Source organism: Crassostrea angulata, chromosome 3 (assembly GCF_025612915.1).
Source record: "Crassostrea angulata isolate pt1a10 chromosome 3, ASM2561291v2, whole genome shotgun sequence".
Taxonomy (NCBI): domain Eukaryota; kingdom Metazoa; phylum Mollusca; class Bivalvia; order Ostreida; family Ostreidae; genus Magallana; species Magallana angulata.
Genome location: NC_069113.1, coordinates 11,727,209 through 12,015,566, shown reverse-complemented (window position 1 = coordinate 12,015,566; position 288,358 = coordinate 11,727,209). Strand labels below are relative to the sequence as shown.

Sequence of the window (288,358 nt, the reverse complement as noted above, 5' to 3'; positions counted from 1 at the left end):
ACCTGAACGAAGAAAAGGCAAAAATTATTTAACATTAGTTGACCGATATCTGTTTTATTATGTCTAATGTAGAGATTCGGGCAATCGTAAAAATGTATTAAGATGGCTCTATACACCCACAGTTTATTCCAATTTTCAATAAAAGCCCACAAAAACATATACTTATTAAATATTAGAATGATGATAGGGATACTATAGGTATTTTTAAAGAATTTTTAATGTTTTTTCGTGTTTTTTAAAATAATTTTTTAACAATGAACTATAAACAAATTGAGAGAAATCTTTTTGTCATATGATGGATATATCCTTCGGACACCTAAAAATAAATATTACACTTCTTAACATTCAAAAATGTTATTATTGCAATTTTTTTCCCCAAAACATAATTTTTCATATTTTCTTATCTGTTGACAAATCATCTGAAAAAGCTGCTTGATGTTGTAAGAAAATGTATTTTAATAAATGTGACATAAAAAATTGAATGAAAATCATTGCAAATAAACACAAAAAGTATTTCAAATTTTATTTGGTATGAAAGTTCCTCAGTTAAGAGTTATCGTTCCCAAGTCCCAAGGCCCAAACACCTTGGGGACTTTTCATTCTGAGTTGAACAAAATTTCCTAAATATTATGTTTTAGAAAATGTTGGAAAGTTAAAAATTTTATAGTTCTCAACGGGATGAGAACTCTTGACCTACAGGTTTGTAGTGATGCCACTTACCCACTGCGCTACGTTGTAAGATGTCGGAGATGGAAAAGAATCTACTGTAAATTCCTTATATTACGCGAGTACTTAATTCCGCGATCCCACTGGTTTGTATCAAATCGCGAGAATATGAAATCGCGATCGTGGAACTTTCTCCTTATTAGTCCCCTACCGGTTTCACTGGAGGGGACTATAGCTTTCCTCTGCGTCCGTCAGTCCGTCTGTCTGTCCGTCCGTCTGTCTGTATGTCTGTCTGTCCAACGTCAGTTTTCCACACCTTTTTTTCTTTATGCGTTTGAGGAATAATATGAAATTTGCTGAACAGCTTCAAAATGTCAAACTTCAGATCAAGTTTACACTTTTGTAGTCTGGTTGACAAATTTTCGAGATAATTTTTTTTTATTCCAATTTTTTTATGTTCGGGTTCGTTATCGAGTTCGGTGTGTATTGAATAAACGGGGAAAGTATATAGTCAGTAATGATATCGTGCGTTACTTGTACCATTCCTTTTATTGTTTCTAACAAACAAATAAGTTCTGTAAAATAGTGTCAAACATTGTGTTGTAAATTTAATCGACAGTGTTTTTGTATTATTACAATCGGGTTCGTTTTTGGGTTGGTCTTTATTCGGGGTACAGAAGACGGTAAGAAATGATATTCTGCATAACAGTGCATTGTTTTCACAAATTTCTACCAGCAAATACTTAATGGACTTGGCGAAATTACATGAGATAAAATAAAGATTATTTTACCCATTTTTAATTTCATTTCCATATCAATGATGTAGTTTGAATTTCCTCTGTTCTTTTATTTCTGATTAAAGCATAACATCTCGTTTATAACCGTTTTGAAATATTAGATGTATGCTTCAAAGCTTTCATAGAATAATACCGACCGGTAGGGGACGTGTATTGCTTATGCAATACTCTCAGAATGCTTGTTTCTTATAGTTGTAAACTCTCAGATAATAATGGCGAGATTTTAAAATTCGCGATTGGTGCTCCTCGCGATTTTACTCGAATATTAATTCCTTGCGTTTAATTAGGAAACTCCATTATAAAAAAAAATATACTTGATTTTATTGTTTATTTTGATAAATGATACGACACAATGTGAAGGTGTCACATACCACATAACTTGTAAATAATGAATTTTCAAATTATCAAATTAAATCTATTCATTTTACATTTTTTTTTTTTCAAAAGAGCGGTCCCCATACGCCTCAGTTTAAAACAGCCAGTGCCGGAATTGCATGCTTCCATATTTACTTTTTTTGCGTACTGCGTCATCAAAAAGTGGTGTATAGAGCCATCCTAAGTCTTCTTTGATAGAAATTCGGTTGTAGAAAATATTTACAATCTCATTTGGATGTAGATATTTTGATGCAGAATAATTTTTTTCCACAAAAGTCATTCGAATTCGTTGCATACTTTTGTTATCTCATTTTGATTGAGTATTTATTTTTTTTCTTTATTAGAACTACACGTTTCTGCATTTTCCACAACGTTTTACATTGTCTTTTTATTAAAGTGCTAAGCATAGCTTAGCGCTTTATTGTCGTTATACTTCTACTTCCGGTACAACGAATAACCGCCCCCTATTAGCAGAAGTTTACATCATTTAAACTGGTTAGGGAACCAGTTTCAGGAGCTGTACGGGCTAGTACGGGCTACTGTGAATTTGATGTACAGGGCTTACATACATCATTGCAGGGGCTACCACACAGTGATGAGGAAATATATTGCGTATACAGAAACTAAAATGTTATATACATATATCTTTTACAAACAGAAGCTGGGTTAGCGCTTTTCAGTACTATCAGTACTTTGATTTATTATGCCACTAGGCAGTCGAGTAGGAACGTACTATAAACTGAATGTAGGAAGGCAACAGGAACATGCAGTAGAGAGGTCTGAATCATAGTACTGAGAGTATTAATCGCCTGGTTCTTATAGCGTATGATTTGTTTATAAATTTATGAGTTTACATGTACTACATTTTTGAGCTGGCAAGAAGAGGGGCAGGGTTTTAGGCTCGTTCGACGGATGATAAATGTCAAGAAGGTTTTGTTCTTCCATTTTTTTTCCTGGACAATTTCTATTTTAACATTACAATTCAACTTGCCAAATATAAATACACTGAATGATGCAGGGGATTTTAATTTTGCTTTTTCAAAATCACACAAAGAGGTGAGGCGTAGTAGATTACGATGAAGATGTGGCATTTATGATTATAGATTGACCAACGCTTCTTCAAAAGCCGCTGCTCGAGTCTACTAGGTAAGTACAACATCATAAAGTGTCTTGTGTTATCTTACATAGAGACAATGACAGGCAGTAATCTCTTCCTCGCTATGGTTTAATCATGTTGAATTTCATACACCAGTTAATGTGATCAAATTGGAAACATTTTGGCTATTAAGTGAAATATAAATAAAAAAAATAGTTCATCTTTCCTGATTCTCAAGCAAAAAAACCCTCAAAAGCCTAAGGTAAGTAATAGTTTATTATAGTAACATTATATAAATAGTGCCTGTTTGGGAGGGTAACAGTTGAAATTGACACCCCGAGAAAACCATAGTCAACCGACGCGAAGCGGAGGTTGACAATGGTTTTCGAGGGTTGTCGATTTCAACTGTTTTCCTCCCAAACAGGCACTATTTATTTTATTATACTGAATGTCAAATTTAAAAAAAAAATTAACTCCTTTTCTATAGGAATGAGTTGAATTCTACGGCGAACCGTACGCGCATCATTTACGCGCATGTAACAATTTGTTATGTAACCCGTTGCCAAGTGTGTTGCTAACGCTGAGGGTAATAGAACGGATTATCAACTGAGTCTAAACCAATCAGATTTCAGTATTTAACATGAAAGTATAATAATGTGCATTATATACATTGTAACGTATATTGTAAACAAAATTAACATTAAATTAAGCTGTAACCGACCCATTGGACATAATTCACTTTATTCATTAAATCTTATAAATTTACACATGCAGAGGAATTGTTCTAGGGTTAAAGGTTGAACCTACAAATTTGGCCGATTTCATCTGGTATTCTTGGTGTAATACTTTGGACAAATAACCCATACTAGTATTATCATTATTTTGGTGATCATTTATTTAAATAATCTATTGAAATATTTTTCCTTAGATTATCATACAGTTGACAGTCAAATAAGAAGGGTTTTTCTTTTTCGACAAAGAGAGTTTGAACAGAAAACACACGTCCCTTCTTATAAAGGATCATTTTTATACCGACCAGCTTCCAGGAAGTATGCAAAATCTTAGCCGTTCCAGGGCTGAACGTTCATGTTTTAAGATATCTGACGTAACATACGGTTCTTTTTCACAGTATCATTTGATGGAGATATTAAACTAGATAGACTATTAAAGGGACCTAGACACGATTTTTGATCAAAATTAATTTTTGTTATTTTTATTTATAAAATGGTTTGTTTTTTGCATTTTGAGTGATTTGAAAGTTCGGAATTAAACAACATTCAAGATATAGAGGAAAGAAGCCATTCTTATGTAAACAAAGCTCGAGTATTGTATTTGTTTACCAATAATGTACAGTAAAGAAATAATCATTTTTTGAGAAAATAACTTCTGATAAACAAAATAAGCTGATTCAATGTATTTCTAAATAATTGTCTACAACAACAAAAAACAATGTAAGATTAGAACTGATACAAATAAAACATATATGTAAACAATAACAGGACTCGAACCTTGTTTACAAAACAAAGAATTCTAACCTATATATCTTTATTGTTACTCGATATTTAACTTTTAAATTTTGAGACAGCATTAAAAACTACATTACTGGCCATTCTAGACATTAAGAATGGAAAAGTAGAATTTGAAAAATTTGAGCTCAAATCGTGTCCAAGTCCCTTTAAAGGTACATGTACATTTTAAATGGTGAATGTTTTGTTCCCTTTGACGGCAAATATGTCTTTTCATATCTATGTTATAATGTTAAAATTTATTAAGTAAGATTTTTTCTATTATCTCTATGTGATATTTCGCATGAGAAATGAAAAATGATTACCAAAATATAGGATTAACTTTTGCCATAATCATATTTTTGGTACATTGACAAAGTATTAAGTTCATCGACATATTTTATCCAAAATCAAATATTTAAAAAGAGTGGAAAATTAAACCTGAAAGGCAACTGAACAAAAGTATGACTCAACAGACAAAATAATTGAGCTAAAATAATGAATATGCGGATGGATTTTTTTACATTATCCGAGAGATTTTCAGCACCTTGATGTACATTTTGATCACATCGGGTGTGAGCTTCTCCTTTGGGAACAAGTTCCGTTTTTAATAATCTTTCATTAGCTGACCATTTATATTCCTAATAGTCCTGATATTATTGCCATCATCGGTTAATGTACCAGATGCGATCGGTTTAATATGTTGAATCTTTTTGATGTAACGGTTAAAACTAACCAGGCCAAGGACTAGCATGGTATAATAATTCTCTCTGCAACATTGGACTAACTTTTGTCGCTATTTTATTCATTATATTCTCCAAGGAAACCTATAGATAACAAACGACCAATCGTAGAAAAACATGCAGCGGTAGGAAAATTGCAGATTTTTTTATATCAAGGATTCATGTTCTCAAATGCCGTGGGTTTAGGTGTCTGACATTTATATCTTTAGGCCACTTGCATTTTTCAATCAACTGTTAGTTGGCTTGGCCTCCGCAAAGAACATTTCCTTTTTAAATTACACCAGGAATGAATTAATTACTTTTCAAAAAATATTTAAATGATAAACAGATAGGTAAATGATTTATAACGTAACCCGGAACAAACACCGGACAAGTCCCCATCTTCGGGTGACTTAGTTTACTTTCTATATGCGTAGTCTACTTATAGAATAGATAAACAATGGCAAACTTTAGCTGCTAATGTACAGCTCATTTTTCTTTATTTGTTATATTTAATTTAAATTTCCTACTTACAAACTTCTTTGACGTAAGATGAACATAACAGACATAATAACATTTTCCATATCTAACGCAAAGAAAAAATTTTTTAGTTGAAAATATTTTTGGTTAATGAAAAAAATTAATGAAATGCGGAGAAACACAAAACTATTGATTTCACCGTTAAATTTTTAGCTCACCTGAGCTGAAAGCCCAAGTGAGCTTTTTTGATCAAAATTTGTCCGTTGTTTGTCGTTGGTGTTGTCGTTGTAAACTTTTCACATTTTCTTCATCTTCATCTACTGGGCATATTTCAACCAAACTTGGCACAAAGCATCACTGGGTGAAGGGGATTCAAGGTTTTATTTTATTTATCTTATTTTTTTTTTATTGTCTTGCACTTAAAATACAAGAAAAACTTAGATCATATAATGCAAAGATTGCATAAATTAGCTGGTCAAACCTGGCTCTCCTAACAGTTATACTTCAGTCCTTCCTAGATCATTCCGACAAGCCCATTAAAAAAAGGACATGTTTTCAGGGCATGTCGGAAAGATAAGAAGCGATTGATACAATTAATGCAGTACCACACTGATATAATTCTTTAGTTTTCTTATTTTCCTTTTTCTTTTGACGAAAACCCACGATTGGTAAAAACTAAGAAATGATATTCAAGCGGGAAAATTTTAGGTCAAAGCATTTGATCGTTCAATCAGACGCTAGGCTGTCTCCGTAGATCTCCAAAATAATTTAGCTGATCTCGAACTTTCCACCATGTGTATAAAAATAGCTACAGCGCTAGCTCACCTATATAAGTTTTTACTTTCATATAATACATGTATAACCGAATGTCTTTTGGCGGCCGGGAATGAAACTTCAAATTCAATGCGCTTGCGTAGATTGAAATTCTGGAAAGGACAGCCGGTGCTAGAGAAATTCGAATAACTTATGATACTGGCCTGGTAAGTTTTAAGGTCAAATTGCGAATCGCCAGGAACACTTCTGTGTATATTTGGAAGGTGTCCACTGTCCCATTTGGGCGATTAGTCCCAACATGTTGAATGCAGTTGTTCAAAATTTGAATGTTAGAAGCGAAGTTAATAAGTGAAATACAGAGGTTAAAATCTCTTGTTGTCATGTTTAAAAAAAGCTCGACTTTTTTAAAATACTGTAATATAAAGAATTTACAATTTCTCTGACATAATAACTCATTGCAAACAAGATAAGTAAAAATGGAAAAATAAAATTAGAAAAATGTGAGCCCAAACATCAAGGTATCTTTAATAATTCAGTGAAGGTACAAGATTGGTTGTATTTTCTCACTTTTGTTTCTTTGTGAGGATTGGAGTACATACACGTTTTTACAAGCATAGAATATAACTACCAACACACTCTCCACCCAAATGCTTTTTATTGTCAATCATTAAGTTATTTCCTTTCAGGTAACTTACCTGTACATGAACCCATAGATTTTATTCAAGCATAATGATCAATCTGTTAATGTGCATGCCTTACAGTACATTTCCCTGAGTTCTCGTTATAGTATAACACCCCCTTCTCCATTAAATATAGTATTCATTATCAGGAATACTGTTCAAATCAGCAAATTCACCACCAGTTTTTTAATAAATAAGGTATTATACACGAAAGTATTGTAATAATTAAAATACATGTCTATGAAACCTTATAACGGCGTATTAAATTCAGACCAAGGGCATATTGTTTATCTCGTTTATCTAATTCAATGCAATTAGTAGTTCCATACTGCCAGGAACACTTCATTTTAAAAAAGCATCACATCTATGATATTGATTGGATATTCCCGAACATTGAAAAATGTTCTTTGAATAATAGTAAATCTGAAACTAGCAGGAAGATATGAAAGCCGCTTCTGATATACAAGCCCGGAAACGAGGCCTCCCGCCAAGGGAAAGAACGGAAACGTCCATTTTAATCCGGTACTTCGATTATTTTATTTTAAATCCATGAACATTTTAAAATCTATTTCATTCCCAAATGAACAAATTTTTCCGCAGTTATCGTGAATTGTTGTCATGAAATCTTGAGATATTTATTAAATGCGGTGTGCATTAAAATTGCATTGATATTTAATGCATGCGCACGTATTTAACGGTTAAATTCATTTGATAGCATAAAGTTATTTCAATCACTGATGTTAATTGATATAATATATTGCAATGCATCTTTTTGTAGCCAGTGACGTTAAGTTCGATATGCCGCCCCCCCCCCCCCCCCCCCGAAAAAAAAAATCAAACAAAAAAGACTGCAAAACCAAATAAATAAACGTTAACAAAACGTAAACGTAAACAAGTGTGAAATTTAGTCTACCGGCTTTAAACTGAAGTCTGATAAAAGGTTTAATATTATGTAGCTGAATATTATCAATCAGAATTGTTCAGTACATAGATTTCGGATTTGTGGCTGTGTGAGAAACTTCCTTAACAAATTGTTTTCGGTGAATTTTATTGCTACTCAACCCTAGAATCTTACAAATGAGAAGTCAGCGTTAGACTGAAGTGCGTCTAGCCTTTAAGTTGTTATCAGTTCGCATTAGAATTGTGGGAAAAGAATCCATAAGACTTGGAGACATTGTTGTCATCTCTTAATTGTTCTTTTTCTCTGCTATACAGTCTTTTGTATTTATTATTCTCGGCGAACTGATCTCTGGCCATAATCTGTCATCCAGAAGTTGGGTTAGTTAATTCTTTAATTGTCAGTCTTCGATTAATCGTACTTTAAAGGACTAAAAGTGCATCCCCTCTTTACCTCGACAGAGGGAATAAGGCTGATCCTTGCAACAAGAATAGCATCTGCAGCCAGACTTTACAAGATTTTGATTGATGTCAGTATTAACTAGTTCAATGACAATATGGAAAAGATTCTCCAGTTTTAAGCTCGTCTTAGTTCGAAATGTTTACGCGTTTGTTGTTATCATTCTTAATCCTTGATTGATTTTGGGAATGGTTTGAATCTGTAAACACTTTAAGTCCTGACATTCCAGTGCATGTATCAATCAAATAAATGGAGAATCGGGGGCTCTTTTACTTCAAGACGTTGGGATACAAAGGCATATGTATATTTGGAAGGTATATATATATATATATATATATATATATATATATATATATATATATATATATATATATATATATATATATATATATATATATATATATATCACATCATACTGCCGTCCTACAAGGTTTAATTTTGAGATACATATATAAATTTTGATCAAAGTTTGCTTTTTACTGTAAATAAACACAAGTCCTCCCCCTTCTAAAAAATTATATCAATTATAGGTAATGTACAATATATTGCCTTGTTTTCTGTATTTCACGAATATGCGTTCAAAAAAATACTCGATTGAGGAAGGTTTTTTAACATAATCCCACCGTCCTAAAAACAACAAAATAAATGATCAAATATAGAAGAATTCGGATGTTCTGCATACTGACACGACGTTTACAGCTCGTATGCGTACAAATAACTACAAGTCACCAAAACAATAGTTTACTGACAAAGTGTGACGTCATTGCCTGCGGGCAGGTGCACGTCAATCATTAACGCTTAAGACAAGGTACACTTCCAAAATCCTCAATAACGATCCAACCCCCGTGTTTGAAGAGCCATGCAAGCAAGTTTCAAAGAAATTGTTTTAGCCGTCATATTTTGTTCCTTGTGTGTAAGCGTGGAATGCGTATTTGTTGAAACCACACACGGGTGGATCCAAGGGAATGTGACTCGGGATGCTATTGTATTCCTTGGAGTTCCGTTTGCACAGCCTCCTAAACGGTATGTAAAATTGTTATTAAAAATTACGAACAGTTGCTCAACGGTAGGACTGGCTGGGGTGTTTTATGATTTAATACATTAAATCATTAAGTCTGATGCTTTTCCTTTAGTGGTTATCTAACTAGTGTACAAAATTCACTTGAATTTATTCTATTGCTAGAAAAAAATGTTAATACCTATAATTCTGTAATATCCTATGATTACCTTATTATTGGTAACAGACTTAACATCGGATCTGACGTAAGATTAATTGATTCAATTTCATGACGATCATGTCGGGAAGTCTCCAGTCCGAGATGTAGACAAGATATGGAGAGAGAAAAACACACAACAGGCATTTCCTAGAGATGTCCTTGGATAAAGGGAAAAACACAATAAAGGGCAACATCTGCATCTCATCTCAACTGATTCAATAAATAAGCTTATATGATATGCAAAGTGCGGATTTAAAATGTTTTTGGGGTTATTTTTTATATTAAATGTGGATGTGATTTGTATAATAAACTGAACCTTGCAGTAAGTAGGTATTGCAGAAGCAGTCTGCTTGTATCAGGACAAGGCGATATTCCTTTAAGATACCTAAGATAAATGTGACTTCCTCCTTAAACTTATCGTTGTACTGGTATCCGTATAAACATACATATAATTTTTAAACAACTTGCCAACACAAACAATATTCATGTTTTAAACGCTCACGTGAATAAATTCAATTGCAAACAGGATCAAGTAAGCTTTGTGACTATAAATATATATCTTTGTTTTCACTGTCTTCTTTTCTTTTTTACTCTCTAAGTTTTTCAGTTGTTCTTGTCTTCGTTTTGCTTTTTTCTCCCCCCCCCCCCCTTATTTTTTTCTTAGTTAAAAATCTTATCAACTTTTTATACATTTTTTCTTACATTATTTATTCCATTGATTTCTAATAAAGAAATTGTATTGTATTGCAATATGCATGTATGTATCTTCTGTCAAAAGCAATAATTACTTACTTTGACTAAAGGAGAGAACAGAAATAAGCATAATGTCTGCTGCTAAGGTGGTATGGAACATTTCCATTTTGTGACGATCTATTATCGATATAAACAATAAAGTCAGGTGCAGTTTTATAAATAATTTCTTTCCCAGTTTCGCCATATACATGTAGCAGCGTAGCGCCGTTATTTAGAGGTTCACTACATCAATAAAAAATTTTTATACAAGAAGAGGATTCACTAAATAGAAAAGATTTTAAAAAGAGAGAGTCTACTGCGAATCTGTAAGTCTTGAGTTCGAATCCCGCGTTGGATATTAAAATTATCATCTGTTGATTTTTTTTTAAACGTATTTTTTTTTTTGTGTTAAATAATTGTAACAACCGGTGAAATATGTTTTTTATTATGATGTAGTACAATCCACATAAATATTGACAGATGTCCCATACCACCTTAAATCATATTCAGATGTATCTTTATATAGTTGAGAAAACGCTTCTTAAAAATATAAATCAATGGTTCCTCTTTTTAATCTCTGAAGTCATGGATCCCGGGCTAAGTTTTTGATTATCATATTGCAACTATTAATTAATTTATTTATTTGTCTGTTTGTTTATTTTTGAATTACTTTTTTTATTCTTCAATTTAAATTTTAAAATGTTTGTTTGTTTGTTTGTTTTAAAATAAATTCTTGTTTTTACTCTTCAATTTAATTGTTTTCATACCATGGCGACTTTTTAACTTAGATGGGAGGATCCCAAGGTTCCCGCTCGCTGGAACTTTATATGGGACGCACGACGCGTGCGCCCAATGTGTCTACAGCCGCAGACGCCATGCGGCACCAAGCAGTCGATCGGCTTATGTTTACCACAGGTATTTGAATAAATAACACACGTACATACACACACATTCATATATTTATAATTTTCATTGTAGGTGTCGTTAATCATTTCTAGTGATTTACATACAATCATATAGAAAAATAAAAGTTTTCTATATCTAAAACATATATATGCTATCCTTGGCATTTTCATCCACTTCATTCTAAAATCATACTAAAAGGTTCTGTTGTAAATAGATGGAAAAAGATGTTATTTTGAATGATCAGGAAAATTCTATACTCATGTTTTACTCTCTGAAGAAAAAATGTACGGAAAAATGTCCCGGAGTCAAAACCAATTACCGCAAGGTAATCTCTGATTAATTCAAGGCGATTTCTTTTACATGTAAATACAGATGTCTGAAGATTGTCTGTACCTGAATGTGTATATGCCCCTAAACACGTCCCCTCGGAGTGGTAAAGCGGTCATGGTATTCCTACACGGCGGCGGGTTCGAGTCTTATACAGCTGGCGCAGACATCTACAACTCGGAGATTTTTGCGAGAAAGGGTGATGTCATAGTTGTAACGGTGAATTATAGACTAGGTAAGTGACGAGCTTTATCAGAAAATTCACTTGGTAATTTCTTTTATCTCAAAGAATTATCCATGCCGTCATTTTGCTGTCATGTTGTAAATTTTGAATTTACCGGGTGGCAGTAAATACAAAATTTACATCATTACAATGCTGTCATTTATACTTATTTAAACCCCGTCGAAAACTGATCAGAATCAATACGCTAACCACATACATGTAACATACTAGTAACCATTGCTTTTCCATCTATGTAGCATAGTGTAGTACATCTTAATACTTTGCCTTACTTTATTTAAACAATAAAATGCTTTCTTTGATGATTCATGCAGGGTATGAAGGTGGCGACATTGCAGAAAAATACATAACCTGCGTTAGCGGGTTATGTTTTTTTTCTGCAAAGATCACTACCTTCATAACCTGCATGAATCATCAAAGAAGGTTTGTCTAGCTATAAACTTTTATTTAGTGAAAAAAAAAATCAAATATTTTATCTTTTAAATTTGGATATTTTTCTTAATCTTTATATAGAGCTCTTCTTATAAAGGAGATCTGTACAGTCTAAAAATGGTCAAGACTATCGATCCCTCTTAAACGTTGTATGTACATAGCCAAACATTAAAACAATAAAATGCTTTCTTTTGTGATTCATTCTGGATATGAAGGTAGCGACATAGGAAAAATACATAACCCGCTGTAAATTTTTCCTGCGATGATCGCTACCTTCATAACCCGCATGAATCATAAAATAAAGCATTTTATTGTTTATATTTACATATTTCTTAAACTAATTAATAAATTGATTATGAAAAGTTAGTAAAATTCACTAAATTACTGTTAATGTACATAAGTGCGTTAGCTAAAAGAAACAGCCAATTATCTTCTCTGAGACTTTGAGTCTGGCATCATCATGATTATATTTCGTGCAGTCCGTGATTTTACTTAGGTCGCTGTAGCTTCAGACCAATCGATAAACAGGGCGTGTCAATTTCAGTCCTGTCACTTTCAGCCGCTGTAGATTTCGACCAATCGATAAATGGGGCGTGTAGATTTCAGTCTGGCTGTTTCTATACAGCTATGAATTAACTATAACTTTCCATAAGAAATAGAGGAAATTATACTTGGTAGATGTAAATTTAAAGAGATGAACTTCTTTTAAAATTTATAAACATAAAAATGACACGTTAGTTTGAGAGTTAATGATTTTGAATTTCTCTTATAAATTGATTGATTTATTGCCCATATACAGAATCATATACTTTAGAACATATCTTTTGAATAATGCTTATAAACTAAAAATAGTTCTGATGGTATTATTTTTACTATATTCGCAAAGGGAGTACTGTCCATAACATAAATCATGGAGACTATTGTTTTGAAATGGTGGGTATATACAAATGACGATCAAAGTGTTTAATGTTAAAATCGGCGTATGTACATATTTCTGAGCACATTAAAAATAACATTAAAATATGAACTGAATAAAAGCAGTGCTACATGTACGTTTGGACGTTAACGTTACAATTATTAGTCAGACATCTTTGTGATCCGCGGCAGACTGTTGTTGACAAGTTTCTGTAAAAAAGAATAATGAACTTCTTCAAACTTTAATAAACATGTATTAGTATGTTCTTAAACTGTCTGCTTGGCAATTTCCAATTTCCACCTCTGTACAAATGATGAACCTTGTTTGAACCAACATATTTCACTCACCTGTTGTTGTTGCCTACATGTATCACTGCGAGACTTCTGTACGAGAATGCGCTAGACTTTAAACGAGACAGCGGGGGCGACTTATAATTACCTTTTCATTTTCTGGAATGATATTTTCGATGAAAGCACTGTGACAATTAAATATACAGTTTCTTACTTCTGACAGAGTTCAAGGAAAGTGGGATATCAATTTGTGAGTCATGCAGTTGTCTTCGATGTGCTGCCAAATTTTGCCATTGTGATGAACATTACATCTGCCAATTATTCTATATTACATGCACAATCAAGAGAAACCAGATCAACAAGATAGTACAACGGCATTTAATCAGAAAATGAAATTAAGATAAATTAGAGCTATATTCAGAGATTTTTCAAGATGCAATACACACAAAAATCTAACGCTTACAGGGTTATGCTTACTTCTGCTAAATAGGGATACCCCGGTCCATCCCCCATCTTATAAGCTAACAAATGGGGTAGGGGCCCTGAATACCGAGGTGTCATATTGTAATTATTAGCTGTATTTGATGGTTAGGAATACAACAGCATGACAATATGTACTTGTACAATCTACCTGTAAATTTAAAAATATCCCCGTTTGACAGACTTGACATGTAGAACTTTGACATATTGGTAAGTCGGGATTGTCGGGTGACGAAGAAGAGAGAGGCTTATTGTAACAATGTGTCTGTCGATGATATTAAAATAATCGTGTTATTAAACTGTTGTTATGTTTATTACATTTAAAAGTTATAAATGATTGAGATCTGCGTAGGAAGTGACAAAACTGACTCATCTATTTCTCTGACGTGTTAATGAGAATCGATTCTATTGAAAAGCATCAATAACGAAACAGAGAGTTAAGGGGTATTATAGATAACATTTTACCAATATTAATATATTGACAGAACAAAGCGTGAGTTCTGATAAAAATTACCGTGCAGGGTAAGCTATTATTATGATTTGTTAAGAATACTAGTGAAAAATGTCATTTGTGCGAAATTTGGATTTTGGTTGTAAATAGGTTAATTTAAATAAGATATATATCGAAGGGATGAGTCTCTCTCTCTCTCTCTCTCCCTCTCTCTCTCTCTCTCTCTCTCTCTCTCTCTCACACACAAACTGTCTGTCGGTAAAATTATTTTGCCGTTATTGTCAATTAGTACACTAAATAGAAGGAACAGCAAATTCTTCCATATACAAAGATTAATGCAGTCCATGCAGTGACAGTGCTCCGAATAAAGGTTTCGATCCACGCACTGTCAACCTCATAAGTATAAAAAGGGTAAAAGGGTACAATTTCACAATGTAACCATTATCTGTTATAAGTAAAGGTTTTAACGTTGTCACTTGATGAACCGAACACAGCTAGGTAAAAATGTGTTTGAATGCAGTTTTAACAGATTCACGGAGTATACGTACATGTATTTTCAAAGTCTGATATTTTTCCTTTTTTTAAAGCAGGTTAGATCATAATTATGTTTGTCAGTTTCTGTTTGAACATAATCGGATTTCTTATACTCCGTACAAATAGATTTAAATAAATGTGATTTCTACAAATGGCAGTTGATGTACTCCGTATGTTTATCTCGTAATTCCCTTATTCCCTTCAAAATCACTTATTATACCACACTGCATGATAATTCAGTATAAACTTCATTAATAAAAGACGATTAATGGTTTTGTATCATATCGGAACAAATCCGTTATTCTATTTCCATTTCTGGCGATGAAGGTCATTCATATTAAATCCTTCTGATCGTTAGTTAAGATAGAAAATCCCCGAACTTCTCTCTTTAAATCATGTCTAACACAAAAGCCTTTGATTTTATAAAATGACTTTTATGATTTTGATGATAAAATCAAGGCCATCCATAACACACACGATGACTGTCGTTCATAATGAATTAACTCTCAACTTTTTGAATTGATCATTCTTCGTGACCTAATTGTACTGTTATTTCGTTTGAACGTTTTAGAAATTGAACGTTTTAAAACTTGTAATGCCTATTTAAAGGTAATTGTCCCCATTTATAATATAAATACTGTAATTATTTCAAATAAATGCTTTTAAAATTGCTAATTTAAAGAATTTTTTACAACGCACCGTAATTTACATGTACATGTATTTCTTTTATGAAAAAACCCTAACGATTTTTTTTTATCGAAAAAGGTACTTCCTATCAGCATCCGGTGCTCACATCTGTGACTAAACATGTGGAAAATTTTTAAAAAATTAACTAAGCAGTGTCGCTAAAACACAGATTTATAATAACATCTACAATGTATTGCATACTCTATTTCTTTAAAAAATCGATTATAGTTAATTTTATGCAAGTTATGCTATTTTTCTCGAATGCTAGCTATACCGTACCTTCATACCCACATGGAACACAAAAGAAAGCCCTTTTTTGGTGTTGTTTCCAAGAATCGGAAATTATGTTACAAAATACCGTGTAAGGGGTTTATATATAAACCATTATGAAAATGCACAACTTTTCAAAACTTTCCTGAATAAGATCGCATCTGTACTAGTGATGTGGCGCATCCATCATACAGAGGCCACATCAAGTTCCCTGGGACGACTATTGCTTGTACAATTGTATTTCACATGTTCCGTCTATTCAGCAGAAAAACTATCCCCATTTTTGTCATATCCTATCATTTAGACCTTTATTTAAGAAGGCAAGCGATAGAAATCAAAGTCAATAAATAGTTCAGAATTTAAACATCAAAGACATAATTTTTTTTTACTAAAAATTCATTTTTATAATAGCTTGTCGTAATAAGTCTGAATTATTTTTGGTTTCTTAGTGTTTCTTTCTATTAAGCATAGACGCACGTTCTCATTGCTGGAGACTTGGATTTTTGTAAGACTGGAAATTATGCAAATCTTCCTTACCTAAACCAAAACGCTCAATAATGCAATGCACTCTGATATTAAAATAGATTTGAAATAGATATTGATGAGATGAATGTTCATTAAATTTACGCACGGAAAACGTTCAAAAGGCCTTGTTTATTGACAAATAATGTATTTTGCACGTATTGATTTTCATCAATTGGAACCCCCCCCCCCCTTTTCAAAATTGCTGGATCCGCCTCTGACAAGTTATTTAAGGAATGTAAATGATTCACTGCAAGAAATCATAACTGCTTGAGCTGCCTTTGCGTTTTCGTTACCACTAGAATTTAATCATTTATACAATTATTTTAGTTAGAAAACACGTATTTTGATTGTTTTTCACCCTTTTACTGAAGAACTATTCGTCATTTCAGGGGCTCTGGGGTTTTTAGTCACTGGAACTGGCTCAAATTCAGCTACCGGAAATTACGGAATCAAAGACCAGCGTTTGGCCTTGGAGTGGGTGAATAAGAATATTGAAAAATTCGGAGGAAATCCTAAAAACGTACGTTGATCCAAAGTTTATAATTATCTCATGTATATTGCAGATTTATTAAAGAATATACACGATTGCGGTAGAGAAAATCGGGGTTTTTTTCTTGTATGTTTTTAAATATATAACATTTTGCATGTACAATGCAAAATGGAAATACGTTTTGATTTAATTTTTACAGCTCTACTCTCTCTCTATTATCCGGTAAACTCATCTTTTTTAAGATTTCAATTGGGACACATAGATACTGTTAATACGCCAGCTTTTTCTGAATGTGTGTAACTCTTTCAAATTACATAGTATACTGTTTTAATTACAACATTTGTTAGTTCGTGGAAACGTGTAAAAAAAGTTTATTATTCAAAATCCAGAATTAAATTGACAGCGTTTAGTGATGAGACTACATAGATCGTATATCAAATAAAGGAGGATTTTCCCGCAGTTTTATTTAGGGCTTGTCATAGAACTTGAACAAGAAAAGCCTGCTCGTTGATCTCTATTTAGACGTCATTTGCTCGCTAAGCAGATTAACACTAATTTACTGTTATTTATGTAATGAATGTTCTTCCAGATAGTAGGAACCAAATTAGATTCCTTCTGGACATGGAATCGATCTTGTTAATGAACTGCATGCACTCAATCAAATATCCCTCGATTGTTACTTTATCAAACCTTCTGTACTCAACCGTGTATACTTAACGATTTTCGACATAGTGAACGTGTCAGTGATGTAATTTATTGCAGTAATTGATCAATTACACCCACTGTTCGGATGATCTCAATTTTACGCCTCGTGATGCAAAATACCACATCCCGTGCCCTCAGTTATATTGTATATGGTTTTTATTAAATATTCGTATTATTAGGTATATTGTCATTTCAAGTTCCTCTGTTGCAGGTTACGTTGTTTGGACAAAGTGCTGGCGCCTTATCAGCACTTATTCATTTGTCATCCCGAAAGGCAGACAGCCTGTACCAAAGGGCCATCATCCAGAGTGGTCCATTCAGCATTCCATTCAAATCTTTCCGACAAGCATACTCTCAAGGAGTTGAGTTCAGTCGCAATCTCAACTGCCCTCCCGGAGACATTGTTTGCATGCGCTCCAGATCACCGAGGGAGATTCTCGATGCTCAGGCCTCAACAAGATCCTTCGGCAATGTGCTTCAGCAGTTTATGCCATGGTCGCCATATCATGACGGTGATGAAGTACCAGTAAGTCCCCTGAAAGCGATCGAAAAAGGGCTAATAGCAAATAAATCGCTAATTATTGGAACAACCGCTGATGAAGGACTAACGTACGTGTACAATATGTTCCCGACACCCCTTAATATGATGACCTACTCGGGTCTCCTTTTGATGATCAATCAGAACGAGGCTTTCACTTGGCTCTCGAGATATTCTCCAAAGAATCCGCGAGATTCTCGTGCAGCTTTGTCTTCTCTCGCCACGGACTACCTCTTCACTTGCCCTACGAGACAGATCGCGTCTGACTTGGCCCTTTCAAATCACAATCTCTGGTTGTATGTGTTCGATCAAGGAATGTCTTTTTTGAATGGTACTGGCATTCTGAACAACTGTCAAAACAATGCATGCCATGGAGCAGATATCCCGTATTTGTTTCAAAACGTGCGCAAAGTGTTTCCTCTGAAACCAGAAGAAATGAGTTTGGAAAACGACCTCCTTGTGTATTGGACAAACTTTGCCAAACATGGAAATCCAAATGGTGTCGGCACCAACAGTTCAGTTGCTGTGTGGCCCCAGTACCATATTACGTCATCAAGTCCAAACAGGCCTAGGGCAGTGATGCGCCTCCAAGCGCCAACGCCAAATGCAATAACAGATTACATGGGACGTTCTTGTGATAAATTCAAAAGAAGCGATTTTAAAATATAGTTCCCTTTTGCCTTACACTTTTGATTGATTCTTAATTTAAAATCGTATTTGGAACATGAGCGAAATATTTTTTACAGAAACAATTCGTTTTTGCCATTTAAGGTTTGTTCTGTTCAATAGAGATCGACTTGTGCCATAAGACAAATTTGAAATTACACGGGTCTGTTATAGTGTTTATATATTGAATTTCTAATGAATTTTTGATGAGGAAATATTCTCTGGTATGTACTAGTATTTTTGTAGTACTATACGAGCATATGTAAATGATTACGAATGTTCAAGACTCCATTTCAAGTCTCAACATCACCCAACTTGTTTTCTCTACTCAAGACCTGTTGAGTGTGTATCTTTAACTTACACAATTTCGGACATAGAGCTCCAAATTGTACTCATGTCATGACATGTACTGAAATCGTTGTATACATTGTTAAATATTTTCCTGTCATTCACATATTAAATTCGATAAACAATTAAGTTTCTTGAGTGTTAAATTGTATAAGGTTGAAAAAAAATATACTTAATGAAACTTCAGAGGATGAGCGGTATTTCGCATCACGTAACATAGTTATAGATGACACTGCGTGCAGTTGAACATTTGGTGGTATGGCCTTCAATGTCAATTAGAAGCAATTCAAGGATGCGTTCGATACAATTGAAGTAGACCAGCTGCTCTGCTCTGATGTAACGATATCAAATGACAGGCCTAGGATGGACCTGATTAGGGTTTTTTCCCATGAATAACACAATAAAACAGCAGATTCATAGATGAAATCTGCTCGTTATCCTGACGATAGCAAAAGAGAGCCGTTTTTGGTTTAAAGTCAATGACCAAAGATATGAATGTGAACGTATAAGCACACTTTAACAGACATAGCGTTCGAGGGACACAATATTCAAATCAGTGGCGGATTTAAGGAAGCTCGGCCCGCGTACCTCGTCTGAAAGTTTTAAGAGGGCTGGATGGTCTTGGCCATTTTTTTTTACTTTTTAATCTCCTTTGAAAAAAGAGTGCTATATAAAAATATAGAAAAATACCTAACTATAACATGAAAAATTTATGGATTTCCTCTTTAAAAAATAATAATTTATATTTTGGTAGATTGATGGTAAACTTGTTGACCATCAAGCCTCCTTGTGAAACATAGCTCTCACTCACAGATATGATAGACTGTTCGGATTATTTAATCTATCACCTGAAAGTTAAAAACTTTGACACCTTATGATATTTTGATCTGTGAGATGTCGTCAGTTTGTATGACGTTACTCACTTTTTTTTTCAATTTCAACTTGATCTAACATGTTTTTTTAGGCTTCATTTATGAGCCTTGTAACTTTTATCACGAATTCTGTAGTTTTCGATTAGTCAATGTATTCTAATTTCACAAGTATACTTTTGAAAAAAAAAGTCCGTCACTGCTACACTGCATGAAACCGGATAAGATATTTATGGTTGCCGTGATACATAAATTTTGCTAAGTAAGCATCAATTTTTGAATTATATGAATGAATGGTTTTTCAGCCAATGACATTTCCTGCCTACCTTTGTAGCAGCAATGAACAGGCACATAGCAACAGTTTTGGAAGTGGTAAAGGGCAGACCTACCCGAAATCTTGACAAGCAAAAAAAAACAACTTCTTCAATCTTCAACATCCTAACCCGTTTAGAGAGGGGGAGTAGTACCTTGAAATGTTGATATAATCTTAAGTTTCCATATAATTTTAAAATATATTAACAAGGTCTAAAATTTCGGTGGGAAGGAGACAGTTCCTTCACAATTTGTTTTTCTATATCTGAATCTACGACGACCCCCCCCCCCCCCCCCATCCCCCCTCTTTATGCTATTTGGCTGGTGAGTAAATATGTTAAGATTCTTTGCATTGCAAATCTGTCGCCTTTTGTAGAACATTTTCACTTAGACTAATATAGAGGGATCAAAATATAGAACACCCTGCTTCACTTCTTCAAGTTTATTCCACAGACCTTATACGTTTCAAATTGTATTATCTCTAACTATTGATTATGAAAAAAAATAATTTTGAAAAAAGGCTACTTAAAAGACTATTTATGGCAAACAAAATATCTAGAATCCAAAACCTCCGGGCTGCATCCATTGTTTTTCATCAGGGTTGTTCTCCCCCCCCCCCCCCCCACCGGAGGGGGTGGGCTTAGGGCGACCCTCATGGGCCCCAACATCATGGTATGTAGCGCAAAAGAACTGTAACAAGAGCATCAGCATAATTATCTAAGAAAAGACACCCTGAAATCAATTATATTGTGGGGAGGGGTGCATTTGACATGAGTTAAAATAAGTACAAATTCTAAACATAAGCAACATTATTTTGTTACGAATAGATGCGAGTCCAGCAGATGATCACGACTCTTTGGAATAATTGATCATTTGACGAAATCCACACGGGCAAGTATTTTGGGCGATCTCTCAAAACTTATCATCCAAGGTAAATGCCCGAAGATTCCACGATTGATATAACTTTATATAGATCATTTAAAAGGTTGTACATGTACATGCTTGTAAACTACATATTAAGTAGCCATTTTAACAAAATAAATTGGAATAATTTGGCTTTTATTATATTAATGAATGTTCAAATTACAATTGCTACAGAGATTTTCCCATTATACTAGTACATGTATTTAAAAAATTATTAAAAGAAATTCTCAATCGGTTTACCGGTATTTTAGATTTCCAACTTCAGCAAATAAAGGTGGTAAAATACAAGGTTTAAAGGGGGTATACTTCATAGGAATGAAAAAATCAAAGTACTATATATAGTAAGACTTTTGTAATTCCATATTTCTTTGAACATCGTCAGAGCAATCTCTACCAATAAAGTCAGTATACAACCAATATATCACAGTCGGTGAGTGAAATTTAGCAGCCATGTGTATCATAATACTCTAAATTTCATTTGTTGGGAATACTTATTAATCGATCCAAGTATGGTTTTCATATTAATTCGGATCCTGGCAGCATCTCAAATGAATTCAATGAAGCCACAAGCGGCGAGGACGATAATAACATAAGATGATCAATACGAAATTGATATGAGCAGATTGATAAATGTCCTCCTCTTTATACTCCGGTGATTATAGCAGGGAAAACAGTTTGATGGATGCTTGTACTATGACATCAAAGTTAAACCCACTGGCTTCTACAAGCGTCTGAGAGAGACTATCATTGCTCATTTCCGGTGCAATTTTAAACTCATATTTCATAATACAGCATGAATATCACTACTATTTCATCTTCTTTTGTCATATTTCTTTTAGAATGACACCTTATTGTGTTTTTATGTTATCATTATGAATAGATTAACTACAATAAAATATAACTTGATGATTATTGTGCTTTGCAAAGTACCTCGTATAACATAGACTAAATTATGGTTCGATACAGATTAAATTCTCTTAAGTTATAGACTAATTCTCTTATTTTATAGACTAAATTCTCTTAATTATACACTAAATTCTCTTATTTTGTAAACTAAATTCTCTTATTTTGTAGACTAAATTCTCTAAGATTTAATTTTGACTCAGTCGTTCGTGGTTCTAGTTCCAACAAGCCAGTTGCACTTTTCCCATTAATTAATCGGTTAGGGTTGTTTATTACGTGGCTTTTTAACAAGTTTACGAGTGGAATTAAAAATGGGTCTCTGTAGCAATCGATAAAAATTCACTTACAACTTTCTTTGTACAAGCATCGATTTCTTAGACAAATGCCAACAGTTCTTGCATACTTTTAAATGAACGTAATCTATTATAGACTTTTTTGTCTGCTTCATGCGCCCGTCTTGGATCCTTGACAGTTAATGCCATGAAGAGACACTTTCTATTGTACAGTGCTGTCCTTGCAACTGCTTTATCCCTTGGGTATGCGGCGCGACAGAAACCCAGAGGGCACCTGCAGTATTTTGGATCGCACCAACCAGCCGAGGGGGAGGTTGAAACACTCGACAAGTTTCCGACTTCTGAGGACTTCTACGTAATATATGTGGCTCCAAGAATTCCAGTCAAATTCCGCCAAGTTCTCACTCCCCAAAATATGCCAGCGTATGGTCTTTGGACAGACGCATATTTAAAGTAGGTTAATTATTAATTGTCATATAGGTGTATACAATCGTTTTTAAAAAAGTTTATAAATGTTAACAGTTTTTGTCAGATTTTGTCTCTTCAAAGGTATAAAAAGATGGATCCCTTTTTTTTGGGACAGTCGTGTTTTGTTGTCATACATTTATTCGAAAATATTCAGCATACATATATGTCATCAAATTTCTTCGAGAACGACCCTTAACAAATCATCATTCAGGAAATTACCGGATATAAGATTACCGCAACTTAAGAATATATATGGGCAAAGAAAGATAACTTTTGAATAGATACATCTAATGTACTAAATCGATGTGTCATTTTGTCATTTCAACATTGTAAGGTGGCTTTTGGAAATTTAAAATTTAGACCCTTTCTAGCTTTAGTTACAAAACTTAAGTGGTAATGCGGATGCAATAAAATTTCTTCTAAAGAATTTCTACACGTTACGACGTATTTTCTACATTTCTGAATGGGTCAAAGGTGAATGGTGTATGGCAACAGCGGGTTCTTTTCTTTAACGAGACTCAAATCAATAAATTTAAAAGTCGACTCACTCAGTCACTAAGAATATTAGACTCATAGTCATTAACAAGAACTCTAAATAAGTATTTACATTTGCCAGTGTCTTTATCTGTACTAAAATTACGAGTCAAATGTTCGTCTTTTTTATTTTTCAATAATTACATGATTGGCACATTGCCTAAAGTGGGCAGGTTGAACAGCGCTTTGCCCCGCGTGGTAATGTACTTGAAAAATAGGCACAAACGTGTTTGAATGAAAAAAATTAATGGATGAATGTCAATAATTTTACTGTACATACACTATTTGGAAATGATGTAAATATCAGTGATAATTAATCATTCTTTGACTTTCATGTTATTGATCATTACAGTAGATACATGTACATGTATCGTAAAGCCTTTCCGGCTTTATTTGATCACGGTTCCGACTGTAATGATTGGCCGATAAAAGTCGAAAAATGATTCCTTATTCCTAAAATAAGTCAAATGTTCCATCATTCGGAAAATACTTGTTCAATTGCTTCGAAAACAGACGCTTGAGAAGGAACAATTTTTAACATTTTGATTTTTCTTGGGTTTTCCTAATGGAAGATTAGAGACGGTTTACATATCCTGACTTAATACGAAACTGCAAGACGAGGTATTCGACCCTGCAACGTCTTGTGATCGAACACTACCACAAGCCTGATTACGACGAAGCATTTTTCGTTTGTCTGACTGTTTAAACATGATAAACAATCCTTTATTCAAGTAAACAAAACTTTTACGAAAAACTATACAAAATATTACCAATGCAATATTTTACATGTTGATTATCAGAATTATTGGAGGGGACAAACACTCAATATTTACATGTATGTTAATAATGATTATTACTTATCTATGTAATACAGCACTACTTTTGCCCGAGAAATTATGTACGCCGAATATGGGAAGAAAGAGGATATGGACAACTCGTACCGTTATTACAGAATGGAGGACTTTATATACGACTACAATTTCAAAGATATCTACATGTTTCAAGATGTTCCAAAAAGCATGCAAGGTAAGCTTGTGTTTAACCTTTACAACAATAACAAAGGCAAAAAACAATGCAATACAAAAAAAAACACAATTTGGTTTGTATGACTTTACAAACTAGTGCATTTGTTGTCAATTTTTTTGTATAATAGCAGATGCTACATGCGTCAACCGACACAAGTAACATAATGTGCCTTTTTGATTCAGCTATATTGGCCATTGTTTGTAGTAACATTTCTGACAACTTTCACAAAAAGCATCAACGCTTGTCACTGATAACGCCTAAGCAACAAAGTTAAGAATAAGTCCCTAACGAATTCAACACGGAATAGATTGGAATTGAACAATGTTCGAATGTTAAGGTCAAAATTAAAGTATTCTTCATTGTACATGGTTGTAAAAGGAAGCTTTGCACATGCTGCTTGCTCTGTTTTATTTGTACGTTTCGTTTTCACGTCTTTTTCTAGGAAACGTTAGCATTCCGTTTTGTTTGCGGTGTACGTTTGAGCGCGTGCTCCAGCGCGTGATTCTGTGGATGAGCAGCGGTGGCATTCAGACTGTTCTCCACAAGGACGTCTTTGACAGCTTCTATTGTTTACTGGATGGGACCAAGGACTTTTATCTAGTTGACAGTGTAAGATGTCGACAGCTTAACTTTAATCAATATTTTTTTCATTAAAAACCTTCTGTATTTGATATTTTATTATTTCAGTGAAAATATTCAATTTCATTTTTTTTAAATTGCTAGAAACATGTTCAAAGAATATATGCCAAGGATGTTGTTTCAACAAGACTGAAATAGGAAAGTTTGGGGGTTTTTTTTTTGCTGAATTAACGATATTGATTCGGTTATTCGAACAGAGCCAGTCTGGATTGGTGGAGAAGCGACATTGGAACAAGGCCGGGGCGTACAGTGAAGTGGATGTGGAGCAGGTGGACATGTTCCGGTTCCCAGAGTTCCAAAGTCTACCGTGGTGGAGGTCCAGTCTAAAACCCGGTGACTGCATCTACGTGCCCAAAGAGTAAATAATATACTTAGAAGATTCATCTTAAATGTGTACATGTATACATACATGTTTGTCAATATGCTGTGATGTTTGGTACTAATAGAATACTGGTAGTACCTTTGTCCATGATTCCGTAAATATTTTGGAGGGAATGGTTTTGAGGAAGATTAAATTTTGAACTTTTTATCTTATGGTCAAACAACATTTATTTTACAATAAATTAACAACCATAAAACAATGTTATAAACAACTGATAAAAAGAATAACGTCCGGTATTTTTAAAATATTTAATGTCATGGCGAGTACGATGCCGTAGCGGCCTGTTTCTCTGCATTTCAATTGTGAATTGTTTTTCTCTTTGGGGAAAAATGTTTTTCACGATTGGAATTGGCTTTTACATGGACATGCAATAAAGGAAAACCCTAACTTAAAATGCGAAATATTAAGTTGATGGTATATTATAAGGTGTGAGAATAGTCGATCAATGCTCGTGTCATTAAGTCATATTATAAACGTACCGACAGGAGAGTTTGGTTTGGTCATTGTTCTATCGTTATCATACAATAGGTGGTACCACCACACAAGGAGCGGGAACCACAGAACGCTGGCCATCAGTTACCGCTTCCTCCACCCACCCTACTTCAATGTGTCGGGCTGTCCTCGGGTTCAGAGTATAGACAGAGTTCGAAACTTGTCATCAGTTACACTTCTAACCAAGCTGGAGACGGCCAGGTAACCATGGCAAATGACACGGCATTTGTTGGTCCACTTTGCGTATTGCTGCATTAGCTTGAATATCTTATTGTATAATACAAAAGTTTTTAAAACTCTACCATTTCGTACATTACTACGATATTTTGAAGGCTTCTTTGAAAGAATTTAATTGCTGTTCCCTGATTTGTGTGAAATTACTTCATTTTGTAATTTTTCATTTTTGCTTACACTCTTTTCAGTACTATTCGGATTTTGGTTTAAGCCTATCGGTATATCGCATCAGTCCATGTCAATCAATCTTTGTATTTGAGCTACATGTATATATATAAGTGTATGCATATGCGTACATGTACTACTGAGTATATGTCTTCAAAATAATATTCCTGAATACTTTTTTTTTCTTGACCGATAGGATGAACATGCTTCAGAAGTTTGCTGGTCAGGACGAAGTGCTGGCGTCAGATATTGAAACACTGATCAAAGCTAATCCACGTCAGGACGGGGACTATGTCAGGGTGGGTAAGCTGAGAGAACCACTGAAATGATATATACCATATCAAGAAATTGCGTTTCTCAATCTGAAAAATAGATGAGAACCCCTCTCCCAAAGTAATTAATATTGCTCGATGCCAAATCTATAATGAAAGTTTTTTGTCTGTATACAGTTTTTTAGGCTAGTGGACCGGAACCGAGACCGAGTCCTGAGCTGGGAAGAACTGTACAGCTTTGACATGAAAACCGCTATGAAAGTCGCAAATTCGCTGTTTGGCGCGGAGAGACGCGTGAAGGAGAAACCCAGTTATAAAGTCCAACTCAGTTTCGCCAGTCCCAAGATAGAGAAGATGTACCAGCAAATGCACGGACACTTTCACGACGAGCTGTAGCAGACACTTACATGTAACGTGTAATATTACACAACAGATGTTGACATGACACGTTTGCCATTCTTCTTTATTCATTTTCTTGTAATTTTTTTGGGATATGATAACGGAATAAATCACGACTTTGCTAAATGATAATTAATAAAGAACAGTGTGAATACTTTAGTGCATATCGCTGATATTGTAGAAAACGTTGGTTTTATTTTACTACTTAATTGTATGAAAAATATTTTATGGGGAATCAACCAATAACGTAATACTTGTATAACTATGTCTAACTATGTAAGGTGTCAGAAAAATGTAAATGTAAATACATGTGTATGTAGACTCTTTAGAAATATCCACGATGCCATAGGCTAGCTTTCTAATGACTCGTGTCTTGTATATATGCATTATACATTTTCTGTTGTGCGACATCAATACAAGTTATGTCTCTTTGAAAAATCAAATTCTCTTGAACATGCATATATTAACATAGCAGGCACTGTAGACAAATGTACGTTGTCTAAGAAATATCTCAACAAATGATTAATTTTGTCTGTCTTTAATATATCTTAGTAATAAAACATATTGACATAAATGCATTTTAGAATGCATACAAAATGATACATAAAGTTGTGCAGCGGTACAAAAAACGACAGGGTCAAATCTTCTTACATCGTTTGTTATTTTAAAAGCAACAATCACTTGCATACCAAAAAAAAAATGAACTTCAAAAAGAGAAGTACGCCAGATAAATACACTTGTAAAATAGTTATGCAGTCAAAACAGGGTTATTCCTCCACACTTTTCCGACGAGCTAGCATTTCTGATAGTTTATAACCTTGGTAAACAGCACCTGCAAAACAACCTAAAAAACAAAAAGGAAATTTATAATCTTACCACAAAATGAATCCAGAAGCATTTGTACTGGCAATGTACACATGAGCAGACCTAGCGAGAGGATTCGGCCTTATCAAATTCACAATTACAATTACCAAACATAACGTTAGGCCTAGAAACCCCCTTCCTTCCAAACAAAATTATCCATATCAGGACATTCCCTCCCCCGGTACGCAAAATTGAATCCCCTGAAAAAAAATTCTGGAACCGCACATGCACATTGGCAAATATGCATTGAATTACCACTTACCACTTCCAACGAAAGAATGAACTGCAAATATCAACAGTACATAGTTTTTGTTTGCAAGGTATTTTTTCATGCTTTGTTTGTATTTCTCAGTGGTGGGAATAAGTATGATGGCAGTCCCATACATCATCAAGGTAGAGATGGCGATTACTTTACAGGTGAGGCATTCTTCCTCCTCCTTTCGAGACAGCTCCTCTGAGGTTGCCTCGTCTCGCTGAGTCAATACTGCAGGGGTCGCTCTGTTTCCCTGATTGACCGCCAGCGCATCTGTTGGTGGTCTGCCCTCTCTTAATGCCACCTCCCTCTGTGAACGTCTTTTTTCGACAATGTTTACGAAAGGTTCTATTAGCAAATCATATATCTTCCCCATTTTAGACCCTACAAAAAGCACAAAACAGCAACATCAATTCACAACTGAAAAAGGTCAACATGATCAGATACGCAACAGCAACATCAATTCACAACTGAAAAAGGTCAACATGATCAGATATATATTTTAACCATTTGAAAGTCTTTACATTGGGATTGTTTAGGAACAAAATGTTGGAGGAACGATCTTAATTTTACCAAAAACATTAATAAAAATCTGAATTTATCGATAAGATACTTCAAAACAAATCAAGTTGTGAGTTTTTAACAACTCTTTGAAAAATGTTGGTTTTCATGAAATATATAATCAAAAGGGGAAAAACAATGATATTGTATACATATACAGTGCGCCGGAAACTATGGTGATCTAGCACCTGTCGTCAAATAGTATGTGTTAAATGACAGTGCGTTATATTGTGACAATATACCCAAGGTATATTGTAATTATGATATTACTCGAAAATCATATTCGAGGAAAAACTTTCAGAAATGCGAGGAAATTCGAAATGACAAACGTAATAGTAGTAAAACTCGTACTTCAAGTCTTAAGACTGATTATCTGTATTATTGTTATTTTTCAGTTTGAGAAGATTTTCAGTCGGAAACAATTTACCTGTATGATAAATATTATACACAATTTTAATTAATATTCAAAGAAAAATAAAATTTACCTATAAAGGCAATAGTCGGGCTCGGAGTACAAATTTAGAGGAAATTCGAGTAGATGTGACATTTCCATGCTACTACAGTAACTATTGACTATAACTACTTCCAACTTCTCACCGGTACTGATTTGCGATGGATTTTAATAAGCCAAGCCAAACGTAACATATCGGTAAGCAATAGAAATCCTTTTTATTTGTTTCCAAAATGATTTTCAAATGATCGTGGTAAAATTATGGTTGGTTTTAATTTTAAAATTAAACATATAACGTTATATTCTAAATGACTTAAACTAGAAAGTCCAAAACTGGCGCACATGGTTTGAGTTTGATTGAATTTAGAAATTATGAATCTGCACAATAGAGCCCATAGGTCCCTAGCCCCAAAAGAATTACACCATGCTAAGAGTAAGAAGGTGATAAAAAATAAATGGTGATTATTGCATCTTTCATAACCATGATAACAGTGGTATATTTAAGAGCAGATGTTTTAGTTAACCTATCAGTCTAAAAGATTTTTAGATTTCATGTTGGCAGATACATTAAAAAAATTAATCTTCATTTCAGATAGATGGTGTAGTATCAAATAATTGAAAAATGAATGCCATCTACAGACTGTTTAATATTAAGTGTGCTGCATGTGAATCACAAAAAAAGACTTCAACCATTCCCAAACCAGATGTCATTGACAGCAAAATAAAAGATCAAACTGAAGAAACACAAACCCAGGATGAACTTGAAAAGAACAAACAGCACAAGAGACAGTTACACAGTATGACAATGCTTGTGACAGCCATAGGATGCTTCATATTTCCTCTCACAAACACGTTTAAATCTCGCATTGTTGAGCATCGGGTCCGCTCTTCAATATCATTAGGCATAGTAGGATTAGGTAAGTACAGATTTGACTAATGAATATCTCCTCTAGAGAGAAGAATGACATTCTATATTAAAAGTTGTTTTATTTAAATGCTTGTTTCACTATTTCATATGCCAATTAAGTAGTTGGAAAGTACTACTGTACATACTATTTTAATAACTTAATTCCATCAGTTATTCCAAAGGATGAAATGTACTGGAGAAGTACAAAAGCAGTGAAAAGTCAAATTGATGTACCGGTATATATGATGCAAAAAGAAATAATTTTTTTGCATATGTTGACAATGTTTTGACATGACATATGCAAATTAAGGTTTACATATTTTATGTTAATATGATTTTAACCAAACAATATTTTTTGTATAATATTTATTTTATGGTAGGGATTAATTTCTTTCTTCTATATGTACATGTATTATCTTATTTGCTGTATTATTTAAATTGCCATTGCTTAGATTTGTGTGTAGATTGAAGCAGTTTTATTTTTGTTTTCTTTCAGTGTTTTACACCCAGTCTCTGTATAGTTTTTATGGAATCAATCACCCACCTCTAAAACTTCTGTACGAAAATCCAAAAGAATACAACAGACTGGACAACGAGAATCTGAAAGTTTTAATGAAGGAATTGAAAAATACTTACGTAAACTTATATCAAGAAATGAAAAAGAAAATAAGTAAACCAACAGATGAAGCTGATGAAAAGAAATGATGTGTGTTACAGTTGTTGATGTAGCTTTGTATTTTTTATTAAAATTATCTTAAATTGACATCAAATAAAAATGAAATCCATCTTTTTATTGTCAGATATGTGATGTTTTTAACCAATATTTTTGAGAACTGAATTGTAGGAAATGTTACTGAGTAATCATGTTGAGTAGTGTAAGTGGGGTCCTAGAAATTTTCAACTCATTAATTCATATGGTAACCTAAATGCATCCCCACCCCCAACAAACAAGTTTCTAGGTCTTCTGCAAAAATTTCCTGAATACCCAAACTGAGACTGTGAATGTTATGCATGCTTATACCGGTATGTTGTATTGCGTTTTAATGGATAGGTTATCATGACATTACATGGCTTATAAGTCTGGTACTGAATCTCAGTTATTACAAAAATAATGAAGTAAAATGTGTGTTGCCATGAATGATTTGATTGCATGTAATGTAAAACAAAACAGTGGAAAAAGCTTGGATGCATTCGTTGTCTTGAAATAGGGAGTAATCTCCTGATTTTCATCCCCAGTGATTTATGGTGCGTCAGACAGCTCAGTTGTCGAGCCCCTGACTAGAGATCCAGGGGAACCAGGTTCAAATCCTGGTCTGGTCCATCATAAATTCTCCCATCCTGTTACATTTGGTGCCTTGACCAACCCCTGGAACTGGCAGGTTAACTCCTGCCAGGGAAAGAGCCTGGGGTGATCTTCAAGGGTGAAGATCATAATTTTAAACATTGGTGGAACATTAATGTCTAGACTTATAAAAATATTAAAGACCAATTCTATGTAAGAATCAAAATTCGGTGGCCACGCATAGTCACGGATTTTCTTCATACTTCACAATTTGATAGACTTTGGTGAGTAAAAAAGCCTAACACCATTTGTTTGTTGCTATGTGGTCCCGTTGTCATGGTAACCGAGGGTAAAGATGTAAAAATGGCATTTTAATGCTTATTTGAGAACATATTGTGAGCAATGTGCAGAACTTAGGGTTTCCAGGGTAGAATATATTATTAAATATAGTTGTCATTTTTCAAAAGAAAGACAAAAATTCATGAAACGCATATTTTTAGAGCGTTTCCATGGTTACTAAACATAAATTTTAAAATGTGTTTTCTTCATCTAATTTGAATAAAAAGTGCAAATCTTGGATTTTTTTGGTAAACACTATTATCTTTGTGCAATTAAAAATGTATATATATAATTGAGAACCGTTGCTATGGTAACAAGCTTAAAAATAAGGAAATTTATAATATTATTAGGCATCTTTAAATGGATTTTATTCACTTATAATGAATAAAAATATAAAATCAAATGGTGAGAAAAAATAAAGTATGTCCTCAACTTTTATGACACTTGAAAAAAATCTGAAATTTTCTAAAAATAACTGCCTTTGCTATGGACTTTTCAAAAAGTAAGAATTTCTGTGTGATTTTTTACGCAACTTAATTTTCCATAGCAACTACACTTCTCTGTTGCATAACAAAGGTTTTTGTGGTGTAAAATGAAAATTTAGATATATTTTACAAGTTCCAACTAAAACAATTGCAAATAAATTCTAAAATCAGGAATGAAAGCATATCAAAATAATCTACAGTTTCTCAGTTTTTCTCAATTTTTGACCTTGTTGCCATAGCAACGGATGTCAAATTTTATGATAAAATATATATATTGCATGGACATTGATATGGATGTAAAAATTTAACAGTCTCCCATTTGGATTTATTAAAAAAACGCAGAAAACTGATTTTAAAAATTTGTAACGGTTTCCATGGTAACATTTTAAAAGTATTGGTTTCTCCATTAATTTTCTTATATAACTAAATAATTGAAAATAGGACAAAGGCTGTTTTATGTCTTTGATAGTTTACATTAGTGGGCAAAACCTTCTAATATGGCTTCAAAGTAGGTAAGTTTTGCTATTTTCCCCTCTTTAGCCTCGATTACCATGGCAACGGTTACCCCCAGCAACCAACTTCTAGTGGTTTTTTGCGTTTTACACCTAGGTGTGTCTATGTATGAAATATAAGGAAAATTGGTGACTATGCGTGGCCAGACCCTTTTATAAATCATTGATTCTTACATAGAATTGATCTTAATGTCTATCAAAATTTCAACCAATGCTAATTTCATCCCTGTCTTCTTTAATTGTGTGAGAAAAAATTCAAAAGCTTAGGTATAAATATTTCTTTATTAAATATAATTTATCTTGCATTTACACAAAAAACAGACAAGTGTGAGGTTTTACACACTGCATGGTAAGCTCTAGATGATCGAGATCTGATACTGATTGAGCCATTTTAAAATGAGCAAACATCTATCTGTCCTCTCGCACATTATGATGGAAAATACATCACTCTGTGACCATGCTGACATCTTAAAAAAACATATTTTTTGTACCACATATGAACTAAAGAACTAATCAAAGCAACGATTGATGAAAACATACATATACATGTAGCAAACACAGTTATTCACCGATATACTAAATCACATTTGGACACCACCAGCAGTTATTCATGTATATACTATATAACATTTACGTATCAACCACAGTTATTCACTAAATTTTAAATATACTAAATTACATATAGATACCGACCAGTTATTCACTAATATACTAAATTACATTTAGGTACCACCAGCAGTAAATTACCGGTACTGATAAACTAATTTCAATTTGTTTAACAACAGCAGTAATTCATTCATTCATTTACTAAAGAACATTCAAAGTATAGGATATTTTATATCATTTTGTGTTTTAATTGAGTCAAATTTTTCACTTGCTCATTTGTTCATTTTTTATAATTGACATTACATGCAAATAGAGTATATATATATATGTACTGTTTGGCACACTTTCTCTAATTCAGTCTTACTGATAAAATATTAAAAGTAACAGCATAATCTTCTATCAAAATCAATAGATTTTATGGTGAATATAAAACTGTATGAATTGAAAATATAAAGCAAGTTATGTGTAGCAAGTCCTGAATTACAATTTTGTGTGTACTTTGTACTATGAAAGGAATGCAATTAAATACAAATACAGTTCAGTTCATTAACCATTAATTTGTAATTGGTATCTTAAATACATGTATATACAAATACAAGTATACGTATATATATATATCATTAATTTATTGGTAACTCCCCCTCCCCCCCCCAAAAAAAAAAAAACACAAACAAACAAATAATACAATATAAATTGATCTTAAAATTTTAAGAGAGGCCTACACCTGTTTTAATGGTATTCCTGATTGTATATCCAGCAAGTATACTTCACTAATGGGCATGGCTTTGATAACAAAGAACACTTAAAAAGTGAACTGGACAAGATGGATGTAGATGATCACCAGCTGAGCTCAGTCACTGCTGCCTCTTGATAACAAACACTCGTAACACTGTTAGCACTTGACAAATTACAAAAACTAATTATGCCAACTGTATGGTAAAACATGCTCCCAAAAATAGTCTTATCAAATTCACATGTAAATTTTGAATCTCCACTTGCATTAATGTACATATACCAGGAAAAGTGAGATAACATGTAGACAAAGCCAGTTAAACTAAAATACTTTACAGGCTGATAAGTTTAATTGATAAAACTGATATAAAATGAATAAGTGCGGGTCCAGAAAACTTTTCCAGGGGTTTTCGAACGGTTATTTGACTTTGTCAGGGGTGGTCCGAAGCCCAATTAAAATTATTATTAATTTTATAATGTAATTTTTATATTTCAAATTTAAAATTTGCAAGGAGGGAGAGTGTGGACCCCCTGACACCCCCCCCCCCTCCTATATCCACGCATGACGAACACTAAGTAGTGTTGAGATCACAGAAACAATATATACCAGTAGGTAAAAGAACGTGATTGAGGTCAAAGTTATCCGTGAAATGAGAACTAGTTGTGATTTCATGCATACAGGGAAACAATATACATATATAATTATATGGAAATTGGTACATTTTGAGTTTGTTATTAATTTCTTTGGCTTTAACCAATAGTTGATCCTTTGTCAGTTGAGTGGGTTTTTAAAGAACTATATATGATAAGAGTTAAATTTTGCCCCCATAATTCGCCATTTTTTAAGTGTTTCGGGTACAATAAAATGTTCACTAATTTTTTAGAAGAGTTGATATAAAATATATTTTTCATATATTTATTTGATTTATTTGCACTCACTGGTAGTATATGACGTCAAAAGTGACGCCATTTCTACAATTCAATCAAAATCAGCCAAAAATAGGCATTTTTCTTATCTATTTACGAATGGGAAATATAGAGCGCATGCTTGAACAAGGAAAATTTTTTTGTCACTTATTAGTCTTAGCTAGATACATCTCTGATTAAAATATTTTATTTGTTCAAGAATGCACTCTATGTTTTCAGACTGAAAAACTGCTTGAAAACAAGCTGTTTTACGCTAAAAATGCAAAAATGGCGGGAAAAGGTTGTCTTTACAATGTCATATTTCTAAATTGTGGGCACTTGAACCAAAATGAATATTATGTAAACACATCACATACATATCTGTACTAATAAAACAAAGAATGATAGTAAAATGATGATGTTCATTTTAGGGGGCCATTTTAGGCCCTTATCATATATAGTCCTTTACAATAAATGTTTAAAAGTAAGAATTAAACAAAAACTTTATAAAAAAAAAAATTCCTGTGCAACAAGCAATAAACAATTCCTCATTATTGTTGTCCACATTATTAAAAATTACTATCTTTACAATGTATATATTGTAAAGCAAAACAAGTTAAAAATACTCTATTTAAGATAATGTAAAAGAAGCAATGAACTTCATGAATCTTGACTTTATAACTAAAAACAATGTTACATCCAATAAAATTTGATTTATAAATCTAACAAATATAATTTATGTTTGATACAGTACATGCATGTACACCTAACATAAACTCAACTCCACTGAAGAAGAACGTTTTGTCAAATTATTAGAAAGTCAACTTTTCTAAACAATTTCAAAACATGTATTATGTGAAACAAAATACACGTACAGCCATGTCTTCTTATCCCGAACTCAATGTGACCATGAAAAAAAAACTTAGATTTCTGAAGGTTCGAAATACAGAGTTTATGACTTTTTAATGAATGGCTGGGACTTCCAACTCACTTCACCATATCTATGGTATCAGAGATATCGATGTCCAAGATACCAAACATAAACTCACTTGTTACCTAAAAGACAACCTCAAAGTTAAAACAACCTTACAGTTTATAAGATTGAATCTTGGACTAGTGTTGGAATAAATCATGGGCTAGTTCATTTAAAGAATGGTAGATGAGCAGGGAGCGAACTTTTTCCATGGAGATTCCCAACTCGACCAACAGATATGCGCGATCGTTTGTCTCTTTGTCGTGGTTATGCCGGTAGTTGTAGTACAACTTGGGATGTCCCCTGAGTAACATGCCTATCACCTGAGGTTTGTCTTTGATGATTACTATGAGAGGGGACCCAGAGGCACCGTGGGCAGTGCTCTTTGAACAATGGAAGAGGATATGGTCTGGAGAAAGTATACAGGGGGCGTAATCCTCTTTGACTTTGCTCTCTGCATAACCTTGATTGGTGAAGAATGATATGCCTTGATCTACAAGTTTATCTAATTCTTCCTCATCCTTAATGATTACACACCCTGGATCATGCTGTAGCTCCACACCATTTGGATGTCCAAGCACATGAAGCTTTGCACTTGGTACATTTGTGGATTTGAGGTGAATTGGATCGGGTAATTTGTTATCCTGTATCAGTTCAAGAATGACAACATCATGAGACGGAGAGGCAAATGCTACTTCATAGGAAAAATTGGAGTTAATACTGTCTGGGTTGTCCCTCACAAATCCAAATTTAATTTGAAATTCATCAGTTATTGATTCTGTGCCTATATGTTCCAATATTTCTGGAAAAAGAAATAATTGTAGAGGCTTTACCAAATGTATAAGTTGCAGATACATGTATTAATAAAATACATGTGCAATGTTAAATTTGTCACATATATACTCTATTCTCCAATATTAGTCCATGGGTCACAATGTAGATTTATATAAGCATGCACTGTACATGCATGCTTACCATAAATCAACTCATTGTAGCATTGCAGTACTTGAGAATAAAAAAAAATGAAGATTTTCCCAATTTATTTTTCTATTTTTGAATCCCCAAGTGATAAAAAAGTTAGATATTTTTAAACTACTCTTTCGCTGAAGATAAATGGAGTGATGTGGATTCTGGTTTTCAGTACATATACATGTATTATAAGTTTTATAATTACTCATTTTGTCCGGCTCCAATGATGATAATAGTGTAGACAATTTCCAGACCCCGTCCTCTGGCAAACAATCTCTTGTCCACCTCACCCGCTCTCTTTCTTCATCTGTTAGTCTCTTATAAACCTCTTTCCAAAATTGGCCTGCAAGACATAACAAATGTTTACCATGATCTCGATTCAACATCATCTGTAAAATGAGGAGCCAAGATCTGTCTGAGATAGCCTGGCATATTTGAGAGATCTCACTTTACCATATTGACTGATTTTGTGAAGCCTTTAATTGGCCTGACAATTATTAACAATAAACTAGACTCTTGTTGCTTTAGCAACAAAAAGGTCTTCCGTTCCTCATGTATCAATCTGCACATAAAAATCCATTTCTCTTGTGAAAAAGAAAAGGGATATAATATATACTGTAAAGGAATTCCCAAGAAATTATTTCGAAGTTAAACAAATCAAAAAGACAAAATGTCAATTTTTGAGTCCTTTCTGTGACGACCGGAAGTTACGCTGTATCATACAGAACATGGTAAACATAACTTCATACATTGTTTTGTCTTTCCTCAAAGTTCGGATGTTAAAGTTTTTGTTAGTTATAAATATCTCTTTGAGAAAAGGTTTCTGTTTTGGGACCGGAAACGAACAAACGGAAGTGATTTAAGAAATTGAAAGTGGATATTTTAGTACATTTACCTACGGTACATTACTGTTTATCACGTTGAGTAAATTTTTTTTTAAAATCTAAAGTTAAAAAAACACTTCTATTGCTTGAACGCTTCAAGTGAGAACCGGAAGTGACGTACGACCAAATGAAACCCGTTAAACACATGTTCAATCAAATGTCTATTATCCATATAAGTTTTGTGTCTTGATCTCTCACAGTTTCTGAGATGTTGTGGGTACTTTGTTTTTAAAAAAGAAGGCTACTTGAGTTATTTGAGATGTCTTACCGGAAGTAGAACTTTTTTTGTTTTTTTACCATGTGTAGATGATCTTTTGTAATTCTAAGGCTAAAAGGCTTCTTCCATGCTAAATAACCAAATTGTTTTTAAAAAATGAAAATCGGGTGTACTTCCTGTGACGACTGGAAGTTACGCCGGATAAACAAAATAGTGTCTATCATCCCACAAAGTTTGGTTGTTCAAGTCATTACCGTTTTAGAGATCTCGTCGAAATAAGGTTTTTTGTCTTGGGACAGGAAACGGACAAACGGGAGAGCTCAAGGTTATTTGTATTTTGTACATGTATACCAGGTACTTGCTTTTTGTACATTATTCTTCATCGAGATAACTACAAATATCAAAGGAAAAAATTTAAACTGATAAACAGTTCGATTTGTTTGAACTCTTCCTATGTGGACTGGAAGTGACAAAATGAAACTGGTTTGAAAACACATCTTCAATGAAAAGTCTATCATCCATGAAAGTTTTGTGCTTTCATAACTTATAGTTTTTGAGATCTCGTTGGTACAAAATGTGTTTTAAAAAAGCTACCTGAGATAATTGAGATATTTCACCGGAAGTAGAATTTTTTTGTTGATATATAACATTGCATAGGTAACTTATGTATAGATTTATACTTATGTATTTATTCTATGGAAAAGAAAATTAATGCTTAAAAATAATTATTTTTGAAGTGCTTCTGGTGACGACCGGAAGTTACGACGAACAAAAAAAAATAGTTATCTACAAATATAGGTCTATCATCCCACAAAGTGTGGATGTTCAAGTCTTAATCGTTTCTGAGATCTTGATGCCACAAGCTTTTCGTCGCGGGAAAGGAAACGGACGACCGGAAATGAATTTTGAGAAAATGAAAAAAAGGCCTCGAGATATTATCATTTTCTATCATCCCTGAAAATTTCAATGAAATATATTTAGCCATCTCTGAGAAATTCTGCCGACAAAAAACGGGGGAAAAAAATAAGAAGAAAGAAAGAAAAAACACTACAATCACTATAAGATCTTCCATTGGAAACGGAAGACCTTAATAATGATATGCCCCATCAAGTCCATCTAAAATAGTGTTTTCCATTCATTTCTCTACCATCACCTAATTTTTGCTTTTCAATAATACACAAGATTAATGGCCAATTGTATTCACTATCAAAAGATACATTTATTTTACTAGTTTATGGTTAAGGCAACATCATCTCTGCAAAACAAGGGTTTCTTTAAATCACAGAGTACAGTTGGACACCCCTTGGATTGCAGAGATGTTGCAATATGAATATATAATCTTTATCTAAAATGTTAATTAGAGAAAACCAAATACTTTTCAGTCCCAACACTTACTTAGAGCGTCCTCCATTACATGGAAGGCTGTCATGACGTATTTGGTTCCCACCCTGAATCCTGTTCCGTAATTTTTTCTACCACTAAGGGTCTCTATACAACCTATCCGGTTTAAGAGTTTCTGAAGGTACATTATCTCCCCTTCCTTGTAAGGATAGGTACTATCAAATATCTTCTTGTGGGGTTCACCCTGCTGAAAACTTGCTAATGAAAGAAATAAAAAAAAACATTACCAGGTAATTAAATTTCATTGATAATAATTCTGTTTATTACAAATGTAATATTACATGTAGTACTAACCAGGCTGTTCAAAACTTTTTTCTTCGAGAGGTTTTAATGCCACAAAATGGGTTCCCTTTCCATTGACACTCAGATGCCCAATAAAAATGACAGGATTCATGGTTGTTTTTGGAGTATGATTGAAATGGATTTCATTCAGTCTGGATTCATCCGGATCTATTGTTAAGACTGTAACTGGGACATTATACAGCTGGGAGAGGGCCTGGATCTCCAAGCTCCCTCCCCACTTACCGCCCTGGATCTTTTTCAAAAATATCTGCCACCTACACTCCTTTTGGTCATCCGCATTTTCCACAGTTGTCTCAATTGCCTTATCCTCTGGCTGCAAAACGCCATGGTCTGGATCTAGCGGAAGGCACAGAAAGTCCTTGTATGACATTCCGTCTGAAATGTCTGGATTCGATTCCAGATATTTGACAAGTTGCCTTCTGAGTTCTTTGGGACTATCTGGAAGCCCATGGATATGACGATTCCGAATGAAAGTGTGATACAGACAGTCTCCGTCACCTGGTACATCCTCCACTCGAAGGTCATTATGGCTTGATCTCCTTAATAATGTGTCCAGCTTTCTCAACTCATCATCAAGGCTATTTTTTTTCTGTAGAATATGATGAAAAAATCTCTTAATCAGTTTTAACACCAGAGTATATAATTATTTACAAGAAAACATAACTTGAACATGAAATTGATCAATCTGTTGTTTTCAATGTTGCTAAACCTAAGTTGATCAATCTCTTAATATTTTGTAAAGAATAAACTTTAAAGGTATTAAATATGACATTATTCAACAATATTAACATTATTTCTTAAACACCTTTGAAAAAATAACAATTACTGTAACAAATTTATTTTTAAAATTACACTGAAAATTGTCATCTTTTCAATGTTGCTGAACCTAAGTTGATCAATCTCTTAATATTCTGTAAAGAATAAACTTTAAAGGTATTAAATATGACATTATTCAACAATATTAACATTATTTCTTAAAGGTCATATGAAACGATTTTTAACACTATGATTTTCTTTCATGAATATAAAGCTTGGTATAAACAAATGTTAAAATACATGATGTAAGATTTTTTTGCCTTTGCATTACTGAGAAATAACCGTGAAAACTGAGCACCTGAAAAAATTCTTGCCCGCTTATCGTTCTTGATTTTGTGGATTTATGACGTCACAAAGACCCACCAGGTAAACAATGCATTAAAACTAGTGTAAATTTACTAACAGTAGTTTATCGATTAAATTTTAGTAATTTTTGCATATATGAACGTGTCTTTCCTTTCAAATGAGATCATTTGATTTCGTAGTAGCCTACAGATGACTTAGTTTTAATTGGTCGTTAATGAATAAATCTAATATCAGCTTCTCACAAAAGTAAAATCATGATAAAGATCCCGTACTGGAGTGGAAATTTAACGAAAGAAATGCTCCAACATTAACAGCTGATTAATGAATTATCCTTTCCTTTTGAAATAGAAACATCATTTTCTTCCTCGGTACGCATAATGATTGAGCTACATTTATAGGGAATTAAAGCATTTAAATTGATTTGATTTATTTTGTCACATAAAAAAGTATATAAGGCAGGCCAATGAAAATGTTTGAGGCATTGTGTACATAGTTTGTATTTAAGAGCTGCTATAAAATGCCGCAAAATTATTCTTAAATTTTATTTCGAAATAATATAAATTTCTGACTTATTGATATATACATGTAGCAATATCTTTAGAAAATACTTTGTGTACACGTGTATTAACGTTTTATTAAATTAGATCATGGAAATATATAACATTTAAGGATTTAGAAATGTATCGGTAAAATAAATCGGTTGTTTGATAAAAATAGTTGTGAACGAATGTGAAGATAATCAACAGATTTTATTAAGAACAAGCATCAATAATGAAAAAAAAAACCCGAAAGAAAACATTGCGGAAGAAAGTGAGATAAAAGGGATCTGTGAGTAAACACCGCACATACACGTTTTAAAATCAAAACACGGCACATTCAAGTACACGTTTCAAAAACAAAACATTTGAAGAAATTTATCTTAGACTAAAAATAATTAAATGGTAGCATATTTGTGAATTTGAAAGTGAAACAAACAATATAATCGTGAAGCGAATGAGGCACAATGAGGCCTACAAGTTGTTTAGAAAAAAAATCTTAATGAATTGCATGAACGTGCAAATGGGAAAACACGATCAGACTTATTTTTGAATTTGTCAATTTCATTAAAAAGATCAAAATAAAACATATAAATATGCTTATATTAAAATTATATTATACTTGCATGTGGATCTATGAAGAAAATCATTTATTCTCCCTGCAGTCTCGAAACTGAATATCATTATGTACACGCTATTACATGTAAATAAAAACGCAAACGATTTCATTTCTTGAGAGAAAAAATACTGACGTGGTTGATTATTGTATAATTATACAAGTTTTTATATAAAATAGTATTTTTTTTTCTTTTAAAATGGTGCAAAATGACATGGATATTTGTATTCACAACATAGCTTTATAAGGCGATTGGGTCTTACTGACGTCATAAGCAAGGGAGGTAAGCCGCGTAAGTCAATGTTCCTTTTCCCGATTAAGTAATTTTGATCGACTGTGGCGCTCACATTTTGCATAAAATATCCAAAAAACAATGTCAGTCTTATTAAATAGGCACTTATGAACTCATTCCCATATATAACTCAATATGGTCAGGATATCGTTTCATATGACCTTTAAACACCTTTGAAAAAATAACAATTACTGTAACAAATTTATTTTTAAAATTACACTGAAAATTGTCATCAATCATATCGGTTTCTTGGGAAAAAGAGATTTTAAAGCAGATTTCTCTCATATGGAGAAAATATTCAAAGGATGTTGATTTATTAGTTTCTTGTCCAATGACTACAGGAATATACATGTAGTAACATGTGACATCGGCATCCACTTAATAAATTCTGCATAAAATAGGTTTCAAATATACCAATTCCCTATTTTAGGTGATAAAATGATGCTATCATTACATATTTATTTCAAACATGCCGAGGAACTACCTCAACAGATGCAACATAGTCATATCACACCCTCATGACAAAAGATTATGCAATATCATTATGTAACTTTCACCTGTTCTTTCCAAAAATTGTTTCAGAAAATATTTATTAATAACTTACCGGTACTTGTTTTGGTGTACTCTTGAGTAAGAGAGGTTCTTCTTCACTGCTATCCTGTGGAAATGCAGTAAAATACTCAGAAAAAAACCAAATCATCAGCTCAGCCACAGGAAACAGTTGCTTTCCAGGGACAATTTTGCCTATTTTCCTCTTAGCCAGTAAATAGGTATAAAATTTACCCTTTTACATAACACAATGTATGGCTACTATTAGTCCTTGGGCCCTCTGATCTATATATGACTGATATTGGTTGGGTTGATTCAGAGTGAGATATGTAAAAGGGTATGAATTATATGCATTCTCTTGATATTATAGATTTTTTATATACCTTTCTACGAGCATCTGGGTACTTGTGGACAATAGTTGTATTTCCATATGTAACATGATTTGCCTTCTTTACGTAAATTACGGTTTGCGCTGAAGATACAGGTGTATCTGTATAAAAAAGAAAAGAACAAATATAGAACAAAAATAAAGGACATTGGGAATATGAAAAATAAAAATCCCAAAATGACATTCGAACATCAGGTATAATTATATACTGATTTCTAATATATATTACTTATAAAGAAAGTTTAAACCTGTGTGATTGCAAAATGTTGAAAACTATCAAATAGTTTCCAGAGGGAAAATGAAAAGAGAGGTCATGTGACGAAGTTGTTATGGGGATGAAACTTATATTTCATGAACCTTACAACATGCAGATTAATGAACCTAAAAACAAGTGGCCCATGGGCCACATCGCTCACCTGAGCAACAATAGGCATGATAAAATCAGCTTAATGGAGTCATAATATATGTGGACAATGTGGTATATTACATGTAGATCCTGTATAAATAAAAGTCTGTTAGTCCCCCCCCCCCCCATGTTCTTGTGTTTATGATCCAGTCCCAGATGATTTTATAGTCATATCATGTTGAGCATTGCTGTTCTCAAAATGATCCTAAACAATAATTATTGTTTATAAACGGGATATAAACCTACAACACACTCTGAACCCCTTGTAAGGCCCAAGAATCGTCCAGGGGCTAAAGTCTAAACAATTTTAAAGAATCAGCAATATGTCAAAATGCTTGCATATACCGTAATGTCGCTTGTATAACACGCACTTTTTTCATCCAAAATTTGATCAAAAGTGGGGGGTGCGTGTTGTACATAGGACAAAAATTTCACCCCATTTTTTCAAGCCGTGATTCTTGATACCACGGGAGCAGTGACTGCCGATATAGCGTGTTATGCAAAGTGTATGAATGTATACTAAATTTACTGCATGAGAAATACCTTATTCTTAGTTTTTTTTTTCCATGTTTTAAAAATTATATTATCTTCTCTAAACACTATTTCTTGCATCAAACAAGTTTAAATATCGCCAGTGTATTTGCCATTTCGTAAGCAGCCACCTGTTGATTTGGCGCGTGGTCAATGTTTGTTTAACAATTTCCGGTGTCAGAGGCATGCACCTGTCTCGTGTCGGACTTCACAGGGTGTTTTCAAGAGCATGTAGATAAGCAATTATTCTGATTTTATTAAACTTAATTACTTTGTGTCCAGTTATGCAGTTAAAAGTTATTGCTTTACATAGACACTGCTAAAATTACATCAATCATTTGTACGACTTGATAATGACGATATATACGACATACATACGTTTCTTCACAATGTTTAAACAATAATCAAAGGGTTTGACTATAATTAATCAATTAAATCATTTCTTTTGATGTTGTTTTGGTTTATATCTGCAAACATTATTACTTTTAAGCACTAAGCTCGGTTGCCATTCTTCTCTACGTATGATGATCTTCAACTTTATGAAATTCTTTACGAAGTGGCAAATGATATTTAATACCGCCCATGTAAATCATGCCGTCCTTTTTAAGTAGAATTGTAAGAACTTTGACTCTAACATCACTTGGGCCATGTTCCGATCACGAAATTAAAGAAATTGCGCATGTGTTATGAAATTATCAAGAAACATCGATAGTTTTGGGGGAAATGGTGGCCGTTGATTTCGCCATTTTTTGGGTGCGTGTTATACATAGGACCTGCTGTTTTTTCGCCATTTTTTGGTCAACTTTGGGGGTGCGTATTATACACGAGTGCATATTATACACGAGACATTACGGTAAGTAAAACCATACATGATAACATTTCAGTTTTTGTGAGAAATTAAACAATTTTCCTTTGTACAACTTGATCCCCAATATGGCCCCACCCTACTCCTCAAAATTTTGATTTTAACGAATTTGAATCCACACTATCTGATGTTGCTTTCACTTAAGTTATAGCTTTGGTTTTGGCAGATGGTTTTCTTTAGAAGTTTTATATATTTTTTTATATAAGTTTTTCTTTATATATTCCTACGTAAAAAATTTGCCCTTCCCCCTCCTCCCCCAGCCAACCCCCCCCCCCCCCCCACCTGTGACCTCATCCTACCCCCGGGGATCATGATTTGAACAATATTGAATCTACACAACCTGACGATGCTTCAACACAAGAATCAGCTTTCCTTGTTGATTAGTTTCTGAGAAGAAGATTTTAAAAGACTGTTCACTTTATACTCCTATGTAAAAATTTGACCCCCCCCCCCCCATTGTGGCCCCATCCTACCCCCAGGGGTCATGATTTTCACAACTTTGAATCTACACTACCTGAAGATTCTTCCAGACAAGTTTCAGCTTTCCTGGCTGATTGGTTTCTGAGAAGAAGATTTTTAAAGATTTACTCTATATATTTCTATGTAAAATTGGACCCCCAATTGTGGCCCCATCCTAAGCACGGGAGTCATGATTTTCACAACTTTGAATCTACACTACCTGAGAATGCTTCCACACAAGTTTCAGCTTTCCTGGCCAAATGGCTTCTGAGAAGAAGTTTGTAAGGATTTACTCTATACATTCCTATGTAAAAATTTGACACCCCCTATTGTGGCCCTACCCTACTCTCCGGGGGTCATGATTTTCACAACTTTGAATCTACACTACCTGAGGATGCTTCCACACAAGTTTCAGTTTTCCTGGCCAAATGGTTCTTGAGAAGAAGAATTTTAAAGATTTAGTCTATATATTCCTATGTAAAATTTGACCCCCCCCCCATTGTGGCCCCACCCTACCCCCGGGGGTCATGATTTTCACAACTATGAATCTACACTACCTGAGGATGCTTCCACACAAGTTTCAGCTATCCTGGCCAAATGGTTCTTGAGAAGAAGATTTTTAAAGATTTAGTCTATATATTCCTACATGTATGTAAAATTCGCCCCCCCCCCCCATTGTGGCCCCACCCTACCCCCGGGGGTCATGATTTTCACACCTTTGAATCTACACTACTGTGGTTTCATTAATATTCAAGGGTATCAATTTTTGTGGATAGGGTGAAAATCATAGTTTCAAGGATACGAAAATTCGTGGCCAATGACCCTACCAATAAAAACTGGTAGTAGAAAAAGCACTTCAATGAACATTTAAATTCAAGTTTAAATTTAAATTCATTTAAACTTAAAAACGAAATCCACGAAAATTGGTATTCAACGAATATTGATGAAACCACAGTACCTGAGGATGCTTCCACAAAAGTTTCAGCTTTCCTGGCCAAATGGTTCTTGAGAAGAAGAATTTTAAAGATTTATCAAAAATTTTCAATAATTCCTAATTATCTCCCCTTGTAAAAAGGTGTTATCCCTTGAAATGTTCACAACTTTGAATCTCCTTTGCCTAATGGGTGCATTGTGCCAAGTTTGGTTGAAATTGGCCCAGTAGTTCTGGAGAAGATGTTGAAAATGTGAAAAGTTTATGGACGGAGGGACAGATGGATGACAGACAAAATGTGATCAGAATAGCTCACTTGAGCTTTCAGCTCAGGTGAGCTAAAAACCCTGGTAAATAAAATATTGCTCACTATGAAAAATTGCGATTGCTAAAAGAAGAAAGACCATATGGCAGGCCCTGTGCCATTTTCTTTCACTCTTATACATGTATAACGACAGGGGTTTCTCAGACTCCCATTAAAAAAAGCAGACATTTTACAATTCTTTCTCTAAAGAGAACAGAGGGAACAAAAAATCAAGACTGTAAATAAATCATAGGAGAATAGTAAATAATATCTTCATGAAACGAAAAAATTGCCTGACTCAATAAATACAACTACTATAGCCTAATCCTATAACACTATGCAGTAGCCCTGACCCAAAGGCAAGAAATTTTATAATTATCATAGAAGCATTTCACCTACCAATTGTTTGCTATTTGTACTCAGTTGGTCTGCTAGTTTTTCAGGAGTAAAGATATTATTGTTTAGAAATTATTGCATGTTCAGTATATATATATACGGTAACCTATAAAGCTCAGCTATGACACCAGAACCCCTGACCATGGGGCCATGGATTTTTTATATTTTGATCAATGCACATCTCACTCTCAATGTTCTCGGGTAGAATCTTTAAAATAACACTTTTGAAGAAAATTATTTTTTCAAATAAATCTATGCCAATTTGGCACATGTAGAATTTCATGATTTATATCCCTCTCCTTTACAAGTGCTACTTATCAAATTTGGTCAAGATTGGTTTAGTAGTTTCTAGGTGTATATTTTCAATTGTTTTACATGATGGACAAAAAATGATATTAAAAGGTAGCCTTATTAAACATATGACCATTGTCTGGAAATATTTTGTTTTTAAATGGGTGAAGGTATTGTATTGTTTATTAGTCAACAGCTGTACAGCTCATAGACATATACAATTAATATACACATGTTATAATACATATACTGGTCACTTGAAAAAAGGCAAGTTTATACATGAAGTTTTCTGATTACAAAAGCATTTTTAATATATTTACCTAAATTGCACAAATCCTTTACATTTTGTGTTGACAATAATAGAATTAATTTAAAGACAGAGGGTTTAATATAATAAAACTTCTTAAGGAATTTTTCTCTTAAGTTACAGTAATAGGGACATTTCAATATAAAATGATATTCATCTTCTATATCTAAAGTACATAGAGGACATAAACGTCTTTGTAATGGAACATTGTTATATCTGCCAGTTTCGATGGTAAGACAATGGGATGATAATCTTAATTTACATATAAGTTTCTTATATTGTAAAGGAATTCTTTTTGTTAGATATGACTGCAAGGTACAATGATCAACTAAATATCTATAGATTATACATTTGGAAGAGGCATTTATGTCAGCTAGTAGAGACTGTTTAAAATTATCAAAAATACCGTACGTTGCTTGGCGATTGTTAAAATAATTTCTGGCTTTTCAAAAAATTGGTTTTCCCATAAGTTCATTAACCCAATACTTGTTAACATGTTCTTGATCTCTGCAGCCCAGTTTTTACATTTGTTTTTACCTAAAGTTTCATTATACATATTAACATAACATGAATTCAAAATGCAATTTTTTGATGATAAAAGTTTCATCCAGTATCTTAAAATACGTATTTTTCTGATACATTGCAGAGGCATTCTGCCCAATTCACAATAAATAACTGCATTAGATGTGCCCCTTTTAACATTAAGTATGTTTTTACAATAATTAAGATGAATTTTTTCTATATCTGGGGCAGAATGAAAGCCCCAGACTTCACAACCGTAGTAAGCAATGCTTCCTACATAAGTGTCAAAAAGGGACAAAAGCGTAGTAAAATTAAGCCTCATATTACAACATTTCCTTTTCAGTGCAAAAAGCGCCTTCATACATTGTAATGACAATTGTTTTTGCGTAACATGAAATTTGCCATTGTAATTCAACAAAAGTCCTAGATAACAAAAACTGTTCACTACTTCAATTTGTTCACACTTATAAAACCACACATCTTCTGTTCGCAAAATTCCCCCATTTCTGAAAACCATTATTTTTGTTTTGTTTACATTAACCGTTAACGACCATTTCTCTGTATAATTTTCTAAAGTATTCAACATTGACTGTAAGTCAGCAGCAGACTGAGCAAAAATAACCATGTCGTCTGCGTACATCAGTAAAAATGAGGATAGCTCTTGTAATTCAATTGGAGTATTTCCATTGCTTAAAAATTCCATTTCGCAATGGGTAAGAAAACTTTAAATAAATTCCTCATTATAATTAAGACTAATTAAGACAAGTATCGCTCTTATTTCAAGTAAGCAGTAAAGAACCGGTATTTTGTTTATCCTGCAACATAATTTTACATTATTTTCAACTCCTGAACTAACCATTTGAAAAAAGCAAAATTTTGATTACGGTAGGTAAGCAGATTATAATGACAACAGTGTATACCTGCACTTGAATAATGTGACATCACAATGCTGCTGAAAGTTAATTACAAAAGGCTATGCAAGGACATCAAATAGATATAGCTTTGGTTCATTGGGTTATATTAGTTTGGTAAATGCTAAGGAAAGTTGCAGGCAACTTGTAGACATACCGGTATATCCTAAATCCAACATAATACATACCTTTTTTATCTGGAGGAGCACTATTATTTATATTCTTGCTTTCTTCTTCTTTCTGTGGTTGAATAGGGGCATTAAAGTTACCTGGAAAATTATCATTATTTGAATTGAATTGAACTAATTAAATCATCTATAATTACTAGCATTCCATCCTTCATCAAGATTTATAATTGCACCTGTCATCCTCTCAAATTATAGTTCATGACTACAACAAGGTCAAATGTTAGTATGATACAGACTAATTTCAAAGGATGAGAGGTGTAAAAGCTCCTTCATTATGTAACCTTTAAAATAATCATTTTTGGTTCATTAACTCACTTTATATGAACATGAAATAAACATTTTAACGTAAGCAACTGATAGGGGTTAAGTATGCAATGATCTCAACTGTTATACTCCATATTTACAGCATGTTTAGTTACCTCCGATAACTATCAGTGTTGTTTCTGATTTGTCAGCTATTCTTCTCCAGCATTTTAAGTTTGCTAAGCAGATATAGTGCCCTTCATCCTGACTTTCCACATGTTCTATTGTAAGGGAAGACGAACTTCCATCACTCTCTATCCGATAACGCCTATCATTAGTTAGATCCATTTCTTCCTCATCACCATCCACTTTCTTATTCCATTGGAATTGAATATCAGAGCAGCAGAATCCTGATATACTTGCTTTCAAGTACATTCTCTGACTACAAGAAACTTTGAGGACGGATGGATGATTCATGTGGATTTTGAATTCTAAAAAAAACCATGAGCTATCATCAATGAAGGAATACATGTACTAGAAATGTCTAACAGAACATATCAATGTTTGACTCCAAAATGGTCACAAAAATTCCTCATAAAAACCTTAACCTGTTTCAGACCTGAAAAGCTAAAAGAAAATTGTTAATGTTAAGGATGAGGGACATCAAATATGAATCATACATCTTGGTAGAAAGCATTTGATATTAATGAGATACAACATTATCCAGTGGTAGATTGACTGTTGATAAGACTATATGTTGTGACGTAAAATTTTATGATTATACGGTAGATGTATATTACCATTCCATTTATAATTTGTATTAAAAGTGTGTGGAAAGCTGCACATTCAAAACACAACATAAAATACAGGGTAATCAAAGATTAATTTATGAGTTTAATAATAATGACATAAACTTTTAGTGCTGTTCAACTGCAAAATCGTAAGCGAAAAATAAAATTCATGGTTATGGCTGTTGCCACATCTTTTCTATCAATTCAAATTTACTCCTTATGGTAACTAAGAGATTTAAAACACAGGAAACTGAAGAAAAAAATATAAGCACTGAATCATTATATTTTGAAAGATACAGCAACAGCATGTGCAAACAAACCAATGCACATTACTCAATTTGTTAATACACACTATTGCAGTTATGACACTACATTTAAAAAAGAAAATGTTTCAATGCTTAAATAGCATGTAAATATAACTTCATTTGTCATAAAAAAAAGAATTTTACTTACGTTTTTCCATAATGAAATAAACACCTGCAATTAAAATATCTAGTGCAAATATATTGGTGGATAATATATAAATAGTGCCTGTTTGGGAGGGTAACAGTTGAAATTGACACCCCGAGAAAACCATTGTCAACCGACGCGAAGCGGAGGTTGACAATGGTTTTCGAGGGGTGTCAATTTCAACTGTTATCCTCCCAAACAGGCACTATTTATTTTGTTATACTGAATGTCTTTTTTAAAAATTTTAAGAAAATTTTACTGCTTTTATATAGGAATAACGTGAATTCTACAGCGAACCGTACGCGCATAATTTTCGCGCATGTAACATTTTTAATGTTACCCGTTGCCAAGTGCGTTGCTAACGCTGAGGGTTATAGTAAATATTATTAACTGCGTCTTAACCAATCAGATTTCAGTATTTAACATGAAAGTATAACAATGTATATTATCATGCTTTGGGCATTTACCAAAAAAGAAATGCAAAATCATGTAACATTAATTTTTTAGTTTTAACATTCAATTTCCAATATATACAGGTATTAATAAATGCATCAGATACCGGTATATCAATAGAATACAAAAATAAAATAACTATCTTCTTGTCCATACAAGCTAAAATGTTGGAAAACAGAATACAGTTACTCTGATATTTACCTAAAAAAAGTAAAATGACTACCATAGAGGTAATGATAAACCCTGCAACAGCATAAACATCAACTCCTGACATTTTATCTGAAGGCGTCACACGAGGCTTGGTGGGAGCTAAGCAGAAAATCACAAAAGTTTGTAAAAAATACATGTATCAGCATATTTCAAATATTTTTTATTGAGTTGACATTTGTTTAATTCTATTTCAATTATTGATATTGAACATATCTAAATATCCCCGACTGGAGAAAGATCTCTTACAGTTCCTTGATGTGTAAGATTTTACACAATTACATCTTCATAAATATACCTACATTTACTAGCATGTCTAGCAACTTGTAATTGCAATTAAAATCCTGATCATAAATCGGAACAGATTTACTTGAATTTACCCAATGTTACAATTAAGAATGTCTAAAATGTAAAACAGAAGAGGCCCATGCATGGATAACAATCCTCAACAGAGCACCAATGTGTTATTTCAAATAGGTGCCCTGTCTGATCCCAATGGGTTATGGTACACATTAACTTAGTTCTTTAAAGCAGCTTGTTACTGGGTACTTTTTTCATTTATCTGAATTTTCCTAAATGTTAAAATTCTTAATTGAATCTCTTTTCTATCCCAATTAAAATATGACCATTAATATTATTCATCAAATAATTTTAGAGTTGTTTTTTTTTTTTATATACACTATTTTTTCACTACTATTGTTCAATTTCAGACCTAACTGGAACAAAGGGAAAAAAATTATTATTCTTGTGACATGGTTTTTAAACAGAGTTTATTTGACCTTGACATTTGACCTATAAAATTAATTCAACTCACTGTACACCCTTCACCAATTGACACTGTACAGTGAAGATTTTGATTAACTGTACCACAAGCTTTCTACAGGTGTCAATTAAGTGTTGTTTGAGCCCAACTTGGTCAAAGGGAAACAATATATGCTTCAAACACATAAAAATGGACAGACAAATAGACAAAGGAACAAACTGACTAAAAAGCATCCACAAAATGGAAATCTAACAAGATATCTGTGAGCCAATGCTCACTAGTGATACCCCCACTCTGATGTGAATATGCAAAATAAGCAAAGTCGACATTTAACAGAAAGCTGGCATCCGATTGGTACAGAAATATATCCCACAATATGGCATGCCTAAACAAATAGTGTGGTAAAATTTCAAGCATCTGCGATAAAAAGCTGCTGAGAAATCTTTGAGGAAATCTTTGAGGAAAATTTAGGCTAAAATAAACAAAGTACTCATTTAACAGGAAGTTGACGTCAGATTGGTACAAAAATATATCCCACGATATGGCATGCCTTAACAAACACTGTGTTAAAATTTCAAGCATCTGCGATAAATAGCTCCTGAGAAATCTTTGACGAAAATTTGTTTGAAAATTTTGGCTAAAAATAAACAAAGTAATTATTTAACAGGAAGTTGACGTCCGCTTGATACAAAAATATATCTCACAATATGGCATGCCAAAAAATATAGTGTGTTAAAATTTCAAGCATCTGCCATAAATAGTTGCTGGGAAATCTTTGACGGAAATTTGTTTGAAAATTTTGGCTAAAAATAAACAAAGTACTCAATAAACAGGAAGTTAACGTCCGATTGGTACAAAAATACATCCCACGATATAGCATGCCTATACAAATACTGTGTACAAATTTCAAGCATCTGCGATAAAAAGCTGCTGAGAAATCTTTGAGGAAATCTTTGAGGAAAATTTTGGCTAAAAATAAACAAAGTACTCAATAAACAGGAAGTTAACGTCCGATTGGTACAAAAATACATCCCACGATATAGCATGCCTATACAAATACTGTGTACAAATTTCAAGCATCTGCGATAAACAGTTGCTGAGAAATCTTTGAGGAAAATTTGTTTGAAAATTTTGGCTAAAAATAAACAGTCGTCATTTAACAGGAAGTTGACATCCGATTGGTACAAAAATACATCCCACCATATGGCATGCCTATACAAACACTGTGTAAAAATTTCAAGCATCTGCGATAAATAGTTGCTGAGATAAACATGACAGAAATTTTTGTTACGGACGGACAGAGAGACAGACACACAAGGGTAAAACAGTATACCCCCTCTCCTTTGGAGCGGGGGTATAATTACACATATAAATGAAAGATAATCAATGAAAAACACATCTATTTTACCTCAGACTAAAATGTCACAATGCCATTGGATAAACTCTGTCATGTGATTGCCATCCAACATTTCTGTAGTTGGCAAGTATTAACAAATAATAGATGATAACATGGCTGGTGTAATGTCTTTGTTTTACTGTGTCCTTTTTAATTTATTCAATACACAAAAAGTTTGTGTCCTCAACCAAACAAAACACTTACTTGGTTTGTTACTGACAGCACACAAAAATATTTCAGATTACTCAGGTTGTTAAAGAGTATAGAAGACTGAATTTCATCTTGCCTTCTATAAACTTCAACAACCTGACATATTTCCCTAGACAGTCAGTAAGAAACCTAATACTGGTAAGTCACAGTGTTCAACACCCTGAATGTGTACCCTCGCTACCTACCTCCAGGACGGGGTGCCTGGGATGTACCGGGTAATGCTGTAGGAGGGGTGATGGGATCTGTGATGATTGGCCTACAATAAATAAACAGTCATAATTTTAATTCTCTCTAAGGTTTTAAAAAGAGTACAAATATCCTGATACTTAAGAGGGTTGTTCAGAAATTATTGAGACAACCCATATATTTTCCATCCAATGTGTTATATCTTTGTGAAACTTATTATTGATATTGAACAAACCCTAACAAAAAATTAAGCAAAATAATATGTAAAAATATTGAGTATTTTCTTTTTGACGGTACATAAACTTGGGGTACCCGGCACAGACAAATAACTCAGAGATTGGAAAAATTCAACTTCTACTCACAAAGTGTCTATAGACCTAAAGTTGCATTCAAGTTGGTGTAAAGAGATGGTATAAATATATTTACCAAGCCATATAAATCTGACTACTATGGCTTATCAAATTATTTTTTAAAAAACTGCTTAAACAAACATAGGTAATCACAGATTGAAAAGCTCACCGAGACGAGGCATTACCTTTATGAGGCATCACCTTGATGAGACCACCTTTATCATATTATATGAAAATCGCATTTAATGATCAAAGCTATTCATGGATGTTGTTTTGATACAATATCGTATATCAAATGTTAAAAAATTGTATGATAATCATATATTCATTTCATACGGTATTATAAGATAGCATCTTTGATCAATACAATAATACAAAATACAATATTGCACCCTATCAAACTTACAATATATATCATATAATACAATAATATACTGTTAACAGTAATAGATAATGGTGAGATATGATATTGTAACACATGATATGACATTGTATTGTGTTTAACATTTTTGTATTTGATCACATAATAAAATATCATTATACATAATATATGATACAATATAGTCTTAAATGATAAAATATTACATCACATTGTTTTCCCTCGGACTGAAATGTCACACTTTCATTGGATTAAACATGGCACGTGATTGCCTCATATATCTTTATGTAGGTTCTTTGAGGATTTATATTAGGCAATATGGCCGTCATTGGCATCCGCCTCACCTACTCATCTCGATATATCATATCATTTAACACAGAAATCGTGTTCAGTAAGTCCTTAAAATATTTAGAGTAGTTGCCCTTTGGAATTATTTTTAAATTAGAGTAGTTGCCCTTTGAATATTGACGTCACATTGTTATGTCTGGAGCAGAGCAAAATGGCAGCGTGGAAATTGGCTCAAATCTCTGCAGAGGTTTAAAATTGAATAGCAACAAAACATTGTAAGTAATATGGGTGAAGCGAAGATTTTTTAAGTGTATTTGAAAGGTGGTATTGATCATTTTTAAGAGTTTAAATGAGTTTAACTGGACGAGATGTAAGGCATCTTGTACATTGCTTTGCGTAGATCACCGCTATTTGTGAATGAATATGTCGCTTGATAGTCCTTGGGAAAACAAAACACTTATTAGGTTAGTTACTGACTCACTACGAAAATATATTGGGTTGATCAATCTCATAGACGGCTCGGCTTCGCCTCGCCATCTATGAGATTGATCAACCCAATATATTTCCGTAGTGAGTCAGTAACTAACCTAATAAGTAATAATATTGTACATCATGATATCATATCGTAAAATATAGTATGACATTGTATTGTATAATACAGTATCATGTGATAGAATATTAAATTAATGATACAATTTCATATTATACAACATTGTATCATAATATAAATAGTATACATAACAAAATAAAAGTTGATACAATTTCATATGGTATCATATAACTTTTCACAATATAACATATGATATAATATTGTATCATATTAAACAATATTGTATTACATCATACAATACTATATCATAGGAATTATGTTCCTTAATATATCATTTAACAATAAGCATATCTATCAAGCAGGTTTGAATGAGGTAGAAGATTTTTTTTAGCATTTTGATAATGGAGATCAGGCTCTGCATCTGAAGTTACTTCTACGAATCATTATTTTATAGTTAAATCAACTAAACCTCCTCCAGCATCCGAAACCTATGGCTTATATTCAGCATTCAATCCTGTCTGGTGCATCAGTATCATAAGACACACCATCCATGCAAGTTTGGTGAAGTTAGGACCAATTATAACTAAGACATATTTTTAAGCATCCTTGATCAGGCTTTGCATCTGGAGCTACCTCTGCGATTCATTTGTATTATAGTTTCATCAACTATGCAAGTTTAAAATAGTACTATTATCTATTAAACATCTGACCTGTCCAAAAAAACTTAACCTTATTCAGCATCCGAAACCTATGGCTAAGATTCAGCATTCAAGCCTGTCTGGTGCATCAGTATATTAACAAGACATACCATTCATGCAAGTTTCGTGAAGTTAGGACCAGCAATAACCAAGATATCATCATCATCAGAGGGCACCTGTTTCAAAAACTTTAACCAGCTCTTAAAACCTTGACCTCCTCCAGCATCAAAAACCTTTGGCTCAGAATCAGCATTCAATCCTGTCTGGTGCATCAGTATCACAAGACGCACCATTCATGCAAGTTTGGTGAGCCTAGGACCAGTAGTAACTAAGATTTAATCATCAGAGGGCACCTGCTCCAAAAACTTTAACCAGCTCTAAAAACCTTATCCTCTTCCAGCATCAGAAACCTTTGGCTTAGATTCAGCATTCAATCCTGTCTGGTGCATTAGTATCATAAGATGCACTATTCATGCAAGTTTAGCGAAGTTAGGACCAGTAGTAACTTAGATATTGCTATCATAGGGCACCTGCTCCAAAAACCTTAACCTCCTCCAGCATCTGAAATTCAGGTTTCAGATTCAGCATTCAAGTCTTTCAAGTCCATAAGTAGGTCCAGAACTCACCTGAACAGCAGTTCCTTGTAACATTACATTTCGTAGCATATGCTTTTTCTATTTTTAACATTGAACCCCTTTCTGGGGACCCAGTTATGGTCCGAGGTTTATGGTTGGCTTGAACAACATAAATAGTAACATAGGAATGAAAATGTGAAGCACTGCGGTGGGACCGCACGTACACAACCTGAAAAACTGAACATAGCAGAGTTCCACTTCAAGAGGAATAACTCTCAGACTGTACAGAACACAAGAAAGATAACTCTTGGTTCCACTACATTAGAGTTTACACAATTTGAGGATCCTTGCATAGTAATCTCACAAACTGTAGCATTATAGTTCTCGAGAAAATCTTTTTAAAAACATTTTCAATATATCTTTCTATGTTAAACTTTGAACCCCTCTTGGGGCCACAGTATTAGTCCAGTGCTAAAGTTTTAATTATTTGGAATCTACATTATTTAAGGATGCTTGCCTAGTTATCTCACAAGCTGAAGCATTATAGTTCCCTAGAAAAAGATTTTTCAACATTTTCCCTCTATATTTCTATGCTAAACTTTGAACACCTCTTGGGGCCCCAGTATTAGATTGAGATCACGGCTTTTATAATTTCGAATCTACACTATTTGAGGGTGCTGACGTAGTTATCTGACAAATTGATGCATTGTAGTTCTCGAAAAGAAGATTTTTAAACATTTTCCATATATACCGGTACTTCTACATTTAACTTTAAACCCATCTTGGGTCTCTAGTATTAGTCCAGGGGTCACTATTTTAAAACTGTCAAACCTTCATTATCCAAGGTTGTATGCATGATAGTAATCTCACAAATTGAAGCATTGTAGTTCTCGAGAAGAAGATTTTTTAACATGTTACCTTTATATTTCTTTAACAAATTTTGACCCCATCTTGGGGCCCCAGTATTGGTCCGGGGGTCACGATTTTACCAATTAGGAATCTACATAATCGAAGGATGCATGCATAGAAATTCCACAAACTAAAACATTGTAGTTCTTGAGAAAAATTTTTTTAAACTTTTCCTTTATGTTTTTTAAAATGTTTAAATTTTGAACCCCTCTTGGTGCCCATCAATTGTCCGGGAGTTACAATTTTTTGAATCTACATTATTTAAGGATGTACATGTATGCATAGTAATATCCCAAACAGTTGCACTATAGTTCTTGAGAAGAAGATTTTAAAACATTTTCCTACATATGTTAAAATCTAAACCCCTACTGGGGCCCCACTTTTTGTTCGGGGGGTCACGATTTTTACAATCTTCACTATGTATACAACCTTTTGTGTATGTATTGGCATTTTTGGTGAAGTGGTTCTTGAGAAGAAAATTTTTAAACATTTTTCATATGTAGTTCTATGTTAAACTTTGAACCCCGCCTGGGGCCCCAGTCTTGGTCCGAGGGTCACGATTTCTACAATTTAGAATCTTCATTATACATACAAGCTTTTGTGTAAATATTGGCATTTCTGGTGCAGTGGTTCTTGAGAAGAACATTTTTTAAACATTTTCCTAAGGTATTCCTATGTTAAACTTTGAACCCCACCTGGGGCCCCAGTCTTGGTCCGAGGGGCACGATTTTTACAATTTAGAATCTTCACTATGTATACAAGCTTTTGTGTAAATATTGGCATTTCTGGTGCAGTGGTTCTTGAGAAGAAGATTTAAAAAAAAAATTCCTATGTATTTCTATGTTAAACTTTGAACCCCGCCTGGGGCCCCAGTTTTGGTCCGAGGGTCACCATTTTTACAATTTAGAATCTTCACTATATATACAAGTTTTTGTGTAAATATTGGCATTTCTGGTGCAGTGGTTCTTGAGAAGAACATTTTTTAAACATTTTCCATATGTTGTTCTATTTTAAACTTTGAACCCCGCCTGGGGCCCCAGTTTTGGTCCGAGGGTCACGATTTTTACAATTTAGAATCTTCACTATATATACAAGCTTTTGTGTAAATATTGGCATTTCTGGTGCAGTGGTTCTTGAGAAGAAGATTTTTTAAACATTTTCCTATGTATTTCTATGTAAAACTTTGAACCCCGCCTGGGGCCCCAGTTTTGGTCCGAGGGTCACGATTTTTACAATTTAGAATCTTCACTATATATACAAGCTTTTGTGTAAATATTGGCATTTCTGGTGCCGTGGTTCTTGAGAAGAAGATTTTTAAAGACATGCACCCTAAACTTACTGTTTCGCAATTATCTCCCTTTTGAAAAGGGCTGTGCCCTTTATTTTAACAATTTATAACCCCCTTTCCATAAGGATGCTTTGTACCAAATTTGGTTAAATTTGGCCCAGTGGTTTTTGAGAAGAAGTTGAAAATGTGAAAAGTTTACAGACGGACGGACAGACGGACGTACTGCCAAATCATCATTCTGGGACCACAAAACAATGGGACTTTTCTTTTAATCAATGTGGGACTTTCAAATGTTTTCTAACAATTTGACATTTTATGACTTTTTTGTCCGATCTCTCAGAGACTTAATTTTTAAAAGTTCCACAAGGTAATAATTTTTATATTAAAAAAAAAACTTTTAAAAACCAAAACCAATTAATTGTTGTAATTTTATTGAAAATGTACATTTTATAAATATATGAAAAACTGATAGTAAAGTGACTTTTATTTTCAATTTTGTTTTGAAGTGAAATGCTCGTAGATGTTTTCTGTTTCAGTGAAAAACTTCTATGCAAGATCAAATTTCTTAAGTTTTGAAATAAATTCCAAATCAAAACGAAAAGTCTAGATAGGACTACTAGTCTTACAAGTACCAGTAAATCTATATTAGTTCCATACAGCTAAATACATCATAATCTTATAATTTCATAAACCCTGCTTATAGTCCCACAAGTTAATATCTTCACAGTCCCCAAAGATTTGGACATAGTTCCACTAGGTATACCAATGCATCCTTCAACACTACAGTCAGGTTTTTGTGGGACTATGTGGTTTGATAGAATCTAGACTTGTGGGACCATAGTTAGGTTTTGTGGGACTTTGTTTTCAAATAGAATCTAGACTTGTGGGACTATAGTTAGATTTTGTGGGACTATGTGATTTAATTAATAGAATCTAGATTTGTGGGACTTTGGTATGGTTTTGTGGTACTTTGTGATTAAATAAAATCTAGACTTGTGGGACTGTAGTTAGGTTTAGTGGGACTATGTGCTTTAATTTATATAATCTAGACTTGTGGGACTATAGACAGGTTTTGTTGGACTATGATAAAAGTCCCATAAAACAAGATCATAGTTCCACAAGTGATAATCACAAAGTCCCACAAAACCAGACTCTAGCACCACAAGTTAAGATTATATTAAAGCAAAGTAAATTAAGGTATACCTATGAATCTTACAACACTGCGGTCAGGTTTTGTGTGACTATGTGGTTTAATAGAATCTGAACTTGTAGGTTTGTGGGACTATGTGATCAAAATTAGAATCTAGACTTGTGGGACTATAGTCAGGTTTTCTGGGACTGTGTGATTTAATAGAATCTAGACTTGTGGGACTTCAGTCTGGTTTTGTGGGACTATGTGCTTTAATTAATAGAATCTAGACTAGTGGGACTATGGCCAGTTTTTGTGGGACTATGATAAAAGTCCCATAAAACAAGATCATAGTTCCACGAGTGATAATCAGAAAGTCCCACAAAACCAGACTCTAGCACCAGAAGTTTAAGTTTTATTAAAACACAGTCAAATAAAACCAGACTATAGTGCTACAAGTTGTAGTTCCAAAAGACTTGGATTTAGTCCATGAAGTGTAGATGCAACAAATATGTAATTGAAGTCCAACAAAACCTGCCCATAGCCTCACTGTTTAGATGTATCTTTAATATTGTGACATAAAACTTGGCTTAAGTTCCTCAGGTATAAAGAAGTATATTTTATACCTGTAGTCTCTAAAAACTTGGCCATAGTAATGCAAGTCTAGATTTGATTCAAATATCTTGGTAGTTTCACAAAATTTGTCCACAGTTGGAAAAGTCTAGAGAGGACTTTTTTGAGTCTGCATTCTGACAAAATCTGAACTTTTTCACAGGACTAAATGCAAAATTTAACAGTTCCATAAATTGAAGTCCATTAATTTGTTGAGTTTCACAAAACTGGGACATATTCCTACAATTTAAAATTGGAATATATATGACTTCATCATACACTTTAAAACTTTACGATGCACAAGACTATACAGTGGAATCATTAAATTTCGTGGGGGCCAGTTTTCGTGGATGGCTTAAATATTACTGGTTCGTGGGGACGTAATTTCATGTATTCTCATATATTTACAAAAGGAATTCTGACTTTATTACCCTTATCTATCAATTTGTGGAGGATGTTATTATGGATAAGAAAGACAAATTCCACGAAAATTGAGCCACCATAAAATCTAATGATTATACAGTATTTTGGGATATACAAAATCAATCTTTGGTTTATTCAGTAACCTATATATGGTTATGCAATCAGTAGTTGCTGAATTTAAAAAGTTCTCTGTGATCTTACAAAACTTACAGTTCCCCCAAGTCTATCATAACTACGATATCTAATTACATCCATAAAACCAGGTCCCCTAAATTTGAGAAATTCTGTCAATTATTTTTTTAAAGTAATGCTTAAATATTATTATTATGCAACTGCACTCAAGGTGGAGTGTGGAGAATGTAGCTCAGTGGTAGTACATGTAGTTCTTGGCTGGTATCTAAAAGGTCTCCGGTTCGATACCAACTGTGGGCACTTGAGGTTGCATGTTCTGTCATTAGACAAGACACTTTATCTGCATTGTCTCAGTTTACCCAGCTGCAAATGGGTTCTGAAACTGTAAATCGCAAAGAAAATAGTAAGGATGAAAACACAATGTTTTATTTAAAGCAATTCTTTTGCTAATCTTGTAATAAGAGACAGAACATATTAAATGATCTCTTATATCAAAATATAATATATTGTAGAACTGTAATACAAAACTTCATGATTTATTATCATGACATATGATACAAAATCATGATACATTATCATAAGACATATATGATACAAAATCATATTGCATTATATAATATTAATGATATTGTATAATATAAAATGATAATGTATCATATAATGCAAGACTGTATCATATAACATTATCATAAGATACAATATTATATAATACAATTTTACATCAAACAAGATTTTATGATTACAATATTATTTAATATGTTTTAATATCATATGATAAAACAATTTGATATTATACAAAAAATCCAAAATATATAATACAATATAAAATACCATATGATTTGATACGAAAAATTATTGATTAAATATCATATTGAACCATACAATATTTTACAATATCATATTCTATGATAAAATATTATATCATATGATTCAAAACAATAGAAATGGGAATCATGATATTATATTTGGACCGGTAGTAACTTAAATACAATATATTTTCACAGTACAAAATTTTGAAGTTTACAATTTCTTGCAATCACTAAATCCTTTGGTCTACATTCAGGTAAAAAGAATTTTAAATCTTGTAAAACAATAACTTTGTTCACAATATTATGCATAGTTAAAAGTATCTTCCACTTCCTGATTTCACTGCAGTATCTCTGGAAAACTTCACTCAGTTACTTTTTGTTCATGTTAGAAATTTTTTTGACAATAGTATGCCAAAATCTTTTGGCGAGTGCCCCCCCCCTTTTGTTTTACTTTTCTCAATGGCTTTTAGTGTGTATGTCTTGCTGGGGCATGTTTTTGTCTTTAGAAATTTGGCAAAATACTGTTGAATTTCTTCAATCTCCTCTTCAGTCCACCTTTTCCTACTGCTCTTCGGCTTGCGATCATTTTTTTCAACACTATCAACATCATCCTGATCATAATCATAAATGTCGATTGAATCCAGATCTTCGACATTATCATCGAAGTTGAATTTAAAATTCAGGGGCTCCACTGCTTCGTCTGCACCTCCAATTTCCCCCTGAATTTTCTTTAACACGGCCTCTACAATATGAATTCATAGATGTCAAATTGAATTTCTAATTCCTAGAATTTTAGAGTAAAATTTCATTGCAGTTAATTTTGATAGACTCAATGTTAAGACTTTGCAAAATCCTTTTCTGATATAGATGTATGTCACAACTTAAAGGGATTTTTTTTTAATGAAAGAATTAAAAATTTTGATGCTCATGATCAGCAATGTTAAAGAATTTGTTCTATCGCACAAATTTTAACATACATATATATATTTATATATGGGCCTGCTGTTTGAGACACTTGATCTGAGTGAGTGTAAGAATCGAACTGCATTAATAGCAGAAAATGTTGCATTTATAGTGATTTGAATGGACTGCAACCAGTATGTGCAAGTTCATAAAAGGGTTAAAGAAGCTAGAGAGTATGCAATTATTATTTATATAACATTATTTCATTACTTCTTCAAAATACTTATTTTGCACATGTATCAAGATACGTAAAAGATACATATAGAGTTATATTCTTTTAGAGATTATGCAAACTAACTGCTAAACAAGATGATTTTAACTTTTGTGTCAATTTTTCTTATATTTATGTACCGGGTACATGAATTAAGATTCCATTATCATTGGCATGTCACATCTCCCAACTTATTTCATGCTCCAAAAACAATCAGTTTTTAACCAAAGAAAGCTACAAACAAATATTTTGATGCTACACAGATTTCAATACCACATTAAAAGTTAGCATTTCATAAACTTTAAGGTTGTTATAATGACCTTATAATCAATTAAGAGGTTTGTCTGTTGGCTAATAAGCTTGATACCAATTGTTAGACTGAATTTGATAATGGATTTTTCCATCAATCTGATTAGTACACAAGGCCCATTGACAGTGAGACCAGTAAAAAGAGGGTACCTAACCTTCCTAGAAACCAAATCCGATCTCTCAAAATTCCAGGAGTCTGTGTTTTTATGCCCTGTTCACAGATGTTTTTGAGATTAAACACTATATGTTATCTTCATTTTTTGGCATTAAACACTAATCGGTAAATATGTACTAGGTGACTGGACCTTACCATTCAATTCTTTGTCTGCAAGGGTTTTCCCCTTTAATTCACCTGTAAGATTCATGTCATGAACAATCATGAGCTTTGCAATCTGAACTCGTTCAAGGTAACCGCTGTGGTTTAAATGAACTGCTTTTGTGTGACCAAAATGGTCACATGCCCACTGCAGCTGTGAATCTGACAAGTTCATCATCTGCAATAAAAATAACAAAATAAGTTATCTATTAAATTAATTTTTGTATCATCTGATTCAAAACTTTTCTACAGAAAAATAGTATAACACTTTTTTTGGAAGATAAACAAGTACATTTACTAAGATACCCAAAAATCTTGTATTTAGCCATAAAGAACTATATATATGGTACGAGTCACATTTGGCCCCCATAAATGATAATTTACCTTTTTTAAATTGTTTCAGATACAATAAATTGTTATGTTATTTTAAGAAGATTAATGTTATAAAATATATTTTTAACCTATTTATTTGATTTATTTGCACTCACTGGCAGAATATGACATCAGCTATTTACAGCTATTTGTAAGAACCAGGTAGCCTGAGGCAGGAATGATTCATTACCATCTTAGATTGATTCTATGAAATTTTAGTATGACATCAGAGGTGTATAAAAACTGCAAATCAACTGTCACTCACATTAAACAATTGCTATACAATCATATTTCAACAAGAAATTGAAACAAAATAGTAGAGCTAACCAAAAAAAATTGAAAATCTTAAATTTGAACTGATCTTAATTGTAAAATCAAACTACTCTCAAACAAAATCACATAAATTTGAAATATATCACATTTTGCAAATTTTTAAATTGGTCATAAAGATATGTTATCTCTTTGAAACTTCTGTAATCCATTTTTTTTTTAAAAGCTTAATTTACAAAGATTTTGAAGTCCCACAAGTACATGGAAATTTAACATTGTAAGGTTATCTATAAGAGCCGTTGGCATACCTTGATAAATTCAAAATTGCTTAAATCCCTAGAGATGGCAGTCTTGTCCACCAAACACAAATATAGAAAAGGACAGTGAAAATAAAAATGTAAAAAACAGTAGAGACAGTCATAACACCAAGGAGGGCTGCTAGCAAATCCTCCTCAGCCATTTTGGATTCTTAAATCTCCTATCACAAATTCACTTCCTGTCACATGTCTTCTATCCCTTCTTATTATAACCTTTAAAAATTGTCAAATAGTCTTGATAAAACTCTTAAAATGGTTATATATTATAATCCTTTACAAAGAATAGATCCCACTGGAATAACTTTATGGCCAATTCCCATAAAAATACAATTTATGTACACGTCAAATGCTAGCTGTTAAAAATACAACTAATCAGATAAAACTTGTAAATAGTCCCACAAGTTTAGATATGACTTATATATATCCATTTTAAAGTCTTACTTAACATGCTTATAGTCCCATAAGCCTAGAAAGGATTTGTATATTTCTATATTAAGTTTCACAAAAGATAGCCAAAGTCCCATAATACTATACAGGAATTATATAAGTCATATACATTAAGAAGCTGGATGTTTTTTATTTAAATTGGTTAAGAAAAAATGCTATATTTATGAAATATCTGCCATCCATTCATTTTTGAAAATGGTTGATTAAAAAATATTCACAAAGTCCCATGGTCATTTAACCATATAGTTTAAGGTTGTCAAAAGCTGTAATTTTAACCATTGGCATACCTTGATGAAATCAAGATTGCTTAATTAATTCCCTGGAGTTGCCATCCTTGTCCACCGAATACAACAATAAAAGAGAGCAATGGATATAAATAACAAAAAAACAGCAGAGACAGTCATAACACCAAGGAGAGCTGCTAGCAAATCAACCATTTTAGATTCTATCACAAATCCATTTCCTGTCACATGTCTACTATAACTTCCTATCTTAACCTTTGTTATGTCCAAGATACAGAAGCAAAAGTCCCAGAAGAACAAAGTACACATATATCATAAAAATTATTGCTTATACTAAATCTTATAGAACTAATTAGGCAAATAAAATACATGTCTAATTCTGTTTATAGACACATACCTTGAAATCACTTAATTGCACATTAAAAAGGATATTCCCATCAGATTACAATAATGAGTTACATCCCTGAATTCAAAATAAGATTCAAATTCCAAGACACAACTCCACACCATTTTAAAAGTTTGCTGATCAGGCTCATCTTTCACAGTAAGCACACAATTGCAGTTATTATAAAGTACATATGATAACACAAGTATGTAATCATGATGACTTCTAAGCTTAACTTGCAATTTCATTCCATTTTCCATATTAGTAAAATCCCTACAACAAACTGTGTTAAAAAAAACACTGCTCTGGAATTTTCTAAGTTCAGAGTCCAAAAGTACTGTTACATGTAAGTCACATGACCAAAAATTTCAAAAAGTCCCAAATGGACATGAATGTTTCCGAAAAATTTTTGCTTGAAATTTCTATTTTTTACCAGTTGTTTTTTGCTCCCAACTTTTCAAATTACCCGTCATCCTTTTCTTTTCATTGAATTAAAATTGCATAACAGTTATCAATATATTGTTGGACATCCATATAGTCACATAGCAGTCTTATTATTGTTAAAAGTGGTTGCCCATGTGGCACAGTGGTAAGAGTCTCTAGAATTAATTAATCTTGTGATTAATTACAAAGTAGAATTTCCCACTAAACATAACTTAAACACCTCTCTGTAGTCCCACAAGACTTAATTAGGCCATATCCTAACAAGTTTAAATAGATTCTTATCTTTCTGTAGTCCCACAAGACTTGACCAAGTCCTGCACGCAAACCAGTAGAGGCAACTCTCCTGCAAAACTTAGCAAAGTCCCTCAAGTTGAGAGGCCATAAATTTTTTTGGGATACATAACCTCAGGAATACATATATATTTAAAAACGACGGACCCAATTTAATATTCCATTTGCACAATATCGCGCACCTCAAAAGATTGATTGTTATGAATTCTCAATATTACGTCACAATCACTAAAACTCAATGGAAAATCGCTTATGATGCAAGATATAGCTGTTCAACTTCATCAATACACACTTTATATAGTGCAAGTTGTGGCTGACCTTGCTATGATTAAGCAATATGCTAAAATACACTTTTCAACATTATTTGTTTAGGGGATGTCAAAAACTGTAGGGAGTTTTATATTAGCTCAAGTTAATTATAAACACCTACAAAGGTTTTTTTAACAGAATTTGAGCCAGGGAACATTAATCATATACATTTCTATTCGCTTCAATACTTGTATTGAAAATATAGTAAAACTGCCCCTGTGCTTAAGTTCTGAAGTATTTTATCATACACAAACGTTTAGCACACTCTGATATTTGTTTTTTTTTTTTTATATAAATCAACCTCAAAATAATGTACATAAACTTTTCCTTAATGTTTGCGCAGTACTTCTCATAAAAAATTGAAGAAAAATGATGACACACCACACTTCGGCATGTGCCCCCGTAAAAACGAGGTCAATGACATGGTCATTTTTAAAATGGTATTCATTCAAAATCATCATATAAGTGTCATATTTTGATTTGGATAGATAATTAATTGCAGAATTTTTTAAAAATTAATTTTTCCCTCACAAGAATCCTTTTCCCCATTAGGTTCAATTGAAAGAGATTCTGATGTAATACAAACATTTTTTGAAATGATCCCTACTAAAAATCTAATTCAATTTTTATGTTATTTTTTATTGATTTTAATATATATTTAGTAACTCTAACTCATATAGAATTTTCATGAAAATCACTAATAACTGTAGAAGTGAATTGGGTCTGTCATATATACGTCCAGTTAATCCTTTAGTAATACCTCAAAACTAAGCCATAGTTTCACAAGTACAGAGTACCCTTAAGAATAGAATTTGTCAATGTATCTTTAGAAAATATATGAAGGATGCAATGTTTTGCAGTCAAATTCATTTGTAAATTTTGATTCCTTAATAAGATAAACAACATATTTTATCATTCAACTGTAAATATAATTTTGTTTTTTGTGTAATAAAAAGATTTAATTATGGCTTTATGACAAAAAAGGATAGTTGATTTAATTTGATCGAGTTGTTAGTTCTACGATCCTTATAGCTACTTCAAACAATGCAAAGTTTGTTTAAGAAGAGTGATACAAACAATTTCCTATGATATTGTACTTAAAATATTCACTTACCATAACTCTCTATGGCCAACAATAAAAATACACAGCAGCAACAAAACAAAATATTAAATCAAATATGAAAGAAACTCCTAAAAAGAGATTTAAACTGATATGTCCATAAACTGAAAAGGTATTAAAAAAATAAGCCAGCCCTTTCAGCAGCAGACTCAAAATTACATGAACACCTAAAAAAAATATCTCCCTCTTCTTCATCTTATATTCCTACAGTTATTTCTATAATGTTAATTTCCTGTTAGATGTTCATCACTTCAATTTTGGAATTTAACATCTCATTGTTTAAAAACCAATGGTCAAAGTTCCACAAGTCAATTAAGAGAGGCATCTACTACTATAAGACTAATAGTCCCACAAAACATTGATCATAGTCCTGCAAGTTGACCGAGACCTTTTCATTTTCATCATAGCCCCACAAGTATAAAGTAACTTTCAAATAATTAATCTACCCATATATCAAATTAAAATATTTATGAAATGAAGATATGTTGAAAAAAGTAAGCTAGCTTGGACTTTCAGCAACAGTAATCTACAGTTGCTTCTACAATCTTTTAAATGCATTAACTATTTCTCTGGTATGTATCTATGTAGAAACAATAACATGGACAGACAACAAAGGTTATACTTACTTAAAGTCCTTCAAAGAAGAGTATACTTCTCAACATGAAAATTTGAGATATTGCAAAAAGCCCGACACGCATGGAATTCAGGGAATGAAAAAAAAGTTAAACAACAAAATCCATGTATAAAGATTTCCAAAACATCTAAGTTAAAATCAGAGCAGAAAGTGCATGCCTGTGAGTAGTCATAAGGAGAATAAAACAAAATAAATCCAATGGGAATTTCCTCCATCTTGAAGTCCCACAAAACTAGATTCTATTTAAACACAAAGTCCCACAAAACCTGACAAGTCCAGATTACATCACAAAGTCCCACAAAACCTGACAAGTCCAGATTACATCACATAGTCCCACAAAACCTGACCAAAGTCCCAGAAGACTAGATTCTATTTAAACACAAAGTCCCACAAGACTTGACCAAAGTCCCGCAAGTCTAGATTTTATATCACATAGTCCCACAAAACCTGACCATAGTCCCACAAGTCTAAATTCTATTTACCAGTAAACAAAAAGTCCCACAAAACCAGACTATAGTCCCACAAGTCTAGAGTCTATTAAATCACACAGTCCCACAAAACTTTACTCTACGTAAATAGATGCGCAGTCTGTTATAGTTTTATATTTACATCTACAAAGTATTATTCCCTCTTTTTCTTACGGAAACCTATAGTTAATTCATAGCTCTATATAGACTATCTAAGACTAAAATGATTTGAAAGTATCACTAACTCTTGGTAAAAACAAAGTTTAAAATAACTGGTGGGGATGAAATTGTTAAATAGTAAAATAAAAAGAGTCAATAATTGTCAAGAGGTTTCTCTCTTCTAAAAGGTTTCACATGACAAATACCCTCAGAGAATTTTTCTTTAAATTTACTCTTCGTAAAAAAAAAAATCATGGAAAGAATATAATTTGTGTAATATTCTTTCAATCATCACTATCACGGGCATATGTCTAGTGTAGAAATTGGTGATGGTATTGTCTAAAACTATATTTGGGAGAGGGTAAGAAAATGTAACAGAACTCGACAAATTCCACTGCATATCTGCAGTCAAAACCATGACGCCATGGTGTAAATGAAGCAAGAAAGATGATTTCACAATACCCTTAAACTTTGGCTTAATGCACGAGGCTATATTGGGGCATTGACTGAATATAGCTTTGGTTTATTAGGTTACCTTTATTTGGTCGATGCAAGGGGTAGTTGCAGGATAAATAACGATTTTCCACAAAATATCACAATAATATTACAATATTTTTTTACTCAATTTTTACTACAATTTGAAATATATTTTGATAATTTTTCAAATGTATTGTGAGACATAACTTCACTTCTTCCTTCTTAGATATTAACTATGTATGGTTGCTCTGATGCCACTGTTTTTATTATTTTCAAATCTATAGTTATTGGGTTTCTTAAATTTGAAATAAGGAATCATTCTTCGAGTATTATGAGGTGATAATTTCACTGACAGTTAGGTGTGATCAAATCCAATCAAGTCTGAAAGGTTTCAGGATTATTTCATCACATCCAGACCGAAATTATCACCTCATAATATTCAAAGAATGATTCCTTATAACTTACATTTATATCATTTTCAGCAATTATGATTAAATATTTAAATATAAATAAGCAAACCCTGTTTGCGCCCCAATTATTCATCATTTAAATTTATTGGACTGTATAACTAGTACAAAATCGATATCTAGTGTTATCACGGGCAAAGACACTGAAAAATGTAAATATTAAAAATTTATAATTGCATATACCAGGTACTATATTCCAATATCTTAGTCTCTGTCAGTGTCATTGATTTTATGCATCACAAAAATCATGATAAACTGGCACACTTATAAAAGTTGTGCATTTCTTATAGAATTATAGAAATTAAAGGGGTTTAGTCCAAAAGTTCAAAGACAGAATGAAGTTTTTACAAGTAATACATAATTTTATACATCTGACATGTTTTATGGCCCAAAATCACAGCCAAATTTAGTCAATTTCCCCTAATAACTTACTCAATCATTATGGAAGAAATCAAAGTTAATTTAACTGATTACAAAGTAATTCGATTTTGACATTATTTTCCACATGCAAAATTATACAATCATAAAAATGTCATAGGTATAACAATTTCCATCATCAAAGAAATCTGTTATAGGGTTAATTATAAAAGCAAGACAACAGAGTTAAACTCATTAGAAACAACTTACTCATGTATGAATGGTATTTACCTTAATAAGAAAGTTATTTCCACCAGAGACAATTGCAGTATGTCCGCTGACGCTAATTAAACTAAATTTGCCATGACAGCTATAAACAAAAAAAAAAAATAAAAGAATGTTAAAATTATATTGCTTATTGTATTGTTGTGAGCCAAAAATGGCATTCAGAGATGCTGGGTCCTTCAATTCTAATTAGCATGTTTGTGTAGTCGAGGCACAAAGTTTGTGCTTTAATAGGAAATTCAATTTATTCCAAAACTTACCAACTGTAAAAATTTCAAATTAGATTAGTGCATGTAAATTTCATAATGTTACCTATTACATAACAATTAACAACTCTATCCAATAAAATTTATAAAGGGTGTTAAATTATTTTAATTCTTTCTCACTAAGCAGGTAATGACACATTATATTATGAACATACTGACTGTTTTCATCATTTTCCTTCATGATCATCACTTATATATCCCAAGAATTTACATAAATTATTCTAAATGCTTGGTCACTATACCAAATAAAATCAATAGAAGACAGAAACTTACCTGAACTTTTAACAGCACAGTTTATCAGCAATAGAAGCCAATTTCATAGCAAAGTGGAAAATTCTCGAGGTGTTCCGAACAGCGAATGAGTGAGGCTACATTATGTCATATGGTAAAAACCTGAGAGGTTCCAAAATTGAAATCCAAAATGAGGCTAGAAGAAATTTTATGGAGAAGTCCATCACATAGACAGATTTGTCCAACCAAATATGTCCAAAATCTTGTGGGACTTCATAAAAAAAAGGAAAATTATCAATGTGGGACTTCAGAAATGGACAAATTTCGAAAATTTTTGTGGGACTTTCTTTATAGTCCCAGAAGGTCAAAAAAGTCTCACAATATCCCCCTCGTACAAACGGACAGACGGATGGACGGACGGACGGACGACGGACAACGGGTGATCAGAAAAGCTCACTTGAACCTTCGGTTCAGGTGAGCTAAAAACTTTAACCAGGTCCGGATGCTGACGCCAGGGGTATATAGCATAAGCTCCCCCAACTTCGTCTCGGTGAGTTAAAAACTATACAATGGTAATGGGTCAAGAACTTCAGTCATTAAAATTTTTGACTGACCATTTTGCTAGAATAAAAACAGAGGGACTTAATAATAATAATTATAACAGCCCAGCTGATGTCAACCATTGTAAAATACACGTATGTACAGAATGAGCGTAAGAGGAATTTCACAGTAATTTGACTTTCAAGTAGCAATAACTAAAATTTTGTTTGCAAAAAATCAAGAATGGAGAGAAAATGTAAATGCTGACTTCCTAAAGTAAAAGTAATAAATGAGAAATAAAGAATTCTTCTTTTTTATTGGATTGTAATGCATTTAAAATATAGAAGTAACGGAACACGTTAAAATGTTGTCACGATGAGTTTGTGGTTGCTTCAGGTCACTGAACTTGGGCAAGTTTGTCAGCATCAAATAATGTCATTAACTAGAAGTTTTCACATTAATAAATTTAATTTTGGTTTACTTTTGAGTGAATTTTCAAGGGTTTATCTATTTTTCCAAAAGAAATAAGATTAATTGTCCCAATAATTTCCGAACAGCCCTTGTATACACACATATTTGTATTATGGTTTTACGAAGCAATACTTACATCCTGGTTGTCTGGTTTGATATGCAATTAAACTGGTTTGGTGGGCGGTAGTACCCTGGATCACACGTGTTGACACACTTATAAGCTACAAAACAGTTTGCATAATCTGACTATAATAACATTCTTTATAAACAATTTGGTAAAATACTTTATTTTACACTATCAATTCTTCTTTCTCAATGCTCTTTTAAAGAGTGTGATTCGATATTACGGATCACCACACTATCCATATCACCTCTCACTGAAATTGAAGATATGGTACACAATAAATAACGTCTGTTTTTTAGCATGTTCTAAAAGAGTTTGTCTAAAAATTGCTCTGTTAAATACTGGTCGGTAAACTTTGTACAATAATGGCTAAAAGAAGATATTTTTGTAATTTTATCTTTATATGAACACAATTGTATAATTAATTTATCATCATAACAGTAACTTGGTCCAAAAAGCCAATCTTGTTGCCAGGCCATATCATCAGATTAACCAATATTGGCGTTTTGCATCTCGTTTGATCTGATGATCCTCTCCTGGCAACTCGACACGATCAGACCCTTTGGAACAAGTAACTGTTACAATAATACATATGTATGTCTGGGTAGGAGGTTTTTTTTCAGCAAGGTGCAAAAAAACAAATATTCCAATATTATTTTTGGAAGTTGTTTTTTGTGATCGTTAATAAAAATTATGTAGATTACATTAACAAATACTGATACATATTAATCCCCTTCTTTTAGATTATGCAAAGGAATGAAAAATAAAGAAGATTTTTTCATGTATATTAATGAATGATATCATAATCTTATAATGAAAAATAACATGAAACTGTTATAGGTCACAAATCAACATACCGGGTATTTTACACCCATAAATATTTTTGATTCTATCAATACATAACATGATTATCTCTAGTCATCTTAAAACATACACTTTAAAATTCTATTAGTTTTTTAAAAATAACATAGATATGTATAAATTTTACCTGGATTTAGTTCCATGCCATTTTCACAAATCCACATGTAACATCTAGCCCCATGTGTTTTATTGTAACATGTCTGATTCTTGGGGTTTTCTATGAGGTACTCCGAAGCACGGTAGCCTTTCACATAGTCACATTTACATTGTACATCACTAGTCATACTACCCCTGCTGCAATAGGACTCCCCTAATTCATCACATTTATTCTTCTTGTATTCACAAGAAACCTTTTGGAACTTGTTTGACATTGCCCCCTCTGGTTGGTAAGTATCATCTGGACATGGTTCTGTATAAAGTTTGTCGTACTGTTCTGATATTCTTGGAAAGTGACCTACAAAAGGAAAAATTAAGACTGCAGACTTTGTGAAAATAGCTAACAAACAGACCAAAGCATTCATCAGTTGTTTCCTTTTTGGCCTGGGCTCATTAACAAAGCAATCTACATTTCATTCTCATGATTTGAATGTACAATGACAGCCATTTAAACATGTATATATGGTAAAATAAGCTATCAAGGAGGCTGATTTGGGATTTTTTTCCTGTTCTATATATGAACGTTATTGCTAAAAGGCATCAAATGGTCAAATAAAAAAAACCTTTTAGCTCCTGGTTTTTTCCAGTGGTTTTATCAAAGTTTTATTTGGTATGCCCATTTCTTAGAAGTTGTCGGATAATGGCTATTTTTTATTTGACAAAGGCGGAAATGGTGATCTTTATAGTGTTTTTTAAACATTCAGACATATTTAAGCAATAAATAACATATAAAATCACATATTAAGGTTCATAAATACAAAATACATGGATACTGTCTTGAAATACATGTATTTAGCTATATTTAGTCGGGGCAAGAAAACGTGACAGAGGGCTAGACATGCTGAATCCTCTCCTCCTCACGACCTGAGCCCAAGTATAGCTTATACTTCAAGACATTTATGTTTATTATACAATATAATATCAATCTTATGCCTCAGATGTGCTATTTTTGACAAATTTTGCTGAATATCTGCAGTTGAAACCATACGGCCATTGCATCAACCAAGAAAAGATGACGACACAATGCAAATAAAACTGCGCGAAAACGGGCATATTCCAACTGTACTTGGCCTCGTTAATTACCTGGAGGTACTTGGATGGGTTGAGTGCAGACTTCAAGGTAGTAGTCATCTCTGGTCAGTAGACAATGGTACAAGTTCACGTTCTCAAAACACAGTTTTTGTGATTCTAACTCCCATCCCGACAAACTAGGGCATATGCTAGTCTCACCCCTTTTGCCTGTTCTTATTATATTGGTACTTTGTGTTAAAGCAGGGGATACCTAAATAAAAATAACAGGCATTGATAAAATAAAATGCAAACAAATGGCACAAATTAATAGTGCTAAACAAACAACTTTTCAAGAACATTTTTTCTAAACACTTAATATCATTATTTGATGGAAAGGACTTTGTTAGACAGAAAACACAAGACATAGACAAAATGTGTTACTTTGACATTCAAGACAAACTTACAGCATTTACAAGATTGGAGTATAATTTTCTTAAAGAAACATACTTGAAGAAATATACTGTTCAATATACACAAAGAAACGTGTACATGTATTACATCCACATATACAATTGCATGCATTCTCTCCCTTAGAATTAACTTTTAATTAGCAATTTTAATTGACATAAATGCAGATTACAAACAACATGTAATACACAAACACCAATCAACATACTGTTACTGTTACTGCATGATACTCAATGCAAGGCATGAAACTCCCTAAATAGAAAACTTAATAGATAAGCATGCTTGTTGCCTTAGAACCATTTTAACAAGACTGTGGGCTTTCAGTCTGATGGAACTACTGGTTTATGCCTCTTGCATCAAAATTAAGTTGAAAATGATGCCAGTCTTAACCAAAATACTCAAAGCTTTCAAGTAGGACAAATCTTGTTGATTTCAAAGAGCAATAACTGGACAATGAAACATACAGGCCATTGTCACATTAATTATGTTTTTACTCAACTACCTCAACTCCATGGTCTTGTAAAATTGGTTCTAAGTCTGAAGATATATTCATTACAGAAGGAGAAAGTCTCAGAAACTGTATTGTACATCATTTATTTACTAGGGATGAATATATCAATTTTCTCATCTGAAGAAGTGAATTTATTACATAACAGGTGTCAGGGAATATTGTCCTTCTTTAAGATAGCAAAATCAATACATTTCACCCAAGTAAGTAAATAACTGCTTTATGTTATATGAATAAGTGGTATTCGGTCTTAATAAGGTAAGCAAAATGATAAAATCCTGCTAAATCACTCATTAATAATAAACACAGTGAAAAATACAGAAATTAGTTATACCTAATCATTTTTAGAAAATAATAATATTGAGCTTTTTATTTCAGAAGTAGCTAAAATTTCTTTTTAGAATTTACCATTAGCTACTTTATTAATCAAAAAGATTGCAGATATATTTTGGTGACCATATCATTTATTCATATAATAATACATAATGTACTGGATATTAAAGTCAAATAATATATACAATCATCACAAATGATTTTGATCTGTGTAGCAAACATGAGATAGACAGTCAACCATGACTAGTACAATAGGAGGCAAGACAGGGAATAATAAATATTACCAGATCTGATACAAAAGCCTTGTGGATAAAGCAAGTGTTTCTGCAATAAGACAATTGGTAAATGTGTATAATGGGATAGAATAGTAAAAATCCAGTGCATTGATATAATGACACATGTTTAGTTTATTACAATAGGCCCATGGGCCTTAAAGATCACCTGAGTAATAATATAACCTTATTAAGACACTTGAATATTATATGCAAAATGAACAGATAAAAGAAAATGTAAAAAAACAACTTGATCATTACATTACATATCATAAAGAGGGTCTTCCATTAATCTAAAATAATGTTTTAAATTACACATAATCAAGACTTTCGTCAATGAGTTTTCATAAACGTTATAACTACATAATGAAATGGCCACTGCAGAAATTTTTCCTAATGATTCAGATATGATTTATTCACCAAATGCCCTCTTATCCTACAGTATTAAACAAAATCTGGGCTATGCCAGTGCTAGGTAAGAATAAGGAGTGGTTATATGTGGGATACATGTATGGGTTGTGCATTTTATTTCCATGGTTCGCAGATCGAGACAGATATTGGCAGACATGGTTGACTTTAAATACAAATTTTACAAGGATATACTTACTAGCATTACTAAATCAACAAATGTCAGATTTTTTAGCATAAAAAGTTATGACCCCTTAAATTAATTTTTTAAGTTGTATATATTTAGTAATTTTAGTCTGATAGGGCAAAATATTCATGTTAATTTTATTTACATTTGAAAGGTTGCTCTGATTCTGAGCAGACCTGCAAGCTCTTCACCAATGGGGTGCTTTATATCAATTTTGATGAAGAGAAAATAAATTTTTTAAAAGTTAACAACTATGCTGAAACTGAACATACAAATGCCTCTGGCTCACATGAACTGTGATAAGGAGAAATGCAATTAATGATGTTCAATCTTGACTAGATTTGAGTGTGATACATGTATATATATATATATATATATGATGGTAAAGTTTTACTGCATACAAAGAAATCAAGAGGAGGATAAGCAGCAGATCTACTGTATAATGACATGATATAAAAGCATCAGATATAGCAAAAAACTAAATAATAGTAAATGATTTAAATATGATGCATATGAATACTGAATACATATATATCATTATGTATACAGTATTGTGGAGCAAAATGGCAAAACAATGTAATGATGCTCTTTATTGGTAAACAAAAATGTAATTGATATGCCTCAAATTGACAAATAAGCTAACATAATTTAACCTTAATTCACACTGCAAATAGAGCATTATAAAAAGCATATTCAACAATAACCATTTTCAAAAATGAACAAACTAAACTGCGGATAAAATATTGATTTCAACTACCTGCCAATCAGACTGCTGTACATGTACTTAAAAAACATCAATAAACTTTAAAACTCTATCACATATTTTCATCATAACTGGATGAAAGAATTATGTTATACATATCATTTAACTTCTCATTTTAAGGAAACAAACATATTAAGCATTTTCATACATGTATACTTACAATGAATGCTCCAATGATGACACATATAATATTCAAATAATTTATTCCCTGCTTCATTCTCCTGCTTCATTCTTCACTAATAATCAATCTGAAAAAATTCAATTTTTCATTGTTACTATTCAGTTTTTAATAAACAAGATGAATTTGTGAAATGGTGACAAAGTTCCATGTAGGTGTCTATCAATGACAACTGAAAAACTGAACTTTATTAAGGTCTTCCGTTTCCAACGGAAGACCTTACTATTATTCTGAAAAATTTTCAAATTTCTTATTATTTTTTTTTTCTTCTAGACGCCAACTTTGATCCTTAATATCTCGCTCGTTTGTTCACCGATTGTTTTGAAATTTTCAGGACTGATAACATGCCGCGTGATGTTGTCGTTGCATATTTTAGTTGAGGAAAATCCCCATCCGGTTTTGAGTTATTCCCCTTTTAGTAAAATTTAACGACTTCTTTTGTCCAGGGGGGTTTAGCTATAACGATGACTGGCAGAGTCTCAAAGATAAGCTGGTTTGGAAGCTAATACATTGAATTTGTGCGAGATATATTTTATTTATTATTTAGATGCAAATAAAAGGGGTGATATTGATGTTGAATCAAAGGTAAGAAAAAAATTCAAAAAAATTCGCGTATTTTCCGTGTTAGTTTTCTACCTGATAAATATTTGTTATAACATGTATTTTAAAAGATCTTGGTCTTACCAAGACCTTTCATTCGGTATACAGAAAAAGGGGCTGGCCCCTATAATTAGGGAGTTAGATGCGTCAAAAGTTTCTTGTCAATAACTTGTAAAGGAATAAAAAATTTTAATGCATTATTGAAGCAAAGTTGTAAAGAAATTAATTTTGAATCCTTCCGTGGTATTCAATTTGATGTTTTCGTAATTTGTAGCCAGTATTTGCAGAAACAATTGTTGTCAGTTCGGTCCATTTTTGTGGGGGTGCGCACGTTTAGGAGGTTATGAAAGGGCTTTTTGTAATGCACTAATTGATACATGCAGCGCGCAAAAATAATTCTACATAATTCCCAAATGTTTTTATTCATATGTACATATTCATTTCATAAAGATGAACGTCTTTGACCTGATTTTTGTTGTTTGTTTCATAACTGTGCCCCTTTCTATATTTAGATGCATTACGAGACTCAGGTAACCGATCGATAGAAGAGTCGCTAGCTGTATTCAGGCCGTCGCCTTGACGACAGTGCATATGCTCGTAGAGCTGGACGTACACATGTTTAACGCCCCACTGTGTTACAGTAACAGAGACATTTTGAATTGTTTCAGTGCTGGGAGATGTGTTAATAAAATGGTTCGAATGCATGGTAATTAAACTCAACTTTTCTACAGTACGTATACACGGCCGTCATATAAAGCACAATGTGTATTACTGACATGACAAATGTACGCTGGCAATTTAAACGAACGCGGGATTGCTCCCGATAGAACATTTCTTTTAAAGCAAACAAAATACTGATTTCCGATGGATATAATATTATCATCGTGGAGATGATTTTAAAAAGTGAACTTAATATTCGTATACGATAATATTTGAATCCAAAGCCGCTATTTTTAAGTAACGGTTATTAGGGATATTAATTATGACTTGCCCCGCGTTTCACGTTTTTTTTACTTGCAATGCATCTACAAATGAAAATACCTAACAACCTTCGGCAGCAATTTATAAATTATTTATTACATACTAGTACACAATATTAAAGAGATAATTAAATAAATTGTGCTTTATAATTGTACTCGCTATCTTCCGTGGAAATAATGGCATGGAAAAAATGTTGTTCAATGTTCATCAAAAACGATGTAGCCTTAGCAATCGAAAATAATTAACAAACTGTATATTGATAGATTGACACATTAACAAACATTCAGACCCGCAATGTATTTTTTGCAAATTCTATAAAATGTAGACTCAATAAGTGAATTTTTCCGTTTGGGGTATTTTGAATCAAATGTGTACGCTATGTGTACATGTACATATAGATTAATAGCCATATAGATAAACACTTTCAGTGTTGAATTTTTAAAAGATATTTTGTACATGCAAAGCAATGCAATGCAAGGGCTATTAAATTCAAACAATGTACATATGGTAGGGATCGAACTGATACTGGTTCTGCTTGTTCTACAAACAGCGAATGAAATGCGAAGTATTAGGGTGTTATTTTTTAAACAAATAAGTATTGCTCTCTTAAAACCTTGCATTACTAAACAAAGTATTTCATCGAAAGCATTATTAGTTACCTTAGCTGCATATATGTAGCTCTCCGTCTGAAAAAATTGAGTACCATCCGAAATTTTTCATACAAGGGCTATACAGACTTGCAGCTAACATTACCTTAGAATTGCCGCTGTTCATAAATTCATTAAAAGACGCGCAGATTCAAGTGGTTTTATGTCGTTTGATATGGGATTTATGATGTCTATTTATATTTTTTTAATTAAGGACAGACGAGACGTTCCTCAATTTTATATAATTTTCCTTGATATTTCATTCCTTATTTATTAACATTTAAACCTGTTAATTTCAAAAGATTTAGAGTACATTACCAGGCTCGTTTTGGAGCTAGAATATTTCCAACTTTCCTTAAAATAGCACGCAAAATGCATTTGAATGCTTATAAGTAAAGTCATACTATATATATTAATTTGAACACTTTATATTCAAACCAAAAATATCATATTACATAAAAATTTAATTATGATATAACGAAGTGGAAATCTTCACATTGTGGAGATAGGAAAAAATGGAAGATACATGTAGGTCGCGTATGACCTTAATATTATACAAGCAATAGCTTTCCAAAAAGCTTGCCTGACTACCCAAATGTTATTCAATGGAAGCATGCATGTTTCAATTAGGCTATCTTATAAGAAATGAAATTTAATTTTCGCTGCGGATCATAAATTATTAAACTGAACGTGCAGAGTTTAGAAGCAATTTCAATCTTTTTCTTCGATCGAGTGCATGTACCTGTATATCACTGGAAATTAGATCATTTCATTATTTTAAATCATTTTAGGAATGTACATGTATCGAATAATCTCAAACAGCCAAATTGGAAATTGAATTTGTTATATATTAGATGCAAAATCAAAGACATTTTGTTATTTCTAACCATATAGGAAAGGATATTCAAACAAGTACATGTAGCATCGTTATTTGAATGTGTGTGTGTGTGTGTGGGGGGGGGGGGTTAGGTGGGCAGCTTCATCAAAAAAAAAATCTTGACAAGGAATTTAAAAAATGGGGAATTTTGAAAATCATAATCCGTAGGTGGGAGGGGGTATTTACATTTTAACTTCAATTTAATTCAATTAGAATTTCTTTATTTTTTGGTTCCATTTATTACATGCTCCGACAAAAGTGAAAGATCCGTGATATCTCTATTTATTATATGACCAGTTAAGAAAATAGAGTGGGCAAGACCATCTACACATCATGTGCTCTGGCCTAACTTGGACTCGCCCACTAATCGGCGAGCCAAAATTATGAATGAGACGTATTATGGCGCGAAGTCTTTCTTTACCATTCACGAAACAGCTGAGATCTCAGATAGTTCATCGGCATAGATCCATTGGGAGGGTGTCAACTAATAACTACATATATTATACTTTGGATTGAATGTTTTAGAAGAAATCTATCGAATTAACATACACACTTAATTGACTAGCAATTGTTTGATGTACATTTACATTTGTACACGCGAGTGAAACCCTTTTCCAGATGAATGAAATCGCCCAATTGATCGAAAATTGGGTCACACGTACCCCACTTCGGCGAATTACTTGTACGTAGCCCCTCCAGTAAATATTCCAATTATATGAATTTATATTTGTTTAAATTAATCCAAACTGATGATTCTTTGTTAATGATGATAATCCAACACCAACTATTACTTACATTGTACTACTTAGACAATGTGTATCATCTTGTTGCGATGACACCTCCCTCTTTTTTTTTTGACCTTTCAAATATGGCAATCTATTTTTAAATCAGGATTACACATGTGCAATGTGAAAAGCCCTTTTAATTGAACACTCTTGCTCATTGTTGCTTATTACATCCCATATAACGTTTTCATCATTTATGAATATAAATATTGACACATTAAAGATGCAATTATTAATTCAAGCTTGTGGGTCCCCCCCCCCCCCCCCCCCACTTTTTCTCACAGCAACTAATTTTTTTTAAATTTTACTTATAAAAAATTGAATTATCAAGGATGTAAAAAATTTATATAAAAATAAGGAAAATAGGATTGAAATTGAAGTTATATACATACTACACAAAATCGATGATAAATGCGTTTTGTGAATAAGTAGTTAAACAACATTGAAAATATTTGAACAAGTATGATGACAATAAGTGGAAAAAAGAAACTCCGATCGATATCAATGGACGTCAAAATGTTGAACGACACATTTCGGTAAGACGGACGTTAGACAACAAGTAATACAGGGCAAGTTTGGAGCCGACAAATCGTTTGTACTTAGAAAATATTTAAAAACAAAACAAAACTAGAAATATATATTGAATAAGCACGCAGAGTACATGTTCAAAGATAATATTTTTTCTAAGACATTTTCGGAAATAAAACGTAAATGTTATCGTGAACGATGTGGAGGGTTTAGCAACAACGTAAAACTGGAAATTTTTGACGTCGCACATTGCGCCGCCTGACAAAACTTGTTGTTACTAATTATTCATTTTCTCGAGAAATAAATAAAGTACAGATTTGAACTTTTCAGCATTGTTTGCCAAAGGGTCATTGAAGAAAACATAGAAGTCTAATGAAATTCCAGTGAACAGATTATAAATTATGTGTCCTGTCTACATTATTTTGGGACAACCCTCGTATATGCGCTGTAAATCTTTTTTCCATGCAATATTTCGTATAAAACAACGAAGAGTAGTATCTTGAAACTTCATTCAAAATTTTATTAGACCTTTAAATTGTAAAATGCTTACATTGAAAATTGTGCCCGATTTCTTTTTTTTTAAGGTAAAACTTTATTGATTAAAAAAACTTATTCTTTGAGACAAAATAAATTTGACATAATCAGTTTGACATTCTCTAAGTGCAGTTCTGTAGCTCTTAGTCTGAAAAAGAATCGGATGGACGACCTAGGACCCAGATCGTCCATCCAAATTTCTTGAATATTGCCATTTCTTTCGTACGCGGACGCATGTTGGCCGAATACTCACCGAGACTAAATGGTTCGTATTTTAAGTTTTAACTGCGTTTAAAGGTTATATTGGAATTCCGATAATTTTGAAAATGATTAATTAAATAAAAATGGTTAAAATTACCGTTAAATTACCGGCATCGGTCTTCCCCATGCGCGAATCTAGAAGAGTAGGGTGAGGGTTCCAGACCCAACCCCAACCCCCGCAAAATTTCTTTCCATTACATGTACAATATAAAATTACAAAAATATGCCTCGGGCATCCCCAGGCAAACTCAAATAACCGTCAGACACTCAACCCCCACCCCAGGAAAATTTTTCTTATCCGCGCATGCCCCCTCCCCCCCCCCCCACCCCTCAAAAAACAAAATTATTCTTCAGAACCCCCTGTAAAATTTCCAGGATCTCCGCATACATTCTAAAAGATTCATTGGCCCTTGCTTTCGATAAAAAATGCGAGTAAAATGTTTGGTCTTTTTACGTTCATACCGGGCATACCTACTGTGTGATTATAATCGTCGTCCATATTCTGTGTATATTGAGTCAATTATGATGATTAGATAAGTTTCTCAAAATAAAATGCACATGCAAAAAAAACAACATGCGGCGAATCAAACTTCAGACAACTTTTAAAGATCTGTATTTGCTTATATACATGTACTTTGTTTCTTTTTCACAGTGTTTATACATCTAATATTGCACCATGGTCAGGTATCAAGTTTTGTATTACGTCACAAGTATGACGCAGCTACGACGGAAGACCTAATCGTTGCTTGCAACGAGCTCGTCTCTAGTTTATTTTACAACGATTGATAAACAAGTTCTACAACTTATATTAATATCTCTCCTTGGCACTAATGTTAGCGCGAGGGGGTCATTGTTGTGGGAAGAACCCGGAGTACCCAAAGAGAACCCACGTGTCCAAGCGGGCAACCGCCATACCCTATCACATACAACCACTGTCAATCACAGGGATCAAACTCGGGTCAAAAATGGTGAAAAGCGAGTGCACTGTCCATTACTCTACTTGGACACCTTTTCATTCATTTATGAATGACGTTGACTTGGAGTCACTCTGCTGACAGAAACTCCAGCCTTCATCTTTTTCTCAACTTTTTTTTGTCATTCAGAAGTTCTTAGAATACTTTTCACAGTTTTTCAACATAATCATTCAAGATACTTTCATATAGTTTGCAATTTAAAATCCCAGTAGAGTGTTTATCTGTATTTGTGTATTAAAATATGACAAGCTAGAGGTGGTGTAATGGTGTTTCAATTAAAAGAGAAATCTTGGAATTTTTCCACATTATTGAATTAACATCATTGGAATCTAAAGATATCAATAAATATCAAATAATAAAGCAAAATGTGATTCAAAAATATCTTGGGACAGAGTTTAAGGAGAGTATATCTTTTGAAGCCTGAGGTATTCATAAAAATTTAAAACTGTGATTCCACAATATTTTATATATGAATAATTTTTCGCACTAAAGACCACAAAGATTTTAGGATTGTTAAGATTACCCCATAGCTTAATAATAACACAAGGTATCTTACTGAAAACTACTGGGAGTGCATCCCTCACATATCTGCAACCTACTTTGCTTTTGGAGGCTAAGCAGACAAATTATCACACTGCGCTAACGCGCGGTATTCAATTTGTGTGTACAGCCTTAGTGTGTTAAAGGAAATCAGAAACATAAATAACAGAGATTGGCAACTGATCAAAATCATGTGAAATCTCGCAGTCCCTATTGTACAGTATTCCCAGTTTAAATCAGTAACGTGCAAGTACCCATTATTGCCGAAAAATACAAAATTTTTCTCTTTATTCTCTTCATGTAACCTGTCATGTAAAAATTTCTAGGCAAATCTCTGCACTGTTCATTTATTTAATTTGAGGAATAATTTTTATTTTAGTTTCATTAATATCGACTTACTTCTGGGTAAAATTAAACCCTGTTCATGACCTTCGATTTACAGGAAGTTCAATTACCCATTATTGCAGCTCATATCTTTTCGTTATTTTCCAGTAATTAAGGTAATGGTCCATACCCAACTGGATAAATAAAATGCGTACAGAATTTTTTCATATTTTTCAAACGTGTATCTGCGGATATATTCTTATCAAATTTTACCCTGTTGGCTGGTCCATCGGTATTATAAAAGCTAGGACCGTTGCTAAAAATAGAACCGATTGCGGAAAAGGGCGCTTTTTTCATACATAAAGAATATAAGCCTAAGCCTGAAATTTGACTTTCACAAAATCATTTTTTGACTTATATCCTGTGTAAAATAAAGGAATTATTATTTAAAAACAAATTTTTTTATGTTACACTTGCTTATTTATAAAAAAAATAGATAAATCTGCTTACAAATTAGATAAAATGAATAAATTTTCAAAGAGAATTTAAGCTCTTATAATTTTATTTACGTACAGAATTCTCTAAAATTTTGATATTCTTTAAACCTTAACGCCCTTAATCAATTGGAAATAAAATTACCCTAGGGACCGGCCTTTTCAGGATCACAATTGGCATATTTTTGGTAAAATCATTAAAATATATATATTAAAAAAAGATCCGTAAAAATAAAAACTGTGCATTGTTTTATTATTTCATAACTCTAGAAAATATGTTTTGATTATTGTTGAATAGGAAACATGATTTAAACAAACTGTTGATTAATCTGTATCATTTAAATCGCAAAAGATGGTTTCTTTGGATATCGGTAAGTATTATGGATCGAGATCGGTATTTAGAAATTGCAGTCACATGCGTGGATAATGCTAACTACCTGATATATGCCTTCAAGACAAAACCTCTATTCAAACTTTTTTTTACTGGTTTTAAAGACTGTTCTTATAATGAAATAACTTCCCATTCAGCGCATTATTTTAATTTTAAAAACATTTTTTTTGTGGAAAATAAATCTATTCTTGTTGCTAAGCGAAAAGGATAAAGATGATATAGGTCAAATTATTTCCCCTTGTGTTTTTATCTCCCTTATGCACTGGAATATAGATCTCGGTCAGGATTTCATTTTGGATGTTTATGGACTATCAGGAATTAATTTTCAAAGAATTGAATTAAATTCAACCTTATAATGGATTGATGTTTATGCAGGACAAAAGTAAGCGGTCTAACGTGTTATATTTTCAAAACGAGAACGCAATCGACAGAACCCAGTCATGTTATTTCGCTGATTAATACCCCGGTAGGCCTAATTGATTGCAGTTGTCAGGATTTTTGATATATTTGTTTTGAATCAATTTCTATGTCAGCTTGATTTCTTTGTTTTGAAATACACCTTTTAACGTTAGGTCTCAATTAGATCGGGCACGGATAAAACGTAATAACGCGTGAATTACGTCAGACGTTGTTTTGTGACGTATGGATAATTACCTTAATCGGTAAAAAGGTCAAAATTTTAAAATAATCTATCAAAATAAGATAAAATGTAAGAATAAAACATATAAAATTATATCAAAAACAAAATTCAATCATATTATAAGCAATATTCTTTTCAATGTCCCTGCGGCCACATGCACACAATGTGCTTCACATGACTTGGGACAAATGATTAAAAATTGAAGAAATGCATTGTATCTATTTAAATCTTTTTAAAAATAAGTTTCAGTGTGTCCAGTAAAAGAAATAATGTGTGTGAAAGTTAAAAGCAACGCCTCTTATTTACACAGCAAGTGCCTGTGGATAAATCTTTGATCCGCCTTGTATCTTGCGTATTTTTGTCAAATATCATAACACGGAGGTAAATATTCTTCGAAGTTGGACATAAACAAAAAATGCCTTGTCATCAAAGTAGATTACAAGTCAAAGATTCAGTGGCATGTGTCATCGCACAGATACAAATGAGATACGTTTTTGTAGGCTTACCTTTGTTAAGGTGAGTTCCTAACTGTAACTAGATTTTCTTCATTCCCAACTCTTATAGTGTCTTAACAATTCTATTATTTATTTATTTTGGTTTGTAGCCGAAAACTACGAATAGATAGCAGAAATCTTGCTGTTTATATAACAATCGGCAATAATGGGTACTCTGCAATAATGGGTACTCGCACTATATATCTTTCTAATAAACAAATATATCAAAATAAAAACAGGTAAATCCTATTGCAAAAAGATTCAAAATATTATATTATTATTGTCTTTTAAACAATATTAAAAGAGGAGTTTCAAGTGGCAGTTGGCTACCCGCTGTCAGAGTTTTTGCCAGATACATAAATAACAGAGACTGGCAACCCCGCCATTGGTGTTTTGTAGTTGAAAAATGTTACGGGACTAACCTTACTTTGAGAACTATTTATTAATATGAGATAATGATCTTAAACCAAAAGATTACTGTTTTTATGAAAAATAGGCATAGGTTTTAGACATTTTTGAAACAAAAAATTGAAAAATAAGATTAATATACAGAAAATATATTGGCCAGCTATAAAACATCGGCAAAATCTTGGACAATGGGTAGCCTACTGCCTCCTATAACTCCTCTTTTAATATGAGACATAATCTCATGAAAATATAATATTTTGAATGTTTTGGTAATAAGTTTTAGCTGTATATATTTCGATATAATTGTTTATTAGAAAAATATACTGATTTAAACTGGGAATACTTTACAATGGGGACCACGAGATTTTTATCAGTTGCCAATCACTGTTATTTATGTCTCTGATTTCACCAACTTTTTATAGCTGGCCTATACATTTTCTATATATTAATCTTATTTTTCAATTTATTGTTTCAAGAACTTTTAAACAACTAAATCCTATAAATATTTCATAAAAACAATATACTTTTGGTTTAAAGAATAATATTTCAATTTACTAATATGTAGTTCTCAAAGTAATGTTGGTCCCTTAACATTTTTCGACAACAATGCATGCTAATGGCGGAGTTGCCAATCTCTGTTATTTAAATCAAAATCATGAACATCTGACATGCATCATCAATATATTCAGCAGTGAAAATATACAATACCTTTGACAAACACTCACTGCACGTCTTCACATAGTGAAAAATAAACAGGATATGGACTGGGATATTGTTTTGGTGAAAATTAAAAAGGGTAATCTTCAGATCCTCAGTGTGACATGATTTAATCATACTAGCTACAACACTCAACAGTGAAACGAAAGTATGTTATGAGGTAAGCAAACACTGGTGAGGACTAATCGCCGGAATGGCGACGGAATAGACGTAGTGACTTGCATAAAAAGGTCGATAACTTGTGTTGTGTATAAGCTATCGCCATTCGGTTTTCAGTTTTTTCATCTATGGATATAGGGCTATCGAAATATATAAAAATATTTTAGATAATTAAATGTTTAATATGCAAAACCTTTGCCGGAATGAGCTATGGTCGTAAAAACTGGGTGCCGGAATGAGGTAGTCGTCTTCATAAAACAGTTAATATCTCAAAAAGTTTTTAACATTTTTTCATTCGGACACGATTTTTTTTAATCATTACGACCATATCTTTGTAATATGTAAAAATTGAATCCATATGCTTTGATTTGATATATAAAACCTTTGCCGGAATGAAATTTTTTCGTTGAAAAAGAATACCGTTATCGTGCAGTCATTCCGACATAATCACCAGTATCGTTAATACCCTCGAATATTTTTTTATTCGGTAAAGATTTTTTTTCATCCTGAGATATATACCTTTCAGAAAATATATAGTTTTGTATGATAAAGTAACTTTAAATGCTCAAAACCTTTGCCGGAATGAAAATTTTACACACAAAACTTACAAATCTTAATCGATTCACTCAAGTATCGCTCAGGTAAAGAAGCCATAATACAAAGAGGTGTGATTAACAACGCCTGTAATTTTAAAAACACAACGGGACTTTATTATAAATTTATCCACGACAATGGTCGTTACAAAGCCAATCTGTACAATCATTATTTACATCAGCACATTTTGAATGTTTCCAAACGTTACAAAGTTTTTTCCCTTATTTAAAATCACAACCTACCATTTTATCCACCCAATCTGGAAACCCACAAAAACAACAGCACTGAATTGTTAAAATCTTATGTTTTAAATCTGAAGTGTCAGAACTTTGTGAAACATTCAACAAGATGATTTCTCATATATTCTGATTTGAAAGAGGTTTTAATTTGGAATGAATGATCGGGATCGAAACAAAATTTAAGATCAGCAATTGCAAAAAGTCCACAATCATAGCTATTTTCCTGATGTTGGGCATCTAAAATCTTAATAGGTATTGAAGTGCTATCACGCCCATAAATAAGAGAAAGTTGAATTTTATGAGATGGAGTGTTTACTGTTTGGTTCTTGCTCTTGCTAAGACTATTTAAAATACAAATTTTGTTACTGTTATTTTGAAAAGAAGTTACCCAATGACTTCTACCCGTATGATGTATCTGAACTGAAGGTGGTTGAGTATGTATATTACATCGCCATTCCGGCGAATAGACCTGCCCGCAAACACTTCCGGTTGATAGGTGGTAAATAGTTCGTACATCATGTATTCTCATTTCGACATACGTTGTTTTATCAGGTATATTAAACGATAATGTAACTTCAATATATAAAATGGTTTGAAACAGCTTACGCTTTCTTTATAAACCCCTTCGCGGTTTATAAAGCGTAAACTGTCCCAAACCATTTTAAATCGTATAAAACAAATAAATATTGAATTCATTCCTTAATTAAAATACAGCTCTTTGCAATAGCACAAAGTTGTAGTTTCATCTAATTCGGATGTTCTATTGAAATAAATTAACTCTAATGAAATTTACATTGCTGTTTATTGTGAAATATCATAATGATCGTAATAAGCATCTTGAATTGTTGCGGAGAGGGACATTTGAGAAAGTTTCATCAAACTCTATATAAAAAGTGTTTTACTTGGAATATCATGAACGATTTTACAGTCACAAATTAACTTCAATACAAAATTGAAAGAAAAGGTAATATTCTTCAGGCATTAGCAAACAATAAACAAAAATGAACCGCAATGAAGTACAATTTGAACTACAATGAACCACTTGTCAGTTTAAATGTTGCACTGTGTCTTGCCAGTTAAAATTTTGCACCGTTCTCAATTAAAACTGCAAATACGGTGGTGCGTGTATGCCAGGGGCGTTCAATGTCGATCTATGTTAATAACATATATTTTAAAATAACATAAAGATATGGATTTCTAGCATGTGAATGAAAGCAAAAAAATCAATTGGGCTCATTTGGGGAGATCATTTTTTTTAATTGTACTACTATTCATGGAAATAAAAGTCCCTGTGGTATTCGAACTCGTGACCTGCAAATTAGTAGATTGAAGCTACATCCATTACACCATAAGGACAACTGTGGGCGATATATATATATATATATATATATATATATATATATATATATATATATATATATATATATATATATATATATATATATATATATATATATATATATATATATATATATATATATTTATATATATATATATATATATATATATATATATATATATATATATATATATATATATATATATATATATATTAAACTGTTTGCATATCATCATATGTACGTTTCATGTGTGTTTTCATTCAGTCTTGAATTATATTCATTTTTATATTACTATTTGTCTCATTGTAAATTAGAAATGGAATATGTTGATAATGATAACAGCGGAATTAAAACACATACCAAAGAGTTTACTATGTTTTTCGAAGTGAAATTATGATAAACATGAAGATGTTGAAGATGAGCTTAAATTGGTCTACCTGAATCTTAACACAAGTTTGCCATGTTGTTGAAAGGAAGTGGTAACACATTCCCATTTCTGATTTTCTCAGTAATATCCCAGGGGCTTGGTTGTTGGATAATGAAGTTTCTAATTATTTGTTCTGGGAGGAAAAAATTATTAAAATTGGTAATTTTAGGTGTATTTCTGTATATTAACATCTACCAAGTATCATATCCAATCTATCTATACTACTATATTAAAATAATAGACTCGAATTTTTTGGGCTTTAATACCGAGAAATCGGAAGAGTACTGTCTTTTGTTTCATATATTTTAAAAATCGTTGGTACTTGAAGACTACCAATTTGTTTTTATTTTTTCTCAATCAAGCTTCGCCAATTAATAATCAACGAAAATTCCTTTAAAAAATCTGGAAATCATCTGGATTTTTTGGATTTTACAATCTTGCAAATGCGCATTACATTCACGCTAAATCACGGAAGGCTATTAAGTTTAACGCGGCTATGTTAAGGCTGTCCGAAGCTAAATATATATCGAAAAATGATACTTTTTTAATTATCGAAAAATGCTTTAGCCGAGTGAGTTTCTTTAAACTTTTATTACATAAGTTAACAGTGGCATCCAACACTATATTAGCCTGTTTCCCTGGCCTACCCATAATGCTCCGCAACAGTACTGTTGCGGAGCATTATGGGTAGGCCAGGGAAACAGGTAAACACTATATTTGATGTATTTTTGTGACGTCATATATTTTTCTTAAGCTCGTGACGGGTGTATTCTAACACGGTAAATAATCTATAAAAATCGCATCGGCACAAGTGAATAATGACATTAAATCAAAAATATTTTAATGAAAAATCCTTTGATAAGTAATGTATTTTGCAGTTCTTGCTGGGTGTTCATATAAATATTTCGTTTATTTGAAATATTGTCAAAACATTTCGCACCGCCATCGAAATTAGGCACATTTTTACCTTTTAGGCTCGATTTACACAAAATCGGGTCAATCGGTAGGTTTCCCCCACCAAGATTCACAGTGGTACTTATTTTCTCTCCCGATTTTACGTAAAATATACTAAGATTGTTTTTATCTTTCACTTGTGCCAAGCCGTTTTTTATATGCACATACATATCACCATTCATTAGATTACACGTAGCAGGGAGAGTCTCAAAACCATTAGTTTATGAATAGTTATTTACCTATTACGAAGCTTTAAAACTGTTGATTTTTTATACTCCATATCGGTGATATTGAATTTAGTATTACTAGTTAACTATGACGTCATATCTTATGAAGTACAGACAAGTGACTTTCTACATATCGCTGTGAAATTAATCGGGCAGCCTTAACATAGCCGCGAAGTTTCCACAATATCACATTTGCATGGATAAACTGTTACTCAGAAACGATATTAAAAGAACGTGTAAATTTTCATCGAAAAATTGTCTTATATTCTGTTCATCAAAGTAATACCGGATATAACTCTAACTCAGTGTATTTAATATGAAATATCCCGAGAGTTCCGAATGTCAACACGGTGTGTAAAATCGAAGCGAGTAATAAGTTTGGTGAAAAAGTGTTGAATTCTTCATTAAAATGAATTAAATTTTTAGATGAAAATTTGACTGTTATTTTCAATGCAGCCTCGTTAATTTTCTCCAAAATCGTTTCGGAGCGATTCTGCATTTTTTTTGGCTACATTACGGGTATGTGGGAGGCCTCTTAACCGGCTGTGGGGAGGCCTGTTCCGAGACACGGTTAGATTATTAGCAAATTAATAAATTAAGAAATTAATAGCATTATTGTAGTATTAAAGCTTGGTTACGTAAATGTCAACAATACGGTGTGTCGGTGTATCTATTTCGTAAATGTCCGATATCATATCTAATGTCAACCCGTGAACCCACGGGTCAAAGTCTAGTATTTCTTACAGAAACTTAAAGTTAATTATAGTATAGAAACAGCCAAACTGGAATCTGCACGCCCCGTTTATCGCCTGAAACTGACAAGAAACTGACATGATTGAAATTGACACGCCCTGTTCATCAATTGGTCGAAATCTACAATGACCTAAGAAAAATCACGGACTGCATGAAATAATCATGATGACGTCAGACTCAAAGTCTCACAAGAGACGATTTGGCTGTACTTATGTACATTAGCAGTAATTAGGTGACTTTTTATTGTTTTATTGTTTAAGTATTGCAACAAATAAATTCACTGAAAATCTCTGTTTTAATCATGTTAAAAAAGTGTATTCAATGTACGTGTGCATTGAAAACGTAAATGGACGACACTCGCCATCTTGGATTTATAGGGGGTCCTCGGTTCACCATGTTCACGCTATGTTTTAAACAAATTCTCCAATTTGTCCAACGATTTAGGACGAAATCTTCATTGGAAAATGATCAATTGACCTGTCCCTATCCTCTGACTTCATCTGTACATCGCATAATAAACACATCGTTCCGAAATGTACTAGATACTAACGTAACAAATTGTTTTAAAGTACAACTTGATGTACTTTCTGTACTGTGAAGTACAATGAACTGTCTGTATATTATTAGTTTTGAGTGTCCTAGGCTTGATTTAATATCTTTGATATTATGTACGACATAAAAATATAATTCCTGTGATATAAGTGATTATAACGAGTTATCGAATACGTTTCAGTACTCCCGTTGAGAAACGAAATTTAACAATACTTTCAGTACTCTGATTTCGGGAGGATAGGCTATAATCGGAAGTGACGTCACACATCGGGAACGCAAAAACACGGCCACATTTACGAGTAAACAGGCAGAGAGTCTTGTGGTATTTTCCGCATTTTTGCTGCCTTTTACGAATTAAAGCTTAATTCTTTTGTGTCTGTGGTAAGTGTCCGTTCTAGGATAACATTATGAGTTCTCCAGAACAGAAAATAGATGTTCCCGAGATCAGGGAAGAGCTGACTGGGGAACAATCTGTTGGAAACAACGGTGTGACAGAGGCAAGAAGCACGACCCCAGTCCTTCTCAAGGTGGAGCGACTTAGGGTGGACGATGATGGGAACAGTAGTGTGTACACTAGCGAGGACGAGGGAGGGAGCCATGATGAGCATAGAACCGCCGAGGAACCAGAGTTTGTTGCTCCAGACGATGAACTTAAAAATCGAATCATAAAACAGGTGGAGTTTTACTTTTCTGATGCTAACATTCTAAAAGACGCGTTTTTGTTGAAACATGTGCGCAGGAACAAGCAAGGTTTTGTGAGTATTAAACTCATAACTTCTTTCAAGAAAGTGAAATCCCTAACTAAAGATTATCGTGTGGTTGCCTACAGTTTAAGACACTCTGATAAACTTGAAGTGAATGAGGAGGGACGAAAAGTTCGTCGAAAAGACCCTCTTCCAGACTGGGATGAAACAACTCCGTCTCGTTCCGTTGTGGTGGTCAATTTACCAATGGAAAACCCATCGATTGAAAATGTGGCAGAAATGTTTTCCAAATGTGGTGAAGTTTCGCTCATAAGAATTCTAAGACCGGGAAAGTCAGTGCCACAAGATGTGAAGAAGCATGCCACTAAGCATCCTGAAATTGGTACAACAACCTGTGCTGTGGTTGAATTTGAAAAGCATGAGGCAGCTAAAACAGCTTGTGAAACAATGAATGATTCTGAAGATTGGCGACAGGGCATGCGTGTTGTCTTACTCGCTGCTCAGAAGAAGAAAGAAAACAAGAAGAAAGACAAAGATGATGATTCAGGCAAGGAGGATGACAATGAAGGTCATGATAAGAAAAAGAAGAGAAGAGAACGTAGAAAGAAAAACAGAATTAATGAACTAGCTGACAATGATTCATCTTGTTACTATAGCAGTGGATCAGAAGCTGAATTTGGTGTACCACAATCTGGCAATTACAGAACACACCAAATCTTAAAGAAAACACTAAGTCCAAATCATATGGAGCATCCTGTGCTGAAGAAAACCTTGAGCCCAAATCATATGGGCCACCCAATGCTGAAGAAGACATTGAGCCCAAACCATATGGAACACCCAAAACTCAAAAGAACTATGAGTCCAAATCAAGAGCATGCTATGCTTAAAAGAACTCTGAGTCCAAATCAAGATCATGCAATGCTGAAAAGAACTCTAAGTCCAAATAATTATGACTCAAATCGATTGAGTCCAAATTCTTCCCCAAGGTCAAGTCCAAAGTCTAGTCCAAAAACCAGCCCAAGAACACAAAGGAGGAGGAATTTTCATGGAATATCCCCACTGGCTGATGACAAGAGGAGTCCAAGTACTAGTCCTAAGTTGAGTCCCCAGGGGAGCCCAGATATGGGGAGGAAAAGGTATGACAACTCTTCAGATGGAACACCTTCTAGCCCTTGGGTGCAGCGAAGACTGAAGTTGGCTGGTCAGGACAAAAGCCCTCTAACAGGTGGTCAAGTCAATGGAAAGGGTCCTGAAAAACACAAGATGCTGGGAATGGAAGGAGTTATCCGACAACCCAGAGGCCCTGATGGCACCAATGGTTTCCATTTGGGAAGAGGAAAACCTAGAAGCAGTACCTTTTCATAAACTGCTGGTGTTTTGCTAGATGCGATAAATCTTGCTCTGTTTTGTGTATATTCAAACTAGGAATGTAAGTATGCATCAATTTATTGTTTTACTCACAAAGGCCTTTGTGAAGGTGGAGGTTTCTGTGATAGTATGTAAACAGTAAATGTACATGTGTCTTGGTCTGGATAATGTTTGTACTTTTTTGTACATTTGTTGAAATCGATTTACTTGTAGTAAGAATTGAGCACTTAAATCAAGTCAGAAAATAATTATTATTTTTTTAATTTCTGTATGTGCATTTCAAAAGTATTTCAAATGCACTGTTTTAACTCTATTTTTCGTTTATTTCGAAACAAAACGTGCAAATCTGTATAATATCTGACTTTTTCAAGTATCTTTTTAATTGTTATTATCAATCTGTTACTTCCTTAACATATTGGTTATTTCAAATTGCGTTTCTTTTAAATGTAAATGAGACTTGTCATCTTATGACAAAAGGTGTGCATTAATTTATTATGATTGTAGCTAATCATTTCAACCTTGCTTCTCTGTGATGAACTCTCATTGTTATAAGTGTAAGTGCACTAGTACAGTATCTATGTTTTCATATGATCATGTAGAAGACATGTTTGATTTATGGAAAGAAAAAATGGTTGTATAGATTAAGTTATTTAAATTTGTCAAACATCTCAAGTGCTGAATTGTACAAGTTTCAGAGATATTGGTACCAACAGTCTTTAATGAACACATTTTATTGAAAGCTTGGATAGCTCAATTTCATGAAAAAAATGATATGTAATTAAAAAGTCAAACAATCATGAATGTTTGCCACACAACAGATAATGTAAATTATTTGTAAAGTCTATTGAGGTAAACCTTCAGAATTTGCTCCGAATTGACACTGAATCTTGATAAATGAGGACATGCTATTCTAACAATGCCATGAAATATGTCAATGTTGGTTTTGAATCCCAAAAGTGCTTAAATAGCTACCGATAGCTTCTTCTTACTGGAAGGGGCCAGGGGGCTCAATTTTCTGTTGATAAATAGAAATTGAAAAAAATTTAACCCTGAAAATATCAAATCTTTCTTGCAGTGTTGTATAATTTACTATGCATGATTCTGAGTGTAAAAATCAAGTGTAGATTACTGCAAGCTTCTATACTTCATTGGAATGTGAATGGATTTTTAATATTCATGCAAGAAAAGGTCTTAACTTCAATGTTTGGTTGGTTTTACTGAGAGGATATTTTTCTAAGTTTTAATATCGTGATTAAATTTTTCCAAAGTTTATTATAGTTCTAAACTCTATAAAGTGTTCACTATATTATAAACTTGTTTTATGAAAATATATTTGTTCACCGAACAATTATCGTACACAAGCTAAACATAGTTTATTGTTTGGCTTATATAAAAACAATACTCATGAGCTATTATCACATATTAGGTGATATTGTGAAAATTGTTTTTTGACAACATCATACTTGTTAAATAAGTGAATGCTGGTAAAATTAATGTTTTATTCTTTTGGCAGTACTTAAAGGTTTTATAGATGTAAAATAAATGGAGTTGCAGATTTGAATTTGTTATTTTAGGACAACAGAGAAAATTATTTTTGCTAATTGTTTTGGGTTTCCCTTTAATTTCATGTACAGTGTATACAAGTGCTGGTTGAACTAGCATCAGAAATGTTTTCCTGAACATCTTGCCAGACTTCATGTCAATTGTTGTGTTTTAATCACAACAGGAGATTTGTTTGATGTATGCTCTGTTAAGTTTAATTTACACATAGTGTAGAAATGTCGCATTGCTCACTGGACCTTTCTGTGTGGTGGGGTTGTAGCAAGAACTTGTAAATCTTCATTTTGTTGTATATTTTTGTAACAATAATGAGAAGAGATCTGAAATGTGCAATACCTGCATTTTATAAAACAAATTTAACAGGGAAGCATTCACAAGTAATGATCATGTTTATTCATCAGAGTGACACAGCAGTGAGCGTCTCTTTTTTTGCATCATTTGTCATCTTTTCTTAATATCTTTTCAAGACTTAATCCATGTAATATGTAGATTTTGGCATTGTTTGGTTTTATTATTTTATTATGTATAATCTTTTTCTAATGTTGAATTTTATATATTTTAATATTCTATTTGGATATTCTGAATTATAATTTTTTTTATTTGTTTAAAAAGACACATATAGAAAAAGTATTTGAATCATTCAGGGAGTTTTCTACACAGCACTGAGATGTTTATATTGAGTTCATATATGCTATAAATGTCCATCAACAATTTGTTTTGGTAGTCATATTTTTGTTGACTGTCTTGGTTGAAAGTCCATGCTGTGTTAAGTATTTTGTAGAGTTTGTTTGGGTTGATGCTGTTTGTCTGAGTGATAGAGTACTTGTTAAATATTGCATGACTGGTGAATTTTGTTTTGAAAGACATTTTATACAGGTTCTATAAAACTTTTAAAAATGTTAAAACCAAATCTACCCGCAATCCTGTTCTGTCTCCAAAGAATCATTACTGCAGTAACTCTCTCAATGTAGCAATTATTATGCCTTATCTTTGGATAAATTGATTACTATCTATATCTGTTGTCATTTTGAAGTAGGAACCAAAATAAACTGTCTGTTGTTAATGATACAGATGTGTGTATATGTGAGAATGCAAACATATCTTTATTTATTGATAGTATTGTTGGAGAACATTCCAAAGCTTGTTTATTTTTTACATTGTATGTAATGTTTGGATGCGATTTTGTCAGCATTTGTCTTGCTGCACAGGGGGCAGACACACAAAACAGAAAACCTTGCTGTTGTTTAGATCTCTTGAAACAAATTTATGGCAATCCAAAAAGATATTTTATTTTACTGTATATTTTTGTGCAAGTATTGTAGTGCATAAAAAACTGGGATCACCTTGTCATCATGAATATGTAAAGGAAAATACACCAACAATTGAACTGCTTTTATTAGGTACTGCAAAATCTGATCTGCTGATAATTTTTGTTACTTACACTCTCATGAATTTTGTTTTAATTTTTTGTTGTGCATTTAGATGCAATATTTCCCACCTTTTAAAAATTGTATTTTCATTTGTACAATACAATGGCATTGATGTCAACTTGGGTGCTGACGAAAGTCTCCTATGCGTTTTACAGATGACTGTGTTCTATTATAATATTTCAGATGTATCTGTCTGAAGTTTTGTTGTGGCTATAAATAAAAATTGCAAACGTGTTTCAAAGAACAACCATGACTTGTGTAATATTTCAGAAGACTTGTACATTATTTCAGTAGGGGATTCTCTACGAACCATGCTGCCTTCTGACCGTTTCGGTCATTTCATGGTCCAATGGTTTGCCCTTGTTTACAAAGTTCTTGAAGGGCGGTTTATTTTCCTGAATACTTAATAAGGGAAAAATTAAATAAATTGCAATTGATTTAGTAACAGGACAAATAGAAATTACTAGATGAAAACAAGATTATATCGTAGGTTCTCCGAGGTCAGTTTAATTGGGCTTTTTACGCCACGTGGCAAACTCGGTAGAAATGTACCTTGATCGAGCTTGTTGAACTACTAAGTCGGGGCCTTGTGTTTTGGTGCTACAATATAACCATGACCATGACGTCAAGATGTGGTATGGAAGAACCAGATTTACGTACATGCTTAGTACAAACTTTTTTGGGTTTTTTCACCTGCGATCAACATAATAAACGAAAATATTATACTGTTTGTACACCTTTGTGTTGTGGTAAACGATTCGTCAATCAAATAATGTTACGTTGAAGTACATTAATATATCAAAAATATTTGGTATTAAATATATATGTCACGCCTTGAAGGTATAGGGGAAACCGTATAGGAGAGCGAGTCGTGAAATTAATTAGATTCATCCCGTAAATTTAATATATTCTTGTTACAAGCAACACGGGCGGAGCAAGGTCATCAATCACCTGTGACATGAGGAACCGTTGTGCGGTGTATTCACAAACAAGTCTGGGAGCCGACGGGATTTCAGAATGAACTCTTGCTAGTGGGCGTTACGTCAGGGATTATTCCAAGTAGTCGGAAGCATGGCCTTGAACAAGTACCAGTAGGCCGCATTCAAAGTACTTTGTTATCGGCCACTAGCTTGTTATTTTGGCCTTGGTTACGCCTGATTTAAAATTTTACTTAGTTTACTGAGAAAGTTCAGGCGCCATTCCAAATTTTGACATTATTGAACTCTTGTATTACACGCGAAAACAAAATGACATCCGATCTGGCCTTCCAAGAGTACTAATCCGTAACTTGGTAAAGAGTACAAATAACAAAGACGCAATTAAAAAAGAATCATGAAGATAATATCGAAGTCTGCTCGAAATATGCGCATAATTAAAGAATGATCGAGTTAAAGCAATATGAGCTGTATTTTTTAGAATTTTATTTTGCTGCAAAAGCCTGCTAGTATGATAAGTCTGCTTGTAACTTAAACTTTTATGATAAATAAGATTTGAAAAAATCATAAGTTTTTGTCAGGAGAGAGATTTCACTTATAAGGAATATATAGCAGATCAATTTTTGTACAGGACGACAATAATTCAATTTTGCCCCAATTAAGGCTTCTTAATGGCTTTTCCCACAAAACAGAGCTAACAGAAAGTTTGAAACCATGATATTTTTTGTCATTTTAGTAGAAAATAACATCTTCTTCCAAAGAAATTTCAGCATAAAAATTGCAGCTCATATATAGCCTATTGCTTTAAATGTATGTAAAGCTAGGTGTTAATGACAGCCTTGATGGGAATATCCTCGCAACGCCAGGTGTCCTAAGTGGCAGATTGGACTCGGGACCAGTAATGTTGTGAGGATGTCATTGGAATTTCACCGAGGAAACTTGCAAGTCGAAACAAAAACTTAATATATAGCAGTGGAAGTCTGCACATGAACCAATGACAAGAAGATGGCTGACGAGGAAGAGTTCTAAAATACGGCGGCTTTTACTTAACCTCAAATGAAATTCATCCTCATAAACGATTGCATAATAATCTGATGATTTGTCATTCGCAAACATTTTCCACGCCTGAACAGTATTGTCTGCAAACAGTATGGTATTGTTACGTGCGCACTTTTAAAAGATAAATGAGTATTTATGATTATTATACAAGTTGCTTGAAAGGTGGAATATTAAATCTATAAATCGCTAATTTGTCAAACAGACGGTTTTGTTTTGGAGTTTTTGTTTGTTTGTTTGGTTATTTTTTGTTGTTGTTTTGGAGGGTTTTTTTCTTGGTTTATAGAACAATTCATGCAATAAATTCAAAAGACCGCATTCAGTAACTAGGAGAAAATTTAACACAATTATGTCTTTGATATATTATCATAAATCAACAAACAATTAAAAGGAATCAACAAATGTACACATGTTATTGATTACAGTTTGTTGGCAATTAACAAGTGATAAACGTCAATTTCTTACTGGAATCCATTATATAAACCGTCAGTACCTGTAGCATGATTGATTCAAGCAATAAAATAACTCCAAGCTTGGAGACAGATGGATACATCTTACCACAATATCTAAGGTTATCATAGATTCCAGTATGTATGAATGTGTCAATTGATTCTCAAATACGGTAGTACGTCAAAACAAATGTACATCCGCTAAAATATCTTACTGGCATTGACGAGAGCGGAAGGTTTTACTCCATTCTATAAGTCATTAGTGATACTATCGTCTCACGGAACAATATCAGGCGTCCTGTACTTAAATTGTGTTTTAGTACCTACTTTTGATAGATATTGAATTTTGAATTTACTAGGTGAATGTAAGTACACCCAATAAACGACAACTTAGTCTTAATTGTGAATATTTATACACCCATCCATGCAGTAAGTTCAAATTTTACTAAACCTGCTTGGTACCTTTAGCCCGATTTTTTTTTTGGTAAAGTAGGGAAAACTTCGATATCATATTACTCATGATATTTCGTTTCTCTTGGCCAAATGACGACGTACTAGCGTATTCAATAAAGGTATACCATAAAAAAAGAATCATATTCTACAAAGTAGATGACAGATGCAAAAGTCAAACGAAGCTTTTTTCTTTGTACCAGACCTTTCTCTTCATATCATTCATTTTTTTAATCCCGGGTTTCTCTGAGGGAATCTCTGTCACCTTTACAATCCCTCCAGACAGAGTACTTTCCACCTCTTCCATTAGTGATTCCAGGTACATACTCTCGAGCTTTTGGAGAACAAACGAGAGTACGGATAGATCCACCCGGAAGAATCCACTGAAAGGGGAGTCCAGGTCTGAGACAACGTAACACAGCATGCTGATGGAGAAGACGGTGATGATGCACATGACCAGTTCCATCCGGTAAGAGTAGGCCCGCAGCAACAAAATACCGATGAAAGAGAAGAAACCTAGTGATTCAAGGAATAGCCACCTGGAAGAATACTAATAAGGATGAATGCTCGTAGTACACGCTATAAACTTTTACATAGATTGAATTATTGTTTTGCCAATAAGTAGGAAATTCCCGTAAAAAACTTTTTGATGTCTTCCTACAGTACCACTGGTACTACTATACATGTATATTGGTTGCAATCACATAGACTAAGCCCGTTTTAAGTGCTCAGCTCTCCCGAGTCCGTAACAACGACCAATATTATTGAAAGCAATATGAGCTGCGATTTTTCTTTTTACGAAAAGTGTAATTTTCTACTAAATCGACAAAAATATCATGGTTTTTTAAATTTTGTTAGCCACATTTTTATTGGAAAAGCCGTAAAGAAGCCTTAAATGAAGCAAAATTTAATTATTGTCGTCCTGTACAAAAATTTATCTGCTATATATTCCTTAGAAGAGAAATCTTTCTTCTGACGAAAATTAATGATTCTTTCAAACCTTTTTATCATAAGAGTTAAATTTACATGCAGACTTATCATACTAGCAGGTTTTTGCAGCAACATAAAATTCTAAAAGATACAGCTCATATTGCTTGAAATAACCGTATATAAATCTTAAGTTAGGGGTATGAAGAGCGGCTTAACCCTGGTTGTAAAATTGAATATATATAAAGTTTTATTCTTTTGAAGACACAGGTAATACCAATTATAAGGAGTTTTATGAGGTGATCAAATATCGGGCGTGATCAAATCCAATAAAGCCCAAAGGCCATAATGATATATTTGATCACGCCCGACCATATTTGATTGCATCATAATATTCAAAGATTGAAACGTTATTACTTACATTTATATAATTTTTAGCACTTGTACGATTAAATATTAAAATAGTCATAGATGAAATGTATTGGACCACACATTACATAATTGATTTATAGTGTTACCACAGATAAATACACTGGAAAATGTAAATATTTGCAAATCATAAATGTTTGAGAGAAGCCATTACTTATATAACACCTTGGCGAATATTACTACCAACTTACTTTACTGGGTGTATTTTTGTGTGTAAGACGCCGATCCTATCTGAACAGATGCTGTTCAGCTTCATAATGTGAGACAGGATCTTGTCACACAACACCCTGTTCACGTGTTGCTTGGCTCCAGTGTCCACTTGTCTGAGGAGGTCCACTATACTCCAGATCTTAACTACAGCAAATTGGAAAATAGAAAATGAATCTCAATACTATATTATAGTAATCCTAAGACAAAAGTAAGACTGGTGATTTTCATTACAGGTACATTTTTTACAGTAATTACTTACGGGTATATCTTATTGTGAAGATTGAATGGCGTTCTTGTACTACTAGTTAAGTATTAGACTTAAAGTATGACTTGTCTGTTGCTTGTATTCGGATGATGCTTTCTTACCCTTTATATCCTCCGTAGGTTTATTTTTGTACGAAGATGGCTCACGATCTAACAGTTGCAGGATCATGAAAATTGCTTCTGCTTTCACTGCTTTGTAAATGTGCCGGCGGATGGACGAGCAAGAAAGAGTCATCTTTGTCGAAAACGTAGCAATTTGATCCACCATGCTAATTTCACTTGTCACTTTTTCTAGAATGTGATGCTGTTTTGACAACGCTTGCTGAAAAGCAAAACCAAAAGAGGTTGCATACACCAAACCGGCGGGAGCGAGAAAGCATGCGACGGCGTCATTGATGTCCGGGGCTGCAGCGAATTCTTCCGGTGGCCATAAAAAGTTCACCAATGGAACGTAGAGATATAAGGTCAAAGGGCAAAGTGCCAGAGACGTTATTGCTGGTAGAGCAATGATGAACAAATCCAGAGGGCGGTTATGCGCTGTACTCAGACTTTCGATAACTTCTTTGTCAAAAGCACTGTAGAAGTTATCAAACTCCGTGTATTCTGGAGACGGCTCGTTGTCTATATCGAAAAGCTTTACAGTTGAGCTTGTCTTCTCTTCTTTGCAAGTTGGTCGCCTTTTAAAATTAAACAGCAGCATAATGCGTTTACAGTGAGAATTGAGTAGAAGGACCAATCCAGCTGTGGAATAAAAAATATGAAATTTAATTAAGGTACATTTAGAGCATATTTTGCCTGAAAATTGAATTGAAGAGTGTGGGTGAATGAAGCATGGGAATTGTGCTTAAAAGGACGAATGAGAATAGTTGTAACTTGAATGGTTTAGTGCAGTAGAGAACGCTGAAGATACTACATCTGTAATTGACAAGGAGATGTGAGTCTTTAAAGATTGGTTTTCAATTCTATTTTTGGCAACATAATTTTTTTATCTGACTTAAGATCTTTATAAACAGTTTCTTTTTCGTTCTAAGCAAGGATAAGACGTTGCCTATATCTATCGGCCTTAATAGAGTTTGTTACGCTTAATTCAAATTTACAAGCGCTTTAAGTAACAGACCTATTCCAATCACAAAAATCAGGGCAAATGGTGGCAAAATTATTTCCAAAGGTGATGGACGAATTTCGGGTTCTGCAGCCATCGATTCCGGTTCCGAAGTGATTTCTAAATTTGAATTGATTTCTGATTCAGGTTCAGATTCAGCAGGCTCTGCAAACAAGATTTCCGATTCGGGTGACGATGTAACTTCTGGTTCTGTCTCTGGAGATGATGTAACTTCTGGTTCAGACTCGGGTGACGATGTAACTTCTGGTTCAGACTCAGGAGACGTTACTTCTGGTTCAGACTCGGGAGACAATGTACCTTCTGGTTCAGTCTCTGGAGATGATGTAACTTCGGGCTCAGTCTCAGGAGACGATGTAACTTCTGGTTCAGTCTCTGAAGGCGATGTAACTTCTGGTTCAGTCTCAGGGATTGATGTTACTTCGGGTTCAGTCTCAGGAGATGTTACTTCTGGTTCAGACTCTGGAGACAATGTAACTTCTGGTTCAGTCTCTGGAGAGGATGTAACTTCTGGTTCAGTCTCAGGGATTGATGTAACTTCGGGTTTAGTCTCAGGAGATGTTACTTCTGGTTCAGACTCTGGAGACAATGTAACTTCTGGTTCAGTCTCTGGAGAGGATGTAACTTCTGGTTCAGTCTCAGGAGATGATGTTATTTCGGGTTCAGTCTCTGGAGACGATGTTACTTCTGGTTCAGTCTCATGTGACGCGGTAACCTCTGGTTCAATCTCAGGAGATGATGTTATTTCGGGTTCAGTCTCTGGAGACGATGTTACTTCTGGTTCAGTCTCATGTGACGCGGTAACCTCTGGTTCAATCTCAGGAGACGATGTTATTTCGGGTTCAGTCTCTGGAGACGATGTTACTTCTGGTTCAGTCTCAGGTGACGAGGTAACTTCTGGTTCAGATTCGAGAGACGATGTTACTTCTGGTTCCGTCTCAGTTGACGCGGTAAACTCTGGTTCAGTCTCGGGAGATGATGTTACTTGTGGTTCAGTCTCAGGAGATGTTACTTCTGATTCAGTCCCAGGAGATGTTACTTCTGATTCAGTCTCTGGAGATGATGTAACTTCGGGTTCGGTCTCTGGAGATGATGTAACTTCGGGTTCAGTCTCAGGAGACGTTTTGCTTTCAGTCGTTGCGTCCGAGGAAAATGATCCTTCTGTGTTTGTTACTGGAGACGAAGTTGTAAATGTTATCCATGGTTCAGATCGTGGACTGGTGATCGGTACAGTAGATTCTTGGTTTGTTAGCTCATCATTTTCTGTTGTTATATTTGCTGTTACAATGAAAATCTCTGAAAGAAAAACATCATAGTCGTCCATAAATAGGAAATTATCTATATTGCGTTATTAAACAAAAACTATTATAGTTATAGACACACCATACGTACCGTTTTGTATGTGTCCCAAAACTATTAGGCAAACCAAGGAATGAAAAACTGGCGATGACATTCCTCACTGTGAATCAAATCTCTTTTTTCAGCTAACTGTTCCCTGACACATGTATATATATGGACGACATTCGATTTGTTGTACCAAGAACAGTTAACTGGAGATGGATTCATTGAAATTTGAACAGCCAGAACTATTGATGGTTTTCTCGTTCGTCATTTTCCAATTAAACACAACTTGTAATCAATACACCGATGTTTGTTCTGGTATGCTGCCTCTGAATTGTGTTGCCTGATGTGTATTCTCTCATACCATCAATATAAGTACAAGTCAAGTAATGGTTTAATTAACATTGACAAAAAGCAAACTTTCACCTTCATGACAAACGCTGGTATTAATAAAAACAGAAATTGTTTTTCGCGGTCATACCCTCCACATTTTCATACTCATATACATCCTTTTCGAATTTACCTGAATAATGTATTTGTGGAGTCATCCCGTCATCGACTCATAACTAAATATTACTTTAACACGAGAGAGAAAGAGAGAGAGAGAGAGAGATATTACATGTTCTGCTTACATTTTTATTTACAATTTAAGGAGAAAACTCATAAGTTGTTTGAACTTGTTTCAGGCACGTAGCATCGTTTTTGAAAGTGGGGGGGGGGGGGCAGACCCATCCAAAAAATCTTAACAAGCAAAAAAAAAACAATTCACATTCAAAAACATTTCTCGTGCAAACTCCTTTATAACTGATGAAAACTGGTGTGATTAGACAAATTAATCAGTAATGGTAAAAGAAAACGCTAATCAACAATTTAAGAACGATATATCACGAAATACGCAATGCGGGTAAAATAACATTTAATCTATAATTTTCAAAAAAGTTAGATGGGTTAATCAGAAATTTTTGAATCCTCTAAAATGCTTCTTGAGGGACGAACATTCTGATCTATCTGTTAGATTGATTTTATTTGATGGTCAAATAAACTAAATTTTGTTTAATAGTATCAATATTTATCTAGGTCGTTCTGCCTTGTATGGGAGCGCGTTGAATAAGGCCGTTTTTCGGCTTAATTAGAACCATTTTAACAAGAGCTTGGACTTTGGATAGTTGTGTCAAACAGCAATGTGAAATAGGCCTGTCTATTTCATAATTGTTGGCGACTCAGTCATGGTTCGTCGAAATCAACAAGATTTGGAAATGACTTTTAAGCTAAGACTATAAAATCTATCCATATCTCACTCGAAACCAGCGTCATATTAAACTTGTTTTGATGCAAGAAATAGATAAAAGTCCATGGTCTTGTTAAATGGTTCTAAGTTATCGAGTGGCACCAGTTTATCATGTGTTTTTAATCATTTTATGTAACTTTTTACCTTCTATGATTTTTACATTATGATGACTTCAACATTCACATATAAATGATATACTTACTGATAATCAATAGTGAGACATTGTCAGTCGAAAAGTCTTAAAACCGTGTGAATCAATCGTAGAATTTTATTTCATGGCATCTCTTCGTTGGTGTTCTTGCGATGCTTGATTCGCCTTTTTGTTGTTGAGTCGGGTTGAATGGAAATGTTCTGCTTGATTTGGATATATTTATATCAGTTAGTGTTATTTTAACTATAAAATGGTTTTTTTTTTTGTTGATTCGTGCGGATATAAAGGTAGCGACACTGCAGAAAAATACATAAGCCGCGTGAAGTGTTCATGTAATGTGTTGGCATAAAGACTAAAAATTTAGTAACGTTTTGTTATTTTTTGTGAATAACACCACTTTATACCCATAGTCTTAGTTCTATTACACTTTAATGTTAACAATAATCAGCAATATCGATTGAGATGCAAACAAGTGTTACATTTTTTTACAGTGTAGTAACAGAGTTAAACTGTTGTAAAGTTTATAATTGATTAATGTTAAACTTTTGATATATCACAAAGAAGAAATTTCGGACTTTCCTGCCGATTTTAGTTAAGGATGGGATGTGTTTCTTTTAGAGAGGATGGGATGTGTTTCTTTTAGAGCTGCTAATTACAGGTCTTTGATTTTGAGTATTTCAGAATTATCAGCTGATAGTTGCATCCTCTGTATGTCCGGTAGAAGAAAAATACATACACCAGCTGCATCGCTGCACTGCTTCAGAGAAGCATGTTTCGTAACCTTATGACATTATATCATAACAAAACATCATCGACCAAATAGCATTTATCATCAAATTGGTTCGCCGTTGATTCACACATTTTTATCGTAACGGGGAAATGGCGGGGGGGGGGGGGGGGGGCTCTTAGAAAGTCGTTATATGCCGCCCTGTGGTCAAGGTAACGAACCCTCTTATCCTACTACCCCCTCCAAATATGAAATGAATTCATCTGAAGTTGGGATGTTTCCCGCGTCCGCGACTACCAATGTTCTAGAGGCTACATTGGGGCACGACACCGTTGGTGATATCTAAACCCACGAAGTGAAGAGGTGGCCATGAACTGTGTTTACTATCATGATGAAGTCAGGTAACGTTAGACAAGTAAGTAAAAAAATCGCAATGGCACGCGTATTGGGGTATTAATAAAGTAACGCATTTTGTCTGTTTGTAGTTTAACATTACAGGTTCTGCCATCGGTTGACGGTCTTCTTACTGGTACTGGTGGTGCTACCTTGACTTAAATGCAACAAAGCGCTAAATCTTATAAAAGGTTTTTAAAAGCGCCATGAAAACTAATGGACAGCAATTGACCGGCTATATTTAGACTGGCCATAGACGCCATGGCGAATCTTCTTACGGAGATTATATAATCACCCATGTAGTTAAACGCAATAGGTTATTAATGCACTTCCTTCCAGACTCTTGTGAACTGTCCATGGGGAAACGATGTAGAATGGCACCCGAGGTCCAACAAACTACATATGGTACACCACATCCTTTACGAACACGCAGTCCCGTGGATACGCCAAACTCGATGATGGGCTGCAACTCGGCGCATCGAGATAATCGGATGCAGGAAATTCTGGCGGGCTTTTAGGGGTAAATTGCCCCAACCCAGGTTATTTAAGTATAAATGAATAATTCATAATGATATATTACATGCGTGCGTGTTTTCAGATTAATTTCATTTTACAATTTTTATTTACACTTTGTAGTTTGCATTTTTTAAATTAAGTATTTTTTAAGTTCGATGCACATGGCAGCTAGCGAGTTCACGCCACTGTGGCCGATGCAGATATTTTTGCAAATATTCAAAATGGTAACGATAGTATTGTCGAATCAGTATCACTTTCTGTAGTCAGCTTATTTTCTTACAGTCGGACAGTGTAGTAGCCATTCAATATTGGGAGAAAAGAAAGAAAAAATGCATCCACGGCGGGATTCGAACCCGCGACCTCTGGATTAGAAGTCCAGCGCGCTATCCGCTGCGCTACGCGGACCTTGAGAAATAGGGAAAAAAGGTAATTTTTATTGATTAAGTACTTTTATTAAGTTTAAAAAATTACATTTTCAATGTAATTGACATCATTGAAATTCAATATGCGTAAAAACATTGGAAATATTATGGTATATATTATGACAATGCTCGTATAAATTGTAATTTCGTTCATTTCGGATTACAATCGGTTTTGTATACTAGTCTACTACAATGTACTTCCTACTTGAATTTTTGGCCTGTTTTAAAAAACGAGGTATAGAATAGGGTACATTTTATATCCTATAACCAGGCACTATAACCAGGATGTGCGCATGCGTGAACCAACTTTCCATCGGGATCGGTAAACGATTGGGAGGAAATTCGAAAGCTATTTGGAGGAACTTCGAACTGATATATGTGCAATTTAAAAATGCGATTTTTATATGAAAAATATGATCAGAAGTGATAAAAATGTTATGTACATTAGATTTTACACCAAAAGATTAAATAAATAATTGAGAGAACAATCAAAATCAATGTTACAGAAAAACAACAGGCACTTAGCATCGGAGGGGGGGGGGGGGTTGGAATGGGGGCAGGGACACGGGACTGCCCCCCTCCAGCACACGTTTTATCGCAGCAAATATTTTTCTTGAATTTACTTATAAAAAAGTAAATTAACATACAGTTGCACCCCCCCCTAATGTTTTGGGACCATGTAAAATTTGAAATGAAAGAAAGGAAATAAACTGTGAAATTGAAGTTAAAGGTACACTTAGCCCCCTACCCCCACGGATTAGGATTTTCAATTATTTAAAAAGTATTTTTGAGTTGGGTTTTTTTTTTTCAAGGCAAGATTGGATAAGTCTGCCCTCAACCCACTTTGCTACGATGCTAGGTGCCTGAACAAAATATCATGGTTTCATTACATACATGTATGCTAGTATAAAGACTTTATGTAAACCAATATTATCTCGTGCATTGTTCCATTTACCAGGTTCTACAAACACCTTAGTCCAAAATAAATAAAAAATGCAAGACTAGGAGGGGAAGAAAGATCGAAGAAATCTATTTTCCTTTATTTTTTTTACTCAGGAGCTATTTTGTTGGGGGGGGGGGGGGGTATTAGGGGTGAACATGTCACTGACCCCTTGTAGATCTACCCATGACTTATCACCAGGGTCTGTATACACAAAACCAGGGTCAGTATACCCATCATCATGGTCTCCAGGGTCAGAGTACGTATCACCAGAGTCTGTGTGTCCATCACCAGAGTCTGTACACCCATAACCAGGGACAGTATACCCATCACCAGGGTCTCCATACCTATCACCAGGGTCAGAGTACGTATCACCAGAGTCTGTGTGTCCATCACCAGAGTCTGTACACCAATAACCAGGGTCAGTATACCCATCACCAGGGTCTCCATACCTATCACCAGGGTCAGAGAACGTATCACCAGAGTCTGTGTGCCCATCACCAGGGTCTGTACACCCATAACCAGGGCCAGTATACCCATCACAGGGTCTCCATACCTATAACCAGGGTCAGAGTACGTATCACCAGAGTCTGTGTGCCCTTCACCAGAGTCTGTACACCCATAACCAGGGCCAGTATACCCATCACCAGGGTCTCCATACCTATCACCAGGGTCAGAGTACGTATCACCAGAGTCTGTGTGCCCATCACCAGGGTCTGTACACCCATAACCAGGGCCAGTATACCCATCACCAGGGTCTCCATACCTATCACCAGGGTCAGAGTACGTATCACCAGAGTCTGTGTGCCCATCACCAGGGTCTGTACACCCATAACCAGGGCCAGTATACCCATCACCAGGGTCTCCATACCTATCACCAGGGTCAGAGTACGTATCACCAGAGTCTGTGTGCCCATCACCAGAGTCTGTACACCCATAACCAGGGCCAGTATACCTATCACCAGGGTCAGAGTACGTGTCACCAGAGTTTGTGTGCCCATCACCAGGGTCTGTATACCCATAACCAGGGTCAGTATACCCATCACCAGGGTCTTCATACTATCACCAGGGTCAGAGTACGTATCACCAGAGTCTGTGTGCCCTTCACCAGAGTCTGTACACCCATAACCAGGGCCAGTATACCTATCACCAGGGTCAGAGTACGTGTCACCAGAGTTTGTGTGCCCATCACCAGGGTCTGTATACCCATAACCAGGGTCAGTATACCCATCACCAGGGTCTTCATACTATCACCAGGGTCAGAGTACGTATCACCAGAGTCTGTGTGTCCATCACCAGAGTCTGTACACCCATAACCAGGGCCAGTATACCCATCACCAGGGTCTCCATACCTATAACCAGGGTCAGAGTACGTATCACCAGAGTCTGTGTGTCCATCACCAGAGTCTGTACACCAATAACCAGGGTCAGTATACCCATCACCAGGGTCTCCATACCTATTACCAGGGTCAGAGAACGTATCACCAGAGTCTGTGTGCCCATCACCAGGGTCTATACACCCAAAACCAGGGCAGGTATACCCATCACAGGGTCTCCATACCTATAACCAGGGTCAGAGTACGTGTCACCAGAGTTTGTGTGCCCATCACCAGGGTCTGTATACCCATAACCAGGGTCAGTATACCCATCACCAGGGTCTTCATACTATCACCAGGGTCAGAGTACGTATCACCAGAGTCTGTGTGTCCATCACCAGAGTCTGTACACCCATAACCAGGGCAAGTATACCCATCACCAGGGTCTCCATACCTATCACCAGGGTCAGAGTACGTATCACCAGAGTCTGTGTGTCCATCACCAGAGTCTGTACACCAATAACCAGGGTCAGTATACCCATCACCAGGGTCTCAATACCTATCACCAGGGTCAGAGAACGTATCACCAGAGTCTGTGTGCCCATCACCAGGGTCTGTACACCCATAACCAGGGCCAGTATACCCATCACAGGGTCTCCATACCTATAACCAGGGTCAGAGTACGTATCACCAGAGTCTGTGTGCCCTTCACCAGAGTCTGTACACCCATAACCAGGGCCAGTATACCCATCACCAGGGTCTCCATACCTATCACCAGGGTCAGAGTACGTATCACCAGAGTCTGTGTGCCCATCACCAGGGTCTGTACACCCATAACCAGGGCCAGTATACCCATCACCAGGGTCTCCATACCTATCACCAGGGTCAGAGTACGTATCACCAGAGTCTGTGTGCCCATTACCAGAGTCTGTACACCCATAACCAGGGCCAGTATACCTATCACCAGGGTCAGAGTACGTGTCACCAGAGTTTGTGTGCCCATCACCAGGGTCTGTATACCCATAACCAGGGTCAGTATACCCATCACCAGGGTCTTCATACTATCACCAGGGTCAGAGTACGTATCACCAGAGTCTGTGTGCCCTTCACCAGAGTCTGTACACCCATAACCAGGGCCAGTATACCCATCACCAGGGTCTTCATACCTATCACCAGGGTCAGAGTACGTATCACCAGAGTCTGTGTGCCCATCACCAGGGTCTGTATACCCATAACAGGGCCAGTATACCCATCACCAGGGTCTCCATACCTATCACCAGGGTCAGAGTACGTATCACCAGAGTATGTGTGCCCATCACCAGAGTCTGTACACCCATAACCAGGGCCAGTATACCCATCACCAGGGTCTCCATACCTATCACCAGGGTCAGAGTACGTATCACCAGAGTCTGTGTGTCCATCACCAGAGTCTGTACACCAATAACCAGGGTCAGTATACCCAACACCAGGGTCTCCATACCTATCACCAGGGTCAGAGTACGTATCACCAGAGTTTGTGTGCCCATCACCAGGGTCTGGATACCCATCACCAGGGTCTCCATACCCATCACCAGGGTCTCCATACCTATCACCAGGGTCAGAGTACGTGTCACCAGAGTCTGTGTGCCCATCACCAGGGTCTGGATACCCATAACCAGGGTCAGTATACCCATCACCAGGGTCTCCATACCTATCACCAGGGTCAGAGTACGTATCACCAGAGTCTGTGTGCCCATCACCAGGGTCTGTATACCCATAACCAGGGCCAGTATACCCATCACCAGGGTCTCCATACCTATCACCAGGGTCAGAGTACGTATCACCAGAGTCTGTGTGCCCTTCACCAGAGTCTGTACACCCATAACCAGGGCCAGTATACCCATCACCAGGGTCTCCATACCTATCACCAGGGTCAGAGTACGTATCACCAGAGTCTGTGTGCCCATCACCAGGGTCTGTATACCCATAACCAGGGCCAGTATACCCATCACCAGGGTCTCCATACCTATCACCAGGGTCAGAGTACGTATCACCAGAGTCTGTGTGCCCATCACCAGAGTCTGTACACCCATAACCAGTGTCAGTATACCCATCACCAGGGTCATCATACCAATCACCAGGGTCAGAGTACGTATCACCAGAGTCTGTGTGCCCATCACCAGAGTCTGTACACCCATTACCATGCAGGGCCAGTATGCCCATCACCAGGGTCTAAATACTTATCACCAGGAATAGTTTACGAATCAATAGGGTCTGTGTGCCCATCATTAGGGTCAGTATATCTATCACAACAGTCAGTGCACTTATCATCAGGGTTTGTACATCCATTACCTTGATCAGTAGACTTTCACCAGGATAACTGTACCTATTACCTATCACCAGAGTTAGTTTACCCAACGGCCGTGTCAGTGTACGCATCCGTGGGTCTGAGGGCCCATTTCCAAGGTCAGTATACCTATCACAAGAGTCAGTTCATTTATCACCAGTATATCTATCACATTCTCTATCACCAGGGTCAGTATACCTAGCGACAGAGTCAGTGTACGTATCACAAGGGTCTGTAGCCAATCACAGGGGTCAGTATGTATCCATCACCAGAGTCGGTATACACAAAAGTGTAGATATTATAAGGTCAGCATACGTAACACCAGAATCTCGAAATCTATAACCAGGGTAAGTATAACCATCACCTGAGTCAGTATACCTATCACAAGGGTCATGAGTGTACGTATCACCAAGGTATGTGTAATCTTCACCAGGATCAGTATACCTATCACCAGGGTCACTCTACTTATCAACAGGGTCAGTATTACCTGACTCAGGTAATGGATATACAAACCCTAATGATAAGTGCACTGACTGTTGTGTTAGGTATACTGACCCTGGTGATGGGCACACAGACCCTATTGATGCGTACACTATCCTGGTGAAAAGTATTAAGACCCTGGTGAAGGGTAAACTGACCTTTGTTATGAATATACAGACCATGATGATGGGCACACAGACCCTAGTACTACGAACACTGACCCTACTAAAAGGTATAATGACCCAGGTGATATGTTTACAGTTCTGGTGATACGTACTCTGACTCTGGTGATAGGCATTATGACCCTGCTGATAGGTATTGAGACCTTGGTGATGGGTATACTGACTTTGGCTACGGATGTACAGACCCTGGTCATGAGCACACAGACTCTGGCGATACGTACTCTGACCCTGGTGATAGGTATTGAGACCCTGGTGATGGGTATGCCAACCCTGGTAATGGGTGTACATACCCTGGTGATAGGTATACTGACCCTGGTTATGGGTGTACATACCCTGGTGATGGGTATACTGACCATGGTTATGGGTGTACAGACTCTGGTGATACGCACTCTGATCCTGGTGATAAATATGAAGACCCTGGTGATGGGTATACTGACCCTGGTCATGGGTGTACAGACCCTGGTGATAGGCACACAGATTCTGGTGATACGTACTCTGACCCTGGTGATAGGTATGGAGACCCTGGTGATGGGTATACTGACCCTGGTTATGGGTGTACATACCCTGGTGATGGGTATACTGACCCTGGTTATGGGACTCTGGTGATACGCACTCTGAACCTGGTGATAGATATGAAGACCCTGGTGATGGGTATACTGACCCTGGTTATGGGTGTACAGACCCGGGTGATTGGTATACTGACCCTGGTGATGGGTGTACAGACCCCGTTGTTGGGCACACAAACACTAGTGATGGATATAATGACCCTGGTGATAGGTATGGAGACCCTGGTGATGGGTATACTGGCCCTGGTTATGGGTGTACAGACCCTGGTGATAGGCACAGAGACTCTAGTGATACGTACTCTGTCCCTGGTGATAGGTATGGAGACCCTGGTGATGGGTATACTGACCCTGATTATGGGCGTACAGACCCTGGTGATGGGCACACAGACTCTGGTGATACGTACACTGACCCTGGTGATAGCTATGGAGACCCTGATGATGGGTATACTAACCCTGGTCATGAGTGTACAGACTCTGGTGACTGACACACAGACTCTGGTGATACGTACATTGACCTTGGAGACCCTGGTGATGGGTATACTGACCCTGGTCATGGGTGTACAGACCCTGGTGATAGGCACACAGATTCTGGTGAGACGTACTCTGACCCTGGTGATAGGTATGGAGACCCTGGTGATGGGTATACTGACCCTGGTTATGGGTGTACAGACTCTGGTGATGGGCACACAGACTCTGGTGTTACGTACTCTGACCCTGGTGATAGGTATGGAGACCCTGGTGATGGGTATACTGGCCCTGGTTATGGGTGTACAGATTCTGGTGATGGGCACGCTGATTCTGGTGATACGTACTCTGACCCTGGTGATAGGTATGGAGACCCTGGTGATGGGTATACTGACCCTGGTTATGGGTGTACAGACTCTGGTGATGGGCACACAGACTCTGGTGATACGTACTCTGACCCTGGTGATAGGTATTGAGACCCTGGTGATGGGTATACTGGCCCTGGTTATGGGTGTACAGACTCTGGTGATGGGCACGCTGATTCTGGTGATACGTACTCTGACCCTGGTGATAGGTATGGAGACCATGGTAATGGGTATACTGGCCCTGGTTATGGGTGTACAGACTCTGGTGATGGGCACACAGACTCTGGTGATACGTACTCTGACCCTGGTGATAGGTATGGAGACCCTGGTGGTGGGTATACTGGCCCTGATTATGAGTATACAGACCCTGGTGATGGGCACACAAACTCTGGTGATACGTACTCTGACCCTGGTGATAGGTATGGAGACCCTGGTGATGGGTAAACTGACCCTGGTTATGGGTGTACAGACTCTGGTGATGGATACACAGACTCTGGTGATACGTACTCTGACCCTGGTGATAGGTATGGAGACCCTGGTGATGGGTATACTGACCCTGGTTATTGGTGTACAGACTCTGGTGATGGGTACACAGACTCTGGTGATGGGCACACAGATTCTGGTGATACGTACTCTGACCCTGGTGATAGGTATGGAGACCCTGGTAATGGGTATACTGGCCCTGGTTATTGGTGTACAGACTCTAGTGATGGGTACACAGACTCTGGTGATGGGCACACAAACTCTGGTGATACGTACTCTGACCCTGGTGATAGGTATGAAGACCCTGGTGATAGGTATACTGACCCTGGTTATGGGTGTACAGACTCTGGTGAAGGGCACACAGACTCTGGTGATACGTACTCTGACCCTGGAGACCATGGTGATGGGTATACTGACCCTGGTTATGTGTATACAGACCCTGGTGATAGGTCATGGGTAGATCTACAAGGGGTCAGTGACCTGTTCACCCCAACCCCCCCCCCCCCCCCCCCCCCCCAACAAAATAGCTCCTGAGTAAAAAAAAAAAGAGAAAATAAAATTCTCCTTTCTTCCCCTCCTAGTCTTGGATTTTTTTATTTATTTTGGACTAAGGTGTTTGTAGAACCTGGTGAAAGGAACAATGCACGAGATAATATTGGTTTACATAAAGTCTTTATACTAGCATACATGTATGTAATGAAACCATGATATTTTGTTCAGGCACCTAGCATCGTAGCAAAGTGGGTTGAGGGCAGACTCATCCAATCTTGCCTTGAAAAAAAACCCAACTCAAAAATACTTTTTAAATAATTGAAAATCCTAATCCGTGGGGGTAGGGGGCTAAGTGTACCTTTAACTTCAATTTCACAGTTTATTTCCTCTCTTTCATTTCAAATTTTACATGGTCCCAAAAACATTGGGGGGGGGGGGTGCAACTGTATGTTAATTTACTTTTTTATAAGTAAATTCAAGAAAAATATTTGCTGCGATAAAACGTGTGCTGGAGGGGGGCAGTCCCGTCCCCCTGTCCCTGCCCCCATTCCAACCCCCCCTCCCCCTCCGATGGTAAGTGCCTGTTGTTTTCCTGTAACATTGATTTTGATTGTTCTCTCAATTATTTATTTAATCTTTTGGTGTAAAATCTAATGTACATAACATTTTTATCACTTCTGATCATATTTTTCATATAAAATCGCATTTTAAATTGCACATATATCAGTTCGAAGTTCCTCCAAATAGCTTTCGAATTTCCTCCCAATCGTTTACCGATCCCGATGGAAAGTTGGTTCACGCATGCGCATATCCTGGTTATAGTGCCTGGTTATAGGATATAAAAAGTACCCTATTCTATACCTCGTTTTAGTGTTTAGGCTGTTATTATCAAGTTATTTACAAAAATGCAAGATACTAAATCCGCTAAGTGTAAAGAAGATGAAAACATAGAAAGACAGCGCAGAGGCTCTAATTCGGGAAAACGGCAGGGTGTACCGGCGGCTCTTAGACTCATGTCCCCGTGTGACAGTGACCAAGAACTGAATGATTTGGAAGTAGCCAGTGTTTTAGAGGGTAAAATTATTGAAAGAAAACTCATGTAGATATTGTACACGTGTTTGAAAATATGAGCATGTTGATAATAAAAACTTTACAAACCTTCCCTCTGATGTGATTTTACTCCTACTGTTTGCAGGAAAACAACAAGGAAATGACTGTTTTTCACCAACAAAGTTAAAAAGGCATGAAACACCTGTCAGAGTAGGTAGAAGAGCTTTACATTTATAACAGTATGATGTATGATCATATCTTATCTACAATGCACTTTTGGGGACAAAATAGATATGGATTTTTATAAAAATGTTAATGTTCTTTATTCAGTATTGTTGTGTTGGGAATGACATCTGATGCATGGATATTATATTTTTTGTCACACTGAACCTTCAGCTGCTCAGGGCCATGTAAATACAATGTATATTAAAATATGTAAAATGAAAATCAAACAGACACTTCATTATTTTATTTGCTTATTTTGCTCGTCATACATGATTTAAGTTCTTCATTATTCATAATTTAATAGAATGAAATTAACAAACAAAAGTTTTATTTTAGCCAACAACTGTAATGACTAATTTGCAAAGAGGAAATGTGCAAACAACAACTCCATTATTTAAGAGTAAGTCAGAGCTTATTATTCTAGTGTTTTGTAGAAATATATAAACATTGAATAAATATGCAGTAAATGGCTCCATTCTTTTTACTGTTTTACATCTATTTGTTCAGATATCTCTCTTCACCAAATGGCTGCACAAGGGGAGCTTACACATCTACAACAAGAAATTAGCGATGGTATGTTTTGTTATGAAAATTTCTGTACTACATGTAATGTAGATTGGGATTAATAATATTAATAATCATATGTACATTCAAAATATTTTACTTTATAATGCTTAATTACTGGTATGCTGTATTATTTTTAGGATGCGATGTGAATAAATTGGACACTAATGACATGACAGCTCTTCTATGGGCATGTGCAAATGGGCAACAGCCAGCAGTGGAGTTCCTAATAAAGTCAGGGGCTGACATCAACATCTCAGGAAGTCATGGGGAAAATGCCCTGCTAATGGCAAGCTGTAATGGATATCTGGGCATTGTTGAAATTCTACTTAAACTTTGCATGGATATAAATGCCACTGATGAGGCAGGTGTTTTTTACATGCACATACACTTGTACTTTTAAGACTGAAATTACCGTACATGCTCATCAGGAATTGGATATTGATCTATTTTGATTTTATTTAGACGGGTAACACAGCCTTAATGTATGCAGCCTATGGGGGTCATGAGAGTGTTGTGAAGCTGTTACTGGAATCTGGAGCAGATATCACTACTCAGAATGAGGACAATATGAATGTGATGGACATGGTTGTGGGACAGGGAAACAAAATCAGTATGTAGAACACAGAACATTGAAAGATTGTCATCTTGAAGTATGCATCAGTATCTTAGACTATCATCACAATATGCAAGACTAGACAGAGTTGCATTTGTGTGTGGTATTGAACTTTCTTTCTTTTTCATTTCAGTTCAGCAAGTTATTGAACGACACATGCTGTCATTATTTGAATGACTGTAATTCTTAAAAAGTCCAACAAAAACTGCGCAGTTGAGTTTGGTTCATGTTGAGACTGGCCATTATTCACCACTTGCAGAAAGTAAGCAGACAGCATCATGAGCAAGTTTGCTGGACAGATTAAAGGCAAGAAAGTGCAAGTCAAACTGACTGCCTTGATGACCAATGGCTAGATTGCAGCATCAAGCTAACATTTCATTATCAGGAGTATGACTGAACGGCTATGGCCTGAATCAACTACCGGGGTATTAACATGGCATGTGTGTCTGTTTTTATTGCTTAGTTAAATGACTAGTTTTCAACAGAAATTTGTGATACTGAAAATATAACTCAAGTTTCCTTGAGGAAATGAACAATGAAGAATGAGTATCGTTTTCAAATACAATCCATCAATATCTCTTCTGATTTGAATACTTATTCATATTCATAGACAAACAACAAATATATTTCCTTAAAATCAGAAAAAAATAATTTTATTGTATAAATAAATTACATATATGTATCTTGTTTATTCAAACTCCTTAAATTACAATACTGTGTGTAGTATATTACACAATTATGGACGGTTCACCAACTCTATGCAAATAAATAAATAAAATATCAGTAAGTTGTTTCTTGTGACTCGCCTATCACAGTTACCAAGGTAACTAACACAGCAAGCAAATCACAGCTGGCCTATTTGACAACAAAAGTACATTAATATATTGAACTCTGTGAAAGTGCACATTACTGTATGCATAGTGTCACACAGCCAGAAGAAACATTTAATCCTCTGTTCTGTGTTTAGAATCACAGTTCCACATTGCACAAATCAATCTGAAAACAAAATTGATATAAAATATTTAGTCTCTGTCACCGAGAACATTTTTTGCAGTTAAAATATGTTGGTACATGTTCATACCTCTCGGACAAAAATATGTTAAGGACCTGCAATAACTAATTTAACAAAACTTCTAGTTGACAGATGATTTTTCCTGTATGAATCACGAAGGGTTTAAAAACAGATGTCTAAAATACATATACAATATCGCATACTATACATAAGATTTTTAAATACTAAACAACCCATCCCCATGATAATTAGGTAAACGGCACACATATGTTTACCTATGGTAAGGCAAGTAGACTATTAAACTATAATACTGTTGAATGCTAATTGATATGTACTACAATAAGTATTTGACACAGCACTTGGTACACTCAAAACACCTCAAATAAACATGTTACACAGTCACAAAAGACAAAACATGATAAATTAAGCACTTTTTTCTTTCAATTCAATGAAATGACTTGAAGATTTGTAAAGAACTGAAAAAGTAAAATTCAATAATTTGAGGTAATTGAATTTTTTGCTCTGTGCACTATTCTGTCAAATGTCAAGGTTTTAAGATAGTAAACATCATTTTACATGCATGTACATTTTACCTTGAATATTTCTACAGCAAGTACATTACAGGTACTTTTGATGCTATTTGAATTCACAAGTAAAAATGACTAGAAAGTTGAGGGAATACAAACATCTTTCTAATTAAACATACTATCAATTTAACAATGGATTTTCCAAGTTTATCAGATGTGCAAAAGAACATTAAGACAAAGGTGATAAGAACAAAAAATAGATGTTGTGTCATGGCTATCACAGAGAATATCACATCAATAAGATGATGTTATTATGAACATTGTCCTCTAGCTGAAGATGGAGAACAGAGTATGTTTTCAGGACGGACTGAAACAAATCCACTTTGTTCCCTCCACTACTATGTGTGACAGAGGCCCCCTGACTTGGTAGGGGACAGGCTTGCATGGACAGCACGCACTGTATGCTGCTCATACTGACTCGTACTCCCTCTGCCATGCTGCGTATCGCTCTTTCATTCTGCCTGCCGAGGGTTTGGTTCTGTCGATGGCTTTCATCACATCGGATGTGGTGATAGTATCAAGGCGGATATGAAGGTCACCTGTGAAGATTCAAAAAAAAAGGTTATATAAAATAAATACACGCTAAAATGTAAAAGCTTGGTTCAAAATTTCATTTATTGAAATGAAAAGATTTTGTTAACTGAAAGTCTGTAAGAATTACCATGATCATTTTTCTCCAAGGCATCAAAGATTTTTCTGACAGGCCTCATGGCTGCTTCTTTACAGACCAGTCTAAGGTCGGAACCAGAATACCCCTCTGTTTTCTGATTAAAGATAAAGATGAATTTAACATCATACAAGGTGTACTGTAGCTAAATACTGTAACTAAATACAGGTAAACATAAATGTCAGTAAAAAGTATATGCTGTAGCTACTAAAGTGAACACAAATTCTAATTGCACAATGTACAGCAAGCTTAATGACTTACTGTAGCTAGGAGATCATAATCGAGATTGCTCAGTAGTTCCAGCCCCCCTTCTTTAGGTACAACAACAGTGGGAAGATGATGTTTGAACATAGCTTTCCTGGCCTCATAAGTGGGCAGATCTACAATAATCCTCTTCTCTAATCGACGAAGCATTGCTTGATCCAATTCCCTGTGTCAAATAATAATTTATACATTTTTTTTTACATGTCACATGTGTATATTTGATGAACTTGTACTGGGAGAGAAAAAGGGAAATTACCATGGTAAATTGGAAGCTGCTAAGAGAAAGACTAAGTCATCAGTTTTGGATAGACCATCCATTTGCACCAAAAGTTCCGTTTTCATTCTCCTACTTCCTTCATGCTCCCTGTTGATGGAAATAGTTTTGATGACATAATCTAGTTGCTATGTGAAAAATTCACATGAAGGAAAAGGAATAATCACTTACCCACTGCCCCCTTGGGATCCTCTTTGACTCATTATAGCCTCCAACTCATCCAAAAAAATCGTGGAAGGAGCATAGAACCTAGCCATTTCAAATAGCACCTACCATCAAAATAAAAAAATATGAAAATATGCTTAAAAATACATTCAAGTCTTTAGAGTTTCATTAATTGGTCTTCAAGAATTTTCTTTCCGGAACAAAGAAATGTGTAATAATTAAACTTGACAGCACAGAGAGACTTTCCTTACCCTGACTAGTTTTTCGGAGTCACCTCTCCATTTACTGACTATACTTGAGGCTGATATATTGAAAAATGTTGTTTGGCATTCTGTGGCTATTGCTTTCGCTAAGAGGGTTTTCCCTGTACCTGTAAATGGATACACATGTCTGTCACCAAAACCACTCTTTAAAGCACAATGTACATGTTACAAACTCTTGACATTAAAAACATCATGTGAATGAAAACACATCATTGTATGCCATAGAAAAATTATGTAACTTATATTATATACAAATATAACATTCAAGTAAGGTCTGAGAATTTAATTTGCTTCTAGATCAACAATGATCAGGTCCAAGAATAATTTAAATTTTTTAATTACCCTAGATACTATCAGAAAAAGAGTTCAAATGTTTTTTGAAAATTGAGTTATTTACCTGGGGGACCATACAATAAAAGGCCCTTCCAAGGTGAAAGGATTCCTTTAAATAGTTGAGGATACTGAAACAAGAAAATACCACAAATACACCAGTTTATTATACCAGATACATGCCACAGTTATACATATTATACAAATGCACATAGACCCAAAATCTCTCAAGGTTGAGTGAAATAATAAAGTCCATGCATTTTCATTATAATTTGAAAGTAACAGTATGTGATGATTTAAATTCTAGGAAAAGTTTAACACTAAGGTAAACTTTTATTAATTTACATATATACATGTATTTAAAATATCCAGAAAATCTTGCACTGAATAACTAAAGAGCATATAAAAGATATCTGCAGTAATAGACCAGTGGAGGATCCCTCTAATACAGTCAAACTTCGTTATCTCGATCTAGATGGGACTGTTTAAAAATTTGAGATATCCGAGTATGCGAGATATCGAGGGTAAAATACTTAAAAAATAAGTTGTTGGGACTTACAAATCACTTCGACATATCCATTGTATTCGAGGTATCAGTGTTTGAGATATTGAAGTTCAACTGCAATTAGCTTGGATATAGTGAGAGCTAGGGAGAGGGAGAAACAATGAGTGATTATATGTACAGTAAACCCAGTCTTTTAAATTACCTTTATTGGGTAAACAACTGCCTCTTTGGAGAGTCTCTTGGCTTCTTCCAAGCCAATTATATCATCCCATTTTACATTGGGGTTTTCAGAGTAAATATCCTGCCAAACAAAAGATAATGTAGTAACTTATTATCTTACTTGTACATCATAGAGAGGTTCTTGTTAGAATAAGTCTACTATATCTATAATAATTTATAACATTTTTTAAAAAATAATAAATTTTTTGATTTTTTTTTTCACACTTATACTACAGCACAATTTAAATACTGTGTTTGACATTTTTATAGAAGGTACGTAAAAATTAGAGCAACTACATATTTGCTCAGTTAAATCAACAAAAAGCAGTTTACAAGGAAATGTACCAGTTTAATATTAATATTATAGGATGAGGTATATGCATTAGCCTTGACCTTTCTAAAATAATCCTCATAAAATGTTCCATTCATTGGATAGAAGGAAAATACAAGGGTTTTTTTCAAATATACTTTCTTTTAAAACATGAAAAGGTGCGGTCTAAATACGGACATTGTAACCTCTAGATATCTTTGTATGGAGCAAGACTGATGCACATATCATTAATTAATTAATCTACATCTTACCCTACTAATGACTTGAGCTAATTCTCTCCATTCACTGTTGTAGCCTACATATCCACCAAGCGGCTTTAGAAGACGATCCTACAACAAAACAATCTTTTAATGAAAAATACCATTTACAAGTAAATACATATCAAACTGTCCACAGGATTATTTATCAGCTATCAGGAGATTCCATCAAATCTGATAGGTTAATATATCTTACTTACCTGACCATCCATTCCTTCTTCTGCGTTTAACTTTGTGGCTTCATTGATCATTGATCTGATGTCAATGATCTGTCCAGGCTAATAAAATAACAAAATGGTACAGCTATAGCAAAGCACATATTACGTGTGAGGTAGAGAAAGTCTGTCAAAGAGAGAAAGAGAGAGATTGGAGTACCTTGCCCCTCCTCTGGGCGGGGTCCTCTACTGGTCGGTTATCTGGGTTGTTGTTGTTATTGCTGCCCTGGACAGTCAGTCCTTGTAGTGCTAGCCCTGGGTCACTACCATTAGTCACTCCATTCATCTGGAAATAAAAGGTCCATTTCAAAGTTAAAATATAACATTGGAGAGACATAGAAATATATTACAGGCTTTAAAGAGAATTGAATAAAATAATAAAACATTCTGCTCTCAGACAGTATAAAACTGTGAATTTTTACAAATTCAGAAAATGCACTAATATGTGCCAAAAAGATAAAAAGACAATTGACAAACAAAGCATAAACAATTGGGATGCAGCTTCTCATGCTTATGATTTGCAAAATGAAACACTTTTAACCCAGAAAGCTTTCATGCTTTTATGCAAACCCACAATACTTATTTTTCTTGATTATTATAATAAAACACAAAAGCTAAATATTACAAGACAAAAAAAGCTTGCATTGATTTTATGTAGGAGACAGTCACAGAGCATTTCACAAATAATATAATACATGCATTACAGAAATTTAAAACATTCAGGTATCTATCTTCATTTTTAACTATTAAAAAACTAAGATGAGAGTTTAAAAAATAAATACAGCATACAGCTGTGTAATTTATATATAGGGGTTCCCCTTACAATTCATATCTAGAGATGCAAGTTAGTTCAGGGCATATTGTAAAATAAGATCTACTCTGTGTGGAGTGCTTATATCAGAGAAGTGGATGAGGTTTAGATTGATAAGCCAGCCACACTCAAAGAATACAAGCCACAGAGTGAAGTCAAGAAAATGTGTTACAAAGATTTTAAGTATTGTATTTGTATATAAGTGCATGAGACTGCACTGAAAAATGCCCAAAACCTTCATGAGATAAGCTACGGTATTATCCTTTCCATAGTCAGGCTGGTCAAATTCTATTTACCAAGAAATCCCTTCTACCTCTATGTTCATTGTGATTTTCAAAAATTAGAAACATTAAGTTAATCTATCATGCATGCATTTTAGGACTTCAATTTGTTACTCCACGACAGCAATATATACTCTACTCTACATTGATAACTGGATATGAAAATCAGGTTTGAATGACATTAGTCACACATGGCAGAACTGACTGCAAATTAACTGCTGAATCATTTGACTTACTTTCATCATGTCCCTATAACTCTGAAGAACACAAGGAATATCTTAATAATTTTTCTCCAAACCCTTCAAAAATTTGACCCAGGTTGGATAAATTTAAAAAAAATTTGTTATTTTTTTTCCAGTCTCAAATTGTGATAAGTAATTGGGTTATCAGTAACCAACTTCAAATTGTAGAATAATACTGGACAGTACAAAAACACCATAAAGATTTGCAGTAAGTGCGAACTTCAACTCAGTGTTTTCTTAGATTTACAATTTTCCTTTCTTTCATAAATATCAATATCAAGACCAAGAGTACTTTATAATATAGAAAGACTTTACTATCAAAAATCAATTTGAATAATTTTTTTCTTCAAAAAATCAATGAATTTCTACAATACAAATGAATGCACATGTATGTATTAATATATGATCTTCACAATGATATATTATTAGCAGTTTATTGTAGATCTATAAATAGCAGTGTCACACAAGTCAATCTACATTTACCTTGAATTTATTGCCCTTAAACTACAGAAAGTATAACACATTTTTAATCCTTTTTTTAAATAAATATACGTGAAATTTCATTTACACATATATCATAAATTGGTTGTCAGTGAGTTGATCTGACATACGTAGACAGCTTTAAAAATGGTTGGTTAGCTGCATGTGGATACATGATTCTAAAAAGTAGTGAAAATGTCAGAAAATTTCATTACCTTTATTTCGTTATCAGACACTACCACCCGGCACAGCTAAAAAAATGTGGAAGAGGAAGTTTGAGGTTGCCATGGTAACTTGACATCAGCCTCATACAGATAATGAAATTTTTGACAGAAGAGTAAATGATGAGGATGTGCAAGTGCAACTGACAAGAGATCATGCACACTAAATAGCTACTGCGTCAATCAGCAATTCAATTCATCAAACAGTATTTAAGCTAAAATCAACATGAAGACACATCAAATCAAAAGCTTGAGTCAGAAAATCCAATGATAATCCCCATCGAGGTTTAATTTTCTTGTTTTGAGAATGACTTTCACTTTGACACAGTAACTACCGAGTTTGAATATGATATGAATTAACATTTGTCAAGAAAGTTAATGATAAATTTATCAGTTTTGCATCTTGACAATGTTGAGTTAATTGAGCAAAACTGGTCTCAAACGAAATGTGTTGACATATCAAAGCCAATGTCTTTCAGCAAATACAATATTTGCAGGTAAAATCCAGAAAAGAAACATCTTCGGCTTATATAAGCAAAAAAATACCACTGCACTTCTAAAGAGACATAACTTATCTAGAGCAAGAGCTGCATACCATTTTCTCGTTCTTTTCTGGTAGTCCGTTTGGCCTTCGTGTTGATGACTGGGTGGCCCGTGCTTGCCTTCCCCCAGGCTGTACCCCTGACTTTGGTCTCCCCCCGGACACTGGGGGAGGGGGACTGGCTCGACCATTCTGTGGAATTCTGGGTAGAGATGGAGTTGTGGAAGCTGAGTTTTTGCTGTAAAGTGATTGGCAGATGAAATGAAACGCTATGAATGCAGCTGCTGCAAGCTAGGAAAATGAGGGTGAATAGCAGCAGTCGGAATCAGAATCACTACAAATATGTGCAATTAGACGTATTATTTAATCCAAACAAATACGTGTTACAAGACTTTGCTAAATCCTTTGAACTTCAGAGAGCGAATCATGGGAGTTCTTTCAACAAATTGAAAATTTCATTCCATTACAAAGATACTTGACAAATTTAGAGGCAAACAATTGGCTCATTACATGTTTATGCAAGTTGCAAATTTTTTGCTTATTGGCCTTCAATCTATACATTCATTAATGAATATGTTATTCTATTTTTTCAGTGTTTTTGTCAGTCAAACTAGCATCACTTCTACCAGCAATCATGTTTTGATAGAATATCATCCAACAGCTTGATTACTTGCATATATATTTACTGCTAGTATTCCTGGCACCAGTTATTGACATATAAATACAGGTCATCTGATTTGATGTGTGTTACATGAAAAAGATCTGATATTAATAAAAATTTGTTAAAAAGTTTAAGTACACTACAAATGTACGTACAATTAAGATATTATGACGATATTCATGCATTGATGTACAGAATATTACATATACAATTGAATGACAACAGAATGACTGTTATGAACAAATATGGTTGTGCACATTTAAGAATATGAAAATAATAACAAGGCCACCTTTAGAAACTTTTTTCTTTGCCCTCTCCAAACTTAATGTTCAAAATCTGAGTAGGTGCTAGAGAATTTATATATTTTTTTCAATGTTTTGTAAGAAAAAAAATCTGCAAAATATTAGATTAAAAAAAAGAAAGAAGATTTTTTTGTGTGCAGATAGTTGATCAAACAAGTTTCAATGGAAAGATTCATGCATAAGGGCAAACAAAAAGTTTTCAAAAGGTGCCCAAAACTCTTTTTATTTTACTTGAAGCCCTAGACAGACTGACAGTTGCTATGTTGCAGAAACAAAACAATACATATCATAACAATTTTTACTTATTTCATAAGTTTGAATTTTTCATGATCGAGACATAAACTGTTTTCTTGCATGGTCAGTTAGCTTTTGAAATTTTGAAATTTATTTCTATTTTCACAAATTTACACGAATTCACAAATTTTAAAATACAAATAATATATTAGATGAAAACGTGCTTTTAAAAGCACAAAATAGCACTACAAACTGCCCAGTGATAACCAATTAGCATGCTTTCTAATTAAGGAGGTGGAGATGTTATACAATATGGCTGGCTCAATAGTGTCTCCACCTGGTGTACAGTTACATACCCGTTAAGTTGATGGGCAGACTGAGAGCCCGACTTCACTCGCCGTGTTAAACTTTTGACAAATACACAATAAAACTTAATTTTTTTCCCTCCAAAATATTTCAAAATAAGTATTTTGTTTTTAAAAAATTTTGAGAATCTTTAAAAGGTGTTGACTTGGTTAAGATTATTAGGTAGTGGGATTAGAGAATAAAAGTGTGGCAAAGCTCTCATTATGAGAAAAGCGCAGAATTGATCGCATGCAAACATATTAACTCATGAATCTGTAATATTAATCTTTTTTATATTTCTTTAAATTTAATAAGATTGTATTAAACAAGTTTTGACCATGCATTTAGAGCGTTAACAATGACAAAGTTATTTTACCAAGTAAAAATTTGCAAAGATAAAGAATTAATTTCAAAAAATATGAGCTTAATTAACTCGCCCAAAAAATCATTTGACCAGTATTGGGGATTCAGATTATAATTCATTTGAGAAAAACACAACAGGGAAGTCAGAATGTACTTGAACAATACAAATTTATATGAATCGAATAAATTCAAATTAACACCTGTAAATTTAATGATGCCAAATAGTACTAGCTCACCTGTTTGTCCTTGTTGCGACCTTGTGAGACCCGCCCCTTCTGTCTCCAGCTATCAACAGAACACAAAGAAAGTGATTAATCTTTCAGACTTTTAATTGATCACAAATTATCAGCATGCAACGTACATCATTGTGCATTAAAATTAATTTCTGATATAATCCAATCATCAATTTTGTATGAAAGTTATCTTGAATCAATAATTTTTTTAATGATAGTTTTACTGTTTTACGTCCCTTGAAGAACTGAGTAGTATATCGATTGCATGTTGTAGAAATTGCTGTGTTGACAACAGAAATAGCACATTGACAGCCTAACCCCTTCACCCACGTTCAAGACAAATCAGTGCAAGAGGATGAAGTATGTGATTCACAGCATTTTGTTTGCCGGGTTAAATTTAACTTGCTTTAAAAGAAAATTGCTATGGTTGATGAATTAGTACTTGTTCTCAGGAATTTTTTTTTTAAATGATGACAAAAATCCTATAGAGAAAAAAATTAAACTTTTTTTCAAATTTGTAAGTTTATACTGGTATATCTGTGGTGCATCATTCAATATTGCACTTTATTTAAAAGCTGGAGTTTGAAATTTTCATCATTTATCTAATCTTGCTGAACTTGCATTGAATGTGCAAGTATACCTAGTGCCCAATTGACCCATCGACAGCAGCTAGGGTGTGTATAGTATATATATATATATATATATATGTACTAGCCACTAACAGTAAGACCAAAGTCCCCTTAATCTTACCCATAGTCAAAGAACCATCAATTACTAGAGGAAATGAAATCTTTAATATTCATTTGGTAGCATTACTGATTTATGATCCTGACTTGCAAGTACCGGTACACTTTATGAAGTATACACTTTATAAGGTTACAAAAGAGCATTTCAAAAAACAGATGACTGATCAAGTGTTTATACTATCAATCATTATGAACATCATAACATAAAATCAAGTTGGTTAATAAACTGCACATCACACACATTGCAAAAAACTTGCAACATTATAATAAGAACAAGCAACGAAGTTATACATGTTTTAATTAGAAAATGTGAGGAAATTTTCAGCAGTATGAGCCGAGTTCATCAAGAGATCAAATACTGAAATCTCAATTTTGTTCTTTTATATGAATAATGGCTCTCTACCAAAATTAGAGTAATATTGTAAACATCCCCCCCCCCCTTTTTTTTTTAAAAGATACTTTTAGAAATTGCTCCTATGTTGAGTAGAAGGAGTTATATAAGAAGGTATGGGATACCTCAATATTGTGACATACTTTCTCTCCAATAAATACTGGTAAACAATAAAATTAAATGTAATGTAAGTTATATATTTTACCTTTCATAATTTTTATGTCTATAGATTTAGGTATCAAATATTGATTTGCATGTCTTTGGTTTGAAACCTACTGGGGCTTTTACAATTTTTACTGGTGAGGAACTTTAAAGGTTATCGATTATATTTTAAATACATGTATGTACATTCATCCACATGATAATCTCAAGGTGTCCCATACCAGAGTAAGAATCTCAAGATGAACTTTTAAGCTAATTTAAACAACAGCAAAGCACAGAACAAGTACCTGGAAATCCTGTAACAAAAAATTCAACCATTCATTAGTCTGCATGCTAAATATTAGAGGCTCTAAGGATTGATACACAGAATCTCTTTAATGAACAGTACTGTGACACTTTGGTACTATTGGTACAAAATTATCGTAGAGCCAAGATTGATGAAGAAACATATTTATATTACATTGGGGAAAAAATGAATGAATGAAGAAGAAAAAATCAAAAAATTTAAAATTTGACTGCTAGTGTTTCATACTAATTAAATGATAGTGAGAAGAAGAAAAAACAACTACTTGTAGTATGTTTTCATGCAAAATTAAAATGTTACATTACCTTTTTTTTTAAGGTATTAAGGGGTTAATGTAACAAAAAGTATGATATCTAAAACAACATCAAACATTCTCTTGTTTGTAATTACCAAAAGTTAACAATGGAACTTACGAATAATATCTGAAATAGGACATTACAGATGAAAATTTAAAATTCTAAATTTATTGCAATTTGTGTAAAACTTTTTAAATAATACTATTATTGTATTGACATATCTATCTCTACTAATCTAGTCTCTGGTATTACCATTTTACAACTATGTGGATGCATAATTAAACACAGCTAGGGAACAATTGCGAGAAGTATCTGGCCATCAAGGATTTTAAAATCTTACTATTACTTTTATAACAAAACTTCAGGAATTATGATTTTACTCTCTCACAATTTAATACAAAACTGAAGAATACCGGATATGCCATTTTTGAACTTGCGTAAAATAAGGAATCTACAGTGTTCCACTAACATAAGGATATATGGAATGGCATATTCATTTTGGTTCATATCAACCTGAAATATGCTTTGGTAACCCTTGTTACATGTAAATATGTAATAATCCAATGATAAACTCTATAGAAATTGTTGAAGGAAAGGATAATAACCCCAGATCCTGGGAGGAGATTGCTACAGAGATGCAGCTCTCAAAAAGAAATCAAGGTAACTAAATAGAAACCAAATATCTTCTTCCAAAAAATAATCTTTAGATTTTATCACCAGTTTACATTGTTTTTTGTGGTACAGTGTATCATCAATATTTGTTAGGCACAAACTTTTGTTGTTGAGCTGATCCACAAAATCAAATGTCCATTGAAGTAAGAAATGTGCATGACAACAACATGTATTGGTAAAGCCATTGCCCACAAATTTATGTATCCTTGAAACTGTGTTTCACAGAATTCACAAAAATTGATGCCCACAAATATTGATGAAGTCACTGCCATGGAACCTTTGATTTTGTACACATTTACCTACTTCTTGTCACATCATTTGCCAAAAGCCACATGTCTGCAGAGGCCTGTCAAATCACTGGGAACCAGTAAAATTCAAAACTGGATAAGCCCAACTTGGTGTACTTTCAAAGTCACTTTTAAATGAATGATGTAACAAAAGTACAAGGTAAATGTCTAAATAATATTTTGTTATCATGGTTTTTGGCAAATAGTATTGCAAAAATTCAAAATTAAGCATATCTTTTTTAAGCAAAACAAAACTATAGTTTTTCATATGGGACGAACTACATGTATAGCTCTTCCTTCTAGAGAACAGCAATTCTGCAGCTGAGAGAGGGATAGAGAATGAGAAAAAAGCTTAAACCTGACCAATCTTGTTTACTTGATGCATTGCATTAGTCAATCACCATTACTTACCACTTTGTGGTCCTAACTTTTTGGTGATTTTGGGATACTTAGAGAATTTGACATAGTAGTACGACTCATATTCCATAAGAATGGTCTCCAAGTCAATGTTGTCACAGACTTCATATTTACTGAGGTCAATGTTGGTTTCCCTTGCTAAACTTTGAGCTGAATCCACATACCTAAAATTCAGTATGTTATTTTTTATTACAAGTTAGAAAGGTCATTTATTACTATAGTAATTTTATAAAAAATTCAGTAGAGAGAATCTGAAAAGTTATGCCATATTTAAGACACTATGGTTTTATTTATAAAGCCTTTTAAATGAAAAACTAATATACATAATTACATATATTCCAATGAAGTGTTATATATTATATGGAATATGTTAGAACCATTTCTTTTTTTACAAAACCTTGGACTTTTGGTAGGACATAATGTATTCTTGCATCAAAACCAGTAATTCAAAATGAATCTGGTTTCGAATGAAATATTCATAGATTTTGTAGTTTTAGCTCAAATGCCAGACAAATCTTGTTGATTACATAGAGCTATGGGCGGCCTATGGCTAAGCAGCCAACAATGAAATAGACAGGCCTATGTCGCATTGTTGTTTGACAGAACTACAAAAAGTCAAAGCTCTTGTTAAAACAGTTCTAAAGTTCAGGTGAATTGTTTAATCTTTTTTTTTTAAATTATCAACCCTTTACATACCCTTCTTCGTGCATATAATTCAAAACAAGAATTAATAAGTTTTTCTTTCTTGTATCAGTTCTCAGCTCATCCTGAAAATAATGTATGCATAAAATATAATTCTTTTTTCATAATGTGTATTATAATGTAATTTGTGAATGTAATTACTGCAATTGGACACATAAACATAATTACAATGGCAAAATATAGAGTGTTCTCTCATAATTCTAAAATGGGTGTTAACAAACTATTCTATATAATTTAACAAACTGACATATGATTTAACTTAATCAAGCACATGTTTAGACTTTTTAACACAAGTGTTATCATCATACACATCTTGGTAGGCCTATTAAATTTTGCCTTTTGTGAAATTCGTGATCAAAATAGACATTACCGCCTCTCTGGCTTGGTTAGCCGTGCGGATAGCCTGATAGCTTAACTCAGACATCGGATTCATTACACATTTCCTTCTGACATTTTTCCAACTTTTCGTCGTGAAGAAATACAAACATGGCTGACGTCTAGTAACGCTGAAGTATCGTCGTATTCGAGACTTTTCTAAATTTCTTTTCCTTTCAAAAATAAAAAAAATATGACTATGATTATATTTATATAAGAATTAAAATATTTGAAGAACTTAAACATGATTTAAAACTCCGTTGATAATCAAATTTACGGGCACCTGCAGTTTTATGTACGACTTATCTATCAATTACCGAAAAGGGGATGTCTCAAAATATGATAAATTGAGGGCATATTTCAAAACAGTTTTTTTTTCAAGGAATGGTCAGTGATGTAACAGCTATCACTGCACATAAAATCACCAGTAATTATTCTAAAACAAGCCCATGATCCACAATGCTCACCTGAGGATGGTTAGGCGGGGTGGTACAAAAATTGAAAATTTATCTTCTATAGCTAAAACAGAATTATTGCACAATAGATAAATTATACGTGTATAAAGGGACATATATACGTATATATAAAGTATATAGTCCCTGATGTATAGCAGTGACTTGAGGTAAAGTTGTTATTGGTTGCTCAATTTGGCATCCTGCATGTACTTAATATATATAGATATTTAGGTTCAGTAATAAAAAAAGAATTATTTCTCTTTATATAAATTTTTATTTTTAAATAGGGGTCCAGTATTGGCGAAGTAAGTTTAAACAATTTAGAATCAATACAATTTAAAAAACCTGACTAGAGATTCAGGGGGTCTGGGTTCGAATCTTGGTATGATCTGTCATTATTTCTCCCATCCTGTTACACTTGCAAAGTATTATGACAAACTTTAGAAATGATTTCTAAAGATTTATCGACTTGGAACAAGGGCCTACAAGTAAAATTCAATTCTGCATTATTTCCTATGTTGACTTCGAAACCTGTTCTGTTGACTCACTGTTGGTCTGAAAGTCACAGTCGCATTTGAGGAATCTAACTAAAGAGGATGGGGGGGGGGGGGGGGGATAAGATATCGCAAATGTCTATTCGGTTTAGTCGCAGAACACAATTTTGAATTTACTTTTCCACTTGTAAATAAATTCAAATATATTATGATACTGACAATTAAATTTGCAAAAGCACAATTTCTAACTATATTCAGCTTTCAATATATTTGACTGGCCACGAATTTACGGACTTGTTTTTTTTTTCTAAACGTTCAATTGTTGTGATACAAAATGATAGTTTTAATGTAGAATGGGTCATCTCTCCACGTTTCTGTTGATTGAAATCGGTTTCTTTTCCGTTAGAACTTATCTAAACAATTTATAGCTACACAATATCAGCGTGCTTGTATAGTAAAATCACAAACTGAAGGTAAATTTGTTCTCAGGAAGTACTATGATGAAGATTTTCCTTTCATGTTGAGATTTGAACCCATCCAGTGGCCCCAGTAATGCTCAGTAATGCCCAGTATTGATCCATGGTCAAAGTTTGAAGAATTTCGAATCTACATTCATAATACACAATAAAATGCCTTCTTTGGTGATTCATACGGGATATGTGATTCATGCGAGATATGAAGATGGCGACATTGCAGTAAAAATACATAATCCGCGTAAGCGGGTTATGTATTGTTCAATTGATTTTAACAAGTATGTAAAATTCACTAAATTACTGTAAATGTACCTCAGTGCATTAACTAACAGAAACAGCCAAATCGTCTCTGATGGGAGTTTGAGTCTGATATCATCATGGTTATTTCGTGCACTCCCTGTAGGTTGCAACCAGTCGATAAACGGGGCGTGTAGATTTCAGTCCTGTCAGTTTCAGTTGATGTAGGTATCGACCAATCGATAAACAGGGCATGTCAATTTCAGTCCTGACAGCTTCCTGTCAGTTTCAGTCGATGTAGGTATCGACCAATCGATGAACGGGGAGTGTATATTTCAGTGTGACCATTTATATTTAAACAATAAAATGGTTTCTTTGGTGATTCATTCGGGATATGAAGGTAGCTACATTGCAGGAAAAATACATAACCCGCTAACGCGGGTTATGTAAATTTTTCCTGCAATGATCGCTACCTTCATAACCCGCATGAATCATCAAAGAAAGCATTTTATTGTTTATATTAACATCTTTCTTTAACTAATTAATAAACTGATTATGAAAAGTTAGTAAAATTCACTAAATTACTGTTAATGTACAAAAGTCCGTTAGCTAAAAGAAACAGCCAAACCGTCTCTTGTGAGACTTTGAGTCTGGCATCGTCATGATTATTTCGTGCCGTCCGGGATTTTACTAAAGTCGCTGTAGGTTCAGACCACTTTCAGCCGCTCTAGATTTCGACCAATCGATAAATAGGGAGTGTAGATTTCAGTCTGGCTGTTTCTATAGAGCTATGAATTAACTACAAGTTTCCGTAAGAAATAGAGGAAATTATGCTTGGTAGATGTAAATATAAAGCTATGAACGAACAATAAGTTTCCGTAAGAAATAAAGGTAATCATACTCCGTAGATGTAAATATAGAGTATTGGATTTTCTTGTGCAATGGTTCGTTGGAAGATGATTTAAGACACCTATTCCATTTTCATAGTTTCATGATTATTTCCTTTTTGAAATGAACTTGGTCCTTTATTTCAGTTGTCAATTAACATGTTTTCCTTTCCATATACAAACGCATTGTGCAACGTTTGTTTGAATTTTGCCCTGTAGTTTTAGATGTATAGACCAACAGACAGATGGACTGACAAATGCACAACAGGTGGCCAGAAATGCTCAAGTTTGGTTGAATTTACATTCATCTTCCATCGATTTTATCCACCTTCAAATTTTTTTGTCTGAACTCGTTGCAGACAAACACCTATAACCTTTCTATTTACAAGTACTTAGCTTTATGTTGGCTATAAAGGTCATTCTTAGCATCATGTCCATGCCTAAAAGAGCCCTCTACCGGCATTAGTTTATTTTTAGCATTGCATTTATCTAGCCATAGTAAGCTGCACATGGTCTGAAAACCTGAATTCTTATTCAAAGTGCAAAGGAATACCAGAGTACCGAATCAGACAGGCTGCACTGTATACAATACCTGCATTACCGGTTCATATGCTCATGAATTATATGATAAACAATGCCCTTATACAACTATATCCTGCATTTCAGACTGTACTGTAGAATGATGTACCGGGTAAATGGCTTATTTTTTCCAGTGGTATTGTAGAGTGATCACTGATGTTAATACTTGCAATTTCAGAAACACAAAGACTGTCACAAATTGATAACAAAGTTAAAAAATTACATAGTAATTTATTACTATTTGCATAGATCTGACACAATAAATTACAGATCATAATATTAAAACAGAAATTAAATCTTGGGCAGCTTTAACATGATCCATAAACATGTACACACTTTTGGGTAATACTGTAAAACAGTTGAACATTCAAGGATTTTATGAAAGTTTTAACACAAGGAGTTTCACTGATAACAATTACAATTGTCAAACTTTTACAAGATTGTTTACAACAACACATTGCCTCTTTTTGGTCAATAAAGCAACAAATGGACTATATAAGTATATAGCAAGTTAACATGTTTGTCTTGGTTTGGTACACAAAGCATGACATCATAGCTGTATCTGAGATAATAACTGCAAAACACAATACATTAATGATTCTCTAAACACATGAAAAATAAACAGACAACACTAACAAGCACTATTCCTTTAACTCTTATTTCATACATACAGCAAAACAAGTGGTCAATACACTATTCTTGTTCAAAGGTATATACTGTAATGTTCCGTTCTCCTCTCTTGAGGATCACGAGGACCATATTATTTAGACTGAATGACTTCAGTGAGTAAGAAACAATTAGACAAACATACAGATATAGGAGCAACATTTACAACAATACTGCTGAATGAACGACGTTACCCTATGGACCAGCATTGTGCCAACAAGTCATATATCACAAACCTTCAGATAACACACACACTCCACAATCATACATATAAACTCAATTTAGCTTTACAAAATATTTTATCCTTACATGCTTCGCAGTTAATGGACTACTCTCATCCAGTTATAACAAAAATTCATGCCATTCTACAAATTCTGAGGATAAAGCACTAATGATTCAGTACTACAGAAAATGGATTTCTATATCATTGAGCTGAATGAGATGAGGGCAGGGATTATCACAAAAAGCCATTTGAACAATATCTACTACACAAGACTTGGTCCTCAATGGAAAAACACGCACATACAATACTCTCACTCCAAGGCACATCACAAAGTAATATTCTAGTAAGCACAGAACGATTAGACTGCTAGTCCTCTCAAATCTCTATACTGGATGTGGCGAGATTGACACGGGTAGGTTGACTGTCTGACACTTTGTCATCAATTCGCTCAAAAGTAAACATAATTCAGTAAACTGTGGCCGATCTCTTGGGTTCTCAGACAAGCACTTCCTTATAACATCTCTCAGCTCAATTGGAATTTGCTCTGTCAATGGTAGTTGAATATCACAGCATTTAAGTTTTCTAAAAACCTCTTCATCCGTCAGCGTGGGGTAAGGCAGTTCCCCGAGACTGAACACCTCCCACATGAACACACCATACGCCCACACATCACTTTTTGTGGAATAGTCGTTCTTTTGCAACACTTCTGGTGCTGTCCATCTTAAAGGGAGAAAACTCTGATTATGAAAAAAGTACTCCCCAGCATACACGTCTCTACACATTGAAAGGGAGGAGATTTTAAGTTCCATCCTGGAGGTCAGTAAAATGTTTCTGGCTGCCAAGTCTTTGTGAATGAATCTGTGATTGGATAAATGCTCCATGCCTAGGGCGATCTGGTTGTACATCGTCAGCTTCTGAGCCAGCGTCAAAGGTGGAATTCGAGACGGAAATGGCCGTCCATTTATGTGACCCCTTGTAGCCAGCAAGAACTGTTTTAAGTCTCCCTGAAAGAAGTTTTCAAAAATTTCTTTAAATACCAACTGTAAGGGAATTCCTAAGTAACATCTTTTAAAATGTCAAAGTGGTTTGAATATTAGTACTATAGTAACTACCATAGAATCCATTATCAATTCTGTGGACAATATTTCCCTTACCCAGTCACAGTATTCCATTATCATAAAATGGGGCTCCAGGTCCCTACAGACACCCAACAGTTTGACGATGAAGGGGTGGTCCAGCTTGGAGTACATCTCCATTTCCTGTTTGAACTCAAAGAACAGGTGCTCGTCCTTCATGAGTAGAGACTTGACTACCACCAAGGTCTCCGGCTCCACGTCTCGGATATCACGGGCCTTAGCCAGAAATATGTCCCCAAATACTCCATTACCTACAAATAAATCAAAGGCATGTGAGGAAAATGTACTGGTTAAGTCAACACCTCGCAATAATTAAACAATGATTTGAACAGCCTTTAAAAGGATTAAGATGATATATGTTTATAAATAAAATAAAAAACATGGAAGGAGTGTTTTTTGCTCCAAAAAATAAAATGAAGGAAAGTTTTCATGCCTTTACTAAAAGCGATATGAGAGATGTTGGATATCTTGAGTTATAGAAAAATGACATGACAAATTTCGGCTCTACCTAACATGCCGATGGAGGAGAGGTTCTGTCGTGGATAGACCAGTCGGTCCAGGCTCCCTCGCCTCGACCGGGAGTAGGAGGAGGAGGACTGTGAGGGGTGAGAACTGAGGCCGGAGGCATGCGATCGGTTGTCGCTGTCACTCCGGCACTGGTTCCGAGACTCGCTATCGCGCTCCTTCACCAGTAACTCATGTTGTTCTGCTGCAAGATGCCCGTTTTCTGACTTGGCTGAAAGACATATGGTACTCTAGTATTATATGGACTCAACTATCAAAGGATGTGTCTTTAAAGTTTGCAATCACAGTTTTTATGGCTTAGATATCTTGATTTTATAAGTAATCTTGATTTGTTGATTAATATTATAATTCATTCTTGCATACAATGTAGGTACATTGATGTCTATTATTAAAAAAAAACGATTTATCATGCATAAAAGGAAATGAAATACAGTATGATCAGTGACTAGTTTTTTTTTCAGACACATACTTGTTGCTTTTCTGTTTTTCCTTTGCATCAGGAGTCTGTAGCTGCAGTATGCTGTCAATGCAATAACCAAAGCTAAATATGCCCCCGCACTGCACACAGCAATGATAATTGTCTTCATCATATCAGAGCCATCGTCTGTGGATTTTCCCATGGTGAAGTCAATGGATGCTGAAAAAAGATGGAAAATAAGATTGTCTGTTTTCTGAGCAAAACATATACCATATAGATTGTCTGTTTTCTGAGCAAAACATATACCATATTTTGTAATATAATAATCTAGGCCACCAATAATTAAGTTAAACAAAAAAATTCCAATAATGCTGATTCATGCAAAATTCATACAGCCCAGATGTATGTTATAAGGAATGCCTGAGAAATATTTCTCCAAGATTACAAAAGACAAAAAAAATATATTAAAAAAATTAATACCAAAATATTTTTCCAAATATACAACTTAAAAGTATACTTGGATTCTGTATGCCAGGAAATTAACAAACTGATTTCATTCTGTAGAAAACATTATTACATGTATTAATATGCACTACCAACCATATAATTTGAAAGACTTTGCCTGAGAATGAGAAATAATGATTCTATAATCTAATCCAAATATCTGCCAGACAATTCTCGTGGCATTATGCAACATGTATCACAATATGTACTTTAAACTGCCAGGAAAATTCAAGTACAGTAAACATTCCAGCATTGTTACAGATCCCTATCAAAGCATTAAGCAAGGAGTCTTACTTGTCACAGTCAGAAAGGCCTCGATGCGAACTTTGCCGGCGACATTGGAGGCTACGCAGCCATATCTTCCCTGATCTTCCATGTAGACTTTTGCGATGAAGAGGGTGCCGTTGGGGAACAGCTGTGTAGCAAGAATGAACGAAATGTTTAGATTTGCAAACGGTCATCAAAATAAACCAGCGGTCATCACAGTCACAAAATATAATATTTAATGCTTAGTGTAAAAATTATTTTTTGTCAATACAAATTAATATTCAGTATTCATTGTTTTCCAAGATGCACAAAATGTGACAGATAGCAATTATTTTTTACGTTCACGCACAAACACAGACAAATACCCATTACTTTACTTTGTTTTGTGAAGCAGCTAAAGGTTATAGACCTTTATAGTTTTGATCATAATAAATCTAGACAAGAAGGTTAAAGCATTGCAAATTACTTTTTAAGTACTGGTAATCATTAACCTTAGATATAAGTTCCTATTTTCTGGTGCAGAAGAACAGACACTGACCTTGATCCGGCTGCTGTCAATGTCTTGGAAGTAATTCTTGTCCCAATGAATATCAGGCCTGGGGTCTCCAATAGCAACACAATGCAACATGGCAGGGTGGCCCTCATAGATTGTCATGTTTTTGGGCAACACTTGAAATCTAGGCCTCTCTGCCAAAAAAAAAAAAACAACCCAATCATTAATCGCCTGATAAGTCTTTTATTTTTTTATTAATATGGTAAAGATTAAAACTTAATGCTATGTTGTGTAATAATCTTTATATAGGTGAAACATTTTTTGGGGGAATTTTTTTCTAGTTTTACAGGCTCATCGATAAAAATTGAAATCATTATTCAAGCTGATATGTACTATAAACTGTACAAAAATATTTGTGGTAATGTAAAATCATGGGTATTGGGTAACCACTAAATCCACAAAACCTGATAATTCCATGGTATATTGTTACAGCTAGGCCATGCAATGAACTCAGCTACTTACCAACAACGTCTATGTAGACAGTGGTATTAATGGAGCCTTGTTTGTCATTGGAAGCTGTGCATGTGTACATTCCCTCATCAGACCTCTGCACTTTAAAGAAGTTCATGGTACCCCCCATAGTGGTGAAGTGGGAGGCTGTATTGACTGGGGAGGATTTCATCCAGCTGATGCGGACTGGTCCGTCCCCCTCCGCCTTACAGGTCACTGATGCATCATGGTATAGCTCAATGTGCGAATTTTCAGGAGGAGGTGAAAACTTTAATTTTTCTGAAATGGGCAAAAATTAAAAAATTATTTAACGGTATCTTGGGTTAACTTCAGCATGGCCGGAGCTTAGCTATATCATATAAAATACAACAGTAATGAATTTAATTTGTATCAAAAAGAAGTGGTCAGAACTATCTTGAATACAAGTTTTTTCATATCATGAGAAAATAATTGAGGCTAGCATGAATTTATTCAAAATACACCAAAGCACTCCCTTAAATTTAAGCTCATGGGTATCTAGGTGCAAAGGTCTTCATAGTGCTCTCCATTGTTCAATGAACAGTGTATGGTCATTTAAAGCCCCTAAGTAATCCCCCCTCCATCACCTGTCGGTCGACCTACTTTTGACGTGGAGGTAGGCACCCTGAGACTCCACCAAGCTCTGTCCTGTGGTGTTGGCCACACACTTGTACGTCCCTGCATCAGCCATCTCCGTCTGCTGTATTGTTAGAGTTCCATGCTCCAAGTCAATGATGTGCCTCATAGAGCCCTGAAGGAACAAAATCTTTTCATTTTTTTTTCTGATCCTTTAAAGCCCGTCTCTTTAAAACACTTGTTTATCAGGGGGCCTTTAATCTCTCTTAATAAAATATGCAAAAAATTGTGGCTTGTAATCTGTTTCTAAATTCTCCACAAGCTTATTATCTCATCTTTGAAATGCTACTTATAAAACTACCAAATGGTCATCGTTTTGACTGGTGGGAGAAAAGGAAATCCTTCAAGGGAAAGGATAACACTAATATCAAAGACCACTTCCTGTATACAGGGGATTATGGTTTCTATAATCCAGGTTATCATCACTGAATGAAATTTTCTGAATTAAGTAAAAAATCTACTTTATTGGATTTTGATCTTCTTATTTTCTTTTTATTGATGAATCCTTTCAAGACTAAATAACACTGCATTATTTAAATTTAATATTATTAATTATTTTAAATTTAATATCCAAGAAAATGTATAAATATTTATATAAAATAATACTTATGAACCCATTCATATTAATGTACTAGGTATCATAAATACAGGTAGAACATATACCTTAGTTTTTTCCAAAAGACAAGATGAAAAATGGATAATTTGAAATATTGTTTCACAGCAGTCCTAAATAAAGTTTCATCTGAGATTTGGGTACATGTACTGACCATTCTGATTAGCTGGCCGTCTTTCTCCCAGATAACCGTGGTGACAGGGTATGGAGTTCCTGACACTTGACAGCTCAATATGGCTGGACTGTCTTCTTGGACGGCCATGTTTAATGGAGGTCTCCGAATAGTTGGAGGTACTGAGGGGAAGAAATGAAAGAATTTTAAAAAAGTGCAAATGTACTAAGGATCTATCCAAATTTCTCCAGACAGGTCGTTAAAAATAACTTCACACAAGGATTAATGTTTCCTTTCTTAGAATCTAAACTTGGATGTAAAAATACACAAAAACATGAAGATGCTTGCCAACGAATGTCATTAATGTGTGAACTGGGCTATCAATTAACATATATTTCATGGAAAGAAAGAGGGGATCAGTATGCGGTGTTCTGTTGGCAAAGGCTTTGAAGTTTGGCCAAGAGGACATAAAACATATTGCATATCTTTGAGAAATATTAACCAACTGAATTTATCACTTCTGAACTGTTGAAATGTGATCGTTCTGTCTCCTATACACTAATCAAAGATGATCTGAATTGATAACAGGGTGTTAGATTTTCACATTTGTAACATTCAAAACTGTTTAACATTCTAACACTTATACTTTGGTCACCAATGGTAAATATGATACAAATGTAATCTAATTAATAAAAACCATCTGATGTCTGTACCGTTTTGTTGACTTTGCAAACCTGGTTTTAATAAATGCTTAAATTGCTTTTGTTTTTTGCAGGAACATGTACCTAAAGCTAACTTCACCCTTATTTTGTATAAAATCTGCTAAAAGATTAACCTGATTACCATAATTTTTATTGGTATGTTCAGTTTTTGTCTCACAATTCCCACAAAAAGTTCAATTCATCATCAATTACATCACCTAAATGACAGGTGTATATTTTACCGATTTAAGAGGAAAAAAATCCATTGGCTTGCAGTTTGGAAGGGTTTATTCCCTGTTCACCAGATGCTTTATAAAACTAATCTACACAGCGGCACAGGTTCGAAACACCCTAATGTTAATCTGAAATTTGTATTTTCTTTCACTGGAACACTGATTTTTTGAAATACAGCACTACCAAATGAACTCTTGAATAACAAGTATCACCCATCTGTCATGTTTAAATCTTGCTAATCTGCTTAGTTTATATAAACTTTATCAAGGTACACTTCTAAATAAGAAACAGCATGATAATTTATAATATGTTCATAGAAGAAAATGAATCAATGTTCTAGGTTCGTAGCCTCATATATGTTATATGTGTATAATTACCTGAGACTATGATCCAAACTTTCTGTAGTTTTTCTCCGGCAATGTTGCGGATGATGGCCGTGTAATTGCCAGAGTCCATTTCTTGTGGTCTTTCAAAAATCAGGTCAGTTTCGTTTACATGTATGTTACCACTTGGCCCAATAACTAGACCACTTCGATCCCGCCATCTACAAAGGGAGACAACTCAGACATATATATATATAATCACGTCATTCACGTTTGCAGAAAACTGCATGATGCTTAGATTAAACTCGCACAGATTAAATTTAATTCAATTTGTTTTTCATTGAGAACTACCAGGATGTTTTCCCTGGATGTGGTCTTGAAACAAATCCCAAACACTGCAGAAACTAATGGAGTAAATTGGGCTCCATTGATTTAATCTGATCTAACAAGTGGCAACACTAATTTTAAGGAAGACATGAAAATTGATCTGGATATCTGGCATATTGGAGTAATCTATTGCTGATGATCTGCCACTTGACTTCACTTCCATCTTGTTGGCATTGTTTTACCTTCACTTACCAGGAATTTTCTCTAAACCACCTGAAAAAGTTCACCTGAGTGGAAAAAACTCTCTCCCAATACTATGGCTTAGAAAAGCAGTACAGAGGTTAAATGTAACACAGGAAACCAGAGGGGGCTTCCAGGCAGTTACAAGACACGAGGGGCCATGTTTTCCATCAAGGCTGTTGTACAGGAAAGGGGATAAAACAGTATTTAATGAGATAAGTTAAATACAGAAGCCATGGTGATGACAGACCTCCATCCAAATCTTGGATCAGAAGGGGGAGGCTTTTTTGAAGTGCACGATAAAGGTATCATGTCAAAATATCTTGACATTACCGAGTGTAGATCTTTTTTCTCTTTTTTCATTTGTCGGAAATACTTTGCATTGGATACAAATGAAAGAGATAGTAAAGATACACAATGAGACAGTGCACAAGTTTGTTCAAACATATCAACGTATAACGAAATAAACAGAAAGCCAATCTCTCCCTCTTTGAACTGAAGACAGATCGCTAAATCCCATACAGGAATTTAATACAAACAGTAATGCACCAAGACTGCACAGGTAGATTGGCAAATTAAGCATAAACTTCCATGCAAGATATTTCGACCAAAATATTTTGATTGTGAAAAAATATGAATGCACTCAAGTTAATCATTTAATGGGGAGCAGACGGTATGAAAATCTCATCTGAGTTGTGTTCTCCATTCAATTGGCCATAATAATTCATCCTTAATGCAAATTAATAAGTTCAGTGTGTGGTTGTCTACCAACAAGCGCTCAGAAATGATGATTTTTCCATCAATATTCATAGAAATTCTTTTTTCTAATTAGAATGACATCAAAAGATGATATTTTCTCCTGATCTTTAATAAGCCTTATGTACCTATTAAATGTAATCTACATCATCTGCATGACTTCCACACAGGTCCAGACAAATTGGTTGGCAAGAGTATGAAGGATAATGAGAAATAACCAAACATGCAAGTGTTTGTTTGCAACAATTCCAAAAATCTGAGGAGTGACCAGGCAGCCAGTAATGACAATCTGCTGTATCCGTAGCACTGTGTTTCCTCCTGGCAGTTATGAGGGTGTTCACAGACCAATAAACGCATTTGAACACCCCCACTACTTGTGTTTTATGTGAAATTAAGGAGAAGAGGATGATTTTATGGACCACATTTTTGGAATGTTCAAGTGCATAATACACATAGCCTTGTAGTATAATCTCACTACTCTAATAATCTGCATGTGCCACCCAATCATTATGATATGCCCTTGATCTAAATTTTTTCCCCTATCAGAATAATCTGACAAATTCATCTTTTGTTTTGTCTTTTCAGCGAATAGGAGTCTGCCAATAGATTTCAATCTGTTTCAAATGATGAATTGGCCTTAGAATTCAAACTGCTGGTTCTGATACTTTCATACCCCCCCCCCCCCCCCTTTCTGAAACTGACATCCTCAATGAAAATAAACTTTAAGTCAAGCATATGATCTGAAATGTTTATGAAAATAAATTCTCTCCAATTCGTACATCATGCAAAACTTTTTTTATTCTCTTTTTGCAGTCCTATATCAATAGTCAACTTACGGATCAAATTTAAGAAAATTGTAAGTTGTAAATTTTCCTCTACTTTTTGTGATCTTTAAAAACAAACACTTTGGGTGATCTGGTTATGACAAGAATAAAGATTTTAATTTTTTTAGAGGGAGGATGTATTTTATCAAAGTTAACGTAATGTTCAGCAACATTTGCCACCAATCTAAACCTTTGAGTGCAAATTTCAGAGCGTAGTCAATTTATGGATAGAATACTGACTAAAGAAGCTCACATTATCAATTTATCTGTAAATGGCTTATTCTTAAATTTCAAAATCGAGTTAATCAAAATCAGCTTCTAAATGAACAGCACTCAAGATTAAATTAAAGTTCCTCCTTATAAACAAAAATCTCTCAAGTTGTCAGGGAAAACACAGAGTCGCGAGTCACTGCTGGGAAGATTTTAATTAAAATTGATTATCAGATGTTTTCAAGCATTTGCTAATGGATAACTCAATAGTCTGTGAGTTATGCAATCTGTACGTCTAAACAATGACAGTGTCACACATGTTTAATCAAGGTATTGAATGTACTGAATGTTGATTCAAGTCACCATCTTCTGAATTTTGAGCCATATTCCAAGCCATCATCTTTTTCAATTTCCTTGAAGGAATGTATTATGAATTGTTTTACTTATTATCTGCAGATTCATCAGTGCATTTGTTTCAAGACCAATATAAGAAAACATAACAAATGATATTATTACTTCATCTAAAATATGTTTATTTTTAAAACTGAAGTTTTGAATTAAGAAATTGATTGACATCTTCATAGTTATTACTTACTCCAGTGTGGGTTTTGGTCGACCATCAGGAGGAAATACTTTGACAACAAATCGAGTGTGCATGGGGATGACAATTGGAAAGTTGGAAATTAAACGAGGCTCAAATGACTCCATCTTGAACTCTTCTAGACCTGGAAAAAATGGTGAATCATGCATGTTAAAGGTTTTCAATTAAGTGAACCCTTGCTAGGTCATGGAGACAAGATTTCCTGTAATCTGGCGCTTTTAGACGATTTTACTGATTGGTGAATTAGTGAGACTTGGTCATATCGCAGAGATATTATGTGGCAAGGAGGTCATCAATGGTGTGATCATTTGTCAACCATGTTTAGGGCTGTCAACCAATGACTAGTAATTAGTTTGCACCAACAACTGGGACACCCTCTGATGTTCTGACGATTGATCTAAAACATGCCCCCTAGAGCACAAATCAGATTTCAGGCTGTTAAAATTGTTCAAAAAATAAAGATGATCAAATGGGAGATGACTCTCCCCAATCTTCAACAGTCCAATGATTTGTCAATTTGTCAGGGGGTTGAAGGTCTGCCACTAAATCAGCAGGGTGTATGTAATGGACAGGGGGCTATCATGGCCAACACTTTGGCTGCTGCAGATGTGGTCAGTGATGAGGGGATGAGGGGTAAGGTCAGACACGGAATCCTCTAATCTGCCAGGTGATGGACAGCTCAATAAATCGACTCACTTTGTCTCTCAGGAGAGATGTCTGAAATCTCTGCCTGCCAAACCTCTAGATATCCCACAGCAACACATAGGCCGGATAGGGAATTGTATTGACCAAGGAGAAATTGTCATTCTGACCAAAGCACATCATTTGCATGAAAAAAGGGTATTGATTTTTCATTAAATTAAAATGGGCTAATTTAACAAATCTATTTTCTTCTATTGACAGCGAGAAAGTGTTAATTTTGCCTCTTTATTCATTATGGTTAATCCAATAGTCCATTGATTTGGTAAACATGCCTGTTTTCACACAGATAATTTGTTTCCATGCTTTGGTGTCTGCTTGTAGTATCTCTTCAATCAACAGGGATATGACAATGGGCCCAATGGTCAGACCTGTCAATGTGCGAGCCTTGTGACTCAGGTTAGACATGGTCAAACATCCCCCTCCAACACCCCCCCTTCCTGATTTTCAGACAGAGGAGGTTGAAAGCCTTGTCTTTTGTAAAAGAAACCAATGACCTGAACCCTTAATTCTGTTATTCAATATAATACCAGTTACTTACTTCGAATCAATTAGTGATTAAAACTCAGACACAGGAAATTGAGTTTTCCTTGGAATAAGACACCAAGACAAATAAATTCATTATGGAACCCATTTCTTAAGGAACCATTGGATCAAATTAATAGAAAACGTCAAAGATAATTCAAAACCATCCCCTTGATTTGCTCCCTGCAACTGTTTTTGTACTTAGAATGTACTTTTAATTTGTCAGAATTTTTTGTACGGAAGCCATATACATTCACTGTTTTAATCCTCCTTAAAACATAAAGCCTATCTGGTTACACCAGAAATATGACAGTGCATTATGGGAGACCAATCTCAGGCCATCCAAGTTATCACTGTTTTATCTGGCGGGGAAAGGTGTGGGGTATAAGCTAGGTAATCTGCATTATCGTCTCAGTGATCTAACTCAGGCTTAGCCCCCATCCATCACCCCTTGATGAAATACATCTAAAGTGTTTGAATGGCCATTTGTCAATTCAACCCCTTTGTTCCAGAAAATGATCAAAGGATGGCAATCACTTTCAATTTTCTTCAAATGAAATCAATTATAGATCTCTCATTGTACATGCATTTGCAGTACTGAAAAGGGGGGCTTAAAATTCAATTAAGCTTGTTTTACGTTATTATAGTGTGCCAATATCAAATATAATGAAATATATTACAAAGCAAATGGAAACGTTTTCGGTATGACATACATGACGCACAAGAAAGAATCCTCAAGTCTTTTCCATTTATCAGCGCGATCTATTTTAGTAGGAACATTCAGAGCAAGAACTCTAACATACTATTTCTAAATCTGTATTTGACAAATAAATTTTACAGATAATGATTGTGACCTTCCAGCACTTGCAGCATCTGCCTCCAAATGTTTGAGGCATTCTCAGCTGTCTTACAAAAAAAAAAAAAAAGAATTGAAAACTCAACCCTGTAAATGACATTTGCCAGAAAAACTATGAAAACAGTCACATTTGAACCCTTCTCCTCTTTTCCTTTTCCTTGATGGAATTTTATGATGGAAAGGAAACTACCTGGTTTAACTTAACACTTGAATTCATTTTAATTATACTTACCTACATTTATACCAGAACTTATGATTTTTTGTTCTTGATTCAATTACTATTTTGTATAGCTGAGAAATGATTGGCGTGCATGTTTGTGAAGGAGAAAATAACACACAAACAAGATGCGGCTAATAACTCTAATTCAACTTATCCTAAATGGCATTTTAATCATCGCCTTGCATGTAAAGGTGATATCAGAAATATTGCCAGTCTCTCTTGGGTGCCAGAGCAGGATATTCATCATAGAGAAGCCTTTATATAAAGACTGCATTTTAGTTTACAAGAATTAATTGTTTCTACTATCAGTAGCTAAAGAGTTTCACCTTTTTTTATCAGGCATTCATCTCGCTCATTCATAACGATCATAAAAATGGTTTATCAAGATCTAACCGCACTTCAAAGACAGCTAACCACATAACATCACGGAGAGGAAGCGATTTCCCCTCAAATCCTTCATAATTCTTCATTTAAATCTTCCACTTAGAAAGGGGATATTTGATAAAATATTCAGTTGGTTCTAACGGACATGGAATTCAAAAGACTTTAAATACTAATGTACTTGAAAAGTGCTTGGATACAGGTTTATTGCTAAGTCTCTGTACCACTATGGCCGGCATTTCTACAATCCCAAACTATTTATTACAAATCTAATATCTCAATAACAATAATCATTTATCAATCAAGATTTTAAAAGAATGATACACACTTTTTTCAGTGAGTAAAAATTTCCCAACATTGTTTAACAATACATAATGAGCTATTTCTGAAATTTGATGTGCAAATACAGTTTTTGAAAACATTAATGTTTCAAATTTTACTAAAATCAATTAAATGCATATATCTCATTATTTTTATAGGGAGGGGGTGGGTATGTAAATCTTAGATTATTTTATAAAAAGACAATAGAGTAATCACCTTTCTTTTTTTTCAATTTTAATACCATTTTACTTTATCTATCTCCCCCATGTTTTAAGCCATCTATTACTTAGGTAGAAGTGCACTCCGACACATATACCTGAACAAAAAAAATTACAGTTCCTTACGTTTCATTTTTCAACAAAATAAATCCATTTCTTTTATTCAACCAAAGAATCTGTATCATTAAGATGGATGAGAAAAAAACGAGAATAGCTTCCTCTGTTAGAGAAATTAGAGCACTCCAGCCTGATAAAAGATGTTACAGATGTCAGAAGGACAGGTTCTGTGCCCTGACATCCCAAGAACCCCTGCACCAGATCCAGTAAACTCACTATCACTCTATACCTAAAATCCACCACCATCCGTCTTCTTGCTAACGAGACATATTTTACGTCTGTATAAACTTAGCGCATGAAATTCTATCAACTTTACTTAGCTAGAAAATTTCTCTAGTTTTATTTCTTACCCCCTCCTCTTCTCTGGAACAATTAATCACTGCATAACACTGCATTAGACTAGTAAATCATTTGGAGCATATTGAAGCTCACTTTTTTAACTATCTGGGGGTTCTCCCTTTCAAAACTTTGTGCAGTATGTTCTTAAAGATGAGTGTAACATGAAGGCTGAGCCACTTCATTTGTGAAATGCAACATTAGCCTAATGATGTGCATTTATAAACTCAGTGAGATTCCTACTGGTGATGGATTCAAGGCATCTCCATCTTACAGGAGCTATTGAGGGTTTATACAGTATATGTTAGAAAATTTGACTGTGTTAATTTAACTGTGAGTTTTGTTTAATTTTTTTCACCGGGTCCTTCTGAACAACTGCTATTAAGTCTGCGTTTGATTTAATCAAGGTTTCCAGGATACAAGTTCCAAAAATTTGTGGCATATGCCTGGTGTTGTTTTGTTTTCTTTCGTTGTGGCATTCATTGTGAAGTTTTTAGACCCATGTCACGTGCTCCTTAAAATACTTCCTTTTTGCAAAACCAGACTTTCCTTCTCAAAGAGTCCCTAATGTTCTGATCTAAAGTTGCATTATTGTAAACAGTGCAATTCAGCTGAGGAGATCATAGGCATAGAATAAACAAATGACATGTGCATTAGAGGTGCAACATCCAATTAAATTGCTCAGAAAGCAACTTGTTTAGAATAGAAAACAAGTGCTCAAAAGACAGGACAAAAATATTTATTTTTCTTTAGACCTCTACAGCCTATCAAACCCTCATTTTGGTATTTCCTTTCTTCTATCACTTTCTCTCAGACGGCTGTAGGAAATGATATGTTTTCAAATTCATTTCCACAGCGGAAAATGATCTGGGAGTGGAATGTGGATGATTTGGGTGTACATCCTTCAGTTATTTTCTTACCTTGAAGACGGAGATTAAAAAATAACTGCATGACTCTAATATGAAGAATGTCCATACTAAATATAACATCCTATGGTTAAAATGGTGTCATGCTGCTTTAAGAGAATTACTGATCATGAACTGTGTGAGGAATGGTCCTTTTACTTACTCGCAATGAAGATCTCTGAGGTGAAGGTTTGGGAGGGGATTCTCCGGTTAGCTCCTAGGCCCTCGCACCTGTAGATCCCCTCGTCTGAGGACCGTACCCTTGGGAAATACAATGAGCCATTCTCAAAGACTTGGTACCTGCAAAAATATACATCTGTATAATATAACAAAATTTTCCTAATTCTGTAAATTCCTAATTAAATGCGAAGAATTAATATCTGCGTAAAATCACAAAAAGCACATCTCATGGGTTTTGAAATCTTGCTTTTATTTTTCAGACAAATGTAAAGTGTTTGGAATTATGATAAAAATTCAGTGTTCACAATTTTACATTTCGTCGAAACACAGAATTAAGTACTCGCATATAATAAGGAATCTACAGTATCTAATTTTTTTTTACCAGTTTATTTCACAAAACACAACCATTTTTATTTTCCTAAAAAATCTGTTGACATTATTGTAATGGGTAAACGAGGCATGCCACAGCTCAATGGTAATGGTGTAGGTTCAGCTGCTTTGAGTTTGACTTTCATAAAAGCAGACAGAAAATCGGATTTTTATGACTTATTTTTTCGTCTTCACAGTAAAATAAGCCGGACCACCAGGGGTGTGTACGAGGCCTGTTATTGGCTGTATGTAAGATTGACTAATTGCCACACTTTAACATTTCCTTAATTTGTCAGACTTCTGAAATCGACTGAAGAAAGTCATAATAATTCATTTTTTGTTCTCTCTTCCACAAACTTTAGAAATATGGTAGAATCTCCTATCAGCAGGATATTGGACCATAAAAGCTGTGGCTGAGGGAAGAATTAACCTAAATTGTACCTCCTGCTATTAGTTACCAGTATTAGAGCACATAAAACCCAAACATATTCGATATGCAGTTAGTACATACATGTATATCTAGATTATCATCACATTAGTACACAAGACTTGCCCCTTCCAATTGCTTCATTTTTTGAATTACAATGGGTTTTTTTCAAATTGGCATTTTATAGTCTTATTGAGTAACAGCGATGGGCGTGGGTAAGTGTAACAGAAAGATACACCAAGCCAGGAAGACAGTGACAAATGCCAAATGACATACGTAGTTATTATAAAAGTAGTATCAGTTTTTTAATGGCATGGTAAATGCTTGTACCAGGCACTCTGAGATATCTTTGTTGGCAATCTTTGCTGTTATTTCATCTTATATTTCATTACACAAGGACAAAATATATATGCTTGAATTGACTATGTAACCAACAATAAATCAGTTATCTATCTTTGATGCTTTGTGATATCTACTTTGGTGCAATGAGATATCTATCTTTGGCAATTTAGGATATCTATATGTATCTTTGGTGCTATAAGATATCTATCTTTGATTCTTTGGGATATCTATTTTTGGTGCTTTGAGATATCTGTCTTTGGCAATTTGGGATATCTACATGTATATTTGGTGCTATGAGATATCTACAGTATCTGATTCTTTGGGATATCTATCTTTGGTGATTTGGGATATCTGTGTTTGGTTCAATGGGATATCTATCTTGAGTTCCATACCTGCTACTGTTGGATATCTTTTCATGGAGTGAGAACCAGTCAACTCGAACTGCTTCTGTAAATGGACAATCCAGACGAGCAGGGTCATTCCTCAGGACCGTCAGGGATCGTGTGAACTGGCTCTCAATCAGATGAGGGGTACCGGGGGCTGAAATACAAGCCTGGAAGGTCAAATCTGACAAACAAGACTAAGTGACATCGTTTACCATTATTTGTGATCATGCATCAAGCTTTAAGGACATTGGGGGTAGGTTTACATGTAATTATATGTATACAGGAACAGCCTCGGTAATCCTAACACCTGGATTATTGGCTTCCACTCCTTATAGCATGCCACTGTCACATTTTTGTTTGGTTTCATCATAATATGTATCTGGTGTCCTTGTGAGGATACAGTGTCTTTAACAACTTGGAGTAATGGATCCGCCATAAATACAGATAGAGAGCCAATAAGCCCTGAATGCTGCGTCTGCCGAGAAAGTAATCTCTAAAAAATTTTGTGAAATTTTATCTGAATAAATTTTTTATGTCTTTTTCATTCTGATTCTTAACTTTTCAAAATAAACAATCAGGTGATGAAATGTAAGTTTTCTGATAATTCTTGACACCACAATTTAAAATCAGGCTGCACTTTAACATCTCGTTGATTCTCTCACAGAAACAAGAACATACATTCACATTCATCATAAGAAAAGAGTTTACACAACCTCTCTCAATTGTACACCTTATAACTATTTGAAACCCTCAGCTAAAAAGTTAATCATTGAAAAAAAAAGGAAATCATTAGTTAAAACAACTGAGGAATTTAAAAAATATATTTGTATAAAAAATTGTTCAAGACTTGGTTATATGGCTACAATGCATATGGTTGCTGATTCATTGCTGACTTAGCATCGGTTTATTAAACGTGTCAAAAAAGCAACTAAACAGATTAGATAAACATCACTAAGTGATGAATCTTCATTGTATTATGTTTCTAATGGAACTATTATCAGGCCTTTCATCTTGAGACCACTTTGCTTCCTAAATCAGGTGACACGATCACACAAGACTTAGATAGGCTATCGCATCCAATGTCAGCTAATCCGATTCTTTTGTTAATAAGTGTTTTTTACCTGGAAAGTGAGCTTTCGTCAAAGTTGACAAGAATGAGAGAATGACTTAAACAATTTTTGAATTGGACGAACCCAGGTAAAATTAAATCTTGATGTATGTGCTAAGTAGCCCAAAGTATTTACAAAGTGACAAAAATATCAGAAAAAGATTGGTTATGAAGGGTCTTCGGTGTCATAGAAATCTGACTCGGCTACAAATTACAAAATTATCAATAATGAATCAGATAGCAGGATATTTCTACTGCACTCCCTATGAATTCCAGCCCCTTAGTTTACCTTTGACGTTCAACAGGAAGTTCTCGGAACTGTAGCGGGCGCCAGCAGTATTCTCCGCACGACATGAATAGATGCCGTTGTCCTCCGCAGTAACATTTGTGATGCGAACTTTGGAGCCCTTGTCCAATATCTTAATTCTGTTCTTGTTAAACAATCTGAAATAGTTAAAAATGTTGTAAGCTAATTTATTAATGTAAAAAAAAAAACTCTTCAGAGATTTACAATGCAGCTAGTCTATATCATGACACAACATTTTTCTACAAAATATATATCAATAAGAAACGACTTCTCCCCATCCCGCAGTCAATCACCAAACAGATGAACCCCTGTAACACCGTAATGCCTCACAATAATCTACTTAAAAAAAAGACTACAGTTTTTTGGTAGAATATCATTTTTCACACCAACAAACGTTCACCATTTTTACAGAACACACTTCATTTTTCAAGTTCTTACAGACCTCACCTGATTTGCAATCTATTACTCTTGCTGCCATAACTTACAACAATGTCATTCTGGTCTGACTCTCTCATCAGTCAGACTTAACAAGACCAAATCTCGTTCTGTATCTCTGTTTGCTGTTTTGTTGACATCTGCATAATCTAAGCTGTCTTACAAAATGCCATTTCAATTTTTTCGGCTTTTCATAGTTTTGAGTTATTAATTACGGAAATGTCTTTATATTCTGCAGAACAATTCTGCAAATGCATTTACCAGTCATTGAATGTCTAAATGCATGCACTGCACAACTTATTAGTCTGTCAAAAGCAAATGTGCACCCTGGTACATGTAGTAAAAAAGTTTAGTGTGAATTTAGTTGGGTGTCGACAAAACTAGCTACCTGTGTGGGTTCAATCACCCAGCAATTCTAAAAATATTATACAAGACACATTTTCACACAAATATTTGTAGATTATCTCATTATTTTGACATTGTGCGTCTTGTATACCTCCAAAATACTGCTGCTGCTCAGAAACAATTGAACTTGAACAAGACAAAATATCTTTCTGCTGATTCAAAGCAAGAAGTCAATTCATTTCTCCCCAACATTATCAAAATAATTCAAAAAGCTGGGATCAGGTGCCAGAATTGACATCTGTGTGTTCTCTGATTGGGATTGTGGGTTCAGAGAAATTTCCTTCAGCAGTGTGTCCCCCTATCACCTATGATTTTTCATCATATTGTCTGTTGTGTCTGCTTTTCTCATTTTATCATTTTCCCTCGCAAATCCCAGCGATCTGGGAATTTTTACACTCCGATGTTGCAGAAACATTTGCACTTCTTTATACTTACCTATGGCTGACAAACTGCAGGTTTTTGATTACAGTCTGTGCCCTATTGAATTTTGACATTATTAAATGGCAATTAGGGGCCTGTATTGCATCAGTCTTTGTTATTGTAACCCTCTATAGGTGGCCCCTCTGTAAACAGTTTACATGCTCTGTGACTGGAGTCTGCCTTTCTGAATCCCCATCAGCCGACATAATGAGCTGAACCACGACAGTGTCGGCAATAAAACTCCATTGAACAGTTATTTAATTCTTTGTAGCTGTCAGCTTACAGCTCCTTTCCTTTTTCAAAAGTGGAAATCTTACTTTCAAAGAAGGAAAACAAGAAAATAACCATTTAAAAAAAAATTCCTTTTGATTTCAAAGAAAAAAAATCTCTCTTATGCTTTGTTTTTGGTTTTCACTTCTTACAGCATCTTATAAGAACTTCCTCTATTGATATGCTAAAGTCTTTCTCCATGAATTATAATTTCCTCTTCATTGTTGTCATCTTTTTTTCAAAAAAGTCTTTGATACAATAAACTCTTTGAGTGTTGATTGATGGCCAGTGAAGGTTCCCTCTACCATACAGAAAGGGTTCCGGCTTGTGCTGAGATATTTATTCCCAGTTACAAGATTTTACAGCAATTGTTTGGCATTCTTTGCATGTGTTAAAGTATTTTAGAGTGTCTATGTTGTAGTATAAACATTCAAAGAAACATTTTTGTTGTCTTGTATATGAATAAAGGCATGTTGTTTCTATTGTGCACAGGAAAGAGGGAGGGAAAACGCAGATGTTCTTTGACATTCTGGAGTGGAGCAGTCAGTATTGCAGATGAAAAAACAAGAAACTGGAAGATGAGACCCAAAGAAAGCTTGTAAGACTAAAACTTGATCAATCAACTTTTCATATCAAATGCAAGAAAAATTAAACTATGATGTTAATGGCTTTAAGAATCTACTGTAATTTATGTTAAATAATTAAGATGGCACATGGAATGTTGCTCATCAGTACCGGTATGTTTCTGAAAGAATATTGAAACTTGTCACAATGGTATCTGAAATCATAGTCGAACTGGTATGCTCCCAAAGGCTAAAGAACAGGAGCTTATTAGGGTTGTCTTTTCAGGAATTCTAGAAATATACATCTCTTCTATAATTGAAAACAAACATCTTAGGTTTTCAAGAGTCTGCTGTCATTAGACTTCTTCTAGTTGTTGAAAATACTGATAGCAAGAATTTCAGGTTTAAAAATCACCTGCTTATGACACTGAAAAGGGGTCTTGTGGTTGACTAAGAACAACAAACTTGCTGGAGACTTCCCAAGACGAAGTCAGACCGGCCCATCCTGTGCCCTTTTGAAAGTCAACAGGAGGGTTTTTTCCTTCCATTAGAAAAAAGATGTGCTTATAGCAAGAAATGAGCCACTAATTCAGATCCTGCTGAAGTTTATTTTGTTTAGCAATGCAATGTAATCAAGGGTTCCCTTTGTCTAAAGTGACATGGAACCCTTCCAACCAGCTGTTCATTAATGGAGGAGTAAAATCTTAAACAGCTAGGGCATCGGTACAGGTGTGAGTGGGAGAGATTACCCTCAGTTCGATGTGGCACCAGAAATTCTCTACGGGATATATCACATCAAAAAATTTAGTAAAAGTACCTTATATAGTCAAACTTCCGTATTTTGAGATAAATGGGACTACAAAAAAAACCTTCAAAGATATTGATGAAATCGAGATGTTGAGATCTCAAGATATAGAAGTCGAGATACATTTACAGAAACAGCAGCTTCATGGTATTCCAGATATCAGTGTTTGAGATAACTAAATCTAGTCTAATGCCAAAGGACACCTGATGTTAAGATTTCCAAATACAAATGGTGTCATGATGTAGAAAAGGCAATCAAATACTGTAGGCAATTTCATGTAATTTTTAATTGATATAAATAATTGGCTTAACACATCACCCCCTAGTATAAATGAGTACCGTAATGTTCATAAATTACAGAGCATGACTGTGTTAAGACCATTGCTAATTTTGTAATGGAAGTGAAGCAGAATTTTCATTACTTTTCTGAAGTCATGTTTACTCCTCAAATAGCCCAAGCAGAAAAGCCAGACAACATTGTTAGTTTAAGTAGAAATGAAAATCGGAAACACAGATGTTGAAAATTTATCTTAAGGTAGAGCTGAGGTGCAGTGATTGACACCATTACGGGAGATCTTTGCTGGATCACTTTACTTTGATGTGTTAGACACGGGCTCTGTTTAAGCATTATGGACGCATCATTTCCTTGGCTCTTACTGTTTCCTACCTTATTAATTTTTCCATCAGGGAGGTTTAAACATTTGATAGGCATGCATCATTTGAGTCTATCGTTTGAATATAAGAATAATAATGTGCCCAAAGGCTTATAAAATAGGTACATCAAAAGAACCTGCTCAGTTCAAGATACACACCCATCTCCAAGCCTCCCCCTTCTTCTGAATCACAATTCAAGGAAGGTCTTGGGAAGAACCCTCTGTGCATGTCAGGGCTTAATTCAGTGTTTTAAAATCAACACTTTCCCGGCAGATAAATAAACAATCAAATTGCCAAGAAAAAGTTGCATGAAAATAAATATGACGTAGAGATCCTTGTGAAAATAAACGACCAAAGGTTAACAAGTTTGAAGCAGCATGATCGTCATGTAACGCCAAATGTTTCAGATTTTTTTTTTTCAAGAACATCTTGCCGTTGATCTGCTGAATGATAGCATTTGACATTTTCAGAGGCTGGATAATTAGTGTAATTGCACAATTCTTGCAAGAAGTGAACTCCGTCTGCTGGTATGAATGTCTACGTACACCCAGAAATGCTAAAGGTTTTGAAGCATCAACTCTCTTCATCAAGTACTTGGGATTATTGTCAGGTTTAGTGGCTTTTGATTGAGCTCTTTTGTTTTTACATCATTCATTTACTATATACACTGCATCAAATTCCAATAAACAAATTCTGAGTGACAGAAACTAGGGCTTTAATTAACATTGGAAACCTCCTGTGTACTTGTTGTAATGAAGATGACTTGAGCATGCAATAAAAATAGACATCAAACTCATATAAGGACATGTGAAAATTTAAAGAAAATTAAACTTTGTTCAACAATGATCCATTGAATTTTGAAGCTGATCTTAATTCATCAATTCATCATAGTTACTTTCAGTGGTCTTGGGTCTTGTTTGATGCCTTTTCTGGCAATAGAGCTCTGGCAATAACATACAGTAAGCCAGTAACAGCTGGGATAAACTGCAGAAAACGAGGAGGTGTAAAAACATGGTTCTCCAAACAAGCCACTGCCATACAAAAACACCCCACTGCAGAGATTAATATTTTTAAAATAAACTTTAGTAACCTGAAGACAAACTGTTTGGCTCTAATTGAATTTTTGTTGGCATTTTTGGAGCACTGCACTCGCCCTTCCTTCGGTTTGCAATGAATGCTTTTTCGGTTGCATATCATCATGAACAAAATCTTTCCATCACTGTTTTATATCACTGGATAGAGAAAGCAGTCACTTAGTACTGGTAGGTTATAGTAGTACAACATCTTTAAACAACAGTTTCGACCATTCAAAATGATAAACTTGTACAAATAAATCTACTAGCTCCATTCTATTCTTACTGTATGATAGCTACAGAAAACGCAGTATAACAAAATACAGTAAAAATTGTTTAGTACGAACATGGATATAGCAAAATCTTGGTTATAGCAAAGTTTTTTTTTTAAGTCTCCGGCAGAATTCTTAACAAATCTTTGCAAAATTTTATGGTTATAATGAATTCGAATATAACGAATTTACGGATATAGCAAACTGATTTTTAGTCCTGTAAAGGTGGAAAATAACCAAATTTAAGACTCTTTTAGCAGATTTTTTTAGTATGAAAAGTTATCACTGTCATTTGACATAATAGTTTGAATGAATTTTTTTTACCGTACACATGACATTTTCAATTCACAAACTGATTATTATAGGTTTCAAAAGAATGTATTTGGATTCTAAGCCTCAATTAGCAAATAATGTAGTCTGATGGAAGAAATCTTGTTCATAGCGAATTTGCTGTACATATTAAAATGAATTCGTTATACAGTAATAACGATTTACGGATATAACAAAGTAAATCCATTGGTTTCTAGGACTTCATTATAACCGAGTTTTACTGTACACCAGTATGTGAATCAAGAACTTACACTAGCTACCATGCAACATGTCTCCTTTGTCAGTTTACAAAATGTAAGAATAAAAATGTGAGGAAAAATGTCTTAACTGATTATAACTTTCTTTGATTGGGTCAAAGATGATCTAATGAAATTTTGAAATTCTAAACTTTAATTGACGTCATTGACACTATATCTTCTACTTGGCAAACCAAGTGATCTAATGCATATGGACCATCATTTCAAATCTGCATCAGAATTTTTAAGCAGTTGGGTGTTTTCGTGATTAAAAAATCCCAAGAGATGAGTGACGGGTTGTGTGTTATTTTAGTATCTAACTTCAAGGGAGATCACCGCAATCTGCTCTATGATCTTTGACACCTTTAAATTGTACAGACACAATCGTTAAACATGGATTGAAAACAAAGGCACCATACACATGCTTTTTCACAGTCTAAATGACATATTTACATTGATAATTACTTCTTAGTATTCATATTTATGCATTCATTATAATAAATTAATGATTCTGGTAAAGGCTGGTCCCTTCTTTTTCCAGAAACATCTTTTTCAAGATATAATTTTGATAACATAATGTTAGATGATCTAAATTTTATTGCTTTTTGTGAATACTGTCATTTTTTCGTGTACATGTATTTGTGTCTGGTATGTACATGAAGATTCATACATTCATTCTCACTCATGACATTCATTTCAGCTGACCATTCACCTATCTCCTAAAATGAAGATAGCTATTACTTCTAGACTTCTGATACATGTAAATTAATGTTAAGTTCTACTCCTTAAAAATAAATACAGTTGAACTTTGATACCTCGAACACTGATATCTCGAATACAATGAATAAGTTGAAGTGATTTTTAAGTCCCAACAACTTATCTTTAAGTATTTTACCCTTGTTATCTCGAAAACTCAGATGTCTCAAAGTTTTTAAGCAGTCACATCTAGTTCCGAGATAACATAGTTTGACTGTATATGAAAAGTTTGTAATATGTATGGAGAATTGATTCATATCATCTGCTTTTTTCTCAATTCTTTCAGATTCAGTTTTCGTCCCTTTCCAGTATCCTCTTGGTCTCACCTGAAAGTGTTGTGGTACCAGTCAAACAGTAGGTCTGGATTGCCTGTGATTTGACACTTCAGTAGAACCTCTGTATTCAGGACCAGCTCCTCCGGTTTTGGGCGCTTCAGTTCTACAGTGGCTATTTTATCTATCCCTGTAAGTAAAAATTAATCAAGTGTCATTGTGAATATTAACTACATAAAATGCGTGGAAAAAGGACATAGAGCATGTAAGGTTGCTGTAACTTGATTGTGATTGGCATTAATTTGCCTAATGTTGCTTGAAATTCTAATAAACTTTGGTTCACCACACTTGCAATCAGTGTCAAAAAAGTGTTTCCTTCATTGCAGAAGCAAAGTTGAAAATGAAACTGACATGAACAAGTTTATCAACACTCAAAGTTGTTGTTGCCTGTCAACTTTTAAAAATGCAAAATTTTTTATTTTTAAAACAATAGAAGCTATATTTATTCAAACAGAAATGTTAAGACATTATGGTAAAAAAAAAGTACAAGAAAACATGAATCATAAAACTGTAAAAGTGATGTATGAAGCCCTAAGACTCTGTGGTCATAAAGTACTAGATGAGCATCTTCAGTCTGGATTTACTAATTAGAGATTGTTGATCTTGACAACAGGTGAGCATGCCTGCAGTCAGATCTGAAGTACACAGGAATGCAATAATTGGGATTTTGTAAAGAGCTGCCCTTAGAACTGAAACTGCCCCATTCATCATAAATATGAATAGCTCTCAATCACTATTTTCAGCAGCCATAGTGACATGCCAGGAATCGCCTACAGCTTCTGTTGCACTGTCACACTAACTTAGAGAAGGATATATATGTACTTAAAAGAAGAGAAAGCTAGCCAGTGTCAGACGCAACATCCGATTTGTTCAGACTTCGCCCAAGATTATAGGCAAGAGCACTGCTGCCCAATACAGCAATTGAAGTGAACTAGTCCATAATGATCAATTAAATCATTACGGTACTTAAGGCTTTGAAAGCAAATAGATTTTATACATTTACTTTAAAAGTTAAAAATGTTGGATCATAATAAAGCACATTCATTTTTTATACTTCTAATGATTGGCACTAAATGTCGACACTATTTGTGTCTCAACAACAAATCTGCACTCTTTCCAGTCAAAGCCCTTCAATGTTAGATATATCAGTTGAAAACATTTGAATTTCTGTGACACCTCGGGCCATAATTTCAATAAATTATTTGTTTTTGATCACATTGGACCTTTCCTAATCAATACAAGGGAGATAATTAAGAGATCTTCAGTTATTTGATTTCAACACTTGACAACTACTTACACCTTTTTGTAAAAGCTTTAACAGGAGTCACAGAATAGTTAGTGCACGGCGATGTTGTTACGATTTTGATATACAGTTTTGATCTACTTCCATTAGCATTGTGGATCTCAGGCTGCAAACCTCCAGGTGTAAGAATACACGAATTTCGGTGCAATTTGGCACAAACCTCACGAGAAGGGACTTTGCAAAGGTAAACATACTCTTGACAACTATTACCAAACCCTGCAAATTCTACAAATGTGAGGGAAAGTGGACAATGGGACACCTATCAAACTATTCAGTAATGTAGAAATGCAGAACTGTTTAAATTACAGCAACACAAACAGACATATTTGGATGTGGAGGATTCTTAAGTCCAGTGTGTCAGATCAAAACAAGAAAGTCACCTGACTGGGTGAAGACATCACTGCCTAATCCCACCCTGACAAGCTTCACCAGGGAAAAAAAACAGATTTCTAACACTTCAAATTCTTTACCAACCATTGGGAAAAATACCTTGTTTTCTTAATAAGATGATACATTTGTAACTGCCTCCAAATGATTTTGAGACAAAGTTGTGATAACTGATTGCTACCATCTTGTATGGAAGCTAAATTAAAAACAACACTATACAGTCATGTTTATAATTTGTATATACATGTAAATATTTCAATCATGCAGCTACACTCTTCCTTGGGAAATAGGCCTTAACTGAAGGATATTGAGTCTCTAATATGTCCCCAAGGTTTCCGCAGGGAAGGGTCTATTCTTATATCAAAGGAAATTAAAATCTCCATGGAGCTTGCAGAATGCTGGTAATTATTGGATAGTTCACATATCCATGCCAGATAAACTTGCCTAATAAATCTGCTTTTCAGACAGGCACAAAAACAATAATCATCATAAAAATGTATTATAGGAGATAATATTTCTGTAGACTAATAATCTTGAGCTCTATATCACTCACAATACCAGGGGCTACAAGTAACCTTACTGTAGTCTCTTGTTACAGCCAGTACCTCCATAGATTAGTATACAAATACCGGTACCATTCCTTAGTGTAATTCAGTAAAGCATTATGTGAATCAGTATTATACTGCATCCTCTTCATGTATAACTTTAAACTTTTTCTTATCATTGTAGGGAAGGGGAATATCACTGTATGCAACAAATAGTTTCTGTTGATAATAAAAAAAAGCCCAACTTTCTGTACTATTTTTCAGCGTTTTTGAATTTATCATGGCTGCCCCATTACCTGTCATAATTTTGTCCCCTGCCACACTAATGGGCCACTGCTTTCCACTTCGTGTTACCTACACACTACACCTTAAATTAACGGTGACAACAAAGCCCATTATAGGTCACTGTTAAGTGTTCCTGATGAAGCATCATATGCGAGAATTCTGACACCACTTTTTAAAGTTTTTTAATGAGCAGGAAAAACTCATTTGCATTAATTACAGAAGTCATTATATACATATCTTGTTTCACATTTATGAATTATGGTGTAACTGAATTCAAATTTTGCTAATGCATGTGGCGAGAAGATAAATGATACGAGATGAGGTGTCATAAACTAAAACTCCTTGTCCTGGACCAGCGTTTGTCTTTAATCTGCCTGTAACAACACAAGATAAACAGATGGGGGTTTCACCTTTTTTGTTTCTTAGCAAAGTGACATGTTTGGTTCAGAAGTTGCCCTGTGTCAGACTCTAGTGCCATGACAACTCCAGCAGCGTAGTGTCCTCAAGACAATGCTTCTGGCCATTATCTCGCCAAGCCATGACACAGAGCCAGCTCTGCTCTGTTTAGTTTCTGGCAGGTGCTGGTCTCACAGAAAGAAGTCAAATCACTTGACCCTCAAGATGGCATGTTTACCCACCAACAGGCAAACTTTCTATATCCGCCACATGAATATTGCCAAGAATGCATGGGAATACACTCAAACATTGGCCACCCTTATATCAAGTTGATTTTAAAACAGACCAGCACAAAATTAGCTTTTACAGCTGTTTTATTGATACCACGCTAGATGAAACTAAACAAGAGTAATTTAATATCAACTTCTATCTCAAATGGTACCCATGTCCGAGAAATAAACCTTTAGCAATTCATCTATAGTAAAAGCAAAAACTTAAACCCCACATGAAAAAAAATTCTGCATTTAACCTCTGTGTGTCTTTGCTTTTTCCTAATCCTGTAAGGTCAAAGGAGCCTAGTCTATTTATATAACTCAAGCTGAAACAGCATATTTCCTAGATTTTCTTTTTTAGATTTAGGTATGCCCAAGTCAATGCAAATGCATGAAGAAATCTTCATTAATAGCTAAAATCACACAAGACTTATCAGTCAGCATAATACCTTTTAGTCTGAGGAAGCTGCATTTTGCAACCCCTTCAGATAAGCTTTTTGACAAAAACAGTTTTCCGTTGAGATAGAACTGGGTGTAATGATAGGTTCTGTACATTAGTTTATCTCAGTACCCTGTCACAGAAAAAAGCCAGAGAACAATGTCCGGATGTCCAGGGTGTAACGCCCCTTGAATGTCCTTCATCCATCATCCCTACTACAAACATTTCTCGGTGGACAAGTGTGGAAAAAAGTTCCTCAAATCACACAAACAGGCCACCGATCTGTCAGTCCACAGTCTCTGGTTTCAAGAATCTTAACCAAAAAAAACATTTGGTGTTTATTTTCTAACAAAAATATTTACACCATCTAAACTACTGCCTCATTTCAGCATTCAAATTTGGTGATTAAAAACTTGACTTCCTATTCTCCAAGCTGAAATCGACCAGTTAAAGTGTTTGGCCTATGGATCAGATGACAGAACTAGGGCATTTTCAGAATTTTTATAATGAACTGTGTATGCTTTATTCGTAATAGGCTTATAAATACAAGATAAACAGAACAAATACAGATAATAAAACTGATTTCCTCCTACAAGGCGCTAATGTCAAGTCTGATAGAGCCAGGAGAATCATTGTTAAGCCTGTGTCTACAGAGCACCACCGATTTTTGCAGCCTTGTTTTCAATCAGCTACTTTAGGACAAAGCAGATGTTTACAAGTGTTTAATGGAACACCACTGTCTGACAGTTATGCTGGAAAAACACCACAGAGTCTAATCAACAAGATGACAAAAAGTGACATGAAGAATACCCACAATGCACTTCAGTAGCATAGAGAAGTAGGAACCGTGTTGTCATAAATCTGGGATCGTGAAATGTTTTTTTGAATTAAGACTCCCCTCGGTTTTTCTGCACTTATACACCAACCTGACAGATTCTCAAAGAAACAAAGCAGGACTGTCATTGATTTTCCTCCAGGTAGAGTCACCTTTGTATCCCAGTGCACCATACAGTGCAGTAACCAAACAGGCTGCAGCTAAACTCAATGACAACAGAAATCTATTTTCAAAATAATTGTTTTGACCATTGTAAATGCACGGCAGCCATTAGTAAGTACCGGTCCCCTCCCAGCTCTTCAAACCTGCTCACACAAAATACTCAGCACAATTGAACATCTGTCATGGATATTAAAATCTGAACACTAAATTTAACTTAGATCATCAATAAACACATTTGTGGGGCCATCTTCCATCCAATTGATTGACACTTGGTAAACAAATCAATTATTTAAAACACATCATCACTTTTAGATAAAGATTTTACGACACAATAAAACCCTTTTTCATAATGTATTTCTGAGCACATTGTTAGTTTTTTAACATACAAAAAAGGACATAATTATCAACTATTACAGAACTTTGTCTGCACATATATTCCAGCTTTAAAATTTGTATCAATCATGAGTGGTAGGTACATTTTATGGTATATGTATATGGGACCCTAATGATTACAAGACTGAATTAACAAATTCTCTTGTACCTTTCAAAGCCACATCTGTTTATGTATCCTGATATCATTTTACTGGGATGAAGTACACATTATGTGCTCTTTTATCTGGAGGTTTTCTCACATGAATTGAAAAACATCTTTTCAAAATTATCTGCTGTCAACAACTATAAATGCATATGTAATAGGTACAGTCCGATGTGGCACACAAGCAGCATACCGGTATTATTAGATGATTAATTTTGCATTGCCTTAAAATTTTACTTGCAATAAAAATTTCTTATAAATGTTGACTGTATTTAAATTTACATAAAATAACTATTTCTCATAATTCTAAAGGGGTAACTTCCCATCAGTATTAATTATTAACCCAATGCAAATAGCTAAATAGCTAATCTTTTGAATTATTACATAATTTCAGGCTTGACTTTCAATAATTAATGATTTAATGTATATAATTCAAACTATTGATAGAGCTATGAAAATTTAAGTTGCTTTAGAATCTGTAATCTCACAATGATGCCACAATCAATAAGTCATGTCAGATTCCAAACAAAGAGAAATATTTGGCATTACTATACATAACCAACTAATTTAAAAGTTTTCTTTTTATCCAACACAATATCACAATGGTTAAATTCAGGGGAAGTATCCAAAATTATGACTCCCCCAAATTTTATGACGTTTGTTGTATGCATAAAGAAAATTGAAATCAATAATTTCTTTCCCCATTACTTTTATGAATAACATTTTTTTTTAAATTCTCGATAAACGCATCTCATACTGGGTTAGATAATCAATTACTCTATACAATATTAAATAAACAAAATGGAGACTTCTCAGTGCAGAGCTGGGGTCAACAATTCTCTCCTGCGAAATTATATAAAAGTTTCTTTCGGCTTGTCTGCCTCCCTCTCCAAAGTTATTAAATTATGTCTAATACGGGCCTACAGGGTGGTGTCAGAGAGGTGTCGACTTGGCCCTTCTTCTTACAAATTAAATCTATAGACCACGAGATGGTTCATAGATTCATAAGAGTAAATAGCTAAAAACCAAGCAAATGTAAATCTCAACATGTGATTACTGGTATATAAAAAGCCATTCCGAAAGTCGTCAGCATTTATCTACTTGGCAGTAATGGACTTGCACCATATTCTATTTAAATTATACATGCCTAATTAGCATAAGCCTGATTTAATGTAAGAAAAGTCATTCACAAAATTAAATGCAAAAGTTTAATTTCACTTTTTTTCAAATGATACAATATAAGAGATGAAAGTGAACAGCCTGCATTTGGCTTCATTTTCAGTAGTTTCTGCTATCTCTGAGCAAGTTCAAGATTTTGAGAGAACAAGGTCAAATTAAGGTCAATCTCTCATCTCAGTCCTCACAAGCTTCTGTCTTGTGTATTTCAACCAATTCCCCCCAAAAAATCTGAATGCCAACGGTCAGTGATTAAAAAGATTTTGGTCCATTCATAACATTCAACTCTGAGTCTGTCAAACATTAATGGAAAGTTGAAGGTACGAAGCTGGATGTGGAATTTGTGTTTTGGAAAATGTTCAATAAAAGCTTTGAAACTCTCTCTTTCTCTCTCTAACATCAAAAAAGATCTCTCTCTCTCTCCCTCTCCCTCTCTCTCTCTCTCTCTCTCTCTCTCTCTCTCTCTAACATCAAAAAAAGAGATAATGAACAATTTTGATAGTTTGTACTTTAAAGTACAGTATCTATTAATTACCATTACATGTATTACAGGCTGATCTATGAATGAGATCTTGTATGACACACACTGGGTATGTACAGGAGATTTTCAGATATTTTTTGTACAATTGTTCAACACTTCATTTGGTAAATTGATGTGTAAGCCTTCTTTTTGAAACTGTACATGAAAAGAAAAATTTGATTTGATCGAGAAACATGAAAAACTATGATACCAGGTTGATGGTTTCTCTATATTAATCATTTCGATATATTCATACTAAGTACATGAACCAATACTTATTTTACAATCAAGCCCCTTCCCGCACAGATTTGGCTTGCTTTAAAATAGAAAATTGTCCAATCATTATTTTTCTGACACAGCATTACTCTACAGTCACAGTGCTACTATTAAAGTAATATGGTATTTCTTCTTCTTAATAGTAACAAAATCAGTCCCCCAGCATTCCAGGAGGTAACCAAAACTTGTATAATATGCCCCAATAAAAGACAATTTCTGCAGCTCTGATCTCTTTAAATGAAACAAAATTGGCGATTAAAGGGTCTGATACGTAATATGGTTCTCATATCCTTCACGAAACTTGTCACATGACAAAAGGGCTTGTCAAGAAGAATTCTGAAAATCATTCGTCATCTGAACATATAATAGTCTTACAATATAACGGTAAGCAAAATGTAAAAAACCCAGATAATTAAAAATAATAACACAAGTCATAATGCTGAAAAATGACAAAACTTTTGACTTGAGACAAATAAATCTAAATCTCAATATTCTCTGCAAAGACCTCCGCAAATTCAGGGGGAAAAATCATCTTGACGATCTCCCTCAAAGAATTCTCTAAGGAGATCCATTTTTTCCTGTCAAATGCTACATTAAACCCATAAAGAGAACAAGACTGTGGGTCTGTGATGTGTTGTCAGGTAGAGGATGATAGACGATTAAGCATTATCTAGGTGCAAAAGTCTTACACAAGCTTCACTCCCTCACACCAAGGGTCCCCCAGCCAAGGTCAAAGAGATGGCTTTCAAAAAGAAAAACTAGTTAAGTGCACAATTAATTTTCCCAATTTTTTTTACCTTCAACATCTGGCTGGGAAAGTTTTCGTCATTATATTTCAAATGAGGTTATTCTTTGGAATAAGCAGAAGACCTGAATTGATAGTGATTTTTGCACCCAAGGAATTTTCCAGCTTTGGTTTTCATATTAGATTGTGGCCATGTTTCCACTCCATGGGCAGATCTCCGTGAAATTTTGCCAGGATATCAAAAAATGAATTACATCGTCCGTTTAACACGAATTGTTCGGAGGCACAGGTCAGGGGGGTGCAAATTTGGATTCCCCAGGTTCTTACCCTCTCTAATCCATCAGAGGTTCTCTTCAAATTCAAAAATATGTCAGAAAAATAATTAGCAAAATAGATAAGGTGTATCAAAAATCGAAGGTCATTCAAAAGATCTGGAAAGCATGGGAGGTTCTATTGACTGTTCATTCAGGGTTAGTCAATGTGATTAAAATCTGAAGTCCGTAAATCCCTCACCTTATCTTTTGATCAGTTGAATGACAGATCTGGCTAGTTTTTTGTATTTACGAATTTCTGTACACATACCCTGCTACCATATTTCATGTTTGTAGACAAATAACGTTCTCAAATGCCAATCCTGGTGTGTCAATTAGTTTGGAAATACTAAATTAGGTTTTAATTGCTACACATCTGCAGAGATTAGATAAAGTCTATCTGTGTCATCAGTACAATAAATGGGTTCTTATTTGCCAAAATTACATGTACAATGTATTTTATTTCACACTGGTTAATCTGTTGGGAATAGTGAAGCCACTCAGTGCATCCAATAGAGTTTCCGCCATAGGTCACCTCAATAGCTGTAGCTGATTGAGCTAATACAGAGCTATCTTCATCAGAGGTGTTCTATAGGGCAGAAAATATCGTGTTTCTTGACAAAAGGCAGAAAAATGGTACGGGAGAAACAGTCAATTCTAATGACTTTCATGTGCAAACAGTTGACACTGGAAGTTTTTCTCCTCGGCTGCCACAAGTTGTCACAGTGTTTGCAAGGGGCAATTAAAAAGTTACCCTATACTCATCTTCAATTGTATCCCTTCATGTGAATAAACCCTATCTCTTTGAAATGGCAATCTTTTGGTCAAAGAGATTTCCTTAAATTATTGTCTCTAATTCCTCAGTTGAGGGTTGAAATCCAGAGACCTACCCTTGCTTAAGCCCTTCAAGATAAGTTTTCATAAAATATTTATTACCCAGGTGTTTTCATTCCAAACTTTGTCGCATGAAAATATCGTAACTTTCCAGAAAAGGGTTTACAGTGAGTGGTTTGACTCGGGCTTCATTGCATTCTTTAAGAGTATCAGTTACCTTTAATTTGATGTGTATCTAAAATTAACAGTACAAATGCTAATCTTGGCAATATTGCTGTTGAAAACAACATGTGCATGTTCAAATAAACTGGTTAACCTTAAATTAAAGCAGGTCAATTAGATTGCAGATAGTCTAGTCTCAGAGCTGCAGAAGATGCAGCTTTTATGATCTGTTAAATAAGGTATCAATTTTTACATCCCCCAAGTCCATTTACAACAATATTCTTATGTTGAAAGTAAACTGTAAAATGAAATTACCCTTGAAGTCTGACTTTTCTTTTGCAGTTGTTAAACTACAGAAGAATTTGTCAAAGCCTTTAGGAAACCCATTAAACAGAACATAAAATTGGAGCTTTTTTGCAAAGCCCTTCCTAAGTAACAATCAAACTTTTAGTTTCACTTTGATCATGGACCTATCTTCAATGATCAGAGTTTATGGTCGAACTCCGTATAAACCAATACAAAACCTATTAACCTCAACACATAAATGTCACCATAAAACACGCATAAAAATTTTAGAGAGTGTGTTTTGGAGTAGTGATGGTCAGCAGATGGCACAGTGACAGGAGCAAACAACCAATCAACATTCACCTGGTTAAGGGTCAACAGGGGTCAAAATCAAAACACCCCTCTACTAAGTAGAAATGTCAGAAAAGTTCAGTAGGGAAGAGAGAAAAAAAATAATTTTGCGATAATGAGTAGCCACAATATGTCCAGTTTTTTGTTGCCTGGATGTCTTTATGCTGGTAAAGATTTATCAATGGCTGTGTGACAGCATGTCATGGAGGTGAAGAAGCATGTAGCAGCACTAATGGCTCTGCTGCTTGTTTAACAAGCCCTGTCTGGCCCTTTTGTGTCAAAGCCATGGGTCATCCAGTTCTTACAAATAACAACACTAATTTCTAGCAGAAAAATATTTGCCATTTATTGCCTTTCATCTTTATATACACCAAACTGATGTGCTTGTCAATCATTTCAAAACTTGAAAAAATTACATGCATGTTATTTCAAACATTGAGGCATGAGTTTTCAATGAAAAGGAGATAAATCAATCGGTTGGGGGAAATTTCAACATAATTATTATGTGTTTAAACTTTAAGTGGCATCCTAGGGACAAAAGCATATTATACAGCAGTGCTGAATAAAAAATAATAAAAATTAGTAACTGCATCAGACGAAGAGGCAAGGGGAGATAATTGTATGCATTTCCTCTGTAGATGCTCATTAAACTTGGTTAAAAAATAACATGAAAGCTGTCAAAGTTATCCTCAGTACCCATTTCTCTTTATTTTGATTAATGAGAAGGGGGATCTTCTTTCTATGGCCAAAACAGTGCATCCCTCTCAGAATAATGTGAGTCAGAAAAAAAAGACGGGGAATAATGAATTGATCTGACTATGATCAGAATTTACACTGTCTGGAGCTTATCGGCCATTTTTATCATAAACAGTGCTAGAGAAAGAATACTGGTAACTAGAGTTTAGACAAAAAGTCGCATAATTGAATACATGTACTGAAAAAGTTATGTCAATTCATTCTTGTATTATTTACTGATGAAAGGCAGTGCAAATGTATTTCATAAACTGATGAAATATCTAAGACAGCAAGTACTAATAGTATCCGTTATTAAATATTCAATTAAAATATTCAATTAAACAAAATTTTAGTAGAAAGAAAAATTCACTTAAAGGATGATTAATTTATATCACTTTCTCCAGATATCAGGTGGAATAAAAACTCTCCCTCAGATGGGAGATTCCAGACAGAAATTTAGGAAAATAATCCATCAAGCTCCGATTCCTCCAGCTTTCTTTTGTTAAATCACAATCATGTGATGAAGAAAAAACCCCCACATCTTTATCAAACAGACAAAGCTGGACAGCTATTTTTGATTCAGCTTTTGTTTTGTCGTGTTTTCCATTCCAGATATTGTTAAGGACTACATTCAGACAGCTAAAAAATTCAATTTCTCATAAATCAAAATTCTTTTTATGTGAAACCTTGGTCAAACAGGGCATTATGTAGATTCCTGATTTGGAGGCTCATGGCTCTTTGACAAGACATGAAGTCAGGCTTATCAAGTCTTTCAATCATCTTTTATACTTTGGACATGGGGGATATCCATACCTGAATGACAATGTCTAGATTGAGAAGATCAAAGCAATGCAGGGGGAAAGAACTTAATTTTCCTGTTGACTGATGTCCACTAAAGCAATCCCGAGACAGTTACAGCCATCACGAATTGGTTCTTTTGCAAACCGATATCAAAAGCTTTCTTACACAGAACCTTGTTAAATATAAACTATTGAATAAGGAAAAGGCCAAATGAAAAACAATACAGGCATTCTCTCAGCTACCATCTGACACAAACCTGGAATTGTCTGAAATGGAGCTGCATGGGTTTTATTGTAAGAAATATCATGTTTAACTGCACTTTTTGTGCTGGGGAGATGTCTGTTTAGCGATGAATGTGTTGTGAATTAGTTCAAGCAAAACACCAGACCATCATTCAAGATATTCAACCTTCCAGGTCTGTTAATACAGGAAGTTCTTCCAGCATTCAAATTGTGGTCACCTTCATATTACACTGAATGGGAGATAAGAAATGAAAGAGAGGCAGAGGATGGGGGAGTCAAAATAACTATGGTAGATAGGACCTATAGATATTATTTTGGTTATGTTCTTCCTGTAGGGATGTCTACTGAGAGGCAGACAGAAGGTGATTTCTGGGAGATATAAGCATCAGATATGACCACTTGGAGCAGTGTATCTGACCCAGCATCTTGTCCTTCACAGCTAGCACACAGTTAGTGGTCCAGCGGGCAGTGTTAGGAGATGATAGACCTACAGCAGGACTGCTGTACAGGTGACACTGTTTAAAAAATTCTGCAAAACAATACAGACAAAATTTGGATGCATTATCAAATATTTCCAATGAATTATCAGATGAATATAAGTAATGCATTTCATAGATATCTAGAGAATCTGACCTTTCACATCCAATTATCAAAGATAATAAAATTCCAATGTCATCGACATCAGATAAGCCAGCCAAAAGAATCTTCAGTGAAGGTGGAAAACCTGTGCTGCCGATTTGCTGCGCCTCTGCTTTGCCTTATGTTATATAGTATGAAAGGACAATAGCCAATAATACAGAGTATGAAAGGATAATAGCCAATAAATTCTTAATGTCTGTAGGACCCAGCAGGATTTTGTTGCAGCCATTCAAATCGGCCAGATGTTTCTCTCAGTGACCAGGAGCAAATGTGTTTATGATACAACATAACAACAAGCCACAAGAACAACTCTATTAACATTCCTGATAGCACCTCATAAACCATAGGGGCCAGGGGTCAGGAAATATCTACAGCCTGTGCTTTTACAAACATATACCCTTGCTGTCCTATTCATTTCATTAATATCTTGACTTGGTGTTGTGGTCTTGTCAACTTTCAGGTGAAGGACAGAATCAGTGGATGAGGATTTTAATTCATTTGTTTTCTCAAACAGATTATTTTCAAAGAAGACGTGTTTAAATACCTGTTAAAGAGCTATTTGAACAAACATTGAGTAGACCTTCCTTGTTAAGAGTTTTCATTTATGAAATTCTTAATTTAAAATCCCCACATCAAAACATGAAATTAACTAATGGTAAATGTTTTCAAAGGTTTACATGTACTGGTGTATGTAGTAGAACTACTGTTACCTAGCTTATTTTGTTGACCATTTCTTTGGGTAAGGGTATGCTTTAATAACATGTGTAAATGTTTAATTACACTAATGGGGAGCAAACATGTCTGTTTTATTTCCTGAAACAAACATCACTGGCAATCTGCATAGATTACAAACAGAATCTCATCAGTCAGAGCTTGGGAGAAACAAGGCCTCCATTTCTCAGGGCTGATAGGGTGCTAGGAGAATGAAATGGCCATCTTGTGTGAAGATGAAAATCAATTCTCAACACTGGTCATTATTTCTACCCAAAGAATCAACCAAACACTCCTTTTACTAAGTTTATCAATTTTATTGAAAACTCGAGAAAGTTGAGGAATGACTATAGTAAATATGTAACTCATAAAATTTTCAGATTCCATCAAGGGATTAAGTTTTGCCTTTTATGCTTTTCATCTTTTAAAGAAAAAAGAGAAAAGATGAGTGATCAGTTCCAATATCTGGAGTTACCTGTAGTCTATATTCACACAACAGAGACCAGGCTGTTTGCTTGGGGGATTAGTCAGATCTCTTTTGCTCTCATACATTTGCAAACAAGCATATACATAAATAATTTATGAAGCAGAAGTAAACCTTGATCATTTTCCTCCATCAGATGAATTAAGTCATTAACAAACCATGGCATTGGATTCTGAAAGTCTAGCGTCCCTCCATGTCATAATATGAAGACGACACATGTCAACAGAAAATTTGCGACAGTTTAAACCTTGCATTATGTTGGAGGAAGTCGTTGATAATATCATCCCACCAAATTTTTAGCTATTTATCGGGATCTGGAAGTGCCTAAGTTCATTCAGAAAATTTATTTGGAGTTTAACTAAGGAAGAGATTGTCCTTGAATGACTGTAATTGAGCAGTTTATCAGCCATGTTAAGTCATCATCTCAGGTTAATATTGACAGAGCTATCAAGACCCTGCTGACATCAGATATTGACAGAAATTGGACCGATACTGGTGATTTATGTGGCACCAATCTCTGGAGCTATTGTTCTTACAGAATTAGCTTAATCACTACTGGCCAAGCAATTCCAAAACTGCAAGCCTCGAATGCCATAAAATTTACCAATATTACAATCACTTTGTCAATACAACTCCTTTATGGACATAAAAAGGTAGAAAAGTAAATATTATAATGTAAGATTGGATTTCCATCAAGCCGTTTCTCCTGATATAGGCAAAGATAGAACTTTGATGTCTTGGTAAAAAACTCGGAAGAAAGGAAAGCCCAATTTACAAACTGCTTAAACTGAAATAAATTAACATTCATAAATCATTTCTTGAGAAATGATGAAAGGAAAGTGAGGAAAAAAATACCTCACAATGGTTCAGGTACTCTGGAAGTTTTCATACACAAGAAATCAGTCTAGCATCGGTTTACTAATTATTTACCGGGATTACATTCACATTAAAAACACATAAAATTTCAAAAGTCAAATACAAAAAAAGGTTTTTGGTATTTTTTTTAATATAACTGTCAAAAACATGTACTACTAAATTCAATGTAGTGTTTTCAAAGGATCTTATAACAGTTTACAAGATTTTACTACAATATTAAATGTAAGAACCAAAAAACTCTCAAGAGACCAGTAAAACATTTCGTTGATTCATTGAGGAGGTTGTTTTTCCTTTCTCACATTCTTTACAGTCCAAGAACATCAAAGAATTCACAGTTACTTGATATCTAAATATATTTTTTATCCCTCTGAAGATGTTAAAAAAAGTGTGTCCCATTTTGTGTGTGTACTCTTAATAAATATTGGAATGGTGAAATGAACCTAGGATGTTTTCTACACAAACGCTTAGAAGACTATGGTAATCTTAATCCTGTAGATTTTTTCTCACAGAGAGAGTTTGTAGAGAGTCCTTGTTTTCTCAGTGAGGGAAGAATCTGTACAACCTTTGCCATTCTATACTTTCCCTTCACCCCCCACACAACTTGAAGGAGACTTATTGCACACTGATCAAATGCATGTTTAAGAAAACAGTTCAAAACCGGTTGTATTTCGGGAAAACAACAAAAAGTACCTTACGACACCATTCAAATCTGACAACACTACAATATTGTTGTGATTCTGTCATCAAACTTAAAATGTAAAGCCACTGCTCTTACACATGGGAGGTACAAAAAGCTCTGTGTAAGAATTACTGAGGCAGCTCCTAATTTGAATTCTAAGTGTTCTTAATGAAGGACCACATAGAAGGGGAGCTCACTGTATAAATAAAGAATCATAAAGAATCGACATCGTAATGACAAAGCACATCCATTCTGTATTCACAGTAATTATGTAAAGATTTCATTTCTATCACCTTCATGTACTATTATTACAGATCAGTCAGCCAGAAAAAAAGTCAGATAAACGCATTCCTGCTAACTGTCAATTCAAATTAGGACCATGACAAAAATCAACCCCCATACAACATCTAGCTGCCAGTTAAAAAAAAAACATGTCAATAAGACAACATCTCAAGACAGCTATTCTGAAATTGGAGAAGCCAGGTTCACATCTACAAAATGATCTTATTTTTTAAACTGACACAACATCGTTATATTTTGGGTAATCTAGGAATAAGAGTTTTATTATCTGCCTTAATAAAAGACTGAGATGTCAGGTGCATAAGAGCTGTCAATCAAATTTCCACAGTAGATTAAATTTTGCTTTGGTAGTCTAAAATTTCAACATATAAAGTTTTCTTTAAAAATGTCATTCATAATTGCAAGCAATTAGATTTTTTTATGTCACATCCATTTATGAACATATTAAAAGCCAAGAGTAAAAATACATAATTAGTGAAGAAGAAAAAACAAGAAGTTTTGGGAATAATTTTCAGAGCATGTATTCAGATATTTTATTCATTAAAATTTTCATGAAATTTATTTAAAATCTTTTGGTTACCACTAAATTCTGAACTTCTAGGAATTTCAAATTTCTCAAAATTATAAAAAATGCTCAGAGGAGGAATGAAATCTGTTTAAATTATCCCCCCTTTACAGATTAAGTCCAAAAATCTTTAAACTTGGGTGGTTGGTGGGAATTGAACAAAGAAATGATATAGAGACTTTTACAATAGACATGGAAATGAAACCTGGTCCTTGCATTGGCAATTTTGTTTCACCTGGATCATTGAAATGCCTCCATTACAAATCCCCAAGTCAAAGAGACAGTCTCCCATTTATCATGGATGATGTCTCCTCCAACATAAAGCCAAATGCTTCATTGGATAAACAAGAAAAGGGCCACCCAAGATCTCCACCATTAAATCTCAGACAAGGTCTTCGAGAGGCCGCCAACTGTGCAATTAATATTAGCTTATCTTAATATTAGCAAAAGCAGGACTGATGCACATTACTTACACTTCATATTTTGCACACAGCTGACTGAAATCGCTTTCTAAATATGTTTAAATCATCATTTCAACATTCAAAAGCTCAATATTTGCTCTTATTTTGGCATTAGTTGTCTGTAGTTGCCCCATAATCACTCAATATTGATGAGCATTCAAACATCTAGCATGTCCAATTCAGCCCATAATAACTTGATTCCGTTTGATTGATTTGCATCAAAAGAAATTAAGTGCTTCACAAGGTGACAAATGTTTTTAAATGACCAAGGAAGTAGGACCAACTCTGAAGTGAGATAAGTCGGGAATAGCCTGGTCAATTGACACAGCATTACTTTTTAGTCAAGAGCAAGGTGTTTCTTTATCGCTTCTTCTGTAAAAGACTGTGTCAACATGCGGCTAATCACCAGCAATAATATTTGTGGTGGTAATTTGTCAAACACCATGGCTGACCAACAGAGACCATGTCAGCTTGTTTTATTCAATAAGACTAGACTGTCTATTAAGTTTCCCATCTAAATAGGCCTCTGTTCTGTTGCATAAACATTGTTTCAAACTGTCCTTGAGACATGGGTAAAAAAAAAATAATGGCTCTTAAATTTTTCGAGAATCTCCGCAAGGAGGAGCAGTTTTTTAGTGGGAGCTCCCTGTGAGTCTGCTATGTGCATGTTCTATCCTCCAGTCATCAGCAGCATTTGGTCTTTGTAATGGCCAGCTTTATCTGGGCTTTATTGCAGCAATGATTCCAGAAAAGTCTAGCCACTGGAAATGTCAGTAATCCAACCATTGCTTGATAGACTTCATAACCAAGATCATTGGCTGATTTGATGGAATTTTATATTTCAACTGATAGCTTTATACACCCCACATACACTTTTATACCCCACTAAAGCACGGCTGAGATGATATCTCCTGTTTGAACATTACACACATGGTGAACTTCTATAAACTGTATTGATAGCAAAACTAATCCAAGATCCAATGATAAGCTGTTATGACAGTAAATTGTTAAGTTTGAATTTTATAATCAACACTTATTGTGTAAACAAATGTATAAAATATTTCTGACACCTGTTGCCTGGCAGCAGTGATAAAATTCATATTGTCTCTAATGAAGTGGAAATAAATGTTGAAATATATGTACTTCCAGTGAACATCTTAACAATTTAATGAATATACAATGAAAAAAACATGTATGCTACTTGATTGCAATAAAAATCACAAGAGAATTCCTCAAAATACTTGAGGAAATTGGGGGGGTTGGATACTGGTGTCAATACATGAACCAAGGTACTTACATTGTATGTTGAGAGCAGCCTCACTGACAAGGGAATACCCTGAGGTTTTATTAGTCGCAATGCATGAAAAAGTGCCGGAGTCCTCCTCTCGTGTGACACGGAGAATATGAAGGTGGCTCCCCTCCTGAAAGCGCCGGCTGGTGGGGACTATAGGTTTGTTGTTGTGGGCCCAGCTGAACACTATGTGCTGGCGATTGGACACATCACAACGCAGCAGGACTTCCGAGCCCTCGATCACATCCATGTCTTCAGGTTTGGAACTGAAGTAAAAGGTGTCCTGTGACAAAACTGTAAAACAGAGCCAAAAAAAAAGAGTAATGCATTGTTAATCCTTTTGGGTTTTTTCATCTGAGAATTTTTTTTTAAGTTTTCAGTGAAAGCAAACTTCATTAATTCAATAAATGTTTTAGAAAAAAGAATGTGAAAAAATAGCTGCTCCTTTGAAGATCAGCACAGCTGTAGCAATTTGTCAGCATAGCTAGAATCTCAGATCAGTTACAATGTATTTTGGTTTTATCCATAGCACAAAGTTCTATTTTTTTTATCCATAATATTGATCACCTTGTTTCAAAGATGCGGCAAAAAGTGACAGCACATTTCATTAAAATAACTTTACTTCCAAATACTTCTAAAAAAAATGATGGGCTATCTGGGAATTTGAGTGGGGCTTATCAGCTGGAGAGGGTGTAATGAAGAAAGAGGATCCCCCAGCCAGTCTTGTTGCAATGAATTATAATGGGGGATCTATAACCCTGAATATTCACCTCTCATCTTCTTCTGAAAAACATCCCTCCAAAAATCTATGCCATCATCCCTCACGGGCAAAAAGATTAACACAATGTCTGACATGTTTTGAAATTCCTTTTCTAAGAGTACAAGCTCGATTAATTAGGGTGATTTATGGAGACTCTGATAGGTTAAGTGATAAATATTGTAATCCAGAAACAAATAGTCTGCATCTTTATCATAAAAAAAATAATCCATTACAATTCTAACTTTGCGGTAATCCTAAGAATGGCACGGCAATGCACAAAAAGTAAATTTATTTTTGTAAAATGTTTATCAAGTTTAACATTTGCGGAAGTTATAACTAACTAACAATATTTATATCTTACCACAAAAAAAAAAAAAATGGCAAAAAAGGAAAAGAAATGAGCATTCATCCATGGTTCTTTTATTTAGCTGATTTATACATTAAAAAAAAATTAAAATACTGCCCCTTAAAAATATTTATGTAAAATAAACAAAATTCATTTGCCATAAAAATTAATTTTCCAAAAACTCATTAATCTTATGTACAGCTGAATGGCTTTCTAGGTGTCTGAAATCTCATTAACGGCTTTATATTTACCATTTCAAAACACTTGTATTTAATATGCGCAATATCATTACATAAAATTTTCATTATAAATGCTGCCATACAAGTGTGAAAGCATCCTCTAAATATATTCATAAACAAAGTAAACATCCCATTTGGAAGAGAAACTGCCACAAAAAATACAGACCAAAGATACACAATATATTTATTTATTTTTCAAACCTTAGGGAAGTATATTTGCACTTTAAATATTTCATTTAATTCATGATTATTACCCATAAATCAAAGCTAAAGTGAAAGAAAATATATCTGAGGAACAGGACATAAAACCTAAGCGTATCTGACTGCTTTAGTTCAATTACCCATTACATTGTTTTGTTGGGAATGGCTATGCCCCGGAATCTTGATCTCGATCGTTAACTGACTTTTTCCAATTTTGATTTGACTGGGTTGGCTAGGACATGCATCATGAAACAGTCTGTGGCCTGTGGGTACATGGGCAAGGCACCCGTACAAACATTCATCTGTCCATGACACCTACCCACCATTGTAAAAGCTTATCACGCGCGAATACTGACACTTGGACATTGGGTCTAATGTTCTAATTATAGGTACAAATTTCCCACCTTGTCCTAGGGATATTCTTTTATTGTTTACTGTTACCACATCACTGATATAACCGTGTCAAAGTTTCAATGAAATTCAAAGGAAACAGGAGGTTAGATAGGTATTCTGAGCTTACCATTTGTTCTTAGTTTATTATTTTTTTTTTGTAGTTTGGATAAAAAGAACTAAATTCTAGAAAATTAAATTAAAATTTGTAGCTTTTACAACAATTAGAACTTTTCAAAACGTTGAAATTTTCCACTGTTTAACAAAACTACATAGTAATTACAGTAATTTAAAAAAAATAATAAATAAAAAAACATTGGTATACTTTAACAATTATTTATAGAGTTTAGAGATATTTTGATTTGCAAAATCATATGATTATGGAGTAGAATATCAAATGTTAACCGTGTTAACCGTATTCGTTTTACGAGAGGTGTAACACACTTGTGACACTAATCTCTCGCAGACTACAGCTCATATGCCCTCTCACACTTCCTGAATTAAACAGAAGGGGGAAAAAACATTTCTGCCAGAGGATGGAAAACAATAGCTTCATCAGGCTTCCTCATAATCAGCAAAATAGCATGATTCACAGAGGGGGAGATGGTGTAGGGGGATTCTGTCCCTCCTTATCTCTCCGAAAGCCCCCATAAAAACAGAAGAAACATGTAATGTCCAGTCTCCCCCATCAATTTCTGACTAATTGCTCAGCAGCAGTTTTTCAGGCGGTGTTTGTGTGTGTGTGAGGAAAAATAACAGGTCACTGTGACCACCTAATGGGGTGATTAATGGATTTTATGGAACTTAATGTCAGGTGTAATAAAAACGAAAAAATCTGCATAATTCATGCATTTCAAATGTAAATTCAGGCAGACGCAGGAATAACTGACAACTCCATATTGGGAAACACTAGGACAACAGTGGGATAGGACCATAAAAATTGTGATCATCATAATGGGCAGCGTTGTTTTCTGCCATGTGAGGCTATCTGCACCCCAGGCAGCCTCACATATCAACATGCACGTTAAAGCATGTAAATCTACCTATTACCTGGGAGATTACAAATATATGACACCTTGTAACATATATGACACCTTAAACCTAATCCTAACTGTAAATAAGGTACAGTGTTTAAACTAATCTGCTAGGAGTCGTAAAATTTTGTAAATCCTAAAAACACAAATTCATCCTCCCCTATTGCTGTGTAATTGGGTGAAATCTGACTTTTTATGGTGGTAAATCTGAAACCAAAAGGCATCAGATGCGCAATATTTTTCATCAATGGAACAATCATGTGTTTTAGGTAGCTTTTGAATTTACCAGTGGCAGTATGATTTGATTCCTGCTGAACTGACGGTTATGAGAAAAGAGTTAATTGTTGCAGAAGCAAGGCAAAGGCTTTGAAAGTTATAAATGACAAAATATATTTCCCTGCAAGAAGAGGGAGGTTAAAATCCTCTAAATTTCTTCATCCCACCTGCTTAAAAATAATTAAAATAGAAACTGTTTGTCTTAATTCCTTTTTCCTAAGCACACTCCATGCACACAATTCTTAATTGAGAATTAAAATATTTGATTATTTAAAAAAATCATTTTAAATCCTTTCATTACTTTGTTCGACTTTGATATTTAAACAGTTCTTCAAATTTACTTTTACAAGACCATGAAATTTAAAAGGGCCCAACAAACATCTATCACTAAGAACATTCATTGATTACGATCAGTTCTTCACTTACCGATGTGAAACAAGCTAACAAATATAATTATCCTCCAATTTCTGTCATCCATTCTGTATAAATGGTAAATCCTGTCAGAGCATCAGAAATTCTAAATAAAATCAAACTTTCACTACTTTGTTTTTCTGTCACACACCGTTCATTTGCATTTCACAGCTCATATAAAACTCAAGGGAGATTTATATATACGATATACCGTGAAAAATATCACTATTGATTCTCAAAAAACTTTCTTCACGTGTTGACGATTGTATTGCTGAGGGTGAGAGAGGCCGTGGAATATATCACTCCGCCAGGAGGCAGGGTTAGGGAACAGCAAATCGGGGACCGGCGCGCGCCTTTGTTGACAAAGATAAAGAGAGCTAAGCTGGTCGGATCCTAAGCACGTCCAATTCCTGATACCTTTAAACAAATCTCAACAACCGAGTCTAAGAAAAAGGGGGATACATATCCGTATTCTACAAGTTATCTCCAGTCTGATACGCTTATCAATGGGGATTCTCCGGAGAGTGTGTTCCTATTCACCATGTGCGTTTTTGTTTACAACAATCGCAATTTTTTGATTGGTCGCGATCTGTGAAATAGGCGGGGCTATAAAAAACCCAAAACAGCAGTCTCTAGCTTACATCATTTCATTGCGCATTTAATCATTAAATTTCTTTTACAACCTAATTTAATTTTATTTAAGACAAACCTAATTTTAGTTTAAAAACACTCTTTTAAATCATTTTTCTTCTTCACACATTCAATAATTTATATTTTTAAAAAAAGCATAATTATTTTTTTCTGGTTTATTAAAAAAAATGAAATAATGAGCGACTTTGAAAACAATGTCAACTCCCCTACCCTGCAAAATAACGCAATTTCGATCAGATGCAAATACGCTGAGGTGTTAATGGAATTACGAGATTGTGGAATTTCTCACTATACCTAGATTGTTTCTCGCATTAAAACGTTCTATTGCATAAAAGCATGATGAACGTACGTGAATGTAGACCGCGAGGGAATTCTGTAACGCTGTTAATTGTAGATTAAAAGAATCAATTGATGTTTCTCAGAGAGAGAGAGAGAGAGAGAGAGAATAATTATGGTTTCCAAAAGTAATATCAAGTGATACTAAATAATTAAAGAAGACAACAATTAGAGCCATAAAAGAAAGGAGTTGAGTGGACAATAAAATTTCTGAACAGCAAGTGTCTTGGGAGATCCCTTCACTGTTGCTCGCTATTTGTACACATTTCCGATACTATATCACAAAAACCAGTAAACCATTAGCAATAAAGTAGTCATAAAAAAACCCAAACAATAAATCCCAACTCTGATTCACTTCTTATTTCGTTCCTGCATCTCCTCACAATGTAGACCATAATGTCTTCCAATATTACTGCTCCACCTAACAAGCTTTTAGGCAGTCAGTTTATTTCCTTCACGACAGAATTTATATAAATTGGCTCTTTAATTCAGTCTACAAAAGAAATGGAAAACTTCTGTTTCATTCAAGCAGTGAATCGCAAACCTCAGAATTGTATCAGGGCGTAATGTTATTGTTATTAATGCAGTTGTAAAAATTTCATTTTAAGAATATAAAATCTATAATTAACGATAGAACTGTCTTTTCCTTTTAACATTCTGGGTGTAATACAAGGTACTGCTTCGATTCACAGGGAAATCAATTTTATTGTTTATCAATGAAGAACAAAGATTTTGAAATGTAAAAAAAATCAAGAAAAAAAAATTAAAAATATAAATTCATGTTGTACCAAAGGATCAATAATATATGAACTGTTTCATAACTCTTGCTCTGCAAACGTCAATAAAAAAAAAATACCGTATACCTAAACGTTTCTGAAAATAAATCTAACTCTTATTCCAATGCAAAATCATTTTCATAATATCAAACTGGATTTAAGTCGAAATAATATGATAATTGGAAACTATATACAGACTTAAGTTTAGATTGTCACAGAACACTATTCTGATACTAGAGAATATCGATCAGTTGTGTTTGTTCAAAATGGTAATATCCTCTGTTCTAGTACCGGTAGTTGAATTTCTGTCACATTTTCCGTCATTTATATGAATAAATTAGGCATTTTCTAAATGTTTCCATTTTTTCTAAATCCAAGAGAGTAAATATGACCCTTTTTACAAAATATCAAGAGTTATTTTTTTTGTAAAAAAAACGTTCTTATCTAAAAATATCAAAATGGATTAAAGTAAAATACAAAAACAAATTATTTCATTAATTAAATAAAAACAACAAACAGTGATAAGAGATTAACAGAACAATTTTACTAAGTATCCAAATCTGACATGAAATCTTGACACTTCTTCATCAGGACTTTGATGGCTTCCTCTACAAGTATATCTGGCGGTAAGATGCCCGTGGACTCCACAGAAACTAGGAAAAGAAGGGTAATGCTTTACACGTAAACAGAATGATATAATGATGTTAGTTACGGAAAGTGGTCTGTACCAGTACATACTAAGAAAATTTTATTCTTTCTTTTTGGTTGGGGGGGGGGGGGGGGGTAGTGCTTGATAATTTGTAATAACATTCAAAGAGAAGCACTGTCACTTTGGTTGAATGGTCAGTAAGCAGTAAAATTTATTTATACTTTTGTGGGGTAGTCAGTTACATTAAGTATTGCATTCACTTGACAAAGGATCATACCGTATTATTTAAAGGGAGTAAAGAATACTGTATACAGGTTAATTTTTGTCCTGTATAATTTTTACCCTTCTACTCCTCGAAAATATAATAGTTTTGCCCTGTCTTGAATTTGCCCAGACACAGTTGTGTTTAAAGCGAGATAATTTGAGACATAGAAATTCACCCAGTCTTGAATTTACTCACTGTTAACGAGGAAGAAAGGGGCGAAAATAAAATGGGAGCAAATATTTCCCTGTATACTGTTTTATAATGCTCACAAATGAAATGATCCCGGACTTTTTTCAGCTCCACTAAATCTTTTAAGTTGTCGTGGCGGAACACTTCTCGACTACACGTGTCTTTTCTTGCATTTGCCACTCGTGCTACTTTGTTTCCTGAAACAGAAACAATGCCCCACTGATGAAACAATGCCACACTAAAGAAACAATGCCCAACTAAAGAAAAAGTCTAATTCAACAGAAACAGTGCCCCACTAAAGAAACAGTGCCCCACTAAAGAAACAGTGCCCCACAAAAGAAACAGTACCCCACTAAAGAAGCAGTACCCCACTAAAGAAGCAGTACCCCACTAAAGAAGCAGTCTAATTAAAAGAATTTTTTTTATCTCTAGTTAAATTGAAGGATAAGTTTAAATTTATGCATGTATTATCTACACTTCAAATTAATACTATATTCATAATAAACAAAACTGACTGTGAGATGACACAGCCACCTCCTTACCATTGTCATAGTCTATGACTATGACTCCAGGCGAGAAACAACTCTGTAACTTCTCGGCCAGGGCCCCAGTGACCGGGGATTTCAGATATATCTCTGGCAACAGTCTGTAAGAGGCTGTAGCTGTGGAATACAAATACTAGTAATAAAAAAAAAAATGTCATATTTATTGATTTAAATATCATTTCTAGAAATCGCTCTTTCATGGCACATTTTTTCATGAGTGGCATTCTAATCTGGAAATGTGTCATTTTGACTCAAATGTCCTAGTAGCTGCCAGTTGATAACTTATTGAGAAATGAGTCACCTTTACTTTGTCAAATACATTGCTACCTATGCAGTAACAGTTATTTTTAACCTTTAAAATATTATTGCCCTAAATGTATTTGTAAGTTTTTAGAATGGTGTCGACTGTATAAAAGTGTATCACAAAATTTTGTATTAAAATGATGCAGAATTGATTTCCTCTTTAAACATATTACTTGTTCAAGAGTGAGTCAGAAAAAAATCAAATAAACAGATGGAATCATGGTTGAAAAGATGCATATAAACCTCTAAATATTAAATTTTTTTTTTACTAAAAAAAAAAAAAAATCAAAGGGTCACAACTGCATTATTATCTAACTGACCCAAACTGAAAATCAACATAACCTCTAAGGAAATAAATTGATAGTAACTCTATGTACCTGTATATATGACTACCTATACACAGTTACCACCAGGAGGTTATGTATTACATTGTCATTTTGAATAAAACACTCACCAACTGGAGAGAATTTTGCATGGTCCTTCCCAATACCTTTGTTACAGAATACTCGAATATCAATTTCCTGTGAATTAGAAATACACACTTCTACTTCATTTGAATGACATATATACATAATCATGTACACATGTAACTACTAGTATTATACACATATCCCTTGATGAAACTTTTTACCAGAAGAACAGATCTATGTTAAAAAATCTCCAAAGATTTTATATACCCATACATTCAGAGTTAGTAGTGTTTCATCAATATTCGTTGAATACCAATTTTCGTGGATTTCGTTGTTGAGTTGATCCATGAAATTAAATATTCATTGAAATGCAATTTCTATTAACATTTTGTATTGAAAGGGTCATTGGCCACGAATTTACGTATCCTTGAAACTGTGGTTTTCACTTTATCCACGAAAATTGATACCCTTGAATATTAATGAAACCACAGTATTAGATTTTATGTCAAAATTTTCTAAACAATCCTATTTTTTCATGATTACGAGTATGTAATTTTGCATACCTGTCCTGGTCTTAATTTTGCTATTAAAATATCATCATTAACAGGTCGCAGGTCTCCTTCTTTAAACTGAAACAAAGAAAGATTGCATTACAATTGTAACAAATATTTGATTACCTTTAATTTGAAATTTCAATGACAATGACAATGACAATTTCTTTATTCTCTGAACTGCATAAATTACAGTGTTGAGAAAAATCAGTGAAAAAGAAATTTGATGATTTAAAAGGTCTTCCATAAACTTACTATTGTGTCTTGTCCCTTCATAGGAATCCATTTTAAGTGTTTTGTGGTGACTGAAACAAAATATGTCCAAAGATATTAATTAAGTAAATAAAACATTATATTGTTGACAAAGGTTATAGTAAATAGGAACCCTTATCAATTTCTAGAAGCAGGTGCTCTTTTAGTTAAAGGACATATCACATGTTTCTTAAGCATGGGACATTTTACATTTTTTGCCTTTCTTATGTATATATTAATTACTTCCAAAAGTTGTTTTGCTGTAATTTGCTTTAATTAGCCATAAAATCAATTTAAATCATAGCCCCAATCTTATAAAAACTTGTTAATTAGATAGCGCGTGTCACGTGGTACGATGACGTCACATGCGTCCCTGCAGCTGTAACCAATATAGAAGCCTTTATAGATTAATCCATGTTCCTATTCCATAGAACATGTAATCTTGATTTCCATCTTAATTTACTAACATGATATGAATCCCTTTAACCAAAATTCACAACTCCTGACTTCAATCTTTAAGAATTATAAATGTTCATTAAGCAAAATTCAGTTACACCTATCAAAAGAATTGCTAAAATTTGTATTCTCTTAAAAAACATTTTGCAATGTACAGGTACATATTGCACAGATACAGTAAAATCAAGCAATGTGGAACTGTATGCATGTTCAATCAAAAATAACATGTCTGGTTTAACATTGGTGCAACTATAACTAATTTTGAGTACCAGTATTCACTTTAATTTCATACTAATTTCACAATGACCTTTTGACCTATGACATGACCTCTCACCTTTGTGATCTTTGTACATTTCATCTGGATCTGTGGTATCCTTGGCCTGGGAATTTTTGGTACATTTTACTTTGAGCTGAAATATGATGGTGTCTTCAGGAGAGAAATCTTCACCTGTGAAAACATTAATAGGGTTGTTGGTGGTATATACATATTTCTTCTTTAATGGCCTCCCAGGATGGTGACATTAGAAGAGTAATGGCGCACAACATATGACACTCTAACATCAATTAGAACAAAAGACAGTTAAAAAGCATTGTGGGAGTTTCGAGAGATAAAAATTTAATTGTGACACATTTTAAGAACAATTTCTCCTTAATGTTTTATTGTTTGTTTTCTTCATTTTTTATGATAAACGAAATAAGTATATGTTGGTCAATGTAACTCTTAATTAAGTGCACCATACAATAAAGAAAACATCACGCTTCAAGAAACCAGACAAGGAGTGATCAACTGTTTCTATTTCTTTACCGGTACTTATTTGTCACATACTCTCTCACCATTATTTATCAACATTAAATTTTTGAATCAAATGTACACTTTAATATACTTAACAGTCCTTAAATTGTAAGGAATTAATATCAGCATAATATCCCAAGAAGCTCCTCTTGGAGACTTTCATTTTTTTAAATGATTACTATATGGAATCATTTTAAAGTTTGAGTGCTCATAATTTTATGTTCTTGCAATTTTAAAGAAAACAGTGGGGTATCAGAACTTTAAGTATTTTTGCAAAATAAAGAATCTACAATACTTTTCTGTATTCATTAAATGTAATGATGTTTTTATACATTACAGGGGTGTGTACTGTTCTTAGAAGCAGAATGTCTGACCTACCCTCAGATTTATATTCAAACAGTCTGGGGTCAGCCTTTATAGGAATCAGTCCCAATCTGTGGGCTAGAACCTCATCTTGTATGATGGAGGTGTTGTTGTAAATGTGAACCTTCTCTATTGCCATTGTGGGTACCTGCAGTAAACAAAGCCTAACTGAATGATTGAACCTTATAAATGTTGCATACCTATTTAGATTAATGGGATATCAGACCACTTTGAAGAAAACAAGAGGATATTTGAGAACTGTCAACAAATATCTACAGTTTCTGATTAATTGATATCAATTTTGCATGAAATACTGACTTTTATCTATAATTTCCTCAACAAAAGGTTTCAATTTGCCATCATGATAAAATATTCATAAGCAAATACCTCTGCTAAGAGAATTCTGCGGAATGCATTTGCTATGGCTGCGTCTATGCCAACCATATCAAACTCCAGTTCATCATCGTTCATTTTTATCATGTCAATGCGGAAATTCTAAATCATAAAAAAAATACACAAATATAGTTCAAGAAAAATGAAATATCTATATATGAGGAAATAATAAGGACAGGTGCTTAATCTTTACTTATTGTCATATGTTGATATATTATATGTAAAATATAAATACACATGTAACTATGAATGCACTACAACCACTACTATAGTTCAGTCGTGTATTCAGCTTTTGCTCTGCATATTGATATATAGTTTGTCAGAATAAAGCAATTATAAACCATGAAAATCTTATATTTTATTGCCCTGTTACCTTTTTAAACTTTTTAAAATCCCATGCATCATCAAAGTCAGGGTACTCGCCAGGAAAATCTGTGCTATGAACCTGTGTTAACAAGAGTAACACTGAGTATGATATTGTTACAACAATTTTCTTTACTAAAAGGAGGGAAAAAATTCAAGGAACAAAAAATGACAAAATTTTGAAAAGTAACCTTTTCATAAACAGTACATTGGCTACCTTCATACAGATAAATAACATAAGTACCGGTATCATCATATGTCTATGTTTGTAAAATCATTATTTGTCATTCTTACTTATTTAGTACTGATATGCTCTTACAGTCGTTTAAACAAGAGCTTGGACTTTTGGCAGTATGAATCAAACTTAGTTTGATGAAGGCAGGGTCTACTCGTTGTCAACTATCCAGACATTGGCTAAAAGATATGAATAAATTGAATGCAACAACTTTCCTCTGACTCTGTCCTCGGATGTATATTTCTGAATCAGTTGAAGCACAGTCAATTTCACTTTTGATAAAAAATCTTTTCCATTTTGACAGTCAATGAATATTGATGAGCACCTCTTAGCAAATCAGAAAGATGGTTCTCATTATGAAATATTTGACAGTTTGTTTTGATGAGCAAATTAGATAGTTACATCCCACCGAAAGTCCAAACTCTTGTTCAAATGACTTTATATTTCCAAGATATTGGGCAATACAATATATAGATCTCTTGACCTTTTATTCACATGCATGATCTTAGCAACTGCATATATAGAACAAAAAGTTCTGTAACAGTTTGAGTTGTGAATTTTTATTTTATATCATAAAAATCACCAGGTGTAATGCAATAGCCTTTTTTAATCTGTGTACCCCTCACGAAGTTTGTTGACTCTCAAATGGCACCCAAGATAAAGAATACCAGTACATGCACTAAAACAATATCTGGTTTTAGGACCATGAAATTTGCCTGTAAAGAGCAATTCTTAATACCCATGCATTTAAACTATTGATGATACGAAACCACAGCGAATAGTTCAAAACATGCTGCATTATTCATCATTATCACATATTTATTTGACACCATGCAGTTCTTAATGAGATAAATAGCTTCTATAGTTTTTATTTTCTCTGAAACAAAAACCACTATGTAAATTTTTTAACAATACCTTTTCATCATACAATCCCACAATGTATATTCTCCTAACTGAGTACTGGTAATTTCTAGGCTTTAAACACAAGCACTTGTTTCTTTGATGCATTGTATAATAGTTTTTTTTTATTTTGGAAACATGCATATATTTTTATGTGGCTTAAAGATATATACTAGTATGTTAATAAATACAGATATCTTCATCATTTATTTTATTTTATTCTGAAAATTATATACATTGCACTGTAAATGACTCTAACCCATAATTATGGCAGTGCCATTACATCATTTATTTTTGCCCCCAACCACCCCTTAACTTTTGTAATAGCAACATACTTTGGTAGATACAGCAAATTAAAAATTGGTAATCTTTCAAGTTGAAAATGTTGACAAATTGACTACAGAGTTATCATGGTTATGATTGAAAAATACATGCGAAGTGAGGATTAATGGTAAAACATATATATAAACATAGGTAATCACAGATTACAAAGCTCACCGAGACGAGACATCACCCTTATGAGACTTCACCTTTATGAGACCACCTTTATCATATTAAATGAAAATCATACTTTATGATCTTGGATATTTATGGATTCTGTTTTGACACAATATCGTATATCATCTGTTAAAAAATTGTATGATATTCATATGTTCATATGTTAATCAATACAATAATATAAAATTAAATATTGCATCCTATCATATTTACAACATATATCAAATAATACAATAAAATACCATAATAAACAATGATGAGATATGATATTGTAACGTATGATATGACATTGTATTGTGTTATACGTTATTGTATTTGATCACATAATACAATATTATATAAATAGTGCCTGTTTGGGAGGGTAACAGTTGAAATTGACACCCCGAGAAAACCATTGTCAACCGACGCGAAGCATCAGTATCATAAGACTCACCATCCATGCAAGTTTGGTGAAGTACGGACCAGCAGTAACTTAGATATTGCTATCAAAGGGCACCTGCAACAAAAACTTTAACCTGCTCCAAAAACCTTAACCTTCTCCAGCATCCGAAACCTATAGCTCAGATTCAGCACTCAAGCCTGTCTGGTGCATCAGTATCATAATACACACCATCCAAGCAAGTTTGGTGAAGTTTGGACCTGCAGTAACTTAGATATTGCTATCAAAGGGCACCTGCAACAAAAACTATAACCTGGTCCAACAACCTTAACCTCCTCCAGCATCTGAAATTTAAGATTCAGATTCAGCATCCAAGTCTTTCAAGTCCATTAGTAGGTCCAGATGCATCATCCATGCAAGTTCGGTGAAGATAGGACAAGTAATAGCTTAGATACAGGACCTGCAACAAAAACTTTAACCAGGTCCGGATGCCGACGCCGACGCTGACGCCGACACCGACGCCGACGGTATAGCATAAGCTCCCCGACTTCGTCTCAGTGAGCTAAAAATCAGCGAAAAATGAGAGTTGAGTCAGGGGTACTAAATTTTTTTCAGCCCTGGGCGCCACCATACTGGCCACCATTTTGTTTCTTAAAAGGGTTAATTCGGTCATTAATTGACTGGCAGTTATCGATGTTTATTGACCTAAAAACTTGATTAAAAACTTTCCAGTATTTCAATTGATGATTTAAATTCAAAGAAATTAAAGTGAAAACCAGATAAGTTTCAATAGTGCTCTAAAAACAACACTAGTTCTATGTATGTCTTATCAAATTATCAGATGAAAAATAAAAACATTAACATCAAGGAACTTTTAGATACTGAATAAAGTATTCAATTTCATTACCAGTAGTTGGCATATGAATTAAATTAATAAACAATAAAGAAGAAATAAAGTTTTGTTGGAAACATGTAACTCTCTTCGGCTATTTCCAAGACAAAACTTGTACCTTTTATGTATGAAACATGATGTCATAATGTATAGACTGTGGCATGTGCATGCGATGTTAAGTTTAACTTTGGCTAATGATTTGAGTAGGTGTATCCTACTATGTGCGTATCAAATTAATTGTAAGTTGTACAAAAATCAAACTGCTTTATGTCAAATCTGCACTCAGTCCAACGGTCACACCGTTTACATATTAACGTTGATTTAAAAAGAATATCATCTTGCAAACAAAATGAAATTAATGGTGCAACTACAATGGTTCAAATAAGCGACGGCCATCCAAGTAAAATCATTCATTTGCACACAAGTATGGTGGTTGCATTAAGATTTTATTTGATTGTTTTTAATATTTTCCTGATAGTTAAAATCATATCTACAGCACCGATCAGACCCAACCTAACACCAGAGTAAACCCCAACTAAACCCCGGGTTTTCTATCTGGGGTTACTTTGGGTTTAGTTTTGAAAATTTTGGTCCACTCGGGGTTTACTTTGGGCTTACTGTAGAATTGCTTTTGGGGTCCACTATACGGACTGAAGTGTGAGGCAGACCTGTATTTTATCTTATCATCCTACTGCCTGTAATTCCTGCCCCTTGTATATTCCAAATACACATGTAGCGTCTGCTTTCAGGGTATACTTCTGATCAGGGTTTACAAAGCTGCAATAATGTAGCCCTCTTCCGATTTTTTTTTTTTGGGAGAGGGCTACAACTCTAATGGTGCAAGTGTGGGAGTCATTCACTCCCGCAACTATTTCATCTCAAATCGTATATAAATGGCAATAGCATCTGCATTTCTTACCTGAACTCAAACATTGTAGATGTCTATGGCATAACTAAATTTAAAAATATCAGGTATAGTCCATATATCGGTTATTTTTCATGAATGTCAACAATGCAAGTTGAATTTGTCCGCCTTATTTACTGACCTTGACCGGTTTTATTTTGGGACAGCCAATGAGAATTTAGGAGCGGATCTTGAACTGAATATAGGAATTCCCCTATTTTAAACATAATTAACGCGGTAAATATGAATTTTCTATTATTTACCATTCCCTGAAATGATGTTTTAGTGATAGAACGAGGTAAGATCGATTATTTACACTGATATTCACGTTATCAAGCCCATCAAAACTCTAAGAGTAAATCCCTTAAAATCACGCGAGAACTGTCATGGCTGCTGAAAAAGACGACTGGTACATATGCAGATGTGTTTTACAGTCTTTACCAAATTTTTTTTTCAACACCTGCCCTTCGGGCAGGTGTATCAATGAATTGTACCAGCCCGAACAAAAATTTACATGCCCAAGAAAAAACTCACAGAAAAGTTATATTAAAGTCATTTTATTCTTAAAGTTAATATCTGCATTTATGTATTATATTCTCTCTAGTCCTCTTTTCAACGGATTAGGATTTTTAGAATTCGTTTTTTTTCTCTCAATATTTCTGAGGATCAGTCTAGCCCCCCCCCCCCCCCCACTTTCAATTTGCTTCTGACGCCAGTGGTCAGTGACAGTCTCTCCTTCCATTTCAACCTATAACAACAGAAAGATTTAAGTCAGGTATTTCAGCCCAGGAATCATGGCGAGATCTCAATTTGTTGCCATCGACGTTAAAAAGACGCTTTCATATCTACAAACACAGTCGAGTATTGCAAACGCTTGTATGATTCTTATTAAGTGGGTTAAGTTGTACGAAGATTTATTCATATTAGTTAATTTATTGAACGATTGATGTTATAAAAAATGGCGACGAACGTAAATAAAGTATCTATTGGAGATTGAAAGTTTACATGCCCATCGGGCTTGCGAGTGTGTAAGTTTCACATGCCCTCTTTCATTTTTACCAGGCCCCGGGCATCGGACTCCCGGGATTTGTCGCAGACTGGTTTTATCTGGTTTTGATTTATTTACGGTTAGTTTGTTCAACCTGAATTAAAAAACCATTTTATCTAAAAGAAGTCAAATATAAAATCGATCTTTACAGACCGAAGTCAGCAGCATTAAAAAATTAATTTTGCACCATTACGGAGATCCTATAGAATTGTCATGATTGTAGCCCTCTCCAGTAAACATCAGATATAAAAAATCAGAGAGGGCTACATTATTGCAGCTAGGGTTTACGGTCTGTGTCCACTCTGGGTTTACTTGGGGTTTACTCTGGGTCCACTCTAGTAAACCCAGAAAGTAAACCCAGGGTTAGTTGGGGTTTACTTTCTGTTATGTTGGGTCTGATCGGTACTGCACTGTAGTTAAAACGCCCTAGTAATTAATATTCCCCTTATTCATTTTGCTTTTACTGATGGAGATCAAACACCCAAGGTGACAATAAGGCAAATAACTTTTATCAAGTCTCAGTGAGAGTGAAATATCCTCGAACCAGACGTAAAACAACAAATATACGTTCAATCAAAAGTTGTTTTTTTTCACTGCAAAATATACTCAAAATCTTAAATAAATTACAAGAACAATATACATGAAAGTAAGGCTCTTACATTATCAACTCCATGTTCGTTTAATGTGACCCGTGTTCTTGTATCTTCTGAAATATTCATTTTTAACTGGACATGTGCTCTTTTTCGCAAAATCCTTTCTTTTAATTTCAATGTATTAATGAAGCTTTATATTGATCTATTGCACTCCTTACAATAAACATTTTAATAACCTAATCTAAAGTAGATACTAAACAAAAAATGATTATGGTAGGGTTCCGGAATTCTTTTAAAAAAAAATTGAAAATGAAAACATAAAATTTAAATCGTTTCTAGATCTTGTATGTCTATCATATTTGTGGCTATATTTTTTTTAATTTGATTTTTATCTTACAGAAATAAGTTAATATTTATTGATTGGCCAACTGCGCATGCGTCTGTCAGAGGAGGCGTTTTCCGGTTAAAAAGAGAGAATGGTAAAATTTCTGATTACCTATATTTTGTGATTTTTCATAGCATCATTGCGATAGATGCTTTTTGTAGGTAGCAAATTTTGGATTGAATAACTTAATCGGTGGGGATATACAAAGGATTTTGCTGAATGGGATGTTGAAGGGTTATCTCTGTTCATTCTCCACGTTCACTGTTCATAACTTTATACTGTTTATAGTAGTTTTATTGGCCTCTGAAATCTATCAGTAAACAGTTGAACTGTTAATGTTAAGTGTGGATGAAGTTAAACTTTTATTCAACAAATTAATTGAATATTATTTAGTACATTGAATCCATTTGTAATATGTTATATTCTGTACAATATTGCCACTGAAAGATTAAAAATCTCAAGGAATTTTACCCTCCACAAATTCTAATGATTTCACAGTAGTGTGTTTGGTACATGTATGCCTGTATAAGATACCAAATATTGGCAGACGAATAAATTTTTTATCTACAGTATCTTGTCAAATTACAGGTTTACCTTAACCAGAGACATAAATAACATAGATAGGCAACTCCGCCATTAGTGTGTTTTGTTGTTGAAAAATATTACAGGACCAACCATACTTTGAGAACTACTTATTAGCAAACGGAGATGATGATCTTAAACCAAAAGTATATTGTTTTTATGAAAAATGTGCATAGGTTTTAGACATTTTTGAAACAAAAAATTGAAAAATAAGATTAATATATAGAAAATAAATTGGCCAGTTATAAAACATTGGCGAAATCTCGAACGATGGGTAGCCCACTGCCTCCTGAAACTTCTCTTTAATACTGTTTATAAGACATAAACTCATGAAAATATAATATTTTGAATGTTTTGGCAATAGGTTTTAGCTATTTATATTTCGATATAATTGTTTATTAGAGAGATATAATGATTTAAACTGGGAATACTTTAAAATAGGGACCACGAGATTTCGGTCAGTTGCCAATCTTTGTTATTTTTGTCTCTGCCTTAACAACATGTAAAACTTGTGACTGTATCAATTTGTGCAATCTTTTTCTTTTAGATTCGATTTATTCTAATTCAAAACCGAGCAGGAAAAACAAGGTTAGCAAAATGGTACATGCATTTTGATGATGACGAAAAGCAGAAATTGATTGAAGAAGTGCATGCAGTTGTTACTGTCAGAGATGCCAAACATACAAATTTTGTAGAGGTAAAAATGTGGATTTTTACAAAAATGTTATTTATAATTTTGAATTGAATGGATCATACCATATCTGTTAGTTTTACATGCTTAGTCAATCTATTTTAAAATCTAACCCTCTATGCTCCTTATAAACAAAGTGTTGACATGTCTTTTATTTATAGATACTGAGCCAGTATCTAATTTAAATCAAATCCAATATTACTGGCTAAGTGTTTTGTTTTTATTTTTTTTTCAAATTTAAATTGTCATTCAAATTATTATAAGGTCAATGTCACTGTGATTGAAACTGTAATGTTCTGAATTTATTAAATGCTAAATATTTATGTGTCCTCAATATTTATTCAAAGATTTTCAATATTTTAAATAATATTTTTCTGTTACAGTTTCGAAACTTTAAAATTGTGTACAGACGGTATGCTGGGCTGTATTTCTGCATATGCGTGGATGTCAGTGACAACAACTTAATGTACCTTGAAGCCATCCATAACTTTGTAGAAGTATTAAATGAGTACTTCCACAATGTGTGCGAGTTGGATCTTGTATTTAATTTTTACAAGGTAAAGTTCTGTCTCTTGATGTTATGGAAAGAAAATACAGTCATTGATATTAGCTGATACCATAAAATTTTGTGGTATTAATATTAGATTTATACGAAGTTCATAAAAACTGTCTTAAACAAGTTAAAGAGAAATGATAATATTTATCTTTGAACACGAAATGATATTTTAATAAAAAAAAAAAAGCTATAGCATATAACTACCGTATTGTTTCTGATATAAAAAAAAAAATGAATGCTGCTTATATACCAGTTTTACTGTTTCCATCATGAAGATTTTCCTGCATACATGATATTTTTGATATTGATTATTCACCATGTGGTGGTTTTATTTTTCAGGTATATAGTGTTGTGGATGAAATGTTTTTAGCTGGTGAAATAAGAGAGACAAGTCAAACTAAAGTACTCAAACAACTGCTGATGCTCTCATCCTTAGAATGATCTGATAGTGATGTGTTGTAGAAATGTATTCCATGTAATGTTATAACTGGATTCATGTGTTTTTTTCACATTCCAATTATATTTTTGGGGCAACTTTAAATTTTGCATGAAAAAAACCTTTATTACTGCAAATCAATTACAGATAATGTTAAGAAAAAAGATATGTCCCCAAAAACCTGTAAATCATCTATCACCATTATTCAAGTGTTGATGTTAGAAACAGCATTGTAGATTCAATGTTTAAGGGAACAAAAGATGTATGAATGGAAAATTTAGAAAGGATGTATATACAGAATGAGAGCATATTTATATATTTATGCTAATCATAATATCTTAGATTGAATGATGTGACTTTTAACAATCTTCACAACTTAGATCTATAATAACAGATTTGTGTTGTGATGGTTATTCCCCTAAAAGGGAACTGTGCAATTTGTAAATAAAGTATCAAATTATAATATTTGTGTTTGAGTTATATACTTAAACTTGGATAACTCTTGAGGTACACTTGCATCATCTTTCTTAATTTTAACCTAGTGTGGTTCATTGTTAAATGTAATTATCAGCATTTTTTAATTTCCAATTTATTCAGATTAAAGTGATAGTTATAGCATCAAACATTTCATCAAGTTCGTCAAACAACTTCTCAGGCATTGCAAGAATCCTTGACGCCCTCTACCTTTTTTGTAAGGTTCAATTTAAATACAAGACTTTGCACTATTTAGAGCTACACTTCAATAATTTCAAACAACTTAAAATGATTTAACAGGATGGGAGTGGTAATGAATGGCCAAACCAGAGTTTGAACCCAAGCTCCCAGAATCTTTCACGAAGCGCTCTACCTAGCTATCTGTCACTTGCAATTGATTTGGCCTGGTCTGTCATTATTTCACTTCTGTTGATCTTTGAGGGCAAAGATCATGAAAAGGAAGAGATAATGTGATAGTTGGACAAGTTTGACAATTTTCTTATGAATTCACAATAGGAAAGTTTTGTGCACCATAAAACTTTTTAACGTGTCTGGAACTGTAGCTCCCAGATCGTCTGTTTTTGTGGTGGGAGCTATATTGTTTAAGGTGCTAAGGGACACCTCCATGTTGTGATACACTAATTATTAAAATAAACAATAACTTAATTAATAGTTTCTTTCCCGTAATTGTCCTTTATCAGCGTAGCACAGTGGGTTAGAGTGTTTACTACGAATCTGTGAGTCATGAGTTTGAATTCCACTAGGGATTTTAAAAGTTTTACCTTTCCAAAAAATTCTAAAACTTTTTTTTTCGGGCTGAAATATTGTAAAATTTTAAAATTCGAAATCAGTGAAAGTATTTTTTTATAATGTACTTTAATACACAATAATAATGACAGATGTCCCATACCACCTTAAATAGGGACTTAAACATATAATCCACCATGATCACTGCATGGAAAAGAATGTGCTAAATAGATCAGTATATTTTACCTGATGTGATATCCTCACAAAATGTACAAGTAAAAATATACATGTAGTTGAATTGGTTTATTTTGCAAAGCTGTTTAATCATATTGAAACAATCCATAACAAGATTTGAGGACAGAGGAGACAGAGGGAAAGCACTGCTTGCTATCTATAGAAAGCAGAAGAATAATGTAGAGGGAAGAGAGGAAATCATTACATCACACTGACTAAGTAACCCAAGGGAGAGGCCAGGAACTGAGACATAATTATGTTTAAAATCTGTAGCTGTTTAACAGTTACTATAAGTTTCTGAAATATTCTATTAAAAGAAAGAGTTTTCAACAGGAACAAATACACATGACTGATTTAACAGTTAATGACCATCATGTACATGTATACTGTAAACCAACTTTTATCTGCAAAGACTATATTATGCAATTTACTGAAGATAAACTGGATCACAGCAACTATTATTCACAATGAAAATGTAGATTATCTGGACAATAATATACCAGAGACATTGAATCACTGGTTCACGGCAAAAAATATTTGTTATGATACGGCTCTCGCAAACCTTGCGAAATTTTCTTGAACGCAAATAAAAGATTGGTATCTCTATGAATTGCTGTAAAAAATTGAAAAACACATGTATAGTTCCTCTGCTTTTCTACCCTTGGAATACTAGTCTACTTGCATAACCTTTCAAACCATTTACACAAAGGAAAAAACCCTGTATTTTTTCTAAGGTGTACAATGTTTCAATGTAATAAAAAAACAAATCTAGTAGATACAAGTTATATCTCTGATACTAAAGATTTAAACTGATAAAATTCAAATTGACTGTAAAATGTTTAAATAATTAAAACATAAAAATCTTGAGAACTGAGCGATTTCTGAAAAATACCTGACACATGAAAATTGTATATCATAACCATATTTTGAAGTAGTAAAAATCGACATATTAAAAGAAATAAATAAACAATATTGGTGGCAATATTTTTCTATACATATAAATTTTTTCTAAAATTAAAGAGCATGATGTCTATCAACATATATTTACAAAGCTCCTTTATAAAAATTTAAGGTTCATCAACACATGTAGCTTAAGCTGCATTAAAGAAAAAACAAACAAGAGTAGCACAATGTCACAAATACATGTACTTTAAAAATATTAGGGAATGGGGAGGGGGGATCAAACATACCCTGTAGTTTGTAGTTCATTATAATTCATGCATACAATTTTTTTTCTCTGTAATTTCAATCATGCTTAATGAAGCACATCTACTTTATAAACATGGATATAATCACTTCATTATTATATCAAGTCTAAAGTTAATAACCCATAAAATGAAACTAGTTCTAAACATGTGCTGTTTACATCCCATTCATCTCATCCTGGAGATACTGAGGGACTGAGGATGGGAGTGAAATTTTGTGCTGGGCTCGTCGGGGGGACATTGAGTGTCGTCTGTTGAGGTGACGACCTGGTGACCCTGGCGATGAGCCTAGTCTCTTGACAGCCTTGATGGGTGACCTTGGTGAACAGGACGTGTTTGACCTCTGAAGGACACGCTTAGGGGTCAATCCTCCAGGAGTCCGTAGAATCACACTGTCTCCCAGGGGTTGTAGAATTTTGGGAAGTTTTGTGCATGGGGTATTTTCTGGGACAGTCTCTAATTTTAGTGGAGTTCCTGTTAGTGTTTCAGACATGGAATCATTGGACTCTTCTATTTTGGCAAGTTGCATTGAAGACACATTTTCTTTATCTGGCAAGTTTTCATCATTGCATTCTGCTGAAGAAACCTCCTTAAGTGACTCTGGATCACCATTTTCACAGGTCTCCATTGGCTCTTCTGGCAATGGGGTAGCTACTGCTGCTTCAAAAACACTGTCATCTATGGTTGTGTCATGGATTTTATTCTGGTCTCTTTTGGGTGCATCAGTATCTTTAGCATAATAAATACTGGGCCTTCTGCTTGGCTTTCTTGGTTTTGTTTCAGTATTTAATTCATCTTCATTTGTAACAGCTGCTTGTTCTGTTGGTTTGAGCAGATGAGTGGATATTGGTAATTTAGCCTGACCCTTACTGAAAATCTTGCTTGGATGACAATCACTTTTCTTGTTGGCAAGAGATTCCTTTCTGGTAAGCATCGCTGGTATTTTAAGAGGTGAAGCTCCTGCTTTTCTCGACACACAATTGGGAAATCGCAGTGGTGAGTTATGTCTCTCCACAATATCAGCATTTGCTACCTTTTCTACCACAGGAGTAGTGCTTCCTGTCTCAAACTGTTTAATACTTGCTGCCACCCTTCCTGCATGCTTTACTTTCAGTTCCAAAATGCTTTCTCTTTTAGGTTTATGAAATTCAGCTTGCTTTATCCTTGGCGGCGGTGGTCCCATGACTTGGAAGTCATCATCAGAAGTCTTCTTCATTCCTTTCATTGACAAGTAACCAGCTCTTGATAGCAGACTGTGAGTCTCATTTGAGATTTGTAGATTTGGGGTTATGTTTGGATGCCTTTTAGAGGCTGCATTGTACACACTGTGTGATCTGCTAAGACTTGATCTTGATTTTTCCATCTTCATTAGATTTGTAGAGGACAAGGACTTTCGGATCTCGCTCTCATATTTTTTATCTATTGCATCTGAGGGAGCTCCAGCACTAAGGATTCCTTCAATAATATCCATTCCTAAATTGCCATCCAGAAACTGCTCCGTGTCTTGACTGGAGTTTTCATCCATCACTCCGGACTCATCAAACATTGAACCCTTCCCACTGTCTGTAGATAGGGACCTCTGCATTGCTTTCTTCTTGGATTCTGGCGAGACTTTGGGAGACCGTTGTCCACTCAGTAGACTGTCTGTGCTATCACAAGTCTGTATTTTTGGAACTTCTGTTTCTACGGATTTTTCAGTCTCACCTGATTTGTCATCAGCAGATGCTTGTGTTTCACTACTTGCTGAGAGATCTTTGCTGCTCTGACTTTTTATAAAGAACAACTCACATGCTTTAACATCTTTCATAGGTTCCTGAATAGAGATAGCTTCTTCCTTTTCGATAGATTTATTTGAGCTCAATGTTTCCATGTCCTCAACATCTGGAACATACAAAGGAATAGGGCCACTAATTTCAGATTTATCCAATCCAAAACTTCGCCGCAGATTCTGAACCTTTCTTGGCTCTCCACTCAAAAGTCCAGCTTTCAGTGAATTGGGGCGTCCTCTTCTCAAGATCTTTGTTCTTTTACTTACATTCAGACTTCCATTGAACGAATGAGACCTGTCTGCACCCGACTCCGATCCAAGACCTGAGCAGTTCACAGAGGAATCGGACACACAGGATCGAACTGGTTCCCCACAACTAGAGGACCGGGTCAAATTGATGGCGCCATCTGAACACACAGATGACAAGGTGGTGGTGTCTGCCTGGGACATGTCATCATCCTCCTGACAAATAAAACCATCGTTCAACGAATTCCTATCATCACAGACTGAAAGAATGGACTGCTCGGGAGCAAAGGTGGAGATGTTTGATTGGTCGATGTTTGATGCGATGGAGACATCTAGCCCAGCGCTTGATGTGCTGTAACGGTCTCCATCATTGGAATCCTCATCCTCCCCGGCTAGACGCTGACCAATGCTTTCTGACATATCAGATGAAGCAGGCTAGAAAAACAAAAAAAGCAACTGTAATTATCAAGTATTCAATTATATAGAGTATTTTACTTTCTTCTAAACCTTTCATACAAAATAAAGGTTTTTATTTCAGGTCTCTGAAACATGGACTTTTTTTTCTTTCTTCTTAATCCATTTGATACTTACATGTACCAAAGCAATTATAAATGATATTGTCAGTATATAATTGTTTTTCATCTTTTTTTGTGTTGTTTGTTAAATAAAGCATGATAAGTCAGTTTGGGCTAAGCTCTGCAAGTTGGTATACCTGACTGTCTCCCTTGCCACCACTGAATCTTCTGAAAATTCCTCTCTTTTTGGTTGCATTTGGAACTGATATACTGGAGCTTGATAATCTACAGGGCCAAGCAACACATTATTACAAACGTAAAGCAGCAAGTTATATATCTCCAAATACAAGAGCAGCATTTCCAAAATTAAAGGCGATATAGAAGATAAATTTCAGATATGCATGGAGTTTTAATGAATGTTAGTCATAATGATAAATCAAAATACCCAGATACATGTAAATACATCTTCGCTAGCCAAGGGTTTTCGGTCCACTTTGCTCCCCATAAACCCTTGGCGGATTTCATTACGAAAACTCGGTGATGTGGTGGCGCTATCTAGCGAGCAACTTGAGTTGCGCCCCTTGCATATTTACATTTTAATCGAATTAAACAACGGGTTTTTTATACACTATGGCATTAATACAACTTGAAAACATGTTGACTACCGAATATCGGAACATAATTAACGATGCTATTAAATACGAATTAAGTTATAACCATGGGAAAGCACGGAATGTTTTATTTGTAGTGTTTTGTAAGGATCTGTAACGGGAGTGAAAAAGTCGCCGATTTATACGAAAGCTTTCATGCCATAAAACCCTTTATCTTTGTCATGAATAATGCGAACCAAAAAAATAAAATTAAACAGAGCTCATTGAACCTTTAAAAGCAATAACCATAAGCAGGAACGAATATACTAACAGGATAGGCAACTTCTACATTCGCCATGTTTACTTCCCATGCATTCACGCGAGCCTTGACAAGTTTGCAGAACTATGTATAATCCCAGTAAAATATATAGGTTTTTAAAGCGATCTGGTTAGACCATCGTTGGGGAGGCACTGTACTCGAGAACTTGTGCCTCAACTTGTTAAAAGCACCGAATGTTTTACCAAAGATCACACATGTGTTTTCTTTTAAAGTTTATATTTACAAGCACTGCGATTGGATCAGCTACTCGCAGCTGCAGCCAATCATAAAACGGAGCTTGTCACCGAGTTTTCGTAATGAAATCCGCCAAGGGTTTATGGGGAGCAAAGTGGACCAAAAACCATTGGCTAGCGAAGATGATGTAAATAATACATAGTTAAAAAAATCAAACAATTTATGCATTTATACATACTTTCTTCCCTTTCTAGAGCTTGCAGGGCTAAATAAGCCAAGTCTTTTCCTGGCATTTTTGTTCTGACATGGAGTAGCACTGAAGGCCAGTTTGTTCTTGTTACTGAACGCTATACTTGGAGTGTTTAATGTACCTGCCTTCTTCAGTTCTGTGAAATAAAAAAATCACCAGTTAACTGATGTTTGCTTCATTGCATAAAATCTGATGTTGTTTATAGGGAGAAAACATACTTAATAGCATTATGTATTGAATGCTCCTCTGTCAGGCACAGACAACTTATCTTTTTTCTGTATTTGTGTTATTTGTGCATGCATTAACAAAACTCAGATGAAAAAAAGTTCATTTCTATTGATGGTCTTGGATATCTATCTCACCATTAATATCCAACTTCTTCATGGTAGATGCCGGTGTGTATGGAGTGTTTGCCAGTGTTGCTTGATTCGGCAGATTTTTTAAAATGGCTTTCCTAAAATAAAATATGCATATCATAAATCTTCAGAATAAGTTAATTACTTTAATTTGTGCCAACTTATTCAAAGACCGTATAACTTCAACAATACATCAATGCTATGTTCTGTGCACTTACTTTTTAGAGGCTGAGAATGGCATTTCTCCAGATGCTTTTCTTTTGCGGATGACCACTGGGGTTGCTGCTGTGAAATCTGTTTGCGTGGGTTGTATGTTGCTGGAGTTTGCCTTTGTGCTGATCTGACTCTTGTTGCTATACTGGCTGACAGTGCTCATGTTGCTGGCTTGACTTGTATTAGACTTTCCATCGGTACTCCTTCTCCACTTAGTCACACTCTTAGCTATGGTACTGATAACACCTGAATTAATTAAAGTAAAACAGATTAAAATGTATTTCCCTAACTAAAGATAAAACTATTTATAGAAAAACAAAATAAAATTAGAGCCTTAAAAGGAATCTGATTTAATGTTATTATGTATCTTATTCAAAAATATTGTTGTCACAAGTATCGATAAAGGGTTGTTGTCAGTAGTATAGGAAATGAATTTTAAATCCATTTCCAAAGACTTACAAACTTACTATTGATAATGACCACATCATATTTTAGCATGGTATGATACCTTGAAATGACCCTGATCTTTTCCTTCGTTTATCCTTCTTCTTGAGATGATCCCTGGACTCTTCAAGTGTCTCACAACTAGCATCCAGCTCATCGTCTGTACCGAATATTTCTGTGATGAGAGAAGCTTTCTCAAACACCTCGTTGGACACCATGCCTATCAGTGCAGCACTTTTGATCAAGATCTCCACAATAGTTGTCTGGACCTGCAGCAACTTCTCCTCTGATGAGTTCATTTTCTCAGTCTTGCTGTTCAGATGCATGATGTTGGGGGCCAAAACAACTGACAAGTTAGTTGCGTCCATTTTGTTTTGTTCTGCATAACTTGCAACATCCGACAACAGTAGCATAAAGTAGCGCAGTGTGCTGAGATGTTCCCCAGGAAGGAGAAGGCACAGAGACAATAAGGCTTGTGTTGAAACATCTGATTGGTCAATGTTGTAGCATTTGATAAAAGAATCATGATAAACACTGGTCAACAGAGGCTCTGGTAACTTCCGAAAGAACTGCTTGATCAAACCTGTGACATCATACACATTGGCATCTTGCATTCCCTTTCCATTCTCAATATATTGCTGTAAAATCAATTAATGCACTGATTACTTAACCAGTGACAAACCATTAAATGCACATGTGACAGTTTATTTCAACAAAAGGTAAATATATGCTGATATAAACAGAGAGAATGGGGATAAAAACTGGGCCTCAAACTATTAAGCCTTTATCCTATTTATCAGATTTACTACCAGTAAAATCATGATGCATCTATGGTTTACCTTTAATTGCTTCTGTCGACTGACGGACCCTGATTTTCGAAACAGTCCTTCCTGTTCAATGTGTTCATGAATCAATGATGCTGCATCCACTAAAAACCTTCAAGTCAATATTGAACTGTTAGGTAAGCTAGGATTATTTTGCATTCAGAATTAAAAAATTCCTATCATCTGATGCACATATTTATTCAAAAAAGGTTTTTTATTCTTGTCTGACAAGTCAAATTAGTTGATTTCCTTAATAGTCAATTTTATACTTCAGTGAATTTGCATTGACAGTACTGTTGTATAGTCCTGTTAACTACTTGTGACACTTATTTGGAATTAACTATGTTGAGACGATTGCTTACTTTGGGACATATCCACAATCTGCAATGTACACACATGGCACCATGGACAGGTAATTCCCGAAGATGTCCCCAGGGCCATCTCCCTGTAAAACAGTTTTGTCAGCTTTTTAACAATCAGAGAAATTTTCTTTTCAACAAGTTATAACCTTTCTCTGTAGTACCCTCCAGTTGTTCACAACTTTAGACAAATAGACTCAATGAGTTTGACATGCCTTTTATAAATATAGAGCTATTTGCATGATATATCAGCAGTTCTAAATCATGGTTATGTCATTTATTAATAAATACAATAACATTTCAAAAATAAATTATTTATATGATTATTGCAAATATACACAACTAAATCTGATAAATGTTGTTGCAATGTTCTTCAGTTAAGAAATAAACAGCAATTTAAAAAGTTCTTCAGGATATGAAGCTGGTTGGTCACGTGATCAAATCATGTAAAGCCCAAAGGGCTTCTTGGTAGATTTGATCATGTACCAACCAACTTCATATGCCGGTGAACTTTACAACATTGCTGTTTATTACTTATATTTACGTCTGAAAAAGACAAATCGCCCAGAACTGTTAAAATTACTGAGATTTTAAGTTTACAATAATCCAAGGGACAAGCGATAAGCGCATGCTATGATCATTGTGAAGTCATGAAAAAGTTAATACAGAATTGAATGTTTTCGCTATTCTATAGGTTCATATAAGAAAACATATTTGCAAATGTAAATATATAAAAATGAACTATGAGAGGGCATATATATGATTAGTTGTTAGGGACTAATACTTTCATAAATTAAGATGGAATTTCCCTCGTAGAATTATACTATAAATATATTAAACTTGGGTTTTATTTCACGTTTATGAAATATTTTCTCACATACACTCAACTGTTGACAGAAACATTCCTTGTTGTACCTGAATGTACATAATTCTACTCCCATCTGATGTAAAAAAGAAGGGAATTGAAATCAACGGAATCTTGATTTTATCCTGTACTCAGTGTACATTAACTGGCGTGCGACCAGTTCTCGCCAAGTACCATTTCTCGCCAGTACTGTACATTGTGACATCATTTTAACAACACAAAATTTTAAGCGAAAAATGACGTCACAATGTACTGGCGAGAAATGGTACTTGGCAAGAACAGGTCACACGCCAGTAGTCTATAGTATACAGAGTCAATGTCATTGATGAATAAGTGTTTTCACTAAGATTAATATTCACTTAGTAAGCATATGCTGATATCAGGGTTGGCAAAAAAGCGGGAAATACTCATATTTCCCAGGACGGTGGGAAATACTGGTAATTCCCGGGAAATACTGGGAAATAAAGTACAACTACATAGTATAGTACTTCATACTTAGACATTGGTCTTAATGAAATCTGTAGGGAAGTAAACAATAGTACACCTTGTTAGCTTTTTGATATTTTATAATATTCTTTGATTTTAACAAGTTTTGACTGGCATGTAATGCATTGGTTATCTTCTTATAAATACTCCAAACATGGTTCATTCATTGAAAACATTGTTATGTTTTTCAGCCTGATATGCATTATTATAAACTTGTATCTGGGGAAGGTTGCATGACCAGGGAAGTGAAGCTATTTTATATACATGATTTACTTGGATGATTTTGGTTAATCTTGCCTCAGGCACCGATAGAAACATGCGATTAACGGTTCCAGTTTGAGGTTTAAAATGTCTTGAAAAATATAAAATGCACATTTAACAAAAATATTTTATACCAAAGGCGTATATTTTCATAGAAAATTATTTGAGTAACATTATACGTCCGTTAATTATGATGCATGTGTATATATCAAACAATGGAAAATATATACGACGACATACCTGGTTCTTCAAACAACCCTGACGCTTTAGCTTCTTTCCTTTGGGAACCTTGATTCCAAGTTCTCTTAAATCTTGTTTTACTAAAGCTTGAACGTTTTCAAAGCTATCTATGTTACTTATATGCTTCATCGATAATTCCATTTTCAACTACCTTCCATGTCGGCCATATTCGCTTCAAAACTCGCACCGCGATGTCTGATTGGTTAAATATCTATGACGTCAGTTTTTAAAACCCAAGGGTATGGTGAATATTTGGGCAATATCACAAGTTTGCTCGAAGTGCAGGACTATGAAATTGGATATCACCATGTAGCCATTTTGATTTATAACAATTACGTCATAATGAATTCTACGTTTGCTCTGTAAGCAGACGAACCGTAGCGCAAGTTGCGAATCGGGGATCGGGGGTGGGGGGTGGGGCACAGGGGGGTCTGGGCTGCAATATTTACAAAAGCCTGAACTTACGACACAGTCATAGATATTTACAGACTCGTAAAATGATCTTCAAAGTACAAAATTGTTATAAAACCATTTGTTTACAAATATTTTAATACCCATAATGATATATTTTCCACCCATAAGAATAAATCATTGATTATACATGATTATATAGTTGGCGATTAATAAAATTTGGTCGTAAGTCGTAAGTTCTTTTGTAAAACAAAGCCCTGGACTCCACCCAATAAAAATTCAACTTATTAAGATTAATACATTCAAAATTACAAAAGTGGCCCCGAACCATTGGTAAACAAAAATATCGTTCGGACCCTCCTTCCGGAAAAAAAAATTTGGATCCGCGCATGAATAGAGCCCGCTACTTGTGGAAATGACACATTTTTTGCACGTAAAATGCAACAGAAATGGATTTAATTTGTTTTTCTTGAGGAAGAGGGGAGCTAGGTTAAGTTGAATCTTAAACAGTTAAAAAGGGGAATGGTTTGGTATAAATATTTTTTATCTTAAAATTTTAATTAATTTTAAAACTATTTCATTTTGTCAATGACAGAATGAAGAGAAAAAAAACTTATAAAGGATAATTATTTTCTAGGAGGAGGGGGGGGGTCAACTTATCACCAATGACAAACTTTAAAGTTTTTTTTCCTTAACTCACTCCCCCCCCCCCCTTAAACGTAACCTCAAAACCGTGAAGGGGGATGCTGATGCTACCTTTGACAGGTCTATACAACAAGAACACCATCCTTTAACCATGTTAACTATAACCCTTATCGGCCTCCATAGTGTATTGGAGATGGATGTTTATTTTCCTGACCATTCAAGCGTTGCACACTGACGCAGATTTACCAACATCCGTGATTTGGAGACAGTGAGAGAAGCATGCCACGGATGAGGTATGATATCGCTCTTGCGTTCTAACCGCTCCAGGGACTCTACTGCACTAAGGTATGGCTGCATGAGTTTTGTAAACGCCCCAGTACGGTTTGTATGTGTATTGTACTATAGCCTATAATAAGTACAATACATTAGATAATCAGAATTAACGGCGAAAAAATGTTGCATTTATTTCACGGACTTATAGGCCTAGCAAATAGCATCAATACTGGTTGTTTTGAAATATGTATACACAGCAGCTGAGTTTAACTGTTTAATCTTTTCAAAGGGTGCTTTAGCTCACCTGGCATAAAAAATATAAACTGCATTATACAGTGTTATAGTCTGTCCCAAGATATTTATGCAGTGCATTTGGACGATTTTCAATTAAAAAACACACACCTGTGAAAGAAGTGCAATTGGAATAGTTTAAAGGGATAATTTCCAAGATAATTTCATTGACACATTATCATCTTTCACTTGGAAAAATTCACAGGAACGAAAACAGATTCCTTACGGAGATTTATAATGGGGAATGTTTACATTTTTACTCCATTCGGAATACTCTTGGAATACATCGCGCAATTTTACAACGTTATCATCCAGGCTTGCTGCAATACAAAATCTTCGTAGACATCACATTTTTGGGGGCATTGTATTGAAACCTGTTGGGCTAACAGGGGCGTTTCGACTGAGAAATCTTGGAAATTTTTCATACTTTTGAATGAACATCGTTTGAACCCTGAAGTATTTATAAATATAATGCAATTAAGCAAAATGTAAATCCGGGATATCTTGGGACAGAGTGTAATGGTATATTATAGTCTGTCCCAAGTTATTTATGCAGCACAATTTGACGATTTTCAATAAAAATGCACATACCTGTGAAAGAAGTGCAACTAAAATAGATGAAAGGAAAAATGTCTAAGATAATTTTATTCACACATATATATATCATTTATCACTCAGAAAAGTCTCACAGGAACGGAAACTGATTTCTTACGGCGAATTAGAGTGGGGAATGTTGACATCTCTTCTCCAAGTTCTTGGAATATTTTGCCCAATTTTCCAACGTTATCATCCAGGTCTGTTGCAATACGAAATCCCCGTAGACATCACATTTTTTAGCCGTGTATCAAAACCTTATAGGCTAGAGGGGGCCTTTCAAAGGAGAAAATTTGGAAAATGTTTAAAGTTTTAATAAAAATCGTTTGAATCCTGAGGTGTTTATAAATATCAAGTAGTTAAGCAAAATGTGAATCAAGGATATCTTGGGACAGAGTATAGTGCATCCAATTTTTGAGTTGGTTTTCTTGGAGGAATATATGATACATAATATATTAAATTACCTCTAGGGCAACATACCTAAACCGCATGCAGACAGGAGAGCACTTGAGTGTTACGGTGCCCAATTTCAAAGGGAATGTATATATTATTTTCTTTGCTCTCGGACTGAAATGCCACACTTTCATAGTTTAAACATGTCATGTGACTGCCATAAATATTTCTATGTCGACATATGGGAATGATATTTGGTAGTATGGTCATCATTAGCTTACTTATCTGGACATTTCATATTATTTGACATAAACCATGTTCTGTATATGTTCTTTTTATTTGGAGTAGTTGCCCTTTGAAATAACTTCTGAATTAGAGTGTTTACCCTTTAAAATGATGCCCTTTTGTTGTGTCTGGAGCAGAATAAAATGGTAGGGTAACGACTCTGGGGAGGAGAGAGAGAAAATGATTAACATTTAATGGCAACAAAACAAAATTCTACTGTTTGTTGGAACTTTTAAAGATGTTCTACCTGTTTTACCTGTACCTTTACCTGTATATGTAATGCTATATAGCCATTGCATGTCTGTTGTTTACTTGCCTTGACTATTTGCATATTAGAGGTACATCACCTGTTTTGGAGTCACAAAGATTTATTTACATCACATGTGAAATCTAGATGAACTTTGTTTATTTTACTTCAGTTAGATGATCATAAATAAACTATAGTTTACAGTCTGTAAACCTATTTACCTGCTGTAAAATTATGTTAAGCTTGCATGGCATTAAACAAATAAATTGATCAAGTAAATAACAAAATTGAATAAACTCCATGTATTCTTAATATTTAGTCTGTTATCAATTTATGGTCTTCAGACAAGAGGTGGACTGAAGATTTTAGTGTCTACTTAGGATTACTAACCATGCTTAGCATGCTTAGTGGGATATGATCCTCTAAAATAGCTTTCTACATAGGGGTAGCTAATGTTTTTAGCTCACCTGAACTAAAGACTGGACATCAAGTGATGTCTCTGATTGAAGGGACAATATTTAATATAAAAGAGACTTAAAGTACTCCATAAAATGAAAATAACACTTTAAGTTTATAATAATTTAAACTTTTAAATTTCAAAGTATAACTTTAAAAAAAAATTAAAACGTCTTCTGATCAAATGCGAGTGAAGAAAATTACATCCCATTGAAATATAAATGGTGTATTGTTTTAAGGGGAATAATTGTTGTATCTAATTTGTGGTAATTAAGAGAATAAATTTCATTTATAATACATTACCTCTGTCAGGAAATTATATAAATAACCCATCCCAGATTTCTATTTTGAAGACTTAACCTTTTGGAATTAATATCAAATAGATACTCTTTCTTGCTAATTAAATACATCAAATGTTGATATCCTTAAAAATTTGTTGACTCAATGGTGTGGCAATTTAAAGATGCATAAAATGTCAAACAAAAATAAAAGATTTTTAAAGATGTGATATATGACTGCACAGCAATGTTGCCATCATTAAGGAAACAGTAATTGAATTTGATGAATTGGTTCTGTTATATGTACAGTTCGTTGTTTTAAGTAATCAATGTTTCCTGACCTTTCAATGTGCAATGATATAATTAAAAGTGATTGTGTAATAATTACAGAAGAAACCAATGAAAATCCCTCAAGTTCTTTTTAATATGTTTAGATTATGCTTAGAATTTTTTTTTCTCACATGAAAATGTTGTAACTTTATACATGTTCTAAATAAAAAGATTTTAAGTTATAAATGATTTTAAGACTCTTGAGAGATATACATTGGGTATATCTTTAAAAATGTGCAAATGCCATTAAAATTAACATTTAAACAGAGACCAAAAAAAAATGAGTACCTACAATCTTGCAAAAGGAAAATTATTACTGAATTGTGCATCGAAATTAAAGGTTTCTGAGGTTGATGTTAAGCATATGTTCTCGACAAGGCTGAGAAAAGTGTGTGATGCGACATCTGGTCGTTTGACATCATCCAATAGTGTAATGGCTAAATAATGTGGGTTACTGCTGAAACTGGATTCTTGATTGACTATCTGTTTTCATTGGAGTATTTACATAAGATTCCGTTCATTGATTACCGTCCTTATTTAGAAATGGCTGTGTTTGAACTTTTGAAATTCATCTATCACTTTTGTAAATCAAGCAAAGATGAAAGCCAAAATTATGAAAATATGGAGCTATATTGGTTTGTGCATTGCATGAGAGAGTATTGATATGACTTCAGAATGTGCATCGATATAGCATTTGAAGATATCAGGGTACGGTAATTAAATTTTCAATAATGTACCCTACTTTAAATTGACTCAAGATTTTTGAAAGATGCATGCCCTTAAAAATTAAAAAAAAAGACTGATTTTTTTTTTGTTTTTTTCACAATGAGAAGGCTGCTGCAGCCTTGAATGACCTTGGGTATTTATGTTCCGCTCCGTTTGTCACAAAGAGCTTTGTACTTATTTTTATTTGCTTTGTAACTGAACATGTAATTTATTTTAGTGTAAAAATCAATGAAGTTCATCAATAATGATGTCTGCACCTGGGTGACTATACCTGAGTTAAGGTAAATACAGGTCTACATCTCCATTGGAAAGAAGCTGAATTCCCATCCTTACTTTATGTTTTACCATTGTTTCCAACCTGAATTTTTTTTTTACCATTGTTCGAAATCTTTTTTTTTTTCCTTCAATGTGGTATACATTTTATATGTGATATGTGTTTATCATCATTGTGATTGCATGAAAAGGAAAGTCTGAGCAATGTATGACAAAATAGTACATAAAAATTAATGAAAATAATAAAAGAGGTCTAGCTAATAGGAGATCTGCACTTTTAAGGTTCCTATCAAATATCATGTGATGTACTATACTTTCTTGATATAAACCCAAGATAGTCGAATTAGAAGGCTAAATATACTGATATTACCTTTGTGTAGGTAGAAGGGTGTAATTTAGAACTATTGTGTTCTGCTGTCAAGCAACTATATAAAAAGTCAAATTAAATGGAATGTTTATGGAAACTGATACCACTTCATGTATACATTTTATTACTGGTATATTATTGGACTTGGTTAATTTTTTTAATGAATTTTAAGAAGTATTATGCTGAATTTTATTTATCCATGTAATATTAACCAGCAAAAAATGATAAATTGAAAGGAGAAGTATAAACAAAGTGCATAAAAAAACCTCAAGAAAATATACTCTGTTTGGTCAACCATGTTTTTGTTGCATGCTTTGGTACATGTGCACTACATGTACCGGGTATCAGTTCAACGTATATAACAAACACAGTGAGAAATGATATGACATGATGTGCTTAAAATCAATGAAAAATAAAAAATGAGAGACGGTTAATATTAAGTTTGAGATACACACCTGTTACCATGCACTAAGTGGCATAGGTGTAGATATTCATTTTCAATTTTTTTAACAAAATTGGTGACTAAATTAAGAAATTCTTAAATGAATTCAATTAACGGTACAAATGTACTACCGTTACAATTGTTTGTAAATTTGGGTTGACAGTTTCTACTTTAAAAATTAACTGCAATACTGTTTTTATTTAAAAGTAGACTAAGTATAAACTGTCCATCCCAGTTTATACAAGTATTTTTACATCTTCTAAGTATGATGATTATAAATATTTTACTATTTTAATGATAATTTTATACTATTAAAATAGTGCTGTTTGGGAGGGTAACTGTTGAAATTGACACCCTGAGAGAGCCAATGAGTCAACCGATGCGAAGCGGAGGTTGGCAATGGTTTTCGAGGGGGTGTCAATTTCAACAGTTACCCTCCCAAACAGGCACTAATTATTTCATTATATTGAATGTCTTAATTTTAAAGAAAATTTTACTGCTTTTATATAGAAATGAAGTGAATTGGTGAACCGTACGCGCATAATTTACGCGCATGTAACAATTCGTTTTATTATACTTTCATGTTAAATACTGAAATCTGATTGGTTTAGATGCAGTTGATAATCTGTTCTATTACCCTCAGCGTAAGCAACACACTTAGCAACGGGTAACACAACGAATTGTTACATGCGCGTAAACTATGCGCATACGGTTCGCCAAAGAATTCACGTCATTTATATATAAAAGTAGTAAATTTTTCTGTAGAATTAAGACATTCAGTATAATAAAAAAAAAAAGTGCCTGTTTAGGAGGGTAAGAGTTGAAATTGACACCCCTCGAAAACCATTGTCAACCTTTGCTTCGCGTCAGTTGACAATAGTTTTCTCGGGGTGTCAATTTCAACTCTTATCCTCCTAAACAGGCACAATTTATATAGTGTTACCTGTTGCCAAGTGTGTTGCTAACGCTGAGGGTAATAGAATGGATTACTAACTGCGTCTAAGCCAATCAGATTTCATTTTTTAACATGAAAGTATAATAATATATAAATAGTGCCTGTTTGGGAGGGTAGCTGTTGAAATTGACACCCTGAGAAAGCCATTGTCAACCGACGCGAAGCGGAGGTTGACAGTGCTTTTAGAGGGGTGTCAATTTCAACAGTTTCCCTCCCAAACAGGCACTAATAATTTTATTATACTGAGTGTCTTAATTTTAAAGAAAGTTTTATTGCTTTCATATAAAAATGAAATGAATTCTACGGCGAACCATACGCGCATAATTTACGCGCATGTAACAATTCGTTGTGTTTCCGGTTGCCAAGTGTGTTGCTAATGCTGAGGGTAATAGAACTGATTACCAACTGCGTCCATACCAATCAGATTTTAGTATTTAACATGAAAGTATAATAATATTATCTAACACCAACGAGTGAAATAAGTGCAGCAAGGATAGCGAGGACATCACTTTTTCATTTTAAAATTAAAAATTGCCTGGACTTCTTTCAAGTACCAATAAGCTTAGTAAGGATTTGAGCATTTTCTTCATCTCTTTTATGAAGGGTTTGAATCTCTCAATCTTCACCATAAAAACGCTATAAAAATTTAATTTTGCCAACAAGATTTCCTGATTTAAATGTAAGAAAACTATTAATGGATTTAAAATACTGTAATGCATGTTCATAACTCAAAATGTTTGTTATCCATTTATGTACACTAATTGATTTTACTTTAATAATGAACACTCAGGTGCAAAGAACTTCCTTTCGTTGCTTTTTATGCTTTGTGCATCAGACAATTTAAAGTACCTGTTACTTGCTGCACTTTGGCTCATCATTCAATCAAGAATTTATATTGATAATTTTACTTGTTGACAGTTACATTTAAAACCTGTTTTTAATTTTCAATTTGTGCTACTACAAGAAAGCAAAAAACTGCAAAATATAATCTCTGTATTTACATTTGCAAAAAAATTAAAATGGCTTTATATCCTTTTGTTTTAATTAAATTATTTGTATCCCATGAGCATTATCAAATAGATACTTAACATTCCTAATTTTATTCCTTCGATCACCTCCTATATAATTTTATAGGTCCGCAAACTAAATAGATATTTAAATGGAGAAATATGTTAATGGCAGGGAAAAAGATAGATAAAAACCTGAGCTGAATTGATGGTAAAAAGCAATGTTTTTCTAGACAGACGTGTGTGTTCATGGTCCTCTGACCATAATACAGCCAATTGGATCAATAAGAATCGGGCAACAGAAAGAGAGAGAGAGAGATAACTGTTAGCTAGATCAGTATTGCTTTAGACACTCACAGTTCTGTGCTAGGTCTGCAGATACTGTTGTGTCTTGTTTTGGGCCTCACAATGTAGTGCTTATACAACCAAGATTTGGGGAACTTGTGATTTACCAAAACAAGAATTTTGCCAAAGGATTTGGAATTATTTGTCAAAAAATGTAAGCGCTTACTTTAATCAAGTTTTTTATTTTTTGGGGGTACAGATTTTTATGGTTTATTTGCTCAAAAGGTCCATTTAAGGATCGACTAAACCAAAAATTTTGTTGTCAATTTAGTTATCATTAAAGTGGATACATCGTGATTGTTAAAGCTTTAGTAAATATTGCTTGTCGGTGATTGTATTAATACCAATGTATCAGTGGTCTAGGCCTGTGCTCCTATCATTTGATTACATTTTTTATCCATGGTTCTTTTGAGGAGCCCTAGCTAGGGCTAGGTAATAAGTTGTCATTTATATGTGTAGAGTCTTGGTTAGCGACAGTCTCTTAGTTCATCCCACAGTCTTTGTAAACCCTATCAAGAGGGATACAATCTTGAGCGTCAGAAGCAATTGATTTTTTATTTTAAGGAATCCTGTCAAATAAAAATACAAAACAAGATGGTCGGTCCATTTTGACACTATGTAAATAGAGCTGCTTTGGCAGATGCTGTCCTTAAAGCCTTGCGTAAAATGATTACGTCAATGGGCTTCCAGACAGGCATTTGATGCTGCAGCTCAGCAAATTCAATGGTTTCTCCCCAGGTGAGTTGGCTTTCTAACATATGAATCCCATTTTATGTGACTGGAGCTGTAGATTTGCCGAAGGTTGTCATTTATATAGCAAGAGGTGTTCACTGGTAATGGTATCATTATTATGCTTTGTTAACGTTGTCCTGTTGCAAATCTCAGTAAGTGTGCTTTATCAAATAAATACACAGTTTATTGCATGGCTTGATTTGAATATAAACTGTTTTATTTGTGCAAGATACCATAATTATGAAAGCTCACTGCTTCTCTTGTAAGGTAAATTTGAGGCTTTATTTGTGTTTTGCATAAGATATCGACTTTAAACTACTCAGAACAAAAGCATAAAATAGGGTTGCTTTTTCAATGACTATTATAGCATCACTAAATAACAAAACAGTTTGATGTTTCTAGCTTCAGGTAAAATCCTCCACTTTATTAAAATGAGGTAAATCCTATTGATTTTGCTGGTGACAATGGAAGTTAAGGCTGATGTCTTGCCCAACTGTGGAGGATTGAGTGATTTACTGTGTGTTTAGGACTAACAGATAGCTGAACTGTTCATCTGAACACAAATTGGAAGTTAACAAAATAAACTCCCCCTCTCTCCTATCCTAAGAAACTAAATTTGGTAAATAATTCAAATATCAACTATCACTGTTAATAAACAGAAAACAAGGGGGGAGGATCATTAACGAAGGAAAATCAACACATCATTGTGCCTACAGTCTGAAGTAAAAAAACAGCAAAGAAGTGGGAAATTGGAGCTGATTACGGAAACAACAACCAAATTAATGTTGTTTACCTAGCAGGGGGAGGAGAGGGGGCGGTGTTATGGATTTAAATTCTAGCTCCCGTGAGACGCAGCGCATCGGCAAATTCTGGATAGACACTGACGATAGAACGTACAAAAATAGTCATCTCTAAGACTCATTCAGTCCATTTAGATTTTATTACATAATGAGGATATGTACCAGTATTTGAAAGATTAGATTATTGAAGGTGGATTAAGATTCGAAAGAAAGAAATTAGATGCCAGAGTATGCGTAGGTATAGTAACCCATGCATTACATTTTTGATATTGCACTGTGATGACATCACGATGAATTTGATACATTATTGAATAATGAAATGATATAATAGGAGCTATTGCATCTAAATGGTAACCAATTTAAAAGGTAATTTTAGTTAAATGCAGGGTTTAGTAAGCATGTGATAAAAAAGAATCTCAATAATGATTTGTGAAAGGATATGGTTCTCATCCAGTATTGGTTACTATCCCTTCATCAAGGCAGAGGAACAAAAAGGCAGAAAGTGTTGGAAATCATAAACCATCACAAATCATGACTGAGGGATCCTATATGTATTCCTCACATCAAGGTTGTGACATCTGCATAGAGAATGAACATGACGTAGAAAAAGATGCAATTTTGTCATGAGCAGATTTTAAAAAGCAAGTGATTGCAGCATATCTGGTTGTAAATTTCTGGCTAAACCAATGTTGGGACAATTATTTTAAAGGCAGACCAGAGCATTGTCTTCATGAATGGCTGAGCAGTTGATAAAACAGCACTAACTATCCAAAAGTGTTATACTCATATATAACTTAGGTAAAATCAAAATTCATAATTTTTAATATCAAGTTCAGAGAATATTAAGACACATTATTTTCAAAATTGATAATTTGTACAAAATTTAAATCTGACGACAAGTGAGGAGTGATACATTATGACACAGGCAAGATATGTTATATGATTTGGATAACTTTGTTAATCAATGAAATAAGATATAACAAGCAGAGTTAGTTAATTTCAAATACTGTGTGATAAGAGTTATAAGGTACTATGTTAGATATTTCAGGAAGATCGAATGGTTCAGTTGTACTTAAGCAGTCCATGCCCAGGAATATTTTGACTAAAAACGATGCTTTTTATGGTGACCTTCCTGGGTAACAGTTGTCCGTTTGATATTACAGAGATGGTGACACAAAGAGAAGGGGAAAAAAAGGCATCACGATGAACAATAATTGATTTGTAAAAATAACTTGCGTATGGTTAACCATTAGTCGCAAAATATAAATGATTGGAATGACCTAAGCTGCAAACATTTTCAGAATTTTTATGGGGAAAAGATTAAGAACGAGCCCTCAATGACAGGCTTTTGAATAGCCCATAGTATTGATTGAGCCCCCCTAGAAATTGAAAATAATTATTTTCATCAGGGAAGACCCAGGATGAGGAATGTGCCATTGGTATTGATTTTAGTCAAGTATACACAGGTTTAGATTGTATTAAGATCTAGCATCTGATTTCTCTCAATATTCTGTTTCTCTCTGCACAAGGTATATTGAGAGGAGTCAGTCAAGCCAGGGAGATGGTATTATTTCTTCTTCAAAATGATTGCCCAGTGGCAACAAACAAAAAGGCTGTTAGTTGATCACTTTAAATGCACAGTTGTATTGCAAGAAAGACTGAGGTTTATTATGAGAGTGAATACTTGTGTATTATCTGTGCTTGTATCAATCTAATTGAACCATGAATGAAAACATCATAAATGTATGGGGAATAGGGTAAATATTGATGAAACTGATTTATTTGTTTTGGGTGATATTGGAGGTAAGGTGAATGCATCAGAGGGTATATAGATCGAGATTGGTGAACAATACTGGCATTACAAACAATAGAAATACTAATGTTTACTGTATCATCCATAATGTAGACTTATTGGTCCTCAGGGAGAATCTACTATCAGTACCATCATCTTAATTAGCCATAATTGATCCTAGTGGCTATCGGAGGCTATTGACTGGTGGTGATTCTATCTTGTTGACAGCGTGTGCCACGTTCAATCCATGATGAGTCTGCTAGTGGTCACCAGTGATAGCAAGGTGCCAAGGCTAACACTTTGACTGCCACCTAGAACCTTCAGTCAAGTGTAATCACACCAGTTGTTTCCAAACTTCTGGCTGAGGCAGATCTTTGGAGATATCTGAATGTAAATAGTAAAAACATTTGTAAATTTCTAAAACAAAGGGTTTGTTTTTGTGTATTGGAATCAGTACACTTTTTTTGTTTGGATCTCAGAGTGTTCTCTGTTTGTAAAGCTTGATCAAGATTTAATTTTTGTTGTAAATGAAGGCAAAACAGAACAGAATTTTTTCAAGACAATGAAAAAATATATATTGTTATCTTTGATAATTTTTCTTTCAAAAAGTCAATATATTAAATACTTTATTATTTACTTGAGAAGAGTAGTTTCATTTGTGATATATATATGGTCTGTTAAGTATCTTATTATTGATCAGATTAACTGTTATATACACATGTATTATTGTGATTAAAAGAAATTCATACAGGAAATGAATTCCTCATCTTAAGAAATGACTTAAATCTCTCTATTATTGTTATACACCATCCACCTTAGTTTATATGAGTATAGTTATAAGCCTGTAGTCATGCCTGCAGCGGAGAGATACGGGAAATGTTATAGTCAGGAGCCTGTTTTTTCCTGACTTCCTGTTTGAGGTAAATGGACTGATGAGCAAGGAAATGGGACAACAAAATACTGTTGTGTTTACACTGTTAACCAGTGAGACAATGGGATGAATACACCGCATTAGATGCAGGCTAAATTAAGTCCTTGGCCAGAGGTAAAGTGAATGTGTGCTTCTCTTCAGACCCCTTAATCTCTCTTACTTATAAGCTTAACAGGCTTTATATTTGTTGCAGAGTGAGATGGTTGTTTATCCCGAATCTTTTAGATTTGCGCAACATTAAATTATTTCTGTACCATGAAGTGAAAGTTGCCGTTCAATGTCTGTGTTGGTACTACTCTGTATTAAGTGTATTATCAGTGTCTGGTTGGAGATAGAGAAATATTGAGTACCTGATTAGTAACTAGAAAGCTTATAAGGAAAGAGATATTTATAATATAAGGGCCGGAGATCTCCATAAAGTTTCCTTGTACTGCATGGTAAAGAACAAAAGAACAATACTGGAGTAAACGAGTGTGTGTACATGTATGCTGTGAATTAGGGAAGCTTGTTTTAGTATCCCTGGTACATGCCGGCTGTGACAGTGGTGAGATAAGAACTGTAGCCCTCCAGGCAGGGCACCTGTCATCAGAGTGTGACTCGGACTGATTGATGGCCTGACGACAGTACAGGACAACAGACCAAGTGCTCACTGCTCAACTCGTGCAGGCCAGATTCTTTCACTGAGGAGCTAGTTATTGGATTATTGATAGTTATCAAACAAAACATAATTTTCTGGGTAGAGGATTCACCCAGGTATGTGGCTGTGTTTGCTGAGTAAATAGCTGTGTGGATAGGGCTCTGACAGCTAGGCCTGTTTTCTGTGTCTTCGGAGGTCTCGGATTTTCGAATTATTCCTGTGGAGCATTGGAAACTGTTACGAGAAAGGGCATCGGGCGGGTTGGACAGGTAATCTAGACTGTTGTTTAACATCACAGATACTTTGCAGCTGTATGTTGCATGACTGAGTGATATATTTTAATGTAAACATAATATCATGAAAGTCATCAAGGGTGTTTTCACTTCATTGTAGCTTTAAGCCATATTGCATTTCGCTGATTATTTAAGTATGTAAACATTGAAATGTATGTCACACTCCGCTACATAGGTCCTAGCTAAGTTACAGGCTTATACATTATACATCAATGTCTGTGGAGACCAGGAATGTTTAATTGAAGTGTATATCACTGGACTAGATAATGCATTAGACATTTGTGATGGCCGGTCTATGGCTGGACTGTGATTTGCTATTGACTGAGTTGGATGTTACGAGGTAGAGATGTAATATTGCATTGTATTCTTTTTTACCTCCTTTCTGGGTAAAAATCTTTTCCTGGAGATGTCATTGATTTGCAAGAATAATTATTCAATACTGTTCAAAAAATTTCCTTGCTTTTGTCAGGTAAATTTCCTGTAGATGAAAAATTTACCTCTTTCGTTTTAAAGTACTTTTTTTCTTCCTTTAATGACTTATACCTTTAAGGCAGAACAAAAATTTCCCTGTGCAAAAATTCTGTATAAGGCTGTTTCTCCAGTTAGTGTGAGTTAATTTGCCTTGATATAGAATTCCTCTCTCAGGTGCTTTCTTTAGTTTGGCATATTGAACGAAGCACTGTCTGGTAGCTCAGGATGAAGCAGAATGGTGGCTATTTCTGCAGTTGATTGTTTCTGCAGCTATCATTAAACACAGCAATCAATACATGACATTTTTATGATACAGTGAACTTCTTCTATTGATTGGCTATCTTCATTGTGTTAACAATAGGTGGAATATTGAAAAAAAAAGTTTGGAGGCTTTTGACCCAAAGTGATCCCTATTTGGAATTTATGCATTTAATTCTTGATTGGGATGACTAGATCCTACTGGTAATGTATTGGTGTTTCAGCAGAATTTTGACTTTTTTACCTTGTATGTCAATGAAGAACTGAGCACCTAATCATCAACTGCAAGGATTCTGTTGCAAAGTGTCTTAGTGCAGATATTGCACATCAAGTCTTTGCTAATGCAATTTGTAGGTCAGAACAAAATAGGTCACTGATCTTTTTTTTTTCCAAAAAAGACTGTGCTGAATTGATCTTAACGAACAACTTGTTTCTTGGAAATGTTAGAGGAATTTCTGTTAAAAATTCATATTTTTATATGAGATCAAAAGATTTACTAGAGAGAAGAACAATTATGGTTTTTGTTATATACACTGAAAGACCCCCCTTTTCACTGGCTTTTCTTGCTTCTGAATTTACATAAAGTTCCAGTTAAGGATGCATAGCCGATGAAGCTGCATACTGCTGCAATATGACAGCTGTTTTAGCTGGCAGGAATAACCGTATTTGTTTTATGATGGTTTCTCACCGACAGGAAGAGATTGGTCTTTTCCAGTGCTTTGTGCTGTCAACTTTTGTATTTGCCATGTTAAATGTTAAATTTATAGTTTGTGACTGAGTCCACACATGAGCACTAAAATGCACTTCTTGTTTTTTTTTAGTCATCGTCATCTTTTAATTGTTGAAATGGTTAACTATCTTCCTGAAACATTAATTATTGAGAGTTTATTGTCTTTTTCAATATATCTTTTATAGTTTTGTTTTGTTTTTTATTATTATTTAATGATTTTTACTCCAATTCACTGTGATAGCATATTATAATTGACTGAAAACTCAATAAAAAGAAAGGAAGTTTTACCACAAACAGCTTTAGAAAAGAGTGCAAGGTGCTTGGTTATTGCTGTATCCAGGTGATTGAAAGGTTAATTTGTTGATATTTTTCAATAAATAGGAAAATCACATTTAGATATTGATCTTCACAGCAGAACTCAAAAAGTAAATAGAAGGTCATTGGATAATGTAATTAACCAATGATTTGTTCCGAATATGTCCTGTTAGAAATGTAAAAAGTGTGTTGTGATAGACTATAATAAACCCTGTAATGTAAATGCTGGCATTTAGCAGTGATGTGGGAGTGGTAAGGCTTTAGGTGACCTTAGCTTCATGTTTATATTACATCAGTAGCAAGGAAAGATCCAGACACAAACGCACTCTAAGTAAGGTGTTTGAAATACCAGCAAGTGCTTACAAATGTGTTCCACAACATAATATACAGATTTAAGCAGTTAATGAACGAAAAAAAAAGTCCTGCAATAAAAGTAAACAGCTTGGTGACAATCCTTCGTGTACTGGGCTAATTAACTGAGTGTTTATATTCTTTGTCATTTCAGGTGTGTGATGTGTATAAAAAGCCAGTAGCAGCCGCATGCAGTTACATGTCTGTCAACCATTGGATTAGTTAATCCCTTCAACAATGTCATAATTTAGATGGAGTTTATTTATGTTTTCCTTGTGGATTACCAAAATGTGATATAAAGTCAAAAGAGCCCACTGATTATTGAATTACGTGAGGAGGATCACAGAATAAAGGCTCCCTCGGGCCGGAGTAGCAAGATGAAAATGTCCTTTGATAATACCACTGAAGTTTTCCGAGTGGAGGGTGAGTGCCATTAATCCACTGGTTCGTGTAATTGTTGTGCGTTCATCAATTGTTTTCATTTGACTGGTCTTCCTTTTACTTCTAAACAAGGGATTCACTCATGCTTCAATGCATTTCTAAATTTAAATGGTTTTTCAAAGTGAGTTTCATACAGGGAAGATTGCTATTTTTTGGCATTGATAAAATAAACACAAATTATATATGGCATGTGGGAAAGGTCAAGGTAACAAAGTGACGGAGATAGTATCTCACAACAGGTCATTGTTGCCTTGATGAGAGTATTTTCTAAACGTTTTCAGATTTTAATTTGATTATTTGGGATATTTAAACGAATTGTCAGAAAGTTTTATTTTAAGTCATTCATTGATAAAGATCAAAAAAGGGATCTCATGGAGTCCTGGTATCTATTAATATGATCGCTTTTATAAAGCTTGTAGGCAAAAAATTCAGAACGATCGAGGTTTGAATGACTTAGTAAGTGGTGAATTGCTGGTGAGAATGTGACGGTCACTTTGTGTGCAATACATCTGTCGCCATTATACATAGCTGTTCAGAGGCGTTAGAAAATGCACCGCATTATTCTCAATTAATTCTTATTCATGGCAGATTTTAAACATTATTGATTTGTATTCAGACAAGTTATATATTAAGTAAGTTTTAACAAAATTTGAATAGAATTTGAGTATCGACAACTTTGGAATATTTCATGCATCAATTAGATACTTAACGACGGCATTACCAGCAAAAAAAAAAAAAAATAACAGAGTATAAACTGAGTGGAGCATCAGGTACACTGATCATCGTTCTAAAAGACTAGTTCATTATCTTGATTATAGGTAGGAAATGGCTTTATAAATTATGCACTGTGCATCAGTTTACCTCACACTGAATCGGTCGACTTGACGTAGACTCACTGAGAGTTGGTAAAACAACTTCAACTTTGTACATAATTAATGCCGAGAGTCAATATTAAAGACAGAGGTTGACTGTGATCATGTCTTCGTCACAGGTGTAGTGTATTGTATATATGATATATGGTAGTTTATTGCCTCGAGGAGAAAGCCAAATTTGGCAAATACCAGTGTCACTTGCATCCTAAATTTTAGGAATTTTTAACAAAAATGAACTTTTACATTTTTTTAATAAAAGAAAAGGCTGAGCATGTAGATTTTTTTTTGGTTTTCAGTGGATAAGAAGTGTTATATAATGGTGTGAATGTATAAGTGAAATAGTTATGTCAGATCCTGTGAAAAAGCGACATACATAATTGTCTCACAAATTTTCTAATAATCTATTTTCAAATACTTCAAATAATGGTTGGTAATTTTTACAAACCTTGTGAGGATCAGTGTCATATTATGAGCATAAAAATGATAGAGTAAGCTGGGGGAAAAAAGAACTGTCGATACAGGCATCAAGATATTTTAGAAAAATATATTGATACCTCTGTATAGCTCTTCTTGTTACTATACAAGCACTGTTTTCTCCACAAATATCTTTTGATTTTACTTTAAAAATAAAGGTGGATTTTGACAACTTTTAGGGGTTATTTTTAAATCTGATTCTAATACTTTTCTAATTAACTGCAAGATTCAAGCAGAACAAAGATATCTTTCATACAAAAACTAACTAGGTTGTTGTTTGCTCTAATAAAAACCAAAACATGAAAATTATATCGTTCTGAGACCTCACGACAATGTACCATTTATGTATGAATGCATGAATTGTTATATTTTACCCTTAAAAATGAGTGTTCATGCTGGCATTATTTAGTTTCTCAAATGAAGAATTTTTTTTCAATTGTCAATTTTATAAATTTTATTCTGTTTATTATGTTTGTTGTTTGGTTTAATATTTTAAATCTCTATACTAAGAAATGTCATTAGAATTCACAGACCGTACAGAACAAAAAACAGTTGCTTGTCATTTATAAAGCCCAAAATGCAGTGTTACTCATTTGCATGGTCTAATCTTCATTGGATTACTTATCCATTGTTACCTATATAGATATGTAAAGGTAGCACATGAACCTATTATCTCCTCATATAGGGTATGGTCAGTTAACAGAGGTCATCATCACTTGACTGAAATCTTTTATGTTTAATTAATGACTATTTTGTCAATGAAATTAGAAACTTTGATTTCGAAATATCAGTACTCTCAATACTTTGATTTGTAAGTTCATGTTATGTTACCACTTAAATTGTAGTTTTACCATATCGCAAACTTTAGTGTTTTTACTTTTTTTAACAGTGAATTTCATTAAACCCACTTGTAAATATTTACATGACCTATAAAGCAGTGTTGAAGTACATTTGTATGTCAATCTGCAAGTGAAATGTCATAATCCATTAGCAACCTGTTAAATGATGCCATGTTATAATTATTATCTCAATACTGTATATAATATACATAATTATATAAATAATATACAGTTATTATCACCCCAACCACATTTATTTTTGTCATACTTGCTCACTACCGTCATTATTGGATTAGCTTAAACTAGTGCATTGGTACATACCTGAACAATTTGAGTACATATGTAATAAAGGGGAAAATTGGTCTTTTTTTTTTTTTAGAATATGGCTGCATGAGCATAATGGCTAGGAAGAGTAATATTATTTAATTTTAGTTATTAAAAAAGACAATTGATATCACTTCCCAATAAGTCCCTTGTAGATAATTAGGGCCGCCCTATGTCCCCCATGAGATGCAGTAGATACCTGTTTAGTCATATAATCAGGGGGGAAATGACAGAAATATAATAATCAAATGAGTCATCTTTGTTGAACATTGCAGGGCATCATAAATTGGTATGAGTTTTTATTTTGGTTTATTTTTTCAAATGAACCAGATGATTTATTTCGATAAATGTAGGCCAACACTTATTTGTTGATGACAGATATCTGAGTCCATTGTTAGAAAACAGCACTGTGCTGGGTGTGTAGATAGTCCACTGACACTTGATATGTCTTGAAATAAGTGCTAGAATGTGATACTGTACTTGTATTTCAAGTATGAAGAAACTTAATTGCTTTCTCTGTGTGTGTCATATTCTGTCGTAGTGTTCATTGAAATTACAGTCACTAATGTAGCATACAGTAAAAACAAGTGATTTGAACATAAGAGTCCCTTGAAACAAAGAAACAACCACTATAGGCATTTTTGATGAAAAGAAAATGAATATATATGGTTGTGATGCTAAAATATGTTGCAGGTACTGCCCGAGACATGAGTTTCATTTGATTCTACATTTTGTACGCAATTTCTGATTGACACTGAACATAGTAGATGATAATATGATATACAGTGGAGCCTCAGATATCTGGACACCAGATAACCGGACGCTTCAGTTTACGGATGATTTTATTTTGGAAAAGATTTTTTATATGTTATTTTGACCCATTAATCTGGAATTCTGCGTTCCGGATCTGGACAGTCTGATTTTACCACAAAACACTGTTTTACTATCAAACTTGCTTCATTTAACCAGTAGGTAAAATTTGATGATACCCCATCCTCATGAACACTGACTTCCCAAATCACTTTAAAAATTACCAATGTTACTGTTCTCATTTAAACTTTTGGTATATACACCTTAAACTTTGAAGATGCAACATGCAAATCCTTTTTTTATGCCAAGCATAACAGAAATTACAATGCTGCACCTAGCCTAAAATGGCTTTTGGCCTTCAAATTTTGTTTGAATGAATGTCTAACGTTAGAGATAAATGCAGCATATGACCTTCAATTCTGCCCTTTTCCCTTTAAAAAAATGCAGAATAGGACTCAAAATAACTTTTGGTTTTTGCAATAATTTACTAAAATATTGTTTAATTGATGCCACATATTTTGTTAAATGCTGCATGTGACCTAAAATTTCTCTCTGATTCTACATGTACAAACCTCTGATCTTATTCCTCTATCACACCATGCTTGTCATATATTAGATACATGTACACTGATTATGCATATTGTATTAATCTTTCATGAATCAAATATATGTACATATGTGTATTTGCTAATAAGGTAGCAGGTAACAGGGAATTAAACTATAAACACTGACAACTTTTTTGATTGAAACACAGCAGATTTAATTACCATTTATCAGTTTTTCAAATGCTAAAAAAATGTCATGTCTATTCAAATTTAAATCTCATAAGATTTTGATTACATGTATCGGTATGTATTTGGCAATTATTTCCTATCTTACAAAAGTGAACTACCTCTTAATCTTATGCTGTGTTAACTTTTATTTCATTCCATGTATGCATTTGAAAAACTCCAAGTTTACTGGAACAGTTTGTCAACCTTATATACCTTAAGCTTCTCCAGTAAAGTATTTGTCTGCCAAGCTTCCCTTTTTGTATTGCACAAGGACACATGACGTGGAATTATTTGTAAATTGGGGACACTTGTTTAGGACAGCATTTCCTTATTAAGTTTCCTGTTTTGCCTTATCAATATGCATGCTGCTTTTGTTTCTGAGGGTTAAAATTTGCATATGTTTTATCAATGGACTAGCAGTTCCTTGTTGATTTCCATTCATGCAATAGAATATGCCTCGTCTTTGTCAGCCAGGATAGCATGCACTCTGGAAGAGTTACTTACAGAGCGAAGGAGGAAGCAATCAAGCTTGATGCAAAAGGTAGAAATGAATGCATTTTGCTTTAATCTCTGCAGAAACATAGGAAAATGGTTGAACTTAAAATAGCTTAAAATGTCGCTCTAGTTTTGATGTGTGTAAGTACTATTAACACTAGATGACTATAAAGTTGCAGCAATGTCAGTGGGTAGCGAACAGTTTTTTTGGCCACAGATTGCACTATATGAATTCATTCAACAGTTTTGGAAGGGAAAGTTCCATCTTATATAAGCTACAAAGTCCATGCATTCTGATTTATAGACTTGATTAAAAAAAGAAGGTTGAAAATATGCAGAGAAGCATGTAGGCAATTCCAGATCCATGCATTCTGTTGTATAGACTTGATTTTTAAAAAAAAATGAAAATGCAGGCAATTCCAGATCCTTTCTAGTATTCCAGGACTTTGTTTTAGACAGTGCCATTCCCAGGATTCTTGGGGGACTGTTAGCATTGACATTCTTTCCCTGTCATTCTGGTTTTTCTGGGCTCTTTTGACAGTTCCTTACAGCACCTTCCTGCTGACTGTCATCTATCAGTAAATTAGATCAGTGCCCTCTTCTGCTGATGTACAATTCAATCTAGTCCCGATGCAGCACAGATTCAGAGCAGACTAGTTATATGCTCAGGGAGAGTTGGGATTTCAACACTTATTCAAATTGTTATAAAGAGAGGATTTGATTACTTAAGAATACAACTACATGTGTTAGGTTGTCAAAATTTATAAACATGGATTTTAACATCTTTATCATGAAACTAGCTTTGAAAGTGTGAATGTTTGTCTTTAAAAAAAATCTGACTTTAACAAATGCCCCTAGATTTGGGGTTTTTTTTACCACTAACTTACCATAGTAGTATGTATTTGATTTGGTCATTAAATTTTTGAAGATTTTTTAATTACTGTACCACTTGTATTTAAAAGGTTTGATTATAGATAAATATTTGAGTACAAGTTTTACAAAAGGTCAACACTCAATGCAATTTTTGGATTTGTTAATTTGAGAATTTGTAAAAAGGCCTGTTTTATTCACATAAGAGGAAGTTTTTAATACTTACTGAGTAATTATATTTAGTAGAGAAGGGAAATGATTCACATCTCTTCTTTTTTCAAATTATGAAATGAGTGGGTTATCTCCCTTAGCTATTAGTTTTGCCACCATTTTAAAAGCATGCAATTTTATTTGAGATGAGAACCAAATCTTTATGTTTGATTTGATTTGAACATCTTTTACCAGAGACCATGGGGTTGGATACAATTTATAAATTTTGATCCACTCTTTCTCTATTTTTTTTTTCATGAAAAACAGAACAACCGGTATTTCTGCAATAACATACTAGTAAAACTAAATATGATTTCTGTTTCTCCACAGATTCCATTCCTGTGCCCCCTTCCTCACCCACACCCTATTCCAGACTGCAGGTCCACGACAATCGCCTTGTCTCACAATCCTCCACAGGCTCCTCCGAGAGCAGCCTGAGTCACATGACAGAGGAAAAACCTGTGTTGCCAGGGGTAACAGTTCGGGCAGCCACCAAAGAGAACCTTGTCCAGCTAGTTATACAGAGCATAGGTTGGTGCATGGTCTGAGAGACTGAGTGTCAGTTTAAGAGGGCGGAATGGCCATGGCAACTTTTAGACCATATGAATCTCCTTAAGAGGGAGAGCTCTGAATTAAATGCTGTAGGAAAGCATTCATATTTTAGAGCTTATTATGTGGAATTTCTTTTAACAATATTATAGTTTATAGCTAAACAAATAATTCTTTTAACAATTAAAGGTAGATCTAATGGGTCATTGTTGACCACACAGCCTACCAAACATTCCAAACCTATAGCCTACAGGCTGTAGTATTCATACCTTCTAGTTTGATTCTCATTTAAAAAATGGTCGAAAGCTGATAAAGTTGTCATACTAGTTGATACAGTGCTGCATGTACAACAAATTTTGTCAAAGTATTTTTACAATCATCAAGCATTGAATAAAGGATTCAGTATTATTAAACATGCATTTTCAAAACCCAAGGGTGTCCAAGTAGCGTAGTGGACAACGCACTCGCTTGTCACCGCTGCGACCTGAGTTCGATACCCGTGATCGACAGTGGTTGTATGTGATAGGGTATGGCGGTCGCCCGCTTGGACACGTGGGTTTTCTCCGGGTACTCCGGCTTCTTCCCACACCAATGACCCCCTCGCGCTAACATCCGTGCCAACGAGAGATATCAATATAAGTTGTAGAACTTGCTTATCAATCGTTGTAAAATAAATAAAGCTCAGTTTCAGTTCAAAACCAACATGAAATATTTTACTGAGAATTGTGTAATCAAAGATTATTTCAGAATTAATGAGAAATTAATATACTGTATGATAGTGCAGAATAAAAAACTTTCAATGCTCACATTATCGCTGTGCTAAAAACAACATACAGTCACTGATTTTTCCTCATTCTTATATATTTTTTGCAAAAGTATTAATTGCATTTATAATGAATAGATTTAACCTTTACCTATGTTATAACATTTGTATTGGGATTGTCTATGCTTTTTAAACTGGGAAGAGTAAAATCTGTCATATAGGTAAATGAATTTAGATAACTAAATGAGGTTGTGATAATTCAGTTTCCTACCATTAAGTTCAGATAATGAGACAGTTTAATTGTTCTCATCTGTCATGATGACAAAATGTACAAATTTGAAATGTACCGTATATTGTCATATGATTTGATAGTTTAGCATCATTTTATGACAAAGCCAACATATGTTACGCGATTTATCGGTAAATAAATTTGTTTATAAATTTCAGGTTGAAACAAAAGTTAAATTATGTTCAGTAAATGTTTTTTGTTCCATTCCTACTAATAATATATAATTTATGGATCTTCTTGTCACTAACTGTAAAAAAAATCTCTGCTAAACAGTGATTTCCTATCATTCAACCTTTTAGTACTCTGAGTCCACTGTATTTTTATATTATGTGTATCGTATATTCATTTTTAGACATCTTCGCTAGCCAAGGGTTTCTGATACACTACTCTTTTCATACATAAGAAGTGAAGTGTATTGGAGACCCTTGGCTAGCAAAGATGATTTTTAGCTTGTATTTATGTTTTCTTTATTTTTTAACAGAACCAGATGGACGACTAGTAGGGGGAAGTGATTTCCCCAGTGTTTTGTTCCTAATGCACCAGTGGTTCATGCCATCGGAGCAGCTAGCCAATGCTTTCATTGACTTGTATCCTTGAAACATAAGCGTAGTTTTAAAATGGTTTTACCATGTTCCGGGTACCCTGCAGGCTGTTGCCATTGACACAGCCTGCCTCTGTAACAGCCCATAAAACATGCCTATCACACTATCCTCAGTGCTTATAGACTTCTATCTAGCATTGAACAATGGAACTGAAATGTTCTTTTGAAGTTTGGGGGGATATGTTCACTTCCCTGCTAGATCCTTGGTATGATAGTGTAATGTCAGACAGAGCTGAGACAACCTCATTAGTAGGCCCTTCCTCCGTGACCCACTGACTGTATGACCTACATTCAGTCAGACAACCCTCAAGACATCATATTTCCTAGTGGATTGATTAACGAGGGCTTTTACAGTATCAGCGATCTATGCTTCTTTTTCAGCCAAACTCTATTTAGAGAAGTGACACAATTGTGCAGTTTTACCGAATATTTATCAAATTAATGGTTTGTTAAAATCATCTGACAGATATTGTGTTTGATGTCACCAAAACAAGTTTAATTGTCTAATTATATCTGTTATTCCAACTTCAGTTAATTTTGTTGATTCTAAATCAATTGTAGATTTTTGTTTAGTTCTCTGATACTTGAATTATAAGAATACTAGCTAGAATATATCGTCTGTTAGTTGTTATTTTTCAATGATAGAATGTTTGATGCCACTTGCAACACAATTCATCATACACACACACAATTAATTATACAGTTTTTTTTATAACACTGCATGATTTGTTTAGCAATCATTTTTTTTTTGTATTCAAAGAAAATTATTATAAAAAAAATAAGCAATTTAAAAAAAAAAACAACTACTACATGTATAAATCTCTCTCTCTCTCTCTCTTTTATCAAACTAATGATGTGATATTGTCCCCAATTTTAAAAACACTGCAAAACACAATCACTATTTCTTGTTTTGCATTAGAACATGTATGACTGCATTATAAGAGGTTGTCATGTTGTGAAGTTTTTGCCTTCAGTCTTGCTGAGCTATAATTTGATGTGACAGTATTAATCTCTGTGTAGCAAGAGTCCACAGCAATGAGATTGCTTCCATCCGATCAATACAATCTTCGGATTGACTCCCAAGCTGCCTCAGTATCCGCACAAGTGAAGGCAATTACTTACAATTAGGACTTTAGAGCAATTACTGAATTAAACCTATAACACCCCCACCTAATCACGATTGGAACTTTCAATTCAGTGCGCATATATTGAGCTTTAATTGAACTTTCGGTAATCTCTTTTGTTACTAGATATGGTAGGTATTTCATAATTGCAAAACAGTGTATGTACAAGCATATTTTTTTTACTTCTGCTTTCAGTTCTATTCAGTTTAATATCTCGCAAGATGTAATAAAGGTGGGTGCATTTAGTCTACAGAACTTACATGTAGCTTGCTACTGTATAATAGAACATATTGGAGACTTTGTGTATTGTCAAGGCATCATTAAAACTGTATATATCCATAAGATGAACAAAGTTCCTTAAGCTGAGAACAGATATCAGTCGAGTGACGAGATGATCCTATGTACAAAGGCGGACTGTCAGCACATCCCGGCCAATGAAGACTGTGAGATGCACAAGTACAAGTGTCGTATCTGCCACGCTGTCAGGTGGGTGCCTCCAACACATGATGATGAGTATATATGCCCAGGTTTAAACTGTCCCTTTCCCTTTGGCATTTTATAATGGTGCAGAATAAGAGCTGCTACTAAAGATTTGCTCTATTCCTCATACAGTTTTCTTCTGTCTACAATCAATGCTTAAACTTTTTTAGAGGAATTCAGGACCAATGGTCAATACTGTAGATTCCTTATTTTATGCGAGTACTTAATTCTGCGATTCAACAATTTACCATCAAATCGCGAATGCCAAAATTTTATCATAGTTTGATGTAGTTTACATGTGTCCCAAAATTAAAAGCAAGATTTTAGAATTCGCGAGACGGACTTCTCGAGATTTTACGCGGATATTCATTCCTCACGTTTAATTATGAATTTACAGTAAACTTCCTGTAAGGTTGCCTTAAATTTAGGAATATTGAGATTTATTTCAATTTGATTCATCCTTTGTCATTGATGGCTAAAAAATAAAGAGGATAAATTCTGCATCATTGAATACTGGAAAATGTACTCAAATTTTATATAGATAAGTTAGTTCAACTCTTTCTACAGGGTCAATATTTCAGACTAAATATTAATAGCTGTAGATGGGTTTACTTATCATTATCTACCTAGAAATGACAGGTGCAGTCAATGGTACCATGAATACTTTTGTAATAAGTATACTAAATGGTGCTTTTTACAGACAAGCAGTTATGGTAATTTTGAACTTGTATGTATGATTATCTTATTGTAGATTTCATTGTCAGCCTGTCCATTTCATTAAGGTGGTATGGGACACCTATATATAAACAATGACATCAAGTTTAATTTTATGAATAGTTTCTTTCCCGTAATTGTCACCTAGAAGTGAAACGCAGTGGGTTAGAGGTTTCACTATGAATCTGTAAGTCATGAGTTCGAATCCCGCTGGGGATTTTAAATTTTTTACCTTTCCGCAAATTTTTAAAACATATTTTTGGGGGTGAAATATTGTAAAATTTGAAAATTCTAAATCAGTGAAATTGTTTCAATTATAATATACTTTAATTAATATTAATATTGACAGATGTCCCATTCCACCTTGACAGCAATTCAGTTTTGGGATTAGAGATATCAGCAATATTTATATCCTCTAGTTGCTGTGCCAGTGTAATCTTTTGAGGCCAGAATCAATTTCAACTTGTTTGGACTGAAAACCCATGGTTTTGTGAAAAATTAATGGAATCCTTTTAAATGTAATTTTACGAGAAGAAATGTGAGGTTGTAGAAATATCTTGCTATTTCAGGTACCAAAGTAGTACCTCATAAAATTTTTAAAACTCTGTGCATTTGAAGCACAGATAAAACATAACAAATACTGTAGGTAAAAAATAAAAATTTTCAACCAAAGCCATTGAAGCAAGTTTCTGGATGCTAAAAGTAATGTACTAGAAAGATAGTACATTTCAAATCAGTTTGTAAATTTACTAAAATAGAAACCCAGTGTTGGCGAGGTTTATTTTTGTTATATTTAACATTTATTTTAATTGCAATCTGACATGTTTATGAGTGTCACCAGAGCCTGTATAAAAATTGAGTATGCATCAAAACTTTTCCTTTTCCTGTTTATGACTTATGAAGAAATTTTGATGAGAAGCCAGAAACAACAGTTATTGATTTGTATTTTCTGGCATATTGTATGAAAGTTTTTGTTGACTTAATTAGTAAATTTTACAGTTTGATGATACATAAACTTTTGTACTATAGTCTTCCTATTTACAACTGTTGCCATATTTCTATTTGGATGAACAATTGATTCAATGTATTGACTTAGCTATGAAATCCTGAAAATTAGGGTTCAACGAGTAAGGAAAACATTACAGTATTTCACATTGAAAGCAAAATCCATTTACAATTACTGCAGTTAGTACAGTAATTCATGAATACTTTCACTGCATATGTGTGTGTCAGAAAATTGAGTATCCTACTTATATAAAAGGGATGGAGTTATTTCTGTAAATCATGATGTAAACTGATAAAATCATTGATTTTTGTCACCTTAGTACTTCACTGTATGAATGGTATGTCAACTCAGTGCGGAAGGATGGACAATCTATGACGGCCTTATTCTAATGTACTGGAAACAAATTAAAAAATCCAATTTACTTTAGCTATAGCGATTGAGTGAAATGCAAGATGATTTAAAAATAAGCTGCATGCAGCCAACTCAGTGGTGTAATCTAAGCAATACTGAACAAATATCATATACACCTTTTTCGAAAGACCATCATACCTTTTTTTTCAATGATTATGTAACAATTAATATTAAGATTTGAACTTTTTTTAGCTCACCTGAGCTGAAAGGTAGTGTAGATTTAAAGTTGTGAAAATCATGACCCCCGGGGGTAGGGTGAGGCCACAATAGGGAGTCGAAGTTTTACATAGGAATATATAGAGTAAATCTTTAAAAATCTTCTTCTCAGAAACTAATCAGCCAGGAAAGCTGAAACTTGTGTGGAAGCATCCTCAGGTAGTGTAAGTTGTGAAATTCATGACCCCTGGGGGTAGGGTGGGGCCACAATGGGGGCTCAAAGTTTTACATAGGAATATATAAAGGAAATCTTTAAAAATGTTCTTCTCAGAAACTAATCAGCCAGGAAAGCTGAAACTTGTGTGGAAGCATCCTCAGGTAGTGTAAGTTGTGAAAATCATGACCCCCGGGGGTAGGGTGGGGCCACAATGGGGGCTCAAAGTTTTACATAGGAATATATAAAGGAAATCTTTAAAAATGTTCTTCTCAGAAACTAATCAGCCAGGAAAGCTGAAACTTGTGTGGAAGCTTCCTCAGGTAGTGTAGATTCCAAGTTGTGAAAATCATGACCCCGAGGGTAGGCCGGGCCACAATGGGGGTCGAAGCTTTTCATAGGAATATATAGAGTAAATCTTTAAAAATCTTCTTCTCAGAAACTAATCAGCCAGGAAAGCTGAAACTTGTGTGGAACCTTCCTCAGGTAGTGTAGATTCCAAGTTGTGAAAATCATGACCCCGAGGGTAGGCCGGGCCACAATGGGGGTCAAAGTTTTTCATAGGAATATATAGAGTAAATCTTTAAAAATCTTCTTCTCAGAAACTAATCAGCCAGGAAAGCTGAAACTTGTGTGGAAGCATCCTCAGGTAGTGTAAGTTGTGAAATTCATGATCCCTGGGGGTAGGGTGGGGCCACAATGGGGGCTCAAAGTTTTACATAGGAATATATAAAGGAAATCTTTAAAAATGTTCTTCTCAGAAACTAATCAGCCAGGAAAGCTGAAACTTGTGTGGAAGCATCCTCAGGTAGTGTAAGTTGTGAAAATCATGACCCCCAGGGGTAGGGTGGGGCCACAATGGGGGCTCAAAGTTTTACATAGGAATATATAAAGGAAATCTTTAAAAATGTTCTTCTCAGAAACTAATCAGCCAGGAAAGCTGAAACTTGTGTGGAAGCTTCCTCAGGTAGTGTAGATTCCAAGTTGTGAAAATCATGACCCCGAGGGTAGGCCGGGCCACAATGGGGGTCGAAGCTTTTCATAGGAATATATAGAGTAAATCTTTAAAAATCTTCTTCTCAGAAACTAATCAGCCAGGAAAGCTGAAACTTGTGTGGAAGCATCCTCAGGTATTGTAGATTCAAGGTTGTGAAAATCATGATCCCTGGGGGTAGGGTGGGGCCACTTGGGGGGTGGGGGATGTTAATGTTTTACATAGGAATATATAGAGTAAATCTTGAAAAATCTTCTTCTCGGAAGTTCTTTGAGAACTGCAATACTCAACATGTGATATGACTATGATATCATCCTGTTAGAAAAGGGACTAATGATTACAAAAATAAGAATATCCAGGGGGGAAAATGGATTTTATTTATACAGGATCTACATGTATTATTGTACATTGTCCAGATTATTTGTTTTATGACTCCATTAAGCTGATTTTATCATAACTATTGTTCCTCAGGTAAGCGATGTGGCCCATGGGCCTCTTGTTATTTAGTGCATTGTATGTCATCCTTTCCTTTTTTCAGGTTTTGGATAGACAATTACCCCATCCATTTTGACTTGGATGTAAGACTGAAGACAGTGATAAATAACTTCAGATCCATTGCTCACTCAGAAGGCAATGAAGCATGTAAACAGCTTCTGGACTTGTCCAAAGTGTATGTATAATCTTTTCTGTCACTCAAAACCAATAGGGGGATCAAGTTGTGCTTCAAAAGTCCTCTGAAAAGAAGAGAGCCAATGAATTTGTTTCATTGATATTTCATCAAGTAATTGTTGTTGAAACGTAAAGTTCATTATTTCCCCTGCACAATCATAAAATTTTTCTTGATATTTATCCAGATCCCCCTCCCCCCAATTAAAATCACAGAAATTTGATTTGATTTGATTGCCCAATGGTCAGGGCCTAGTATATTTTGCAAATGAGAAGAAAGTGTTTTGTGCCCTTTGACCAAGATATTTTAAATCGTTTTCTCATTGATCAGATGAATTGACCTGTAAAAATCCTAGTTGAAGACACAAGTGCCCATTGAAATAAAATATTTGTTTCAAGCTCTAGATATTCTAGAATACCGGTACTAGAAATTCACAAAATTTCAGCATGTTTATTGAGAATGGTAAAATTTCACAGAAATCACCTTTTCACAGTTTAATAGTTATTTATCATAGTGATCGTGAGTTATCTCTCTTATTACTTGGACAAAGTACCTTAATTACCTCACATACAGAATGAATGCAAAACCTGAAGTAATTGTTATGCTTCTGCCATCTTCAATAGCTAGTGAGCTAAACATACCCCTGGCTAGCGTTATATACCTAATGTTTTCATCTTTTTTTTCTTCTGTAGACTTAAATTGATAAACATATTGTTCAGAAGTGTTATAGATTCTTGTCATTTGTTTTCAGTCCAACTTTTGATTGGATGAGGAGAATTTCTGTCAGACCAAGCAAGCACAATAGGAAGGTTTCCCTGGTGTTCAACCACTTGGAGCCCATGGAATTAGCTGAACATTTGTCATATTTAGAGTACAAGGCATTCCGCAGAATAAATGTAGGTTATCTATTCATGACACAGAATGTACATGTACATCACATCTGATATCATGTGTACCGTTATATGCAAAATTCATATCACACATTATATGTTGCCTATATTATTACCTAAAAAATATAAGAGATTTTTTTTTTCAGAATTGAATAATTTTCCTTTACAAGTAACTCTGACTGTAGATTCCTTCTTTATTGTGAGAACTTAATTCTGTGATTCCACTGCCATTCTGCATCAAATTACGATTGCCAAATTTTGAGCATAGTTTCATTTAGTTTACATTGATCTATTTGAAATTTTAAAATCCAAGAGATGTTTTTCCAAAAATTTTATGCAGACATTTTTTCCTCACCTTTAATTAGGAATCTACAGTATTTGCAAGATTACATGTACAATCGAAGGGGATACCAAACACTAAACATGTTAATTTTTATTTCACAATGTTTCAGTTCACAGACTTCAAAAACTATGCAATGTCCGGGTCCATTAAGGATAACCCCAAGTTGGAGCGGTCCATAGCTCTATTTAATGGCCTCTCCCAGTGGATCCAGTGTATGGTGCTCAGTAAAACCACCCCCCAGCAAAGAGCAGACGTTATTGTCAAATTTGTTAACGTTGCCAAGGTAAAGACAGTATATTTTACATGTAAGATTCACTTATCTTCTTTGAAGGTTCCAGATTTCTGAAGAAAAGAATTGTGAAATCTTGTAGAAGTAGACGGTCAATATATCCAGTTACATTTTTGAAAGCAGAGTAAATAATTTCCCTACTAATAGTAGTACTTGACATTATTTAGGAGATAACATCTTATGCTTCTAGGGGTTTTTTTTCCCCGTATAGCTAGAATTATTGGCTTTGTTTTAACAGCACATTTTCATGGCTTCCTGGTACTCAAAGGTGAAATGCTACCTGCGTCTTTGCTCCTGGAAAAAAATTGAATATCAAGCGAAATTTCCTGATCAATAAATTCTTTCGTTTGATAGGTTTGTGCAAATTGTCGTCACAGCACTATTTTTAACTGTTTGCTAATCTAAATTTGCAAACCTTTGGTTAATGGAATTTAGATACACTCTCGTCAAGATTATGACATAGATTGCCCATAATGTCATTGATTTAATTTGTAAATAACCTATTGATCTTTTTATAAATATTTGGAATATTAAGATAAGTTGATTTTTTTTTGTCCTGAAAATTTAAATTTTTAATAATTAAACATTATACTGTATTTATTGTAAACTGTTCAAGATTATTTAAAGGGCTCCCTTTCCCTATTTTAATTGCTGATATTGAACAAAATGGAATATTTCATTAATGATTACTGAGGGTTTTTTGTTAATGAAAAAGATTATTTTATACCGGTAATTAATTTGGCTATTAAAAAAGAAAGTTGCTCTTTAAAATTGAAAGTTGTGGTTGATTAAGTCAAGGCTGGAAATGGGGAACCCTTTTGCACTTGATCTAGGACAAATCAGTGCTTTACAGTTCAGTGGTTGCAGACTGTTATACATTAAAAATAGAAAAATGTTATAGGGCATTATTTTATACACATGGGAACAAAGGTCCTTTATGAATATAGAATGTGAAATTGTCGACATCGACAGTCGTTAATGAAGTGTAATTAACTTCCCTCTCATGTAAAAGATTGGCATTCTGACTTCTTGGGGTAGCCATAGTCATATGTTGGTTGATTTGGTTCATCCTCGGGCAAACTATACAACAACCATAGTCAGCTCTGCTGGCTGACTTGCTATAGAGACCATTAACTTGGTCTGGGTAGAAAGGCAGTATGTGTGTTCACTGACAGAACATGCCCCAAGTTTAAGCCATAAAACTTGTGTTCTGTAGACAATTACGTCAACTGCCATGATGGTACCCAGTTTTGAAATAGAGTAATTTATCAGCATTTTTACAGGATATAGGACTTCTATTTTTTAATACTGTGAAAAAGAATTGTTATAATATTTGTTTGATATACTGTAAACGTATTAAATTTTGCTGTGAATTCTATTTAGCGTTTTTGGCTGAATGTTGCGTCTGCTAAATCAAGATCATTGCTAAATGGCAAACATGTTGAAAAATTGTTACATTCAGAAATGCGCTAGCTGGTTATTCAAATTCATGCTAACGTGTTGCAAAATAATTTTCCGCAAAATATTGGACATTCAAAATATAATACGTTTACAGTACATTTTACATGAAAGTATCATTTTGGACACCTTTTTTCATCAATGCTCAAATTAGTTAATTAATCAATGTACCAATACATGCAAGTGAAACCTGGTTACCATATTTTCCTAACCACACTCTGCAAATCAGTAAAGTATTGGGATAAATGTATCTTTAATGTTAGATAGTACATCAATCTTAAGAATTGGTTCCCAATTTGTCTATAAAAGTGAAGAATTCAGATTACATGTGCTTGCATGGGCCCTATAGATATTTCTATAATAAACTTTTGATCATACAGTATTTAATTACTATCTTCAAAGTGATGACATGACATTTGATGTTTGACCTAAATTTACCTATGCCATTGACCCTATATTAATGTTAACGTCTAACTTAAATATATAAGTTTCAAAGTTCAAAAAATGTATCAATGGTTATATTTGCAGATAGATTTCTTGCAGTGCTTTAGAATATGCCCATGATCTCTAGTCTCAGTGACATTGTATAAGATATGTACCATATTTCAGTTTTGATGTAGTATTTTGAGAATGATTTTATGCTGTGTTTTTTTATCTTAGAAACTTCGGTTACTGAACAACTTCAACACCTTGATGTCTGTTGTTGGGGGATTAACCCACAGTGCATTGGCAAGGCTGTCCAAAACAAACCAAGAAATCCCAAGTGATACTCAGAAGGTAAGGGATTTAACCAAAAGTCCCTAGTCCCTTCAGTACATATAGACACAAAAGTTTTGAAGGGATTTTGGATCTTTAAGTTAAGGAGGCTTTGTGGTCAACAAATTAACCATCAGATCTACCTTAAATTTTGACTTGCAATATTTTTGACCATAAACTAATGTTAAGTGAAGAAAAAAATCCAAATATTTTAGCCAAGATTTGAGCATTTTCCTTAAAAAGACCACAATCATCCAGCCCTCATTAAACTAAATAAAAATATCGTAGTTTTGTAACTAGATTAGGATCTGGCCTCAGGATCATGAAGCAATTTCAGACTTAAGTCAAATTTTCATAAAGTTATAAAATAATTGTTTATCATAAAATGACAATTATATCAAGGCACTCTTAATAGCATTTTAATTGTGTCAGTGTTTCCAATCAAGAGATATCAAGACAGTGTACATGTGTTGACTTAAGTTTAAGTTTGCTTCATGATCCTGGGGTTTGGAATTCAAATTGAACCAAATATATCTTAATTGATAACTAAAAGTTAAGGGATTCTATCTAAACTTTAGAGCTAGTCTGAAAAAATTCAAGTGGTAGATAGAGAGAATTTCACATAGTGATAATTGGATACAAAAAGTTTCTGATAAGCAAAAAAATCTGAACTCACCAGTCACCAACACCGGTACATGTATTCTAAAATATAAGTGGTAAATTTGGAAATAAGTGTGTTTTGTCACAGATCTGATGTGACTTCCATGAGTTTTTACATAAAAATTAATATCGTATATATTGATTGCACCAAAATATCAAATGCACTTGGCTGTATAGTGAAATTCAGCAGTGTAGTTAACATGCAGTAGCTACTCTGACGGTGTTTTCGTCAAGTTAATCCCTGCATTGTGCTTTGAATTGCCATTTCAGGTCCCTACTGCCACGAAGGGTAATATTAATTCAGTCTTTATCTGTTACAGACTTTGATGGAGTTCACCGACCTACTGTCCTCCAATAACAACTTCAGCAACTATCGTAAAGTCTTCAACCAAATCAAGCCAACCGAGTTCAAAATCCCTATACTGTAAGTATATGTCTCAAGTAGAAGAATGTCGCAGCTGGATTTTGCCAGTTGACATCTCCTCGATCTTGTGTGAAAGTCATTATTAAATAAAGACACAGGAAAAATCTATATATATAATGATGCATAGAATGCGTCAGATGTTATTTGCATATTTTATGGTAGTTCCTGGTAATTGAACCTGTCAATGCAGTGTGTAGCTTGATTTACTATCTCTATGCTTTGTAAAATGTTGACCCTCATCAGTGTGACATCACTGCGGTATATATTGCTGTTGTGTTTGAAAATACTCATTACCGGTATCAGATGGTTAATTAGATTTTTAAGATTTCAAGGCTAATTTTGAGTTCAATGTGATATGGTTGAACAAAATATTGATATTTTAATGCCCAGAAACCATTTAAGACTAAGAGTGTGGTAACTTCTAGTGAGAATTTACCCATCTTAAATACCAGCCCTAATACTTCTGTCCCTGTCATCACCAACGTTTTGAAACTACTCAACATGTACAGCCTTCAATTTACATCCTTAGAAGAACAATGCATAAGTTTGTCGGAGGTAAAAACTCAGATTTGAGGCAGAGAGTTTAGAAGAGGACAGTTGGTGGCGCAGAGCCTGAACTTGTATTGGTGTGTCAATGTCGATGTATAAGATAATAATAGTTTAGGTAGTGTTCCCAAAACTCTCTATCTCTACTCCTGGGGATGTGGGAATTAAGGGACAAAAAAGATAAAGTGCACTTGCCCTAATTTCCATTTCTGCTCAATGTTAAATGGTTGGCGACAATGTCAGACATACAATTTATAGTCAGTGCCTTTAATTGTGGCAGCAGGGGGGTAGAGTTAGGAAAGTGCATTAATTTAATGACTGGTTCTAGATCTTGGCAGTGCCATAATGAATTTATAGTAATAAGGCCACACCAATATATTTCTTGTTTGTTGGATATTCTGTGAAAAACTCTTAACTATTCCGATAGTCTGACCATGATTTGTCAAAGACTCCGCTTTCCTTTCTTATAATCTCCATACTGGAAACCCTTCACATGTTCAACCGTTGAGAACCTTTATACATTTCAGAGCTGTTCATTTGAGAGATCTCATCCTACTCCACACAGCCCTACCCGATCAAGTCGAGGGGAATTTGGTTAATTTCCGTAAAATGGTACAGCTCTCTCAGACTCTTAAGGAGCTCACCAAACTCCAAATGCATGATGCTATTCCATTCTCGTTCAACCAGGATCTTGTTAATACACTCAGGGTAGGTCCAGCACAGAGGCTTTTCACATCAAACGTATCTTGCATAAGATAGCTTGACCTACTGTGGTTTCATCAATATTTGTGTAATACCAATACTCATGAATTTTGTTGTTGAGTTGATCAGCAAAATGAAGTGCAATATTTAGTAACATATTGTATTTATAGGATCAATGGCTGTGATTTTACATTTTCTTGAAACAATCATTTTCACTAAATCAATGAAAATTGATGGCCAAGAATATTCTGAAACCACAGCATATGTATATTTTAAAAAAAATTGAATTTAATGAAAATTAAAGTACCCCGGTAATCCTTTTGATTGGAAAATAAACTGAATTGAACTTGACTTTCACTAAGTGATTGATTACATTTGCATTTTACTGGGTTTTTTTTAGCTATCACTTGATTTGCACTACACGGAGGATGAGATATATGAACTGTCCTTGGCCCGAGAACCCAGGAATTCCTTGTCATCAGTCAGTGAGGCAGTACGTAGACATTGATTTCTTAATCACCAAAACACGTCCTTGTAGCAATTGTCCTTGTAGAGGAGAAAACAAAACGCAATTATAGTTTGTAACACTGACCCAGATAATCCTCTGTTTATTTATAGCCGTCCACCCCAACCAAGCCAGCCGTGGTGTTTGCCGAGTGGCTGGCAGGAGTAAGCCCCCCTGATCCAACCACTATCAACAAGCATGTCCACGATATGGTCGAGGTAACTCATCTGTAGATTCTTGATTCTCAAGAGAAATGTTTACTTGTATGAATCTAAGTGTTTCACATGGAACTTTGTTACTTCTATAAATCTTAAAGTTCCATTTTGAAGTGGACTTTTGTGCTAGAACTATGGCTGTTTTATATCTATGATTTTTTTAAGTCAAGGAGATGTCAGGCCAGGGATGAAGTAGCACAAACATGTAGGAATCTCTAATAAAGGGTTGACTAGAAAATCATGCAGTTGTTAAGGGTCATTGTCATAACTGAATTGTGTATTCTATATGATAAAGATCAGCTTTGATGTACTTTCAATACAAGTGACTATATTTAAGGCTTGTTTTAGATGAGTGTCATTAGATGGCAATGTTATTGCTAATGCCTACTGACTCGATTTTTCAGGCTGTGTTCAAGAATTATGATCACGACAAGGATGGATTTATCTCCCATGATGAGTTCAAGGCCATTGCTGGGAATTTTCCGTTCATTGATTCATTCTGTGTCTTGGATGCTGATCAGTAAGTGCAAGTCACTCTGAAATTGAGAATTGTTTCCTAAGGCTCTCCAATCCTCAGCATGGTAAATTTTTGAGGTATTGTTCTGATCCAAAAAAATTATTTATTCATCATTTTTTGAGGTATTGTTCTGATCCAAAAAAAATTATTTATTCATCATTTCTTATACTGGTATGTATATAAAAGATGGAGATTTGTGTTAAACTTTTCCATGTCAAACCAAGGGGTTGAACCTATATCCATCAGGCATGAAGTAATGTTTTCTGTGTGATACCACTGAGCCAAATTCATTGTTGACTCCCAGATATTTAATATAAACACTTTAACATTGCTACACTCAGCACAAAAGTAATACATGTTTTAAGAAATGAACAAATAAATCCTTGATATTTTATCCATTTTAGAGCATTGCTAAGGATCAAACACCATTACACATTCCCAGTTTAATACAAGAAATATAATTTTCCGAAAGCTCAATAATTGCTCTTTGAAGACATAGGCATGAAATTTACACTTAAGCCATATTCATTTTTTCTACAGAAAGAATTGTATGACTAGTTGAGCTGTAGCTAAAAAGGTTTTTATTAACTAAACTTTTCTTGAATATCAGATGTTACATATGATAGAGGATTAAATTTTATAAAATTCAATGTCCCTTTATTTGTGTTGTAATTATTGTCATCAGATATCAAGATAAGAATTGATTTTAATCTTTTTTTTACCAGAGATGGTATGATCAGCAAAGCAGAGATGAAGACCTACTTTTTCAAGGCTAATTGCCATGTGTTACAGAACAGTTTTAAGCATGAGTTCCATGAGACCACTTACTTGAAGCCTACATTCTGCACCCATTGCACGGGACTGGTGAGTTTTAGGCTTCAATTATTGTAGTTTTCTACAGAAATCCCTTATATTCAAGGGATATAACTAATTATTTATATCAGTGATATTACCCTTTCTTCTTATTGACATAACTGGGGTTTTTTTTCATATTGAGGTATTATGTAACAATATACCTGGTACATGTGAACTGAAGTCAGAAGTGCATTGTGTTTTATATGCATATCATCTGTTGCAGTTTTTTTTTTTTTACTCTGGATTAGTAACAGACTTTTTCGTTAGTAAGTGGGAAAGAAGATGTGTGTGTGTATAATTTACAATAAGATTGATCTCGCACGATGAATTCCAAAATTGATCCATGTGCAATCAGATTCAGAATTTTCCTTATTGTTAAACACATTCTCTCTTGTAAGGGGATGCTCAGCTTTGTGTGTACCCTTGTTAAGCTTTAATTTTGTAGTCCTGACGTGTATATCAAGCACAGAGCTTGCAAATATCTTGACTAAGAAGTGCACCTTACCCAACTGAACTGTGAGTCATACATGTCAGTGGGATGTCAGTTTGAAATGTCGGCCAGATGAGGGCTATGTGTGAGCAAGACACTGACCTAGCCGAGTTAGTCATATGTTTTTATATTCCCCACTGAGACAACTGTCTTATGTGGAGATGAATGGTTCAATATGATGTCTTTTGAGGCCTCTGAGGTGATTGATTTCTCACGGGATATGAATGATATAGAACTAAATACATGTAATACTTAGATAATCAAGTTGTATTTTCCTTGTACTTTGAGCACTCGGTTGTAAGTACAAATGAATGCTTTAGATTAATTCTCCCCAACCCCCTACTCACTTATTTTTTGATCGTCTAGTGCAAAAATGTCATGGAAACATGCCATATTGATCACAAAGGCAACAGTTTGCTGTTTTATTAATTTTTTCCTAAAAGAGGGGGGGGGGGGGGAGGGAGGGAGGGAGGGTAAACATTCTGTAACATGACAATAAGGCCAAGATAGATCAAATGTATGTTTCCTATTCCACCCTTTGAAAAAAAGGGGTAGGTAGGTAGGTAAAACATTTTATTTTATTTCAACATTTTTTATTGTTTTCAATTTACAATAACTTCAACAAAATAATTAACATTGAGGTAAACCAGAGTTCATTTCTTTCTCTCTGATTAGTCTGTTAGGTAGATTGTGATGGAAGTTTTCAGTGAGAATTACAGTTTAACAAACACAAACTACAATTTTATATTGTTTGTTTTTAAAATCCTATATTAAGATATGTTACCTTCCAATATTGCACTCTGACAGCAACTGTCTTTAATGCCAAATATCTTTGCTGTAGTAAGATACTTCCAGAGTTGATGCACTTGATTTTTGTGCAAGAAGTGAATAAATTATTTTGGGTTGGCTCATAAATTTAAGGCTCAATTGGGGAACCGCAAACACAACATTTATTTATTTTGACCTAATTCATATGGTGTCTGGAAAGGGCCATTTGTGCTGGCAAGTTTGTGAAGATGCTAAACTGGTTTGAGCCTTAGGGAATGGCTATGTAAAGTTTACTTAGAAATGTATTCTATGATTAAAGAACATTTGGTATACTGGATAATGGCAGCAATACATCATTTCATAATCATTACATTTTTATACCCTCACTCCGAAGGAGAGGGGGTATACTGTTTTACCCTTGTGTGTCTGTCTGTCCGTCCGTCTGTCTGTCCGTCCGTAACAAAAATTTCTGTCGCATTTATCTCAGCAACTATTTATCGCAGATGCTTGAAATTTTAAAACAGCGTTTGTTAAGGCATGCCATATCGTGGGATATATTTTTGTACCAATCGGATGTCAACTTCCTGTTAAATGACGACTTTGCTTATTTTTTAAGCAAAATTTTCAAACAAATTTTCGTCAAAGATTTCTCAGCAACTGTTTATCGCAGATGCTTGAAATTTTTACACAGTATTTGTATAGGCATGCCATATTGTGGGATGTATTTTTGTACCAATCAGACGTCAACTTCCTGTTAAATGACGACTTTGTTTATTTTTAGCAAAAATTTTCGAACAAATTTCCGTCAAAGAATTCTCAGCAACTATTTATCGCAGATGCTTGAAATTTTAACACACAATTTGTTTAGGCATGCCATATTGTGGGATATATTTTTGTATCAATCGGAAGTCAACTTCCTGTTAAATGATGACTTTGTTTATTTTTTGCCAAAATTTTCAAACAAATTTTCGTCAAAGATTTCTCATGAGCTATTTATCGCAGATGCTTGAAATTTTTACACAGTCTTTGTTAAGGCATGCCATATTGTGGGATATATTTTTGTACCAATCAGACATCATCTTCCTGTTAAATGAGTACTTTGTTTATTTTAGCCAAAATTTTCTAACAAATTTTCCTCAAAGATTTCTCAGCAGCTATTTATCGCAGATGCTTGAAATTTTTACACAGTGTTTGTTAAGGCATGCCATATTGTGGGATATATTTTTGTACCAATTGGACATCATCTTCCTGTTAAATGAGTACTGTTTATTTTAGCCAAAATTTTCAAACAAATTTTCGTCAAAGATTTCTCAGCAGCTATTTATTGCAGATGCTTGAAATTTTTACACAGTCTTTGTTAAGGCATGCCATATTGTGGGATATATTTTTGTACCAATCGGACATCATCTTCCTGTTAAATGAGTACTTTGTTTATTTTAGCCAAAATTTTCAAACAAATTTTCCTCAAAGATTTCTCAGCAGCTATTTATCGCAAATGCTTGAAATTTTAACACACTTTTTGTTTAGGCATGCCATATTGTGGGATATATTTCTGTACCAATTGGATGCCAGCTTTCTGTTAAATGTCGACTTTGCTTATTTTGCATATTCACATCAGAGCGGGGGTATCACTAGTGAGCATTGGCTCACAGATTTCTTGTTTTTTCTCTTGAACCACTTTTATAAGTAAAGCATTTAATTACAATTGATACCTGGTTATACCCAGTAAATATCCTAGCTATCTCATGTGTGCCTCTAGGATGAAGTCTATATTCTTAAAATGATGCTTTTCATTCTTACGTTTATTTATAAAGAACACTGGAAGGTCAACAAATTACCCATCATATCTATTTTAAATTAAATATGATATTTATAAAGCTATAAATTATTATTTGGCAAAAAAAAAAGATTCTATAAAATTTAGTTTTAATATTTGAATATTTAATTATGCATGTATTTTTTATATGCAGACTGAGCTCTTCTTCTCAAGGAGATTGATATTGCATAGAAATGGTTAAGACCATCAAGCCCTCTTAATGCTCTAAGAGTTAATAAACTATATTGATCTTTGTTTCTTTTCTTTTCTTTTTTTTTTTTGGGGGGGGGGGGGGGTGCTTGTTTAAACCAATGGGCTTCTCATTTGAACCTAGGGATTAGTGAAGAAGTTCTCATTGTCCTTTGTAAATCAATGTTTGCTTTATTATCTCTTTTTTTATATCATTCCAAAAATAAACTAAATTACAAAGGTACCTTGTGTTAGTTTACTCAGGAGACTTTTATTTTCCTGAGATATTGATCATCATTGATTTATATGTACTTCAATTGGTACACACCTTTATCATTCAGTTACTTACATAATAAGGTAGTGAAGGTACATGTCAAGTTCATGAACGGCATCAAGCATTGGTTCAAAGCAGGGGGCATTTAAAGAGGAGAATGCCATCAGTGATGGGTATATATATAATCACAGTAATCAGAGGAGAATGTTGACAGCAGGTATTTACAGGTGTTTTATTCTGATCCCGCACAAAGCGGCGCACAGAGGCAGTCCAGGAGATTATGCAATCCGTGCATGTTTCAGGTAGCGAGTATTTAAACAACTTAACACTTTAATAACAGGCGGGGTAGAAAATTCATGAATGGGATGGGATTATAAAAGTTGTATTGATCTAGGAGTGCTGATCACTGTCTGTATATAGAGTTGAATTGGATAGAACTATTCAGGATACTGGGCTCTTGTTTTCCATATGGTAAGTAAAACCGATAAATTAATTTCTAATCCCGGCCCATTGTTTTTCACAGACCTATGTATTCTGTGGATTGCAATTCAATTTGAAAAATTCAATTTAACTTCTATTCTCTGAAATTTATTTTGTCATTCTTTTACCCTAAATTTTATCTATAGGATATAAGTTTAATAAAATCGTACAGTAACGTTTGGTTTAAATTTTGATACGCTTAGATGTTCTAAATATAGTTCATCAAGACAGTTATAAATGTCGATTAATCTTGTTTTGAAAGTTTTACCTTTAATCCATCATGGGATTATGAGATATTCTAAACAAGTTTTGGAAGTGACTGATTGGATATAGTGTGGACGAGATCAGGTCGTGTTTATTTTTTCTTGTGGTAAAAGATGTGTAAGCTGATCAGTCTGCCATTGTTGTGGGGTGTTTAAACTCTGCAGGAAAGTGTTAGGAAATTGCTCTTCAATGCCACTGTCTGTGGAGCTGGCCCAGACATACCAGATATACTGTGTCAAAAGTCACAAAGGTATAGAGATCATGGCAACAGTTGGTAGCAGGTCTCTGAAGTTTAACTAAGTATGGAGTCAGAGAGGCAGGGGTAAGGAAAACTTGCTTTGTGCTGATAAGTGTGAACAAAAAATAGGGATTATTCATCAAATCTTGCATTGTCTTGATTGGTGTGAAAAAATGGGGCAAAACTTATCGAAATTGGTTTTTTAGCCTCCTGATCGAGATGATCACATTTGAATTGTGTCATGAGGTGTATAAAAGGATGGATAATATAACTCAATCAGATTGTGTTTTCAGGATTATCCTTGGGAATTCTGTCATGTCAACTGGTTGTGATGTCTCTATTTGTGGATGTGAATGTATACTTTAATTCTTATTCAACGGTGTCAGCAGACAAGTTAAGATTTCCTTAGAATTTATTTAAATATTTGATAGGATGAAAGAAATAATTTTTTTATATTTTATTTTTTAGTTATGGGGTTTAATCAAGCAAGGTTGGAAATGCAAAGGTAATGTAACTTTTATGATCAATATGCTCAGAAATGACTGTAATAGAAATTAGAATTTGAAGAATTTAAATTTCTTGGCATGTGTAGAGGTTTTTTTTGCATTAACAGTAATTACACTGCAGTTTTTTATGGAGTCCCATCATGCTCTATAGTTTGTGTAGAATTCCGAATTTTAAAACAGAAAAAAAATTTGACATAACATATTTCTAAAAACTGCTGACATTGCACATATTTACCATTCAATCAAGTTTCAGTATAAGATTTTTAATGAATGGAATTTAAGGAATTTAAAAACATAGGCTTGATAGAATTACTTTATATATCTTGAGTCTTCAATGTCGCCATCTTGTGTGGTCTTTAATTAATTTGTCCATTCCATGATCATGATTACAAGTTCTTGCTGTTTTATATATTATGTACATGTATATGGATGGTTTATCGCAAAAGCACCTGTAGCAAGGCATACTGGTTTATGGCCAGCGTGTACTTTATTTACTGTATTTTAATTGAATTGACAAATATACCATACAGCCATAAAAATTTGGCTCCCAGCATTGTATTCAATTTTATTTTGAAATTGATCAGAATCCATTAGCGTTATGAAGTCTGTGAGATTTTGATTGTCTGACTGGTACAAGAATGAGATGTGTACGTGTTTCAGATTGTGGTATTAATGCTCATAAACATTGTAAAGACTTGGTTGTGATGGAGTGTCGAAACAAACAGCAGTCGGCCGGGAACAAGAGACCTGATGTAGTCCCAAACGGTCAGTGCAGCAGGACATATTATAGACGTATTATTTTATGCTCTGGCAAAAAATTATAATTTTCACTGTTTTTTGGTTTTATATAGGATTCTGGCATATCAAAAATAATTCTTAAGTCTTTTTCTAGTAAATTTTGCAATAACTGCTGATTATAATATTTTGGAAAGATGATCAATTGATTAATTGCTCAATTTTTGTTCAAAAAGTAATAAATACCCAGTAGTATTGAAATTTATCAAACGCTTCTCACTGCTTAATTACCATCTAATTTAATTGTTATGCACCTGCCAAAAGATACAAGGCATAAAAGAGATATTAGAGAGGTTGAGATTTTAAACGTGTACGGGTACGTGTACGTGTGTTAAAACTACACGTACACGTACACGTTTTTGTAATTTATCAGTTGAGATTTCTTAACTTGTAGGATATAAATGTGTACGTAAATCGACGCAGTTTTGTGACATGAATTTATTTAGTTAATTCCAAATAAATAGTAAATTCCTTATCAATTTTCATGCAAATGAAGTTTAAAAATCTGTATAATGTATCACAAGATTACATTCACTCATCAATAAGATTTTATTTGTTGTAAAAAGCTACACGTTTGTACTTACGTGTAGACGACACTCTACAAGTTTAGAGAACGTGTAGAAACCATGTCGTCACAAAAACTGATGACGTAATACGCGAAGAATTTAGGTGGTTTCCCTAGTTCACGTACACGTACCCGTACACGTTTGAAATCTCAACCTCTCCATTATTTGTTCTGTTTACAGGTCCAACATCACACGAGGGTGGGACGTACACGGGGAGGAGGAAGGTATCACAGCGGCAGAAGCGGTCCCGTGTCAGTGTGGGTACTCAGACAGAGGACTTTTATTTCACGGACCCCCGGCGGTCGAACATGAACGGTGATGAGGAGTATTACGAGGGTCAAGAAGACGTCTTCACTCGGCTGGCCCAAACTGAAGAGGTCAGTGTTCTTTTAGCTCTGTAGGTTATTTCTAGGTTGGAAAAATCTATTTCAAATCAAAGAAATTAAATCGATGTTTAAAATTTGGAGGGGAAGCAAAAACATGGTTAATTCAATTTATGTGGGGTGTGGAGTAAAGCATTCCTCAATGTTTCTTGTTTGTCTTTAGTCTTCGACCAATCAGGAGGAAGTACAGTAAGTTGCCATGGTTACTCCCCTCTGTGATATCTGTGCTTGTATGTTTGTACTTCCCTCATCTCTTCATCTGATGTTGTTCATTTCATCATTTTATTGTAGCTTTAATATAAAACTTTTGAAATGGGTGAACAAAAAGCAAACACAACATCAAAGCAAAGTACATGAGTTATGAATGTATTTGAATAATCCTGTGGATTTATACACTTGTAATGTTAAACAATTTAATGCTCTTTCTTCTCCTAACTCTATTACAGATCATTTACTTTCAAACATATGTATGACTGATAACTTAAAAAGAAAGCTTTGCATGAAACTTGTATAAAAAAATCTCTGACTTTATAAAGAAACAATGCTTATGAACTAATAATATTGGAATAGATAGACAATTTTTGAAATCTATTTTTGTTTGCAATTTACAGTAATTTTTGATACAGATATTTTTTAAACTCAAGAATCTTCACCTATGATTTGAATTTTTTAAACTTTTATTCAACTATTCAGTTGTATGATGTTGTAATTTTATAAAATTATAAACACTTATGCACATGTGTACATGTATTAGAGCTGTAGGAAATCCTGGATGTGTCCTGATTTATGTTGAGTTTAACAGTTTACATGTAGTAGTCTTGTTTTGTTGTGATAGGTATTAACCTGTAGCTTTATGGATATCTTAGTTTTAAATTTTCATTAGTATTTTTCCTTTCAAAATACTGGTAATTTTGTTTTACCCATGCCTGTCAGAATGTTTCTTGGTGATTTTTTATTCTGTCTATTGATGCATCAGTTTGAATTTGCTTAAAAATGTAAATTTAGGATAAATGAAAATGAAAACTACCGGTACTGTAAACCCATAAATTATACTTTACATGCAAAAATGTCTTCAAAATTTGTGAGTAGCCTCTCTTAAAAAAATGTATTATACTATTATTGTCATGAAACATTGGTTTATTTATACATGAATGGAAATTAATAAAATGTTTGCTTTTGAAAATTAAGGGTGCTTTCCATTAACGTTGCAATGCTGGTGATGTCATAGGAAAATGTTAACTTTAATAAAACGGTTGGCAATACCTCAGTAAGGATGAATTGCAGCTTTGTTAAATTAATACTAATTGTAAAATTTTTGCTCAATATTGTGGCTTGCAGTTTAAACATAATTCATTGTGGTAGAGACAATCAGAGTTATAGAAATTCCCATGTTGTAGATATGAAAACCTTGATGCCATATTGTTTCCTAAATGGCAATGGTTAAATGTGTTGCCGCAATCACCAGCCGGCAATGCACATCACGCAGATCAGTGGTTATAAGTCAACAATGATAAATCCGACAATGCTGGTTTAATGGAAAACACCCAAATTATTAACCTGCCATTCATGAATTAAAAAATACCAATATTTGGTTTACAGTCCTGACTGAGAAACTTGTGCATATGTAAACAATATGACATAATTAAGGCTAATGACAATTTTGTAAGCCAAGGGGAGAAAAACTAAATATAATATTGGTGTGCTGTTGCCACTAAAGTACTTGAAAAGAATGTAGCAATTACATAACAAATTATGAAATTGTTACCCTAAAATTATAACAGTGATGCTCAACTATGACTGAAGTAACAACTGATACATAATACCTACTACCAAGTACGTTGTACATGTACTAGTATGTAGGCATTTCTTTGTTTTTGTCCCATCAACTGCATACAAGATTTGAAACATAAATACACACACCATGATTTGAACCCTATGAAGCTTGATTCTGCTTCAGATATTGATATGACATTCAGGATATACACTTTTAGTAAAATGAGTTCTTTTATATTTTTTCATTAGACCAGAGACAAGTTGATGGCTGAGAATGCTAAGCTAAAGGAGCAGCTAGAAGCTAGCAATGAACAAAACACACTTCTGAGGTCTCACCTGGGCCTGATTCGTAAAAACACCATAGCTTTTATCCTGGAGCAGATGGATGCTCTCCACATACAGAGAGACACAGAGGTGTAGCCAGGCCGGTCCTAGCCTACACCCACCCAAATCCCTGATCCACCCCCTGTGTTCACACAGTGAATCATTAGTGATTATAGACATTCCAAAGCCTGTACACTACATCTATTTACCAGAGAGTGTGTGGCCAAGCAGCCGCATGGACGATCCTGATTTTATGTTATAGTGAAGCTTATAATTGTAATTTTTTGTTACGTGACGAAGAGGTGTGCTCACAAATATGACCGTACATTGATGTTTATTCTGGTCAGAACTCTATTCCTTGGCTTATTCAACATTCCAGACAAAGCAAAAGATTTTATTGGCAAGGAGAGCTTTGACTGGATGTAACAGATCTGGACATTTGATAGCTGCAAAAACTGGGAGAAAAAGTTCTCCATTGTTTCAAAGTGTGTTCTAAGTCAAACCATGATGTCTTTCAGATGCATTGTGAGTGTTAGGCAGATTTCATGTCCTGTGATTCTAAAATTCTTGATATTTTGTTCACATTCTCCTAATGGTATCAGATCTGACAAAACTGCAGCATATAGTGGAGGATAGAGGAAAAGACTTGCTTGGACTGGTTCTCAGTTATACATCTTTATACCCATAATCCTCAGGCGATAAATTAAGTGTTATTTACCTCCTAAGCTACCAGTGTTGTGCCATAAATACAATATCTCTACCACCACATTTAGTTCCCAAGTGTGGATAGAACCCACTCAAAACTGGAGATCTGATAAACAGAAAGGAAAACAGACTGCATTTTTAATCCGTATATGTATCTTAACCCTCTGGATCTGTATCGCCTCCTTACTTTGTGTTATTTACCAGAGTGTGACAACCCTGGGATCAATTAATATATTTTACTTTTTTTTTCTGTTAATGATATGTTTGAAGGCCTTTATGTACAAAATCTTATGAACAATCAATTTTTTTTTGTATGTTTATTTAACTTTATTAACTTATGAATAGTGTTCTGCATAGCACATGGCACATACTGGTATAGACTAACTAGATTGGCCATGCAGGTCCATGATTGATATCCTGTTGGTCAGTTTCTGATTTATCAGAACAAAACATTTATAATCCTAAATTTATTCCAGATCAACTGTTCTTCCTTATGTGAGGGTGTAACAGTAATATATAAGGTTTTAAAGTTTACCCAGGTCGTTAAAGGTTCATTTTTCCAGATTTTGCCAATTTTGGTGTTTAGTGCTTGCATTTATTTAAATTACTTACCAATGTCTTATATACTGATAGATTCAATTCAAAGCTTATTCTAATTCACAATAACTATGTACAAGGATAGACTTTACAATAACTAAGGACAAAGATAGGCTATCAAATCTGTTTGATGTCTAAATTGAAAGTAAAAGTGAATGCCAATCCTGTTAGTTTATATTTCTCTGATGCCTAAGATACAAGTGTATACCTAGTATATCTAAATCAAGCATCAGACAATATTCCAATGTATATCAAGTGACTTTTTTTATTATTTATTTTAAGTGCTTGGGTTGAATAACCCTTAATTTTTGTTTACCATTTACCAGGTATACAATCTGGGTTACCAAACTAAATGTTTAGAACTGAATGTTGTCACCTGACGAGCAACCATAGTAGATTACCGGTGTCAACTACAGAAATTACAATCAAAAATCTGTTACACTGAAGTCTCTTTTTTTTCTGCCTCTCTGATATTTTGTTCTCATTTTACGATTTTGTTACTTGTTGCTGATTTTTCTCTTTTCTTTGTTACTGTTGTTTTTTGGGAATTTTTTCTTACTTTGATAATTTACATATTTTAACTGTATTTAAATCTCTGTCTCTGTAGTTTAAACTGTATTTGGAAGACTATTGCAGTATTCAATTTTTTGTTCAAACAAATACATGTACCTGTATATGTATAATTACATGTACCGGTACCTAAGTACCACTTACGTACTTTTGAGGGAAAAAAAATTCCACAAAATCAAATGCGCACGCGCAGAACAAAACCCATTATATTATCAATATCTGCTGTTCAAGATTTCAGAGATTATGAAGAAATCTGCCCACTATTTATTACTTGTTACTAAAGATACAAACACTCGTAATTTATTCTCCAAACCACATAAAGAAACCATAGGACTGATATTTAACAAATAGCATTTTGCAATGTTAATTTATTCCAAGCCATGTTGGTCAAGAACTGTGGACCATGAACCATGAACTCGCTGTAAGCGTATTATACTTGGCGTGTACTATATTTGGTGCAAAATTTTCAACAGGTTAGCGTGGATATGATTAAGTGAATTCCTGAAAATACCAATTTATCAATATATATGTTTGACATTTTGCGATGGTCTTGATTTAGTGAAAGCCACATTCCGCCAAGATACACAGTCAAATGTAATACGTTTACAGCACCGTCTTCTTAAAATAAAAATATGTAATGAAAATGGAGCCAAAACTAAACCTATTGCGGTGGTATACTTGAGGTGTTTACTGTGTGTGAAAGGACAACAAAATATATGTACATATCATCTTGTCACATAAATGGCACTGTGGATTGAGAGAATATGCAACAACAGAGTTATATTAGAACTATTCTAAGTATTATGTACATCTTATAAATATACCAATATGGCATTGAGGAAATCAACCAATATGTAGGTTTTTCTTAAATGAGGGATTATGTACATGTGATTTATTAAACTTCAGTACACAGTAATATTTTATATTAAGAAAAATATGCGTATACTTTTATAAGTTGAATTGAGCTAATATATGTAGAATGAAAATTAACAAACATACAATATTTTGCCAGAAACATATTTGGAATTTTGAGATTAATATTACATGTGTAAATGTGGTGTTTAATTTCATCAACCCATAAAAAGAATGGAGAGAAATTTTGGGCTTAATTGATAAAGATAAAACATTTAAAAAATCGATTTTTTTTAATTTGGAAAATTAAATTTTCTTAAGAGAAGAAGGAAGTGGACAGGCTTTGCTTTCTGTCTATCCACTACATGGTTGATTTCCAACAGAGTGCATATACATGTATGTGTGTGTTCAAATTCAAGAGAGTCACATTCACTAGCCAATGGTTATTCAGATCCACTCTACTCCTCTTGGTCAGAAAAGATGCAAGTATATAGATCCATTCCTCCAGCGTCTATTGTTAAGAATGTTAGTATACAGAGAGAAAGACAAGCGAGTGTTAAATGTACGGCCTCTGGCCTTCAATTTCATTCACATTTACTCCAGGATACTATTATTTTTGTACTATTTTTCACAGTGTATGTGAAGCCTCATGGGTGTTAACTGTCATAAAACACCACCATTTCATTATATTTCTTTCAATTGATATATTTATTCATTTTTCACTGGTGATCAAAACCATGTTAAACATTAAACATGACATGGATTCTGTTTGTTGTGAGAAAAGATCAATTAAACATTAAATATCCTTGTTTCTGATTGTTTTTTTTCTTGAGACTTGCCAGATTGTGCACCTTGAATGCTGCAGTAATGAAGGTTATGGTACATGTATATTGTAAACAGGGAAATATTTGCCCCCTTTTTATTTTTTTCCCATTTCGCTCTTGTTGTCAGCAGCTAGGTGAATTTAAGACCAGGCGAATTCTTAAGTTTCAAATTCTCTCTCTTTAAACACATCTGTGTCTTGGCAAATTTAAGATGGGGCAAATCTATTTGCAAGTGGAGAAGGGCGAAAATTACATGGGGTAAAAATAACCCTGTATACAGTACTTAATCATATAATTAGTTTAAAGATATCCTTTTTGTTTAATGCACATATTGTTTACCACCATTTGTTAACATAAGATTGTGCATTGATGTGTGGAAAATGTTCGTCCCTATTACTAGTCTACAAGCAAAAACAAGAACCACATTTTGAGGAAATTTTGAAGATCGGGAAACTCCAAAACGCCTTTAATTTGCATCCTTGACCCAATTGGAAATGGCAGTATAGCTAATATACTTGAGACAGCTAGGGTCAGAGAAAATAGTATCCCAACAACCGGCAATCCATGGCTGTTTCCCTCTGAGTCTCTTAGAAATGAGTCATAAAAAAGTGATGTACAATGATAGGTTAAATATATACTAGTACCACCTTCATGAAAGTACAAATAAGTAAACTTCTTCCTTTTATGTTGGGACTGTTTTAAAACCCACTGAAGTGTCTCCAAAAATTTACAATACAAATGTAGACACAAAAAATAATTTGTACATGCAATGATATGAAGTTATAATTGTTGGCTGCACAACCCTGAAAAGTATATCTGTGGTAACACTCAATAGATGGTGAATTATTGATCCTAAACAGGCTTAAACGGTATTAATCGGATAAGGCAATTACAGTAAGGCCAATTAAATACATGTACATGTATTATACACACATTTGACACATGGTTGGTCATTCATTCACATGTTAGTTCTGTCTGCTCATTTACACCTACAGTACCTTGTTGCAAAGAAAAGAACAAAACAACCACATAATTTACATGTCGCATGTACATTTATTTCTTCTCTGAAGTTTATTTACAGCTAATTTGTAAATATCACAGTTTTCTGTTTGGATATCTCAAGAAATCTAATAGAGAATTTGAAATAAAACATTAATCAAATAGTATCACAGATTCTATCTGCTGCTGGTTCTTTAAAATGTGTTTTTAACCCCCCCCCCCCCCCCCCCTTTTTTTTCACTTTGCTGCTTGTCTTGCACATTACACTTCCTCGACTGCCATCCTGGACACATACTCTTTATATAAAATTGTCCCTTTCTCTGGATCAACAGCAGCTGAGAGCATTTCTTCTAGTTCCTCTTGTTGGAATGGTTCACCTGAAATACAACATTCATTCTCTCAGTCATGTTTACCAGTACCAGTATTAATGTCAACTAACTTAACATTTAAAAAAGATGTAAATCTTTTTCCATAAAGTAAAATCAGTGTATTTACCATCTTCTGTCATGTATTTAGCTAGTTCATCCTGTGTTAGATATCCCTTTCCATCTTGATCTAAAACTAAAAAGGCTTTCAGCAGAACATCTTCTGGTGATGGCTTATATCTAAAATGGATATAACAATGACTTAAAAATGAACAGCATAGATAATAAAAAATTATAATTTTTTTCCTTCAGTTTACCAGGGGACAATACACAACTGCATACTAAGTGTTGAAAACCAAGACCCTACCTCCTTTCCATCAAAACTTTTGTCATCAATCCTAGAAATTTTTCAAATCTGATGTATCCTGCTTCATCCTCCTCTTCTATCTGTTAATTAATAAGAGTTGGATTTTTAAGTGTAAGAATTCAACACTTAACATTTATATACATGTGTGATAAATAAGAAAATTTTCAAATTTGATCTTATTTAGAATAATTTTTGATTACCAACCTCTACCAACATATCTGTGAGCTCAGCTTCTGTGGGGCAACATCCCAATGAACGAATAATTGTACCAACTTCCCTGTTACACACAGTATAAAGACGTATATTAATTGCAGTCATCCAATATTATAAAAGTGCTTACAATATTTTCTAATTTTCAATTAATTTAATGTGTATTTAAATTACTGTATTGCAACACATTCTATACAGTTTATTCAAAAAATTAGAAAAATGCAAATCAACTTATCTTTGTGGTTACTATTTTGAAATTAAACATACCCGCACCAGTAATTAGGCTAATATGTTAAAACCATAAATATATAGGCTTGGTCACAATATTATTTGTGAATGCAAATGGTCTACTACCATAGAATGGTCAATTTGCAATCACTAAATAAATAGACACTAAAAACATCATAATCAACCTATGTTGACATTATTCCACAGTTAAAATAGACTTCAGGTGGTATGGGGCACCTCCATGTTGTGACCTACTATTTATCGAAATAAACAATAAAATCAATTTTAATTTTATAAATACTTTCTTTTCTGTAATTGTCTTTTAGCAGTGTAGCGCAGTGGGTTAGAGGTTTCACTACGAATCTGTAAATCCCTATGGGGATTTTAAAATTTTTTCCTTTCCAAAAATTTTAAAATGTATTTTAAAGTGAAAAATTGTAAAATTTGAAAATTATGAATCGGTGAAAGTATTTTGATTATAATGTACTTTAATACATATTAATATCGACAGATGTCCCATACCAACTTACTGCTGACATGGATTCATAAATATATGCATTATTCCCCTTTCATATCTTATTTCTGTTGTTATGCTTATTGCTACATATACCTCCCATATAAATTCATAATCACTTTTCATGATTCACCATAGTTAGATTTGGTTTAAACTTATTTTATTGTACCGGTAATATAAATACTGGTACAATGAGATTGAGCACAATTAAATTCTATGAATTTTTTAGCCCTCTTCTTATCACCCTATCTTAATTGAAACATAGATGCAAAGATTAAAAAAATGAAAGATATGAAATGAAATGAAAAAAAATGAAGAAATATGAAAAACTGCGCACTTTTATGGAATGTCCAGTGAAGGCTTAAAAACAAAACAGACTGAAATCCAGGTACACATATTTCATAAACAATGTAACATACATGGTACATGTAATTTATATGAACATATTTTAATTATCATGTTAAACGAAAGAAATGTTCAAACACATGTCATACTACCATATATAAACTAAATTTAAATATTTACATTTGTAAATATGTTTCCTTATATGAACCTATAAAATAGCGAAAAAACATTAAATTCTGTATGAACTTTTTCATGACATCACAGTGATCATAGCACGTGATTATCACTTGTCCCATGGATTATTGTAAACTTAATATCTCAGTAATTTGAACACATTCTGGATGATTTTTCTTTTTCAAACGTAAATATAAGTAATAAACAGCAACGTTAAAAAGTTTACTGGGATATGAAGTTGGTTGGTACTTGATTAAATCTACCGAGAAGCCCCTTGGGCTTCACAGGATTTGATCACGTGATCAACCAACTTCATATCCAGGTGAACTTTTTTAATTGCTGTTTATTTCTTAGTTAAACTCTCTGCACTATTGAATTATTTGCACGTACCTGACATCAACTGTTTTATTGTTTTCATTATCAAATATTTCAAATGCCTCGGTTATTCTCTTGTGAATATCAGCAATAAGGGAATCTGAGAAAAAAATATTCTTGAAGAATCATTCTATTAAAATGAGCGCAGCTACATGTATATGGTCTGCAAACTCATAAATTAAGCAACAACATTTCATAAAATATACCACATCTGCGAAGATTTATCCATAAGATTCTAACATTTTCTTTCAGTACATTGTATATTGCCAAATCCTATATTTGTTTTAACGTATATAGTTTGATAAATAAAAGAAAGACAGAAAAAAAATCATAGCATTTACCAGCATTTTCTTTCGATTCGTCAGCCATGTTGTTTACAGTGGTAACTAAATAAGAACACGGATCCTAAATTACCAATACGAATATAATTTTTTTTTAACTTCATGCTTCCATATTCATCTGTTATATATATTATAATCAAACTTATTTATATTGTTCGATCTTATTTACTTTGGTTTGTCTAAATGCTTAGGAAAAAATAAAACCATTTTCGTTTTGATACATACACGTATTATGAATATTAAAATGGCCGCCTCCATGTCAGTAAAAGAAAAGTAAACAGTAAACGAAGTTATTGTGATTTTATTCTCATACGTGAGTCGTATTTACAAAAATGTCGTCTTTTAAGGATAGTATTTTAGAAGCAAAAGTTGGAAATTTACACAGATTGATAGAAAATGGACGTCAAAAGTATCTTATCTTTACCAAAATGGGAAAGAGTTTATCCCTAAACGCCACGGATGGTATTGATGTTTGGCGACTGGATATGGACGAAAAAGAGTTAGAGTCGCTAAGAGAGTTGTCTGAAACGTCATCAAATGAGGCTTTTCTTCTTAAAATTAGGTAAATGCAAACCATAGAGCAAGTTCATCCGAGTCTAGCTGCAGGACTGTAGCTCCCGGTCTGAAACTGTAGCTCCCAGGTCGTCCATCCGAAGTTTTTCAGACCGGGAGCTACAGTCCTGCAGCTAATCCGAGTCAGAAGTGTAGCTCCACGGGAACAGCATGCCAGATCAAGGCAAAGAAGCAAGTACCATCGAGGGCTCCAAGAAGCAGCTAATTAACACCATGGCTGCCTCGTACAATCCTTAGAAACCTGCAGAATTTTGGTTTTTTAATTAGTATTTAACTTGTAAATAAAAGGCCTTTAGCTGTTTTCGACCTGTTACATACACTCGATATCGAGGTCAGCACAGGAAAAGAAGAAGAATTCAGGGTTGATGGACAATGTAGCTACAGTTCCTTTAATAATAAAAACTGTATATTTATTGCGCACTAAAAATTGCACACAATTTAGGACGTATTAAACCAATATAGGAATGTTTTCTGAGTAAATTTTAATCCCCAAAAAATTCCTGAGACATTTAACTTTAAATGCTTTACGTCACTTCCCTCTGAATATCTTTTAAACACTCCCACCAGCCCAGTAAAGTGAAACGGTTGGCAGCTCTTGATTCTGAAGTGAATTAAACAAGCTTCACTGTCTGAGGTTGGTTAGGGTATTTAAGAAAACTTATGAGGCAAGTAAAAAGTAAATGGGTGAACCAGTAGTAAAATGTCTCAAGAATTTTTTAATATTAAAATATTTCATAGAATATAGTTTTATATTTGTTGAAGAAGTCCAAAACAGTGTGCAACTTTTTGCACGCAATAAATATACAGTTTGTATATATGGAACTGTAGCTCCATGGTCAATCAACCAATATTTCCTTTGGAGTTACATTTCTGCATGAACATCTGACTTGCATGTATTTAGGAGTTCTTACATGTATAGTGTAAAACTTCATACGGATAAGGTTTTCCAATTTATTTACCTTGTAAATGTACATATAGTTAATATTGATTTATTGTCATTTCTTGAAAACTTCATTTTAATATTAATGTCTTTGAAGTAAAAAACAAACATACTTGGTATACTATTTGTTTCTAAGAATCAACATCAGTAAGAGTCATCTTCTAATTTACAGATAATGGATATTTGTGTTACATGTAGAACCTAAAAACTCTATACATCAATAAATTTTGTATAATATTTTGCAGGAAGGGATTTACAGATGGAGATCTTTCTGTGGCATTAATAGGAAATAGAATAACTTTAACGATTGGCAAAGGTCCAAGTGCATTGACCTTTGACTTATATGAGTGCAAAGCTGTTGAGAAGAGAACAGAACTGCAGGATTTATTGTTTCGATTGGCCTCATCATCTACAAAACTTGAAGGTGAACTTGCAGCAGCTAACAAAACAATAGAGAACTTGAAATCTCAGACAGCAAGTGCTAGTGCTGGAGCTTCAGCCATGGATTTTGGTTCAAAACGGGAGTCTCGTGCAAAACCCATGCCAAAGAAAGTAGGCATGAGTGTGATCAATCCTGGCAGCAAAAAGAGGAAGGCTGCAACAGGAATCGAGTTTGACTGATCACACTGGTTACTTAGTCCTTCAACTTCAGACAGGTGGAGCTTGATTGTTAGAAGTAGAAGACATTGAAGGATTAGTTCCCTGGTTTTTCTCGTTGGTTCACTGGCAGGTGATAGCTTTTCAGAGCTTTTCATCAGCAGTACAAGACTTACAGGTTGTTGGCAGCTAATCCTACAATAACACACACATTTATTGATTTGTTATCTCAATATTCACAATTAGCTAGTTTTAGAGCATTCATCAGTTCAACCAAATCTTTGTTTTTGATATATTCTGGTTAAGGAAACTGTTGAAAAAAAAAGATCAGAAAATAAGAAATTTTGATGAAAGGACATATTTTCATAGCTTAGAAAGATATAAATGTACATTTACTTCAATATTTCATCAGAGTTGTTGGATGAAAGACTTTATTACATGCATGGTTGATACATATTTAAGAATCACTTTCTCAGTGGCTTGATGACACATGCATTTTTTTTATACAATTGTCTTGGTTTAAGATAAATATACCATGCTTAATATATGTAGTAAATATTTGCCATAATTTTATTGTTGTGGTTATGAAAAGAGGAAAAGAAAAAACAGAACAGTACTATGGTTATAACTGTTGAATGTTTTTATTATAAGCAATGTCAAAAAAACCTCAATATAGATAATTAATCATTTGTCAATCTTCAACTGTTCAATGAAAATACTTTAAAAGAACATTTCAATTTAAACAATATTTAAAAAAGCCATTTTTGTGCAATAAATGCAATAAATATACAGTAAACATAATCCCTGTCTATAAGAGATAAAACTGTATGCATTGCATAGAAATACAAACACCCCATAGGGTCCATACACAAAATATCACTCTAAAATAATACAGAAATCACAGGGTATTGAATAAAGATCTAACAGTGCCAGATTCAAGTTTACCTGAGATAAAATGGGGGGGGGGGGGGCTGGGACGGGCTTCATTACATGAAAAGGAACACATTTTTTGGCTCAATATAGAATTTAAGACATAAGAAATAACATTTATTTGGCCTCTCAATTTCCCCCTGGATCTGACACTGTATAAGTGAATTGAACAAAGTAACCCCTCCTGACATCATGTTCAGTATGAAAGTGAAATAAGTGGTGAAAAAGCAGATAAAATATATTATTCATGTACATATAAACAACCTTTAATCAGCAGACTTATTGTTATAAAAATAAAAGAACTTTGCTATTTATAGCACTATTTAACAGATGCATGCTTTTCTTTGAATAGAATGTGTTTTGCTGCTCTTTCAACATTCTCTTGTGGGGAAAATCTGTGTACCGAATCGGGTTGCATGATAATTTTCATTTGTTCGTAACTCAGGAACATCAGTACATTCCATGTTCCGATCCGTAGAAGTGCAGGTACAAATCTAAAAGTAAACAAATAGGTATATTACTTATAACTTTGCTATCAGGATTTACATATTCAGTTATTATATCTATCGTGAATTTTTCTTTAACAATTCTCACCCTTTATAAAATCCTGCAAACCCCAACTCCCGCCATAGAACCGTAGTGCAGTGTAAGACGCCTTTGTATTGGGAAGGCATAGAGTTCATAAAACGTGTTTTAACCACATCGACAGGCGATGCCAACACTGTGCCACAAAACCCGGCGGCGAAGGCCGACACCAGGTGACAGGGAGTTCCATTGGACATTATGTTACTGTGTATAAGATGATCTTTGATGATGTCATAGGTCACCACCTCCCCTATATTGACGATTCCATTCCGTGTCATATTTGGTAAACAACCTAAAACGGATGAAAAAATATTAACACATTTATTATACATGAATGTAAGAGAGAGAGAGAGAGAGAGAGAGAGAGAGATTTGCAATAACCTCGCCAAAGTCCTTTCATTCCCTCCTTGGTGAATATCTTTTTGTAAGCATCTGTAGAGTTAGCATAGCGACCAAGGTTGTTGCCGAACTGAGCCTGCATGCGGACCTTGACGACATCCGTCGGGTGTGCGACCGCCACGGCCAATATCCCCGTGGTACTTCCCGCCAAAACCCGGACAAATACCGGCGTCTTGGTGGGCCTATTATCTTCTGTCGAAAGAGAGAAAAAAACATTTTATTGATATTTTCATATCGTGATATCAAACATCTTTAGAAGGTGAAAACATAATTTTTGCAGAAAAGTGGACTAGCATAGCCTTCAAATATTCATTTCTTTGGAAAAAAAAGTTGAGGATAGACCTGATGAAATTACCACTAAATATCAGACTGGAATACATATCCTTCACATCATCATAACAGCCCAGTTTTATGGTAGAAAATGCAAGTTGCCTCTGTAAGCCCGGTATTAGTCCTCTGTATAACCCACCGACTCCCTCCTCGCTGAATATAGTGAAAATGGTCCGGAATATACCGGAATACTTGCTGGGAGCCCCGCCAACATTTCCTTGTACCTACCAAAGACATGCAGAAAATGAAATGAGGCAAATTTTATTGTCTATAAGATAACTTTATAATTCTTTCTATTTAATTTCAGTTTCGGGTACCCCTTTTTTCTATACTAAGAAAGAACGAGACAATATCTTAATAAGAAATTAAAACAGTGTCAGAGCACGAACATCTATAGTTCTAAATTTTCCACAAATTAAATTCCGCAATTAAACTCCAATCACAAAATTATTCAGTCTGATTAAAAGCAGACCTTCTCCCTTATATTTGGCGACACGGGGAGGGGGGGGGGTCGACTTTGATCCCACGACCTAGATCACAAGCTGACGCTGGGTTTTATCTTTAAGACGGAATGATACAATCACATTTATTCTAATATCTATATTCTATGATATACATCACTATCCCAACAATCACTTTTAAAAGTCGACCATTGTCCTTACCCACCCTACCCAACTTGCGTGAATAAAATACATGTGCAAACATTGAGTGATATACGAATAATGATTACCCCCCTTTTCGTGTCTCAAAACTAGAACATAAAATTAAAATATCTGTGTGTTATGTTAATTATTCTTAATTCTTAATTAAACTAAAATACGTTAACGACAACTTTAACTATTTTTAAAATTTGAAAAATAATTTTTATACTAGAGGGAGAAAATGGAAATGGTAATATTTGATTTTTTGCGACTTTTCAATGTTTACGATGTTCCTATGCACTCTTAACGTTATAGATTTTTATGCTGATTCGAATCCCTTTAATCTGTGGAGATTGAAAGGTCGTGTAACAAATGTACTAGAGGGGGTCAATGATCGAAGTGTTTATGAAAAGCAAGGTTAAGCATAGCGTATATATAGCATAATATTGTGTGTTGAGCGCCTTATCGTGATTTCGTCATCCAGTACCAGTATATATATTTAGATTGAGAGAGTTTGCAAAATTTGAAAGAAACCAAATCGATTATTTAGTCAACAGATATAAGAAAAAAGAAAAGATCAATTAATTTTTAAATATTGTTTATAGATGTACTGTAAATGTAAAAAAATAAAATACACTTTAAAAAAATTTAGTATGGGAATATTGTAACCTACCTGCAGTCGGACTTTGGTTGTATCGAGAGGAAACGTGACCACATCGGCCAAGCAGGCCCCCGTCCCGGCGCTGACCAACTTGACCCAGAAGGGGGCGTCAGTTTTGGCCACCTTGACCCCAAGGGCCGGCTCGGGGCGCAGGGCCGGGGGTCGTGTTGATGTCTCCGTCATCCGCTCATTCATATGAATTCCATTCTATGGTCAAGTTTCTAAATACAAATTTAACTAATCTGTAGAGAATCTTGATAAGAACGACTAAAATCAACCAAAAAAGAGAACAAAACAAAAAACAATAATTTTTTTAAATCAACCAAAAAAACCCAACAAAAACAAAAAAGTCACCCCATCCCCTCCTAAAAATAAAGAAGTTTAACTTACAACAAAATTATTGATAATTTACCTATATACATACGAAGTTCTGTTGAAACATTTCTGAAATTAATCCCAGACGAACAGTAAGAAACCTTAAACTATAATCAGGCGACTATATGGACCGAGCGAATCATGGTTCGTTGGATGAACTTACGATTGACCTTCCACGCAAAATAAAAACAAACTGACTCAATCATTGTCCGCGCTCTGCTAACCCCGCCAGTACTAACTAGATCCTTTCACAAAATACCAGCTGATCAGCTGTTTCTTTGCGCCTACGGAGACCAAGACGGGCCATACATAACGTAATTTCCACATGAAGGCACATAATGATCCATCACCACAGGGATCCCAACTAATTCCTTAATTTTGATTTTCCATAAGGTATCGATATCTTTTCCCGTACAAAAAAAAAGTGTTTGATATTTCATAATGATATAAACCTAGAGGGCATTGCAAAAAAAAAAAGAAAAAGAAGAGAGTTTTTGAAGACAGTACAATGACCAGAGAGGAACATCTAGACGTAAAAGGTAAAGACAGAGAAAACAAACGTGTGTCACAAGTCAGTGTGTTCCATTGTTTTCAAAGATGCCAAAACTTTATCGATCGATCGATCTTGAAATAGTCCACGAAGAGTACATTTCGAAAGAATGTGAGCTTAGGCATTATAAAAAATATATATTATAGGATAGGATTTTATAATTTTAAGCAAATGGATGAAAGTCATTTTGCTCGTTTGTGATTCGGTCTGTTGTTCAATTTGCTCTAAATATTGCCGTTAATTAATCTTTAAATAAAGAAAATGGTTAGATTTGTATTTGTTAAAGAACTATTATTTATAGATACAATCTCAAATTCTTATTAATTTCTATTTAAAAAAATGTTCCAATATTTTTATTAAGATCGCTGAAGCTAAATGGAGTGCTCCATCACGCCATTAGTACTGAAATTTTTAAAGATTCTTTACGGCTTCCGTAGTGTTTTTGGTCAATGAAGTGACGGTGCAGGTGTAAATGACCCCCCACCCCCACCCCCATGCACTCCCCTACCGAGCAAGGATTAATTGTCCAGTATTTTTCTCGTATCTTCTGAAGAACATTGTTTGCGTCTAAACAAAAATGAAACCATCAGAAAAAATGGTAATTTGCGTCTTTCTTCATGTTTTTGCGTTATTTTTCAATATCATTTAGCTACCAGCTAGGTTAGTTAACAAAACAAATGTTCGCGTAAAAATATATTTGCTAAATTAAGTAAAGAACAAAATAATAGATATACATGTAATTGTAATTACCATCGTTTATTATATATAAGTAATTGTTCGCAGAACTGACTTCACTCTACGTTATAAAGGATGCATGTATGAAAATTAATGGGGTGTGTGATTTTTTTTTTCTTCAATCGATATATCGAAAATGAATATTTCAATTGAACAAAATACAAAATGATAAACATTGAAAATCATGTTAAGAACATAAACAGTTCCTAAGGCTTGTAAGTTTGGTTTTTATTTTACATTACCTTGCATGGTCTCTCTATCCAAGTAAACAGTGTAAATAATCTTGTTTTCGTTTGTCATCGCTTTATACGGAATCTTACCGATAATGTCATTGTGACGTCACACTACGGACAGACTAGCCCGCAGAACATAATGACTGAGAAGCGACCTTTTGGAACATCTTTTGGGGGATATATTTATTGCTGGCATAATAAATAGTAATCGATCGACTTTGGAATCTATATATCATCTGAATGTAAATACTTGGGTTATATATTTTACTATGTAGAAGTCCCTATCCCATGTATTGTGTATTTAATCCTCTTCAAATCAATGAGCGAGATCGACAGGCCGTAGAAAGTATCAAAGCAATCCCGCGAGGGTTGGGTTCAAGGTCCACTCTTTCCCCGATATTTCTGTGGAGCGCTAATGATGCATACTGTGTGGACTTTGTACCCTTCTTACATCACTCCACCCAGAAATAATCGATAGGAAACAAAAAATTCTAAACAGTTGTTTTGAGAGAGAGAGAGAGAGAGAGAGAGAGAGAGATGACGTAACCCATGTAACTTCACAACATGAATATGCGGGATCTGACGTCATCTACTGCACTGTCCGTGAGTACCAGGACGCAACGACAGATAAGTTGTTGACTGACCGTTCATTCATGCTGTTATTTCATTTAATGTACCACAATGTACATTTAGGACGACTCCATCCGCACAGTGCATCACGTTTTACATCAAACAATAACCTCGTACTTACACATAACAAACCCACGGAGAACCTGTTGCACTATCTAACATCTAATAACACCCTGTCTCGTCTTTTCTACAGAGCAGCTAGGATGTTTAAACAAGGCAGCATTTGTCGAATTTTTTATTTACAAAGTTAGTGATTTTGTCTCCTTGCAGCTGATGAAACAACACACGGCATGTCTGACTTTTTCGTATCCTAAAAGTGTCATCATGAAGTCACACACGGGGCGGGAAAGGTTAACTTTTTAAGATCCCACATTTCAATATTGTGGGCATTTGGATCCAAATGAAATTTACGAAAAAACTTCACATATGTACAAAAAAAAGATGAATTACAGTAAATTGATGATGTCCATTTAAGGGGGACATATTAGGCCCATATCATACTTAGTCCTTTTCTTTTAATTTAATTTTATGCAACTGAAAGAAAGATAGTAGAAATTATTTTGAAATTGCTAAACATGTAACCAATTTTGAGTGATAAAAATCACTATTTTTTAAAAATTTATATTCAGATACTACATTGTAAGTACAAACAAAGACAATATGTTAATTTTTTCTCTATTATAAATCTCTATCATCACTATATATCGTATATAGATTTATCTGACACCAAGGGAACAAAAGTCTTCATTAGACCGTAACAATTCACATAATAGTATCACTAGAAATATGTTTTAATGTAAGTTTATTATTATGTGATGATTGGGCTAGAAAACGTGAATGAACCTTTACCAAATATATTGAATTCCTTAATCCTCTCCAATACACTGATGTAAGTTTAATGGGGAATGGTCAAGATTTTGGTTAAAAATTATTTTCCTGTTTTTTTGATGTTTACAATACTTTCAAATAGTCAACAACATTTGAATGTCAGTCGTCGTGTTATGAGCAGACACAGAACTCTCGATTCTTTTTTGTCACGTAAACAAAGCTACATGTATATACGTCATGTTTTTGTTTACGTTTTGAATGTTGAGGTAAAAAATCCAGTTTTATACCGAAAATGAATGTTATAAACGCTAGGAACATTTTATGAATATATACTTAAAACGAATTAGAACAGAGAGAAATCAGCTTGAAAAGGAACTTTTACCAATATATTGAACCAATATTAACAAAAACAGCGCGAGCCCTGTTTACATGACAAAGAATCATGAGGCCTATATCGTGCTTATAACTTTACGACTGACACTCGCATTTTTGTTTACCATTAGAAATGCATTTCTAAGCATTACAACCCCATACAAAAAGAAATTAAAATTTGACCAAAATCGTGACCATGCCCCTTTATTATTCATTATGTATGTCTGTAAAGGTTTCCCTACTTTCTTCAAATTTTTACATGTATATGGGAATATGGTCGATCAGATTCGCAAACATTTGGGTGTGGGGGGGGGGGGGGGTCATTAATCCCGCTAGCGCTGTTTTTTTTCTGTTTTGTGTAATCTCTATGTTGATCAAGATTTCGTCGTTTCTTTTGGTATGGTAGTTGGACTTTGACCGATTTTGATTGATGTCTATTTACTAAATCGGAGTTGTTGGACTTTGATCGTCTAACGGGCTAGTTTTTGTTTTTAATGTGCATTTTTTTTTTGCAGAGACGTCGCGCACGATACTGGTGTTACTTAACGTTACGCTTATAACGTCAAACGACGCACAAACGTAACGTCGCATTTTAAAGAAACTCAACTTCTTAATAGCCGTGAATTTTGAAACTAAAATAAATACAAATGTATTCATATCTCCTGTATCTCCAGATTTGCACAGCAAGCAAGTTATGAATTAATGCACAAACATTGCCAGTAATATGGTAGTAAATGTACTTAAAATAAGATCACAATTTGCACGCCTGTAACTCAGGCAATATTTAAGAAATATAAGTAATAACTTTAAAAAGTGTATATCTTCATTTAAATAACTCAATCATAGTTTATGAAACAAAAAAAAATTGGCAGATTGGAATGTGATTTCCTTTTAGAAAATTTCAAGCTGCATGGTATAAACTATAAATTTGATCAGCGAATTCAAAACATTCCACATTCGATATTGCACTTTTATCCCAGACAATACAGCTAAATGCACAGATACATGTATTTGGATAATATAATTATACAATCATGAAAATTATATTCTGGTATATTATTCTATTTACTAGGTTTTACAATCTTTGAAATTTATGTATTCGATCATGTACAATTCATTTTTAAGACATAATAATGTCGTTTATTGCATGCAATATGTTTAAATGGACACATTCGTCCAAAACAATATTGGCCCGAGCATCTATTTCTGAACAGATATAAACTACTGCACTGGCTGGCACTACGGCTCTTCTCCTGGGTATACGTTTGTATGACAGAAGATTCTTGTTATCAATATTGTCGTAATAAAGTCCTGTGATGACCTTAATACCAGCTGGAAGAGTTGAGCCCCAAGCGTCAGTGCTTTCGCTGTTTAATGTTTGAATTGCTTCCTGAACTTTTAGCAAGAAATAGTCATGGTCTGGGTCATCCGCATATACGGCAATTACCTGTCCTTTGGATACCATTTCGGACAAGGGCACCTCTTCGTCATCTTCTTCAACATTGAATGTGTTGTTTGTCTCCTTGACCATTTCATGGTGTTGAACTTGCCCAATTCTTTGAACATTTACACATTCGTGATAAATTTGTAAACTGCATTTTTCACAAAAGCAGGACAGTTCGCGTATAATGATATGGGGAGACGAGTTATCAACGATGACTTGATGGACAGATCTGATGTTTGAAATTGGTTTGAAACTTAAATTGCCTTCTCTTGGGATGAAATCAAGAAAACGGAAAAGCCGTCTCCGGCAAACAGATTTTGTCCGCGTCAAATTCGAAACAGATCCCGGGCTTGTCCACGCAAAACTGCCAGATCTGCCTGTCTTTTTAACAGTCCTCCAGCAGCATCTTGAGGTCCTACATTATAAACACAATCATGTAATAATACAAAAATATTAAATTTTAATTGAAACAAAAATGCTCATATATAGTAAATGCAAAATAAACTTCAACGCGACATGAATGAATTAAATAACGCACGTTTTACTTCTTTACCTTGTCAAAATGAAAGTAGTGATCAACAAGTGGCTTAATTAATGTATAAAACAATTCTGTTTTCATAAGAAAATGCTAATAGAATAGCTACCATTTACAAGTTTAAAGTACTTAGTTCGATCTGATGGACACTGTATTTGTATCCTTAAGAAGAAAGTGTGCAGAAAATATACATGTAAATACCTTTAGCATGTGCAGTCTCAAAATAATTTCTGGTAAAATGTTTGAAACCGAAATCCCGACTGGAGTTGCTGATATCCCCAAAGCAATGTCGACTCTTATATTGGACTGCACATCCATCTGTGAACTCGTGCATGGTGTCAACCGGGTAGGAAATAGATGCCAAGTACTCGGATATTGTTTTACGAACTTCATGGACGAAATACTGGTCATGCTGTTGATCATCACTAATAACAAAAAAATGTTCAGTGATTATTTCTGGGTTCTGCTCAGTGCTCTCCACTCCATCAATGTCGGGTAGTGCATGGCGATGTATAATCGTAACGTGAACAGAGACTTCAGTTTTTTGAAAGTAAGCACTTTGAAGTTGTTTTAATTCTGTGCAACGGTAATTTTCAGAAAAGTCATGAACACAGATGCAGTGGTTGAGTTGAAGATTAGATGAAAGTTCTTGAAATTGGTTGTTTTGTCAAGTAGCTCGGTGTTGATGGAATGGAAACGATTTTAATAGTTGCAAAAAGTGTGAAAATAAATCACTGACTTTTGATTCCTTTTTAACCAGAACGAGTTTCTTTGTTGTTTTATTGCCCTTCACTTTGATTTCAACTTTTTCAAATTTTTCCCACTTGACTGTTTCGTCTGTCTCCGCGTCTCCAGTTTCTTCTGGTAATAAGTATAGTTTGTGGATACCACATTCTGCACACTGTCGCTTCTTGCATTGCAAAGTAGGATTTATACACAATGTGACATCCACCACATCGCTTATGGACTCGAATACTTGGACGTCAATTCCAATGTCATTTGCATTTGTTTTGATGATCTTTTTCCGAAAGTCCATACATGATTTGAAGGCACTCTTTATTTCAACATGATATCTACAACAGCATGTGTGTCTGTCCTTTGGGCGGGCCTGTCTAACAAAATAGGGCTTGCAATTTTCAAAGGACCTTTGACAAATTTTGATATCAGGATTTTCGCTTATGAAATCCAGGTAAACTTCAGTTTGGGTCTTTTCTAAAATATACACTGCGTGGCTCGTGTATAATTTGGGTCCAATTCTTTCTCGCTTGATATCTGCTTTATTTCTATGGAGGGTAATCGTGTTAAAAAATCCGGACATGTAAACTTGTAAATCCGAATATGCAATCGTGTTGATGTGTGAGACTGAGTATGAATGAGTGTAATTTTGATCGTATATCCGAAAAAACTCTGGGATAAACACTTTAGAGTTGATCCCACAGACCTTCAATCTAATTTTCCCTACAGATGCTTAATTGCAGCTGTAAAATGCTGTTTGTTATTTACATGTAACCTGCTACTATAATACACACTTTCCATCTCTAATCTCTGCATTTGTATTTCCGTTTTCTGAAATATCACGGCTGACATCTTACAAATTGACAATGTAAAGTCTACAAGTTTGTCGAATTTTGAATGACCTTATATGGAAACAGTGACGTCACTGATAAAAAAAAAAGGCTAGCTCCGGGTAAAGGCATGCCGTAATCGCCGGAATAGGAACGGAATAAATAAAAAAAAAATATTAGGTAGTACTTATATTATAGTAGGTGGTACTTATAATCATATTATCTCTGGATAACAACATTTCATAGAAAGTATTATTTTTCGGAAAATTATATTATGAGATTGGTGTACATTTTATCAAGAGAATGTATAAAAGATGCGAGTGAAGAATTCGATCGGCTTCAGATATCCTCTTAGAACTGAAAAAAAATTACATTTAATGACTTTGTTTGAATACACGTGTATAAAGATATATACGCATTTTTCTTCATAGGCGTCGGAACCGAGGGAGGGGGGGGGGGGGTAGGGGGCTCAACCCCCCCCCCCCCCCACTTTTTTTTTGCCAAGTTAGACCTAACCATTAGGAACATAGCTACAGGGAGGGTTCAGCCCCCCCCCCCCCCAACACACACACACTTTTCCCTCGCAACAAACAAAATTGTTCCTTAAAAGACCTAAAAGAGAATGAAATATTAATAGTGATATTGAAAATTGAAGTCATAGTAGGTACATGTATACTAGCACCCCCCCCCCCCCCCCCCACCACCACCACCACCACCACCACGGATTAGGAATTTCATGATTTGGGGAAAAAATTGGGCAGGTAAGATTAGAGTTATAGGTATACACCCCCCCCCCCCCCGGATTAAGATTTTAGATTTTCATGATTTTGGGAATTCTTGTCAAGATTTCTTATGATTAGTTTAGCCCCCCCCCCCTTTCAAGTTGCTTCCGACGCCTTTGTTATTAGAGTACATGAAACAAATTGTTAAAGTATAGGCCTCGGCTGAATTACATAAGAAAAACAAACTATTTAAAGACATTGTTTTTGAGAATGTGAGAAGCGACACCCTCTTTTAAAAAAATGAATAAAAATTCCAAAGATAAGGTAAAATGTCGTGAAATTAAAATGTGTATAAATTATTTTAAGAAATGTTTCTTTGCATTGTCGGCAATATATAGGGAAAAAAGCCTATCATGCAGGTAAAAATTGGCATTTTTTAAAATTATTTCAAGCAATAATTACGCAAAATGAGTATGACGTCCCGAATGTCGGTTCAATACAGACTCACTTTGTGAAGTTGGTTGATTAAAAATTTTCTGGAGAGCTATTATAATACAACTTTACAGCCACTTATGCACTAGCTGCAGGTCTGTAGCTCCCGGTCTGATAAAATTCAGATGGACTACCTTGAAGCTACAGTGCCTCCCATAGTAAAACTTCAATTTACGGCGCACAAAAATATGCGCTAGTTTTTTGTTATCATTGAAGATTGTGTTATTATTTATATTTCACTTACACTACGAAAAAAAGTATAAATACAAGTAAAGTAACATAAATTTTTTCGCGAAAAATTACCAAATCTTGGCAGGTCGTTTATTCTAACTAATTCGGAAAATAACAAGAGTAAGGATGTCAATGTGACAGCAAACCGGTTTTCTTTTGTGTGAACAGTATCCATAATCCATTTGTCAATCCTGAATTGATTAAAACTACCTATCCAAAGAAATGGGGTACTCTATATGCAATGTTTTTGCCCAAGAATGACTAAGTTCAACAGCTGATATTTTTTCATAAATTATCAGAAATCAAAAATCCTAGCAAATAGCATACCTCTGATATATGTATAATTGATCTGCAAAAGAAATAATCGGAAACCCGGTTAAAAATTATCTCTCAAAATTCTTAGAATTCAGAAGCAATGGAGTTACATGGGACCTCACGGCGGTCTTCGAACCCCATGCCGCTCAAAATATATTTACCCCCTTAGGAAATTTCTTGATCCGTCTCATTTCTAGAAAAGAGTACGTATTACCTTATATTCCAGTTTAATTACATGTCAGATTTTTTTTAAGAGAAACAAGATATTAGGCATTCCTTTTATAATACCATGAGAATTATATTACGGAAATTAGCGCATTCTTCACATCGGCGACGATTTTTTTTCTTCATGAACCTCTTCCTGTTTGGTCCAGTTTCAATCATACCTCATTTTCTTTTTCTAAATATAATTCCGGTGTTTTCGATAGAAAAGGTGTCGTTCATTAAAAGCTTATTGCAACAGTTTAGCTGAATTTCGTCCATTCCGGCGATTACGGCATGCCTTTTCCCGCAGCAAGGCAGATGCCATATAAGGTCATGTCAAAATTCGACAAACTTGTAGACTTTACATTATGTCAGATGTGCTATTGCCGAGCCTGAAGTTACAAATGCAGAAACTACGGATTAAAAGTATGCAAAGTTGAAGGTTTAATTAACTAATGTAAACAATAAAGTTGCAAAATGTGCATCATGCGAAGGAACTGAGTCAAATCATACACGTGTTTATACCCGAGTTTTATAGGTTACACGATCAGAATTACACATATTCATACTCAGGCTCACACATCAACACGATTGCATATTCGGATTTACAAGTTTACATGTCTGGATTTTTGAACACGATTACCCTCCATATATTTCCAGTCGGTCGGGAGATACCTGGACGTAGCCAAAAGTCGTACGCAAGTTGTTTAGTTTCCGTTGAAATCGCGTCAGTGCGCGTTTTTCTAAACGTGTAAGTCCAACAAGATCTTTCAGTTTTCAATACAGTGGTGCGAATTGTGTTTCCCTTACTTATTCGTCTAACTAGTAAACCAAGTTTTTTAGCTAGATTTTTTCGACATCTGCTTTGGGTCACTTGTTCACCACTTATTGATGCAACAAGCACGTTCATAGACGTAACCGAGTCTTTCGATCTTTTCATTTTGCAGCTATCAATTGTTGTTTTTAAATCTTGCAGAACCGCTTTTTCCGTTGATTTTTTACTTTGTTCTTCTGGTGATAATACGACATCAGCATCAATTAAAATTTTTGTCGTTGAAAAGTTTGAATTTTTCAAATATGCTGCCAGTGTAGCTGACCGCTTCTTTGGTGATTGGGGTAACGAATCCTTTAATTTTTTTAATGCTCTGTGTTTACTTGTTCTGTTTTTAAAAACATGTCTTATCATTTCATTTGAATTTTTCGTGTTCGCAGAGAGCTCGACGTTTTTATTCCTCGCTAAATTTCTATATTTTCTTTTTCGTTCTGTTTCCTTCCGTCTCGTTTCAGCTTGTTTTGCTCTGTACATGCGCTTTCTAATTGCATCAGAAGTTTGTTTATACTCAGTCTGTTTGACAGTTTTGTTTTTATGATACGATGCTAGCTTTTGTTGTCGTCGTTTTTGAAGTTTCTTATTTCTATAAAACTCTAATCTTTCTCGTGGGGACATTTTCGTATCCATGGTATCATTGTCATTCTTCTGAAAACCGCAACAGATAAAAAAAAATTAAAGACCCTGTAGATTTGTAAAATCCTAAACACAAATACTAGTACCGAGACATATGGGTCGCCATGCAGGTTTCAATGATAATCCTCATTTCCTATCAAAGTATTTATCTAATTAATACAATAATGAATAAAACACGAATGCTTTATTTAAAAATATAATTCTGTAAAGTTCTATTAGAAAATAGCGGGCTGGCGTCGTATTTGAAAGTGGGGCTAGACTTCTTGACAAACGAAAAAAAAGTTGGAGGGGGGATCTCTATGTTGATTCATTTTTACATGTCCCCCCCCCCCCCCCCCCCCCCCCCCCCCCCGGTGCTACGTGACCTCTAGCAGATTTTGTATGACCGCTAATGTCCGCTTTTAAATTACTTTAATATTTATCACGCGTGTAGGATATTTTTTTAAACGGATGGATCGGTCTATAAAGATCTTGACTGAAATGGAATAAAGAGAATATGGGTAGAGTGTTAGGATTTGATTACATTACGTCTTTGCATCATCTAATTTTTTTAATCAACTTAGTCCAGATTAGAAAAAAACGGGTATTTGGCAGAAAATGTTATTGTTGCTATATAATAAAAAAAATTACGAAAAGGACCTGCATCAAAACTTATATAATAACTATTTACCAACCAACGTTTTTCGTTTGGACGTAATCAGTTTTGAGTATATCAACGTCACGTCACAGTCACGGAGCGTCAAACATAAAGGGGACGTTTATTTAGACATTCATTAATTTCTGTCTTCCTTAAACTAATATGAGGATTCATAAAATGTTGATATGTCTCTGTAGCAAATTTCATGTACGTTGTGTCTGTTGTACTTATTTTAATAATTGCGATTGTATATTGGTTGAAATTTTGCACTAAAACCGTTAAATTGCTTAAAAAGTGCAGTATTTTTTACATTGGGACATTTCACTGGACAACTTAAAAATCAACCTGACTTATGGATATTGTTATTATAAAATAATAGTCGTTTGTATCTTATTATACGATACGTGTGCAATATATCTGTATCAAAAATAAGCAACTTACCTTCGTTTTAGACATAATATTGATGATTGAAATGTCAGTCTATCTGAATCTTCAAAAAACGGGACACCGAGTACTTCGCCATTTCAAAGGCTGCAATATTATATCTATCAACCGAACATTTGAAATGATTATGACTTTATACTTTGATACATATGTTACAATTACATTCCATATGTCATGCTGTTTGGCGCAAAATTGATTGTTTTATCAACCTGTGCATAAAGCGCATAGCTACTGAATGTAACGCAGGACATCCATATATCACGTCAACTACAGATATTTAAGACCTGTCATTCCTCAAAAAGTATGTAAAATTCATTTTATTTAAGATATTTTCATTATTTACAAATATCCCTTGCCATTGATACCCAACACTTTTATATTTCCCTTTTAACGGCTCTTCCTCAACCCCTCAAAATAATATATAATAGCGTAGGTAAAAGAGACAGCAGTATCGTGCGCGACGTCAGATGATGTCGAGAATTTAGCCTTTCAAAAACAAATTAAAAGTTCAGATAAACTGAGTGAGAAACTTGGTATAAAATTAACCTGATATAACGAATAAATTGTATTTATAGACGAAGAGGTATGCAAAAAGTACAGGAAAATTGTGTTTGGTAGACGAAACATTGGAATTGGGTCTGTCATGAATGTTTTGGTCTATGTTTTATACAAGTACATTGTTATCAGAATTATAACAATGTCTGTCTGTTTCAGCTCAAAAAAATGTAGTGAATGATGCATACAATATATTCGTTATAAATTTAAATCGAGTACATGATCGATCTTAAAAACATTGTCAAATAGGTTGTATCTTTGACAGAGTGATTAAACTTTTTGCTTTATGTAACACACATACGGGTACTTCAAGTATATGATTTCATTGAATCTTTACTTTTGACGAAGAGTATGATAGCTTAAAGTGTGCAAATGACATTTTGCTTCATATTCGAACTTTTGAAAATACTACATATCATTTCACTGTTTATTGACTGCACATTCAACTGCGTTAAAACTGCATCATATCCGAAATTATCAATTTCCGACTCGGGCAAAAAATACAACCGTTTAAAAAAAATCCGTCTACAGTTGGTCAATTGATTATTGCTAGTAAGTTCTAACATCGCTGGCAACTTTCTGAAGTACGCATGCTCGACTTCACAGTCGGACATTCTGGGAAAACTACTGTAGATAGAATGTACGATGACAATCTTATTTTGTCTTAATTTATTGTCAAACGTACATATTAAGTACTAGAAAACCTTTGGTCATATAATGCCAAGAGATGGTAGAGACCAACTGGTGAAACCTAGCTTTTCTTACAGTTATCCCACCTTTCTAGATAAACCAACAAAAACAGTGTATCTTTTCAGAGTTTGTTGGAAAGACAAGAAAAGACTGAGACAATTAAGTACCACACTGATATAATTCTTTAATTTTTCCTTTTTTGACGGAAAAGCCCGATTGTACGAAAGCCCATTTAGGACCTATCAAAAAATATTTTTGAATTCGATTGAAACGACATTAATCCAAGCGGGAAAATTTTACGTTGATTCACAAAAAAGATAACTTCTCATTGGTCAAAGTGGCTTGAGTCTATCATGGAAAATCCGAGCAAAGAAGCGACATTTACGCGGGAAAATTTCAGGAAAATAACCTAGATGCCCACGTACCCTCCTTTGTGTGTATAAAAATGGCCACACCGCTAACTCACCTACCTTTTTGTTTTAAGAAAATAAGCGTGTATTATTTTACATTATCAACAACATCTCGTTCAGACAGGACAATAATAACAAGGATTTGTGTCGGAAAATACTAGGGCATTAGGCTTTTTTGTGTTTATATCTATACTCAATTTAAAAAAAATCGATCTGTAGGAACACGTGTGTGCCCCAGTTTCATTTCAATTTTAATCAGCCAAGATACACTTTACTTTTAAGAATACTAACCATAAATGAATCGGCCTAAAAAGAGTTGGGGATATATCATGGTTCAATATTTATAGAAATCTGTTGTGTATTGGTTAAAGTACTAAAGAGCATAGAAGATACAACATACCCAAAGAGTTGCTAAGTTATAGATGGGTTTTTAAACTTTTAATATAATATCAAGGTTGAAACATTTTTGATCTAGACAGGTACATGAAAATAAAAAACAAACATTTTAAAGTAGCACAAATTAAGAACTTTAAAACAAAGTTCGGAAGATGAACTTTGTCGTTTCATGGGTATTCCTAGGGGAAAAAAACAGGTGGGGGTTTTTTTGTCTGTTAGAAAGCACTTATCGGCCTATATATAGAAAATAAAGTGCAATATGTTGAGGATTGTAAATTATAAAGTGATAATAGAGCAAATATTAAACAATACTTAAACACTAGACATTTAACAAGAAAACTGTATAAATGTTTATATATCGAAGTTATGCAATCTGGAATGGAATACAGTAGCCATATTTACCTTTGAAGTTATGAAAGAGAGGAAATAATGTTTTGCCTGTACTTTACGCCAAAGAAATACTCAATAAAAACGAGCTTGGACTAAAAAAAAAAACCAACCATTTTACCAAAAGTGCGATAAACCAGGACAATTTTAGTATCATTTTCTGATATACATTGTATACATTCTAAAGTATTAGGGTTAGGATTGTAGGGTGTATTTCTGTATTTCAAGCACCTTAGAAATCAATGGAAATCACATGCAAAAAGGTATCTCGTGACATCTAACATTCAGGTTTAGTCAGGCTGTGATAAATAGAAAACATTTGTCTACGACTTTTCATGAAATAATAAATGCATAAATGATTAATCAACCAGTAAGCGGATTTAAACTGTTGATTAAACATAGAGAAATACATCAACTTTATACAATGAAACATACTAACGCAGATAACGTTTAAGCAATGCTCGCAACCTTCAAAAATACTTACAATTTGATTGTTTCTGGGGCTTATCTGAAGTCATTATTTGACGTATACTATTATAAAATAAGCTATTTTTCGTTGAATTCTATCATCACTACTCGAACCAAATTATTATCTATAGACACAGGCGTATAACTTTAAACTATTTCTTTTTTTATGATAATTCCTGCTGTCATATTAGTGTGCCTAAATTGATTTTATTGTAAAAAAATATTTTAATATTATAAATTTAATATTAATATCCGGCGCCTGTGTCTATAGGCATAATTATACTTATATTTGTGACTGGTCTCGAACTCAAGAAATTAACCTGTCCACAGCCAAACAAGCCAACGCAGATGTCTTAGGGGAGTGTTAACTGCGGTTATCTTAATACATTGGAATAGGTTAGTGTTAACAAGGTAAAAATGTCACTGGTCATAAATTACATACACTATTTCATCTTTTCTTAATGCTCAATATTTCTATCAATTCAACTCTTTTCTATAGATTTAAGATACATGTTTGTTTTTCCTTAGAACTTCCCTCTCCACGAAATTCACACCTTTAATGTATATTTAAACGTTTTAGAAACTCTGATGATTAATTCATTATTTTGTTATTGATTAGGTTCCCAGCATTAGAATACAATTCTTCCATCTGAATCCGAGAATTGATTTTGCTACGTACTACAAATAAAAAAAATCGATTGACCGGATCAGAATTCAATGGGTTTTCAAACAATCCAAACTAATACTTCTAGTTTCCATGCACTGTATCCGTTTTTTGCCGGATCAAGTTTTACAAAGTCATCGTCGTAACAACGAGAGCAATGTCTCGCAAGTCAAATATTACATATTTAAAATCTAGTACAGTACTATATAGTGGATGGATGGGCATCTGAATATTTATTAATTTAAACAAAAAAAGAACAAAGGGCAACGATTTAAAATGATATTTAATGCAAAGGAACATTTGTATCTAACTTGAACTACAGTGCCGGTATTGGTCTCTGTCGTTACGAAAAGCGTATCGATTTCCTTTCCACTTCTTGATTTTAGGCCATTCACAGTAAACTCTTAGGATCTAGTTCTCATAACAAAAGCAGTATGCGTTATGAACGTTTTTTTTTTTAATTTTGTTTTCAGTTTACATCCTATAATACAATACATGTTCTTTATATGCGTTAATTTACAACCATGGACATATTAGCAACTATCGAAAGCCTTGCGTGACAAGATTTCGAAGGTCGCAAACCCTTTGACTCTTTGCACGTCGCCTTAGTTTATCCAACAGATATAATAAAAAAGTAATGTTTGTAGATGTAGAAGGATTTTTACGAGGTGTTCGAACACTTACATCATTCACTGTACATTTAACTGAACGCTTTTCCGTATTAACATCTTCATCCTTTGTATAAGGGGACTTACCTGTTGCCGAAATGACAAGGGGACGGAAAACTCTGACCAACCCCATTTTTTCTAATCTATAAACCTTCCTCCTGCATTTTTGGCTTAAAATATCACCATTGGACACGTTCTTTAATTGCAAAGAACAAACTGCATATACTTTGCAGTACTTCTCCCCTAATTATACCGTTTCCTATAGATGTTCTGGAAAGGCATACGCCACAGCTTTTGCTCTGCATGATTTTAAGCTCACCGAGACGAAGTCAAGGGGAGCTTATGCTATACCACCGGCGTCGGCGTCAGCGTCCGGACCTGGTTAAAGTTTTTGTTGCAGGTCCTGTATCTAAGCTATTACTTGTCCTATCTTCACCAAACTTGCATGGATGATGCATCTGGACCTACTTATGGACTTGAAAGACTTGGATCCTAAATTTCAGATGCTGGAAGAGGTTAACGTTGTTGGACCAGGTTAAAGTTTTTGTTGCAGGTGCCCTTTGATAGCAATATCTAAGTTACTGCTGGTCTGTACTTCACCAAACTTGCATGGATGGTGTGTCTTATAATACTGATGCACCAGACAGGCTTGAATGCTGAATCTGAGCTATAGGTTTCGGATGCTAGAGGAGCTGAAGGTTTTTGGAGCAGGTTAAAGTTTTTGTTGCAGGTGCCCTTTGATAGCAAAAGTTATTACAGGTCCAAACTTTACTAAACTTGCATGGATGGTGTCTCATAATATTGATGCACCAGGCAGGCTTGAGTGCTGAATCTGAGCTATAGGTTTCAGATGCTTGAGGAGGTTTAGGTTTTTAGAGCTGGTTAAAGTTTTTGTTGCAGGTGCCCTCTGATGATTCTATCTTAGTTACTACTGGTCCTAACTTCATCAAACTTGGATGGATGGTGCGTCTTATGATATTGATGCATCTGACAAGCTTGAATGCTGCTGAAGTTGAGCCATAGGTTTCGGATGCTGGAGGAGGTTAAGGTTTTTAGAGCTGGTTAAAGATTTTGAGCAGGTTCTCTCTAATGATTAAATCTTAGCTACTCCTGGTCCTAACTTCACTAAACTTGCGTGGATGGTTCGTCTTATGATACTGATGCACCTGACAGGCTTGAATCTGAATCTGAGCTATAGGTTTTGGATGCTGGAGGAGGTTAAGGTTTTAAGAGCTGGTTAAAGTTTTTGAAATAAGTGCCCTCTGATGATTATATCTTAGTTATTGCTGGTCCGTACTTCACTAAACTTGCATGGATGGTGTGTCTTATAATACTGATGCACCTGACAGGCTTGAATGCTGAGTCTGAGCCATAGGTTTCGGATGCTGGATAAGGTTAAGTTTTTTGGAACAGATCACATGTTAAATAGATAATAGTACTATTTCAAACTTGCATAGTTGATTAAACTGTAATATGAATAAATTGCAGAGGTAGCTTCAGATGCAGAGCTTGATCTCAATTATCAAGGATGCTAAAAATATATCTTAGTTATTACTGGTCCTAACTTCACCAAACTTGGATGGATGGATGGTGTGTCTTATGATAGAGATGCACCTGACAGGCATGGATGCTGAATCTGAGCCGTAGGTTGCGGATGCTGGAGGAGGTTAAGGTTTTAATTGCTAGTGCCCTCTGATGATGATCTCTTAGTTATTACTGGTCCGAACATCTCCAAACTTGCATGGATGATGCGTCTTATGATACTGATGCACCTGACAGGCTTGAATTCTGAATATGAGCCATAGGTTTCGGATGCTGGATGAGGTTTAGTTTTTTTCAACAGGTCACATGTTTTATAGATGATAGCCTGCATAGTTGATTTAACTATATAATAAATGAAACGCAGAGATTGCTTCAGATGCAGAGCCTGATCTCAATTATCAAAGATGCTATAGAAATCTCCTACCTCACTCAAACCTGCTTAAAAGATAGATGTGTTTGTTGATAAATGATATAACATGATTCCTATAATATAGTATTGTATGATATGAAACAATATTGTTTAATATATTACAATATAATATTATATGTTATATTATAAAAAGTTATATGATACAAAGTGATATTGTATCATTTTTTTTTATATTTTATTATATGATATTGTATCATGATATTGTTATGTATAGTATTGTATATTATGATACAATATTGTATAATATTATATTGTATTATTAATTTGTTATTTTATCACATGATACTTTTACATAAGATATTGCAAAATATAATATTTTATCCTATGATACAATATTGTATATTCTATAATATTGTATCATACGATATTGTATAATATGATATTGGTTTCTGTAATATAGAATTATATATCACATGAAATTATATTGTATGATATTGTAATATTATATTATATCGTATTATACGATATTGTATATAGAGAATAATACATACCCTTTTCCATATCACAGCTTGTATCAGCCTGAAACTCCAATATCAGCCCGAGGGCCGAAGGCCCGAGGGTTGATATTGGTCGAGGGCCGATACAAGCCGTGATATGGAAAAGGGTATCTATTATTATATTTATTACATACTTCGTAATAAATTTAAAAAGAAAACCCATCAACTTGGACAAATTGATTATTCATATTATTTGAAAAAGGTCTGGACATGTACATGTATTTGATAAAAATATGAGTTCTTATTGTTTTAACAAACATGAAGCTACAGAACGGAATTTCATCAGGTTTTAAAAGTTGACTGCTTTAAAACATTTACTAGCATTTGAAATTTTCAACTGCACTTGAAAATGTCGACTGTAACTGATAATGTTTTATTTTTCGTCTGTAAACATGCAAAAATGCCGAAGCGAGAAAAGGCAGAGGAGGTCCGCAAGGGGTGCGATACGGATCCATATCAGCCCTGGAGGGCTGATAACCTGTATCAGCCCTGGAGGCCGATATGGATTTGTGATGTCATCTGTATCACATGTGTATATGATATTGTAATATATATTATTGTATCATATGATACAACATGTATAATATAATATTGTATTGTATAATATTTTACTTATCACAAAATATTGTATCATTTGATATGATACAATGTTGTATCAAATTATATTGCATCATATGATACAATATCGTAATATGTATCAAAAATGATACAGTATCATACAATATCATACTATATTATACAACATAATATCATATGTTTCAATGTTATGATGTATGATGTAATATAATAATGTAATATAATACTATATTGTATTATATATTATGATATTGTATTATGTGATCAATTACAATAATGTATAACACAATACAATGTCATATCTTACGTTACAATATCATATCTTATCATTGTTTATTACGGTATTTTATTGTATTATATGATATATGTTGTAAATATGATAGGATGCAATATTTAATTTTATATTATTGTATTGATTAACATATGAACATTTGATTAACATACAATTTTTTAACAGATGATATATGATATTGTTTCAAAACAGAATCCATGAATATCTAAGATCATAAAGTATGATTTTCATATAATATGATAAAGGTGGTCTCATAAAGGTGTTGTCTCATAAGGGTGATGTCTCAACTCGGTGAGCTTTGTAATCTGTGATTACCTATGTTTTTACGTGGCACCTGTCTCGAGTAACACAGAGTGCATGAATGATTCTTGTCCTTAAACAAAGCGTGCTGACTCTAGGGTATAGTTCCGGTCGATTGCTTTTACATGTAGTGAATTTGAAGAATATACCTTTACCATCGATATCCTTCATCTTAAATTCAAAGAGCAAATGTGCATTTAAGGAAGAAGATGGAAGTTTAATATACAAAATGTACAATTCTGCTTAAAAAGTTATTTTTTCCGGGAAATCCATCTCCCCTATAGGTCAATTCTTTTGTTATTTGCAAATGGTCCTTTGTTGAAATATAAAAATTAATAAAAATTATTCAAATTGTCTAAGAAATATATCAGTTATAGCGAAATATATAACCCTAAGTTCATTCAAAGAAGGAGTCATATGATTTTGTACTCCATTTATACAACACAGTCGAGTTGGGTGAGCAAGTTAATCTTCAAATGAGTATTCTAAAGACAAAGTTAATTAATTATCGGATGTGTAATTATTTCCAAACAGTTTGGAGCGCTTGATTTTTAATTGAAACACCATATATACAGTAATTGAACAGAAAAATTTTATACACTAGGTAAAAGAAATGGTTTTCTAGCAATTACAAATAAATTGTAGGAAGTCATATGT

The 288,358-nt window shown here is 34.2% G+C and overlaps 18 protein-coding genes, 1 long non-coding RNA gene, 1 other non-coding gene and 1 pseudogene across 50 annotated transcripts; 9 read left to right on the top strand and 12 right to left on the bottom strand.

Annotated features, from left to right (window-relative positions):
- The first annotated feature begins 9,211 nt into the window (after window positions 1-9,211).
- LOC128175132 (crystal protein-like) lies at window positions 9,212-19,319 on the top strand. Of its 2 annotated transcripts, none has more exons than XM_052840551.1 (5): window positions 9,212-9,475; window positions 11,190-11,316; window positions 11,680-11,869; window positions 16,850-16,980; window positions 17,867-19,319. In XM_052840551.1, exons 1-5 carry the CDS (start codon window positions 9,312-9,314, stop codon window positions 18,860-18,862), a joined length of 1,608 nt encoding a protein of 535 aa, XP_052696511.1. In that variant the 5' UTR covers window positions 9,212-9,311; the 3' UTR covers window positions 18,863-19,319. The 2 variants fall into 2 exon arrangements, with proteins under 2 accessions (XP_052696511.1, XP_052696513.1); XM_052840553.1 differs by lacking the exon at window positions 9,212-9,475 and adding an exon at window positions 10,049-10,201 and having other exon boundaries at window positions 17,867-19,318.
- Window positions 19,320-22,614: 3,295 nt separating this feature from the next.
- On the top strand, window positions 22,615-27,138 carry LOC128178555 (uncharacterized). Its single transcript, XM_052845788.1, has 7 exons — window positions 22,615-22,961; window positions 24,385-24,536; window positions 24,979-25,145; window positions 25,373-25,533; window positions 26,086-26,250; window positions 26,645-26,747; window positions 26,898-27,138. Exons 1-7 carry the CDS (start codon window positions 22,696-22,698, stop codon window positions 27,114-27,116), a joined length of 1,233 nt encoding a protein of 410 aa, XP_052701748.1. The 5' UTR covers window positions 22,615-22,695; the 3' UTR covers window positions 27,117-27,138.
- Window positions 27,139-27,641: 503 nt separating this feature from the next.
- LOC128178553 (uncharacterized) lies at window positions 27,642-29,396 on the bottom strand. Its single transcript, XM_052845787.1, has 3 exons — window positions 29,283-29,396; window positions 28,246-28,620; window positions 27,642-27,963 (listed from the first exon to the last, which is right to left on the bottom strand). Exons 2-3 carry the CDS (start codon window positions 28,610-28,612, stop codon window positions 27,887-27,889), a joined length of 444 nt encoding a protein of 147 aa, XP_052701747.1. The 5' UTR covers window positions 28,613-28,620; window positions 29,283-29,396; the 3' UTR covers window positions 27,642-27,886.
- On the top strand, window positions 29,303-30,942 carry LOC128178552 (uncharacterized). Its single transcript, XM_052845786.1, has 3 exons — window positions 29,303-29,446; window positions 29,841-30,165; window positions 30,652-30,942. The coding sequence occupies exons 2-3, from the start codon at window positions 29,871-29,873 to the stop codon at window positions 30,858-30,860; spliced, it is 504 nt and encodes a 167-aa protein (XP_052701746.1). The 5' UTR covers window positions 29,303-29,446; window positions 29,841-29,870; the 3' UTR covers window positions 30,861-30,942.
- Window positions 30,943-33,036: 2,094 nt separating this feature from the next.
- Window positions 33,037-88,463, bottom strand: LOC128175638 (uncharacterized). Of its 4 annotated transcripts, XM_052841423.1 has the most exons (17): window positions 88,025-88,460; window positions 77,821-77,908; window positions 76,315-76,354; window positions 74,794-74,992; window positions 73,682-74,008; window positions 72,706-72,790; window positions 54,077-54,147; window positions 51,517-51,624; window positions 50,866-50,889; window positions 49,798-50,112; window positions 49,379-49,459; window positions 43,263-43,369; window positions 42,935-42,988; window positions 39,756-40,353; window positions 39,456-39,659; window positions 37,165-37,302; window positions 33,037-36,792 (listed from the first exon to the last, which is right to left on the bottom strand). In XM_052841423.1, the coding sequence occupies exons 5-17, from the start codon at window positions 73,923-73,925 to the stop codon at window positions 36,131-36,133; spliced, it is 2,691 nt and encodes an 896-aa protein (XP_052697383.1). In that variant the 5' UTR covers window positions 73,926-74,008; window positions 74,794-74,992; window positions 76,315-76,354; window positions 77,821-77,908; window positions 88,025-88,460; the 3' UTR covers window positions 33,037-36,130. The 4 variants fall into 4 exon arrangements, with proteins under 4 accessions (XP_052697383.1, XP_052697381.1, XP_052697382.1 ...); XM_052841421.1 differs by lacking the exon at window positions 76,315-76,354 and having other exon boundaries at window positions 88,025-88,463; XM_052841422.1 differs by lacking the exons at window positions 76,315-76,354; window positions 88,025-88,460 and adding an exon at window positions 83,942-84,995.
- Window positions 62,211-71,976, bottom strand: LOC128175639 (uncharacterized). 2 transcript variants are annotated; one of them, XR_008242703.1, is made up of 4 exons: window positions 71,601-71,976; window positions 71,068-71,146; window positions 64,013-64,196; window positions 62,211-62,961 (listed from the first exon to the last, which is right to left on the bottom strand). XR_008242703.1 is itself a non-coding variant. In XM_052841424.1 (3 exons), exons 2-3 carry the CDS (start codon window positions 64,194-64,196, stop codon window positions 62,600-62,602), a joined length of 546 nt encoding a protein of 181 aa, XP_052697384.1. In that variant the 5' UTR covers window positions 71,068-71,238; the 3' UTR covers window positions 62,211-62,599. The 2 variants fall into 2 exon arrangements, 1 of the variants encoding a protein (XP_052697384.1); XM_052841424.1 differs by lacking the exon at window positions 71,601-71,976 and having other exon boundaries at window positions 71,068-71,238.
- A 5,079-nt stretch (window positions 88,464-93,542) lies between the features above and the next one.
- Window positions 93,543-98,587, top strand: LOC128176604 (la-related protein 6-like). The gene has a single exon (XM_052843047.1). It carries the CDS (start codon window positions 93,686-93,688, stop codon window positions 95,345-95,347), a length of 1,662 nt encoding a protein of 553 aa, XP_052699007.1. The 5' UTR covers window positions 93,543-93,685; the 3' UTR covers window positions 95,348-98,587.
- Window positions 98,588-100,321: 1,734 nt separating this feature from the next.
- On the bottom strand, window positions 100,322-106,058 carry LOC128179006 (titin homolog). The gene is made up of 5 exons (XM_052846470.1): window positions 105,573-106,058; window positions 104,178-105,476; window positions 103,163-103,801; window positions 102,778-102,940; window positions 100,322-101,769 (listed from the first exon to the last, which is right to left on the bottom strand). The coding sequence occupies exons 1-5, from the start codon at window positions 105,631-105,633 to the stop codon at window positions 101,406-101,408; spliced, it is 2,526 nt and encodes an 841-aa protein (XP_052702430.1). The 5' UTR covers window positions 105,634-106,058; the 3' UTR covers window positions 100,322-101,405.
- Window positions 106,059-107,985: 1,927 nt separating this feature from the next.
- LOC128176189 (ankyrin repeat family A protein 2-like) lies at window positions 107,986-119,871 on the top strand. 2 transcript variants are annotated; one of them, XM_052842331.1, is made up of 10 exons: window positions 107,986-108,102; window positions 108,420-108,600; window positions 108,879-109,022; window positions 117,546-117,707; window positions 117,829-117,893; window positions 118,245-118,308; window positions 118,416-118,481; window positions 118,613-118,836; window positions 118,938-119,085; window positions 119,222-119,871. In XM_052842331.1, exons 4-10 carry the CDS (start codon window positions 117,647-117,649, stop codon window positions 119,263-119,265), a joined length of 672 nt encoding a protein of 223 aa, XP_052698291.1. In that variant the 5' UTR covers window positions 107,986-108,102; window positions 108,420-108,600; window positions 108,879-109,022; window positions 117,546-117,646; the 3' UTR covers window positions 119,266-119,871. The 2 variants fall into 2 exon arrangements, with proteins under 2 accessions (XP_052698291.1, XP_052698290.1); XM_052842330.1 differs by lacking the exons at window positions 107,986-108,102; window positions 108,420-108,600; window positions 108,879-109,022 and having other exon boundaries at window positions 117,466-117,707.
- Window positions 108,929-109,001, bottom strand: Trnar-ucu (transfer RNA arginine (anticodon UCU)). Its single transcript has one exon. It is a non-coding gene; the product is annotated as a tRNA-Arg (tRNA).
- LOC128176188 (katanin p60 ATPase-containing subunit A-like 2) lies at window positions 119,725-133,390 on the bottom strand. 14 transcript variants are annotated; one of them, XM_052842315.1, is made up of 20 exons: window positions 133,239-133,390; window positions 132,863-132,933; window positions 132,161-132,330; window positions 128,895-128,943; window positions 128,307-128,357; window positions 126,808-126,991; window positions 126,207-126,242; window positions 125,995-126,015; window positions 125,506-125,526; window positions 124,338-124,463; window positions 124,163-124,240; window positions 123,957-124,034; window positions 123,358-123,456; window positions 122,718-122,781; window positions 122,309-122,427; window positions 122,064-122,161; window positions 121,875-121,982; window positions 121,616-121,784; window positions 121,349-121,451; window positions 119,725-121,226 (listed from the first exon to the last, which is right to left on the bottom strand). In XM_052842315.1, exons 1-20 carry the CDS (start codon window positions 133,299-133,301, stop codon window positions 121,096-121,098), a joined length of 1,839 nt encoding a protein of 612 aa, XP_052698275.1. In that variant the 5' UTR covers window positions 133,302-133,390; the 3' UTR covers window positions 119,725-121,095. The 14 variants fall into 14 exon arrangements, with proteins under 14 accessions (XP_052698275.1, XP_052698279.1, XP_052698277.1 ...); XM_052842319.1 differs by having other exon boundaries at window positions 126,808-126,955; XM_052842317.1 differs by lacking the exon at window positions 125,506-125,526.
- Window positions 133,391-136,583: 3,193 nt separating this feature from the next.
- LOC128175769 (inactive tyrosine-protein kinase 7-like) lies at window positions 136,584-183,536 on the bottom strand. Its single transcript, XM_052841607.1, has 17 exons — window positions 182,228-183,536; window positions 178,562-178,849; window positions 160,947-161,082; window positions 154,385-154,539; window positions 152,994-153,141; window positions 151,447-151,583; window positions 146,700-146,829; window positions 143,802-143,968; window positions 142,532-142,671; window positions 141,732-141,879; window positions 141,123-141,389; window positions 140,646-140,794; window positions 140,135-140,255; window positions 139,388-139,555; window positions 138,902-139,129; window positions 138,412-138,644; window positions 136,584-138,261 (listed from the first exon to the last, which is right to left on the bottom strand). Exons 1-17 carry the CDS (start codon window positions 182,277-182,279, stop codon window positions 137,641-137,643), a joined length of 3,288 nt encoding a protein of 1,095 aa, XP_052697567.1. The 5' UTR covers window positions 182,280-183,536; the 3' UTR covers window positions 136,584-137,640.
- On the top strand, window positions 146,840-161,017 carry LOC128175772 (uncharacterized). The gene is made up of 3 exons (XR_008242718.1): window positions 146,840-147,545; window positions 156,425-156,530; window positions 160,907-161,017. It is a non-coding gene; the product is annotated as an uncharacterized LOC128175772 (long non-coding RNA).
- A 137-nt stretch (window positions 183,537-183,673) lies between the features above and the next one.
- LOC128175770 (DNA-directed RNA polymerases I and III subunit RPAC1-like) lies at window positions 183,674-195,178 on the bottom strand. Of its 2 annotated transcripts, XM_052841609.1 has the most exons (12): window positions 195,023-195,178; window positions 189,518-189,589; window positions 189,139-189,246; window positions 188,767-188,899; window positions 187,930-188,043; window positions 187,143-187,192; window positions 186,900-186,965; window positions 186,381-186,447; window positions 185,621-185,740; window positions 185,159-185,275; window positions 184,523-184,628; window positions 183,674-183,692 (listed from the first exon to the last, which is right to left on the bottom strand). In XM_052841609.1, coding segments are annotated over exons 1-12 (1,014 nt in total). In that variant the 5' UTR covers window positions 195,083-195,178; the 3' UTR covers window positions 183,674-183,691. The 2 variants fall into 2 exon arrangements, with proteins under 2 accessions (XP_052697569.1, XP_052697568.1); XM_052841608.1 differs by lacking the exon at window positions 183,674-183,692 and having other exon boundaries at window positions 184,498-184,628.
- Window positions 195,179-195,309: 131 nt separating this feature from the next.
- On the top strand, window positions 195,310-198,069 carry LOC128175017 (AP-2 complex subunit sigma). Its single transcript, XM_052840385.1, has 4 exons — window positions 195,310-195,435; window positions 196,471-196,620; window positions 196,998-197,171; window positions 197,510-198,069. The coding sequence occupies exons 1-4, from the start codon at window positions 195,433-195,435 to the stop codon at window positions 197,609-197,611; spliced, it is 429 nt and encodes a 142-aa protein (XP_052696345.1). The 5' UTR covers window positions 195,310-195,432; the 3' UTR covers window positions 197,612-198,069.
- Window positions 198,070-199,115: 1,046 nt separating this feature from the next.
- Window positions 199,116-208,371, bottom strand: LOC128177617 (rho GTPase-activating protein 11A-like). The gene is made up of 9 exons (XM_052844406.1): window positions 208,198-208,371; window positions 206,349-206,431; window positions 206,002-206,098; window positions 205,227-205,800; window positions 204,724-204,964; window positions 204,512-204,603; window positions 204,138-204,285; window positions 202,993-203,080; window positions 199,116-202,715 (listed from the first exon to the last, which is right to left on the bottom strand). The coding sequence occupies exons 1-9, from the start codon at window positions 208,336-208,338 to the stop codon at window positions 200,424-200,426; spliced, it is 3,756 nt and encodes a 1,251-aa protein (XP_052700366.1). The 5' UTR covers window positions 208,339-208,371; the 3' UTR covers window positions 199,116-200,423.
- Window positions 208,372-209,443: 1,072 nt separating this feature from the next.
- LOC128175408 (ras guanyl-releasing protein 3-like) lies at window positions 209,444-258,462 on the top strand. 9 transcript variants are annotated; one of them, XM_052841016.1, is made up of 19 exons: window positions 209,444-209,598; window positions 223,980-224,248; window positions 230,264-230,464; window positions 232,016-232,121; window positions 233,632-233,745; window positions 237,773-237,904; window positions 238,653-238,797; window positions 239,244-239,417; window positions 241,542-241,658; window positions 242,618-242,721; window positions 243,795-243,975; window positions 244,370-244,462; window positions 244,588-244,692; window positions 245,094-245,209; window positions 245,932-246,070; window positions 251,049-251,085; window positions 251,747-251,851; window positions 252,628-252,824; window positions 254,853-258,462. In XM_052841016.1, the coding sequence occupies exons 2-19, from the start codon at window positions 224,203-224,205 to the stop codon at window positions 255,021-255,023; spliced, it is 2,283 nt and encodes a 760-aa protein (XP_052696976.1). In that variant the 5' UTR covers window positions 209,444-209,598; window positions 223,980-224,202; the 3' UTR covers window positions 255,024-258,462. The 9 variants fall into 9 exon arrangements, with proteins under 9 accessions (XP_052696976.1, XP_052696982.1, XP_052696977.1 ...); XM_052841022.1 differs by having other exon boundaries at window positions 209,469-209,546; XM_052841017.1 differs by lacking the exon at window positions 209,444-209,598 and adding an exon at window positions 216,472-216,669.
- Window positions 258,463-259,505: 1,043 nt separating this feature from the next.
- Window positions 259,506-262,465, bottom strand: LOC128175409 (dynein regulatory complex protein 8-like). The gene is made up of 6 exons (XM_052841024.1): window positions 262,394-262,465; window positions 262,068-262,152; window positions 260,411-260,483; window positions 260,207-260,286; window positions 259,970-260,079; window positions 259,506-259,851 (listed from the first exon to the last, which is right to left on the bottom strand). Exons 1-6 carry the CDS (start codon window positions 262,419-262,421, stop codon window positions 259,736-259,738), a joined length of 492 nt encoding a protein of 163 aa, XP_052696984.1. The 5' UTR covers window positions 262,422-262,465; the 3' UTR covers window positions 259,506-259,735.
- Window positions 262,466-262,630: 165 nt separating this feature from the next.
- LOC128178009 (protein PAXX-like) lies at window positions 262,631-265,071 on the top strand. The gene is made up of 2 exons (XM_052844997.1): window positions 262,631-262,955; window positions 264,152-265,071. Exons 1-2 carry the CDS (start codon window positions 262,726-262,728, stop codon window positions 264,525-264,527), a joined length of 606 nt encoding a protein of 201 aa, XP_052700957.1. The 5' UTR covers window positions 262,631-262,725; the 3' UTR covers window positions 264,528-265,071.
- Window positions 265,072-265,279: 208 nt separating this feature from the next.
- Window positions 265,280-270,069, bottom strand: LOC128178008 (mitochondrial uncoupling protein 2-like). 3 transcript variants are annotated; one of them, XM_052844996.1, is made up of 6 exons: window positions 269,952-270,069; window positions 268,062-268,270; window positions 266,773-266,971; window positions 266,400-266,609; window positions 266,028-266,310; window positions 265,280-265,927 (listed from the first exon to the last, which is right to left on the bottom strand). In XM_052844996.1, exons 2-6 carry the CDS (start codon window positions 268,242-268,244, stop codon window positions 265,753-265,755), a joined length of 1,050 nt encoding a protein of 349 aa, XP_052700956.1. In that variant the 5' UTR covers window positions 268,245-268,270; window positions 269,952-270,069; the 3' UTR covers window positions 265,280-265,752. The 3 variants fall into 3 exon arrangements, with proteins under 3 accessions (XP_052700956.1, XP_052700955.1, XP_052700954.1); XM_052844995.1 differs by lacking the exon at window positions 269,952-270,069 and adding an exon at window positions 268,474-268,776; XM_052844994.1 differs by lacking the exon at window positions 269,952-270,069 and adding an exon at window positions 268,462-268,775.
- Window positions 270,070-272,836: 2,767 nt separating this feature from the next.
- LOC128178088 (uncharacterized) lies at window positions 272,837-274,921 on the bottom strand (annotated as a pseudogene).
- Window positions 274,922-288,358: the final 13,437 nt, after the last annotated feature.

Coding starts and splice junctions, on each gene's coding strand:
- LOC128178552 (XM_052845786.1), top strand. CDS start 29,871: ATGAATGCCATCTACAGACTGTTTAATATTAAGTGTGCTGCATGTGAA. Junction 30,166..30,651: donor ATTAGGCATAGTAGGATTAG/GTAAGTACAGAT, acceptor GTTTTCTTTCAG/TGTTTTACACCCAGTCTCTG.
- LOC128175769 (XM_052841607.1), bottom strand. CDS start 182,279: ATGGATGACAGAAATTGGAGGATAATTATATTTGTTAGCTTGTTTCAC. Junction 142,672..143,801: donor AGTTTGGATCATAGTCTCAG/GTAATTATACAC, acceptor TCTTCCCCTCAG/TACCTCCAACTATTCGGAGA. Junction 139,556..140,134: donor GGCCTTTCTGACTGTGACAA/GTAAGACTCCTT, acceptor ATCTTTTTTCAG/CATCCATTGACTTCACCATG.
- LOC128175017 (XM_052840385.1), top strand. Junction 196,621..196,997: donor AACATACAAATTTTGTAGAG/GTAAAAATGTGG, acceptor TTTCTGTTACAG/TTTCGAAACTTTAAAATTGT. Junction 197,172..197,509: donor TTGTATTTAATTTTTACAAG/GTAAAGTTCTGT, acceptor TTTATTTTTCAG/GTATATAGTGTTGTGGATGA.
- LOC128175408 (XM_052841014.1), top strand. CDS start 228,839: ATGCACTCTGGAAGAGTTACTTACAGAGCGAAGGAGGAAGCAATCAAG. Junction 232,122..233,631: donor GCCAATGCTTTCATTGACTT/GTATCCTTGAAA, acceptor AGCTGAGAACAG/ATATCAGTCGAGTGACGAGA. Junction 243,976..244,369: donor ATCTTGTTAATACACTCAGG/GTAGGTCCAGCA, acceptor GGTTTTTTTTAG/CTATCACTTGATTTGCACTA.
- LOC128175638 (XM_052841420.1), bottom strand. CDS start 77,692: ATGTTTTTTAAGTACATGTACAGCAGTCTGATTGGCAG. Junction 40,354..42,934: donor GTACACCAAAACAAGTACCG/GTAAGTTATTAA, acceptor CATATTCTACAG/AAAAAAAATAGCCTTGATGA. Junction 37,303..39,455: donor TGTAATGGAGGACGCTCTAA/GTAAGTGTTGGG, acceptor TATGTCTTGCAG/GCCAATTTTGGAAAGAGGTT.
- LOC128176189 (XM_052842330.1), top strand. CDS start 117,539: ATGCAAGATACTAAATCCGCTAAGTGTAAAGAAGATGAAAACATAGAA. Junction 117,708..117,828: donor AGTAGCCAGTGTTTTAGAGG/GTAAAATTATTG, acceptor TACTGTTTGCAG/GAAAACAACAAGGAAATGAC. Junction 119,086..119,221: donor GGGACAGGGAAACAAAATCA/GTATGTAGAACA, acceptor TTTTCATTTCAG/TTCAGCAAGTTATTGAACGA.
- LOC128176188 (XM_052842315.1), bottom strand. CDS start 133,301: ATGAATCCGATGTCTGAGTTAAGCTATCAGGCTATCCGCACGGCTAAC. Junction 128,944..132,160: donor AAAGTTAGGACCACAAAGTG/GTAAGTAATGGT, acceptor TTCTGTTGATAG/CTGGAGACAGAAGGGGCGGG. Junction 122,428..122,717: donor TTTATTGTATGGTCCCCCAG/GTAAATAACTCA, acceptor ATCCATTTACAG/GTACAGGGAAAACCCTCTTA.
- LOC128177617 (XM_052844406.1), bottom strand. CDS start 208,338: ATGGAATTATCGATGAAGCATATAAGTAACATAGATAGCTTTGAAAAC. Junction 206,099..206,348: donor GATTGTGGATATGTCCCAAA/GTAAGCAATCGT, acceptor ATTGACTTGAAG/GTTTTTAGTGGATGCAGCAT. Junction 204,965..205,226: donor AAGATCAGGGTCATTTCAAG/GTATCATACCAT, acceptor TAATTAATTCAG/GTGTTATCAGTACCATAGCT.
- LOC128179006 (XM_052846470.1), bottom strand. CDS start 105,633: ATGTCATCGCCAGTTTTTCATTCCTTGGTTTGCCTAATAGTTTTGGGA. Junction 102,941..103,162: donor ACCTACGGAGGATATAAAGG/GTAAGAAAGCAT, acceptor AATTTGCTGTAG/TTAAGATCTGGAGTATAGTG. Junction 101,770..102,777: donor ACAAAAATACACCCAGTAAA/GTAAGTTGGTAG, acceptor GTATTCTTCCAG/GTGGCTATTCCTTGAATCAC.
- LOC128176604 (XM_052843047.1), top strand. CDS start 93,686: ATGAGTTCTCCAGAACAGAAAATAGATGTTCCCGAGATCAGGGAAGAG.
- LOC128178555 (XM_052845788.1), top strand. CDS start 22,696: ATGAAGAGACACTTTCTATTGTACAGTGCTGTCCTTGCAACTGCTTTA. Junction 24,537..24,978: donor TGTTCCAAAAAGCATGCAAG/GTAAGCTTGTGT, acceptor GTCTTTTTCTAG/GAAACGTTAGCATTCCGTTT. Junction 26,748..26,897: donor AGGACGGGGACTATGTCAGG/GTGGGTAAGCTG, acceptor GTCTGTATACAG/TTTTTTAGGCTAGTGGACCG.
- LOC128178008 (XM_052844996.1), bottom strand. CDS start 268,244: ATGAATGAGCGGATGACGGAGACATCAACACGACCCCCGGCCCTGCGC. Junction 266,610..266,772: donor TTCCAGTCTGATATTTAGTG/GTAATTTCATCA, acceptor CTCTTTCGACAG/AAGATAATAGGCCCACCAAG. Junction 265,928..266,027: donor TTTGCAGGATTTTATAAAGG/GTGAGAATTGTT, acceptor GTTTACTTTTAG/ATTTGTACCTGCACTTCTAC.
- LOC128175409 (XM_052841024.1), bottom strand. CDS start 262,421: ATGGCTGACGAATCGAAAGAAAATGCTG. Junction 260,484..262,067: donor AATAAAACAGTTGATGTCAG/GTACGTGCAAAT, acceptor TGTGTGTAACAG/GGAAGTTGGTACAATTATTC. Junction 260,080..260,206: donor AAAGTTTTGATGGAAAGGAG/GTAGGGTCTTGG, acceptor TATCCATTTTAG/ATATAAGCCATCACCAGAAG.
- LOC128178553 (XM_052845787.1), bottom strand. CDS start 28,612: ATGGGGAAGATATATGATTTGCTAATAGAACCTTTCGTAAACATTGTC. Junction 27,964..28,245: donor TCATTCTTTCGTTGGAAGTG/GTAAGTGGTAAT, acceptor TTTGTTTTTTAG/GTTGTTTTGCAGGTGCTGTT.
- LOC128175639 (XM_052841424.1), bottom strand. CDS start 64,196: ATGATGAACTTGTCAGATTCACAGCTGCAGTGGGCATGTGACCATTTT. Junction 62,962..64,012: donor TGCAGACAAAGAATTGAATG/GTAAGGTCCAGT, acceptor TTCATATTGTAG/AGGCCGTGTTAAAGAAAATT.
- LOC128175770 (XM_052841609.1), bottom strand. CDS start 195,082: ATGAATATTTCAGAAGATACAAGAACACGGGTCACATTAAACGAACAT. Junction 189,247..189,517: donor ATTTTAAAAAGTTTAAAAAG/GTAACAGGGCAA, acceptor TTTATGATTTAG/AATTTCCGCATTGACATGAT. Junction 187,193..187,929: donor AATGTACAAAGATCACAAAG/GTGAGAGGTCAT, acceptor ATTTTGTTTCAG/TCACCACAAAACACTTAAAA.
- LOC128178009 (XM_052844997.1), top strand. CDS start 262,726: ATGTCGTCTTTTAAGGATAGTATTTTAGAAGCAAAAGTTGGAAATTTA. Junction 262,956..264,151: donor GCTTTTCTTCTTAAAATTAG/GTAAATGCAAAC, acceptor AATATTTTGCAG/GAAGGGATTTACAGATGGAG.
- LOC128175132 (XM_052840551.1), top strand. CDS start 9,312: ATGCAAGCAAGTTTCAAAGAAATTGTTTTAGCCGTCATATTTTGTTCC. Junction 11,317..11,679: donor TCGGCTTATGTTTACCACAG/GTATTTGAATAA, acceptor ATGTAAATACAG/ATGTCTGAAGATTGTCTGTA. Junction 16,981..17,866: donor TCGGAGGAAATCCTAAAAAC/GTACGTTGATCC, acceptor CCTCTGTTGCAG/GTTACGTTGTTTGGACAAAG.